The following is a 288,358-nucleotide window of genomic DNA, read 5'->3' as shown; positions in this document are numbered from 1 at the left end:
CTGATATTATGTAATTTTAGAAAATTTGTCATGTAAATAACAAAAGTAATATATACACAGTGCAGTCATTCTGTAATATATAAGTGTCTGAATTAAAACCAATAATGGCAGTCTCTACCATCACTCTGTGTAACCACTGTTATTGTGTAACCTTTCTGATGTTTTCCTTTTGTTTATACAGTCATGCATATAATAGGGAATTTTTTTCATTTTTAAATTTTACTATTCATATTATTTTGTAACTTCTGTCACTCAGAAATATATCGCGGGCATTCTTAAAGTGAAGGCAGTATATTTACCACATTATCCTTTCTACCTGCATTTAGTACTCCACAGTATAGATGTGTATTTTCATTTGTTTTATATTACCCTCTTTATGGACATATGTCCTGTTTTTTCCCAGTCTGCCATTTTTGTTTGAGTTTGTTTATGGTATCTTTTTTTCATAAAGAAGTTTTAAAAACACTGTACTTTCAAATCTTTCTGCTCCTTTTTGGATTCTGGAGTTTCATTGCTATACAAAAAGTCTTCTTTGACCCAAGTCATTGTAAGTTTTCTGCATTAGTTTCTTAAAGCACTTTTCTTAGTAAATTTTTATTTTTATGAATTCAGATGTTTACATCATTTACTCAATAGCATTTTATTTGGGTTTTTCTACATCGTCTATTAATTGTATTTTTCTTTTTTGTGTTATCTTCATCAGGTTTGATTTTATGCTTATGTTAGCTTTAGTAAATGAATTTGAAAGCTTTTTTGTTTTTCTTATACTCTGGTGTAGTTTATATAGGAATTATATATTTCATAAGAGTAAGTTAGAACTTGTAAAACCGTATAAGGCTAGCCCCTTTTTTGGTTGTAGATTTTTTGAAAATTTTTTTTTGTTCCTTCTATAGTGATTGGCCTATTTAAACATGTTCTGTTTTCTTGGCAATTGATTCTAATCTTTATCAACATTCCGTATTAATTCACAAAATATATACATAACCGGTAACTAACATATGATAGCTACTTCTATCTTACTCTTTCCTAAATTATAGTATGTTCTTAACTTTTATTTTTAATATTTATTTTATTATACATAGTTATAGATAAGTATAGTATAGTACAGTAATATAGATACAGCTGTATATCTTCTTCTTCTGTCGCATTACCAAAAATATCTTTATTGGGTTTATTTTTAGCTTTTTGGTTATGAGAAGTTTTTCAGCTCTCTGCCTGTTTCTGGAAATGGACTTCCATATGTATTATGATTAGATCAATTTTTAAAATGTCCTATATGTTTGCTAGTGGTAAACCATGTGATGAAATGTTGGTTTTACTGATAAAAAGATAAATTGGAGAATGGAACTTGCTAAGTGGACTTGCTAAGGTTTAACCTCTATATTAGAAAGAGTCACCAGCTCAATCACAGATGCAGTATTAACCACAGGCCCTCCCACATGGGAGTCTGCCCCCTATAAACACATAATATGAGAGTTAATACACAGGCAGAGCTGGAAGAATAAATGAAGATGCTTATTTGGGTTCTTTTCCCAATTGACTATGTTATGATTAGTTTCCACTGTTAACAGAAAATCCCCAATTTATAGTGGCTTAAAGAGAGAAGTTTTTGTCATGTAAAGATGAAATTCAGAGAAAGGCAGTACAAGAGTGCTATGATGAGCAAATATAAAAGCTAGAAGGAAAATATTCACAAAGTACTTGTTGCTTGTATGTGTTCGTGCGGTGGTGGCAGTGGGAGGGTCATATCATAATTGTAATCATGGGATTTGTATACTTTTTTTCATTTACTTTGAAAGACATTAAAATATTTTTGTGGGTTTTTTTGTTGTTTTTTGCTTTTGTATTTTTTTTTTTTTGGGGGGGGGGCTATACCTATTAAAATGTCCTTAGAATTTTAATGAAGTACCAACACTTCTGTATTCATGAAACTTTTTTTCTTGGTGATCCTAACTAACAATTGTTTCCAACAGTTGTTCCTAGATGACATAACTTTATCACTTTTTTTTTACTTTTGAAATGCCCATTATTATTACCCCTTTGTTTACTCAAAAGATATAAAAGTATATTTATTACTATATAAAACATGCCAAAAAGTACAGTTCATTAGGGTGCAGCTCAGTCAATGACCACAGCGTGAATATGTCCGTATAATTCCCAGTCAGGCCTGGAACACTACAGTACTTCAGAAACGAATTTTGCTTTTCCTTCGTGTCACTCACTACATTCTTCCACTAGCCAAAAGTAGACATTATCTGGACCTCTAACAACATAAATAAGTTTTCTTATCCTTTATACACTTGGGATCTTCTACTATTGGTCCTTTTTTTGTCTGGCTGCTTAACATGTTTGGAGTTTTAGTTGTGTTATTGGATATAGTTGTAGTTAATTCTCATGTATTCCATTGTATGACTATCCTGTAATTTTTTCCCATTCTCTTGATGGGCAGGCATATCAAGACATATTTATTACCCGCTAATATCAGGGCACTGTCCTCAATCCAATGTATGTTTTATAATTTTACTTTATTAATGGTCTTAAACCTTTCTTGTTTGATTTATTCCTAGATGTATAAAAAAAGTTTGTTTTTATGAATTGAGTCACTTACCCCTACTTTTTCTCCAAGTCATTGGTAGGGTAGGTAGTTGGAGAGCTAATTAATTTTATTTATTTATATTGTATCTAGTTGCCTTATTGGGCTTTTATGTTTTCTAATAATTTTTTAGTTGATTCTTGTCATTATTTCAGTATGTACACTGGCTCCCAATAATTATCTCATAACTGGGATAATTTCCATTATACTTTTTATTTCATTTGTTTTTATTATGTTAATCAGACTTTTCAGAATATAGTTAAATATGAAAATAATGTTAGAAATAAGCTCCTTTGCTTACTTTCTGATTTTAATGCATGTGTCTCTAGCGTTTTATTTTCAAGTATGATGTATAGTATTGGTTTTTTTTTTTTAAATAGATTTCCCTTTACAAATTTAAAAACACTTTCTCAAATTCATAGTTAAAAGATTTTCTTCTAAACTGATTGATGTTGGAATTTAGAAATATTCTAAGGTATCTGTTTGAGATGTGAACAGATTGCTTTGTAATTCTTTTTTTTTTTTTTTTTTTTTTTAAAGATTTTATTTATTTATTCGACAGTGATAGAGACAGCCAGCGAGAGAGGGAACACAAGCAGGGGGAGTGGGAGAGGAAGAAGCAGGCTCATAGCAGAGGAGCCTGATGTGGGGCTCGATCCCACAACGCCGGGATCACGCCCTGAGCCGAAGGCAGACGCTTAACTGCTGTGCCACCCAGGCGCCCCTGTAATTCTTAATCCTTAGAATGTAAAGATTTTAACATTGACCCTCCCTTTTTAAACATTGTAAACACTTTCTATATATTCTTTTTGTACACAGTGTAGTTTATAAAAAATGGTTGAATGTTGGCATCTGTGTTCATAGATGAATTGATCTCCAATTTCCTTTTTTATATTTGTCAATATTTTATATTCAGATTATGCTGGCCTTGTGTAATCATTAAGGAGACTTTTCCGTTTTCTCAGGCTTTGGAGTAGTGTAGATAGAGAAATCATTTCGTCCTTGAAGATTTGATGTTAACAGCACAACTTTAAAACAATGTGGGCCTGATTCCTTTATCGGGTACAGATCTTGGGCAACCTTTTCAGTTCTTCTGTAGCTGTACTGGGTCTCTTCAAGAACTTGGTGGTTTTTCTGCCTTTTAAAACAGTTCTGGTAATTTGTCTTTTCCTAAATGATCATCTGTTTAATTACAAATTTGTAGTTTATTGGCATAAGTTTCATGTATTATTTTTTAAAACAATTTTTAAAGCTTTTTTTTTTTTTCGTATTTTTGGCATTGTCACCTTTCTTATATGTGGTGGTAAGTTTTCGCCCATGCTTTGGTTTTCCATCAGCTTTTTGGAAAGAAAAGTTTTTGACTTTTTTATCTGGTTGCCACATTATTTTATGTCTTCTGCCTCACTTTATTTTCTCTATTCTTCCTTTCTCCCCTCCAGCTTCTTGAAATGTACTTTAGAAAACGTACTGATTAAATTGGAATTTTCCTTTGACTACCAGTCTGGCTATGTCCTTATAGGTTTTGATATCTTATGATCCCAATATTAATATAATTTCGATTCCTTTGGCCCAAGAATAATTTAAGACAATATTATTTTAATTCCTAAGAGTTTAGTTTGGGAGTTGTCTTTATTTTTAATTCTTGTATGTATTGCATTTTGGTCAAATCATGTAGCCTGTATGATTACAATCCCCTAGAATGTGAATTAGGTTTTCTTCCATCTTTTGGTACACTGTCAGTTTTTTAAAAAATAGTCTATGAACATTTAATTTATATGCACACTCACACATACATACACATTCTCTGTGAAGTCAGCTAACCTTATTTCAGAGATAAGAGCATTAAGACTTGGAGAACTTTGTAACTTGTTTTATATTGCAATTAATAAATGGTATACCTAACTTTCTGAGTCTTAGTCTAACTGCTTTTCCCTTAGATCTTTCTGCCTCCAGAATATATTGTATGTTTATATATTTGTTATCTTCTGATGTCTGTATATACTACAGCAAAATAAAGTCTGTAAAAATTATACATTTAGAATATGATTTTATAATATGATTTAGAAAGGTAGAAAAAGTCTAGGTAGTAATCATTTGCATCTTTGCAACCGAAGATTTCAAAAAAGAAAGAAACTAGTCTTATTGAATGGGTTATCTGTAGATAGATGGGTAACAAATAATAAAGGACATAATGCGTTTAGAGAACTTAGGAAACGAGGGCATGTGCGCATCTGTGGGAAGACAAGCCTGACCTAAGTGGAAGGAAGTCTTTGTTGAAGAGTCATAGGGAATAAGACTGATAGGTAACTCTGACTTTTAAAAATTAATTGCAAAGCAGTTCTATCACCTAATGACCAGTACTAAATTTCATTTTGTAAATGTTTTGTGGTTTCATTGCAGTATCTGTGGCAGTTAACTTAAATAATTACCTTCATAGGCAGCCAAAGTGTGGAAAGGACAAGAATAATTCTAGGGCAGGATTCTGAGGAAGTAGTATGAATCAAATTTGACAACTCAGCAGTGTTAACTTTACTCCTAACGATAAATAGTGAGGAACTCTGCTAAATATACTGACATGGAACATCTGCTGAAATTTTGAAGGAATAGATCTGATTGCAGTATATTTTAAACAGAAAAAGTTTTTAGAAGGAAGTTCATAAATAAAAATAATTGATAATTATAAAAAAATAATTTGTGCTGGTAAAAAGTATTTTTTGTGTGTTTGAAAAATTGTAGAAATTTAGATGTGCCTTTAACCTCTGCTGGTTTAAATATCTATAGATTTTAACTTTGGCATTTACTTGTGCAAATTAGGAGAATCTTAAATAGAACAAAAGAGATAAATATAATTTTAGAATTAAAGAGGGATATGTATTCCAGCTCGCTAATAGAAATCTCTTTGCTCTTTACGAAAAATAAAGTTTCTATTTTGAATGTAGGTAAAAAAAAAAAAATGTAGCCATTTAGTGTTATAATTCCTTATCTCTAAACCTACAATATTACTTTAAGAGACTCAATACAAATTTATTTTATTTTGGTCATATTAATTTTGGCCAAAAACATGATACCTGGAATATTTAAATATTGAAAAGAACTTGGAATAATTTATGATAGTCATTGTCTGAAGACCATAATAAGGAAGAACAGTTATTGATTGGTTTTGTTTTATATTTATTCTGAAATTCAGTATAGTTTGGTTATTAAATTATGTACGCCTTTTTTTTTTTTTCAAATTGGGAAAATGGGAAGATTTTAGAGTTCTAAGCAAAGCTTATGTGTGCTAGTTAGGTATGCATTGAAGTGCCCTAATAATCCTACATGTCAAAATATAGTTTTCATGGCTATTTTAACCACAGTATGTATAACCAAAAAAAAAAAAAAAAAGGAATACAACTTATTTTAGCTATAAAGTAATAATTCTGTTTACAATGCTAAGTTATATAGAAAGAACTTATTAGCCTTCCCTTTAATGAAATATAAGAATGTATAACTAGAATGTTTCATTTAATGTTTGTCAGTTACATTTTCTCCCTTTTATAAAATATAGCATAGTATCTGGATGGCCAAGAATTGCTTAAGAAAGGCATGCTTTTAAAACAAAAAACCAACAAAAAAAAAGAAAACCTTTCTAATAGAATTGATTTTTTGTAACTTATTTTGCATGTGGCCCCAAAATGCTTTCCGCTTAATAGAGCTAGGATTTAGATATAAGTCTGATATAAATGAATAATATAAAATGTATTATTTTTAATCATACAGGTTTCTTGTATACAGCAGTATTCGATATATAACCCTACATTTGTTTCTGTATTAGCCAATATTTTCCAAATGGTTTGCTCATGTGTAGAAACATGTATCAGTATTATTTCCTGTTATAATTAGTTATAAATTCTGAGGTGTTCTGTTTATAAAGAAAAAGGAAGTTCAAGTATAAGGTGATAATAGTGGTAATATCCATTATTACACGAATGAAATTCAAATATCTTTGAAGCAACAAGGAATTCATTCTGTGGTAACTCCAGTCTCAGGGCTTACTTTTTCATTGTTTCTTTTTAGACTCTTCAGCTAAAAGGTAATTATAATGGTATTATTATGCATATAAGAGCCAGCCATTTTCTTTCAGATATGGGTATTCCGGGAAGCTGAATTTCAACCCTAAAATTTGGGATATTCAAGATACACATGAAACTGATACTGGAAAGCATAGGATAAGAGATACTGAGTATCGCAGTCTTAGGATGCTTCTACTCAGACTACCAGACTCTGATAAGTTTTACAAAATTATTCACATAGTGCACTTAGGGTATTGTTTAGTTTAATATTTCTCTACGTGAAAACAAAAAACATTATTACAATGAAGGGATAAGGAAATACACATATGGTCAGTTTTAGAAAATTCTTTTAAACTATGGAATATGGGACAGTAGTTTATAGATGTATTACCTTGTTTGTAATACTTTAAAAGAAAAAAATGTATTTGAACACAAGAATAATTAAAGCTGTAATATTGAAGGATTTTAATTATTATAATTAACCAAAATTGGCATTTTGTTACATTTTCTAGGCAATTAAGTTGGAGTATTCAAGATTGGTTAAATTGGCCCAAGAAGATACCCCACCAGAAACAGATTATCGTTTACATCATGTAGTGGTCTATTTTATCCAGAACCAAGCGCCAAAGAAAATCATTGAGAAAACATTGCTAGAACAATTTGGAGATAGAAATTTGAGTTTTGATGAAAGGTAATTTAAAAATGTGAAATATCGAACTTACATGCTCAAATTGTCTTTTTAAAATAGCTTTCTATGCGTTTTTTTAATGTTTATTTTATACCTACACAAAGACCTATTTCAGTAAATACAGCACAAAACTTGACTTAATTTGAACAGTTGCTTTGTAATTTCTTTGGAGTTTATAGTCATGACCTTTAAAAGTTTGAGCTGAAAATAATTTAGATTGTTTTAGTATATTTTAATTATTGACCAAGGTCCTGAGCTAAGCAACATAAAGATGTATAGAAGAATATAATATAATCACTGCCCTTTGGTGGGGACTCAGTATTTTAGAGAAATAAAGAATTTCTCAATCTCTGCACTATGTATATTTGAGTCAGATAGTTCTTTATTGTGGGGGGGCTATCCTATAACTTGTAGGATATCTAGCAGTGTTCTGACCTCTACCTGCTAAGTGCTGGTAGCACCTCTCACAAGTGGTGACAACCCAAAGTATCTCCAGATATTGCCACATAATCCCTTGAGGAACAAAATTACCTTGTTTGAGAATCACCAGAGAAAAGTATTTAATTTTATACACAAGTAAAATAGTTTAATGCCCTCTGATATCAAGAGAAGCCTTAAAATGGTTTAATTACAGTTCACCCTTGAACAGTGTGGAGATTAGGGGCATTGACTCTCCGTGCAGTCAAAAATCTGCACATAAAGTATGTAATTTTTGACTCTCCCAGAACTTAACTGCTAATAACCTACTGTTGACTGGAAGCCTTACTGATAACATAAACGGTCGATTAACACATATTTTGTATGGTATATGTATGATATACTGTATTCTTACAGTATATAATATTACTAAAGAAAATGTTACTAAAATCACAAGAAAGAAAAAACACACGGTACTATAAAAAATCTCTGTGTAAGTGCACCCTCAAAACCCATATTGTTTAAGGATATTTTGGTTTACCCAAAAATGTTTTCCCATAGAAATTTGTATAAAAATCCCTAGAATTTTTTTTTTACTAATATTAGAAAATTAAAATATGATCTAGTTAGAATGAATACCATTAAAAAAAAAATTAGGCCTTGGATAAAGATCCAAGTATCAGACGTTATTTTAGAATACAGAAACATTTATGTTATCTTCGAGTTCATTGTAGTCCCTTTTAATTTTGAAATAAATTATTATCTTTTCATGAATATCTCAAAAATACTGAATTAAAAACATGTATAGCAGAAGAGAATATGTGGAAAACAAAGCATTCAGGATTAAATTCCTGCTTTACCATGTGTCTGCTGTGAAATTTCAGATTAAGAGTAAAAATAACAAGTAAATGGCTTGAACGGTATTTGATAGCCAATAAAGTGCTCAGTGAATGTTAGCTGTTACTATCTTATTAGCAGTAGTCGGAGCGTCACTTATTTTACATATAACCACCACAAAGAGCTCAGAAATATGACAGATTATGACCCTTATTATTTGGGCTGTTGGTACACCATGTTCCAGTGAATATATGCTGTTGAAGTTGGGGATAATATTCATGGGGTAATCACACTGACTTTTCAGTCTTTTGCAATTTTTGTCCTGGGGACTGCAAATTGGTCAATTTGTTTTGATAGTCTAATTTCTCTTATACTTGAAAGACAGAGTAAGATCGATGTGATAACTAAATATATTCTGCAGAGATTTCTTTACCAGTGATTCTATGCATAAGAATGTCTCTGTTACCTGAAATGATAGGCACATTTTGGATTCCTTTTTTGCAATTTGTGAATAATGCCATTTGAAAGGGGAAAATGAGATTTAATGTTTCTTAAGCTTGCTTAAGAAAGCAAAAACACATTTCATTTTTTTACTTATGCAATATGTATTGATAGAATGTAATTTAAAAGCCATGTGTAATATAATATGGTAAATTTGAATTAGAATTATTGATGCTGTCTTCTTTATGTACTTTTAACTATCCGGCATTGATCCAAAAACCATTTTTAGTTAAGGTCGTCTGGGAGTTGCTTCCTCAAAAAAGTATTGCTTAGTGACATTGGATTTTATTTTCATATGTGTTGGGTAGTTTAGTTTTGTGTCACATATTTTTCAGTTTTTATGAATTTTGCTTTTGATTTAGGAATGCATTTCTTTTATTTGAAGGTGTCACAACATAATGAAAGTTGCTCAAGCCAAACTTGAAATGATCAAACCTGAAGAAGTAAACTTGGAGGAATATGAGGTAATGTGCCCTTTGAGAGATTGAACTGTAGATTGAGGAATTCTGTAGTTCACTGATCTCCCTTTCATTTTACACAGCTGAGTACAGGAGAGAGTAAGGCATAGAGAGGGTAAAGTAACCTGCCCAGAGCTTTCACAGCTAGCAGATCACAGCTTGGTTAACACAACCTGCATCCTTTTTTTTTAAATGTAACAGAACCCGCATTTTTAAATGCTATTATGGTCACTGAAGCCATGCTGTATTTCTTCTTTGTTTGCCTCATCAGATTATTTTAGGGAGGAAGTTGCAAGGTTGCTTTAATCATTGTATGCCATATACATTTGTCATTATTGGACAGTGTTGTACATGTGAGCTAGAGCATGCATGCACACTCATGCTTACGGTAATTTTTGTACACAAAATACTCTTTGTGTTCTTTGGCTTTAAAATTAATATATATTTTTTTAATTTACCAATTCAAACACCTACTATTTCTTCAGACTTTTAAATTTAACTTTATACATTGTCTTTTTTTATTAAACTTTTTTTTTTTAAAGATTTTATTTATTTGTCAGAAAGAGAGAGCGAATGAGCACACAAGCAGGGAGAGCAGCAGGCAGAGGGAGAAGCAAGCTCCCTGCCGAGCAAGAAACCAGATATGGGACTCAATCCCAGGACCCTGGGATTATGACCCGAGCTAAAGGCAGACATTTAACCATTTGAGTCACCCAGGTGTCTCAACACATTGTCTTTAAATTTATAAATCTAGTACATTTTAAGTTGATTTCATAGTGTCTTTGATTAATGTTTGATCCCATTTACAAACTTAATTACTTTAGATTTCCTTAAACAATTACTGTAATTCACCACATTACCATATAAGAAAAATATTCATTTTTGATGAAAACCCTTAGCTAACCTGTAATACAAGGTGCTACTACTTTAATCTGCTAAAGAGTGTCTCAAAAAACCACAAAACTAGCAAATATATAGAATTGTGGACATTGAAAGCTTTCCTTTTGTAATCAGGAAAGACAGAGATGTCTGCAGCCACTTCTATTCAGAATTTTACTGGAAATTCAAATGGGCAGCAAGGCAACAAAAATAAGCAAAAAGTAAAAGATTGGAAAAGAAAAAACAAAGTTATTATTTGGAGATTTTACACCTAGAAAATACAAACAAAATCTACAGATTAATTAATTGAAACTAATAAGAGAGCGTTGCAACATGCAGAACCTATGTCAAACACCAGTCTTATTCCGTTAACCCAGCAGCAGATAATCAGAAAGTGAAATTTTAAAAAATGACATCATTTATAATAGCATCAAAAAGCGTGCAGTAACCAGAAATAAATTTAGCAAAAGATGTGCATGACTTCAGGAGACATTAAAGAAGACCTGAATAAATGGGTATACATACCATGTTTGGACAACTTGATATTGTAAAGGTGCCATTTTACCCCAGAGTAGCTTATTGATTCTGTGCAGTGCCTGTCAAACTTCTAGCAAGTTGTTTGATGTGGCTTGAAAAGCTGATTTCAAAAATTTTATGAGGGGTGCCTGGTTGGCTCAGTCAGTGAAGCGTGCAACTCGATCTCAGCTTCATGAGTTTGAGCCCCATGTTGGGTATAGAAATTACTTAAATAGAAATTAAAATTATGAAATGCGAGCATCTCAGTCTAGCTCAGGCATTCTTGAAGAACATGGTAGGAAAGCTTATTCTACTAGAAATCAGGAGATACCATTCTTAACCATTATGCTTTATAATAATAATAGCATAAGGGTAGGTAATTAAGAACAATATAGCAGAATGGAAAATCTGAGAACATATGCACAAATAAATGTACACATGATATTTGCCAGAGATGTCAAGCAAGTGGGTTACTTGCTGTTTGTCCCCAAGATCCAAGTTACATGGGACTTGATTTTTAATTATGATTTGACTCTGCAGTCTCTCCCCAGGGTTGCTTCATCCGATTGGATTCAACATATTTTTGTTCTGAGCACTCCTCACATTCTAACTGCAGAGCCATTAAATCTGACCGTGGCCCACAGACCAAATCCAGCCCATCTCCAGTTTTTATAAAACAGTTTTATTGGAACACAACTATTTGTTTACATACTGTGGATCAACGTTTTTCACATTACAGTTGCAGAGTTGAATAGGGACAAGAGACTGTGTGGCCTGCAAAGCCTAAAACACTTACTGGCGAGGCCTTTACAGAAAAAACTTACAACTTCTTAGGCAATTCCAATGACAATAGAGTGGCAATTTAAATACTTTCCCAGAAGAGCTAACTTTAATTATTTATTAAATCCTGTATTGAATTTAGTTATGGTTTTCCTTGAAATAGTTTGTTTTTTTTTTTTTAATAAGTTAAAAATCCTGATTTTGTTTTCTAGTTAGAGGGTGTCAATTCTGAATCGTTGAATCCTATTACATTCCCAATAGTTGGGTTTTTGGAAGGAGGGGCAGTTGAAATGTGACATGCTTCTATTCTTTTCACCATATCTCAGATGAATAAACTATTCAGCTACCATATTTAAAATAACATGTGACATAAATTTGGTAAAATTAAAAGGTTAAATAAATTTCTTATAACGTTTTTCTTTTAGTTCCTCAACATTCTTCATCGAATAGTGGTCTTCCACATCCAATGTGATATACATCTATAATATTTTAATAATATACCTTTATACAGAAAAAATTTTGAGAGGCAGAAAACATGGTAGATTATCTTGCCTTTGTATTTCTGTCACAGTGAATCATTATTTAATTCCTCATTAATTTCCAATAATTTTTACATTTATTATTATTATACTAATAAAATAATCTTGTGTATCAAAAATGAAAGTCTTGATTTAGGTCTAGTTTATCTTAATTTTGAATTCTTTGGTTCTATTAATGTGAATACTTGTCGGAACAATGCATTACTTTATGAACAGTTTTCATTGTGGTTCTAATATCTTAGTCTGCATTCTTTTAAAATTTTTTTCACCTACAGGAGTGGCATCAGGATTATAGGAAATTCAGGGAAACAACCATGTATCTCATAATTGGGCTAGAAAATTTTCAAAAAGAAAGGTAAGGCATAGTGGTCAAATATTATTTTTTGTACTTAATTCTATTCAGATATGACTTCATCTATAGAAAATATTCACAATACATATTTTTGATAAACGTTTAACTTTATAAGTTTTAGATTTACAGAGAAACCGTATAGCTTACAGAGATTTTCCTGTATACCCCATATATTTTCTTTTTCCAATTAAATCTGTAAGGTTGACATTAGTTAGTCTTTGTTTTTATCAGCTCTCAAATACTACAGTTGAAGTTTAGGATGGAATAGAATTAGATTGAATTCTAGAAGTTTGCTTGGGACCAAAGGAGCTGGTAGACCAGCACAGGGAATTTATATTCTTTCTTCAGTCTCCAGCCGTTTTCATATTCTTTCTGAGTCTAATCTTGACTTCAGAGCAGAGATAGTGTTTCTAATTTGTCTCTTTGTCCAAACTTCCAGTTACTATAAAAAATATCGCTGTAGAGAATTGATCACTTGTCTTCTAAGTATTGTGACTCCAAACATCATTTTTCATTTAAATTACAGATGGTTTTAAAGGAATTTCTGCTTGTTAAACTATTATTTACTTTTAAGTGTTATTAAGAAGAAAGGATGGATATTTACTTACACATTATTCACTAGTTTGTGTTTACATGTTATCCACATATTTCTTAATTTATATTCTTTAACATGAATGTACTTGGCTAGTGATTATTTTTGAAAGTGCTATATTTTAAATATTCTCTAATAGTACATTCAAGTAAAAGGGTTATTGAATTCCTTCTTTTCTTTCTTTCTTTTCTTTGCTTGTTTTATGTAAAGCATAGGAAACCTCCACTGAGATGTTAATGCAATTTTGTTTTTAAATGACAACGCGGGCTGTTACTTCTAGTGCTTTGCTGGCCATCCTGGTAGCCACCAGCCCTATGTGACAATTTAAATTTAAGAAATTTAAAAGTAGGGGCGCCTGGGTGGCACAGTGGTTAAGCGTCTGCCTTCGGCTCAGGGCGTGATCCCGGCGTTGTGGGATCGAGCCCCACATTAGGCTCATCCGCTATGAGCCTGCTTCTTCCTCTCCCACTCCCCCTGCTTGTGTTCCCTCTCTCGCTGGCTGTCTCTATCTCTGTCTAATAAATAAATAAAATCTTAAAAAAAAAAAAAGAAATTTAAAAGTAACTCAGTTTCTCAGTCACACTAACCACATTTTGAATGTTTTTAGCCACCTGTGGCTAGTGGCTCTGGTATTGGCCAGCACAGACACAGCACTCCCATAAAAGTTCTGTTGGACCACGCTGCTCTATTTGTGGGACAGGGCACAGTGCCATCACTTTTACACTTAGCAAGATTTTAGAAGTTACCCAGAGTTAAAAAATAATGTTAATACTTGGATACAAATTATTAAAGTCCTAGTACTTGTGTAATTTATTTATTTTAATTTAAATTGTGTTAGTTAACATACAGTGCAATATTGGTTTCTGGAGTAGAATTCAGTGATTCATCACTTACATATGACACCCAGTGCTCAGCACAAATACTGTGTAATTGAAGATAATTCACTTTGGTCACTGAAATAGAAAAGTATTTTCATTAGTAGCTCCATTTTATGAGTTTTTTTATTTTGGTCAGAGTTTTATTTCTATAATAGGAATATTCAAATTCACTTTAGGATATCTAAGATTAATATTTCTGAGAAAGATAGTCATGTGATCTTACAATTGAACAGAGTATCTAAGATGAATAAGCCATTTCCATTTTATAGATTAAACTGTGTTTACTTACACATATCTCCATAGAGATGCAATAACTTTTTCAAGGTCACACAATTAACTAGGGAGAGAAAAATTGAAATAGCTGTATTCTTGTAAAATTTAATGAAGTCAGATAGTATAAGAAGTATTTATTTTTCTCACTCAGTAAGAGTTAAAAAGATGAAACTGTCACTTTCTTGCTCTCTGCATTAACTATATTAGCTTTTCTTAGTTAACATTTGTTAAAGGACTTTGAGATACAACTTGGAAATATGTTTTAATTTCATAATTTGCTTATTCTCAAATATATACTTATTCAGAAAGTGAGTATTCTGGTGTAGCAGATGTTATTGAATTGGAAAGGTCAACTAGAAAATTAGTAATGGTGACAAATAATATTTATGGAATATTATAAAAAGAAATGTTAATTTTACACTTTAGATATAGCAATTACCACAGCTAGCAGGTTAGAAAATATTGCCAAAGGTTCTCTCCAACTTTTTTTAAAAATAAAAACGTAACACTTGAAAGCCTTGAATGGAATACTGATTGATAGTCCATTGTCAAGTCTGAGAATAGTGAAGTGAAATCATGTTTTTAGGAACCATAATTTTACAGTAGTATAAATGAAGATAAAGAGAATCTACAGGCTACATGGTCTTGTTTTATCTTAAAATAAGAATATGATACCTGGACTGCTGCTGAGTCTTATTCTCATTTGTTTGAATATACATTTGTAGGCACTTTAGAGGTTGTTGATAAAATATGGAAGTTCTGTATTTCAGTAAAAAATTGGAACAAGGTCATGGTTTCAGAGCTATTCTTAGAGAGGTGTGACTCAGGTCTTGAAGACCAGATAGGAATGTCATTCAGCAAGACTTTAGAATAGGAAACTTAATGGCTATAAAGGAAAAAGGTAGATGTGCCAGCAGACTTCCTCAATTTAGTGGTGTAAAACATTTAATATTATTATCACTCCCTTCTTTTTTTTCTTTCATAAATAAAGCAAAAAGTCTTTAGCTGAGGTTATGTTTATATCATTTCAAAATAAAATGCCATATTCATAAGTTTTCACAAAAACAAATTCCTGGTAGAAGCCTTTTCAAAAAACTATCTGAAATAACTTATTTTTTATGAAATAGTTTCAGGTGTATAATTTAAGTTGTCATTAATTTCAATTCTACATTTAATATTTGAAGTATAGAAATGATTTATATTTGAGCACATGAAATTGCATAATAAACAGTAAAACTTAGTGTAACCTAGAGTTTTAGAAGTGTTTTATAGTATTTCACCTTTTAGGAAGTTGCATTTTTCTGAATTAATCCATAAGAAGGTATGTTATGATTAGAAAAACTCATACAAAGGAGATAGCTTATATTGTTCATATTTCAGTTATAAATATATAGCTAATTCATTTCTTACAGCATATGAAGAGAGGATAATTATTTTAGAGGCAAATAGAGTACTCAAACATTTTTACCCTCCTCCCTTTTTAAAACCAAGTTTGAACTTCATAACCTCTAGGTTTACATTAATGTAACATTGATATTACTTATATCAAATGTAAAAGACCTAACTGCCAGCTTTTATGTTAGTATGCTCTTTTTTTGTTTGTATCCCACTAGATGGTGTTTTCAGATTTAGAAGGATTCTTTTCCCTTTCTACTTACCCTGGGTCTCCTTTGGATATTCTCCGCTCTACCAGTTTACATTTTTCTCAATGATGAGAACTGTGGCTACACATAGAGAAAACTTGAATGGTCACTGAATGAAACAAATGATGTTTGTGATAAAGAAACAGAGTAACCTGATCCTTCCTTCAAACAAAAATGACATTATGTTAAAAAAGGAGATTCTGAGCTTTCATATCAATCTTAATTTTGACTATAAATGGAAGACACGATGTAAACAATTACCAAAGAAGACTGGGAACTATCTAAATTCAACAATTATGGCCTTTTTCCTCCCAGTCTTTTCTTAATCCCTAGTTCCATTTTTTGTTTTTGTTTTTTTTACTTTATGACATAACTGTATAACTGGTTTCGTATGTGGCTGTTCCTAAAAAGATGCTCTCAGGCTTGTAGTGCATCAGATGATATTTTTATTGTAATGTTCTGAATAATCAAAACATAAATGTATACTTAAAATATTTTATAATTATAGTTGACTTTTTTTTACAAAGATGAAATACTAATGCTCTGTGTCTCTTTTAATTTTTAAGTTATATAGATTCCCTGTTGTTCCTTATCTGTGCGTATCAGAATAACAAGGAACTCTTGTCCAAAGGTCCAAACCGAGGACATGATGAAGAATTGATATCACATTATAGAAGAGAATGTTTACTAGTAAGTTGAATGTTTGCTTTATCATTTTGTTTTACATTGAACACATTTTCCAGACTCATGTGCAAGTGATTGACTACAAATTCTGATGGGGAAAGCATTGTCTTGATATCTATAATCTGGGTTTAATCCCTTAAGATGTGAGGATGCACGCAATTCTTTATTATCCCTTCTCATTATTGATCCTAAATATTGCAGGTGATAAACCAGAAATGTTCTTAAAATGGGATCAAAATAATTACATTTTCATATTTAAATTTCTTCATCATTCTGCTGTTCCCTTTTTTGGTGAGAGAAGAGGCGCTGCACAGGGCATGAAGAATTATTACAATTATTCCAGAAAAATAATAGAATTTTCTGAGTTTTTATAAATAGTATATTTGGTATACATAATGTCAAAAGATTTATTGTAATACAGTATCCTTTTTTTCTCACCTAGTCATCGGTAGTTTTTTTTTCTTCAAGTATTTTTACTATTCATGTGCAGAAATATCACTATTGTTGTATAAACTTTAAAAAATGTTTTTAGCAGTTGTAGTCTTTTAGCTTTTTGTAGTCTTTTAGCTAATTGTAGTCTTTAATATGTCTTTAAAATTTTTGAATAAGAATATTAGGAGGTTGTGATCTTACCATTTTTCTCTCAGTTGCTTTTATTGTATCTGAGTGTATTTTAAAACTTGAAGTGTTAGTGGTTTGTATCCATGGAGGATAGTTCTTAATTTGGCCAGTTTCAAAAGGTTTTTGTTTTTGTTATTATGCATAGCTTTTTCTAAGAGACTTCAAGCTAGAATAGGTTGAGATTGTTTTTCTCGATTGCTATTTGTTCTAATATTGTTTGTAAACATGCTTACGTTGTCTTCAGTATTAACACAAGTATTTTTATTTAATTAAAAGAAACAAAACTCTTTCTTTTCCTCCTTGCATTAAGAAATTAAATGAGCAAGCAGCAGAACTGTTTGAATCTGGAGAGGATCGAGAAGTAAACAATGGTCTGATTATCATGAACGAGTTTATTGTCCCGTTTTTGCCCTTGTTATTGGTGGATGAAATGGAAGAGAAGGATATACTTGCCGTGGAAGACATGAGAAATCGATGGTGTTCCTATCTCGGACAAGAAATGGAATGTAAGTTTAACCACTGCGAGTGGACACCTCAGTTGTTGGGGTTAAGCGCAGTTAGAATGAGACGTTATTTATTCTTATCATTTTTTATGTTCTGTAATATTTTTACATTCACATCATTACTTGTTTTCCTTATTTACAAACCAAGTTGTGCCTTGCCATTTATATTTTACCTCTCTCCACCAAATGGTGATTATTTTGCATATTTTGAAATGAAGCGTCAGTTGACTGCTCTAACAAATCATGTTAAAGATGGTAATTTCCCCTCTGTCTTTAGCTACATCTAATTGTTTGTATTTACAGCAAACCTCCAAGAGAAGCTGACAGATTTTCTGCCAAAACTGCTTGATTGTTCTACTGAGATTAAAGGGTTCCATGAGCCACCGAAGTTACCTTCGTATTCCACCCATGAACTGTGTGAGCGGTTTGCCCGAATCATGTTGTCCCTCAGTCGAACTCCTGCTGATGGAAGATAAACTGCACACACTTTCCCTGAACACACTGTATAAACTTTTTTTAGTTCTTAACCCTTGCCTTCCTGTCACAGGGTTTGCTTGTTGCTGCTATAGTTTTTAACATTTTTTATTTTAATAACTGCAAAAGACAAAATGACTATACAGACTTTAGCCAGACCGCAAACAATAAAGCTGAGAATCGCATGGCGCTCAGACTTTGTTTTAACCAGAACTGATGTATGATTACAAACTGTTTGATTTCATTATGGCAAAACCATCCTTTTGCCACCTTTCTGTTACAGTATTACTTTGCTTTTATCTTTTCTTTATCTACAGCTTTCCATTCAGTCTGGATCCTTCCACGACTAAAGCCATTTAAGTGTTCACCACTGTGTACAATACATAATACTTGGTAGCTTGTAAATGAAATTAAAGAATAAAGTTTTATTTATGGCTACCTACGTGTTTGTAAGCAGGTATATTGTATATTAGTGTATCATTTTTAGTTATATATAACTGAATTTTGTCTGGGGATTGTGTAAGATTAGATGAATAGATAAATAGATTAATACAAACTTTTAATTTTTCTCTGTTAGCACATTGGAAATTTACTAAGTATTTGAACTTAAATATATCTGTATTTTTGACTAAGTTGTTAAACTTAGTATGACACCTAAACCTGTTTTGAATTCAAATCAGGTTTTCACTGAAGTGAGCGGCTGATATTTAAGTCAACCACACTGAAACTTTTAACTTTTTCTTAGATTAACCTTTTATTTTTTTATGTATTTACAAATAATATAGCAAGGTGATTATTTCAAGAGATACCAGAAAAAAGTACTTGAATAAGGGCTATTTAATAGTGAAACTTATAAAAAATCTGTATATGTATATACACACACATACACACAAGTACACATTCTTCATAATGGAGGACAATGTTTTGCATTATATAATCATTCTATTTTTGTAAATTGTATACCACTTTAATTGAAAATGTTCTCTACTAATCAATGCTGTGAAGTTGATATTGTTGAACTAGAAATTATGAGTATCTTACCTTTTATTTTCCTCCTTTTCAAAAAGAAAAAGCTGTAGAACATTTTGTAGATGGAACTGCTGTTTAAGATTAATGAAGTAATATTGTGAATGAAAATCAATGCTTTAAAGGTAATCATGTTACCAATAACCTATTTTTGAATTTATAAAAATTTCTTTATAAATGATACTTTGTTAGCATAGTAAAATATATCATTATACTATGTGTATGTTTGTTATAGCGTCGCCAAAACTAGAACTCTATAAGTGCCTCTCATAAAACATCCTCAACAGAGGAGGAAGAAGAAAATATTAAGCCATTATATAATGTTCCTTATCAAGGTATCAATGACTACTGAGGTGTTAATGACAAGGAATTGGTACTGTTTCTGTTGTAAGGTTAGATTTTGCACACTGAGGCTATCAGAACGTATTTTGGTTTAGATTTAAATTCTCTACTGAGCAGAAGTAGTATTCTACATTGGTTTTCAGGTCCTGTCCAGAGTTTTAGAACTCCATAGGTACCATCAAAGCATTTGTAAATATCTTCAGTATTTTATGATATTCTGCCCTAAAGGTAAAATTGGTTGTGTTTATGTGTGTAATTGACTACTGAGACACAAAGTGTCCAAACAGCGTATGGAAATTACTCCCTTCCCAAGGCACATCCAGGGAATCATACGTGGCTCTTGTGCAAAAGGTAAGTATTATTATTGTCTTTACTTTTCTACTTAAAAGCCAGTTTATTCATTCCTATTAATAAACCTGAACTACTTATTTTAAAAAGTGACCTTTTTGAAGACCTGGGGAAACAACTTGTTTTTGCATCAGTAAGTTTCAGTCTGGTCTAAACTAGAACCACGGCACTAGATGAGACAGTCAGTAGCATTTTATGCACTTAAATTGATGCTGTTTGACTTCCATTTACCTCTGATCCCTTGTTTTCTGGAAGCTTTTCAGTATTTCCTTCAGTTGCAATTTCAAGGAAGTAACTAAAAATTTGTTTTCTTAGTTTTAGATTTATTGAGACTAAGGTGGATTTTCTCCTTCTATACCTAATTCCCCAGAGTTCAGCGTCTTTGTCTATGATTCAGAGACGTCGACTTCTGGCTCTGAATCCTACTGCCATCCCCAGAAAGTACAGTCACTCCGATGCTTGTGGGCAGTGAGTAGGGATAGCCTTGTGTAATCATTTTTTAAACAATTCTTGTACATCATTAAGCAGATCAAATATCATTTGTTGTGCCCATGATAACTTCATCCAGAGTATGTATATTACTCTCAGGGCTGCGGTAGCAAAGCGCTACAAACTAGGCGGGTGGCTTATGGAACAAATTTATTTTCTCACAGTCATACCAGGTGAGGACCCCACCCTTACGACCTCATTCAGTCTTTTTAAAAAGCCCTATCTCCAAATGCAGTTACACTGGGAGAGGAGTGGCTTCAACATAAAATTTTAGGGGTAGGTGACAATTCAGTCCACAGTGTGTGATGGCCTAGTTTATGTACCTCCTTTCCAGACACAGAAGTATGATAGCCTCTTCCTTTAGCCTCATGATTACAATGCACATATCTAAAATTCTGCTGTTACATCTGCTTTATTGTTTTCTTTTACTTTCATGGTGTTCTAAAAACTATTTTAAAGTTACAGCAGACGAAATTAGGAATTGCTCACAGTGCATTCATCTAATCAGTATCAGTTCAGTGTGTTTTCATTGAACAGATCTTTACTGGATGAATGCAGTAGTCTGTGTCGCCCTGCCCTTATTTATGTGGGTTTTCTTCTTCGTTTTTTTTTTTCCATCAGTTCCACTTGGTACCATGGATCTGTTTCTGTTTTGCTAGTGTTTTTATTTTTACCTGCTCTACTTCCCTTTTCCATCCCCCTTCCCACCCCCAGCCTGGAGGTAACTATTGTTAACCATTGTGGCCACGTATTTTTCCATGTTTGGGTAATGTTATGCAGTGTATACACAAAAGTGCTGGGTTTTTGTTGGGGAGCAGAGGAGGAAAGGGTCATCTATTTTATGCATCCTTTCTTCTCCTCTCTCCTGTACTTTCTGGCCTTCAGTTCCTTCTTTTTCTAATGAACTTTGATAGAAGTGGCAGTGATCAAATAATAATAAAAACTATGACACTAATAAAAGTAAACGAGTCATGATTGAGGGAACTGTGTGCACAGTTGAATACAGACATGCATACACATTGGAATTCCAAGTATCCTTATTCATTCTACGCACAGGTTTTCTCAATGGCTAGTTCAAACCACTGCTATCCCCCACTTCCTATTCGATGCCAGCTCCAGTAAAGCAGGATGATTTTTCCTTTGCCTTACCAAGGAAATGGGACCATTGGGTATGATACCCTTCAACTTTAACATCATACCCATACATTTACAGTTAGTTAACCAAGATGTACTAAGGGATGGGTATTATTGATAACCCACTGTTTATGAGGAAAATATAAAATCAAATGTAGTATAAAATGAACTTACACATTAAAAACGAAAAGTACATCCATTATTTGGGAGACATGGTTGCTCTTCAGTAAGATTCAAAAAGCTTACTTTTTGCCTTATACCGGCCCAAAGCCTATAAAACATCAGTTTGCCATTTAGCAAATGGTTCTCGCTTTTTCAGTAATCTAGGGCTAGGCAGGTATTTTTAACCCTGGTTGTGCATCAAAAGCACATGTGGAATGTTCTTTAAAAAAGGGGTCTAGGGCCTATCCAGCATGCGGATTCTTAAAAGACTTTTAAAGTGAGAACTAGTTTGAAACCATTTGGTAGGTGTTTCTCCAACTTTAATTTTTCTAGGAATCAACTCTGCTCTTACCCTGAGAGACTGATTAAGCCTGGCTAAAGCAGGATGGAAAAATTTGCTTTTTGCATTCTTGTATGTCACATGAAAAGGCAAAGGATTTACATTTGCTGATGGCCCCCTCAGCCGCAGAGCATGTCCATTTTAGTATGTGCTGTAGCCAAAGGTATGCGTAAATGCTTTTCAGTTCCAACTTACTGAACTTCTCGCTCTTTCCTGAGTGGTTAAGAGTGCGGGCTCTAGAACCAGACTGCCCAGTGTGGATCTTGGGTCGGCTGTTTATTTGACCAGCTATTATTCTTGGACTTTTCTGTGCCTTGTTATAGTTCTTCATCTCTAAAATGGGACAGTAATATAACATACCTTACTAGGACTCTTTTAAAAGTTTAAATGGGTTTCTATATATAAAATTCTTGGAAAATGTCTGCCACATAGTAAGTGTTCAATTAATGTTAGCCTTTTTTATAATTTGTCGCTATTGTTTACTCCTGATTTTCAGAATCTGCCTTCCTGAGGCTTCTTTGGGCTACTCTGATTCCTACCTGCATTCCCTGTCGTTTCTTTTTTTTCCCTACTCCTTAATATGATTGTTGTCAAGGTTCTGTACTTGACCCCCTTCTAACTCTTCACCTTTTCTGGATGGTCGTGTCTACTAGTTTGTCTTCTTGTACTGCCTGGTGCTGATGATTCACAAGTCTCTGTCTCTAATTTCTAACCAAACCAACCTCATGCATTTTAGACCCATTTATGTTTCCAATTGTCTGGTCAACATGCAGACTTGGATATTTCACAGGTACTTCAAACTTTGCACATAAACTGAATTCATCACTTCTTCCCAAACCTAATTCTTTTATATTCCCTTGGTGAATGATATAATAATCCAGACATGGGGAATTATTTGCAGTTCTTTTATTTCCCATTGATTAACAAGTGTCAACAGGTCAAAATTGTTAATACCTTGCTCATGCATTTCTTCACTAGTACTGTTCATGAGATCTCTCATCTCTTAATTTGGACAATTAGGTTTGTTCCTGAATGGCCCTCTGTCAGTTCTTTGTTTTAGTTGAAATACAGTTGGTACACTGGCCTCTTTGTCACTGATCTTGCCCCTAAAGTCCATCTTCTACACTGTTGGCAGAACGATCTTTCAAAGAGGTTTTACATGTTTGTCTTGCATTGCTGGACAGAGCTCCTTTAGAGAGAAATAGTATTGTGGTTTGTAACCACAGCATCTCTTAAATTATCTGGCAACTTAATAGAGTACTGTAGTCTTACAGGTTCTCTGGCCTTCTAGCCAGCCATCTTTGACCTACATTGTTCCATATGATAACCACTAGCCACATGTGGCTATTTAAATTTAAACCAAATAAAGTTAAAATTACTTAGTCATACTAACCACATTCCAAATGCTCAATAGATACATGAAATTACTGGCAACACATTGGATAACATGTTTTAGAACATTTCCATTACCACAGAAAGTTCTATTGAACAGAGCTGCCAAAGACCCTTGCTGATATGGACATTTTCCTTTATTGACAGCATGAGAATATTCAGGCACCTTTAAAGCGCTAACCTGAGCAAACCAGTCTTTAGCATTTATGTCTTTTATCTTGATCCTGCCATTAATCACTTTTCTGCATTTGCTCTTTAGCTAGCACCTCAGCGCATGTCGGGAGAGCCCACAGTAGGTGTTTCAACAAAGGAGATGTGGTGGAGGCATAGAGGACAATCCATAGATCCTAACTGCAGGAGGTAGCCACTATTCCTAGGGGTGAGGAAATAAGGTGGGGGGGGAGTTGGGGTTGACAGAACCTTGGATCTCCTAAACAGGAGTCCGTGTGGACTTAGTGCACAAAGCTCTGAGACAGTTCACCACCCACCTGCTCTTGCTACTTCTGAGGGATGCAGTGAAGATAGTTCCAGACCTTCGGAAAGTAGTTGAAGACTGGAATCAAGTGACATTATTAGGTCCACACTGGTAGGCTGGGCAAGCAAAGATGAAGAAGTAAATCTTGTTTTCCTCTTCCTACCTTCCATCTTCTCTCTAGTACTTACTGGCAGAATCTAAATGGAATGCAGCAGTCAAGGGGGGGGTCAGGAAAATGCAGTTTATGGAGTCCCAGCCCCAGCATCACAGAGCAAAGGATAGAAAGGTGGAACTGGAGCTGAGAGATAATAGGTAAAGAACACATTAGTTTCCTTTTAAAAATTCCTTTTTGCCCAAAGATGTTAATCCCTAAAATGCTAAATATTCAGGAATATATTTGTAGACTATCTCTGGGACCTCAAGAGTAAATGTACTGGTTCTAATTGAAATCATGTTGCTCTTTTCTATCAAATGAAACCTTTTAATGATCCATTTGTGTTTTATTTTTAAAATCAGTATCAGAAGGAATTCACTCCCAACCATTCATTCACATATATATTTTTTCTTTTTTTTTCCTTTTTTTTTTTTTTTTGCTTGCATGTCACATACCACACAATCTACCAGGTGTACATATGTAAGACAAACTTAGCAAGACAAAAGTAATAATCCACCCAAATCCATCTACCTGAAATTAGAGACTATTCACATTTTTATGTTGATCGTTCTGCACATCTATGTATGTGCACATGTACACATACACATAACTATAATTCAATGATTTTCATTAAAAATATAATAAATCAGACATTTTCAAGAAAAGGTGTATAGATCTCTCACTGCTCTACTGCATTTGATTATAAGGAAAATGAACTATAGCTTATTCATGGACATACAATATAGGCTGCTACTTATGTCTATGTGCCTACTAATATTGTTTTCATGCCTTTTGTCATTCCAGTAAATTTCTAGTATAACTTCTGAGTTACTGAGTATCCACGTTTAAAATTTTGAGCTAAATTGTCAAACGGACCTTCACCAAAACTATCTGATTATACTGCCACCACGAGAGCATGGGAGTCTGTTTCCACAGGTTCACCATAGAATATTACCAGTTTTTGATAGTTTTCAGTAACAAGATTTTTGTATTATTTTTTTATTTTTAGTGAGAGTGAACATACTTTAATATGTTAATAGCTGTTTGTATTTATTGTGTGTAGTTAACTGCTTTACTTTGCACTTTTATGGGGGTCGTTCATGTCTGAATTTATAGTAGCTTATATTAGAAATCATTAATTCTTATGCACATTGCAAAAATTTTTCTTCTGTCATTTATTTTAAGCTTGCTTATAATATTATTGTTTTATGACTTTTTATTTTTATGTAATCAAATCTGTTGACCTGCTTTATAGTTTCTGCCTTTGATATTCTGTCTACAAAGAATTTTCCCAGGCCAAGATTATAAAAATACTCATCCATGTTTTCTTCTGATATTTTTATGATTTTATTTTTTATGTCAGTTCCTAATGAAGTTGGAAATTATATTAATTTAAGGAGTGAGGGAAAGATTCATAAACTTCTGCCAAGATTATCTAGTTGTCTAATACCATTTATAAAACAATTCCTCTTTTCCCTTACTGATCTAAAATGTAATCTCCACTAGATGATAATAAATTTTTATATTTGATATTTATAAACACTCAGTTCCATTTATGTTTTTGTCTATTCAACTGTCATTACTAATTTAATCACTATTGTTTTAACATTGATTTAAATATTTGTTTTATAATAAACAATTTCCTATCTAGTACATCAAGTGTTACTCCCCAGCACATACACCATTAATACTAATTTTTTCCTCAGAATTTTCTCTACTCTTACAGAAAAACTTTAGAATTATTTAATCTTACTTCAAATAAAATTTTTTTTGGCATTTTTTTGTAATTACTTTGGCATACCTATATTGGCATATAGAGAAATCATGGTTCCTTCACAATATTGAATCTTAACTATCCAAAAAGAATATTCTCTGTCCTTTTATTAGGTCCATAGGTTCCTCAGTTGGAGTTCTGAAATTATTTTCATTTGTGTTTTAATGTTTTTATGGTGGTTATGAATGAGCTTCTCTTTCTAACTTAAAAAAAAAAGTTTTCTAATTGAATGCTTCTGGAATGGAATTGCAGCTCTCAACATTTTTGGTCTCAGGACCTCTTCACACTTGAAAATTACTGAAGACCTAAAAGAGCTGTTGTTTGGGCAAGTCATATCTTGATATTTACCATATTAGAATTGAAATGGTAAAAAATTGATAATATCAATTTTACAGTGATAAAATATCAACAGAACATTGATGTTAACAAAAATAATATATTTTCTACAGCTACCCTAAGAACAGCAATTGCACTGTTGGGTATTCATCCAAAAGATACAAACATAGTGGTCTGAAGGGGTACCTGCACCCTAATGTTTATAACAGCAATGTCCACAATAGCCAAAATATGGAAAGCGCCCCAGATGTCCATCAACAGGTGAATGCATAAAAAAGATGTGGTGTGTATTTATATATAGAGAGAGAGTTAGCCATCAAAAAAATGAAATCTTACCTTTGCAAGTATGTGGATGGAACTAGAGGGTATTATGTTAAGTGAAATAATTCAATCAGAGAAAGACAATTGTATGATTTCACTCATGTGGAATTTAAGAAACAAAACAGGTGAACATAGGGGAAGGGAGGGAAAAATAAATATGAAATCAGAGAGGGAGATAAGCCATAAGAGACTCTAAACTACAGGAAACAAACTGAAGGTTGCTGGAGGGCAGGTGGGTGGGTGTTGGGATAACTAGGTGATGGGCATTAAGGAGGTCATGTGATGTAATGAGCACTGGCTGTTTATGCAATTGTTGAATCACTAAACTCTACCTCTGAAATTAATAAAATACTATATGTTAATTGATTTTAAATATAATTTAAAAAATAATATATTTTTGAAAAATAGCTGGGTTTTTTCCTGGTCCTTCTTTTGGAGGCTGGTGTGCTTAAATCATAAGCCTGAGTCTTGAAATAATAACTATAATAGCCCCCAACACTTATTTAAAAGAATTATGGTGTGTTCACACTTCTATACAACACACAGAATTAAAATTTGGAGGAAGGGAGGGAAAAATAAAACAACATGTAATCCGAGGGGGAGACAAACCATAAGAGACTCTTAATCATAGGAAACAAACTGAGGATTGCTGAAGGACTGGGGGTTGGAGGAATGGGGTAACAGGGTGATGGGCATTAACGAGGGCATGTGATATAATGAGCACTGAGTGTTATATGCAACTGATGGATCACTGAACTCTACCTATGAAACTAATAATACACTATATGTTAATTGAATTTAAATTTAAAAAAATTTATTGTGTCAGATGAAAAAACTCAGACTAGCAAACACTAAAATTGATTTTAAAAATAGGAATAATTTTTCAAAGAAGCCATTTCATTTCTTTGAAAAAGAAAAATTGTCCAAGTTTAACAATTTGGAACTTTAGTACCCCTTCAGTAGTCCTGGAAATTTCACAGTAAAACAACTGCTCTTTGCTTGGGTTGCATTTCCTTTACCACATATTTTGAAAATGTCTCTACGAAAAAAGCTTACCTACTGCCCTCAATTACTGCAACCCTGTACTGTCCAATATCCAAACACTGAAAAGGGTTGCTTCATATTTTTCTATCCAGTTATGGTTATTGATGACAGGAAAGTTATTCTGTTATCAAATGTTCCATGATGGCTAAACCACAGAAGTCTATAAATCCTTGAGAGGATAGCATAGAGAGGAATATTGTTAAGTTCTTGGAATAACAATGCATTTCTTAACAGAAAAAAAGAATTTAACATCAAGGAAATTTTTGATAAATTTAATCACATTAAACTAAGGATTCTATCCATCAAAAGATTCCCTAAGGAGAATGAAAAAACAAGGCAATGTAGTGGAGGAAGATATTTGCAATATGAAAGATGACAATGCAGTAATAAAATGATGTAAGAATGGACTTATGGCTTGGGTAAGATAAATCTGACATACTTTCTAAAATGTTCCCAGATGCTTACCATTAAAAAATCAACAAAGATCACTAAGAAAAACCAATAGACAGCATTTTTCAACAAAACTAAGTGACAAGGCGTTCTCATAAAGTACAAAATACAAGTAAATAGAATCAAACTATGGGGGACCACAATATTTTGGCAAGACTTGTCAGGTTTTGCAGATGTGAGGAGTTAGCAGAATAAAGAAAAAGGGAAATTCTGTGTGTCCTAAGACATCCAGAAAACAAATTACCATTAAATATCCATAAACAGAGAAGATCCCCAATCTGGAATCTTCTCCAAATCTGAGAACAACTAGCAAAACAGAAGCCTCCATTGGCTTCAATATGTGGGTGAGTACAAAAGGACATGAGCACTAAGGTGTTGCAAGAAATCAGAGGGGGCTGAGGCAGTCTAACCCTCAAGGAAATTGAAAAAAAAAAATGGTCAAAAACAAAACTCTATTTCAGAAGGACAAAAATCATCCTGGGGGAAAAGCTGCTGGGAATAGAATCCAGTGAAGATGGACCTAACCCAAAACTATTAATCATCTGACTTGCATAAATTCCTACTCTTCCTGATGTAGCGTAACAGCACTCTTGCGTTCCTAGGAATTAGTGAAAATGCAGTGTCTATTATACCTGAAGTGCTCAATTGTATCTTTCCCCCAGTGCACAGTCACGCTGGTAAATGGAGACTGGTCCCTTTAAGGGAAGGTTATGACTTGGAGTATTTATATTTCTGCCACACTATTGGGAACTTTATTCAGGGGACTAACTCTCCCCTCATTTCAGGTTGCTCTGGGGCTACAAACTTGCATTTTGGGATTGGCTGAGGGCCCATGACTTCATTTTGGTCATTCAAGTTGAATTCCCATTCAACAGATTTACAATCTTTTCTTCTTTAACTGGCCACTTAACTATTTCAGTCCTGGGACACCATAACAATTAGATGTTGCCAAAGATCACATCTTCCAGTTCCTTTGACTTTGGCTGTGGTGCCATTAAAGTAACCACTCCCACCTTGTCTCCGCTACCTCAGTGATCTACATGACTCCTACCTCTCTGTGATCCTATTATTCCCATTGAATTCTGGGAACCTATTTCTAGGACATTTCCCACTGTCATTTCTGATGCACAGAAAATAGCCCCAAGAGTTCGTCAAGAATGTTGGTGATGACTTCACTAATGTGTTTCCCAAGGATTTGATAAGCAGAGTATTTGAGTATTTCCTGGACTCTCCAGTAGACCTAGTAGGTGAGTGAGCAGGTCTTACATAATAAATCTACTTCAGCATTGCAATCTCCCTAAACTTTTGGCAACTCCACATGTGGTATACCAAGCAAGTTTTGGCGTCTCAATTTTGTTCAGTGTTGGCCATGTGTGAGTCCAAATTTCAGACAAACAACCAAGAAAATTCTAGAGCTGCTCCTAGCCTTCATAGCCAACAATTGAGTCCAAAGTCTGCTTGTGCTTCATATCAGTAGATTCCGCCAAATCCAACAGCATATTCCCTCACCCTGATCAAACATCCATTTTCACACATAGTCCTTTGTATTCTGTCAATATAAATTGACAAAATTTTGCATTACTTTTATGTGTGTGATGTCTCCTCTTAGGTCACACTCACAGTTGAACCCTGGGACTTACTGGGACTTGAGTCTGAACATAGACCTACAAGCAATAAGAGGTGGTAAGTGTGAAAATGTTGAAAATGATCAGCAGTTTCCTACAAGACAGCTGCCTCAGGTTCTCCAAGCAAGGGATATCCAGCCTCAGACAGGGGAGGAAGGCTGCTCTTACTTAGTAGAACTTAGGGTTTAAGTTAGGCCCTCAGCTTCTTTGGAAACTGCCCGTGTCCCCACTCCAATTTTCAGGGTCCTACTCTTTCCCAATCAATGACCTAAATATTAACATAAGAGTTCCTGTAGTTCTGTGAATTCAATTTGCTTTTTAATTCAGCCACCCACAGAATTAAACTTCAGGTATGGTTTTTAAAAATGGCCTTGAGGCTACAGGAGACAAGGGTTTCATGTAAGGTAGTTGCAGCTTTCTTGTCCTTTATCCAGACTTTGAGGTGGCATTTTAAGGCCCTGATCTCATAATTTTCTTTCTTCAAATTCTTCAGAGCACTGGGTATTATACTCAGCTAATGAATCATTGAACACTACATGAAAAACGAATGGTGTACTATATGTTGGCTAATTGAATTTAAATTTTAAAAAAAGTGACCAATCAATTCCTTTTTACTCCAATTTCACTAAAATATGGCAGCAGCTACTTAGTTACAAGTCAAAGTCTTGCCTTCTAGAAGCATTTAAACGTAGGTGATTTCAAGTAATAATTTAAGTCACAATTTTGCCATTGCAATCAATGGATTACCAGTGTCCCCTTCATACCAGTGCCTTTATGATAAGCAACATTAATTCACTTTAATCAGATTGGGGATAAAAATTATAGATTATCACACTGAAAAGTCTGTTACCCTGGAACCACTTTTGATACCAATAACTACATTTATGAGGTTAAATGAGGGAGGCAGAACTACTATGAGTTGTGAGATAAAAACACTTATGATAATTAAAACTACACAATTTGGGGAGGATCTGGGAGTGAAATTCTAGGAGAGAAGTTGGGAAATTAAAGAAATTGTCCCTGATCAGTCAACCCGGGAGGCCAAGCATGCTTCTGGGGAGAAGCTCACAGGGAGATCTGTGAGAAGACGTGCCTGTTTAACTACCACCTCCGCCGTGGTGATGGTCCTGGGGCAACTGACAGTCAGCAGAGTTAGCGAAGAGCTGAGTGTGGAGTGGAAGAGAGCAGATACAAACTAGAACCTATTGGCATCTCTGCATGTGTTACACCATATCTAACCAGTGGCCTTCAGAGAAAAAAGGCCAATTCTTCTACTTTCCCAATCTTGTGATTCTTTTGACCAATGCTAACTAGCAACCACACAGAAAAGGAAATTCTGGAATGGAATTTTGGAAAGGGACTTACACCTCTAATAGGTGACACACTTCAGGCTATGATGAAGGCATGGAAGGGAAATAGCCACAAAGCAAGTGTGTGTGTGTGTGTGTGTGTGTGTGTGTGTGTGTGTGTGTGTGTATACATTATTACAACATATGTTATATAAAAATGCCTGAGAAGCCAATAAAAAAGTGAACTCGAATAGTGGTTTTACAAAAAATCCAAATGACTGGTAAATATGGAAAAGTGCTCCACTTCATTAATAATCAGGAAAATTCAAATTAAAACCACAAGATACCACCAAACACCACAAGATTGGCAAAAAAAATTAACTTTTGGCACTACCAAATGTGGTGGGATGTGTATGTAGCAACAGGAACAGTCAAATTATGCTGGTGGGCGTGTAAATTAGTGTAAGCACTTTGGAAAACATTTTTTTAACATTTAACATTATTTTAGAACATCTGAAGTTACAAGTACATTATACAGCAATTCCTAAGTATTTTTCCTAAAGATGTTTGGGTATATGTGTATCAGCTTACACACACAAAAGTGTTCTTAGAAGCATTGTTCATACAGCAAAAACTAGAAACAACTCAAATAGCCATCAACAGTAAACTGATAAATTGTAGTATATTCCCATAATGGAATACTATACAGCAATAAAAGGAGCAAACAACAGCTGTATATGTCAACATAGGTGAATCTTATGTGATAACACTGAGTGAGAGAAGCAAGACAAAATAATATACAGCCTCATTCTATTTATTTAATGTTCAAAAAAACCCTGGGTAAAATCAAAACATATAGGAATTCATTCATGAATGGCAACATTGAAATAAAAAACAAGAAAAGGATATAAGTCAGGACAATGGCTACTTTGAGGAGGGAGGAAAGATGTGTGATTGGAAGAGGACATCAGGGAGACTTGCTTCCAATTTCTCATGATCTGATATGTTTTCATTTTCTGTATGTATGTAAGTTTGCGATTGGAGCTTGGAGCAGAATTGTCCCCCTGGAGATATAAATTTGAGAATCACCTCTGAGATGCAGTTAAAGTGAAGGGAATTTCCATGATATGTAATAAGATGATGTAGAGAGGAGAGAGGAGGGCCCAGGGCTGAGTTTTGAGAAGCATAAATGACCTGTGCTCGAGGGAAAACCAGGGCAGGAAATAGACAACATCAAATGAAGTAGGAAATTCTTGTGTCTCTTAGTCTAAGACAGAAGAGTTTTTTACAAGTAGGAACTGGTCACTTATAAGAAGTGTTTCTGAGTGAAATGGGGACAGAAGAGTCAGTTATCTTGACAAGGGTTATCTCAGTGGAGTGGCGGGGACAGAAGGCATGATAGCACGTCTTCAAGAATTCATCAGGGACTGTGCAGTTAGAAAGCACTGTCACTAACAAGATACTTACAATATTGGATAAAATATTAGAGCAGTTTTAAAGCATCCCTCAGACTGCGAAGAAAGTGAGGTATACTCTCAATGGCCAAGAATCATGTAAGCTTGGATCCATTCAGATCAACTGTGCCAAAAGGAAGACTAAATTACTTTTCTAGTCTCCCCATAGAAAGTATTACAAAATCATTAACATGTAAAGAGATGTGGCCAAAAATGTCAGAAAAAAATTATCGAGATGACTGGATTTAATTATATTTGTTAGTATTTGTCATATTTTTATAATTTTTGCTATTTCTTTTCCTCTTCCAGTAAATATTAACTTTCCTACATAATTTTAGATTTTTCGTTTAAAAGCTCCTCCTCCCACCATAAATTGGATCTTCGGGCCCGTAAAATTTAATTCAGGCCAATAAGCTGGGGAAAGAACATAAAGCCCTGGAAAAAGAAAAAGCATTAGGGAAAAGAGGAAAAACGTTCTTCCCAAGGAAGGCAGTAAAGAAATGTGTCCTTTTCATCCTTTGCTCTGGATGGAGGGAGAAATTCACAGCCACAAGCTGCTTGTCTGGGGACACGGTTTGAGGCTAGAACTGACATTGCATCCATGGTCTGAAAAACTCAAGATGAGAACTTTTTCCTTTGAAGTGGTGCCAGGTTGATAGTGGCAGCAGGAATCTGGCAGCAGGAGTAAATTCAAATCCTTTGTGTGTCCAGCAACTGATACCCAGAAGGACTGAAAATAGAAAATGAAAAATGTTGGCCCTCAGCAACATGGTTTTTAAATTGATTTTATATAAGCCAGGACCAAGAGGTAAATATAAGCATTTGCAGAAATTGGCATAAAGAGCCCTTTCAGATGTTGATGCTGGAAAATAATTTGTCCCCGTTTTGATGGCAGTTAGGCATTAGGAAGGAAGAATTTTAGCAAGTAGAAGGGTTGAATAGCACAACAGATATGATCCCATTTATCAGATTGATAAATCTTCCAATAAATGCAGCCTTAAAATATCTTTAGAAACTCTCTCTTATCCCATGTTGTGGTGGGTACAGAGGGGGACGCTGCCTAGATTCCCTTGGTAGGGTGCAGTCCTACAGGGTCTGTCAGGGCAAAGGGCTGCTTCATCCAAGGGCAGGCCCATCCTGGCCTTGCCCACAGCTGGGGTCCCACAGATGCATGGGGTAAATAAAGGTCTTGCCATTTTGGCCCAGCGCAGGGCTGTGTATGCTCCAGACTCCCCCACTAGCTCGGCAAAGGCTTTGATCCTCACTCTTGTCCTTCTCTCACTATCTAGTTCTGGCTTCCCCATCACTTTCACAGGTGATCATCTATTTTCTGCACACAGACTCTGCCTCAGTGCGAGCTTCTGGAAAAATTCAGTTGGTGACATTGTTTACCCAATTAGATGTGATAGAAAAATTTCTCAAGTATATTGATGCAAAAATAGCACCAAGTTCCTTGTATAAGAGTTTATCTCTCATTACAGGTTAATAAGTCTGTGTTCTGGTTGATAAATATCTATAATCAGTTTCATTAATCCAAACTAGTGCATCTAGGTATGATCATCCTGATTAATAATACCCCAAAAAGGCAAAGAAAAGTGATCGAACTAGAGGCTCTCCTAACATGAAAATTTACTCACAATTTTGTTAAATTTTTCTATGCCTTCAGTGGTGTGTGTATATTGGGCATTCTTTTGATCACTTTATTGATAATTTTAAAAGCACTTCTAGTTAAAGAAGGGATAGTTACACTGCAATAATTTGATTGTTGTCTTCTAAATTCCCAGTAGGTGGTGTCATAATACTGTATTTAGGGAATAGATTTTTTTTTTTAATAAAGTGGAAAAAAAAGAAAACGCTAATATACTTGCTCAACTATATGTACTTTCATTTTAAAAGCTTCTTAATTTTTCTTCTAAAGTGGCACTATTATAAACACCTTAATTCTTTGTGAAATGTTTCAATTCATATTTTTACAAAAGGTATGTAGTAAATGACAGCATTTTATTCTTTTATTCTCTGGAGTTATACAAAACTACACAATCAGAAGAGTAGAACGGCCAAAATGTTTCCAAATTTTTTTTTCCCCAAAATCTTTCTTTTTGATCTTATATCTTAGACATATGAAAAAACAAACTATTTTTGTTCTGGAATTCAAACAGGAATGCAGGACCTGTCATTATGACCATTATAACCTTTATTTTGCACTGAAAATGTTTTCTACTTTTAGCTACCCTTTTGAACTATCTATATTATAAGTGACTGACCTAGCGGGAAATCCGGCTATTTCTAGCTGAATCGGCTGTAGTCTTAATTTTCCTACCTTACTCTTTAGTAATCTTTACATTTGCTTGGACAATATACTACATGCTAATGTATTATAGTTATAACTCAGAGATAGTATGGCCTCAGGGTAAGGATGACTCTCAACATGCCCTGTAACATTTCATGTTCTCAGCATCTCCCCCGCTAGATGATACACCCCTTGAAGATAGAGCCCATGGATTAGTGGGGTTTGTTTGTTTGGTAACCCCACAAAGCCTGTTTTAAACTATGCAAAATTACATAGATGTTTGCTAAATAAATGTGCTACTGTTTAAATTTAAATACTTAGCTTCTCCTTGAAATGTTCCCATATGCCAGAGATTAGGTATCTACAGGATGAGGTCTGTTATTTTGGTAGTTTAATGCTTGTGATACTTCAGTCATCAGGAATCTGAAGATGTATGTTCCCCATAGGGTTGGTCTTTAATGGAATGATGTAAATTCTTTTGAAAAAGTTATAAGTATTTCACTTATTTTTTAAAAGTCTGCTAAAGAAGTTAAAGCATTTTTAACTTTCTATTTTCTGAAATTAAAAAATTTAGATGAGATCATTTTAAGTTAAAAAAATAGTTTTCAAAAAATACTGAGATGTCCCATTACTTTCAAGAAAATGTTGAACACTCAGGCCCTTGCAAGAGCAAAAAGTAAGGCAGTCTCAGGGACTTAGCCCATAAGAACCATTGACATTCATTGGGGAAGTTGTCTCTACACATTATCACTGAGCTTAGTGGTTTGAAGAACCACTTCCTGAAGGCTCCATAGGAGTCTGCTGGATTTGACCCTATGTTGTAATGGCCACCAATGTAGAGAAATAATGATATTTCTCCTTGAGAGCCAAGATCCATTACCCCAGGTGTTATAGTTGAATTTTGTTTCCTTAAAATCCATAACTTGAATCCAAACTAGTTCATCCAGGTGTGATCATCCTGGTTAATAGTACTCAAAAAAGCAAAGAAAAATGATTGAACTAGAGTCTCTCTTAACATGAAGATTTACTAACAATTTCGGTAACTTCCCATTTCCTCAGAATATGGCTGTATTTGTAGGTAAGGTTATTAAAGGGTAATTATGAGAAAATGCAATATACACAGACACGTAGAAATGGAAGATCATGTGAAGACAGGGAGAAGATGGCCATTTAGAGGCCCAGGAGAGAAGCCTCAGAAGAAAACAATCTTGTCAACACCTTGTTCTTGGACTTCTAGTCTCCAGAAATGTGAGAAAATAAATTTCCATTTTTAAGCCCCTCAAATTGTTGTACTCTGAAATGGCACCCTCACAAACTAATAAACCAGCCAATGTTTGGATGATCCTTTTGGTTTCTTCCTTTAGTGCAAATGTTCTCAAATCTTCCCTTTGCTTAAAAATGAAAGAGGAACTTTGTAGAATGCAAATCTAAGCAACACACGCAAAGATTGGGTCAGCAGATTTGATTCTAAGCAAGGCAGTCTCTTGTGGCATGAATAGGCCAATATTCTCTTTTTTGGATTCCATAAAACTGGTGGGAAGTGACTCTTACTTGAGATAAAACAAAACAAAACCAAAAATAAACAAAAATAACTCTCCCAAATTGATTCAGAAAACTAAGATCAAGAACAAAAATTCTGAGTGAGGTTTTTTTTGGGGGGGAATGGCATAATCAGTTGCTTTAAAGCAGTCATTCCTGCTTGGAAAAGAAAAAAAAAAAAGCTGCACAAAATAAAGCACGTATAGTTATGTGAAGGCATTGGAGAACTACCTAAGTAATGCAGATGGAGGGTTTGCACAGGCTTGAATCCAGGAAAGAATCAAGTTGGATAAGCCCAGCATCAGGTGCTGCTTTTCTCTTCGATGCATTTACTAATTCCTAAAGAGACATCTCCAAGGTGGTGTAGCTGAGATGTATACAACATGCTTTGGCTGTTGTGCTTTTGGCTGACTTCGGAAGCTTGAAAGGATGGGAAGGATTGCGGTGCTTTTGGCTGACTTCGGAAGCTTGAAAGGATGGGAAGGATTGCAGTTCGGGACCCATATAGAGGGAGAGACCTTGGAAAACACCTTGTGCTGGCACTTTGAAAGGTTATATTCCAAGAACGAGGGTAAAGAGAAATAGGTCCTTGGAAGGACTAAAGCCCAGGTGTGAGTCTTTTCAATGACAGATGAGATTACTGTGAATTGCTAGCATCTCTAGCTGGGTTGTCTGCTAGAAATAAAAGATACATCATTCTGAACCTGATATGGTCTCTTCAAACTTTACATACGATATCAAGCAAGCTGAATCAGACAAAGCAAATGAGTACAAGAAAAACTAGCAGAAAAGAAGACACAACCTTGAATTTGAATGACAAGGAAAAATCAGTAGAAAAAGATACATGGGAGAACCAGATCATGAACAGATCATGCAAAGACTTTAAAAATTTTAAGTGTTATAAATAGGTTCAAGGAAGGAATTCATTGGCAAAATAGAAAATTTCAAATGGCAATTAGAAATGTAAGAAAGAATGAAAAGCAAAATGAAAAGTAAATATATGGGAGAAAAACACTTCTGGAATGGTGGAATAAGAACCTTTGAAAATATATTCCTCCAGAAAAACTATGAGAACATTACAGAAAATGGTCAAAACCAACTTTTTTTTTTTTTAGCACTCTGGAAATTAATCAAAGGATTGTAACAATCTGAGGAATGTATATTCATCAAAAATGACAATCTAGGTAAGAAGAATGAGCTCGTGGCATTTTAACCTGCCCTATTCCCATCCCCCTCCTCCCACTCCATAGTAGCCTTGAAAACCAGGGGCTAAGTAACTGCTGAAGGGGGCAGAATGGGTTTGGTACTCTCCAAAAGCCTCATCCCAAGATAAATATTACTACTTCACCTGTCTGGCAGCTACCTGGAAAGTCCACTTCAAAGGATTTATCTTTAGTTGAACTGACTCAGACTTTGCTCAGTGGGAAAGGTCCTATGCCCAGAGCATTTTTGAAGAACAGTGACAATTATTTAACATCCAGGTAGCTGACTGAGGTGGTGATAACAGGTGGGGCAAACAAGAGCCTGCCCCAAAACATAAAAGGGCGATTTGGAGAATAAGATGTTTATATGAGGTTTTAAAAAGCTCTGACAAAGTCCTGGGGGTGTAGAAGGTCAGGCACACGGGCAAGGCTATGGTATGTCCGGGCCAGGAAAGATCTACGAAGACCTAATCTCTCACAAAAAGAAAATCAAGCGGTGTACGATGGTCTTGGTAAATTGAGAAGGCAGAAATTAGAAGGCACAGAGGCTGAGATTGCTGGAATTTGTCCAGCAGAACACATAAGAGGAGAGGGCCATTTTGAGTTTGTTCAGAGGTTAGAGATATGGATTTTATGTTCTTTTGCTGTCTCTTTCCTTCCCAGAGTCTTTTCTCACTTCAGTGCTATTTTCCTGGTATCAGTTTTCTGGCTGTTCTCAGCCAGAAATACAGTGTGATTTTTTACAAGTGCCCCCACTACCGCTGGATGGCCTCAAGGACTGCAATTAACTTTAGGCTAAAAGTGCGTCCTTCTAATTGCTCCACTACCTTCCCTTGAGGGTATACTGCACATCCTGTTCTGTCTGCCTCACGTCCCTCTCCATTGCCTTTCTGTGATAGTCCAAGTTTTATAGGTACTTCTTGTGAGGTGCATCCTCTGATAGAAATCTCCTCCACCATGAATGGAAAACTTTTGATTGATTAATCTCCAGAGTTCTGAAAAAATTGATACCGATAAATACCTGATAGAAAATTTGTAAACAAGTAAGATCTGTTGTATACATCTAATTTATTCTGAATATAAAGGCACTGGTAAGGTTGATGTTAATTTTTAACCAGTCCATGAAAGGGCATATCAAATATGCCTAAGTCCCTAGTTAGCATAAAGTGCTTAGCCTGACACCCAACAGACAAGAACAACACTAGACTCCCTGCCTGTCTCCAGAATGCACTGATCTTGCTGAAGACATTTATGTGAGGTTATTATGACCACCTACTTCTGTTTGGGTAGAGAATACTTGTGAACAAAAGATCAGCTGGAAATAAACAATAGCTGAAGGAGATGGAATGTCTGGTCAAATAATGAACATAATGTAGTACATCCCTTCCCAGTCTATCAGCTGTCATGGCTTGTTTGCTTAATTGATTGATTGCTTAATTTGTTGAATGAAAGTAAATTCATTTCATAACAGTAAGTAGTTTCCTTGGTTATTTCTTTTAACAAGCATCCCCAGCCAGATCTTTGCTGTAACCTGTGGTAGAATCTAAATTTCGAGTGTACAAATTAAACTGGCTGATGACTTAACTACGACTGTAACAGCCTTGCAACTCCTGTGGTGTAGCTACCTAGTCGTTTAGTTCTATTCCTTTTTTTTTAATTTTTAAAAGTAGATATTATCATTAATAATTTATATAGGCAAGTTATTTTATATTTATAGGCACATTAATCATTGTATTTGTTCAATATTTCTTATGTTCCAATTGTCATCCTCTAATAATTTTCTTCTTTTTGAAGTACGTCTGAAGTTCCTCTCATTAAGGTGATAAACATTCAGAGATTTTGATTTCTAAAATGTCTTTACCCTTGTTCTAATAACGGAATTTGGCTGGATACACAATTCTTGGTTGATGTATTTTCTCCTCACATTTTGTCTTTCTGGTATATTCTGCCTTCCCTTGTTAATGTTGAAAATTCTATCATTAATCTGTCTATCATCCATCAATCTTCATGCCTTTGTAGGTGGTCTGCCTTTTCTTTCTGATGTTTTTAAAATCTTCTTTATTTGTTTGGTGTTTACATTTTCACGACAATATTTCCAGGTGTATATTTTTTGTATTTTTCCTGTTTGGGATATACTGGCAGCTATTTTTCACCTGCATAATCATTGAGGACTCAGTTCTTTCTTTTTGTGTCTCAATGATTCACTTTTCATAGTCTTCAGCCAGCCAGCAGAAAGGAAAAGAAACTGTTGTGGAGGTATACTAGCTTTTTAGTATCTTTGGCCCAGAATGACATATGTCAATCATTTCCAGTCATTTTTCTTTTCTTTTCTTTTCTTTTCTTTTCTTTTCTTTTCTTTTCTTTTCTTTTCTTTTCTTTTTTTTTAAAGATTTTATTTATTTATTTGACAGAGATAGAGACAGCCAGCAAGGGAGGGAACACAAGCAGGGGGAGTGGGAGAGGAAGAAGCAGGCTCATAGCGAAAGAGCCTGATGTGGGGCTCGATCCCACAACGCCGGGATCACGCCCTGAGCCGAAGGCAGATGCTTAACCGCTGTGCCACCCAGGCGCTCCTCCAGTCATTTTTCATTGAACATCACTAGTCGCAAGACTACATCTAGATGCTAGTGGGGCAGCTGCTTCATAATCCATCTTTTTCTTTCCAGTATAGAACACATTCATCCTCTCACCAAGGAAAATAGCCTGGAGTCATTCACCTATTACATTATTAGACAAAAGTCAAAGCTCTCTAGGTGATGCTCAGTGTAGTAGGCTAAATATTGGCCACCCACAGATATCAGGTCCTAATCCCTAGAACATACCAATGCTACCTTATAAGGGAATAGAGTCTTTGCATATGTGCTTAAATTAAGGATCGTGACATTGGAGATTATTCTGGATTATGTGAATGAATTTTAGATGCAATCACAAGTGTCCTTATGAGAGAGGGAGAAGGAAATTGAGACAGAAGAAGAGAAGACAGAAAAGGAGAAGACCGTGTAAAGATGGATGCAGAGTGATGGGACCACAGCAAAGGAATAGCAGTAACCACCAGCAGCTGGAAGAGGCAAGGAATGGATACTCCCCAAGAGCTTCTAGAGGAAGCACAGACTTGCCAACACCTTGATTTCAGCCCAGGGAAACTGACATTGTACTTCTGGCCCCAACACATGTAGGAGAATAAATTTCTGTCAGTTGAAGTCACCAAATTTGTGGTAACTTGTTAGACTAAGTACAGGAATCTAATACACTCAGGGACTCTTTGTGATCATTTGAGCGTCTTTCTCGAGTGGGTCCTAAGGACCGTGAAAAAAATTCAGTGGTCATCAGACCTCCTTTATCCTTCTTGGAGAAGAGAGAACATTCTAGTCATGGATGCCATATTATCATGTCTGATGTTATTGGCTGGATGAAGCATGCATGAGCAACATGCAAATTAGGTTTGTCCCTTTGGTGGTTTTTTGTGGATTGTCATCTTACTCTTTTAACATAGATAGCCCACAAGGAACTCAGTTTACTAGACTGTGAACTATTATAGTCAATTACTATTGGAGTGTATTTCATCTATCACTTTTCTGTTAGCTGTGATGCTTAAGGAATGAGAGACTTAACCTTGATGTTGTATATAGTGAAAAAGATTTTTGAGCTTCCAGTATTCTTTCATCCTATTTCAGCTAATGTCATTCTAATTTCCATTGAGTTAATTAACTCTCCCAATTTGTGTCGTTTTGGTGAGACTGAAAGATCACAATGCTCTCTCTTCCAAGCAAGGAATGGGCATATGACTAAGCTGGAGAAACTGGGCTTCCATCCTGAGGACTTTGACTTTTGAGTAGAGAGACTTAAGGACAGAAGAGTGTTCGTAACTCATTACTTCTTGCAGGTATCCTGACAGGATGATCGAGTATGCCTGCTGCCTGGAACTCCAGAGAAGCCCTTGGTCCAAGCCTCTCCAGAGCCTGACCCTCAGACTTCCCAGAACCCGACTTCCTGCTAATATTGTAAACTGCCCAATAACATTAAAGTCAATTTCATACTTGCTTAAATTGGATAATGTAAGTTTCTGTTGCTTGCAACTAAATAACCTTAAATCTACAAGAAGTTACAAAACTAAATTCTGACGTCTTGACAGTATTCTGCACCTGGAGGAGAGGGAGAGAGTGCACCTTTTAATGGGAAAATTATGAAAAGAAATGTTAACCTACATATTTATTTGGCTAAAGGCAAAAGTTGTCCTTAATATCTCTAAATATTATCCCAATTCCTTTGCTCCATGTGCTTTAAAATGTCTCCATTAGTGATAGCATTGGTAGCCTTCTATTCTGGCAGGTTCAGAAGTATTTTAAGTTATATAATCTAACATGTAAGCAAATCTACTTCTTTTTAAAAGCACAGAGTCTATCTCATTTCATTTGGCGTTTTAACTAATCAATACCTGTGTAGATATTTCAGCAGCATTTCCTCTAAATGAAATTTTTTTTCAAACAGCAGAGATCAACAAATTAGTTTGATAATATTTATTCTATTAAATGGTATATTTATGTTGGCAGTAAGTGGATACTTTAAAAATAATGTCTACTTAAAGAATAACTGTGGGATCATATTTTTTTAAGATAGTGTTTTAGATTTTCTATGTTATTATGCCATGATTTTTTTGGAAACAATTTCATGCTTATATTGGCAGGTACTATTGAATTAAAAACTGGGTCATCATTCAGGGTCCAATAAGGAGAGAGGAATCGCATAATTTTAACAAAGAAACTTTAATATGAAGAATAACTATAATCAATCCCGGTTACTTGCCACAGAAAAAACTGAAGAATAATAGAAGAACAGATACAGGGAAAAGCCGTTACCTATAAGCCGGAGAGGCAAAGCACAAGGGAACAAATCTGAAAGAGAGACTCTTCCCCTCCAATGGAGTGGTTATGACTATGGCCATAACCCATTTGATGGTGAGGTTCTCTGAGGTACAACGCCAGCAGAAATTGCCAGAAAGCCGCCTTCCAGGTGCTTGGAAAAGTGTCCATAGGGAAGTATTACTTCATGGAATTTGCTGGGAAGCTGCCCTCTGAAATGCTAGAGGAAGTTCTCCACGGGGAAGTGCCATGCAGCAGAACTCAGTGGTGGAGAGGGGACACCACTGGGTGTCTTACGCACTGCTGGATATCATGCAGCACAGGAGCAAGCAGAGAAAAACACAGTGGAACAAGCCTCTCTTTTCCTGCAGTGTTCTTTCTAGCCATCTGCTGACAACATTTATCATTGTGTCACCTGAGAAAAGGGACATGTTTATGGGATCCATCTCCAATATCATAAGTAGGGCGATGGCAGATGGATTTGGAAATGAGACGTAATCAATGGATCACCGGCACAAGATCAGTAAGATTGTTTCCTTTTTCCTAAGTAAAAGCACAGGATTTTTTAAAACTTGGAGTCCATTAATTTATCCAATCAGAGCAATCAGTCCTCGAGTAGAATTTTACATAGAGCTTCATATAGGTGTTTAGCAAAAAAAAAAAAAAAAAAAAAAATCACGTTTAAGTTTTGAAATATTCTTTTGAAATATTTAGGTACATTTATGCAAGGAAAATACTGGAATTCTTAGTTTTAGTCTGTGAAAATGCTCCGTTGGAGAATAATTTTCTTATAAGGGAGACAGACTGCCCACAAACGGTCCATTCCCTAAGGGGAAAATCTGTGGTTTCTTAAAAATTGAGTTCAGATTGTATTTGCATGGTGAAGGCCAAGCTGATTTTTATGTACTGTTGATTCATCTAGACATGGAATTGTATCCCATCCAACATGATTGGATGGGAATAAATAGGCCATTGGCTAAGGCTGCTTGTACAACATGTTGTAAACTGTAAAGCAGTATGTAAAAGCCGTTCCATAAGGATTTCTGTTTTGACTTTGCTTTCTCTAATGTCATTTAACTCCCATAAAATTGTTCCAATTCTACTTTCAGAAATGATTCTTAAAAGCTGTTGAAGCGACATGGCAGTGCTCAACAGGTGGGCCAACTAACAATTTACTCTTTATGACTCTGGGACTCTTGGAACTTACTATAAAGTAACAGATTCTCGATATCATCTGCAGGAAAACTAACTCCTGCCCGAGTGGGTCTGAACATTATTAGAACTTCAGACAGCTGCCACCTCCCCCAGGCCTTTTTCTGGAAATCCCGGCATTTCATCCTACCCTCGTAATGTTCCGAATCCTCATTGTCCAGAGTTTGTTTTGAGGTGACTGCAGAACCAATCAGAGAACTTGATTGGAGCTGAGGTTTGCTATTTCCCAAGATGTTACACAGAAATACGACTAATCCAAAGATCCGAAAGAAAGTTTTGTAAGTTCTTAATTTTGTGCTAAGATTTCCAGAGTTTACCTACCAACGTAAGGATTAGCCTTATCTCAAAGTTAATTCATAAAGGTTTAAGAGTTTCTAGACATCACTACCATGTTCCCCAATTCTCATGAATTCCCAATTCCCACGATTCCCATAATCATTAATAATTTAAGCAGAAAGGAAATACAGCATGGGTAAAGCCAAAGTGTTTGCACCGCATATTTCCATCTAAACTGTATAGCTGTAAGGGGGGATGTCTCGGATACCAGAGAGTGGAGTATGGGCTGCTTAGCACATGCTGGTTTCTGTAGTTTCTGTAACAGTGTTGTTATCTAATTAAGTAGTATAGATTTGCCCTCTTTAAATTAATCCCTCCCAAACTCCTCATCTTTTAATTACTATAAAAACTGGTTTCATTTTGCTTGCAAGTAATTTTCTGCTTCCTACATTTTTGTGGTTTGCTAATTTGGAAAGAATTATAATCAGTATACTCTACCAGAGAAAACTCTGTAATATGACTGAGTCCAGGGTAGAAAAGTTCCATTTTCTGTGTTTTGGGCAGCTTTCAAGAACTTTATTCACAGTTAGTTGGTTCAGTTATATGGTCTTATTTGTTTTATAAGACAAGAAACAATTCCTTACAAATATGGTAATATGTTAGAGCTGCTACACAAGAAAAGAACTGACTCCCTCCCTTCCTTCCTCCCTTCTTTCTTCCTTCCTTCATTTCTTCCTTCCTTCCTTCTTTTATTTTATATTCAGGTTGAATGTCCTTCTTTTTCATTACAGGACCCATCCCTGAGATTTACAAAACTCCAAATAAAACTGATAAAAGTGGAGAATGATAAATTTATCTTTTTATATTTGTTTAAATGAAAAATTTAGTCATCTACAATTTTTTTCTCTTGAGATTAAAAACCAGGTGAAAGATATCATGTTAAGACAAACGACCATGCAATTGAAGCTATCCAATGGTTTTGAAACCCTAGCAGGGTCTGCCAACTCTTGCTTTTAAGAGTGGAGAAGTTTATGAGAACTTTTATAGTCTTATCTTAGAGGGAAAAACAACCTATAAAAAGCCTTGTATTACTTCTGAATCATGACATTATTTCATAAATAAAGACTCAATAAAATTTGACTATAAAAGGAGAGAGAGAGGAATACTATTTATAGTGAAATGGTATCTTAAAGGTTATCAAATTCAATGAAATAATTTGGGGCTTGTTTTTCAAAGAACTAGGTACAGAAAACTCTTTAAGGAAGGAAAGTAGTTTGGAACAAATACAAAATTAACTATTTAACTTAAAGTTTGTGGCCCACTTGTCTTTTGTGTTGTGTATCATCCTGACTAGAACATGCGCAGATTTTTGGCTAAGCATTATTTCTGGGTGGGTCTGTGAAAGTGGTTCGAGATGACATTAGCATTTGAAGTCTTAGACTCAGTAGAACAGATCGCTGTCCCCAGCATGGATGTGCATCATCCAATCCATTGACTAGGACGAAAGAGGTGAAAGAAGGGATAGCTTGTCCCTTCTGCCTGACTGCTGAACTGAGACATCGGTTTTCTCCCGCCCTCTGGTTGGAACTTACACCACACATTGCCCTGGTTCTCAAGCCTTTGTACTCTGACTAAACTACGTCATCAGCTACCCTGGGTCTCCAGCCTGCCGACAGCAGATAGTGGGACTTCTCAGCCTCCATGATTGTGTGAGCTAATTCTTCATAATGAATCAATCTCTCTCTTTTTTTTCTCTCCTTCTCTCAACATATAGAAATAGTTATGGACATGTAGATGTATAGATAAAGATAGATGGAAAGATAGATGATAGATAATAGATAGAAAGATAGATAGATAGATAGATCCTATTGATTCTGTTTCTCTGGAGAGCCTAATCTTCGTTAGGTTCCATTCTCAAAAAAATAATATTCATAATTGTGTTTGACTATGTCTGAATAATTCTAATTTATAAACAATTAGATAGTCACTTGGAAGTGATTATGGAATTTAAAAGCAGGGTTGGGAGGGATGGTGAAAGAGAATATGGAAGTTAGTGCTTATGGACAAATGAACCCCAATCCATATAATTCAGTGGACAATGATTTGATAATAATTTGTGTAGATGAGGTAAAACATGGATACTTTATTACCGTTTCTTAATATTTTAACCTATATTCCAGTCTCATTTTGTCAAATGCCATCATTAATTGCTGTCATTAACTTCCTTATGGTTGTTGTTAGTGAGTGACCATTTTTACAAATACATTTCATTACATGTGAATTGTATTTCGTTAGACTTATTTTAAGTGAGCTTCCCACTTCACTGAGAAACTAATGTTTACAGTAAATCTGCTAACTAAGAATGATACTAAATTCTTGGTCAGATAATTCCAACATCTGTGCCATCTTGCTATTGACATCTATTGACTGTCTTCTCATTCAAGTTGAGATTTTCCTGGTTCTTGGTATGAAGAGTGATTTGTGATTATATCCTGAACATTGTGAATATTATGTTATGAAACTGGATCTTATATAAATCTTTTGTCGTAGCCTTCTCTAACACTGGCAAGGGATATGAGTACCTCTTTAGTAATGCTGGGAGAAGGTAGAAATCCACGTTTCCCACCAGGCCTCTGTTGACACCCTAGTTGGATGCAGGGGGGCGGATTATTGAAGGGTACTTTAGTACTTATGGATTAGGGTGAAAATTCAGGTTTTCCACTCAACTTTTGCCAATACCTCTCTTGTCTAGAATGCCTGCTTATTGTTTCCTACGTGGCCTCTACGGATATGTGAGGCAAGGATAGAGGTGGCTTCATTACCTCTGAGCAGTGCTAAGGTTTTGTTTTTTTTGTTTTTTTTTTTCTTGCTGACAATAATTTTAATCTCTTTCATATAATTAGGCAGATGGGTCTTAGAGGCAGGTAATATGGTCAAAATGTAGTGTATCATCCCTTAAAATAAAAATCTGAAAGGTTCAACCAGAGGTTATATCCCAGTTCAGGATAAGCCCATTGCTTTGATCACAAATCCTATGGCTTTCATGGCATAATGACAAGGATTGGTTGTGACCACACATATGCTTTAGTTTTCTTTATTAAGATATGATCCCCACCGATATGGTCTCTGCAGTGAGGTTGTATGACTCTCCTAATAGACACCAATTCTATCCATTCAACTAAAACCATCACTTCAATAATACCTGGGTAACTCTGGAAAATACTAATTTATTAACTCAAAGAAACAAGAAAATCAATACTAAAAATAAAACAAAAGATGCTACTTTAGAGCTAAAGTTAAATTTTTATTCTATTCTTACTAAATTATACAATTCTGACAATTCAAGCACAAGAATAATAGCAAGGTAAATAATTTAATGTGTACTGCTTTGGGGACACCGACAGTAAAAAAGATGTGAAAGCAAAATTTTGGCTTTCCACCATTTGGAAGATGATATATTTTATGAAGGGAGAAAAAACCAAATAAGCTTTATTAATGAATAAAAGAATTAGTGAACAACATGTTATGAAAAAAATAATGAACATGTTCCAATACATTTTGAGGAAGTTGAGTAGACAAGACTCGAACCCAATTATTCTCTCTACTGTATTTGATTGATATAGATTATCTATTATTTATTGGTTTGTAATCCATGATTCTTTTTTATTTAAATGCATTTGAAATTACAGTTTTATAATATCAAAAACCACATGATATTGGATCTGTCTAGAAGGATTATAGATTATTTTTCATTTTCTAATTTTTAAAAGTGCTAAAGGTTCTGACTCTCTGCTAGTCCTCATCTGACATCACTGAAGCATGGGGGGGAGGGGTACTTTATTACCACAGTGTTGGGGGTAGAAGTCCAGAGTTGACTGACACCTGCAGAGTAGGGTGGAACTCATTAGTGCTGGAAGGAGATGGATTTCCCACTCAGTCTTCTCCAACACCAAACCAACAGGGTCAGGATGGAAGTCCAGACATTTCAGTCAGCCTGTGCTGACCCAGAGGTGTGGGGTTGGCATGGGGGTGGCAGTTTTTTCTGTGGCATTTGTTTGGTGTTGAGTTGTGACTGTCTAAGATGCCCCTTTCCTGGTGCTTTGGGCAGAGAAAAGTAGACTGGCTGAGGCTTAGTTGTCTGTGCCCATTAGCATTTCCTGCTTGCTGGCTTTCTCAGTTGCAAGTCTGGGGCATAGGAAGCAGAAAGAAAACCCAGGGATCTCACCGTGGTATCATTCCTTGGGTTCACAGTCTTTAGCCAGTTTGTCTTCTTCTTTCCACCATTCAGAGCCTTCTTTTGTTATATATAGTATCCAGAATATTTAGCTGTATTTAGTAGGAGAAATAGGGAAAAGTTCCTCTAACCCATCTTTCCAAATTGAGAATGAGTTTTTTAGTGATTAGTTGTAAAGGTATTAAAGAAAAAGAAAGGAGGCTTGAGCCACATGGGAGTAGGATGGAAAGGAAATCATTTAGAAAGTGGGGGGGGGGAAGTGAGAGACAGGAGACAGGGATGAATTTGACTGAATATGGTGAAACTGTACATTGGCTGTTGTAACCAGCATGTTCTCACAACGGTATTTCCCAACCGTGGCCATATTGTCCACAAATATGCAGACTTACCCCTAGGCCCTCTCTTGGGACAATGGGATGGAAATGCCCAAATCTTTGGGGAGAAACTGGCTAACGCAATAGTAGTGGCTCACCGAAACTTTCTCCAGGATTCTTGCTTAAGTGCTGGGCAGACCTGGCACCAGGGTTATTGCCTGCCTGCTTGGTTACGGGATAAACAAGTGTTATTTGTTTATTTTCTTTTTTCTATACCTATTTGCAAATTTGACTTCCCTCATTATGATTCCAGGTAAAAGCAATACAAATCTTGGTGTTGCCAGAAATTCCATTTAAAAGAGAACTTCATGGTTTTACCAGACTTGTGAGCCCTGAGCTTTTATTTTAACCCACAGCTCATAACCTCAAAATATCCCAACCCATGCCAATCAAGTTGTTTTTGGAAGAAGGAAGTTCCCCAGAAACCTAAAAATCCCCTGTCCTTCAGTTCTCCAGTGTTCCATCATTGAAGTCACAATTTTCATGTAATAAAACATGAGAATCATATCTGTTTTTCATTTCTCGCTCTCTTAGCTTAGCCAGCTGGGTTGAGAATTTGCACAGTATGGATTGATGTTTAATACCAAGAGAGATTCATGACTGAGAAATCAATAAAACAATTATTTTAGGAAACTTAACACCCAATATATCACCTTGGACCAGTGTTGGAATTTGCTCTGCATATTTAATCAGCAAACTAGGGTTTGTCCAAGCATGTGTCAAGTATACAGTTTGAATGTGTGCTCCCTTACTCAAGTTTAAGGAGTGAGGCTGGCCTTAAGAGAATTTGAGGCAGTTAGCAATTTTTTTAGATATCTGAGTCCTACACCACAAAACTTCAGGTGTACTTCTGCAGAGGATGGGGAGAAAAGAAAATGTGTCACAAGTCAAGAACTGGACTTGAGGGGTTCTGTTTTCTAGATGTAATGCAAGTAATAATAATACACTCATATTGTTACATCTCAGCATACCTAGATATTTCCAGGTGCACCTTAAATGAATTTATAAAAACATCTGTGGAAAATTATAAAAACTTGCCATGGTCTGTTTTGCTCTACCCTTTCAGTGTGGGTCATGCTTGAAGGAGGGAGGGTATCTCTATGGGCTACTTGTATTTTGAAATAAAATAGAGATTGTTGGTTTTTCACTACAAATATTTGTACTTCTGAAGATTTCAATAACTAGAACAGTGACTGTTATATATAGTAGGTATTCCGTAAACATGTGTTCATTGACCAAATTCCTCACTATCAAAAAATAATAATTTTCAAATATCACAGTTCCCCACATTCTGGGTAGAGCTCAAGTCTATCACCAAGACCCTAAGAGATAATGCACTTCTTAGGTGTGTGATTTATTTGACAAAAAACTGCAAATATTATGGGTTAATATTTGGAATTATGAATAGAGATTCTCTCACCTTTGTTAATTTTTATACTCTCTCAATCAACTAGAACATTATTTTTATTTCCTTACTTATTTCCAAAGTATTTAATCAATTATGATCTTTTAATCTCTTCAACATCATTTTTATTTATTTTTTAATTTTATCATGTTCATTTAGCCAGCATATAGTACATCATTAATTTTTGATGTTGTGTTCAACAATTTTTTTTTAAGATTTTATTTATTTATTTGACAGAGAGAGAGACAGCCAGTGAGAGAGGGAACACAAGCAGGGGGAGTGGGAGAGGAAGAAGCAGGCTCCCAGTGGAGGAGCCTGATGTGGGGCTCGATCCCAGGACCCTGGGATCAAACCCTGAGCTGAAGTCAGATGGTTAATGACTGAGCCACCCAGGCGCCCCCGATGTAGTGTTCAATGATTTTTTTTAAAAAAGGAGTATTTGATGAGTAACCCAAAACTTTCTACCTGCCCATTGAAATAATAAAGGTTCTTGGAGCTGGAGGGCAGGGAGGAGAGCGGAATAAGATAGAGAAGAAATGAGTGGATAAATAACAGGAGTCCTTTAGGAAAAGGGATGGCTCCTTGTCCTGGAGGAACTCAGGGGTTCATTCAGACATTCCGGATAAGTTTGAGGGATTGGAGTACAAGTGATACCTGTATTCTCTTTCCCAACACCCCGTGGTGACATCAGCATTACAGAATAGAAACCACCGTTTAGCATATTAATCAGATGGCTCTATGTATTAGTTAGGATACACTAGCCTATGGTACAAAACAGATTTAAACTAGTAATCTAGACTTAATAAAGTAATGGCTAGACAAAAACATAATGCTTTTTTTTTTAAAAAAAGATTTATTTATTTATTTGAGAGAGAGAGCAAGGGCAGAGGGAGAGGGAGACAAGCAGACTGCCTGCTGAGCATGGAGGCTGACACAAGGCTCCATCTCATGATGCTGAGATCATGATCTGAGCTGAAATCAAGAGTCTGACCTTAGCAGACTGAACCGCCCAGGCATCTCCAACAGAAGTTCATTTCTTGATCAGTAGCAGTCCTCATGGGTGTTCCAGGTTATGACTCTCATTTAGGAAGCAAGGCCCTTTCTAGCTTGTACAGCTTGTATCTCTGCAGCTTCTAGGGCCTTTCCTGTCTGTGTCCTGACAACAGAGGGAGGAAGAACATAGAAGAGCCTGTGTGGAAGGTTTGGGGGTAGGCTGGAACTGGCCCATATGATCTCTGCTTGTATGTCCCATTGGTTAAAACTCAGTTATATGGTCACCTCTCTCAGCAAGGGAGGATGGAATATTGGTCCAGGAAAAAGGTAAAATGAATTCAAGTGGACAAACATCTCTGTTCAAACGATGACAACACACACTTTGTTCACACCCTAGGTTAGTACCTGAGAAATAGAAACATACCCTGAAACGAAGAGGAGCAAGAAAGTGATGAGAGATCGTAGCCTCTCATCTTGCAAGTCTCTGTGACTTGTGAGATGAGGAGCAGCGGAATGGTCCTACATGCCCGAAAAGACGTGGGAGGTAGCCTCGAGAGAGGATGCGTGAAAGAGGCCTCTTGAATGGGAGGGACCAATGACTTAGCAGAAATTGGACAGAAATTGATGGAAAATGACTTATGAATTTTTCAGCTAACCCCAGGAAATGCCAGCGTGAATAGAATGTAATACAAGGGCCAGATGCCCAGCATCTCCTACCCACCCACCCCAGTGATATAGATATTTAATGAATATTAAATTTTTGTGATCTGACTACTTAGAAGCTTATTACAGAAAATAAACTAAGGCATAGAAAAATAAAATTGCATTTTGTGCACACCCAAATTTTTATACTGTGTTTTGTACCTAACACACATAATTATTTAATTGTATTGCAAAAGAAGTTAAGGATTTGTTAAATTTTTTAATATGCTAGCTTTCTAAATGCTTTCATTGGCTTCTGAAAAACTTAACTGACATAGATAGTTCTGAAATTTATATAAAGTAGTGTATACCTTAAAATACATTCTTTATCATATTATCGTATGATGGATTAGAATTTTAGCTATCATGTTTTACTCAGGTTTAATTCCCAGGCCTCCGACAGAATAGTCTTGTGACTTTGGGTAAGGTACAGTATCTTTCTGTGCTCCTGTTTTCTCATCTGTACAATGGCAGTACTGAAGCACCTACCTCTTCGGATTGTTTTAGGCAGGGAATGGGGTACTATATTAATGAGAGCACAGTGCCTAGTGGAGAGCGTGGATCCTGTAAATACTCCTTACACTTATTTGTACTTCTGGGGTTTTGTGTGTCCTGTAGCCACTGCCTGGGATGCTTTCATTACTACCTCCCACTCCCCCCTCAGGCTTTCTTTCCACTCAAATTATTGCTACTCATCTGGTTTGTCAGCCCATACCATATATTACCTTCTTTTCAAAATTGCAACCATTCTCTCATGTCTGTTAACAAAACACTTCCTACCTATTTTATTAGGAATGATGGTGTTGACAAAATGAGAATAGCAACGATTTTTTTTTTCTGTCTCTGTGATTTTTAGCTATTTTATTATGAATCTTCAAATTCCCCAATACTCTTTCAAAGTCTGTTTTATTGTTTGCATTTTATGGGTAAGAAAATTGACACTCTGAGATGACAGGTAACTTATTCAGCATTATATTGCTAATAAACAATGAGTCTAGAACAAATCTGGTTTACCTGGTTTCTATTTATCTTATTACTTTGCTATTATTTCTTACTCGCATGTCTCCTTCACAAAACTGTGACCCCGTTGGTACTAGGAGGCATATTATTCATCTTTAGATTCTTTATGCCTAAATAAGAAAAGGTTGAGTAACCTTGGAACTAATTTATAGAGTGAATATTATTTAAAAAAAATTTTATCCATTATGTCTGAGCACGTGTGTGCACGTGTACGTATGTGACTGCTAGAGGAGACTGCCAGATCTCCTCTCAGTAGACGGGCATTTAGTTCCTACTGGATTATATTAGTTATATAATCATTAGTTATATTAAAAACATTTTTCTTTATTAATTAATATAAATTAATTTATTTAAAATTTTTTCTTTAATTTCTTCCTGCCTCATTTTCTTCATCTGTAAATAGGATCTGGGAATTGGCCAAGGGTAAGACTCACTGTCTTGCTCAATATGAGCAATGTGATTGCCCAAACTGCAGCACACACCGGGAAGAGCTCTGCTGGGTGGGCATAACTTTGTAGGGCCTTAGCTTGACAGTCTTGAGAAAGATTTTGCGTTGGGTTGTACCGGTTATAGAGGCGCGAGTGGGGTGACGTCAATCACAGAAGCATGTTGCTAATGGAATCGGGAGGGTGATGGCATTCTGAGAGCCTGATTTTTCTTGGTTATAGAGAGATATTCGCTGAAATGAATTGTCACCAACCAAGTAGACAGATTTAAAACCGATTGTGTTAACCATTACGTTATAACTGTCGCTGGTGGATCAGACACGTTTAAAACCAGTTCCTGTGGTTATATGGCCCCGTGACTATAGAATCATCAGTATTTCCTTTGGAATCTGTGGCCTTTTAATTCTCAGGCTCTCTTTCTATCCCTCCTAAACCAAAGCTGCAGAAGTAAACGCTGGCATCAACAGGGGCCAACAGGTCCTCGCCATTGTTGTTGATTTGCCTTAAAGGTGGGGCATAAAAACATTTTAGACTCTGGCAAATGGGTGATAAAACAATTATAACAAAAAGTTCTATAAGGGGGGACTAGAAGGCAGTTTTCAACCATGACACATTATTCCAGTTCTGACCAAGAAAACAAGTCTCGGGGACATTCTGTATCTACTTTATTCAGGGTGCTGTTTTGTTTTTCTAAATACAGTTTATTGAGGAATAATCTCTATGCAATAAATTGCACTTGTATTAAGTGTACATGAGTTTTGACAGACATATGTACCTGTGAAAACACAAAATCAATCAAGATATAGAACATTTTCATTATCAAAAAAAGTTCCCTCCCGTCCCTTTGTAGTTAATTCCTCCCTACCCGCCCTACCCAGGCAATCACTCACCTGCATTCTGCCACTATAGATTAATTTTGCCTGTTCTAGAATTTCACACAATATCCACATTTTTGTATCTGGGTTCTTGGAGAGCATAATATTTTTGAGATTCATCCATGTTGTGTATGTCTGTAACCTGACTCTTTAATTCATGAGCGGAGTTCCATTGTATGCATGTACCATTACTTCTTTGTCCATTCAACAGTTGGTGAGCATTTGCATTGTTTCAAGCTGTTATTTTCAATAAAACTGGTATAAACTTCGACTTACAAATCTTTTTTTAGATATCGGTGTTTTACTTATTATTGAGTAACATGATAGGTGATGTTTGACTCTATAAGAAATTGCCAAAGAGTTCTCTAAAATTCTTATATAACTTTACACTTTTACCAGTAATATTTGAGATTTTTATTGCTCTGCCTCCTTGTCAGCACTTGGTATTGTCTGCCTTTTAAATTTTACCTATTTTGTAAGAGTGGAATGATATCATATTGTGGTTTCAATTTGTATTTCTTCAATCATTAGCTATGTTGAGCATCTTTTCATGTTCTTGTTTGGCTACTCATATATCTTTATGAAATATTTATTCAAAGTCTTGCCTTTTAAAATATGTTATTTTATTTTACTCTTGAGTTGTAAGATTTCTGTGTATATTCAGGATACATGTGCTTTGTCAGATATGTAAATTACAGGTATTTTCTCCTAGACTGTGGCTTGCATTTTCATTTTCATAATGGTGTCTTTCTAAGAGGATATGCTTTTAAATTTGATGAGGTCTTTTTATGTTTGTATATGTGATCCATTTTAAGTTAATATTTTTGCATAGTATGATGTGAGCAATGAGGATAGTTGGTCCTAAACTGAGACCTTGTTGCTTCAGGACTGTTGAAAACACTATCCTTTTCCTGTTGAATTACCTTCCTATCTCTCTTGAAAATCTGTCAATCATATATACGTGGGTCTATTTGTAGACTTTCTAGTCTATTACTTTGATCTACTTATCTGTTCTCACTTTCACCAATATCTTAATTACTGTAATTGCTCTAGTAAGTCTTGAAATCAGTAGCTTAAAAGTCTTCCAAATTTGTCCTTCTTTAATTTCTTGCATCAGTGTCCTGCAGTTTTCAATGCTTGAGTTGCTCATGTGTTGTTAAATTATTCCTGAAGTGGTTTTGTGTGTGTGTAATAAATACCTCATAATGCATTTTATTTAATTTAATATGACAGATGATTTCTTTTCCTGAAACTAAAATGCTGCTTATTAGGGTATAATTCTGATTCCTATTGTATATTAAAAAATATTTAGCATGTCTGTATTTCCTTGTATTGCATGGTATATAAATTCTCCCAGGCCTTTCTCTCTTTTCAGGAAACTTCATGTATACAGTATATCTTGATTTCATTTGCCTTTCACTTTGTGTGAACACATCAGTTAAGTCTTCTGTTGGTTTCTGCTTTCCCATTGTCTGTACTAGGAAGTGTATCAGTAGAGCTTACATATGAGGAGATGTGGGCACCAAGACCAGAACAAAAGGCAGTGTTGGTGCTCATGCAATTAATGACTTTGAGATTATCATCAATGTGATTTAAAAAATTAACAAATAAAACAGGTTTTAAAATATTCTAGAGAATTCACAGGGCCTCTGTTGTTAAAAAACTGATTCAGATGGCACTAGTGAATGATACAGAACATCATTTCAAATGTAGTTATCCGTAAGGAGTGGTCAGTCTTTCCTTGCACTGATCTGATTCTGAAATATACTAACTGCTTTGTAAACAGCTGCTGACCCTTATTTAGGTGATGTGACTTGCATTATGAAATCACTCACAAATTGGGGAAAATACAGAAAAAAACAATACCACTTTATAATTATCTTTTTATCACACTTTCTCAGTATTTTTACCTTAAAATTTCTTTAAGCTAAATGAATTTTGATCACTTCCTTGTCCTCTACATAGGAAAATTGTGTGTGTCTCTGTTTTCGCATTTGAAAAATAAAAATAAGAAAAGCTGACTCATATGATTATTGTAAGGACTAAATGAGAAAGTACTTAAAAGTGCCTATAAAAAAGAAGATGCCAGAAATATTAGCTTCCTTTTTTTTTTTTTAAAGATTTTATTTATTTTTTTGACAGAGCGAGAGAGCACAAGCAGGGGAAACAGGGAGAACAGTAGAGGGAGAAGGAGAAACAGGCTCCCCGCTGAGCAGGGAACCTGGTGCGGGGCTCGATCCCAGGACCCTGAGATCATGACCTGAGCCAAAGGCAGATGCTTAACCTTCTGAGCCACCCAGGCGCCCCAGAAATATCAGCTTCCTTACTTCCTTGATGCCAGTGGGTGAATAATAGAAAAAAAGCTTTAGCTAATTTTGGTTAAAAGCCAATTTGGCTGAAGTAGTAGAAAAGATGCTTTGCTATTTTGGTTAGAAGTGATCATGAGCTGTCCCTACAGCTCCATGAATCAATGACGTTTTAAGTTTCATATATAGTTTTAAAAATTGTGCCTAAGTTTTTATTAATTCAATGGCATAACAGGAACATTTCACAGATATAAGCTCCATTGTTTTGGTATCCCACACTTGGCTACCGTATCAAACATTTGCCAATTACCATTTATCTCACTCAATTGAGGATGATTGCATGAACAGACTACCGAAGACTTTTCTTCCTTTCATATGGAGTTAACATTGATTGGGAGTAAGTGCCTCAGAGTAGCCCGGATGATACAGCCTAGAGTGAAACAGTCATCACTTAACCATGGCATAAATTCAATTATAATTGTATCTTATATTATAAGGTATAATTAGGCAAAAATTAGGTTATGATTTCAGTTTATGTAATTACTGTAGTAAAAGATATAATGTTTGAGTTCAGTAAGGCAATTGTTTTTTTCTGTGTTTTTGCATTCCAATTCTCTGTTACAGTTTCTACTTCCCACGAGTGGTTTTCTGTTATCCCCCAACCCCCCTTTTAAAGTCACAATACACATTTACTATTTCATTCACTCTCCACATAATTTCATTTGCTATGAGAGAGCAAGCAGCTCAGCAAGGAAAAGAGAACTACAGTGTGGGTAAAACTCACAGGCACTTCCCTTTCATCCCTGCTTGGACTTCAAGTCACTTCAACACTTTCTGAAAACGATTTCGTGTCCAAATGCCCATATAATGTGAAGACCGTCTGTATGGAAAACGTTGCAGCCTTCATGCAGTTAGGAGAATAAAACAAGATTATGTTTTTGATTATTGAATAGTATATAATATTTTGATAACATTATTATTAATATTCAGAAGGAATAGTCAGTAAGTGCATGGCATTTTGTAGTGTCTGATCAAGAAAAGAGGCAGATAAGTTGAAAGTATTTGTGTGGCATTTCTAAGCTTCCTCAGATACTATTCCTAACTCATACTGACTTTAGGTGTTGTATGTTGGAATTGACAGCACATATAAAGATATGGATTTTAGGCTGTTGATTTGCTAGAGTCATTAAAAATCCTTGAGTTTGAAAAATGACAATAATGCTAGCTAATTGTTAGGTAGTAGGTATTTTCAAGTTAAAGGTAATTGCTACATTTTTTTAGTGGCATCTTTTTAAAAGCCTTAACATAATTTTGAACACATCACTACAAACTATTAGCATCAGAAAAAACAGCATATGTTTCATATTTGTCTTTCCCAAAATTCCAATCATAGCTGAGTAAACGTTTTTTGTTTCTAGAATCATTTGACAGAACAGTCTACTGGGTTCTGATTCACTTCAGTGTATTAACACAGCTTTGTTTTTAAAGATTGATACCCAATAACTAATGTCCCTTAGGAAGCTCTTTGGCTTTTTGGTAATCTCTTTCCCTATTGAGTAAAATCTTAAAACTCCTTTGACTAAAGGACATTTGCATTAAGACTAAAAATTCATTTGGTTCCTATTCAAACCTAGAAAAATGAAGTATGAGGTCAGAGCTCATTCTGTTATTTATTTGATAATTATATCAAATTAATTCAGCATTTATTTATATTTTAGAGTACTTATGGAAGTACTCCTCCCTTAAAAAGTCTGCAATTCACTTTGTTGTGGTTGTGATTGTGGCCATTATGTGACGAAGACACGAAAGTGTTGCCTCGTGGTGGTCACATTGTCCTGAGAGCAGAGAACGGTGCACAGGTCCTCTGATCCTCAACTCTCCTCTTCACACAAGACTTCGCGGCCAAATCTGACCTCCCCTCGTTTTTGTTGCCCGGTTTCCTTTTCATGTCCACGCATAAGCAAGGGTAATGCAGCTTTCTGTGTTTTTGCAGCTGAGGGAAGTGAAGTGAAGGGGTCACCGAGGTCGAGATGACAACGGAACTCTTAGTGTTTTGCTCACCAGGCGGCTGCCCAGTCCTTCCCGTCCTGCTGTCTTTGAAAACACACTTCTTGAAAGTAACTCCTTCCATTCCAACTGTTCAAAGGTGGACAAATCTTGTGGAGTTTAATAAACATGAAAGGATCCTCAGTTTCATGTGAACAGTTTGCAAACGGTGGTAAGAGAAAAGACTGTGCATTAATGTGTCTCCTATGGCCATTCAGGGTGTGGTGACAGAGGATGAAATGATCACAAATAATTAATAAATATCTATGCAGATGAGGGAGAAAACTAATGGATTCGTGGGGACCCCTTTCCACTGTCTGAACTATTGATAAGAATGGTTTCTTCATAAGGGTAATGGGAGAGTATATTAAAATTCTTCGACAATCCCTTTTAACCCAAAATTGTATTGTTAGAAAATGTTTTTATGAAACTAATGAAAATGAAGACATGTTTACAGAACCGACTTAGGTTGAACAAACACTGCAAAAACATGCTAAAGAGATGTGTGTTATTCTGAATGTAAAGCTCTGGCAAAATATAAACTCAGAATGCTCAAAGCTAAATAATGTTATCTCAAGCAAATATCAGTCATTTCACACAACCTTGTTGGATTTTGGAACTGGGGGAACTCTTATGTCTGGGTGGCAATTTAGAAAGCAGCAGACTTTTGTCTCAAGAGCTTTCTTTTCCAAACATACACCATTAAACTATGTTTGCCTAACAGAGTCCCTGCTGGTAATGTTAGAATATGCCATATCATTGTAACAATTAATAAAACTATGTTTTATAAACATACTCGCAAATCCTAAAATGTAAGTACTTATGTCAATATCCAATGCAATTGAAATTCTACAACTTTGAACTTATGCGTGTTGCTCAGTAAAATTTTAGCAAAAACAGAACGCCTGGTTGGCTCTGTTGGCTAAACGTCCTACTCTTGATTTTGGCTCAGGTTATGGTCTCGGGGTTGTAGGACTGAGCCCCATTTTGGGCTCTGCACTTCGTGGGGAGTCTGCTGGAGATTCTCTCTCTTCCTCTTTCCCTTCCCCCATTACCCCACTCTCTCTTCTTCTTCTCTCTCTCTCTCTCTCTCAAATAAATAAATAAATCTTTTTTAAAAATTAGCCAAAAGTATTGCTTTAACAAAGAATATCTTCATATACGTACTTGGTACTTAGCAATTTAATATTTTTCATATGTTATATTTTATTTACTGAACTATCAGAATATAAGTGCTATGAAAAACATATGTGCAGGAATTTCACTGCACAATCTGAGATAAAGCTCACTACTGTTTTTCCCCATTCCCCCATCCACATCCATACTTTTTGTCCAAATCATTCAAGTAAAAAATATTCAGGCTGAGCTGAAGTTAGGAAGGAATGTAGAGGGGGTGGGGCTGACAGGAAGCAGCCTCTGTCTCAGCCTTATTCCTTATATTGATCTTCACATACGACACTTCATTCAGATAAATGCCCAAAAGTGCTGTTGTGAGGTCATACGGTTGTTATCTGTGTAGTTTCATGAGAAACTGCAAAGTTATTTTAAAGAATGGCTGTATTATTTTACATCACCCCCAGCGATGTATGGGTGACAGTTTCCCCAATGCTCACCAGTATTTGATGTTGTCACTATTTTTGATTTTAGCTATTCTGAGATTTATGTAGTGATATCTCATTTTGGTTTCAATTTGCATTCCCCTAATTGCTAATGATTTCGAACATCTTTTCATGAGCACATTTGCTGTCTCTGTAAGCTCTTCAGGGAAATATTTGTTCGTGTTTTTTGTCCATTTTCTAATTGGATTGTTTGTCTTATTACTGCTGGGTGTGAAAGCTGTTTATATTCTACGTATTAATCCTTTCTTGGATATATGTTTTGCAAATATTTTCACCCAATCTGTAGCTTGTCTTTTCATCCTCTTTAAAGGGTTTTTAAATACACAAACATTTGTAAATTTTGATGTGGAGCAGTTTGTCAGTTTTTCTATTTATTGATTGTGCTTTTGATATAAAGTCTAAGAACTGCTTGTTTTGTCCTAGATCCTGAAGATTTTCTCCTGTGTCTTATTCCAAAAGTTTTATAGTTTTAAATTTAAGTTTGTGAACCATTCTGACTTAATTTTTGTATAAGATAGGAAGTTCAGGTTGAGATTCAAATTTTTGACTTTGGAAGTCGAATTGCTCCAGAACCATTTGTTGAAAAGGTTTCCTCACTGAGTTGTTTTTACATCCTTGTAAAATATCATTTGGCAGAATCATATCCCATTGGAAGGATATATCACACTGATTTATCCATTCATCAGTTGATGGACACTTGAGTTGTTTTCTCATTTTGGTTACTATTAATAATTCTGCTATGAATATTTGTGTACAAGTATTTGTGTGGACACATGTTTTCATTTTTTTTGTGGATATATACCGAGGAGTAGAATTACTGGGTCTTATGGTAACTCCGTGTTTAACATTCTGAGGAACTGCCAAACAGTTTTCCAAAGTGGCTGCACCATTTTATATTCTGACCACCAATGTGTGAGAGTTCCAATTTCTCCACACCTCTGCCAATACTTGTTATCTGTCTTTTTCATTATATCTCTCCTCACGGACATAAAGTAGTATCCCATCGTGGTTTTAATTTGCGTATTTCTAATGGCTAGTGTTTCTAACGTTGAGCAACTTCTCATGTGTTTATTGGTCATTTGCGCATCATCTTTGAAGAAATGTCGATCCAGATCTTTACCCATATTTTACTTGGATTGTTTGTCTTATTATTAATGAGTTGTAGCAGTTCTCATTAATTGCCTAGGTAATCCAACTGAGAAAGTCTGGTCTTACCAAGAAATGGTGCCGGACCATGGACCTAAATGCAATAGGCAAAACTATGATACCACTAGAATAAAAAAAAAGAGAAAATCTTCATGACTTTAGGTTAAGCAAAGATTTCCTAAATAAACATCAAAGGCATAATTCATAATAAAATTTAATAATTTAAACTTGAACAAAATTAGATGACCTCTACATGCCAGCATTAAGAAATTGAAAAGACAAACACATGGGAAGTACTATCATGAATGCTATCTGTGTTCTCTACTGGATGCTGCTTCTTCATTTAGTATCCCTGAATCAAAACAGGGCTGGTTCCTTTGTACTGCCTGCTGTTTACCTTTCTCTTAATTCTGTTTTAGTCACTGACATATGTCAACTGATCCTCCACCTGTACAATTCTTGGTTGACTCTTTCTTGACCATCAGTCTCCTTAATACAGATTAGTTTAAACAATGTTCCACATGGTTGTATCCTGGCCCCTTATGATAAATATATCCTGTTATCCTCTCATGTTTTAGTGGTGGGCTTGACTTGAGTGGAAAGTGTGAACTGCATATTCAGATAGGATTAGAAAGGCCAGTTTTCACAGGTGAATGTTATGTTTTGGAGTATAAGTATAGTCTTTCTCCAAATACTTATTGCTATAGTCACTATTCGACTGTCTATCACAATTGAAATATGCCTCCTAGACATACATTTTGCCTGTAGCTTTGCTTAAAAATATGGCTCAATAAAATTTCTTATGGCTATGGAACATTCAGTTCTGTTGGCGACAGTGATTTTCCACCTACTATGTATTGTTTGTGACTGAGCTTCAGTGAATCTCTACTCACGTTTTTTTCTCTCTCTAGTTATACTTACCCATTTTTATCCTCAGTACTACAAGTGATATTACTGCCAACATTTTTATACATTCAGCTCCATAGTTTTAACTTATTTTCCAATGAAAGACTTTATGATAACAGACTGGCAATGATAAGATTCAAAGATGCTGAATAAGAGCACAGAGGAAGGGATTCAATATGGCATTTTTAAAAATAAGGAATATAAAATTAAATATATAAAAATTATGTCTTTGAATTCTTATATTCTTGTGATTTAAGATACATATACGAAATGTGTTTTTAAAATATTAGGTGTTTTTCAGTATTTCACATCTTTAATTTTGAATAGTATTTCTCAAAAGGCTAACCTTACGTGGCAGGAGGGTGCCATAACCAAGACTTAAGCCACAGATAAAATTCAAAATGGTGGCTTCTGGTTATAGTTCATTTGCTATAATTAGGATTATTATGATCATAATTTTAATGATGCCGCTGCTAATATTGTTGATGATGACTTTTGTCATGGGGAGAATTGTGGGCATATTGTTCTTGAATGTCATCCAGGAAAGTCTTTGAGAATTACAGAGGCTTGAACAAAATTCTGGTAATTTACCAATAACATAGACATCAATCAACAGAATAATGAAATGTATGCTATATCTTATAAATTTATAATTTCAAATGGCAATATTTTAGATGTGCCTTATATATCTCTCTGTTTAACAAACTTAGCTAACTTAAATTTCCATCAGGTAACTTTCTTAAATCAGTAGACACTTCCATCCTACTGGGTCTGATAAAAGTTTATTCCATTTCAGAATGTACCTTATCACAAAGAGAGGAGATGAGTATATTTAGTCGTTATTAGTTTAGGATGCTATGTTGGTAAGTAACTCTATCTCCCTATTTTGTCACCCACTATACTCAGGTCTGAAGATTATGCGAGATTGTTTCTGTTGGTCATACTGTCATCCAGGCACTGTATTGTTACTTCTCTCTTAAAATATCTATTGAGTTGTTATTACAAAAACTTCAGTATTTGCTTAGCAAAGAGATAATATGAATTATAATGGAAATCCTCAAGATATGACATTTTTATGTCATTCTTACATGTAACAAGAATTGAATATTATATAATAGTTAATAGTTACTCATTAAAATACCATTTTTTAATTTTTAATTTTAATTTTTTTATGTAAAGTTCAATGATTCATTAGTTGCATATAACACCCAGTGCACCATGCAATATGTGCCCTCCTTACTACCCATCGCCAGCCTATCCCATTCCCCCACCCCCTCCCCTCTGAAGCCCGCAGTTTTTTTCTCAGATTCCGTAGTCTCTTATGCTTCATTCCCCCTTCTGATTACGCCCCTTTCTTTATCCCTTTCTTCTCCTACTGATCTTCCTAGTTCTTATGTTCCATAGATGAGAGAAACCATATGATAATTGTATTTCTCTGCTTGACTTATTTCATTTAGCATTATCTCCTCCAGTGCCGTCCATGTTGCAGCAAATGTTGAGAAATCGTTCTTTTTGATAGCTGAGTAATATTCCATTGTATATATGGACCACAGCTTNACAAAAAGGGATCAAAGGTATCCAAATCGGCAAAGAAGAAGTCAAACTGTCTCTCTTTGCAGATGACATGATACTCTATATGGAAAACCCAAAGGAATCCACTCCCAAACTATTAGAAGTTATAGAACAATTCAGTAAGGTGGCAGGATACAAAATCAATGCCCAGAAATCAGTTGCATTTCTATACACGAATAACGAGACTGAAGAAAGAGAAATTAGGGAATCCATCCCATTTACAATAACACCAAAAACCATACGTTACCTTGGAATTAACTTAACCAGAGACGTAAAGGACCTATATCCTAGAAACTATAGATCACTTTTGAAAGATATTGAGGAAGACATAAAAAGATGGAAAAATATTCCATGCTCATGGATTGGAAGAATTAACATAGTTAAAATGTCCATACTACCCAGAGCAATCTACACTTTCAATGCTATCCCGATCAAAATACCGAGGACATTTTTCAAAGAACTGGAACAAATAGTCCTTAAATTTGTATGGAACCAGAAAAGGCCCCGAATCTCCAAGGAACTGTTGAAAAGGAAAAACAAAGCTGGGGGCATCACAATGCCGGATTTCGAGCTGTACTACAAAGCTGTGATCACAAAGACAGCATGGTACTGGCACAAAAACAGACACATCGACCAATGGAACAGAATAGAGAACCCAGAAATGGACCCTCGGCTCTTTGGGCAACTAATCTTTGATAAAGCAGGAAAAAACATCCGGTGGAAAAAAGACAGTCTCTTCAATAAATGGTGTTGGGAAAATTGGCCAGCTACATGCAAAAGAATGAAACTTGACCACTCTCTCACACCATACACAAAGATAAACTCTAAATGGATGAAAGACCTTGATGTGAGACAGGAATCCATCAAAATCCTAGAGGAGAACATAGGCAGCAACCTCTACGACATCGGCCAAAGCAACCTTTTTCAAAATACCTTTTTTTTTAACTAAGGTCAAAAGGTTAATATATTTAATTTAATATAAATAGTGATAGATTATAGTGAAGTATATTATGAAATTCTGTTTTTTTTTTAAAGAAATGACCGAATAAAACCATGGATTTTCTACTCTGCCTTTTAAAAATATGACTTTTAGTTGAAACAATTGTTCTCAAATCATCCCATTCCCTCCCCTATGATGGTGAGCATGCTGGACAGTTGAGTTAGTGCTAGGATTTGGGTCCCAGAACTAAAGAGCCTGAGTCTTGCATTTATTCACAGCCAATGATGTTGAAAATATTAATGCCTCGTGAGACAGGCTAGATTAATGGAATAACACTGGAGTAAAAAATATTAGCCAATGCAGTGAATAATTATTATAGAAAAATTTTTGTATTTAGCAAAAAAATCCTGCAACTTTTTTTGAATATAATGAATACTTAATTATTCCTCTACCTTATTGAATTGAACTATAACTTGAATTCCATAATATACACATTTATTTCTTTAACAAGCTGTCACTATGTCAATGGCTTAAAACCAACAAATTACCTTAGATTTTGAGGTTTAAAAATGTAACTTTCTTAAATCGCAGATCTATAGCATACAAATAAAATTTAACCAATCAATATTTTTATAATTTTAACATTTTGTCTTATTGCAAACATAAATATTCATTATAGAATATTTAGGAAATAAAATTAAGCAAAAAAAAAATCCCTAAAATCATTCATAATCCTGCTACTCAGAGATAATCACTTAACAATGTCCCCTACATCATTAAATTTTTATTTTTATTTTTTTATTTTATTTTTTTTTATTTTTTTTTTTAAAGATTTTATTTATTTATTCGACAGAGATAGAGACAGCCAGTGAGAGAGGGAACACAAGCAGGGGGAGTGGGAGAGGGAGAAGCAGGCTCACAGCAGAAGAGCCTGACGTGGGGCTCGATCCCATAACGCCGGGATCACGCCCTGAGCCGAAGGAAGACGCCCAACCGCTGTGCCACCCAGGCGCCCCCATCATTAAATTTTTAAAATATGCACCCATATTTCTCCAACAAAACTGAAATTGTTTGGTATATGTTATAATATCCTACTTAAAAAAAAACGCCTTTGATTAAATTCATGTATCTTTGGGCCTCCTTTGCCTTTGGGTAGAGATAAGGGTACTCTGAGTATGATAACCTCTAGAATTTTTGTCTTTTGCCTTCATCTTCTTTATAGAACCTCAAGTCTTATTCAAATTGCAGCAAAGTTTTGTCAGAATATGCTAGTGGATACTTTGCTCCTAAGGTGCCCTTTTATATCCCTCCCGGTGTGGTCCTTGGTATTGCCATGTCCTACTAGTACAAATGTATCCCTCCAGCCTGCTGCAGAACATTACTGTCCCTACCAGGCTTCTCTGTTGGTCCACTGGGCATTGCCACTGATTTCATGTGGTCCTGCAGGGCAGATTATGTAGGGAATTCGGTGGTGCAGTGGGAAAGCCTGTCTTTTCTCTCTTTGTGGTTATAGTGTGTTAGAGGGATACTTAATGAATACTACTATACCCCAATATTGCACGGGGAAAGAGTAAAACAAGTTAGTAAAAGGAAAAGAGTAAAATAGAAAAAATAGTAAACACAAATAGACAGTAGAATGCAGCCGTTTAAACTGGTACGACTATCTCTCAGTGCTCTATTACATGGCCGCAGCCTTGAGTCTTCAGGCCTTGTGAAGTTGGAGGCACCAGCTACTGGAAGGTGCTCCAGGCCCTGGCTCAATCCACAAAGGCTTGAACAATACGGTGTGAAGTGAACAGACTGACTCTATGTCAGGACAAGAGAATGACACAGGATTTGCTCCAATCCAATTCTTCCCACTAAAATCTCTGCCCATCCTCTAATACCTTGGCTCAGTGTCTCTGAAGATTCTTTCTTGTTCTTGACTTTTTTCACATCTCCTTTTTCTTGAGGGTGCACTGAAAATATGAGGGTAAACTTGAGCTTTCTCTAGAGTGTGCCTCGGTGAATGCAGACCTCAACTTTCCCGAAAAGCCTCAGGTGGTGATTTGGAGGTCAGGTTAAGTAACATTTTGTTCTCAAGTGCTTTCCACAGATCCCTGCTAAAGCCCTTACATAGGACTCACATTTCTCCTTACAGGACCGGATTCCTGATGATAAATACGATTGTGTTGCTGTTTAAAAATACATTTCCCAGAGGATGGCACATAGTAGGTCCGGGTGCGTATTAGGAAACACTGATCATCAGGCAAGGATGGAAAACATTCTCACAATTCTTATTACCTTCCCTTTGTCTGTAGACCTCAATTTACAGCCCTGGCTGAGTTTTAGAGTCACTTGGGCCTCACTCCCAGAAATTCTAGTCTAAAGAGCGTGGACATCAGATTAAAAAAAAAAAATCCTCAGGCAGTTCTAATAGTCAGTACTGACAACCATTACCTTAGGAAATGCAAACATCAACTGTTTTGTAGTAATATTATTTGTTCTACTGCGGGTACCCTTTGGAACACCTATTATAGAGTTTTCAGACTGTTGAGATTGCTTTTAAAATTGAAATTTGCCAGGCAAATTTGAAGTTCTTTTAAAAAATGAATTTTCATGGATTTTTGAAATAAAGTGCTGATTCCTTCATCCCTCATGCCTAAACATGTTGGGTTTCAAGCTATCTTTGTTTATCTGCTATGCCTCCAGCTTTAAGGGAAAATTGGTCATGTTTTCTTGTTGTGCTTTTAAGTATGAAACTCTGTGATTAGATCCATTTTAGGATTTGGGGGATGAAAACATGTCTGAAATAGCTGCTAGTTAAGCCTCAGCAGCAGGCATAACTTACAACATGCAAACCCACAAGGAGGTGATTTGAGGACTGATTTTTTTTCCACTTGCTGTTGTTGGGACCAAGTCAAAATTTGTCAGTCTTTGAATGAGCCCTGTGGATGTATTTGCTCTGGCACTGCCAGCCAAACTAAGTCTACCACTTTGGGCAAGAAGCTCACTACACTTATTCTTACTGGTTGACAGTTTTATTTGTGGTCCCTATTTAAAATGGAGAAATTGAGCCCAGCCCTTAAACCTTTGGCTTTGGCAAAATGGCTTTGGACAAGATACAGAAGGCTAGATGGAGAGCTTGGAATTTTTCCTTAATAAACCTTTCCTTTGTAAAGTTGGCAAACTATAACCTACTGAATGGTGGGCAAGTTCAAGCATGTTGTTCAAGGCCAGCGTGAGCTAGAATTTCTTTACCGGTAAGCACACTAGCTCCTTGTCACTGACAGTGTTAGTACTTTCCAGCCACATATCCCAGACGAATCTCCTTAAACTTCTGAAGTTTTATAAATATCAATTTGTGGCTTTGGCTTATGTGTGGGGAGCCATATATGGCTTTGTAGGTGCTCGATAGCTGTTTGCAAACTTTTTTCTCCTAAGTACAACTTAGAATAATGAGTCAGCAGTTAGAAAATATTAAAGAATAAACTGAACAGCTTGCATTTGTAACAAGAAAGAAAAAGTCTCTAATTTTTATAGTTTTCATCCTTGCATTCCTGGTATATGAATAGCAAGGTCAAATGGTTTGGAAAAAAAAAAAAGACAAGAAGAAACTGTCCCTCATAGAGTAAAGTGTGTATTGGGAAGGATACTGGCATCCAAGAGGAATAGCACTAGAGCAGTAATAAATATTGCATTCAATTCAGCGTTGTTTTTGTCTTTATTGAAATTTAAAGGGACAAACAGGGAAAGGAATTTATGAGTGAGACTCAAACTATTCTGTTTTCTTTCAAGAATTCAAAGGATGTTCATTTTTGGTAATATTCTATAAATGCAAGATTGGCCCTCATTTCACCAAAACCTGTCTAACAATGCTCTCCATATTTGTAGACCAGTTCTAGAAGAACACTGAGCATACCAACACTTGGCAGTTGTGGAGTGCTAGGCCTATTTCCTGGTCTTAACAAAGTGACCAGTGCATTTCTCAGTGAATCCTCCATTTTGCATGGACATTAACTGGGCTCTGCCAAACTCCACCCTACAAGTAACTATTAAAAAAAAAAACTATTTGTAGCCTTGAAAAGATTCATTCAATTGCTCTACAAATATTTATAAAGGGTCTATTTACTATGAGCCAGGCACTGTTCTGGGTGCTAAGGATCACTCAGTGAACACAACAGATAAAAGTCACTTTCAGATAAAAGGATTATATTTTATCAGGGAAAGAGAGAGACAACACCTAAAAGATATAGTAAATGAGCAAGATAGTACATTAGAAATTGCTAAGTGTTATGGAATAACGTTTGCGCAGGGATACGGGTGATTTGGAGTGTGAAGCTGAGGTAGTTTGCAAGGGTCAGTAGAAGGATCAGGGTAGAAGGTTTTTAGGAGCAAAATATGGCAAAGAATTGAAGTGAGAGGGTCCTCTGGATATCAGGGGGAGGAGAATTCCAGATAGAGGGAAAAGCCACCTTGAGGTATGACACTGTAAGTTCCAAGTTTTAAAGGCATGAAAGGAAAGCAAGGGTTTAAAAAAGCAGCTGATGTCATGTGTGGTTGGATCTTACTGGGTGAGTGGAGACTTACAGGCAGAAGGCAGATGATGGAACACTGTGTATGCTATGCTATGGTATTTAGACTTTATGCTGTCAGGGTCAGCTCGTCTTCCATACAAGGAGGAGTCCGTAGGCAGAGATGGTTTGTACATGCTGAAGACCTTTGGATGTGGGAGATGCTCAGTAATGTCTATTGAATGAAAAAATACATGGTTACAAAAAGCTGCTAATAGTTCAGTGGTGGAAGAACTTTAAGAAAGATAAACTCCTAACTGTGTTTATAAAAAAGAATATTGATGCTAACCTTAACCAGAGGTATCATTTTCGTAAGGAAAAAAAAATTTTTTTTCACAAAACATTGTGTGAATGTATTTTACGTCTGTAAGCATTTTCTTACTACCGCCACAACAAATTACCATAAAATTAATGGCCTAAAGCAATACAAATGTATGACTCACAGTTCTACAGGTCTTATATTCGGAATGGCTTCATAGGTTTCTTTGCTCTGGGTCTCACAAAGCTGAAATCAAGAGCTGGGCTCTTATCTGGAACCTCTGGGAAAAAATCCCCTTCTAAGATCCTTCAGGTTGTTGGCAGAATCCAGTTCTTCATGGTTTTAGGACCAAGACCTCCATTTCCTTGCTGGTTGTTGGCTGGGATTTGCCCTTAGCTCTCTCTCTCTCTCTCTCTCTCTCTCTCTCTTTAAAGATTTATTTATTTATTTATTTATTTATTTATTTATTTATTTGAGAGAGAGAGAGCGTGCACAAGCAGGAGAGTCAGGGAGAGGCAGAGAGAATCTCAAGCAGACTCTGTGCTGAGCATGGAGCTAGAGGGAGCCAGACTCGGGACTCGATCCCAAGATCATAAAATAATGACCTGAGCCAAAACCAAGAGTTGGAGGCCCAACCAACTACACCACCCAGGCACCCCCACACCCTTAGCTCTTAGAGATCTTTCTCAGGTTCTTGCCTGTGGGCCCCCACATCTCTGAGCCGGTAATGTGCCAAGTCACAGCTTTCTCCTGTTTGGAATCTCTCTGACTTCCTCTTTCTGCTATATCTCTCTTCTTTCTCCTCTAATGCTTCAAGCTAATTCTTCTATATTTCTCTTCATAGGGTCATGTTAAGCTCTCCCAGATAATCCAAGATAAACTCCCTATTTTAAGGTCAACTGATTAGTAACCTTAATTACATCTCCTAACAGTGCCTAGATTAGTGTTTAAATAATCAGGGGATGAGAATTTTGGCAGGGCAGATTCTCCCACCAACTAGAACATAATTCTAATGTTTAGAATTATCCCTACCATAATGCCACATCCTGGGATAATTTCATGCCAAATACTGATGATCTTTCTAGAGCCAGGACAGAGCAGAAAACCTGTCCTTCACGTGTTTGGGTGTTAGCACAAAATCTGTTCTCTGGGGAAGAAATAACAGGGGCAGTGCTCAGATACAGATGCTAATGGTATAAGGGGATGAATTTTGGGGGCTCCATCTTTGAGGAGCATTGCAGTCTAATTTGCAGTGCAGATAATAGTCATTTTCCAGTCAGATCAGTAGCAAGTAAATCAGAAAACAGTAACTGCTGAGAGCCAAGTGTACAGGTGGTCATTGTAGAGCCGAACTGTCTGTAGGCATAGGTCTCCCTTGCTGGTTAGGGTTCAGGCTATAAGCGTGGGCGTGGGCTATAAAGCAGAAAGAGGGTCAAAACCCAAATTATAGAGCCAAATTATAGAATACGAAGACTGTCAAAGCAAAGGGATAACAAGGGCAAGTTAGGAACAAGGAATCAGGTGTGTGCAACCCTTGATGACACCGATTTCTGGTTCTTCTGCGAAGTAAATATTTTTTCCAAAAAATGCTAACAGTTTCTCAGTGGTGCTGTATGAATACAAATGTCTAGTTTACATCTTTCTGTCTCCAGGAAATGCCCCATTTCTCCCTTATAAATGCAGTGACAGTTTACTTAATATGTATCAGGGTCAATATCTTTCTATGTTTTGAAGGTAGGAGAGGGCAACATTCCTCAACGAGATTTTATTGTATGACTTTAAAACATTATCTTATGCCTGCTATTTTACTTTTACCATGCATTATCAAGAATTTTAGGAGACAAAATATGAATGTGAATGGACATTTACAGAATTTGAATAAAAAGAAATTTCCCCCCGCTTAGCTGTAAGTGCTTCAAAACATTAGATTTTTTTGGTCTGAAAAAAAGGAGGATGGCTCTCCTTAACCTAGAAGGATTCTTGGATCTGGGAGGAGAATCTTAATTGGTCCTTTGGGGATGCCATCATCAATAAACTTAGGGAAGCAAAATGAAGATTTTCAGAGTGTCTGTTTTTTGAGCTCTTTCCTGGGACACAATTCCTGGACTCTTTGCTTGTTCATTTTGTGGTCAAAAATATCCATCCATTATTAGATGTGTGTTGAGGGGGTCGGTTGGAGGAAAGGTGATAATTACTAAGTAGTATTACTCTGTTTTTAGTCACCTCACACCTCTATAATGAGCAAGTTTCTGCTTCACATTTTTCCTCCAGCTAGCTGACCTGGCCAAAGCTTAATCTAGCAGATAATTGAGTGTGGCAGTAGCCAACACCATACTGCTTCCAGCTTCCTGTCCTGGGCTTCCTCTCCTGGGTTTATTATATTTCAAGTCTGATTCTCCTCCAGCTGGCTCACTACCCCAAATATTGCTCTAATTGTGATATGGACAGACCATAATGTGAGCTAAATTTCAGAAGCATCAGAAATCCTTTATTTTATCCATCCATTGATGGTCTCTGAAAGTTATTTAACAACCTGTATTTGAATGATACATTTTTGTACCAGGCGATAGGAAAACTAATGCCTTAATTGGTGTTGATTAATCTTTTAGATCATCAAAAAGACATAAAATGCTCTGCATTTTGCTAGAGATTATTGAAATTTTTTGCTAAGCGAACGTAAGTCAATGTTACAGTAATTATGATTAGTGTAACAGGTAGTCAAAAAGAAAAACAACAGGCAAAAGACAATGATTAAATTTTTAAAATACATGGGAGAATAAAAAGGGGGTCTTGTCTCGGTATGTTGCTAGCATTACCCAGAGATCCATGTCCTCCCTGGCAACCAAGTGAGGCTGCCTTATAGGTTAGCGTCTGGGTTGGTATGAGTTGGCAGTAGGTACTAAGTAGGCTAAAGTTGAAGGTTCAGTCTCCCAAATTGGCCATCGATCATACCTTTATTTTCCAGACTGAGTTTCAATTATATTCTATTGGTAAAAGGCTATTTATTGATTGTTCAGCACAATCTATCTCGAATTCTAGAGGAATTACTAGGGGCCTCTTATTAAGAGTAGACTAATGACATAATTTTCAGATTCAGAGGACCGTGTGGGATAATGGATGTGAAAGGGTGAGGAAGAGGAATGTAGCCAACATAAGGCAGCTAGCCCTCTGGAAGTTTTCTGGTTTGGAAGGCCAGAATCGATATATTATCAGTTATCTAATCTAAATTCACAGGGGTCTAAGGCATAGATTGAAATGCCAATTTCCATTTGTTTTTAAAAAATAAATGTTATTTCTATACAGCCAGTTAAGATATTGGCAGGCTATAATGTTCTTTACTTATAGGCACCTTAATCAATCATAATTGGTAGTTCACTTAGTGAGTAAAGAATCAGAATAAGAGATATTCTGCACAAGAAAACTTACTTTAAATTCTCTGTAGACAAGACCTTGCTGATGTGGCCTTAATGTTCAAGACTCTGCTAAAGAGTGTGGAGTAATTCTGGGCCGGGCTCAATATCTCTTACCCCAAATATCTTATTTGCACTAATTCTTTTGCCGATAACCTTAACATTATATTAATAATATTGCCTACTTTCAACTCAAATTTGGTCATAGAACTCGTTTCTTGATTAGAATATTGATGAATTCCTTAGCCAACCATTTATAAATTGTTGCTTAGTTTGATCAATTAACATATGGCCAACTCTAGTCATTACATGTTGATTACATTGAATTAATTCTGAGTAGTGAGATGAAACATTATCACCCCTATGTTTAAGGCTATAAGCAAGTGAAAGATCTTTAACTTAACTTAAAAGACTTCATTTAGCTTCTCTGTGATCATGCTTCTTTACCCTTAGAGCTGTATAGTCACTAGAAAACTCTGATCTCTTATGCTTTACCTAACTGCTCCTAGCAGTACTATTAGGCAAAGAAGCCTCTAGATTTTTAGACTTCTAGCATATTTAGAAAAAACTCTATAACTAGTTACAGAAAGTTATTAAACAAAGGGTTTGATTATGTAACCTATTCATTCATCATTTTCTAGTACTGTTATTTAGCTGCCTATAAAACTATTTCCCATTAGATGTAACAGCTCCCAAAGAAATGGAATATATCAAATCATGGCATCTCCTGAGAATTAGAGATTTAACTAAACAAAAATAATGAGGTTGTGAGACATAAGATTTCCCATTTACTTTTGTTTCTATATGATTCCTTTTACTTCATTAATGACTTCTTTTTTCATATAATGACTTTTAAATGTTGTAGTAGAGGAAGACAGGCCGGCATCCTATTTCTTCTTAATATACTTGTTTCACCTGGTGGCTGTCATGCTGGGATTTCCTAGTGCTGGTCAGCTTGGGAGGGGTCTTGTGTGGTCTCTGCTGGTTTCTCATCAGCGATTAATGTCAGTGCCTTCCTGGAGTTTGTGAGACTTATGTCAATCTTATGACAGCACATTTTCCTCCTTATTCTTTAGGAGTAAAAGGTCAGTTATTCTGCAGAGTGCCTATAATTTAATCTCATAACTCCTACTGAGAGGGGCTTCTACCTTCCACCAGAAAATAGAGATATTTTATTTTACGCACAGCTATAAACTCATTACCACATTCTTACTTGGTTAAATATAAGAAATAACTGCTGTCCATATTCCAAATATGGAGTAGATTGCCTTGGTAGATAGTCACTAGAAGCCCTGGACATCAGGCCAGGAAATTTATTTGATGAAACTGACAAACATTTCTCTAGTAAGACCTTCCACTCTATCACTCTTCCTTTGATTGTCATCCTGTTAAAAATTTTTTGCCACATCTCATAAGTTTCATGGAATTATTACACAATACACTGAAGAAATGAAACGTGAAAATGTTGACAGTCATCCATTAAGAGCAACATGCAACTCTCCATTTTCTTTTCTTTAAGTTTTAGCGTTAAGTCTTTTCACAATGGGTAATTTGCGGTCACTGACTAGTAAGCACAGTGGCTTAGTCAACATCCATTTCTATCTTCTTCCTTGCTACTAGATCCCTGATTTGTGACGGATGCCAACATTTCCAGCCCCACATGATAAAATATTATTGGTTCACGCCACACATGGCATTCCTCTTTTTCTTTGCCACATGCTGGCCCTATTATACCTAGGGGACCATGTGACCAAATTTCAGCAAATAAGATCTAAGAAAAATCTATTGATGGATTTCGGGATAGATTCTGTTGAAAGTGAAAGGCATATATGATACTGCTTTCTTTTTCCCTTTTATTTCCTAGAATGTAAATCTGACTGTTGGAACTGTGGTAGCCATTTTTTTCTCTTTTCTTTTTTCTTTTTCTTTTTTCTTTTCTTTCCTTTTCCTTCCTTCCTTTCTCTCTCTCTCTCTTTTTTTTTTTTTTGCAGCAGGAGATTATATGCCTGAAAAATAAATCTTACCATATAAGGATGAGAGAACAAAAAGATGGAAAGAGCCTCTGTTCTTGATGTTACCCTAGAGTAGCCTGCCTAAATCCAATACTAATCTACCTGCAGACTTGTTGCATGAGATAACTGAAGCCTTATTTAAGCTACTGTGATTTTGGACACTTTTTTCCCTGGGACATTGCATTTTAATTGATGAACTAAACTAGTCATTTAAGACTTCAAAATGAATTTTTTATAGGATATTAGTATTATTAGGTTTTACTTTGACTCAGAGTATAGACAAGACCTATTAAGCAATGTTAAACAATTTATCAAGGAGCTTGGTGACTTTTATATGCTCAATTATTTTGTGAAGAACTTTAAATAATAATAACAAAAAAAGTCTTCTATATTTACAAATAATTTGCAATGCTCTTCATTCTCTTGGGTATATGAAATTACATGTTGGTATTATTTTTCTTCTACCTAAAGGATTCTTTAATATTTCTTATAGTACAGATATGCTGAAAGTTTTTTCAGAATTTTTGTATCTGAAAAAGTCTTTGTTTTGGCTTTGTGTTTGAAAGCTGTTCTCACTGTATATAGATTTCTAGATTGTTTTACCTTTCAAGACCCTAAAGATTTTGGCCCACTGTCTTCTGACTGTCATTAATACTGATGTCAATCTGCTGTCATCTTTAACTTTGTTCCTCTGTATGTAATGTTTTTGTTGTGTGTTTTTTTTTTTAAAGATTTTATTTATTTATTTGACAGAGATAGAGACAGCCAGTGAGAGAGGGAACACAAGCAGGGGGAGTGGGAGAGGAAGAAGCAGGCTCATAGCAGAGGAACCTGGTGTGGGGCTCGATTCCATAACGCGGGGATCACGCCCTGAGCCCAAGGCAGATGCTTAACTGCTGTGCCACCCAGGCGCCCCTTTGTTGTTTTTTTAATGCTGACTGCTTTCAAGATTTTCTTTTTCACTAGTTTTACAGAGTTTGATTATGCTATAGTTTGGTACACTTTTCTTTGTGTGTCTTGTTTTTGGAGTCTGCTGAATTTACTGTCTGTGTAGGTTTATAGTTTTCATCAAATTTGGCAAATCTTTGATCATTATTTTTTCAAATATTTTTTTCTGCCCTCTCCGCACCATATGCACATATATTAGCTGCTAGAATTTGTCTTAGAACTCATTGATACTGAAGCAACTCTCTGGTTACATGTAAAAGGCTCATCTTGTGTCTCATAATCTCATAATTATTTTTGTTTAGTTAAATAGTTTTAATTCTCAGGTGGCTCCATGATTTGATATAGTCTATTTCTTTGAGACCAGTCATTGAACATTTTCTTGCATCAACTGCTTTTCTCTAACTCTGTCAAGGTGTGTGTGTGTGTGTGTTTTAATTTTATCTGGGTTTTTCTTGTTATTATAATCAGAGAAAAGCTCTTTTATGCCCTTCAAAATCCAACTGAAAGTGAAAGTTTATTGGTCTATCTTTTTACTTCATTTTTATTTTATTATCATTTTTTATTGGTCTATCTTAATATTACCATTTGATATCACTCAAAGAACAATGATAGGTGAGTGTTAGAAGGCAATACCTTTCTTACTTCTGGTAATTTTCACATTTGGGCAAGTTTGTTATCATAATATTCCTATACCTCTGTGTTCTCTTCTTTATTCTCTCAGAGGCAGAGGAATGCCATACTCTAATAATTTGAAAGAAGAACCTAGGGAGGTCTTGTCAAGACTCTTTCTTTTTCCTTTTAGAAACAACTTTCATTCTCCCCCTCCAAATGCTATATAACTTGCAAGTCCAACTATGTCTATAAATGAGTGGGTAAATCTAATTCTTGGGTTCAGTATTTTATTCAGCATTCCTGAATGCAATGCCTACTTAATCCAACATCAGCATTTATTTTATGCATTTAATAAACTAAATTCCTAAGGCATAAGGTTAAAATTATGTTAGTAGGTATTTGGATGATCTATGATTACATAATAAACTAGTACTACACATAGTGGCTTAAAGCAGCAACCAGTTTTATTAGTTCTCACAATTCTTTGAGTTGACCTGACTCAGTTACGTCATTCTTCTGCTTCACTTGATGGATCTGCAGCATCTGGAAGCTTGACTGGGCTGGAATATCCAAGATGGTGTTCTCGAATGGCTAGCAAGTTTTATTGACTGTTGGCTGGTAGCTCAACTCGGGTTGCTGACAAAAGTGTCCTTACTGTTCTCTATGTGGTCAATCCACGTGACTTGAGATTCTCACAGGAGGTAAGAAATTAAGGCTGTCATTCTTCTTAAGGCCACAGCTTGGAAGTCCCAGAATATCACTTCTGTCACATTTCATTGGCCACAATTAGTCCCAAGACCAGACCAGATTCAAGGAGACAGGAAATCAGATTCATTTCTTGATGTGAGGAGTAGCATGGACATATAGAGTGGGAAAAATTTGTTGGGGTTATTCTTGGAGATTAGCTTACTTCAGTAGGAAAAAGTTTAATATCTTATGTAGATTATTTGAAGGAAATTAATTCCCACAGTGTGAGAGATGCCTTACTTTAGATAACTTAGATGATTCAAGATGCAGCCTGAAGTGGAAAACCTCATATCCCCATTCAACAGACACAATGAGACCAAAGCTCCTCCATCTTTACTGCATACCTGATGGAGGAGAAAAGCCTTGGAAAGAGTCTGACAGAGTCTGTGAACTTTATAAAATATACAAGAGGAGCAGGGATTTAGTCACTGTTTCAAGATATTATTGGGAATTCCAGGAAAATGTGTGGTACATGACAGCCAGGTGTCTGTTTCAGATTGTATTTGCTACTTTTGCTATCATTCTTGAACTCTGTACAACTTTAAATTAAGAACAGCTTAATCTGTCGTTGGGATGTAATGTCAATTCTCTTTGGGAAAAGATGGAGGACGAGGTATAAATGACATGCAGAGGAGAAGTCTCTCCTTTCCTTCCCAGTAAGCTGACATCATCATCGTCATTATCAAACACCAACATCGTGACTGTGGTGAGGAGTAGATGCTTATGGTTTGAGGAATCACAAGATCAATACCCTTTACTGTTTCCTCTCCCAGTCTGTATAGACTCCATGTGTAGAGATAGAATGGAGCCCTAGATTATCTGGATTACAGTGGCTCCTATAATTGCAGAATTTTTATAGAGAAAATGGTATATCTCTCAGGAGAGAGCCAGGTTTTAATTAGGGTGAGAAGAGAGAGTTTATGCAAACTGTTTAAACATGTAGGAGTGTTTGATTTCAGAAGTGAAGGGCAGGGAAGTACATTTGTAAGTGAATGCGTCTATGATGATAGGTGAGGGAAAGAGGATATGATGGATATGGGGCAGTGGGATAGGGGAAAAAGGAGCAGATGCAGCTGAAAAAAGTTGTATTCCATTGTTGATTAGGTCTCAGGGATAAAAATTATATTTGGGATGGCCCTGCTATGCTACTATTTAATTTTAGTGTTAAATATTTTATTTGATAAGTAAATAATGACCTGTACAGTAATTTGATAGACAACAGCAGGAAAGGAATGTTTTTAGTATAGTATTTTAACAGGTGCAGAGTTGGGACAAGTGATTTAAAATTCTGCTTTCAAGAGTTCTTAATTTTTTAGAAGTTTAGGTCACTGTGCTATAGGGGTTTATTTTTATTCACTTTGGGATTTATATTTTTACTCACTTTGGAATTGATATTTATTCAAAATAACTTCATTCATTGGAGAAATAAGATGTAATGGATAATTACAATTTCAAGAGATGACTTGATTAGTCAGGGTACACATTCCACTTTAAAAACTTCTAGTAATTCCTTGGCTGACCCTGTAAATATTAGCATCATTTGGGTTTCTTTGGTGGATAACCTTTCTTCCCTAAATGCATAAAATCTCCTTCTATATATGTCCTACAAAACAATTAACTTTTGTTTTTCATGCTAATCCTTAAAATCAGTTATAGTCCTTTTTTCAGATTTAGAAAATATGAGGCATTGAGCTGAATCGACTCTGTCATACAAGCATACCCTGAACTTCTTCCTGTATACATTTCTCATTTGAACTTACTTGAACTTCCTGCTTTTCATCAATAAAGGATGCAATGTCTTACTGCAGCTGTGAGCTATGTAGATAGCTCAACTGAAGCAAAGGCTAAAGCAACCTTTACTTATGCTGTGTTTTTGGAATCAGAAAATTGCGATCCTCATTTTAGCCAACGTCCTTTGCCAATTTACCAGCATTCAAGTATATGATTACCTTATCAAGAGTAATTGTTTCAATCACTTAACCAACCTGACTAGCTTCAGATTAAAGGAGGTATAAATCATCATTTTACAAAGTTTTAGGAACTGTTTTGTAAAGAAGATGAGAAGTCAGGTTTCTTTCTGAAGTGGGGGCAGTGCCTACACTGGCCTCTTCCCTGGCGCCTGGAGCCACTGTAATTTTTTCCCTTCAAGAGGGTCAGATCTCTGGGTGGTGGGTATGTGGCTATGTGAAATCCTACTATCTAGGAATAAAACTGGATTATTGGATCATTTCGCACATAAGCCAGAAGTTAGTTTCTAGAAAACCAATTTCATCACTTGATAGTTTCAATAAAAACTGGAAAAGCCATATGAATCATTAAATAACACTTGGTATTTTTGGAATTTCCACCTTCATTTTCACACTCAGAATGGTCACTGAGCTGCAACCTTTCATTGCATATCTTAACCTGTGACATCCTTGATCTTTGGTAGCATTTTTTCAGGTAGAAACAAAGTTGAGCTATAGATAGTATCCAATTTTTTAAATATAAGCATCTTGAAAAACCAGCATGCTTAAGATGCATGGAGTAATTAAAGATACAAACGCACATTTTAATTTTTTTTATAGTGTTTAATCTCAGAGGACAGTTTAAGAAAGGTACCTTAGGACAAAAAATTATAATTTAAAGGGATTTATTCATCCCCAAATTCCAGGTATTTCCCCTCACCAGCCACCTCCAGGCACCACCACCATCTACATGGTTTCTCATTTTGTTTTGAGTTGGTTCAATAAAGTGGACTCCACAATCTCATGAAAGAGTCAGCCTTGTATATGATGCCAACAGAATGCTCCTGAGAGGTTCTGGCCTTGAAGCACATTCTTTTCACAATGCAGGGGGAGTTCACAACCTCTCTTGTCAGTAGAGATGTTGTGCTCCAGTCAGATGTACCGTTTTAGATGGTGCATTGCCCATTTGGGTGTCTTATCAACAACTTACAGGGAAGTTCCTCTCCAATATGTCCAAAGTTCTTCCCCAATTTATTTTGGGGCTGGGTGGGATCTGGGTAAGTCACTCTATTTCTTGAAGTCTGTTATTTGATGGGAAGTACTGATAAACCTCTCCTTCAGACATCCTGTCTCCTAGCAGATTCCAATGATAATCTTAGCTTTTCTACAAACATATAAATGCCCTCCACTGGTCTAATATTTTTATTTATTTTCTGATATTGGCATCGATTCATTTTAATAATAATAATGACAATAATTATTAACCAACATTATAACAACTAATATAATTCCTATATTATAGGAATTATAATTATTATAATTATTATCTACAAATAGTTTTTGTTATCAATAATTGAATATCATCCAGTACACTGCTCAATTGATTTCATATAATCTTATCCCATTTGCTGAATCTTGGAAGAAGATATCACTTCTGGAATAGAAAAATATTTTATTAACATTTAAATTTTCTAAATTAATAAACTTTTTCTGAGAGATTCTTATTCTGTAGGGGAAAGGGATGGTGCGGTCACTAAATTTATTGCTGGAAAGAAACCAACATGTCATTTAGTCCTAAAGGCCTTTTATTACAAATGAAGGATCTTTGTTGACTGACTCCTTCTTACCAGGTAACTGACTTCCTATTAACAGGATATGCCGTTTTGAAAGAAAGCGTAGACCGAATACACAGAACTCTTTCTGAGAGATGAGCCTTCACAAAAAATTGAATGCTAATTATTTGTATTCACCAAAATTTGGTTAAGATTGCAATGGTGTAACTTATGATTCTCTCAGGAGAATTTTTAATAAACTAGTTAGGGCCATAATCACTCCTGAATGAACTTGGTACAGAGTGGGTCCAAAGGCCCAGCCTGTTACACTGGGGACTCTGCTTAGAACAGTGGATTTGCTATAAAATGAAAGGAAGAACACATGATTTAAAATGAGTATATTTGGCTTCTGGTTCTGCATTTACCTCTTTTTGTATAATGGAAATGATTAAAGAGAAAAAGTATGCGCATGGGGGCGAGAGGTAGAGGACACATCTTTGTACCTTCCACTCAATTTTGGTGTGAACCTGAAACTGCCATAAAAAATAAAATCTGTATCTAAAAAATAAAAATATCAGTGGTTGCCAAGGGTTTGTGGGGAGGGAGGGATGAATAAGCAGAACACAGAGGATTTTTAGGGCAGGGAAACTATTCTCTATGATATTATAATTGTAGATACATAGAATATGTTTGTCAAAAGCTATGGAATGTACCCCATCAAGAGTGAGCCCTCATGTAAAAACTGTCTATATTTTTCAAAAAAAGACAAAAAGTAGGAAAGACCTGAAAAACTTTATTATTTTAAATTCTAAGGAAGACATGGAACGTTTATAAGAAAAAGGTTTGCATCACACGTTAGGTTCCAATTTCTATTATGGAGTAAAGATGAGAACTTTCCTATGAGTAGAATTTAGATGAAGTATGAATCCAAATATTTAATTGAACTTTGGCATATAATACCAAAATATATGATAGGTTATCCTTTGCAGTGTATATATTTAAATAATTTAGATATTTAAAACGTTTTAGGAGAAGATTTTTAAAGTCAGAGAAAATAAAAGGATTTGATCTTTTTGGACCTTTTTGGATCCCATTCTACTCTATAGCTCTGTAATTTCTATGGTCATAACCATGCATGGTCCTCTTTTGTTAAGTCAAGGTTTACAATCAGAAATGATTTTAAAGTTACCACTCAGGGTTGTCTGGGGGCTCCATTGGTTAAGCGACCAACTCTTGATTTTGGCTCTGGTCATGATCTCAGGGTCCTGGGATCAAGCCCCGTGATGGGCTCTCCACTCAGTGGGAAGTCTCCTTGAGGATTCTCTCTCCATCTCCCTCTGTCCCTCCCCCTGCTTGTGTTCTCTCACTCCCTCAAATAAATAAATAAATCTTTAAAAAATTGAAGTTACCACGCATGTATTTATCCCTCCTTTAATGAAATATTTATTGTATAATGGAGTACTCAAGGACTTCCGAGATTCTGAGAGGCAAAAAGAGGTGGCGGCTCTGGCTTGGCCCATCAGAGCAAGTCAGGTACACAATTAAAATGCAGCCTGAGAAGTGTTGTGATGCAGAAAGAGTACTCTAATGGAGATTCTGATGAAAAGGATATAAGCCAGATGGGGGGAAGGGAAAAATGTTCTCTTTTTCTGAATAGCTAAGGGTTTTTACAACTTTGAACTGATAAATGCATAGATTCAGGCATAACTGAACTCGTATGTTTCCCTTATTAACGTGCAAACTCCTTAAAGGATGGAGCCCTGTCTTCTTTTTTTCTGTAGTATCTAGCATAGTACTTTGCATAGAGTACATACATATATGAGACCATGATTCCCATAAATTGCTTTCCCATTATGCCTGATACACGGGATATGCTCATTACTAATGCAGTTTATTTTCACTTGAGAAGTAGTGTATGGATTGTAGCATGCATAAATTTCATATCTTTGTATGATATTCTTTCTTTTGTTCTATTTTTAAAAACAGTAAGTTATGAGGAATTTTTTGGATGTGCTTGGGATTAAAACCTGATTCTTTGGTTTTAATAATGTTGATAAAGTGGTGAGGTTTGTTCATGACTGAATATAAAAAGAGACTGTTTTTAACTTAACCTGAAACTCAAATTGCAATCATGAGAAATTTGTTGAATATGCTGGTGATTAAAATCTGATTCTTTGGTTTTAATAACATTAATAAAGTAGTGAGATTTGTTTGTAAGTGAATCTAAAAGTAGATTATTTTTATTTTACATAAAATTCAAATTACATAAGTCTTGGCAGAATAGTGATGGTGTAAAGAGAGTGTCTGAACTTGCAACCTGTTCTTTTATCTAACTCGCCCACATTTATCAACATGGCCTTATCCACTAGAATGCCCTATACAAACATGTGCACCTGCCAAAATGCAGACTGAGATTTTTATTTCCAAAAGCTGCCTAAAATGCTATCTTTTTTAGACAATCACCCTAGAAGCAAATGTTTCCTTCTCTGAATGACTACTGGTTCTTTTGTTCCCCTGGTTCTTTTGTTCTTAACTTACTTATCAGATTCTATTTTTATTTTTTGCTTGTGTATATGTACACCTTAGCATCTACCTAGATTTTAAATTCTTTCGAAGGCTGAGAGTTTGTCTCATTCACTTCGTATCTCCCATGGTGCAATCTCAGGACGTTACAGGTCTTTACCAAAGTTATGAATAAATAAATGGTGAGATAGTGGGGATTTTCTTAGGCAAAGTTACATATATTGTAGGTAGTTAAAAATTATATTGAAGATGCTAAGGTAGTTAAAAAGATTTTTTCCCCCAGACTTTTAAGAATCATGTTTCTCTAACCTAGGTTACTTCTTAGGATCATACTTTCAGGCCTTAGATTAAAGGTCCAGGTTCATAGTCTGAACTGACTTGTTATGAAAACCTTTTGTGGATGAGGGTCAGTAAATGATCTTTCTTTCCTCCTGGTTTCACAGATAAATGACTGACTCTGTGTTTGTGTTGATCTGTATTAGAAGGTTTACTCAGTTGATATGAAAGAAGAGCGAGTTTCAGGTAGCATTCAGGACCTGGTGTTTAGAAACAAACAGATTTTGACAGTAGCTGGCAATTTTCATCATAAATGTTTATATTTCAGCACATATGAGTATATTTAATAATAATAAAATTATAACATAAAAATATGATGTTATTTAATATTTTATAATTTGATAATTATGATTTAATACTAATGATTATAAATATAATAAATTAAATTATAAAATATAATAATTACATCATTATAATAATTTTTCCGTCATTTTCAATTGGCTGTTAACTTTATCCAGGTACTTCCTCCTTTTAATTTATTTTACTCTTTGGTCTTAGATATTCCATTTTATTCTTTCATAGATTTTCACTTTCTCTGCTATAATGTTCCCCCGTTCATTGATTATGTCTGTATTTTTTCTTAAGTCCTTGCACATTTTCATAATCGGTGTTCAAACGCCTGTCTGCTATTCCAACATCTGGGTTATTCAGGTGAAGGGTTGGTCTATTGTCTGCTTTTCCCCCTGAGAGACTCTGGGTTTTGTAACCTTGAAGAGTGCTGATTTTTGTCCTAGCAGGTAGTTCATTTTTGACTGGGTTTAAACTCGAAACTGTCTGACCTGAAATAAGCCGCTAGTGAAACTGCTTCGTTCTTTTAGCCTCCCCAGTCGTTACATTTGACACAAAACCTTGAAGTTCCTGTTGGAGGAGGCCGTCCAGAGGGCATGACCGCTGGTCGACCTGAGAGCTGGACCCCCGCAATGGGAGGCTCCCCCCTCCCTTGCCCGTGGAATGTAGATTTCCCTGACGTTTCCCACACTAGGGGCCGCCTCAAGGACACAGCCTTGAGAGAGGAATGTGCTGCGGCTTCCGGGAGGTATATGTGACTGACCCGCGTTACAGCTTCTATATACCACGTCTACTCATCTCGCAGCCACCCAAGAAAAGCCTCGTAAGCGCCCTTGCTTTTTAAACCTGCCACCTACCAATCTGGAGCGGCTGCCACTTTCTTCGGTCTTTCTCTGCCCTTCATTTTTTGGCCAGTTTCCGATTGCACCAGCGGAGCTCCCGAGGTGTCAAACCAACAGCCCCCCATCTCCCACCCAGGCTGTACCCAGGGATCAGCCAGGAGTTTTGGTGGGAGTGTATATGCAGTTTCGAGGATCTTTTGCTTTGCGGTGTTTAACTTTGGTTTTTCCCTCCCGGTGTTCAGCCCTTTAGCAGCCCAAACTTGACGCTCTGACTTCTGCAGTCTCCAGGCCTGAGCCTGGCTTGAGCGTCCCCACCCTTACCCCCCTCCCGGAGGTGCTGCCTAGAGGTCCTCAGGGCAAAGCTAGCGAAGAACAACAACGACTTGTCCTGGTGCAGCTCCTTTCCTTCATGAGAGAGTCAAATGCCCTCCAGTTTCTTCCTGCTCTTGCTCGCTCTAACGGGTCTCCTAGGAGTTACTTCTTATACTTCGTGCAGAATTCTGAATAGTTACCTGTCCATGGGTCCAACATAGTACCAGGGTCTATCATACTCCTAGAATAGATTTAACTATGATGGTTCATATTAGCCTTCATCCTTGAAAAGGAAATCTGAAACAGAGTAAAAGAGCTTAAACTCTCTGAGATTGCAGCATTTATTATTAGATGATACAGAGAATTAACCCAGCGGAAATACTCTGCTATCTCTGAGGGGAATGTAATTTTATTGTAGACTGGCATGTAAATGGAAATTTAATTATTTTTTCAGTTTTACTAACATATAAAAATTGAATATTTTATTAAAGATAAAGAAGAAACAAGCTAATAAGCATTTACTAAACACACAGTCCTTTAAAAAAACCACATTTCAGTTCATAAAGAGAATGCAGAAGATTCCTCGTCTTTCTTGGTCCTCTGTATCATAAAAAAAAAAAAACAAAAAAACAAAAAACAAAACCGAAAACTCAAGGTTTTGGGAAGATGGAAGCAGTGGCCTGAATTTCGGCTCTCCCTGAATCTTCCCACCAATACAGAGACAGAAAACCAGGTGGAAAGTGTGGAATCTGACAATAGCAAAGCTAGAGGGGTTTCTCTGGATCTGATTTACTAGTTAGTGGGTGCAACCACTGTAAGGTCTGGACCCCAAGAATACTTGATAATAAAGGATGGAAACTTTCTTCCAGGTCAAAGTCTTGAACCAGGAGAAAATTCTGGCAGTAGAATCCAAACTGAACAGGACAATGACAACAAGTTCAAGAGGAAAATGTTGACATAGGTTTCAGGAGATGGCAAACTTTCTGGAAAGGGCAAGATAGTAAGTATCCACGCTTGACTGTGGGCCATGTGTATTCTCTGTTGGATCATCTTCCTTCTTCCCTCTCCCCCTCCCTTTATTCCTCCGCTCTCTCCAGCCCTGCTCCCTCCTTTCTTTCTTTCCTTCCTTCCTTTTTTCTTTTCTATTTTTTTAAAGAATATTTTAAAAACATTCTTAGCTTGAGGGAAGTACCAAACACAGGCCAGAGGTCCATATTTCGTTCACCTGCTGTGGTTTATCTCCCTTGATATGGGTAAAAATAGGAAAGGAAAAAGGCAACTAATCTCAGAAAGTAGGACTCCATGTTGTTTTAATCACTTCGTGAAAACAACAAAAGAGGGCGCTCTAGAGCCATGAAGTTGGTTCATCCCTTCTTTCAAAAAGGACGTGAAAGCTCATTTTACTTAAAATTGAACAACAGAAAAAGTGAGTTGAGTCTCATACCAATTTAATATTGGAAAAAGGAGAGTAAAGAGCAGCAGAATATCCCTACAGATTAGGAAAACACTCCAGAGGCATGTCCACCAAGAAATGAAAACTGACCTAATATTTCAAAACAAAATACATTAAGAGGGGCGCCTGGGTGGCACAGCGGTTAAGCGTCTGCCTTCGGCTCAGGGCGTGATCCCGGCGTTCTGGGATCGAGCCCCACATCAGGCTCCTCGGCTGGGAGCCTGCTTCTTCCTCTCCCACTCCCCCTGCTTGTGTTCCCTCTCTCACTGGCTGTCTCTATCTCTGTCAAATAAATAAAAAATCTTAAAAAAAAAATACATTAAGAATATAGTAGAGAATATGGATAAACAACATGAACTAGAATGATGGAAATGCAGAAGTACACAACTCTGAAAAAAACTGTTAGCAAAGTGTTGTTGTTGTTTTTTTAATATATACATATGTGTAAACTGTTAAATCCTGATTCCAACTTTCTAATGTGGGCATAAGAAAGTAACCCTCCCTCTCTAGTCTCTTATGTCTTTGGTTTTGTAAAAGATAGACTCAAATACTGCCTTAACACTCTGTTCCCTCTCTTTCTGGGTATTTTGCCTGAGAGATAATTTTATCTTCTTTGAAGTCATCCCATGACTAAAGTATGTATTAACATGGTAGGAATTTATTTTGTGGGGAATTTTATTTAATATGTCATGATAATAGAAATAATTTTTAAAATTTCAGAAGTTAGAATAAGTAAGCAAATTATATGGGTGAGCTGGATATTATTTATTTTTTTACTTCATTGTTGTTTTGATCAAATCTCAGGGGGTGATTAAATCTACTGAAATTTATCAAATTTATCATTTATCTGAAAGATGACCTTTCCTAAACTGCCTAGTGCACTTAATCCATTATATGAATGTACACCATTTCGGGAGGAAAGGATTTCCATTTTTCTAATATTACCCTTCTTGCAATCAATGCTATTCTCAAGAGAATTTTTTTTTTCATGGACTAGATGTTCTTTGTAAATTCGCAACACGACCTAATATAAAAATCAATACATCTTTAGGTAAGTTCATTTCTATTATTAGATCTTAGTGTAGCTTCACACTAACGTGTTTCGAGATATAAGCAGCGCCCTACCACAGGGCATGGCTCTTTCCTGGTAATGCATTAAATGTCATTATGGTAAAAACCATTATTACAAAATAAAATCCACCACAGGTTTAAAAAAAGTCTCTCAGCTCCAGCCAATTGCCAACAATGTTTATGCCTTAATGTGCTCATTACAGTATTAGTCTTAATTAAGTTAAAAAGTGCTTTGGCTGGGTTATTTCTCTATTCATGATGTCCCCCCATGAAAATGGAGCACAGGTTTTTCTAGCTTAGCAAGGACTAAAGGAAGCATTTACGGTGACACTGAGTGAACAGCTTCCCTGGAAGCCCACAGCAAAAAGAGGAAAAAAGCAAAGCAGTACACGCCGTGTTGCTTACACGATAAATTAGCATGAGCAATTTCTGTCATGGAGTAACGAAATGATGGTTAATTCTGTATTTTGCATATTCATGAAGGAACCTACTCAAATTAAAGAAAAGGTGCCAAGAGAAGTCCTGGGGCACTTGAGGTCTGTTTTATTTTAGTCCAATCCTGACTGAGAAGGTGATTAATTATCCTGCAACTTGGTGTTTCTAGCCATCATAATTAGGACATTCCAGCACCAAGAAAGAATTCAGACAATCTTTGAAGTGGTTGTAGAAGGATTTGCCTTGGACTGTAATTTTTCTAGAATCTAGAGCACACAGAACATGTCAGTGGTTGCATTTTCTATTGATCTTCCTGCCCCGTGCGAGCACTTTCCGTAATTCTCACACGTATGTGAAGCTGTGTGGCTTTCTATTGATCACCCACGTTTTTCACCGTCCATTAAAAAAATTTCTCTTTCATGTTCTAGGCTTATTAGTTATGTGCTTGACTGAAATACCCATTTTATGTTTTTCAAGTTTAGCATAGCAAGGAGAGAGATACTTTGGAAGCAAAACCATTATTATACATGTTCAGGAGAGGTGTGAGTCAGCAAGTTTGCAGCAATTCTTTGGGCGTGATCACATGCCAGTCAGAGAGGCTCTCTCCTGAAGAGCTGAAAAGTGTTGTAGCGGCAGTTATGGGACACAATGGGGAAAATACATCTTCAAAGCTTTATGGTAAAATTTCAATACTTACTTTGAAGTATTTCCAGAACATTAGACATGCACAAAATAACTACATATAAAAATAGTCTTAAAGACAAGTAAGTCATTCTTGGGTTGTCCACCAGTTTGGATAATAAGAGCTCCCATGTCCTTTGATTAGCACTAATTAGAGTTTTATGCGGCTGTTGAAAATATAGTATATTTTTTCACTGGTTGGTGTCCCGTTGTTAAAAATTTGTAAAATCGTCTTGAATCTTAAAAGCACACATATACAAAATATGCCTTAAATTACCATTGCTGGACGCAACAAACAGCTTTTTAACATTTCATATCTTGTTGCTTCAGGGAAAAGCATTGTGATAATCATAATGTTAATGTTAATCACTCATGGGAGATGTGATGCAATATTTTTTGTCCTTTTCTTATCCAATATTTTATCCTATTTTTATTAAAAAAATGAAATATTCTTATTTAAACATGGCTTCTTAAAATAAGGAAGAAATCCCCATGGCTGTCATAGGAGTATGGCGAGTCTCCTTATGAGGAAATGGAGTGAAAATGGAGGGAAGCTCTTTCAATATCTTCAAGACCACTCTGTTTTAAGGCTTCTTTCTCTGAGGAGTAGTGGAGATTCCAGTGACTGTCTTCTCTTGTATTCTTCAACTTTGCATCACAATGGGCTAGCAAATTTTCCGATATGCAATTTGTCTTGATCCCCATGAACAAACAAATGAGAAATAGCAAAGATTAATGAAATCTATTACAAATTTATATAAAGCATAAAAGTTTGAAGACTACAGCCATCCGATGAGAGACCTAGATGCCACAAGAGATTCAGTAGCTATGTATTTCAGCTATTGCAACTTTTATTAAGTGGAAAGAAGATAGGAGAAGACATCAGGAACTCAATGATTTTAATTCTAATCTGCCAGTTACCAGTGACATGACCTTGGGAAAGACCATCAGCATTTCTGGGTCTCCAATTATGTGAAAGGTCAAATAAGATTTCTCAGGCGACTTTCCATTATAACATTCAGTGAGTGGTTTTTATTTGTCATATTGTTAGAAGATTTGTATATTTTAATTTATAGGGAAAAATCACTTTCATCTAAGGACATGTGTAAAGAGATAGAAACACAGCCCAACACAATCCTTGAGAGGCCATTTCTCTCCATGTCTCTTCTGGACTCTATAGATATAGTTGACAGATTCAGGAAAAGAGAACAAGAAGAAAATTAGTGCTGTTCATTGTCATATCTCTCGGTGTCAAAGAATTATTTAACATTTTAAGATATTTCCTATTAAGATTCTTGACTGGTCATGGAATGTTACTAAATTCATTTTTTCTCATAAAAACATTGACTTTTATGCTAATAACTGTCTTCGTTCAATTACTGGACAAAAATCTTTGTTCTTCAATAATAGGCTTTTTTGAAGTCTGTTGTGTAATTGCAGTAAAGCATCTCCGAGGATTTATCTCTGCTGATGCATGCCAGCAGTATGTGGCCTTTTCTTGAACCCGTCAGAATTGTGACTTTTCTTTGAACTCTTGGCTGCTTGGTGCTACTGACCTTGTTGCTCGTTTATAACTTGGGTGCCATTTATCACTCCCAGACTTACAGATATTGTTGTGGAAAGAGACTGAATGCAATCATTCATGCCATTGCTTCTTTCTAGTGGTGCCTTGCAGCTTCCTTCCTCACAGGATAACTGATAGGGAGAGATTAGTGACAAAGCTGTAATTCTACTGAGGGATTGTGATGTAACTATATCATAAACCATGAAGTGAGACTCAAGAGGTTTGAGATCAGGACTGCTGAGATTAAGTTACACCAGGCACAGTCAATCTCTGTCAATATGTGTTTTATGATGGTTTGTAATCTGCCTGTAAAATATTAGCTACCTGTAGAAAATACCTTTTTTCCCCCTAGTATTGACTTTATTATATAGCTTCTGCAATTTCAGAGCTTAAAGGAAACATTGATTTTTATTTTTATAAATACATACATTTTGGAGACCATTTAGAAAACTTGCTCTTTGATTTGGTAATTAAACTTGAGGTATAATCGACATAGCATTATATTACTCTCAGGTGTGCAACGTAATGAGTCGATACATGTGATAATACCTGTTTTAAATCTGTGAAACTTTTTGTAGGTTTCTCATACAATGCTTGAAATATTTAGATTTAATACTTCGAGGTTGAACTTTTTATGCATTTGTGAACTTTAAAAAGATAATTTATTGAGGTTAAAATTCGCATAATCTAAACGGACCCATTCTAAAGGAAGTACTTCAGTGTCATTTAGCACACTGATAATCTTGTACAGCCCCAGGGTAAAACTCTGAACTCATGGACGGTCTCCACCCCCCCCCCCGCTTCCCCCCCCCCAGCCCAATGTGTGAAATTCTCAAGGTAGAAATAAATCAATCGACTTGATATTTTACTTACTCAACACTTAGAAGGCATTAAAGCCATTATTTTTTAGTTATCCATACATATTATTTTAGTTACCGTGTGCCTTTAGCAGCACTTTTGTAAGTTAACTACAGTGGTTATTTTTGGGAAGAAGGTGGTCCACGTAACACAAGTCTGTGGGGGATATTAGGAGATGTCACTTTTTAAGTGTGCAAAGAAACTGGTTACGCTAGTATATGCAGATTTTTTTTTTGCTGCAAGGTTTTCAGAAACCTTTTGGATGTTCATAGACTCTGCTTCTCCTTAGTTTAGAGCCATAGCATACAGTGTTTCCTGAATTATTTGCATAATTTTTCCTAGAGCATTCTGAGTGTGCTGTTGAGACCCATTCCATATCAAACAGCGATCTAGGCCTAATTATGTGGTTGTTGGAGGACATTATCAAGAAATAGGAGGTTTTTACTAAAAGGATTTAAGAAATATGAATCTCACTTTTATCTTTTTTTTTTTTTAAAGATTTTATTTATTTATTGGAGAGAGAGAGAAAGCACAAAAGGAGAGGGAGAGGGAGAAGCAGACTCCCCATTGAGCAGAAAGCCTGATGCTGGGCCGATCCCAGGACCCTGAGATCATGACCTGAACTGAAGGCAGACACTTAACTGACTGAGCCACCCAGGCACCCCTGAATCTGACTTAAAACTCATATTGACATCATACTCTTAGAGCGAAAGGCTGAGATTCAAGGTTTTTTTTTTTTTTAATTTTGTCTAATAAGTAAAAATAGAGTTAACATTTTAAAAGCATTTTTAAATATTATCTGTATTTTTTTTAAAGACTTTTAATTTATTTATTTGACAGAGAGAGACAGCGAGGGAGAGAGAGAGGGAACATAAGCAGGGGGAGTGGGAGAGGGAAAAGCAGGCTCCCCACTGAGCAAGGAGCCCAGCATGGGGATCGATCCCAGGACCCCCAGGATCATGACCCAAGCCAAAGGCAGACGCTTAACAACTGAGCCACCTAGGCGCCCCTAAATATTATCTGTATTTCTGTCAATAATCCTGAAAGCTAAGTATCATTGTCCTAATCTTATAGATGGATAAAATATTTAATTTTAGTCACATTAAATATCTTCCTTTGGGATTACATGATTTGTCCAGTATCTCACACTTATAAATAGTGGAGTAATGATTTAAGTTCGGATTCCTGGAATTACAGTTTTACCTTTTACTTTGCAGCATGGCTGTGGAAGCATGAGCTTGAGACTCTAGTTTTCCGGGCCTTCATTTTTGTATTTATAAAAATGAGGAAACTAGATGATCTCTAGGGTCTGGTCTAGCTTCAAAATGCTGTTGCTTAAATCCCGTACTGTTTCCTAGAATATCCAAAGGGGTTAGTAAAAAAAGAAATTTTATATCCCTATATCAGGAATCCCAAGATCTCAATAAAAATGTTTAAATACTTTCCCATATAAATGAACAATTATGACAGCTGACCTTTATACAAACCTCCCAGAACTCAGAATGAGTTATAGGATCAAGGGAGGAACTCTGCTCTGCTCTTATAAATATAGTTAAGACCAATGTAAATACATGACTTGCCTTGAACACTAGGGTTTCTTCATAGGAACATAGAAACATAGATTGAGCTTGCAAAGAGGTTATGTGTATGTTTGCCTTTCCCTGGCCATCCTTGTTCATCAAATAAAGGAGTCAATTTTAGAGGCTCGGTCTGAATCCAGGTGGGAGGGGAGAGAATGTCAAAATAGATCTACCACCTTTAAATCAGCTTATTTGTCATTTGATTAGAGGAAACGATTAGAGTGAGTAGATTTGGTCAAACCTCCAATGACTAGATGGATTTTATTTGCTTTCTCCCAACTTTAAAATATTTTTGCCTGTTTACAAATACCAGTGTTTCTCCCCCTTTCTCTACTTACAGGCAGCTTAGAAAAAAATTCTCAAATTTCCCTTCTTTTTAATTGCATTAAGTAAACCTTCTTAAAAATCACAGAATTGTATGCATATTGCCACTTACGACATTCCATAAGGTTTCTTTTCTGTAGTTTGTATTATTTACTACTATGATAATACAAAATATTGTTTGTTTGCTTTGGTAATATTTGGTAATATTTTGGAAAAAAATGGAAGTTTCCTAAATCCTCTTTTTCGCTCTTCACCTTTTGATACTTAAGTCATTCTCTGAGTCAATTTTTTTATTCAATTACTAACAAAAGTAAGCCAGCTGTATTTTCATTGTCAGTGTCTGTGCATATCGTAAAAGCAGCCCTCCAAAATCACTTTCGTGGACTTCATGAAACCCCACATCTTTTACAAAATTTGTCATTTTACTTAGCAATCAGTATCCACTGTCAGATTGTCATGACCCCTGACAAGAAACTGATAGGCTGGTTCCATGAAGGGGCTGGTGTGATGGGTAGGAATGGAAGTTAGCATCATGTGGGAAGGACAGTTTTGAGTGGAGTCTAATTTAAGTCTTGATATATTTATTTAGGTTTTTTGCTTTATGACAGTCTTGGTCAGAAAATAAGTGTCCAGATGTCACAAACACATTTTAAGCCACAGATCCTTCTGGAAAAATAACTTCTGTGGGTTTGATACAGTTTATTCTTCATATCTGAATATTTCTAATGAGACTGCCCCTCTTCTTGAGTATCTCACCACCATCCAGAGTAAGCATTTGATTCCATGTATGTGCCCACCTAAATTTATCCCTCATTCATCCCCAAAGAGAGGGGCACCAGAAGTGAATATACAATGAGGGTCACTGATAACAAGCTCTTGAATATATCCAAAACTGACCATAGAATATGTCAAACACTTCATCTGAGTCATCCTAGATACTGACCTTCCTACCTACGGACAGGGGACACCGTAGCTCAGCAGCACATGGAGGTCTGTAAAACTCTCTCAGGGACATGTGGCTGGTTCCGATGGAGGAAATGGATCTATGCAAGGACTCATAAAATCTGGATGATTTATCCAAAGTAAACACTGGGATGTTGCTCCCTCTGGTCCTTTCTATGTGGGTGAGACGTATAACAAACCATCCTTGCTTTTCACCAGAGGGTGTTCGTGGAAATTGTCATGACTTATTCCATTGTCAAAAAGATTGATTTTTCCCATAGGAACAGCTGTGATGGGTGGTAGGTGCTGCACTTCTGACCAGGGGCCCAATGGAGAAGTGATCCAGTGAAACATAAAGCACCTGTAAACATCTACAATAATTTTAACTTTCAAAATCTGGCTTGAAATCATAGACCAGGGAAAATATACTGAACACACCAGTTACATAAATAAAACTTTTATTATAGACTTGACTAAAAATGTATAGCTAGTTGTGATAAACACTTACTAAATGGCTGTTTTATTTGCTTTCTTAGAAATTAGAAAGTATTCTTTGATATGATTTGTTTTTCTCAGCTGGTTTTAAAAGCTGTCTGGGGACATTTGAATCAATGTCTTATTTGTCTTTCCACACCTTTTTTTCTGTAGTAAGCAGATGTGTTTTACAGGAATAATCTACAGTTTCTTTTATTTTGCCAAGCCAGTGTATCATTAACTATTGAGTGAGACTTCCAAGGGCATGAAAATTAAATAAGCGTCGTGGTGAAATTTACCCAAAGCAGTCAGTTGATGCACAGTGAGGGCCTCATACAAGAATATTCAGGCAATGTCCTTGGAAACAAATTTTTGTGCTTAGTAGTGGCAGTGTCAGCTTTGTTTATGGCGTGTTCAGGTCACCAGAGCCTTCTGTGGAGATGGGGTGATTTCAGGAGGCTGCCGGGACAATGCCTCTCTGTAGGCCTTGGCATCCTCCCCTCCCTGCTCCTTGCAGTTGAGTACCTTGGCACCAGCTCAGTATTTACTCCCTTCCCATCTCAGGGAGGACAACAGAGCGTTCTCTGTGACTGACTCTCAGGAGCCAGAAGCATTCTGCTCATCTGTCCTGGCCCTTCGCTGCCATACCTTCCCTAAAATATCAGCACACTTCTTGTCCGGCCTAAGATCCCGTCTTGTTCAGCGAAACACACTCATTCTAAAGAAAGGATTGGTGCACAATAAAGGAGAGTGTGAGTTAGCTTCCGAGATCATTTTACGTATTAAACCACTGAAGTGTAAGAAGAATCAGATGTGAAATTAGCAGCCTGGTGTGAAGGACAGAACACTAGGCTAGAATTCAGGGAATTCTAGTGTGCTATTGAGGTCCTGCCACTGATTTGCTGTATATCTTTGGGAAAATATTTAAACTCACTACATTTCATGTTCCTTATCTATAAAGTGGACCAAATATCACTTCCATGATTGTATGTTGCTAGATGGGATTTGCTTTTGTTTCCTTATGCCGTATCTCTCCGGCCAAACATAAAGACTAGTTTAAGTGTGTGTGAATATTAATTTAGACAGTCTCTTCTTAGCTACCTTATTAAATTCTGCCTTGTTTTTATCAGTTATATTAAGGTTCTGCAGAGAAACAAGAATCAATAGAACAAATCTTTCTCTACATAGATGGAAAGATAGATTTTTAGGTATATATATGTATGTATATAATTTTATATTTATATATATATATCTAGATAACTATCTATCTGTAGAGAGATTTGGCTTATATGATAATGGAGGCTGAGAAATCCCAAGATCTGCAGTCAGGAGGCTAGAGACCCAGGGGAGCCTCTAGTCCAAGTCTGAAGGCCTAAGAACCAGGAAAAATGTTAGATAGACTCAGAAACCCATGAAGAGACAATATTTCAATTTGAATTTGGAAGCAGAAAAAGACCAGTGATCCACCTCAAAGTGTCAGGCAGGAGAAGTTGCCTCTTTCTCATGGGAGGGTCAGCCTTTTGTTGTATTCAGGCCTTCAACTGATTGGATGGGGCCCATTCAAGCAGGGGAGAGTAATCAATCTGTTTTACTCAGTCTACTGATTCAAATGTTAACCTTCAAATCCCAAAACACTACCACAGACACACCTAGAATAGTCTGACCAAATATCTGGGCATTGTGTGGCCCAGTCAAGTTGACACATAAAATTAACCATCACAATCAAAAAAGAAACCATTTGTGTAGTGCACATTTGTTCCCAATCTTTGGGATTTGATGTTGATATCTATTTTTCTAAGAGGTTTTAGGGATGTTTGAGAAACTAAGTACATCGGAATGATATAGTCTCTGCAAAAGTCCATCCAATGTCAGAGCATCTGACTTTCATAAGACTCCTTATGAGGAGAAGATGGCCTTCCCTTTCTTTGATCTTTACCACAAGAAGTGGATATTAGAACCTTATTAGAAGTAGATACAATTTCTTCTTCATAAAGATCTCTCATCCATGATGTCATTTAAGCTTTCTTGAAACCCCTTCCAGGTTGATGAAACCCACGGAATAAAACTGTGCACTCATTTTCCAAAAATATCTCCTTCAAGTTTCCAGAACTTTGGTACCATGGGCTTGAAAACAAACACGTCCTTCATGGTTTCATATGTTTCAAATATATTCATCACATGTTCTTTACCTTTACGATCCCAACATCTTAAAGTGCTTTTATTCTATTTTCACCTAGAAATTTGTATGTCACATGGCTTATTTTAATTGCCTTCAAGTTATAATAACCACAATTGTTACTGTACATGAGGAGGTAGAAATTGAGAAACAAGGATGTTGGATAACTAACTAGAAGAGAAAGATGGTGACATCAGGGTCAGAACCTTGGGTTCATGGTTAGTGCTGTGGGGCTTTGAACTCTTGCACAAATTCTTGCCCACAGTTCTCCCCTACCTCATGAACACTAACCGATTTTCTAAGAATTGGCATTAATATTCATGTACCTTGTGATGCCTTCCTTGAGCTTACCTAGTACGATTTGGTTTCCTTTTCCATTTTTCCATTCCATGAATGTGTATTTACTATGAGGTAAAAGATAGTTCAGTTGCAATTAGCTACGATTTGAGTCTTGTTCTACTAGACACAGTCACTTAGCATTTTTAGGATAAAGCTAAGGGGAAGACATTTAGCTATTATAAGGAAATACTTTTTGGAATGCTTTGATCTAACAAGTGAGACATTATAGATAAATTGAGGTATTTATATTTAAAAATGGGAGAAACTTCATGTAAAAATAATGAAATATGCAAACAAAAGCAAAAAAGGGGCATAATTAACTAAATTCACTAAAATTACCTAAGATTATCTTGACAATGAGAAGCAAATTGTAAAAAACCATGTTCAAATCATACTTAAAGTAGTAACTTAGTAAAAGAGGGAGATATTTTCCAGGGCAAGGGAATGAATAGCTACGGAATCATTAGACAATCAAATGAATGAAGAAGAATGAGTCATAGAAGCCCATTGGAAAAAGACTTAAATTTATGACTGATTGGACATCATTATTGACTCTGATGAGGATAACATGAAACTCCTAAAGGCATCAAAGCAATGAAGATGTTTGTGACAAACTGGCTGATACGTGTTGTCAACTCAGAAAATGTGAGATGCTCCATGTACATTTGCATACTTGAAATGCCTGAAATCTTATTTGTATGAAAGAAACTTGAAAAAAGACTTTCTAAATTGGATAACAATCTTAAACATTTTTATTGCATTACTAATAACAAGTTGTGAAGATATAAATTTTCTCAACTATAAATGCTGGAATAATTTCAATAAATTATATCAGAGAAAATACTAATCTTTATACTAGAATTAGCGAATCTTGTAAAATTTGTAGTATTTTCAGCTTTTTAAAAATTTTGCAGTTTTTCATGATTTATCTTCTCATCCTAAATATTCACATACATGCCTACTTTTATATTTGTAAGTTTATATTCTCTTTCATAAAAAATATCCCTCAAATAGAGTAAGTTTCAGGCCCTACAAAACCTGGATTATCCTGTGTTGCAGACTTTTCATACCCTAGTAAGCATTTATTTTATTTTAATTATTTTTGTTGTCTGTCTGTTAGTTCTTTATGGAAGGAAGCAAGAATTTTGATCTTTAAAAGTTGGTACACAATGGCAGAAGTTGCTTGATGAAGGATTATAGGATGCATATGTGTCCAACAGAGCATGGGGATGATCTAGAGAGATCCTTTCAAGGAAAGTCTAAGTCCTCTGCTTTCACTAGCGGAATGATCGAGCTATTCAGATGGATGCTTTAAAGACTATATTTTCAGAGATCATTTCTATAGTTCATTAGATGAAAGCTTTTTATGATAGTAATTCATCATTTTGAAAAATTTAGAAAATGTTCATTTGAGTAGTTTAGATAATTTAGATAAATCCTCCAATAAAAACATAGCTTTGTTTGGCTTAGTGAAGACATTTTTAAAGATGTTTAATTTCATCCTTCCCCAGTGTGATTAAAAACATAAATTCTCAAAAGTAATAATGACTATTTTGAATGTGAAGACAAATTTATATCAGAAAATGTCCTATCCCTCAACTTTCTTTTGACTTAGAGTGCAAATTCCAAATAAATTCTAATAAGATCTTCCTTTAACATATATTTAGATTGTGGATGCTATTAGTATTATAACTGATTTTTCTGCCTTTTGAATATATCTGGAATTAGGGTAAGTCAGTACTTTCAGTCATGGAATGTTAAAAACAAAACGAACTTAAGAGAGTTCTGATTTTTGCTTTAGTAAAGGTGAGATATTTTCAAAGAGGAGAAAATTCAACTGCAAATAGATTTAGTTTATTTTGTATGCATAGCAAGTAAGTTTTAGGAAAGGAATGATAAGTTCAAATTAAACATGTTTGAACTCCATTCTTTTGACAGAATAATGCTATTTTGTACTGCAATAACTAGTGAAGTATGAATTCATATCATAGATGTACCATGAAACGAAATACATAAATCTTGTTGTTCTTTAAGCTTAGACATGTGAATTGAACAAAATTTCTTTAAAATTTTATTATACAAAGTTATATCTTTCTCTTTATTTAAAAAATATTGTTATTTAGAGTATGCAATTAAAAGGATACTCAGTGATAGGTATTTCCTAGATTGTTTCTTTTCAAAAATTATTGAAATAAAATATAAAAATGGGGGATTCAAGCAATACCTATTTCTTGAAAGCTTTAGGATTAGTACTCACTTATCTACCTGGCCAGACTTAGATATGCTTCTCTCCTTTTAAATGAAACTTCTAATTTCCTAGCAGGGCAGTAGAGGATATGATGACTTTTAAATTCCCCCAAAGGAAAACATCCTAGAGAAGAAAAAAATGTGTTGCTTGAGTGCTTGACTTTCAAGACTGGGGAATAGTGGAAATCTAAAAAAGCTTCTCAATGACCCACTATGCAGATATTCCCATTTCTACTCTTCAGCTAGATGTTAAAAAAATGAAAAAGAAACATTATTTCTCTCCCAGCTCCTAAAGCATTATTTTATACAAATCTCACTCACTGAATTGGTATTTATTTAAAGCCTAACACTATAAGTGCTAGACACCACTGTATATTATAGTAAGGATGTGAAGAAACATAAAAACATGCCTTGCCCTTGATTAAATGTTGGTCTAATTCGCAGTAAATATTATGATAAATGCTAATATTATAAGCAAGAATCGAATGCTCTAGACAGAAAGAGGAGCACAATGACTTGGCTGTAGTGAATCAGGAAATGGGTCATCAAGCAGACTGAGCACATGTTACCATTGGAGTCATACAACTTTGGAACCAAGAGGGAATTTAGAGATTGCCAATATATAGATTAGGGACAAATTTATAAGATTAAAGTGTCCAGTACAAAGTTGAAACTTTTCATTGATTTATTTGACAAATGAATATTGAATACCAACTATTTGCTCAACATAGTTCTATGCACTGTTATTTACACTGTTTAAAAACTCAACAAAACAAAGCTGATTGGATTAAGGTGATGTAAGAGTATCCTGAACTCCCCTCCTCTCTGGGACATGCCAAATGGACAACGACATACAGATCAATTACCTATGAAAGAAATGCAGAAACTAGTTGAGTGACTCTTACACATTGGGCAAATGAGAAAATACCCACCTCAAAATGGGTAGAAATGATGAAGGCACACTATCACCATAAATCCTGCCCAGGCACAGAGCCTCCAAGAGACTCACTTTAGCTTTGAGGACACATATAGCCTGAAAGTGAGGGGATGGAAAAAGATATTCCATGCAAATTGAAACCAAAAGAAAACAGAGGTAGCTATACTGCCATCAGACAAAATAGACTTTAAAACAAAGACTGTAATAAGAAACAAAAGTCATTATATAATGATAAAGGGGCCAATTCATCAAAAGGTTATAAAGTTAATAAATATGTATGCACCCAACATAGGAGCACCAAAATATATAAAGCAAATATTAACAAAACTTAAGGGAGAAATAGATAGCAGTACAATAATGATAGGGGACTTGAATATCCCACTTTGAACAATGGATAAATCCATCAGGCAGAAAATTAGTAAGGAGATATTGGACCTAAACTACACATTAGACCAGATGGACTTAACTGCCATTTATAGAATATTCCATCCAACACTGGCAGGATATACATTATTCTCAAGTATAGAAGGAACATCTCCAGGATAGATCATATGTTAAGCCACAAAACAAGCCTTAATAAATTTAAGAAGATTGAAATCATATCAGGTGTCTCTCATCAAGCATCTCTCTTGACCACAATGGTATAAAACTAGAAATCCATTACAGGAAAAAAACTGAAAAAATTGCAACTAGGGGATTAAACAACATGCTGCTGAACAACCAATGGGTTGAAGAAAAAATCGAAAGAGAAATCAAAAAATATCTTGAGACCAAGGAAAATGGAAACACAACACACCAAAACTTATGGGATACAGCAAAAGCAGTTTGAAGAGGGAGGTTTGTAGAAATAAATGCCTACATCGAGAAAAAAGAAAGATCTTAAATAAACAATCTAACTTTACACCTCGAGAACTAGAAAAAGAAGAACAAACTAAGCCCGAAGTTATCAGAAGGAAGGGAATAACAAAGGTAAAAATGGACGTAATGGAGACTAAGAAGTCAATAAAAAGATAATGAAATTGAGATGGATTTCTGAAAAGATACCTCAAAGAACAAATCTTATATGTAGAATCTTGGGGGGGGGGAAGTTGAACTCATACATACAGAGTAGAAAAGTGGTTGCCAAGGGCTAAGGCGGGAAGAGGGGAGAGGCAAAGGGAGAGAGGGGTTAAAATATAAAATCTTTCAGTTACGAGATGAGATGAGCAAGTTCTGGTGATCTAATGTATCATATGGTGACCATAGTGTATAATGGAAATTTACTAAGAGAGTAGAACTTAAATTTTCTCTCACACACACACAAAAGTGAGGGGAAGGATTTGTTAATTAAGTTCTTGGGGAGAATCCTTTCAAATATGCAACATATCAAGCCATCACGTTGTGCACTTTAAAAATCTTACAATTTGTCAATTATACCTCCATAGAGCTAAAAAAAAAAAAAATAGAACCTTAAAAGAACCCAAAACCAGAACAAAACCAAATCAAAAATTTCTTTCCTGATGGAGTTTACATTCTCATGGGGGTGGGAATCCCACAACCAAACCTACAGTACATTAGATGGTGATAAGTTAATAACTGCCATGGATCAGCTAACCAAGAAAGGGGTATAGAGATTATGAGAGGTATTGTAATTTTAGTAGTTTGGCCGGGTGAGACCATTGAGCAAGACCTGAAGGAACTGAGAGACAAACCATTGGAAGAATCTGGGTGTATTAGGCGAGGGTTGCAAAAGAATCTCTAGCAAATAGAAGAGCCCAATATAAAGGCCATGACATGACACATATCTGCAGCTCCTAAGAACATCATGGAGACCAATGTGCCTGGAGCAGCGTGCATGACTAGAAAGCACAGGAAATGAATTTAGAGAAGGAATAGGGAGTTAAAACACATGGGATCTTATCAACAATTGTAAATCTTTTGAATTCAGTTCTTAGTAAAACAGAATATAAATCTTTTGGACAAGGGAAAGACAATATATGACATGTATTTGAAAATGCTACCTCTGGCTTCTCTGTGGCTGTAGACAGTAAAAGAAGAAAAGAGATTGTCTTAGAAAGCTGTTGTAGCGACCCATGTGAGAGGGAACGGTCAGGGAGGAAGCAGTACAGGCGGCTGGACTTGAACTCTGGATCTGTTTGTAAGGTAGACTCTGACTCCACAGGGCTTGCTGGATGAACAAATGTGTGTATAAAAGAATGAGTGGTCCTAGATGATTCGCAGGTGTGGGGCCTGAAGAGCTAGAAAGATGGGGAAGACAAGATGGGGAAGCCAGGAGAAAGAACATGTCTGAGCTAATAGTAAGAGTTTGTTTTCATACATGGTAAGCTTGAAATGCCTAATCAATGCTCAATTGAGATGTCAAGTAGGCAGTTGGGTATAAAAACACTGGGGAGGAGAGAAGAGTCGGACTTTTAAAAATTCATTGGTTCTCAATAGGGAGATGGTGTTTAAAGCTCTAAGAATGATGGGGAACCAGAAATGAAATGAGCACAGAGGGGCAATGACTGAGTACTGAGTGTCAGCTGGAGCTGGTTAGAGGGATAGGCCAGCGAAGGGAATGGAGAGGAAATAGCCACCAGGGAAACTTTATCCAGGAAGTGAGGGAAGAGTGTGTAATGAAGGGAGGAGCCATCAAAATTCCACCACTTCCACCAAAGGAGGTGGAAGTCTGAGCACTAGCTGTTTTATTTAGGGTCATGCAAATTATTGGCAACTTTGAAACACACAATTTCAAGGACATGGTTGTAGTGGGGGAAGTCATGAATGGAGTAAGTTCCAGAGAAAATGAGGAAAGAAAGTGAAAACAGCCAGTATAAATCCTTTTTTGAAGAGTTTTGGTATCAAGAAAAACAAAATGAAGTGTTGATGAGAAGGGGGTGTGATTGGGAAAAGTTTTTCATTTTAATTTTTTAAAGATGGGACAAATGATGGTTTCTATGCTTCCCCGAATATTCAGAGGGAAAAATTATTGATGTAGGAAAAGGGATAGTGACTCTTGGTAGATCTTTGATATGGCTATAACTTCCTCTCACCGGAATGTAAGGATGTAATCTTTGAGTTTCTTGACTGAATCAATTTTGAGTCTCTTGACTGAATTTTGAGTCTCTTAGCTGCTTCTTAATTAGTGGGATAAACGAAAGGAGTGGTTCTCAATCTTGTCTACCCAGTTGAGTCACCTGGGAATTTAAGTAATCCATGCCCAAGGCCCACCCCAGGGCAGATGAATGAGACCGATTCATCCCATAGATTTCAAAAGCTCCCTCCGGTTTCAGATCTAAAGATTTTCTTGCCTTGAGTACTACAGAAGTAGAGTAGCTAGAAAATAATTAGTAATGAAGATAATCAAATGTGCTAAGGTACAGATTTTTTTTTTTTTAACCAAGTCTCAGCCTAATAGAAGAAAAAGTAAGACCACTACTTCACTGAAATACCTGCAGCATAGAAGATTCTGAATCATTTAATTTCAAAAGACAGTCTAATCGAAACATTTGTTTTCATTATGGGTTGATTTTAAGATGATATTTGCTGAGTCCTGCAGATCAGAAGAGGGGACTTCTGAAGAAGTAACAGGCAAGTAAAAAGTCAAATCTTATGGATGGACTGTTTTGCAGCCGGAAAATTGAAAGGGAAGATGTTAGAATGATTGAGAAAAAGGAGAAAGAGACTCGTATTATAAATGGGCTCTCCTATGGAAAAGTTTTTTCTAACTCTAAACAACTGTGAAAATATAATGGTGCTATAATTGCTGAGGATTAGCTACTTTGTTTTGGGATCTGATTTATGAAGTGTTTCTACTGTGTTTTGCCCTTTACCCTTTTGAAAGAGTGGTAAAACCTGGACTCAAACCTAAAACTTGGGCTTCCAACTCTTAAGTCTGTATTTTTTGCACAGTTATTGAGTAATCTTATGAACTAAGTGCCAGTTAAAGAAATAAAAATTTATAAATTATAAGTATAATTAAAAAGCCCTTGACTTCTCAGAGTTACTGAATGAAATGGATTGTTACTCTTTTTTTTAAGGGGGGAGGGGCAGAGGGAGAGAGAGAATCTTAAGCAGACTCTGCCTGGAGCCTACCGCAGGGATTGATCCCAGACCCTGAGATCATGACCTGAGCTAAAACCAAGGGTCAGTTGGAAATCAAGAGTTGGACGCTCAACCAACTGAGCCACCCAGGTGCCCCTTCATTTGCTCTCACTCCATGTTCTTGGAGAGAATATTTTGTCCCTGTTTTCTATTATGCATTGGTTTATGATACAGTACTGAGTTGCAAAATCAATTAACTAGGGCTTAAACAGCCTTTTTTAAAAAGAAAATAGAGAATATAAAATATAATGTATAGCATGCAGTAAGGGTAGGTGTGTATTATAAAGCATTTTTCCATTTTATAATTTCATATATATATGAAGTTTATATATATAACTCTACATAATATATACACACACACATAAGTACATACACTTGGCCATGATGTAAAATATATTTTTTACTGGAGGTCACAGTAAAAACTTGAAAGCCACTGGAGTAATGAGTGTTAAGAACTTGATAAAATTGTGTGGAATTATTTTGAGTAGCATATTTTAAAAACCCAACCAAGCATGGGCCATAAGCCAGGGTTTATGACTATTTTCCTTATGGTGATTATTTGTTTTAAAATTTTTGTGGTAGCAGAATTTGGCCTTGTTAACATTTGCTGTAATGTTCATTCATATTAAGTATATTCAAGTTGGAATGAGCTCAGTTCACAGAACAATCTGGCCCTGAGGAAAGAGGTGAAATGAGGGGAGATTTTTTATATTCATACCTAAAAGCTCAGACAGCTTTCTCCTTTGAGAGTTGCCTTCCATCTCCTTATGCACATACTCTTACACACTGCACAAGATTTACTTTAAAGGCTACCTTCCTCATGAAAAATTTCCTTACCAATAATTCATGTACCAATTTACTAATCTTAAAAGTTTAACATGAAAATGACAGGTATGGGTTTGTATTAATAAAATGATAGTGTTGCCCACTCTTGTATTAGAATTAAATGTTTCATTCTTTTCTTTACCTTCTTCCTCCAGTAACTACTGTGGGAATAAAAGTGAGAAGTACTATTTAAGTTCTTATTTTATATTTAAGAAATGCACCTCAGAGTTTTGTCTGAAGTAAAGCGGGTAAAAACTCTAGGTACTAAATAATTGCTTGATTGTGTTTAAAGCTGACTTGGTGATTAATCAAGAAATTCCTGAGAACTTACTGTCTGGATGGCAGAATAAAGAGTATAATTCCTACAATGTAAGGTTTACCGTCTGGGATGAAATAATTTAATGAATAAACATTAGACTAATAATAAACATTAGAAGACTAATAAAAGACAATATTGAGTATAGATATTTATACACATGTATCCTTCCCAGTTGCCCCAACCTTATAAATTCCTTGAACATGAGCTGGCAGTGAATAAATGTAGTCCATTATTATATTGGGGTACTCAAAGGTTTTTTTTTAGGAAGGTAGAGTGCCTCTGCTTTTGCAACTCAATAAACCTTGGCAGAAACCACGCACAAACACAGAATGTGAGAATAGGAAGGGCCGCAGAAGTCCCATTTTAGGGATCTAGACCCCGTGACCAACAGCACAGAGGTTTAGGGCCTTGTCCACAGCCTTAAACTCAGTGTAAGAGGGATCCTTAAACCCAGGCTTCTGTGTCTGACGGGGTGCTCCTTCTCAGCAACGGTCATTTCAGATCTCTTGAAATATACCCAGATAGTCTGTGATCACATAGCCCCAAGGAAGGGCCACAACCAGACGTGGCCAACCGCAGACACAAGTCAACCATGTAGTCATATATTCAATCACAACAATTTTACACAAAGGTATGTATTCTATATAATCTATTTAAATGTTTCAATTATATACACTTAGGTAAATCTTACGTGCCAGGAAGTCACATGAGCTGTGTTTTTACTCTGACTTGGTGAACCCCGAACACATCATTGCATACCTCTGAGAGCATGTGCATGCATTACCCCCTTGCTGCTTTAACTTCCCTGTGTTGAGAGAAGGCAAAGAAAAAGAAAATGGGTCATTTCGCTTCATTGCAAGTTGATGCTTATTGGGTTGTGGTATTTAAAATAGAACCTCCATTTTAATGAGTCTCTAATCCTGATAATCTTCTATGCTTTTTAAATTTGTGCAGGATTATATTACACCAATAAAATTTTAAATTGATACAGTACACTTTTAAAAGTATATTTGGTTCATATATCTTCTCTTACCTATTTTTAGTTGCTGTGTTCTCACTCTGTCTTGATTCCAGAGAACTCAGATATATTTGTATGATTTACCAAATCTCCAATAATCTGCACTTTGAGTGAACCCATCCATCACAAGAAATACCCTTTCAAAATGGTATTGACTTGCAACTATCTGTACCAAGCTTTGTAAATCATCACTAACATTTTTAATAAGTTTTAATTTTTTATGAACTGTTTTTAGTGGCCATCTAGGATTTCAAATAATGTAGAGAGAACAAATGAGTTATGATGTGATTCTCAGGGCTAAGAAATAAAACAGATGCTTTTCAAGTTTCTGTCTATGGTGTGATTTCAAGCCACATCATAAGAGCCTGAATCTTTTCAAAATGTTTTTGAAATTAAGAACTCATATGATGGGCTGTACTTTTGCCATTGTAGCCCTCACCACACTTTACTGTCTGGGCTTGATAATCGTTACTCTCTTGTAGGAGACTACAATCTATGACCTCAGGCAGGCCTGCTTTCTACTGCTCTATCACTTGCATTTCTATCAAGCACATGTCAGGTATAAGACAAATATTTTTGAATTAGTGAGGACCACTTTGACTCGTGGTAAGATTTCACCTATTTTGTTTGCATATTGGTTGGGACATAATGTTATTTGAGTGGTACCATATTTACTAATCAATAATAATAATAATAATAATACTTGAGGGGTCCCCACCTGGTTCAGTTGGTTGAGCCTCCAACTCTTGATTTCAGCTCAGGTTATAATCTCAGGGTGGTGAGACCGAACCCCCTGTTGGGCTCGGTGCTCAGCAGGGAGTCTGCTTGAGGATTCTCTCTCTCTCTCTCTCTCTTCCCCTACCACCCCTCCCTATCTCTCTAAAATAAATAACTAAATCTTAAAAAAAAGAAAATAATAATATGTTGTGTGCATTTTTTCAGACTTATTTCTTGAATTGTCTAAAAGTGTCTGAAGCTATCTAGAGTGTCCAAAAGACACAGCTAGCTAGCTCTGCTATGAGGTAGACTGCCCAACAGAAAGCCTGCCTATGTAAGTTTCGAAGACCCATTATGATACCAGGTGGCATATGCACTTCAGATTTTATGCAACGTCTATTCTATATATTCTATTTAAATTTACTTGTCTAAAAAATGTGTTCATTACTATTTAATGTTAAGATTAATACCAGTACTGCATGTAATTGCAAAAAAGTATGATAACTGGGGGAGAGCACTGCGTTTTTTGTGACAAATACAAGTATGCGATTTAAAAAAAAATTGAATGTTATTGTGTAAGACCACCATCGAGATATGTATAGAATACCAAGAAAATGTGAAATACTAAATGGTGATGCATGAACACATTTCCTCTTCATTGACATAAATGCAGGTTATGTAAACCATGCATTTTATTTTATTTTATTTTATTTTATTTTTTTAAGATTTTATTTATTTATTCGACAGAGATAGAGACAGCCAGCGAGAGAGGGAACACAAGCAGGGGGAGTGGGAGAGGAAGAAGCAGGCTCATAGCGGAGGAGCCTGATGTGGGGCTCGATCCCAGAACGCCGAGATCACGCCCTGAGTTGAAGGCAGACGCTTAACCGCTGTACCACCCAGGCGCCCCAATGTAAACCATGCATTTTAAATCTGCATTTAAAATTCTAGAAACTATTTGAAATGACAGATACAGACAGGAACAGAATAGAATGGAGGAAGCTACAATACAGGTGGTATTGAAAGCCAATGAAAAAATGAAATTTCCCAATTCTTTGGGAAATTCCCCTAAATCGGTGGTGACAAAAGCCTGACTAGATTGTTAGTGGGGCAACTTATTGGTAAATCGCTAAATGAGCCAGAGAGGCGAGCTGGAGTACGGAGATGAGTGGTATCAGTAGCAACAATGGAAACTAGAAGACTAGAGAGTATTATCTCCAAGGAGTCAGGGAAAAGAATTGTTTATCTGGAATGGATTTCTACTGAGCCTTTAAAGAAGGACAAACTAGAGATTTTTGCAAATAATAATAGGGAGCATTTCACATCAGGTCAGCACTAAATATGAAGTGATTTCAAGGGAAAGTCCCACATGCAAGGAGGAAAGCAATCACATGAAATAGAAAATGCCTGTGTGACTATTAGCCAACATTTACCATATGAAATAATCACATTTTATGATTGATGGGGTAAAAATAAGAGAAATTAGTGTGGAACCAACAAGAGACTTCAACTTGAGAAATGACTAGTTAGCATTAAAGCACTCTGGTTCCTTAACTCAGGAGCAGTATAACGACATTACTTAGCTTTAAGTATTTAAGTGAAATATACAGGTTACGTAGTTTAAGAAAACAGCTAACAGAATAGAAACAATGTTTAAGTACCACAATGTGGAGGGAAAAAAAACTGGGATTTTATATGAAGTGATTTAACTATTAAACATGCAAAATTATAATACAGACAGCAGAGGGCAGGGTATCCTTGGTACTGTGTTGATAATTTCTTGAAATTGTAAAGCATGTCTAATGTTATCCCTGAAACAGTATGTGCCTTGTGTCGAGCCAGATATTAGAGATATTAGGTTAAAAAAAATACTGATGACACAATTTACTTTTTATTAAAAATAGAAATCTTGATGTGACCTGCATAATATTAGGGCATAGCTTCTAGGCAAAGAAATGTACATATTATTAGTCTTTGGATTAAAGAAATCTCTTGAATTTTGCTAATACGTTTTGAGAGTCATTTCTCTTTTCCTTGAAAATAGTTTTGAAGTTTCTTGGCTAAAAAGGAGAAAAGAAAAAAGTGCTTATAGAAAGGCATGGTGAGAGCCCCATCTTCCCAGGTTAAAGATAACCCCTTAATAATGGCCATCATTATTTCTGGATGTGATTTTCTGATTATATGTTTTCCTCTCCTGTAAATAACTTAAACATTCTTTAGGATTCTGAATTCCTTATACCATTTTTGTGATTTCGTGCAGACAAAAATTAGTTTTATATCCTGTTTTAATTGTGTTAACGTATAGGAAACATTAAAATGCTTCTTTCTGAATAAATGAGATGTTTTATCTGCTGCCATCTTTATATTATTATAATTAAAGTGTCAAAGTACAGCATGTAATTGGACTTTGATGTTCTCTAATTAGTCACTTAGGACAGCCTAGGTTATCCTGTGGTAACAGGTAACCGAAAATACCATGACTAGCCAGAACAAAATTTTATTTTTCACTCATTCTTCTTAGTCTCATGGGTGGTCTAGCGCTGTTCCATGTTGTCTTCACTCTGGACCCCTGCTTGATGGAGCCCTTATCTGGAATAATCTAGGCTTCTATCACAGGAGTAAAGAGAAACTGGCAAATTATAGTAGCTCTTAAATATCTACTGGCAAGTGACAATGTTACTTCTCACTTTTCATGAGTCATATGACAAAGGTTGACATCAATGAAGTGAGGGAGTATAATCTTTCCCAAGAGCTGGGCTGCAAATATTTAGAAAAATAACACAATCTGTTACAGCGTCCTTATGATATTGGAAATCTAGCTAAAATTTTAGTTAATCGCTTTGTGTAAACTTCTTAAAACAAATAATTTGTGTTCTTCTAAATGTTCTTGTGATTTAGTCTTTATTTAGCCTTTGAGAAAATGTTTAGGAATCTAGTAAGTAGAATATTTAGGGATGGTGATTATCAATGGTAAGGAAGAAATTTTAAAGGTCCTGAAAACTGAAATGGTAATAGGATTATGGATTGATTTCACTTTTTCACAGTGATAGGCTGGCCTAGACTCGGAGCTCTGGGTGTCTTCTTTACTATGTTTCTGGTGAAAGAAATTACAGTTAAGTGAAAGACAGAAGAAAAAAAAAACAAAGATATTTTTCTTTGTTAAAATAAATTGTAAGTCTTAGACGACTACCTTAATGAAGGTAGTGTTCTAAATCTACAAAGTGACTTTCTGCATTTTTTCATAGAAATTTCACGAAAGCCCTGGTCAGTTAGCAGGTGATTATTAATGCCATTTTCCCATGGAAGATTCAGATTTAAAGAGAAGGCTCAGGTCGGTTGACTGGGCCATAATAACATTAAGGCTGAGAGTTTAAATTTCTGACTCTTCTTTTTCCTGTCTACAGATTATGTTACTTATCAATTATTTTAGCAGTCTTATGTAATCTTGATTCATTCTGTATTCATGGATGTAGTTTTCAAATAAATTCGGCTAAAGACCTTATTATTAAAAAATCAAACAACTGGCACAGCCTTTCGGTTATTTTTCAATGCTACTCCATAAACTCCAGAAAAGCTAAATATTATCAAAATATCTTTTCCTCACAACTTTGAATTTTCAGCAATTTAAAATGAGTACAGCTATGTTTCCCAATATTACTATACTTAATGAGACAAATTTGCTCAGTGATAATAGTTTTGAAGTTAAGGAAAAAGTATTGAGGTCCTAAGACTTGTTAAACTAAATATTTCTAACTTAAAAATGGGCCCCAAATCATCTCCTTCTTTCCCCCTCCATTTTCAAAGGCCAAGTATTTGCCCAGATTTCAGGTATGTACGTCTATCCTGATAAAATATGGCTAAATCCCATTTTGTTAGGAAAGCTACCTACCTTGTTTATGCCCTCTGGGAATCCCACTCTTTTTGTCCACCAAATCACAGTAAGTGGCAACTCACATTAAGTGGTCAATTTCCTTTGAACAGGACTGTAGAGAGAGCCAAAAGTATACTTGAGAAGGAGTGAGCCCAGACTATGGAAGGAGAATCACACTGATTTTATTTCCCCTATTGTATGGCAGTCTAATTATGACAGGCATAGACTTAGTTTGAGTCTTGCTCTATGACTTTCTAGGCCACGGGTTGGCAAACCACAGCCAGTGAACCCGCCACCTGTTTGGGTAACACGGCCACGTTCACAGGTTTGAGGACTGTCTCCACATGCTTTCACACTCTGCAGCGGAGTCGGACCGTTGTGCCCGAGACCTGGTATCAGCAAATCCAATATTTACTCTCTAGCCCTTTAAGAACTTTGTCGACCCTTGTTCTAGATGCACGATCTTGGCCAAGGTACCTAAATGTCTGTGCCTCCCTTTTCTAATTATAAAATGTGAATAATCGTCTTTACCAAGTTGGGTTTATATGAGGATTAAATGAGTCATTCTGTATAAAAACTTAACATAGTGTTAGGATGGAGACGAAGTGCATCACAAAGACTGATAAAACCATAATCATACCCAGAAAATATAAAATCACAGTCTTTCCTCTCCACAAAAGAAAGAATTGGTAAAAACTCATGTAAGAGAATAAATCTCTGGTTGTTTGGTGAAGGATCTGGATTCTTTTTGCGTTGTTTCATTTCTGCTCAGTCTCTTTTCTGTGTCCCATGTAATTCTAGCCTCCTGCAAGTCTGTTTCGGACTGTCACTTCTTGTAGCCGGCCTGTCTTTATTATTTGTGGAAAAATCTGCACGTCTACATCTGGAATTGCTCAAAGGTCACTGTAAGTATTGAGTCTTTATTAATGATTTGTTCCCTTCCAAGACGCTTTCCAAAATGCCTGCAGCCGGGATTAGAGCTAGCTCAGAGAGCTGGTTTCCTCTGTTTTCAGAGACTCACTGTTTTGCTCTTACTTGCCTTCTCAGTGGAGAAGAGAAAGGTTTTCTTCTGTTTGCTATTAGGCATGAAGACATTTCATGAATTAGAACAAGCCCTTTGTTGGGGACAAGGTAGTCCAGTCTGGTGTGTTTGAATAGTCCTGATTGGGGCACATTAGGGGCTTTCTGTTTTACAGTTGTAGGTCTAATATCAGGCAAGCTACAAAATATGTGAGAATATGTTTCTTCAGCTTTGTGATTTCCAATATTTCCTTAACCTACTGGTTTTCAGATTATAACTAAAATTTGCACAAATTCTGGGAAATTTAGCAAATGTAGAAAAACATAAGAGATAATTTAAAAATTTTGCTCTGATCCTTTCCCTAAGTTGTGACACTTCTTGACACACATATATATTATACACCGTTTTTATTCCTTTCCACATATATATATAATAATTTATATACTGATATATCCTATCGATGGTATGTTTTCTTATATCTTGTATCTTGTTTTACTTGATATAACCCTATGTGTAGCTTGCCACGTCATTAATTTTTGAAACACAGTATTTTAGTCGGTGGAAAATCCCATAATTTATTTAAACACACTCATATTGGAAACTTTGGGACAGAGTAAATTGTTACAACTCTTCTAGAGGGTAATTTATTAATGTAATGCAAAATATTAAATTTAGATACTGTTCAACATAGAAAATTGCATTTCTGTGAATTTACCCTAAGGGAAGTAAAAGGGCAAACTCACTCAAATATGTATACTGAAATGTTCATGTTACAGTGGAAAATGGTGAAAATAATTTTGTAGCCTCAGTGTCCATCAGTAGAAGATGACATAAATAATTTATGTCACATACTCCAGTGGAATGCAATGTGGTTAAAAGGGGGAAGATCTCATTTTTACCTGTGTATATTAAAATTCTTTTTATTTTTAAGCGAAATAGAGCAAATTAAAGACTAATTTGTTTAGTAGATCTTAGTTTGGTAAATACACCCATATACATGAATATTAAAATCTGAGATCATGTACTTCACAATATCAAGAGTAGTTGTCTCTAAGTACTGGCATCATGTTTCTTTTAAGTTCTTTCTTTATGAAATTTGTGGTTCATGGTTACTTTTGTGAACAGGGAAGAAAGAAAGATAATTTCAAAAAGAAAAAATATTAGCTATGATACTCTTTGCAAATCTATGTCAGTCTTTCACAATAGTTGAGAGTGTATCAGAATTGAATTTTACATCTTAGTGGAATCTTCATTTTTTTTAGTCACAAAACTTTGTAATTTGTAATTTATTCTACTTACAGTTCAAAGGTATTAGGAAAGTATTTTTATGCAAAAATTGTTGGACTTATGGACCAATGGGGATATTAAGACTCCTCATATAGGATGGACAGCCCTATGGCTAGAAGTACATGCTTCTTCCTTTTGCTTAATATGATTTCTTCAGAAGCTTCTTTGTCCATGGGATGAAGGAAGGTGATAAGGGGGAGACTGAGTAGGAGACCTCATAGTCCCATTGTTAAGAACTCCTACTACTAGAAGAGAGGTTGTATGACTTTTCCCACTTCTTACCTATTTTTGTTCTCCAGGTAAATAATGGGGCTAGGAAAGTGCGTATATATTACTAAATAAATCATTATTATGGCCCCAAGAATTATTGTCTTATTCTTGATTCATCTCTAAATAGCTTTTGGACTAATTCAAGTTCTAAAATTCAAACTAAATCCCATGCATCCTTGGTAAGAATTCCAAATTCTAATTCTATGTTTTTGGACATGTGCGTGTGTGTGTGTGCATAAAATATATGTCTGTGTCTATACATACACACACATATATATGCATTTGATCTTCAGAAATGTTGTGAAGCTTATGTCAGTATGCTCTCCCTCCTAGTCACGTATCATGGTATTTTATAATATTTTAGGGAAAAATAGATTTCATTGTTTTCCTTTGCATTCCTTTTATTACTAGTAGGGTTGAATATTGTTTTGCTTTGACCAGTTTACTTTACAATTTTGTTACAATTCTTGACCCTTTCCTCTATTAGAGCAGGAGTTGGCAAACTATGGGCTGCTGGCCAATTCAGCCACGATCTATTATTGTAAATTAAATTTCACCGAGACACAACCAGGCCCATCATTTATGTATCATATCATCTGTGTTTTTTTCTTGCTGCAGCAGCAGGGGTGAGTAGCTATGACAGAGATTGTATGGCCATCAAAGCCTAAAATATTTACTCTCTGATTTTCTACAGGAAGAGTTTGAGGACCCTTCCTCATGTTTTAGAGGTCTAGTTTTTAAGATCTGCTTTTATCAATTTGAATGAGCTGTTTATTTAGTAAGGATTTTAACTCTTGTTTGAAATATTTCTTGCAGATATTTTATTTCAAGTGATTTTCTTGCCTGATCAGGCCCAGGTGATTTTCTCCTCTAAGGGATTACTATTCCCTCCTTCTCTCAAACCCCCTGAGCCTGGGGTGCTGGAATGACACATGTAGTGTTCATTAACTTAGAAGGGCTGCTATTATCCTTTTTACGATGACTGTGGGTGGGCCAGTTTTTTTTATCTGATTCATCTCTGACACCAAAATGTTCACAACCCTCATTCTTGACCTGGGTGTTAAGAAATATCCATTTCTGGGGTGCCTGGGTGGCTCAGTCGTTAAGCCTCTGCCTTCAGCTCAGTTCATGATCCCAGGATCCTGGGATTGAGCCCCACATCGGGCTTCCTGCTCAGCAGGTTGGTCTGCTTTTCCCTCTGCCCTCTCCTGCCCCCCCCCCAGCTTGTGCTCTCTCTCTTTTTGTCAAAAAAATAAATGGAATCTTCAAAAAAAAAAATCCATTTCTGAGAGTCATTTAGGATCCTTCTATTTGTACCGAGCCTTGATATCCTAGTTATGGTAAAGTTTGATGCTGTAAAGCATTGTTTTATATGGATTTCTGGCTTTATTAAAAATAATTCCTTGGGGTGCCTGTGTGGCACAGTCATTTAAGCGGTGGACTCTTGGTTTTGGCTCAGGTCCTGATCTCAGAGTCAGGAGATGGAGCCCTGTATGGGGCTCCCTGCTCAACAAGGAGTCTGCTTGGGATTTTCTCTCTCTCCCTTTCCCTCAGCCCCTCCCCGTGCTCACTCTTTTTTTCTCTCTCTCAAATAAGTAAATCTTAAAAAAATAATCCCTTATGTTTTATAACACTCTAAATCTTTCTTGAACGTTTTTATATGGTTTCTCTCTTTCCTTTCTCCTTTTCATTCATTTTTTTCTCCATTTTTTTCTGCTTCACTTCTTATTATTTCCTGCTGGTGTCTGCTTTTGTTCAATCTGTTTTCCAAGTTGTAACATTAGTTCTGAGGGAGTCTTTTTTTTTTTTTTTTTAATTAAGAGCCAATTAGATTGTTACGTAGCTTTTTAAAATATAGTCCCTAAGTATTTTTATACCTGAGGAAATGGATCAAATTCGTGCTTCCCAATTATACACAGGATACGATCCAATACTTTGACAAATATTTCTCCATCACGGTGATCAAATAATGTTAGTGTAGCTTCTCTGTGTTTCCATATTTATCTGAACATTAAACATACAAAGAGAAATAGCTAGACCCCACAACATTCAGTTTTCTTCTCCTTCCCTTCCCCCTCCACGTAAATTTCTATCTACTTTGTCATTGGGGCAGGGTCATGTGTCTAACTGTGGACTTTGGCTATGAGAGGAAGTGACATGCGTCACTTCATGTCTGAGGTATTTAAGCATGATTTTGAGTTCTTCTTGACCAACGTTGGGAGCCACAAGTTGAGATGGCAGAGCTGAAGACAATATGGCCACCAATAGCCTGGTTCCCTGAGTGACTATATGGAGGAGAGTTTCCTCATAACTTGTACATTTACCTGAACAAGAAATGGACCTGTGTCCATAGAATCTAAGCCACTTAGATTCTACAACTAATTTGTTATGATTATATAACCTCAACCGTTCTCATCAACTTAGAGATTAGTATTAGACATGGGGGGGGATGTACTATAGTTAAATTACTTGACGTGTACTTGAAAGGCAGTGGACATACAGTGAGAAAAATGATCCTGGAGGAGACAAAAAAGAATATGTATGTAATTGAGTGGAAAAACATTTGGTGAAACTACCATAGGTCAGAATTTGGAAGGCAGATTATGTGCTTAGGTAAATTGAGCTCCTGTGGAAGAGGTAAAAACAGAACCGAAGTAGTGGCTGCTAACTGCCATTGGCTATGCTTGGCCAGGTACAAAGGTAAAGGTGAATTCAGGAAAGAACTTGCTGATTCACAAGCAGGATTGAGAAGAAATAAAGGGGAATCTAGAAATACAGATTCCTACGGTATTGGAAAAGCCAACTGCTTCTAGACCCAAACAGAACACAAAGAAAGTTTATGTGCAACAAAACCTTTCAGCTGAATATAGTACCTAAGGCAGAAAAAGTTTAAAAAGGGAGGTCTTCCTATCTGTTATTACAGATGAGCTTTAGGTAGCCATGGTAGGAAAAGATAGGGGGTCAAGAAAACAAAGAACTACTGGAGATTTGAGAACTAGGTATTTTATTTTTTAAATGTTATTTATTTATTTTTAAAGATTTTATTTATTTATTCATGAGAGAGAGAGAGAGGTAGAGGCAGAGGGAGAAGCAGGCTTCCCACTGAGCATGGAGCGTGATGCGGGACTTGATCGTAGGACCCTGAGATCACGATCTGAGCCGAAGGCAGATGCTTAACCAACTGAGCCACGCAGATGCCTCGAGATCTAGGTATCTTAAAGTGTGGGTGTGGTTACTGAACATGGAACTAATTGGAAACAAATGGAGAAGAAACCTCTTAAGTATTGGGGAGAAATGTACTGCCTAAGAAACACAAGCCTGGACTAACGACACCTTTGTATGAAGCTGACAATGAACTTTGTGCACACAACCTCATGTGAGCAAGGACACGGTGCAGCCCTGAGGACACTTATTTCACACAGTCAAAGAAGGGACTAGAAGTAAAAGAGAACTTGTCATAGGGTGGAGACCGAAGTCACACACTGGTAGGGGGCCTTCGCTGCATTCTCAGCAGGACTCAGGAGTTATAGGAGCTGCTGATTGTGTCCCATTTGTCTTCTTTCTAAAAGTGAGTGTATTATTGTAATTATCCTGACCCTGTCACACCTTTGTGGATTGTGTGTGTGTGCGTGTGTGTATGTGTAGGTGCAGGTCATTTGGCTTAAATTCCTAGGTCTCCAAGCCAGGAGAAGCCACAGAGGAGCTTGAACTTTATCTAGAGGGGCTGGACTGGATGGTCTTCAGGCTGTCTCCTTGCAGAGCTGCCGAGTGTGTGTTATGCGTGGGAAGAGGAGGGAACTGAACATTTAGTGAATAGGAGGCGATAGAGATTACTAGTCTTTACCATCATTGATTATTTTTCCCGTGCTTGATAATTTCCCAACATCCCTTGGAGTTTAGGTCAACGAGCTGTGAACAGAAAGGATGTGCTTTTCTTGGGAGTGGCTGAGTTCTCTCAGCTCTTTCTGCCCTGCTCTGGCAAGTGCTGAATCCCTGGGTAAGATCAGTCTACCCAGGTCAGACTTGAACACCGTGTGCAGGAAGAGAACTTTGTGCTAAGCCATTGAGATCTGGAGTTAATCTTTTTTTTTTTTTTTAATCAATTTTACAAAGTTTTTCTAGTTGGAAAACTTACCTGGAGTTGTTTCCACTAAACATTGGTGTAGATCATTTAAATAAGAAAGTAAAAGCTGCCCCAAAACAAAAAAAAAACTGTCTAGTATAGGTTCGAGCTAGGAGAAAGCTAAAAGCTCCCATGCAGCAGATTCTGACCCCCTCCCACTGTATTTCATGCCCCTGACAATTGTTCCTAAATCACAGGGAGGTCAATTTGATTCTAAATACATCTAATTTTTTTAACATTTTAGCCATCCTAGAAGACTAATTAATACTGTATGTCTTTTCTTTTTAGTACAAGGTATTGGTTTTCATCTATAATTATGGACAGGTAGAAAGCTACTTGGCATGTGATTTAATTAGGCTGGCCTCATTTTGTAAGTTAATTTATTTTTACCTAAGGACACCAGAGTAATTTGTTAAATATTTTATAAGAATCTGAACGAGCAGCCGTGTTTACGTTAGGGAAATAAAGCATTCGCTTATTAAAAAGGTTCAAAGGACATAAATCTGCCGCAACACCAACAAAAATTGTGTGCGAGTTTAATGTGTAATGAGGAGTTGAGAACCTGGTGCGTGCAATTGCACCAGAACATTTATTTTTCTGCTCAATTATTGGTGCAAAGTTTTAACAAAGAATGGAACTTCCTATGAAAGGAGACGTGAAGGCTAAGAGTGGATGGTGTGTGTGCAGGGGACCTTGGGAAACTGAAGCAGTTTTACAAGAACAATGAGAAATTCAATGGGTAAAACTCACCTTGAACGTGCTTCTTAGGAAATACCCAGACATATCATTTTTGTTTACATAAATTATCATTTCTCACTGTTATATATAACAATGTAGAGATGGTCAAATTTCAGTATTTGCAGGTTAAAATGTGCACATAAAATTGCCTGAATAAGAATTTCCCCAAGGTTTTTAAGTTTCATTTGCTATCATGGATTCTTCTTTTCTTGCTTAAACTCAGCTTTTGCTTTAGAATCCATCTTTCATCTCTCTCTCAAGCAGACTCCGATCTATTCAACCTGCCCACAAACATAAGACAGATGGAAATAAATAACCCACTAGAAAATCCACTTGGCGTGAGTACTGCAGTTTATGTCTTAGAGGACTGGAAATGGGTCTGACTTTGAAGTCAACGAAGGAATGTATGACGCTTAGAGAAAATAAATCTTTTTTTTCCCCCTCCCTATGGAACCAGAGCTTGCTGGGCTTCAAGCTCCATGTAATAGAGTTCACTGATACTGCATTTGCAAGGTTGATGTTTCTAGGGAAAGAATGTTTACTACAATTGGGTAATATGGTTCTCTTCTGGTCAGAGAGGCTCTCTAAAGTTGTACTTCACATGGGAAAAGAAGTGAGTATTATTCATTTTTAGGAGTAGGTTTGTATTGCTGTTTTGCAATCTGAATTTATAAATGGCTTTAAAAACCCATTATTCATGCTAATAGTAACAGATCAAACACAACATTTTTTTATTCCATGAGTTACATTAATTGCAGGTCATTTGTGTATGTTTCCTAGTGAGGTAGAATGGGAGCCCACAAATTCCCAATGCAATTATATTACATTAAGGATAACTGTTTGTTGAGATGATTTAAATGAATTTCTTTGCTATTGTAATAAATAAGGCTTAGTGATCAGTCCTTAAATTATGGAAAACAAAAGCAAAATTATATTGGAATTTGGGAAAAATATTCCACCAAAACTGTTTACTCTAAATCTTAAAATTAAAACAATATTTCAAAAATGATAAGGATAATTAGTGAGCTTACTAAAGAAACACTCCACTGAGCTAACTTTAGGTAAGTGACAAATAGTTAAGGGTTTAAGTAGTCAGATGCCTTAGAGTAGTACATTTTTAAGATACTGGTATTAGCCTTTCTTAGACTCATACTTGAGCATTTTTAGGCAGGTAATTTCCCTGTATTTGTACATGTTTGATGAGGAACATCTCTATATATTTTTAGAAAGCTTGAGATAGTTTCACTTTGAGGGGTATTTTATCCATACTCCAAAACCAAATAGAGCCTCCTAACTGATCAATTTGAATATTGCAAGCATGAATACAAATTAAAACTTGTCTCTCAACCAAAACTTTCTATTTAACAAAAAATAAGCAAAAGTAGCATGCTTATTTTTATTTAGAAACACTATCAAAATTAAAACAAGAGAACCAAATGCCAGCTATGCCTTGCACTGTAAGCAATTTCTAGAACAGTTTATGGAAAAAAGGATCTGGTTTAATAGATTACTTGAGAGGTTCAGAGTATATCCCTTACGAATTTTTATGTATTTACATGAATGAGAAATGCTAAAATTGAAATACCTTTTTAAAAGATGGTTTTTTTACCTTCAAACTCTAAACCTCTGGGGCACATGGGTAGCTCAGTCAGTGAAGTGTCTGCTTTCCACGTGGGTCATGATCCTGAAGTCCTGGGATCACGCCTGGTGTTGGGCTCCCTGATCAGTGGGGAGTCTCTTCCTCTCCCTCTCCCTCTGCTCCTCCCTTGGCTTGTGCACTCTTCCTCTCTCTCAAATAAATAAATAAAATCTTTAAAAAATTAACAAACAAGCAAACAAAACCCCTACATCTCTAACTTACTTAACTCCCCTGCAGTCTGTTCTTCCTGCCCTTAGATAATGATGTGAGCTCATTGTTCATGCTGTTGGAACTTTTTTAAAAATATATTTTAGATTACCTTAGGAACTCAATTTAGAAGAACTTCTTCGTATGCTGAAAACCAAGTGCAGGACTCTGGTATATCTTTAAGAGACAGTGGGGTTTTCATAAAAATAATTTTAAGTAAGAATCAGTAAATAATAAATGGGAAGAAAACATTAGAGATATTTCCATTACTTAAGAAAGAGAAGTTCATGTCACTGAAGGCCATTAAAGATATTTAGGTTGAACATTAAAGAAATATTTTTGATGAAATAGATCATCAGCAGAGTAGTCTTTCTCTTTTGTGATAGGGATATTAGTAGAGACAGTGGAAGTATTTAGGGTAATAACATCTATTGAGCACTTACTGTATACCAAGCACTATGCCAAATGCTTTACAAGAATTCACATTTAATTCAGTCCTTGCTACAAATCTGGAAGTTTGTTTTATCCTCAAGTTAGACATGAGGAACTGAGGTTTCTTTTAGAGAAGTTTACTTGTCCAAGAGTTATGGAACTGAGACCAGAGCAGCCAAGCCAGTGAAAGTTATTAAATTCTCTGGGTCTTAGATTTTTCCTATGTAGAATAAAGATAATAAGGCCCATCTCTTATGAGGTTCGTAGTAGAAAATGAGGTAACAAGAGTGCATGTGGGTGGCTCAGTGGGTTAGGCATCTGCCTTCGGCCCAGGTCATGATCCTACGGTCCTGGAATCGAGCACCACCGCTGAGCGGGGAGTCTGCTTCTCCCTCTCCCTCTGCTGCTCCTCCTGCTTGTGTGCTCTCTCTCTCTCTCATTCTCTCTCTCAAATAAATAAAATCTTTTAAAAAATCGTTAAAAAAGAGAAAATGAGGTAACACATATTAAAGCAAGTTCAGTGAATGTTTAAGGAATATTATTTATCTTCCTTAATCAACTGTGCACATATGACTAAGACTTTGTCAGGTATAATACTGCATTTAAATTCTGTGTATATACTATTACTAAACTATGCAGGAGAAGTTGGCTGGAAACAAGTTTTAGTCCTTCCATGTCTCCTTATCTTGTACCAAGACTCCAGGACATCGGAAGCATGCGATGAATGTTGTCTCAATGAAAAATGAGTAGGAGACAGGACAAGGGAGCTCAACTGTCTATCGTTGCTTAGAAGCCAGTTGGACAATATGGTTCAAATTTTAAAAGGTGCTTATTCTCTAGCTCAGCAATTTCACTTCTAAAAACGTATCCTAAGGAAGTAATGAGATTTGTGTACCAAGATATATTTTCAACTATCATCAACACAGCCTTGTCTTCAATAGGAAAAAATTAGAAACATCCTAATTGCCAATTTAAAAACTGTGCAACAGGAGTACAATGGGATACTGTGTAGTTATTAAAAGTGATCTATAAATAGACTTATTAGAGGCAAAAGAGTCTCATGACATATTTGTTGACATGTGTAAAATGCTGCTTATGCAACTGTATGATCCTCCTTCTGTAACACACACGCACACGCACACACATGCACACATACATACTATAAAGCTGTATAAATAAAAGAACGAATAATGGTTATATCTGGGTAAAGGATCACAGGCTATCTTTATTTCCCCATGTTTTGCTTTATTCCCGTGAATTATTTTGTAGAAAGCATATTTTTTTATATTTGAGAAAAAAATAACCCTATTTTAAGAAATGAATGACATCATCAATGCCTGGATTTTTGACATAGGACCTCAGCAGCAGGTTTTTAAAACCACATCTTAAAATAGTTGATTGGTATTTTGAAATTAGTACAAACAAATGCCTTTTTGGCGAGTGGCCTCTTTTTTTTTTTTTTTTTTTGCTTTTGTAAATAACTAGACACAGGAACATTTCAATAGTTTCTCAGCTTGCTTCTATTCTACTCTTCCCGCCTACTTGAGGTAAGAGATAGGGAACTTTGAATCACTGAGATAGGGGATTTATTTGGGTGGTTTAATGATGGGGAAAACCACAGGATATGTTTGAAAAGTTCTCTGTTGGATAAAGTGATAGAACTCCAAGGTGCTTTATTCTGATTTTTTAAAAATATATGAGTACACATTAATATTAAATGGGCAGATTTATTTCTGACTGTTCTGGAGGAATATCGACAATGGAACACTTGGTTCTAATCAGGTTGGCTGTCAGCCCACTGTAGGAGGAGGTGTTTTATAAAAAGTCAAAAAAAGAAAACCACTTCCATATCCCATCTGTGGAGAGAGCGGAGCCTTAACAACTGTTGTTTGTCATAGTGGACAGAATGAGATACAGAAAGACCCAAGAAGAGAAGCAGTAAATACAGAAGGGTGTGCATATGATATATATGAGTAAATGGGATTCCAGAAATCAAAAGTGAGATCAAAACATGGGATTTCAGGGAATATCGGCTCTTGGGGTTAAGCTGTGTTAAAAGTTTCATTCATTTATAATTTGTAGAAGTTTTAAGTGATCACAAATGTGTCTCCAGTGGCAAAGATATGGGTAACATTGAACATGATTGCCTTGTCCCTTGTCCTTAAAGGGAATTTCTTTCCTGGCTTATTCTTGCCTATTATGATCTTTGCAGTTGAGCATTCCAAGATGAAGTGAAGCAATCTGAACACAGAGTAACTGACTATGGCTTGGAAGAATTTTGCAACAGTGGTGGTGATCGTCTGCATAATTCCATTTTTGTTGTCAAAGACTATAGTTGCCATTTTTATAAAACTTATTTTTCTCATGGAGGAACTTTCTATATGAAGAATAAAAAAAACTTAGTTTTGGTTATTAGACCTGTGGGATCCCATACTGGAGACCACCAGGTCTCTTTTATTATGTTAAATAAGTGGGATTTAGCCTACAGTAGGGTCTGATTATTCAGCTCTTCCAAAAGTAACTCCTGACTTTGATTTTGCAAAACACATTAATATTAATTTTGTTGCTTGAACATTTGCTTTTCATATAACAGAATCCACATGCTTGGTTAAGGCCAACATATGCTGTTTATTATGCAGGTTTATCTCTTCCTGATGATATAGCATATAAATCAGATCTAAATTAAACCAACACCACTTCTCCCCTGTGCCGTGATATTTGGGGATGAGATTGTTTGCTAAGGAATCATGTGGAAGAATAAAATACTTTTGCTTATTGAACATGACACAATATATTTAGAATCCTTTGTGAGATATTCCGATTGCTCTCAATAGCAACCCGATTACCGATCAGGAACTTCAAATATTTCCATCATAAGTCCTCTTGTTTACAGGGTTATTTAGCTTAGCTTTTGAAATATTTCTAGTAGTTGCATATAAGCTTACAAGCAACATGGAATTTAAAAAACATTAAATTGGCTTAGTGAGACTAAGGTTTTTGGTTTTTTTTTTAACTTGTTCGGTTGGTTTTAAAATCTGGGATGGAGGATACAACATTAATAAAAGACATGTTTAAAAAGGCTTGGGGGCCATTTTTGCTCTTTTTGTCCTTCATGGAATAAAACGTTGGTTACAACAACATTCAGAGAGATGCTGGGGTGTTTTTTTATGTAAAAATGGTCTGTTAATTCCAGGACTAAAGGAATGTGGGGAGACATCTTTGTTAACGGTTTCTTAAATTGTCTTTATAACCGAACCACTTATTTTTATATTTAGCTGTACTAGTGAACTTTTTGTGACAATTTCTCATGTTTCCATATCCTTTTTGCAATGTGGAAATATTTTTCGAGTTCATTAATGCAATATACTCTTCATTGGAGATCACAGGCCTGATCTAAGACTCTCAGATTCCCATCTGAAAGACATACTGGCAAACCAGCTTGCCAGACAGGCCAGCATATTTAAGGCTTAGTTCAAATATTACCTTCTCCAAGCAGCTTTGCTCTATTCTTTTTGGTTCCTTGTGCATTCGTTGGCTTTTTCTTTCTGGAGCTAAAAATTCTCTTCCCTGCCTGTCAACTATCTAATAGGTTTTGTCTTTACAGATTGGTTGCAAGGAATAGATTCATTCACGTTACCTGAAAGTACAAGGGAGATTCTTATGAGTCTTTATGGCCTGCAGATGGAGTCTTCTCAGGAGTAGGCTAGGCGTTCTGTCTCCTGCTCCAGCTTGCTCTGGGCTCTGCGGTTGCTCTGCTTGGCATTTCTGTCCTCTCTCCTCTGACTAGCATGGCCTTGGTGAATGATAGCTCAGCTTCTCTACATCCTCTGGGACCGCCCCTACTGCTGGGTTTCTTGCTTCTGTTTCCCAATACTTAAGACTGATCACTCACTTTCCTTTCCTTCGAGAGGTGTGCGAGTTCATGGAGTGCTTCACTGCAGTTGTCATCACTGGCCCTTGGGTCAGCATCTTTGATTAGAGAAACGAGACCAGAATGCGCATGTTTGGGAATATTATCCTATGACTATTATTCTGTGAAGACCTAATGAATGGAAGTGGATATTTTGTTTATATAAAATAGATACGTTTATTTTATGTGTTTGTATTTTGTGTAGACATACTAAAAAGAGTGTCCAGGATCTGTTTCTACCAAAGATTGTTAGGAAACTGGAGAAAAAGAACATAACGGTTAATCAAAATGGACTTCATATTGGGGCTAAAATGTTGTCTTCTGTTCTTTGAAACCATCATAAAAATATTTCAACCTGAATAATTGGCAAGAGACTTAATATATCAGAAGGCTTTGTGTTATTAAAATACAGAGAATGGAATCAATGAATTTTGTTAAGTCCTTATCACAACTGACCTCTTTGTATTTGATGGTGTTGACCACTCTTCTCTTCTTGACCCTTCTTTCTTCCTTTTTACCTCTCTATTTCTTCTCAGATTTCCCTGTTGGATTTCTTCCCCCCATTCTCCAAGTATTTGTATCATCCAGGCTGTTGTTCTTGGACATGTTCTCAATTATACAACCATCCTAACCAACATCCTTCTTTCTCATGGGATCATCAATCAGCTATAATCATGAAATCTGTGTTTCCATCCTCCACCTGTTTACCAAGTTCCAATTTACAAGACATTTCCAGCTGGCTATTTACAGGCATATGCAGTCCTGCCTTCCCAAATCAAACTCTTTGTCTTCACCCTTTGCCCCTGACAGTTCTTCTGACTTTTTGTATTTCTTATGTCAGCGAGCATTTCCAACTAGCTATCCAAGGAGAAAGAGTGGATAATTCTCTACTTTTCTCTTTTAGCTTCCAGCATGAATCAGTCATTATCGTGTCAAGTCTATTTACTATTATCATAGTATAGAACTTCCTCTTATCTCACCTAACCCTTTCCCCTGATTTGAGGATCATTCTTTCTATGCTGCCAGCCTGTTGATCCAGAATGAGTTTACTAGAATATAAATATGTCATGCTACTCTTCTATGTAAAATCTTTCAACAGCTTCACAATGCCCATGGAATCAAACTCACACTCATTTTTTATGGCATCGAAGATTTTCAGTGGTCAGACCCCTCCTCTCATGTTTGTTCTTACCCTTCTTCTTCACATATTCTTTCCAGCATCTATGCCTGATATAAACACATAAATTATGATCTAGTTTGTGTAGAGGATTAAATGAAGTACAATCTTTTACCATTCTAGTGAAGATTGCAAAATAAATTTCCACTTTAACAATTTTATTTTAATCACCTATAAACTATGTTGAACTTTTTACTTCTGCTAAAGCACATGGGAGTATTTTTATGAAAGACTGCCATAATCTCTGGCTTACCAAATAGAAGGGACAAAATATACTTTTTGTTTTGAATTGATTAAGTGACAAAGAAAATTTACTTGTGCTGTGATCTATGAAATAGATAGGAGGTGTAAATAGGGTAACTTGAATCATAAAATATTTTAACAATTTACATATAGTCATATTATCTAAGAATTGACACTTTAAAAGTCTTTTATTAAAAGAAAGAAGGCACCATATGTTTAAAAACTAAATGTAATCCAGCATTTCGGTTCTGCTTCTGCTGAACAGTCAGAGGCTGTTTTAGAATCTAATTTACTGACTTATGATATGGTCTGTAAGAAGAATATGTAGAAAAAATGGGGTTGGATTAGAAAAATAGTTGTGGTCTTAAGTGTGTAGGGTTTTGAATTATGTATTTTGTGGGAAAGGTCAGAAATTGAATTTAAACTATTGACAAATGCCTTTGTTCTATTTCTATTGTATCATCAAATTTGATTTTTCTTTTCTGTCATATAAGTCCTCCATAGCTAGCTGGATGAAGTGATTATTAAAATTTATGCAATTAATTTTCAGGTGTTTTTTCCTATTCATTATCTTGTTCTTTACATAATTGATAAACTTGAGATGATTAGTTTCTTCTAAAGTAAACATTTCCTAGCAAACAAAAAATTCCTCCTTGGAGCATAAGACAATCGCTAAAATTGTTACAGTGAGAAAAGGTCAATATTTCAATCTTGTTTATTTCAGCTGGCATAAAAATGAATTGGCCAGATTTTCATTTAGAAATAGTATAATTTATCAAGTTAACTATGTAAAAACCTTTAAAAAAGTTAAACAACTAAAGATGCTCCATCTATCTGATAAAACATGAATCATTGGAAGACTGGAGATAATCAAAACATCAAGTAGAAAAGGAAACAGTGTTCTTTCCCTTGTTCGCTTGTTTTATTTTTTTATTTTATATATCTCCTTTGTCCATCATGATGTATATTTTAAGTCTGGTTGCTCTTAGCTGTTTTTAATTCCTGCGAATATTTTTAGTTTGTTGTGTGTCTCTCTGAATTCTGAAGAGTTTTATTATTTTCCTGTCACTCTCCCTTAAGTGGTTTTTCCCATAAATAAAATACATTCTGGGTAATAAAATGCAAACAACTCTTTCTAATACAGTGCCTCAGGGGGATATATTACTCTCTGCAATGTCAAAATTTGGTCAAGTCCATTCCAAGGGCCTAAACAGCAAATGTAGGTAGAAATATAGAAGATATATATGCACTTCAGTCATTGGCGACTATATTATGGTTTTGTGCTATGTGTATTCATTTCCATTGCTGCCGTAACAAATTACCACAAACCCCAGTCTGATTCTAATGATCTTAATGACATGTCACACCATTGGAAAGGCCATGAGTTAGCATAGATTAGTTTGTCCAAATAACAATAGTCGTCTGGACTTGCAGGGCATCAAGATCAATGCTATGTATAGAAAAACACCTGTCCAGTTGGGAAATAGGAGCTGTCAGTTTCTGGTCTGGGGACTAAAGGGAACCGATGATGGATGACTGACTACAAAGATAACATAATGATTATTTCATCCTGGTCTAGAGCCTAATGTTTGTAGTTAACCGTTTCTAGGACTACCTAAGAGCACCAGACAACTTTCTTCAGAATGAGACAGTTTCCTAGGAAGAGGTGCCTACCGCCTCAAACCCTAAACTTTAACTTAAACAAGCCAAGGAGTGAACGTGCTGTCCCAGTAAGACCCAGTGTTTAGGAAATGAACATTCAATCCTCAACCTTCAAATCATAGAAGTTCAATGCTAGAAAGGATCTTGGAAGACCATTTTCTCCATCACCCTAAAGATCTGCGGAACATGTAGACTAGTGAAGAAAAAAAAAAAGAACATTTGCTTAGGGTCCAACTGTGCATTGTAACGGGCACAGAACAGCAAAACCATAGCTCTATTCCCCACCTTGTACACCCTCAAAAGCTCCTAATTTGTTGATTGTGACTGTGATTATGGGCTCTATGCTATTTATATATAATGGTATTTAAGAAGCTATTAAGCATATATAATGTTTATATCATTCTCACTACGTAGCTTTAGAATTCTTAATGGGACTAGCTAAAGTCTTAGTTTTCTGTCCATCTGATTTTTTCTATACTACTAATTTGTGTAGTTTGATCAGGGCTGAATAAGTACTTTGGCGTCGAGACCCTAGTTACTGATGTCAGAATTCTCTTAATCTTTGCTTATGCACTTCCTCAAAGTGGCTTAAGGTTCTAAGTCTCTACCAGCTAACAGCTCTGAGGTTACATGTTAAATGAGAATTGTGGGCTTCTTTACTGAAGCTCTCTGCCTCTCTCCCCATTGTGCCTTATGTTTATCCCTGTGTTCTCTCTGGTTGCTCCAGGATCGTGATAGGTTTGGAGTTCCAGGTGGTCTGGGTCATTTCCTGCTTGGAAAAGAAACAAAAGACCTCTCTTCCCACTCTGAAGTGTGAGGCTACTTTCCATGTATCATCTTTAAAATAGCTTCTAAAAGAATAAAATAAGGGGATTTTATTCTTTAATCACTTTATGTCCAATATCCTGTAGGCTATCCATGCTCAATGCAGAGAAATATAAATTCAGGAAAATAAGCCAATTAAAAAAAACCATAGTTTTGTTCCCCAAACACTTTTACTGTATACATTTTGATATATTTCCTTTCAAGGTGTAATCTTACTACTTTCATTCATTTCTAGTTTGTTTTTCGACTTTATAAATATTTATAAATAAATATTTATTTTTGGTATTTTTAGTATTGTCTGCATCTTATTCCACAAACTTCTCATAACGTATGTGTGCATTTTTGCAGAGTTAGAAATAGTGTTTCCCCTAATTTTACTTCCATAATTATCTTTGTGCATGGAGTACTGCCAACCTTTATACTTAGGATAATTCCTTAGAAGATACTGTCAGAATATAAATATTAGTTTGCAGAATTGGGCACAGTTCTCCACACCTCATGCACCCACAACCCTTTCCCATGTCATTTTGTAGCTCTGTCAACAAGGAGGAAAATCTGTTCCCCTACCACCTGAGGCAGAACTTGTGACTTCCCTTGACCAATAAAATTCAACAGAAATGACAACTGTTTCAGTTCCATGCCTAGGTCTCAAGAGGCCTTGCAGCTTCTGTCCTGATTCTTGGAATCCCAGCTGCTATTCAACCAGCGGCTGATCAACGGGAGGCACATAACTCATGGGCCCCCGTTTCTCCAGCCAATTGTCTAGAAGCAGCGCAGCCTCCCTGAATGGTAGCCGAGGCTGACGCCCAAGCGAGCCCAGCATGACCAGAACTACCCAGTTGAAAGAATAACCAGTGACTGTTGCTTTCCGTAAGTCAGTGTTAGCAAAGCTAATGTATACAATCTATTTGCCCAGAAAGAAGGAAGATTTTTCAGCCTTGTAATTCACATTGATAAGTTGTTTCCAAAATCTTTGTAACAATTTGCTACCCTCTCCAGCCACGGTTATCATTACTGTAAGTATTTTCTGACTTGAAAGGTCTTTGGTGTTTTGTTTTAATTTTTGTCAAGATTTTATTTATTTGAGAGAGACAGTGAGTGAGCGAGAGAGAGCATGAGTGGGTAGGAAGTGCAGAGGGAGAGGGAGAAGCAAACGCCCCACTGAGCCGGGAGCCCCACTCAGGACTTGATCTCAGGATCATGACCTGAGCCAAAGGCAGACACTTAACCGACTGAGCCACCCAGGTGCCCTGTTTTCATTTTTTAAGTGCAGTATTTTCAAAATTATTTTTTTCCTCATTCTGATGATATCATTACCACTTTAGATGTCATTTTATTGAAACAAATCATATTTCAGTATAAGCTTTTTCTGAAATTATTTTCCTAGAATTTAGATAATATTTGTCAGGTTTATTTCCTCTCAATAGGTCTAAAAATGCAGCACAGATGTGGATTTCCATTTGCCACATAACAGTTTTTGAAAGTCTCTTTCCAATATTTTTATTTCAGTAATTATCAAATTTATAAAAGTTAAGTTGGTTATACTGAAGTTTCTATTGGCCTCATATGACCCCGATGGATGTTGACCTCAGTGGTGACAACGACTCTAAGTTCTTAAAGTCCTGTGATCCTTCTTGACTCACCAGAGGAAGCAAGAAGGTGAGATACTCAAATTCAAATTAGAAAATTTGCTTCTGGATCAAGTAGATGTGCGGAGAATGTAGGCAAAGCGTCGGCCATTTTCCTTGTGAGACTTTGAAGTGTTGCCATCACTCAGTGCTTTGTCGTTGTTCCCGGAGTAAAGGCATAAATCACATCGCTTATGTTGCTTTTGGCTGTAGGTTACAGAAAACCCACTCAAGCAGCACTAAATTCTGATGCTCATTAGTTGGGCTGATGTTTAGCCAATTCTTACTAGAATAGCTATACTAGGTTTTTAAGACTTGACATACTTTTTCATTGATTGCTAAAAATCATAATAGTAATGGCAATAAGTAGTAAAATTAATTAATGGAAAGAAATTAGTATATAAAACTTGTAGGTGCTCTCTATGGCCATATGCTCTCTCAGTGGCATACGACAAAACAATTTTTTTTAGCTTATGATTTTTGCGCAATTTAGATGATCTCATCTGAGCTCAGCTGATCTTTGCTGGGTTTGTTCACTGGCTGCTGTCAGCTGCATGCCAACTAGCTTCTTTCCGATCTTGCCTGGTCTTGCTCATATCTCTCGTGATGGCCCTCGCCTGGGTAAATAGACTGGCTCAGCTCTGTTCCACACAGGCGTCATCCTCTAGAAGTTCAGCCCAGGTGTGTTCTCATGGTAAAGACAGGGGAGCAAGATAGCCACACACATGCTTCCAAGTCTCTATTTGCATCACACTTACCAATATCACATTCGCCCAAGCAAGTCACTTGGTAAAGCCCAGAGACAGTAGGGTGGCCCTGCAAAGTTACGTGGCAAAAATACATGGATATGCAGAGTGGTAAAGCAGTGAGGCCATTGATGAAACCAAACCACAACAAACTCATTAAACTAACCTAGTTGCTATAGGACATGTCACCATAGCTACTGATGTCACAATAATCTGTTGGGAAATAGTCCTCTTCTTATGGTGAGATCCAAAACATTTGCAGTTGTACCTCCTATGTAGGTCCATGTCCTAGTATGGGCATTGCCACAAAGTATCCTGTACTTTAGGAGAATCAGCATTTTATCATTGCCCTTTAACTCATCATTGTTGCTTTGAAATACATGTACCTCTTACTATAGGAATCTATTGGGATAGCGAGAGTTTGGATAACAAAAGACGCTTGTGTTATAAATATGATTTTTTTTTTTAAAGATCCACCTTTTTATTTTAGAGAGACAGTGTGCTCAGGGGGAGGGGCAGAGGGAGAGGGAGAAAGGGTCTCAAGCAGACTGTGCTGAATGCTGGCTCCCACGACCCTGCAATCAGGACCTGAGTCAAAACCAAGAGTCGGGTGCCCAACTGACTGCACCACCCAGGTGCCCCTAATTATGAATCTTTAAGATCTGTGGGAGCACAGCAAAGATTTTATGAAATAGAATAATAAACTGCTTCCTGGAATATCTTCTGATGATGGTCAAAAATCAGAAATGTCTGGAATGTATTTTGATAGTGTGCAAGAATTAATATAAAAACAAATCATTTGTATTTCTTGAATGAAAAACATCTTGATTATTTTGACAAAGTTTGTGAGTAGCTTATTATTGCTTTTAGTATTGAAAAAATGCTAAATTTTCTGTCAATAAAGTGGAAAGGGCCAAGCATATGTATTTCACCAGAATGTTAATCATGTTCTATTAAAGCTCATGGTTCAAAAAAAGAAAATTTGCAACCGTCATAGAGGGGAAATCATTAATCAGTCACCAGTTCAGTTTCACGTAATATCACGTCAATCAGTGTTACATAATAAACTGAAATAATTTGAACTTCCAAAAAGAATTTTTCAAAGAATGTCAATAAAGTAAAAAAAAAATTAGAAACTATCATCAGAACTTTAATTTATATTAGAAATATTCAAGGATTTCTAGATATAAAATATTAATAACATTTCACAAAAATAGTACTAATATGTACATATTATTGTAATCTAGATTTATGGCTCTACTTGTAGGGAAACCTACAATTATTTATGGAAACAGTTTTGGAACTTTGCTGCTTTTTTGGAAAAAGCTACATAAAACAGAATTTCAATTTTCTTTGCTAAATCTTCAATTGTTTTACAAAAGAGTGATTGATAATTAAATGTGAAATTCAGGACTGAAGGTAATTTTATGGTTTTCATTGATCACGGAACTGGAAGGAATATTATCTGAAATAATCTATCTGTTTTTATTGCTGGTGGCCCAAAAAAAATTAAATGAGAAATATCTGCATGAAAATCTTATGATATAATTTATCATAGTTGTATAAAATATGATATGAAAGAAAGTATAGAGTTTAAGACAGATTTCTATAAAAGTTTCTGGATGTTTTAATTCAGCACTACATTATCACATTTAGTTATTTCTGGATAAGGCACTAGAAGATGTAAATAATAAATCATTACTTTTCTTTCTTGATGAGGTTTATACTCATCATATCTTAGATAAGCATTAGAACTGAGTGACTTACTAACTTACTGGAAGTTCACATAATGAAAATTGAAAAAGTATTTGTACCTCTATGGGCAGCTGATGCCTCTAGAACAGCAAATGTGGTTTGGAAGTTTTAAGTGTTATATGTTCACTACCTGGGAAACTTGAAAGAGAAATAATTAAAAACTTGGAAAGTGGACTTATTTTTTTCAAGATTCAGGTTTGAATAACAATAGTCTTATAGCTTTCACTACTTTGTTTAGTTTTATATTAAAAGTTGTTTTATTAAAGCTAACAGAGTAATTGAATGCATGATAAAAATGATTAAATATATCAAACTAAATAAAGTTGGAAAAGAGAACAAGATATAGAAATAAAGGCACATGTTGTAACATTTGAAGCAAATTAATTCCAATGAAAAGGCTATTACATTCATTGATAAATCACATAAAATTGATGTCACAAGTGAAATATTTAATAAACTTCTAAGTGGTTTCAGTTTATTGAGTCTTAGCTTTTTTCAAATAATATTGTTTATTTATCGATTAATATTTAATACATGTCAGCATTAATTAAATATTATATTTAAAAATAATTTTCATTAATTAGTAGTAGACATTTTTATTTAGAAAGGGAGAGTGGGGGGGAGGAGGAAAGGGAAAAAGGATTATTTTCTTAAGATTTATTTATTTAAGAGAGAGAGTGAGCTCATGAGTGGGGGAGGGATAGAAGGAGAGAATCCCGAAGCAGACTCCCCACTGAGTGCGGGGCTGGAAGCCACTGGAGTTGGACACTAACCAACTGAGTCACCCAGGTGCCCCAAAAGAAAGAATCTTAAGCAGGCTCCATGCCTAGTGCAGAGTCCGCTGTGGGACTTGATCTCACAGCCCTGAGATCAGGACCTGAGCCAAGATCAAGAGTTGGATGCTTAACCAACTGAGCCTCCCAAGTGTTCTAGTAGTAGACATATTTAATATATAAAAACCACAGAGTATTATATGCTAGAAATAATTTGCATACAACTTTTGCTAATTTAGCAGAGACATAGAAAGGATTCAATATAATGAATTACATTTCTCTGCTTGGACTATGTCATATAGTAATGAACAATTTATGGGGAAGTTTTAGAATTTGATACAGTTCTTAAGTCAAATTATGACTCAAATACAGGCATCATTTATCTAGAGGCAGCCATATCAGAGCTCTAACTTCTAAAAAATCAATTTGGAAGTTATTCGAATGATTTTATGAGTTGCATATTTTGTGAGTTTTATTTATGTGACAACATAGATCACTTAATCAGCAGCTTCAATATGTGTAAGTATATATGGATGAGTAATTTATTATATGTTGGTATATGTACCCATGTATCACAGCATAAGGGTTGTTTTGTATTTTGAGTACTACTCGGCTTTATTGGCTCCTGTACATGGAAGTCCAGAGACAGGCAGGAAGAGATTCGCAGCAACTTTCAGCCAGTGTCTCCACCTCTTTCTTCCTAACTCCTTTGGCTTCGCTCTCATCTGTATGGATTTGTCCTTCAGCAACAGAGTTCCCAGCTGGTTCCCAGCTGGTTGAAGCAATCTTGTTTGGGCATCTTCACAACCTGACAGCCAAAGAGAGAGAATCTTCCAGTAGGTTTCTCTTGAGAGCAAGAAAACTCCATTCCTTCTGCAGGAAACCCTCCAAGCTGACATCTTGATCCAGACTGGGTCATATGCATATTCTTTTTTTTTTCCTTTTTTTTAAAGATTTTATTTCTTTATTTTTATTATACATACAGTACATCCTTAGTTTTTGATGTAGTGTTCCATGATTCACTGTTTGCGTATGACACCCAGTGCTCCATGCAATACGTGCCCTCCTTAATACCCTTCACCAGGCTAACCCATCCCCTCATCCCCCTCCCCTCTAAAACCCCCAGTTTGTTTCCCAGAGTCCATAGTCTCTCTCTCATGGTTCATCTCCCCTTCTGTTCCCCCCCCTTCATTTTTCCCTTCCTTCTCCTAATGATCTCCCTGCTATTCTTTATGTTCCACAAATAAGTGAAACCATATGATAATTCTTTCTCTGCTTGACTTATTTCATTTAGCATAATCTCCTCCAGTTCCATCCATGTTAATGCAAATGTTGGGTAATCATTTTTTCTGATGCCTGAGTAATATTCCATTGTATATATGGACCACATCTTCTTTATCCATTCGTCTGTTGAAAGGCTTCTTGGCTCCTTCCACAGTTTGGCTATTGTGGACATTGCTGCTATGAACATTGGGGTGCATAGGGCCCTTCTTTTCACTACATCTGGATCTTTGGGGTAAATATCTGGTAGTGCTAGAATGGCAAAAATTGACAGGACAAGAAACAACAAATGGAGAGGAGTAGAGAAAGGGGAACCCTCTTACACTGTTGGCAGGAATGCAAGCTGGTGCAGCCACTTTGGAAAATAGTGTGGAGGTTCCTCAAAAAGTTAAAAATAGAACTATCATATGCATATTCTAAACTTGGTCTCTGTGGTTCAGGGAACATCAGATACTGACTGGCATAGGCTGAGTTCCTGGACAGTTCAGGCTCAGCGGACAGTATGCCTCCAGATCTGCCAGGCCTGGCACTGCGCTCTGGGGCTTCAAATGAAGAGGGAATGGCCACCTGTCATACACAATGCAAGCAATGTAGGTTCATGGGTGGCACCTTTAGCCTTCTGTCGCCAGCTCCTGATATGAATTTCTAGCTGCGTGCCCTGCTATATTACTTTGCCCATATGAAAGCCCAAATCTCTGTGAACCAAGTATAGTTAGTTCCTTGAACCAGCAAAGCAGAATAAAGCCTCTAAACCCTTTTTCCTCAGTTAAATCATTCTGGAGCAATGTTTTCTAATGCTAACCCATCAAAACCCAAATGCCGTCTCTTGTCATGAAGTTGATCTTATTTGTCATCTAAGACATAAATTGACAACAAGATGGATTTTTAATTATGCAAAGTTAAGTAATTTATTACTCCTTGCCCTTAGAGAAATGAGAGGTCACTTAAATCTCAAGCAGGATATGAAATGCTTGGTTAAGTAATATAAACTGAGTTCAGTTTTAATACCAGTCATTTGCTTAAGAAAGTAGAAAAAAATGGTTTCTCTGAGAGAGAGAAATTGAGATTGTACTGTATATGCCTAATGTAGATTACGTAAGTCAGAACACCTAGAACTTGGAGGAGTATACTATGAACTACTGAGGTTTCTTTGGAATTTCATTTGGCTGTGCTTTGGAGGTGAGGGCTAGGTGTCAAGGAAAGGGCTGTGTCCGCTCTTGGAAGAAATTAGTCAGGAGAAGGTTGGGAGACTGTTTCTAGGCACAGAGACAGTGCTATTGTTTGGTACTCAGGTTATTCACAGTAAATTTCTAAGTGAACACATTGTAAATAGACGTAAAATTTTTCTCGTTTCCCTCCTTCCATATATACAACATTGAATATGGTGTTCTACTCCCACTTTTTCTATGTTATTGGACAAGACCAGTTTGCCTTTGATTTTTTAATCTTGGGTGAAGTTCGGGCCTCCAATCCAAGTCCAGTTTTGAGGACGTTGAGAGACAAATGTCAAGTTTCAATGGATAGGTGCGGGTTTGGCCAAATCCTTGAAGGCTTTCCATCTATTAGCGTTGTTCTCTGCCACTCAGTTCTCTAGCAGTTAACTGGCAAACAAGTTAAGATATAACTTCTACTGGAGATAGAACAATGAGAATCTGGGATTCTAAAATTTGTATTAGCAAAGTGTCTAAAACTCCTTTGCATTATCTTAATTATTAAAGAATCCAACAGCATTAAATAGCTCTAGAGAATGTATGCCCAGAGGAAGTCTATATTTTTTGCGAGACAAAAGTTGTCAAATACCAATAAAAATCACCTTGGAGCATATTCATTTCTACTATGTTATTTCCTTCTATATTCTTCCCCCAAATTTATACTTTTAAAACATATTTAACAGAATACTAAAATTATGTATCTTAAGTTTTCTCTACATAGGTCTTACAATTTTCCTCTTAGTTGCTATGATCTTCATAATTATTATTAAATGTAACCAGTTTTCCAAGGAGCACTCTCTAGTTTCTGACTGCCTCAATAACCTCAATAAGCAAACTAATTTATTATGATTTTTCCTCCTTTTGAATGTATTTCCCTAGACTGAGTTTCAAGACACAGTATCTCATGATACCGTATCTCATGATACGGTATATATCAGTTTTGTTATTCTCCAAAATTATGTATTACATTTAGTTAAAGTTTATTTATTTATTTTTTACTGTACCCCTTTTAGACTCACAGCAGATCATAAGCTTCTGGAGAAAAAGTGGGGCTGTGTATTTATTGCTCAACTGTCAATTTTCTGTAGCACTAGAACAATGCCTAACACATACCAAATGAATGGTAAATATTTGCTGCATTGATCTGAATTAATAATGGAATTTTTTTCATAGTTATAGTAAATGCCAAATTACTTTGTGTTTTTTTTATAATAATATTTTTATTATATTATGTTATTTACCACACAGTACATCCCTGTACTTGTGTTTTGGCAAATTATTTTATTATGATTTTAGCATTTTTTATATTAACTGAGGCTTGTGTTCTCTATTCTTAGTGTTTATTTTCAAAATGAAGTATTTCATGGGTTTCTGTGTTGTCTTTATAAGGGGACACATTTGCCTTCTCCAGGTTGTGCCAATTTTAAGATATTTTCTGCCAAAGCATGCATCATTTAATTTAATTTTACTAATAGAGTAAGCAATTATATCCCTGAGTTTACAGTTTGCATTTGAGATACAATCTAGGCTAAATATTTTAATGCTTATTTACTAAAATTGTACTTATTTTGTAAATTGTTTGCTCATGACTTTGCTCATTGGTATGCTCAGTTTAATTTTAAAATAATAATTATAATTAAGTTTTAATCTTTTCCTGTTACATCTGCTCTAGATTTTCCTTTTAGCCTTTTTGGATTTTTATTTAATGGCTATAATTCAGAAACTTCAAAAATTTATATAACTTTATTTGTTTTTTGAGGGCAATTACCTTTTTTCTTTCATAATTCAAAAGTTATTGACCACAGTTCATATTGCCCCACATTAAACAAATGTCCATTTTTATTTTATTTGAGGCATTCTGGATATTGTTAATGTTTTGTATAATCATCCATAGTGCATTTAGAGTATATTTAGGGAAGGGTTATTTTTATTTTTGTGTGTGTGATGGATTATTATTTTCTGAATAGACTTTTTTCTCAAACTTGCAGAATTATCTAAGCGTAATTTAATTAATTAAAAAACTTTTTTTTCTGTCTTGATGTATGGGTTAGTTTTTAGTTTTCTCAACTTTTCCGTATTATGTGCTGATTTTTGTACCACAGTATTTCATTTATTGATTGGTTATCATATATTTTAATATTGTAAATCTAGTCCCCCATTATTTTTCTTTTGAGAATATTCTGAAATATTCTTTACTAATTAATCGTCAAAATAAAATTTGTTGTCATCTGAATGCCATGGTCCAAGAAGGAGCTTATGATTTTGATTATGTTTTATTAAATATTTAATTATTTTAGAAATGACTAATATAATACATAACTGTCTCTTCCCATCCAGGAACATGTTATATCTTTACATTTAGTCAAATATAATTTTATTTCAATAGAACTTTTTAGTGTTTGTAGTATGTCACATGTATTTCTCATTCAGATTTTTAAATTCTGATTATAATTTTAGTTAATATTGTGATGAGATACATTTTCAGTTTTTAACTATCCTACTTGGTTATTTAGGGATGCTGTTGAGTATTATATTATTATCTTGTCTCATTCTTATACTTAATTACATGTTCTAGTTTGATTTCTTGATAATGATGTCTCTTTCTTGTAGGTATGTACATTTCCTTTCAATATGGTGACAGTTGCTTTAGTATAGACATTTTTTATCATGACAAGTAATCAGAATTTTATTTCCATTTTCATGGTTTTTATTTATGAATAAGTGGTGAATTTGAGCAATGTATTTTTAAACGTATTCATTGAAATTATTATATTTTTGCACTTATTTCTTAAATTGTGATTGTGATATCCTTCCATTGAAAAATTATGGAATTTCTGAGCTAAATTTTTTAGATCGTGATAAATTGTTCTGCCGTTCTAAATCCCATCTATTGGTTTGTTTTTAAATCTGAAAAGAAGCAGAAGGGAAAATAGCTACAATAATAGAGTCTTTTAGTCAACTATTTATGGCTTAGGCAATCTATTTAGATCTAAATGTTGACCAAAATGCTTATGGGAAGCTCAATGTGCTCTGGCAAGCCTTGCAGACCATTTGTATTTAATGAAGGTTGATTATCAAGGGAGGCTGAGCACTCTCTATGGGCTGGTCTGTTTTCCCAACACTCTTTTGCTTGAGGTCGTTGTCAGGATATCGATAAGGTTTGGAGGGGTATTCTTGTAATTTGGCACTCAGACTTCCACTTACTTCTTTTTTGACAGTATAACATCTTATCCTTGTTATCAGCTGTTTCTTTGCTCTGTGGGGCAGCTTCTTTAGAAATCAACATGTCAGCTATGGTGAGGAATGGTTAATCATGTTGCACAGCCGGAAAAGGGACATCTGTCGTTCAAATATTTTTGTTTCAGACTCTCTCCCTATCTTCCTGTTTTATGGGTTACCTGCACATCCCTACTCCCCTTTCTCTGGAGATAATGGGTATCTTCATTGCTGAGCCTTTCTAGAATTTTATGATGTGATTTGGCTCATTTATGCTGGCATCTCTCCAAGAAGTCACTTAGCTTTTTGTTACTATTACTCCATCCATATGCCTCCCAATTTTTATTGACTTCACTAGAGTGCTTTTACTTCCTTTACCATTTTCAAGGTCTTGTGTGTTAATGCTTTTATTTATTTATTTTTTAAGTATGTAAGTTCCATTTTAATCAAGTTTGGGGAGGAAGCAGAGAGAAATGTGTCCACCATGTTTTTCAGGAAGTCTTTGTCGTGATACATGCTTATACTGTCTGTGGTAGACAGAGCCAATTAACTCCCCTGGCATCAGGGAATTTACCCATCGTTAACAAGACTTCAGATTTACCAGCATTGCAGTTTTGAAGGAGTGGGCTCTTATTGACCCAAGCTAATCATCATTGTTGATGGGGAAGGGTCAAGAATCTTCTGGTTCATGGCTTTATTTTTCCATATGGAGAGATTTCAGATGGAGTAACACTCCCCATTCCTCACTTAGTCTTCCTATGGAAAAAGAATGATAGCTGATTGTGAATAAAAAGAAACTTGGTGTTCTCAACTCAACTCTTTTCTCTCGTTGGATTTTCTCCCCCTTCAGTAAGTCAGCATGGATAAACTTAGTAGTGCAGGCTTTGCCTATATAAAGGTTGCCAGAGATCTATGATTGAAATGTGAGCAAACCCATTGGGTCCCAATCTAAGCCATATTCTCTATTCAGTTTATACAAAAAATGGCTGACCCATTGCTCTCCAGGTATCTGTCCCTGTGGCTTATTTTCTGTTTCTGAACTTGGGAAGGAAAGAAAGAGCTTCTGTATCTTATATCTATTCTCATCCCCACCCTTGAAACAAAACAAAACCCAACAAGTGTGTCCTCTCTCCCATGCTGCAATGTTTGCTTTAGTGATGAACATGGAGGCTGGGTCTAACCCATTAGTACATATCTCTCCTCTGACTATGGTGACTGTTAAACATTGGGCAGCACCTAATATAGAATGAAGCCATGAATTTCATTTGATATTTTTAGTTGAGAGATGTTGACTCTTTTTTTGGTTAGTTTTATAAGAAGATGTCATACTGTTACTGTTATTCAAACTTGTCCATGTACTTGATGTGCAGTTAGCCAATGTCTGAGACACCAGTTTTGAAGCAAAGAAAGCTATATTATTAGAAGGGCAGCCCAACAAGTAGGCACAGGATCATTTCCAAAGCTGCCTTGCCCCTCGTGACCCTAGGGACAGCTTATATACATGAGAAGAAGGTAAGGGGTTTCTTGAAACCTTGAGATGGGGGTGGTCTTGAAAAACCTGGAGGTAAGCATTCTTCCAGACAATGAAGTGCTATTTGAGACCTGGTACAATCAGATACGTCAAGACCAATGTTACTTTCCCGTCCCCATTAGGCTTCTACAATCAGTGGGTAAACAGGAAGTAAGGGTAAAAAGACAAAGTTAATGACCGATTGTGCATGAGGTTAAGAGGTGCATGAAACATAATTAAGTAGGGAACAAAACAGAACGTGAAGCTAAATTACTTATGCAATGAATACAACTATAGTTCTGCTTATACTTTCAAAACAGGTCCAGGAACCAAGGGTCCGGCCTCAATGCTGGGAACAAGTGTACCTATTTCATACCCATGACAAAGCCAGCAAGCACATAGAGGAGGAATTCAGATTAGAGAACTGAGGCAAACCCACCTAGAATTCCACCTGAAGTTTACTTCTAGAATTTTGATTTCTGTGGGCCAATACCTAAGCCCATTTGAGATGGTTCCTCACCATTAAAAGCATTATTGCACAGTTGAATATGCTTTTCTAGGATTTCTGTAGAATTTTCATATTTATGACCACATGAGCTCTCAGTGATTCACAAAACATCAGTGTAATGCCCACTCCACCTGAACAGGAGCATTGCTCTTGGGTTCTGATGGATTCTCAAATTCAGAAGTCAAAATAAGTTTCAACCGGGACTAATTTTACTTGGCCTTAAGACAGGATATGTGGCAGGCCACACTGCATGAATGGCAACAACAAATCAGAGGTCTTGAGTTTCCTAAGTATGCCTTCTGATATCCTTAGTTTATTGTTGAGATGAATGTGATCACAAGAGAGCAACTAAGGCAAGTTTAGAACACCTCAATTCAGAGAAGCCATAAACTCTGTGGGCCCTTTTAGCTGTTATACCTGAAAGAGGTATGCGGTTGGCTCCCATTCTCTGGTGCCGCAGAATCTCAGTAATGTTAGTTGTTACTCAATAAACAAACTCCACAAGGAAGTGCGAGTGTATGGTCTGGAAAGTACTCACCTCAGATGAATATTTGAACAGAAGATATACAAACATCAAGTAAGTACATAAAAATATGCTCCATTGCGTTAATCATTTTGAATCGCAAATTAAAATCTCAATGAAATAGCACTACACAAGCATTAGAATAACTAATACTAAAAAGTATACACCTTTGTTATAGTCTATACATTCCATTTGTAGATAGTTTAAGAGAGATGAGACATATGTCCGATAAAGACTTGTATGTTCATGTTAATAATAAATTTATTCATAGTAGCCTAAAACTGAAAATAACTCAAATAAACATTCATAGATGTTTGGATAAACAAATGAGGTATATTCAATCTCTTCATGTCTTCATGGTGTGAAGATTTTATTGTTCTCTCTTTACATAAGTTAATAAGGATTCTGGGATAAATAACATGTCAATAATTGCCAAACAGTATATCTCATCTCTTCTTTTTTTCATAGTTTATGTAATGAATTCCTTTCTATGGTCTCTGAGAATTTTTGCAGCAGAATGTTCATCAGAATTTTTCTTCTTTTGTGTCTTTTAGAACTATAAGCTATATTGTGTGGTTAAAATTTCACTTCCTTATTAATTTGAATTCTATTTCTTCTAAGTCTAAAACTGTTTGGAAGATTCCAAAGGAGTACAGTAGAATAAATTTAAAGGCTGCCAGACTGTAGTCTAAAACCTAATGATTGTGCTAAACCAATTTAAAAATCTTTGGAGTTCTAATTCCTCATTTCTGAAAATAGAGGTAATTATACATATATCAGAATAGTATTACGAGGAGGTCTGAGATAACATATGTAATACATCTAGAAAAAATATTAGGTTCCTTTTTTCCCTTCAGATTTAAATAACTTCAGGGCAAGGCAAGCAATCTACATATTTTTATTAGTATAATCCTTTTAGGGATGGTAAAGTCATAGAAAGAAATCTACCTTCTTTCCATTCTTCCTCAGGGGCTAATTTTTTAGTGGTCGATACACTGTCAGAACAATGTACATGAGTCAGTGTGCATGTGTGTGTGTGTGTGTATGTGTGTGCATGCGCACGTGTGTGAGAGAGAGACTTTTATTTTAAAATTATTTCCTAACAGAAAAAGCTTTTGTGAATACCATCCTAAATTTTTATTAATGCAGCTTTTTTATTTGCAAAAGCCTGAAGTGCTTGGTATTCATGGATTCACAGGTATTTAATTATGGGAAGTATAATTGACGAAGGGCCATAGTCCTGCAAAATCTATTGCGTGTTTGTGATGAGGCCACGCTTGGTTATAAGCTGCTCCCAGAACCAGGATATTTAATCTGCTTTCTGGGAGACAGGAGATTCCTCTAACAACCATTTGACTCAAGGACTCCATTCTTCATTCTCCTGGTGCTTTTTTCTTTTTCAGGTTACTGGGGAAATTTCAAAAAAGAACTTCTCTTCTGAAAGTTGATGGGTGAGATGCCTGGGTGGCTCAGTTGCCTTCAGCTCAGCTCATGATCTCAGGCTCCTGGGATTGAGTCCCACATCGGACTCCTTGCTTAGGAGTGAGCCTGCTTCTCCCTTTCCCTCTGCCTGCCGCTCTGCTTTGTATCTGTCTCTCCCTCTCTCTCTGACAAATAAATAAATAAAGTAAAAAAAAAAAAGAAAGAAAGAAAGTTGTTGTTGGGTACTTGGGCAGATCTTAGGGAAAACTTCCTTTGAAATTATTTTTTCTGGAATTCAGTGTTTTTTGTTGTTTTTATTTTATTTTATTATTTTATTTTATTTTATTATTTTATTTTATTTTATTTTATTTTTGCTTGTAAACTGTATATTAATGTTTTGGTGGGGGCAAGGTGGTCACAAGGAGACAGAAAATAGTTCATGTAATTCCCCATCCTGGGTTGTTGACACAAGCAAGTATTTAAATACCATTCCTTTAATGATAGATATATTGATTTGTGAGCAATGTGAGTTCTCACTGTGGTTAAAGTGACTCTATATTCTCACCAGCTATGTCAGATTCATGAATATTTCTGAGACTTAAATATTGCTCCCACAGTCTTATAGGTGTTTTCCTAAACAGTGGGCTTGGGAAGGTAGAAATAACTTGCCCAATCTAGTTAGCCCAGGTACAGCTGGAATACAACCTTTTGTAGCGGATCTGTGTTGATCCGTGTCATCTGTTAACGGAAGGCACACAGACTTTAGATGTTATTGTTGTTGTTGTTGTAGGAATGGCTCTTTTATAGATTTAAGTAACATGCTTCCACTTGTATTCAGCAACTTATTAATTTCAGGATTAAATGGTATTAATTCCTTCTATGGAATTTTAGATAGCTAACACACTTATGTTTCTTCTTATCTGCTCCTGCTTCCTTCACATCTCACATTTTGATATGCTCTGAGATTTGGGCCCCCGTTTGTTTGACTAAAATGATCATTTTCACATTGAATGTTATCATGCAGGGTATATCATTTTAATGTTGGCATTTACTGTATAACCATTTTTACATGTTTATTACTTTTAAAAAATGAATTTGATGCTTGGTTGCCGCTGTAAGTATTTTAACTATCATACAGGGAGGGGGAAGTAAAACATAAGATATAGGAAAGAAGTTGTATCTTTTGTGAGGTCTGCGTGATAAGTCGATGGGGAAAAGGCACAAGGCTAGGGGGCAGGCACAGGGCAAACAGTCACTTCTGTGCTGCTGTAAATCATAGGGTTCTCTGACCAGGTCATCTCAAAAATCCTGAGTCTGGAGAATTATACCATCTTTTCCATCCAAGAGGTTACCCTCAAAGCAAAACCCCATAGACAGCCCAGGAAACTATCTCCTTTTGAAACAAAGTACGTATGGGACAACCACCCAAGTCTTCAGATTTTGAAGATCAAATTCCCTGAAATTGATCAGCTAAAGCCGCATCCTATAAACACAATTACAACAAACTTAACGTTTTTTTCTTACTCCTCCCCCCGGACCTCCCTACTGAACAATATACAGAACTTCTTGATTTACAATGGATTTATGTCCCCATAAACCCATTGTAAGTTGAAAATACCGTTAAGACAAAAATGCATTTAATACACTTAACCCACCAACCATAGCTAAGCCTCGGCTACCTTAAACATGCTCAGAACACTTACATTAGCCTGCGGTTGGGCAAGATCATCTAACACAAAGCCTACTTTAGAGTAAAATTTGACTATCTCATGAGTTACTGAATTCTGTACTACAAGTGAAAAACAGGATGTTTGTGTGAGTACAGAATGGTTGTAAGTGGATCAGTTGTTTACCCTTGTGATCACGTGGCTGCCTAGGAGCTGTGGCTTGCTGCCATCGCCAGCATCATGCTAGCATATCACATGTTGCTAGCCCAGGAAAAGATCCAAATTCAAAATTTGAAGTATAGTTTCTACTGAATGGGTATAGCTTTCACACCACTGTAAAGTTGAAAAATCATCAGTCAAACTGTTGTAAGTTGGTGACCATCTATAATGCAAACTAAAGATCTGATTTAATTCACCTAAGACTCTTGTCTTAAAATTCAAAGTAACAATTCCATATAATAAATTATTAAATTTTTAAAAATACTTTATTTATTTATTTGACAGAGAGATAGAGAGAGAGAGAGCTTAAGCAGGGGGAGTGGCAAGCAGAGGGAGAGGGAGAAACAGACTCTCTACCGAGCAGGAAGCCTGATGCAGGACTCGATCCTAGGACCTTGCGATCATAACTTGAGCCGAAGGCAAATGCTTAACCAGGTGAGCTACCCATGCACCCTCCATATAGCAAATTATTATAGGTAGTTTTTTTCTGTCAACTTCTAAAATTGTTTGTTCAATATTTGGATTTATTCTTAGATTTCCTCAGATAAGTTTTTTTTTTCTTCATGGAAGAGAAACAATGAAGATATATAGTTCCTACTTTCCTATATTTTTCAATCTTTGTATTGCTCTACTAAAGGAATGTCAACTGGAATGACAATAGAATTCTCAAATCTACTCTGTCAATTATCTTCAGCTGTCCCATCTCCTGGCTTCTAAGAGTGATGAGGAAGTCTGGCACGTGTTTGATTTTTGTCCTCAGCGAGTAGCTTTTTTGTTCTGCCAGCTTTCCAGGGAAGAGCGTGGGTGAAGGTAGACTTCTGATGAGTCGTGCTAATGAGCAGAAGCTTGTAGAATCCCTCGTTTATCCTTAAAACTTAATACATTACCAGACTCTCTAGGTTCTTCGTGTTTTGCCATTTTGCCCCACCACACTGTGAATGCTTTTGATCCGAAGATTCACATTTTTACTTTGGTCAGGATTTTTATCTATTATGTATTTGACTATTATTTTTTAGCTTCTTTTGCTATGTTATTTTTTTTAATTAACAATTATAGATTGCATCATGGTTATATATGCCTTCCATATTCTTATCTTCTAATAGACCACATTTATTTATTTATTTATTATTTTTTATTTTTTGATGTAAAGTTCGATGATTCATTAGTTGTGTATAACACCCAGTGCACCATGCAATACGTTTTTCTTCATTTTCATTTCCATTTGTATTGTTGGAGGGTTTGATTCGATGGATTTAATTTTCTGTAACAGTGATTCTGCGCTTTCCTCCTTCTATGGCCATTTTTAGTGCAGATCCAAGTGTTTTTAATTCCTTAAATCATTTTCTTAATTTTCTAATTAAGTATGGTATAATTATTCTTATGTGCAGGCTAGATGAATTTTTATGAATGGGTAAGCCTGTAGAACCACCACCCAATGACAGCCATTTGACCTCTTTTACCACAGATTAATTTTGTCTATTTTGAACTTCACTTAAAGGAATCCTATAATATGTACTCTTTTGTGTCTGGCTGCTTTTGCCTAATATTATATCTGTTTGATGTTTGAATGTAGCAATAGTGTGTTTATTTTCAATGATATCTAGTATTTTTGTATGAATTTATTTATCCATTCTGTTGTTGATGAACATTTGGGTTGCTGCAAGTTTGAGACCAGTAAGAATAATAAAGCTATGCACATTTTTGAGATGTCTTGTTGCATACATGAGTGCCTTTCTAGAGATAAAGTTACCGGGTCACAGGTTATATGAATGTACGTCTTTGGCATTTAATGTCTAATGGCTTTCCAAAGTGCTTGTCCCACCTTATATCCCCATCAGCAGTCAGAAAGAGTTCAACTTGCTCTCCATTATCATTTATGATCTTTTTCATAGCAGTCATTTTTGGTGTCTAGTAATAGCTTATTGCAGTTTTATTTTTTCCCCAATGCATATTTCATATATTTACACACCATTTGGATATATTCTTTTATGCAGTGCCTATTCAAGGGTTTTGCCCCCTTTTAATTGGGCTGTTTGTCTTTTTTTTATTGATTTGAATGGGTTCTTTATCCTTTTAATTTGTTTCCTGGCTGTCCCTTGTTTTGAGATCCTTTATTGTCTCTTTTTCCATATCTTCTGTATATAAGACCCTTAAAATATTTAACCCTTAAAATATTGAAAGATCAAAGCAGTCACTGTTTAACATTTTTTTTCCTTTTTGGGCTACGCCTTCATGGGTAAGATCTTCCTCTTTATACCTGTAAATAGTGTGCCTCCCACTATAACCATGCTTTGGACTGAATGTTTGTGTCCCTCCCCTCATATCCATGTATTGAACCTCATACCCCAATGTGCTTAGAAGTGAGACCTTTGGGAAGTAGTTAGGTCACAAGGATAGAGCCCTCATGAATGGGATGAGTGCCCTGTAAAAGAGGCCCAAGAGAGATCCTTTATCCTTCTGCCATGGGAAGTCAGAGCTAGAAGGTGTCATCAATCAACCGGAAAGCATTCCCTCCTCCCCAGATGCTGAATGTGCAGACACTTTGATCGTGGACTTCCCAGACCCCAGAACTGAGAGAAACAAATTCCTGTTGTGTATGAGCCACTCAGTCTATGTAATCCTGTTGTAGCTGCTGGAACAGACTAAGGTAAGCCATGTAATCAAAAGTGTAGCTAATTTCCCTGAGTTCTGCCTCCGAGTTCAAAAGCATGTGTACCGCCCACCACCTTTGTTTGCCAGTTTCAGGTACTAGTAGCACGATCAGAGTAACACCCTATCTGTTGTGTCCTGGGAAGTCCTTTTAGGATTATCTGTGCAGGAGAATTGAGTACAATCGTATTTATGTATGTTTTGTGTATGTTTCCGCAGTGACTGCAGGGAAGGGTGACTTGAGGTATTTGTGCGTAGTGCCGATGTCAGAGCTCATTACAGCCCCTGTCTCACAGAGTAGCCAAGGCAGCCCCAGCGTTTGTCCGGAGCCTGGGAGCAGGGAAGATCCCAGTATCTGGGTTGTGTTTTTTAAATTGAGGTACAGTTGACACACCACGTTACATTAGTTTCAGATGTACCACACAGTAATTCCAACAAGTCTATGCCTGCTGCTTTGCTCACCACAAGGATAGCTACCCTCAGTCACCATACACACTGTTACAGTACCATGACTATATGCCCCATGCTGATCACCTTACCTCCCTGTCATACTCATTCTGTATCTAGTAGCTGGTCTAAAAATTCAAGATCAGAGTGTAGTGATAGGGACTGGATCCTGCCTCCACAGGATCCATAAAAACAATTTCTCTCACAGAAATTCTTCATTTGCTTTGCCTGGAAAACTCGCTCCTTCAGGTATCAGGTCTAGGGTGCTGTGTTGGAGTTGACATAAGGTTCGTTTTTTGTGTGTACTCAGTTCCACAGTCCTCCTTTCCTGCATCCCCGGAATCCACCTCCCTCTTGTGTTACTTCCCCTTTGAAACCTCAAAACACCCATGGGCTTACTCTATTCCTGGACGGACAACTATTTGTCCTAAAAGTATTCCTTCGAATGAGTGGCTTTCATCAGTCCCTCTCCTCAAACACATTTTGGCCACCATGGGGGGTTCGGAGCACCGTCTCCAGAAGGGTGGCTGTTGTCAGTGAAGACACAGTGTTTTCCGTACATCCGGATGGATGAAGAAGTGTGCAGGGAAAAAATGCCAATTAATTTTCTGAAGCCACATGTCAGGCCCTGCTGTTTACTTCTTTACTTCTTCTTCTGCAGAATTTTTTGTGTGAGCCCTACTGTGTGTGTGTGTGTGTGTACATTGGGACTTGGTTTATCCAGGGTTATTTAGGTCTACCTGCCCCAAAACAATGTTAGTCAACTTTCTTGATGACTGCCCCCGTTTATATATTCTTCCAAGATCCCTGGAGGACCCTCTTGAATGGTTTCACGGCTTGTGGGACATGAGGAAAGCGTACAGCCATGAAGAGTCACAGCTGAAGACACTGGTCTTTGAAAACTACTCCTCTATGTTCATAGAAATGCTTATACTCAAATGGCTCTTGGTTTGGGGAGGGGTAGCTATTTCATTGGCGGGTGACTTTCAGGATTCTAATTCTTTGACTAACCACACTGGAGAGACAAACATAGAAGGCTATGGACTACTTGTTTGTTTGTTTTAAGACTCCACATATTTTTGTCCCAACGTCTTTTGCTGCTGTCTGTCTGCAAGTATAAAATTATTCCAAGTTAGTTCTTATTTCTGATGACTTCAGACTTCCCGCTTGCCCCCAGATCTTGCTTCTGCAGGTAGGCCTGGGTCCTCTGCAGTCATGGGACAATCCATCCTCTCCTCCTGGGATTTGGGTTGGAGGACGGGCCCACTGTTGTCACGTGCCAAGCCCGTGGAAGACTGTTGCTCAGTGGGAGGGAAAGGAGGGCCTGAGTCTCCCATGCCCTGTATAACACCCCCTTCTTTTGTTTTTCCAAGCTGGGGGGTATTAGCTTCATTGGAACTTTCTCTGCTTATTTACTATAAAACACTTTCTTGTGTTTCAGTTTATTATATTTTTTTTCAGTTTTATCCAAATCGTGTGTATTTAATAAAAGTCCCTTTAAGTTATGACATGTGGTTTTAATATTTCTCTGAGTATTAGAGGGGTTTCTCTTTCTCTTCTAGTTACTACTTGGTCTTTTCAGTTAATTTTTGGTGTAGGGTTATTTGTAAGCTAGTTCTTAAATTTCCATTTTTATCAGAATTCCCTTTCACGAGTGACTGGCAACTTTCTAGAACTCTGTAGCTCGATAATCTAGATGATAGCCATCCCTAATATTCTGTTGGTGGTGGTGATGTTTGTGCGCATGTGCATGTCCTTTTGACTTAATTTGTTCTACTTGAATTCATTCTCATACTCTATGGGCAAGATGATATTTTGGGGTTATCTCTTCCCCAGCATGAGATTCTTCCTAATTCCCTCTCTGTTGATCTGAGATTCTTTCTTGCACACGTAATCCCTCCTATGATCTCATTGCTGCAAACTACTTAGGAATATGTGTTTTATAGCCTGAAGTATCAGAGAAATGTCAACCAAACTGCTCCTGGCAAAGAAAATGAAGCACATTTGATTCTGAATACATTTTAATTTTTTTTCCTTTTTTGTTTACAAAATCTATTTTGTTGAAATAAGTATATGGTAAAGGCATAATTTATAACCCTTCTCTGTGTTGAAAAACATTGTCCTTTCTGAATACAATATCATATAATCTGTAGATTTAAGAAAGATGGAGTATAATGCCATAATGTTTGTATCTTTATGTAATTATTTTTTATCATCATTTTTTTAAAGTAGGCTCCACACCCAGTGTGGAACCCAATGCAGGGCTTGAACTCAAGACACTGAGATCAAGACCTGAGCTGAGATCAAGAGTTGGATGCTTAACCAACTGAGCCACTCGGGTGCCCCTATATAATTATTTTCTAATCCTTTATGAACCCTAAGGAATTGGGGTTGGGGAAATTTCATTAATATGAATTAAAACTTACCCCTATTGTTGTATTATTTTGTTGTTGTTGTTACCTTTGTTTTGCTTTGATGACCTTTCAAAAAGTATCAACCAATCTCCTTTTAACAGAACAAGGTACTTTATATCTCTCTTGATTTAGGTTTTTTATCATTTGATTTTTTTTCAAAAGACAAGCTTATGGTAACATAGTGTAATACAATATTACCAGAGAACTCTCTTCTTTACCAGTTTCAGAGAGCTTACTGTTAGGGTTGTATTAATTTGCATAACACGCTTATTGAGGAAGGAGTGGACACAGCTCTTCACCAGGAAATAGTTACCATTACCAGGCTCCTTTCTGAGACACTGCATCTCAGCCACAGCTTGGAAGGGCTTAGCTCCAATAGTCTCTTTTTCCATAGCAGATGACTTGAGGGAGAGCACTTGATGTAAATATGACTCATAACTTTCCCTCTCCAGGGAATTTGGAATGAAGTCCTAGAGACTAAGTCCATTAATTGTAGGAGATTGGGCTGGGATTAGGCAGATTTCCTTTCACTTCAGGGTAGCCATGATATGTTTCATATAAAAGCATATAAGTGAGGAGAGATACTGGCTTGTAGAAACAGAAACAAGCACAGGAAATGTGTGGAGATGAGAAACAATGTGGCCCCAGAGTTCCTGTCTGATAAATCCTTTATTTTACTATATTTCTCACATTTTCGGCAGTTGTGTTCTCTGTATCCTTATGACATATCTTTTTGAAAATCGAATTTGAAGAGGATTTTTTTCCCCGAACCAATGGGTTCTGACAAAGATAACCTTAAACTAGGAATAAGAAATCATGTGTTCTACTTTCAGCTCTGTCATAAATTTGCTGTGTTCTTACCATAAAGAATTAGGTTGTTCTCTCTCCTCCTGGAGTACTCTTCATTACTTACTATATATTGTACTACATTACTTACTATATATATTGTTTTGTTTTTGTTTTTGTTTTTTTAAAGATTTTATTTATTTATTTGACAGAGATAGAGACAGCCAGCGAGAGAGGGAACACAAGCAGGGGGAGTGGGAGAGGAAGAAGCAGGCTCATAGCGGAGGAGCCTGATGTGGGGCTCGATCCCAGAACGCCGGGATCACACCCTGAGCCAAAGGCAGACGCTTAACTGCTGTGCCACCCAGGCGCCCCTATATATTGTAATCATCTATTTGAACGCCTGTCTCTCTCACGGAAGGGGATGGCTTTATTCTTCTTGGTATCCTCAGCACCTAGTACCGTGTTTAGCACATGATACGTACTCAACAACTTTTTGTTAACCAACAAACTAACTGCCAACCGTGTGGAGTTTACTTCTTGGGTGCAGTTTGCTCAGAAGGAACCAGAAGAGAGAATTCTTGAAGTTCTCACTACTTGTAGAGTTTTAGCATTGATCTCTAGATTACTTTTGTTGACCTGGTCATTAGTTTAGTTTGCCTTTCTGGCTTAAGTATTTTCTTGAGGAGTGCTTTCTTGTCTATTAGGAAACAAAGTATTTTTAGCATTTTGGGTATTCTTTTCTTTGTTTCTCTCTCACACGTATGTTTACATATGTTGTCACTAGAGTTGGTTTAAATAAATGCTGTAAAGGCACTTCTTTAGAAAAACACCCATTTTGCGGATGATGAATATATAAGATAGGAGGATATGAAAACCCTCATGTACTCATTGCCTGGTTTCCACAACTGTCCACACATGGCTAACTTGACCTTCGGTACTCCTCTCAATCCTCTCACCCTGCTGTGTTTATTTGAAATAAGCAAATCTTAAGTATCAATCATATCAATTTGTCTGTAAATACTTCAGTATTTTTTCACCAACTCTAAGGTTCAAGGACTCAGCACTTCCTTTTAAAGAGTCCAATTGGTTTGTAAAAATTTATGTTAGGAAATGAACTTCTAATACTTCTTTGACTTAAGATAGTATACTTTGAGTGATTTCTAAATATGAAAACTAAAATTTGATTGACATTAGACAAATAGCAATGATTTGTAGCAAAAAGCAGTTATAATGAAAGTGTATCAAATATCTCTTTATTATCCTTTTAGTCACTTCTCCTGAGTTTCTAGTCTCTTCTTTTCTGTAGTTGGCTAGGATCAGTGGAGACCTGTCACTCCTTTCCATTGCTGTACATTCCATTCCAGTGATATGTGACGAACTTTGTACTGTAGAGCAAAACTTATTCCAGCATAATAATATGGATTCATGTTTCACTTGGCATAGTCCTTAAGTATTATCCTGGAAAGTCTTGCTCCAGCTGTCTCAAATTATTTTCATTTAATATGTCATGTTTAATAGCAGGGAGGAGACTATTGCTAATGGTTTCTTCTTAGAAATTAATGTGTCAACCTGGTGAAAACATAAAGTTAAAGCAGATGAACAGGGATCCTTCAATTTAACATCCTAAGCATATTAATTCACTTAGCAAAAGCATAACAAGATTAAGTAATCGATGAGAATTTCCGTTAAGAATGGGGAAATGTAGCACACGGAGAAGGAGGTTAGCAGCCCATCAATGTGATATATTCACAATTTTTTTAAAATTTAGATTTTAGGTAGTGATGGTTGAGTTCAAATGATGTGTCTTGGGGCTAGGGACAGATGTAAGCAGGCAGTGTGCAGGCCTTAATGTAATGTTTTATGAAGCAGTATTCTATATGGAGCCTGCATTTGTGACACTGGGTGGGACATCTTTCCCTGTGAGCCAGTGTAAAGTAAGCTTTCCATTTCTCTAATGATTATCACTGAAGGGATTTCCAAAAGTTGCTTTAAGACCTTGGAATTGGATGAACGTGTAGGACCGAGAATGCTTTTTATTAATAAGAGTTTGAAGAACTCTTCCTCCATTGTGCAGACAACAAGGTTTTTAATCACTGGTACAAACCTTTGCACATCCCGAGGCAACAATCATAATGATGTAACAATCTTACGATGTGTAACAGAGAGGTTTTGAGGTTTCTGACCTTTGGTTGTGAATGTACTGCTTCCTCTGGTGTTGAATCTGCCAGACACTTCCTCTCTCTTTTACCCTTAGTCCCCCCTTATCTGAGCTTTCGCTTTCGCAGTTTCGCTTTCTTTGGTTTGGGTTTAGTTACCCCAGTCAACCAAGTCCGGAAGCAGACGATCCTCCTTTGGGCTCATGGTCAGGAGGCCAGAGTAGTGTCCGCTGCTTCCGAACGCCTAGTCATTCACCGCACTCCATCTGCTCACGTAGGCATGGTGTCGTCCTTCATCACAAGAAGGAATGTGAGTACAGTATAAGATATTCTGAGCGAGAGACCAGGTTCACATAACATTTATTACAGTATATTGTTATAGCTGTTCTATTTTATTAGTAATGTTAATCTCACCCTGTGCCTAATTACTAATTAAACTTTATCACAGGTCCAATAGTATATATTGGGTTCAGTACTACCCGCGGCTTCAGGCATCTCCTGGGGATCTTAGAAAGTATCTTCCACAGATAAGAGAGGACTACTGTATTTCTCACCCAATAATTTATTTCCAATCCTCTTTAAATCCTTCCTCTTTTTACTCTTAACACAACTCTCACACTGCAGCATCAGCTTAAAAGCTGCCATAAATTACTTTAAAGTTTTTGATGTTCTTATTTTCCATAATTTTAATAGCTTATGAGCACCAAGTCAAATTGAAACACACAGCAGTGTTGTTGAGTACAGGTTAGCTTAATGTATCTCTTGTGATATATGGATGACTCTCCAGTGTAGAGAGTGGTCGTATTCCTATCTTTCCATCTCCATCGTGGTAACAGATACTCCCTCCAGATTTTTTTTCTCTGTATACTTCAAAAACATACTATATTTTTGGATTACTAGCCCTCCTCCTGTAAAGAAGTATGAAATAGAACATTTTTGTTGAAACGGGAAAGAGACGTATCTTTTTTTTAAATAATAATTTTTTATTATGTTATGTTAGTCACCATACAGTATATCCTTAGTTTTTAATGTAATGTTCCATGTTTCCTTATTTGCGTATAACACCCAGTGCACCACGCCATATGTGCCCTAAAAGAGACATACCTTAAATATCAGAAGATGGATGTTATTGGTTTTTCTCATCCTTTGATATCAAAAGTGGAAGTTTACAAATAGATAAAAAATGGAGTGTTTATTAATGCATAATATGAATTGGGTAAATAAGAATAACTTTTTTCTCCTACTAGAACAGTAATTTCACTTCTGAATCTAAGAAAAAACGGATGAGGGAGAAAAATTGAAGCACAAAATAATTCACTGCAGCATTTTTATGATAGTAAGAAATGAAAACCACCCAAATGGTGCATTACGAGGGAATTAAGTAATGGTTCGGTAATGGTTAAGTAAGTTTTGGAAAAGCATTCAAGAGGCTATTAACATTCAATATGTTGTTAAATCACTGTATTTAAAATGAGAGCAGAAGTTATATGTAAATCTTACGAAAATTACCAAACATAGTCATGATTATATAAAAAATTAGTTCTATGTAAAGCAGAATAAAAACGTTTCAAATGCTTTGTAAGTATTTGCAGTGGTTATGTTTGCTGATATAATTATGGATGGCCCATCTCTTCTACTTTCTTATGTTTCCCAGTTTTCTATCATACAAATGCACCACCACCACTTAAACTCTCTCTTGGAGAAGGTTAAACAACCTGATGTAAATTCTTGCCGTGCTGTAAGCTTCATTCAATTTATGTGACCTAGAACAGCAGCCTGCCATCAGAAGGAAAATGTAATTATTTAATTATTTTGAGATATATGCTGTAGTGACTATAATAAACATTAATGAGATAATCTAGGTGGAGGAGGATACACTTATTCATTGTGAAATTCTTTCAACTTTGTTGAAAGCTTAGAATTTTTTATGATTCAACATTGGAAAGAAAACAATGAAAATAAGTTCTGAGATTCAGGCGATCTATTTACAGAGAAGCTTTCAGAGCATCATTTCTTTGCATGTTGGAAGCTGTTAGTATATGCTCCATTATTATTCATTTTATTTATCTGTTTTCCCTGGTATAATTAATGGAGATGCAAAATAGTCAAATATTAGGATTTATGCAAGTCCATTTGTAACATTCAATGATTTTTTTTTCTTGTGCTTTTAATCATCTTGTCTCTAAGTTTGCTTCTATGAAATATGATATTTTATTATGTTTTCTTCTAAATATTATATCCCATATTGTTCACCTTTAACATTTTATTCATATGTAGGTGTAATATTTGAAGAATTTATTTATATGGAAGCAAAAGTACAGCTTTCACAAATACTATTACTATCAATACATATATTCACATGTATGAAATATGTCTGTTATATGCAGATATACAAATTAAATGTTAAGAAGATGGTAGACAGCTGTTTTCTCTTCAGTAATACTAGAATGAGTAGAAATGGGATAAATACATAGCAGAAAGGTTTCCATTATACACTTGTATTTAATATGGGGAAAATACATATTTCAGTGAAGTGTTGTGTGTGTGTGTGCACTAAATATAGAAATAATTGGCTTGAGAAATTCTATATGGTAATTCATGTTTACTATGTTGACATGTTCAAATATAGGATTTTTCTTTTTATGGGCTCATAAATGGAGTGTAAAATGCTAGAGGCAGTATATATTCAACAACCTGCTAGGGAAATGGGCAGAAGATATGAACAGACACTTTTCCAATGAAGACATACAAATGGCTAACAGACACATGAAAATGAAAAATGTTCAAAATCATTAGCCATCAGGGAAATTGGCTAACAGACACATGAAAATGAAAAATGGCTAAACAAATGGCTAACAGACACATGAAAATGAAAAATGTTCAAAATCATTAGCCATCAGGGAAATTCAAATCAAAACCACATTGAGATACCACCTTACGCCAGTTAGAATGGCAAAAATTGACAAGGCAAGAAAAAACAAATGTTGGAGAGGATGTGGAGAAAGGGGATCCCTCTTACACTGTTGGTGGGAATGCAAGTTGGTACAGCCACTTTGGAAAACAGTGTGGAGGTCCCTTAAAAAGTTAAAAATTGAGCTACCCTATGATCCAGCAATTGCACTACTGGATATTTACCCCCAAAGATACATATGCAGTGAAGACAAGGGCCATGTGCACCCCAATGTTCATAGCAGCATTGTCTACAATAGCTAAATTGTGGAAGGAGCCGAGATACCCTTCTTCCAGATGACTGGATTAAGAAGATGTGGTCCATATATACAATGGAATATTACTCAGCCATCAAAAAGAACGATTACCCAAAATTTGCAGCAACATGGATGGGACTGGAGGAGATTATGCTAAGTGAAATAAGTCAAGCAGAGAAAGACAATTATATGGTTTCACTCATTTATGGAACATAAGAAATAGCAGGAAGATCAGTAGGAGAAGGAAGAGAAGAATGAAGGGGGGGGGGTAAACAGAAAGGGAATGAACCATGAGAGTGTGGAGTCTGAGAAACAAACTGAGGGCTTCAGAGGGGAGGGGAGTGGGGGACTGGGATAGGCAGGTGATGGGTATTAAGGAGGGAACATATTGCATGGTGCCCTGGGTGTTATACGCAAATAATGAACCATGGAACATTGCATCAAAAACTAAGGATATACTGTATGGTGACTAACATAATAAAAAATTATTATAAAAAAAGATAAAAATACATATCATTGCTGGTATGCTTGTTCTTTTTAAATTTTTAAATAATAGCTTTGTTTTTAAGCCCACAGATTAAAAAACTGAATTGTACTGGTCCTTATCAGGGGCACAGAAGACCTATGCAAAGATCCTTAAATGTGCCTTTCTGAATTGGCATCATTGTTTGGTCAGTAGTTGGTGCTAGCCTTTAGACCAATCCTTTCATGTTGTAAATTTGTTAGGATTTTTGCAAAGGAAAAAGGAGTAGTAAAAAGGAAATTAACCAATGATAGAAAATTATATTTAATCTTCCTATGTCCAACTTTATCTAGAGACTTCCTTTTGGTTCCTTACGTATAAACACATTAGCTATCATTATAACAAAATCCCTCTGTTACGAAAAATATTTTGTATACATAGAGCCAGTGTAGAAATTTTCTAAAAGATGAAAGTTTAATACTAATCCATATAATGCAAAAATATATTTGTATTAGTTAGCATTAAATCTGGCTATGCATAATAGGAAACTCCAAATAATCATAGAAATATATTTCTCTCTCACATTCAAGATGTCTCACATTTAAGAGGTCAGTTCAGGCTTGTTTTGGTATTCCAAAAGAGCCCCAAATTCCTCCTATCTCATTGTTCCACTATATGCGGCTTCCATTGTCAAGGGTTTCCGCTTTGATCCCAGATGGCTACTGATATTTCAACCACTGTATTTTCATTCCAGCCATCAGGATGGAAGAAGGCAATGGAGCATACTGCTTTCTGTTAGGCGCACTTCCTGCAATTTTCACACAATACTTCAGTTTATATCTTATCACTTTCATCATGGTCATACCTAATTACAAAGGAGACTGTGATATGTGGTTTTTATCCCATCTGACCATGTACTAAAGTGAAAATCAGAATTATTTTACCATGGGAGATAGAGTAATGTCTCTTACCCTCAAAGATATTCATGTCTTAATTTTTACAACCTACAAATATGCTACTTTATCTGACAAAAGCGATTACGCTGATGTGATTACAAATCTGCAGAGGAGAAGGTTAGCCTGGGTTATCCAGGTGGGCCCAATGGAGTCACAAGGGCCCTCAAAAGAGTGCTGCCAGTTCAAAGAAGGAGATGGGTGGTAGAAGTGAAGTGTTGGGAGATGGAGGAAGGAGTGAAGACCCATAGAATGCAGGTAGACTCTAGATGCTGGAAAATACAAGGGAATGGCATCTCTTCAGGGAGCTTCCAAAAGGAACCAGCCCAACCAAAACTCTGTTGTTTTAAGCTGCATGTTTGTGACAGATTTTTACTAAAGGAAACTGCCGTACTTACTCAAGAGAAGGGACTAAATATCAAGCCCATCAATAGCCTGCCATGCATTTTCAGTGACATCCATATTTTTGGTCCCCAGATCTATCTAAATTCTTTCTATATATGGATTCGGCAGTCCTGAGCCATTGGTAAATGAATAAATACTCTAATCTGGTAGCTTGAGTACTTAGATTCAGTTAAACCCTGGGTAACTAATGGCACACAGCTGTCAAGGAGCTACCTATGCTGTGGGGGTAAGGCTCGTTCAGATGCATAGTTAGTATTTGCACATATTTCCTCCATCCAGCATAAGCCAATCAAGTCATGAAATCTAGGGTCAAGGCCAGTGAGAGAGCTGTGGCCAGAGGAAAAATACTTTTGGGTCTTATGGAGGAGGAAGACGAGGGAAATGGCTTGGAATTTGACTTCCTGGCCCTTTATGATAGGCCTGATGATCTGCTTCCCAGGCCTCTCCTGTTGTCTATCTGAATATACCCTCCATTCCCATACCTGTGGACAGATGATTTCTGTCTGGTAATCTCACCTCAAATGCTACCCATTTTTTTGGTGGGAATCTTGATTGTTACTCTTGACCCTAAACTAACTAATTCCCCAACTCAGAATATTAATTCTCCATTGTTAATTGAAGACTTGTCCTCTATGGTAGGCTGAATAATGGGTCTCCAGAAATGTGTCCATGCCCCAATTCCCAGAACCTGGAGACATGTTACATTGTATGACAGAGGTGAATTATGATTGCAGATGGAATTAAGGATGCAATCAGCAGATGCTGACATCATCCTGGACTAACTGGTTGGAACCAAGAAGGAGGTAGAAGGTTTCAGGGTCTGAGGGAGATGTGATTAGGGAAGAATGGCCAAGGAGATGAAATCTTCTTAGCTTTGAAGATGGAAGAGGAGGCCATGCGGTGGGGAATATGGGTGGCCCTGTAGAAGCTGGAAAAGTCAAGGAAACACATATTCCCCTGGACCTTTCAGGACAAAGAAGCCCTGCCAACACCTTGATTTTAGCTCACTGAGACCATTCTGAACTTTCGAAACTACAAAATGATAATTTGCTATAGTGGCAAAAGGAAATAATAAAGCCCTCCATCTATTTAAGAAAAGACTTGGAAGATTAGAGGTTAAGGCACTGTGAACAGGGAACATTTGAAAGTACAAAGATCCAAGTGACTGCAGCAGAGCAAGTGCCAATGACAACACATGCACGGCAACTTTTGTTTGACTCTTCTCTGACGTCAGAGGCAAAAAGAGAAACATTTTCAATTACATAGATTTTGTGTTCTGATGAGGGTATGCACATACACCTGTAGATGTAACATTTTTCTCTGGACTGTAGCAGAGCTGGGATTTATTTAAGCGACCTTGCTTAGAATGAGGAACACTGAAGACCGTTATTTTAACCAGGGTTTAGGAAAAGATATGAGTTTTCTTGTTGGATCTTAAAAGGAGCAAAGTCTTTGTTGTGACTCTTGAAGGCAACTCAAAGAAACTTCAAGATGATATATTCAGGAACTTCGCTTTTTGAAAGTCTTCCTTAATGTGGAGATGCTTCCTGGAGAGAGACCCGAAAGAAAAGTTAATCTAGCTGATAAAAAGTCGATGTTCTGGGTGCACAGAGAGTAAAGCATGGGCTTTTCTCTTTGGAAAAGAAGTTTTTTAGACAGAGACAAGCTTATGAAAGTGGAACACTTTCTGCTCTTGGCACATCCCAGTGAAGGAGAAAGATGAAGGTTCTCCTCCCCCAACGAAGAGGAAAGTTCAGGGGTACTATTTCTCATCACTTCAAACAAGGCAGCCTGAACAGCTGTTTCTGGAAGTGGGCATGTTGCCTAAACCATGGGTCCTTTTATATGTGCAAAGAGCAAGAACCAGATTTTCAGCAGCAAGCGCCAGCAGGTGAAACACCTCTATAATTATATCTGCTCTGTATCCAATGCTACCACCTTCATCTATTCTAGGCCAGGGTCTGAAGACCTGAAAAAGGAAGGTTTGGTTACATAATGGTGGCTGCTGATTTAGTTACTTGGATGGATGTTTAATCACCAACTTCTTTTTTTTTGTGGAATTATATTTTATTTTTTTATTTTAATGTTTTTTTATTATATTATGTTAGTCACCATACAGTATATCCCTGGTTTCTGATGTAAAGTTCGATGATTCATTAGTTGTGTGTAACACCCAGTGCACCATGCAATACCTGCCCTCCTTACTACCCATCATCAGCCTATCCTATTCCNCAATTTTTAACTTTTTAAGGGACTTCCACACTGTTTTCCAGAGTGGCTGTACCAACTTGCCTTCCCACCAACAATGTAGGAGGGATCCCCTTTCTCCACATCCTCTCCAGCAATTGTTGTTTCTTGCCTTGTCAATTTTTGCCATTCTAACTGGTGTAAGGTGGTATCTCAATGTGGTTTTGATTTGAATTTCCCTGATGGCTAATGATTTTGAACATTTTTTCATGTGTCTGTTAGCCATTTCTATGTCATCATTGGAAAAGTGTCTGTTCATATCTTATCACCAACTTCTGACTAAAATAAGCAATTAAAAAACACCAAAGCTAAATCCTTGAAGAGTCTAAATCCATATCTGTTGTAAGACAATCTTTGTCCAAATTCTACTTTGTGGAGTCAGGTGAAAATCATACATTTCCCTAACATTGGTTGAGGCATCAACACAAGAGCCAAAGACACATCATTCTCCTGACTGAAATCTGTCTTACAGTAATTCATGGAAGGGACCAGTTCATCTCTCTCTCTCTTTCAATTCTAAGAAGGATTTTTAAAAGTTTCCAGCTTTTTTCCTTACTTCTGCATCACCATGGCATATTTATCTTCAAAATTTTGAATCATCTGAATAGAAAAAAATGATTTTATTCTAAGAGCTATTTAGAATAAGATGTTGATTATCAGGAGACTAAGGGAGAAGACAGACATCAAGTCCATATTTTGTGCTGCATACCAAGGAAGATATTTTAACATGTTACTTCATTTCACTGTTGCAACAACATTTCAAACCAGGTTTGATTCTCTCTGTTCTGTAAGTGAATACATTTTATCTCAGAGCAGAGAAGCCGAGACTCAAATCCATGCTTCCTTTCCATGCCTATACTTTCCCCATTATATTACTTTACTATTTATTGTATTTAATTTCCACCTCAGAAATACTCTTTGCTATTTTAGGGAGAAATAAATGGGGGAAAGGACTATAATATCTATGACCCCATGAGAAAAGGGATGCTACAAATTTTAACACTTCTTAAATACTAACTGAGGAACTGTCTACATGATCTTAACCACCTGGAAGAATGTGGGGAAATAATGGGTAAGCCACATTTGACATCATCTACCTTACTAATGCATTTGCTTAGTGTCATTTATTTTTTTAAAATATTTTATTTGGTTATGTTTAGTATAAAAAATACAGTGAAGAAAGAAGTCCTCATTCTTCTCCAACTCTTTTATCAAGGAATGGCCACTCAACATGTTGGTGGGTATCCTCCCAGATATTTTTAAACTTATGCTTATGAATACAGTATGCACATGAACAAGTGGAATTCTGCTTACAAGTTCTGAGGTCTGCTTTTGATTTCTAACACTTAAGGGTATTTTGTTGATATTTTTTCTATTGTAGATAACTGCCTCATCTTTTAATATTTGAATGTTATTTGGTTGTGATTTGTCATTTAGATGGTTCAAGAAGGTATAATCTTGTAACTCTTTTGAAGAAATCATCAATGTGCTCAAAATCTTGTTCTATTTCACAGAAAATGTTAAGATTAATAAGAATAAAGAAGCCGAGACTCAAATAAATTAATAATTTATTTTATGTTTCATGTCCATATTCAGTTATGAATTGCAGCGTTTCTAAACATGACGTTACACTTTATTTGCTGCAAGTTTTTACTGGCTAATATTAAGATTACAAAAGTAAGGATTGTATTTTATTTTTTATTTTTTATTTTTTTTTAAAGATTTTATTTATTTATTCGACAGAGATAGAGACAGCCAGCGAGAGAGGGAACACAAGCAGGGGGAGTGGGAGAGGAAGAAGCAGGCTCACAGCAGAGGAGCCCGATGTGGGACTCGATCCCATAACGCCGGGATCACGCCCTGAGCCGAAGGCAGACGCTTAACCGCCGTGCCACCCAGGCGCCCCAGGATTGTATTTTATTAAATGTAACAAATTACGACTTCAAAAAATTAAAAGATTTTTTGTTGTTCTCATCCTGTAAGAAGCTACTCATGATTCAGCTACTGAACACCTTTCAGGGATACGAACTAGGGGTGTGGTAAAAGGAGTCATCTTCTTGTAAGCTCAAAAGAGGCTCTTGGTTCTCAGGAGAATGTCAAAGCAGGATAGTGCTTGGGGTTGAACAAGGACATTCAGCCTAAAAGGCAACAGGGCCTAGAAGGGAAACCAGAGTCTTCACCAACCCATGTCAAGACAGAGTTCAACCTGACATTATGTCTTAAGTACAAGAAAAGAAAATAGGGCAGTGGCAGGGGAGATCTCTGGGATAGCCTTCATCTTCTTTACCTGTTGTGTCATACTGTTTGAAATCTGCCTTGTCGACTCCTTATATGTGGAGTACAACTGTCACGTGGGATTTTCCTTCACTTACCCTCTGAGATTTCCTTTACCTCTCTTCCATGTTGAGTTCCCTGATGCTGGCATCTCATATTATCCTTTTTGTTTTGTTTTGTTTTCCTTTCATTTTGATGAAACTTGTCTTCCACTATTTTAAAAAGATTTCTACTCGGGTGTAACAAATATAGTAGATTGCTGAATCTAAAGTGTACATCTTTTTTTTTTTTTTCCCATTTGAGAGTAGTTATTTATTAACTGACCAGATTACAAAAAATAATGAGGGTAGAGACCTTAGTTCATCCTTCTAATGAGCCTATTGATCTGGTCTTCCCCATTGCCAGCATCTCCACCTTCTACAAAATGGGTGGTCTTTTTCTTCATTCCCCTTCATGGAGAGGATAATTTGAAGGGCCATAAAAAGTGCACATCTTTTATTTTTTTAAAATTTTTTATTATGTCATGTTAGTCACCATAGAGTACATCATTAGTTTTTGATGTAGTGTTCCATGATTCATTGTTTGCGTATAACACCCAGTGCCCCATGCAATATGTACCCTCCTCAATACCCATCACTGGCCTATCCCAAAAAGTATACATCCTGATAAGTTTTCACACTTGTGCACATCTGTGTAACTACCATCTAAATTCAGATATAAAACATTTACTGAGCCCAAAAAGTTTCCTTGTGTCCCTTTTTAGTTAATATCCTTCTCCACCCGAAGTAAACATCATTCTGATCTCTATCACTATTGCCAAGTTGTACTTGTTCTTGAACTTCATATGACTGGAACCACACTATATATATATTTGTGACTGACTCCTTTGGCTCAACATTTTATCTGCATTGTTGAACATGGACATAGTTCATTTGTTTTTATTGCTGTGTAGTAGAATTATTTTGTCCATTATTCTGTCAATTAACATTTGGGTTATTTCCCAAATATTTTTGTACTTGTCTTCTGGTAGACATACATTTCTTTTTCATTTGAGTATACACCTTGAGATAGAATTATTGGAGCATTAGATAAATATATATTTATATTTAGTAGATCTTTGGCAGTTTTTCAAAGTGGGTGTACCTATTTATACCTCAGCCAGCAAAGTACCATAGTCTTCATTGGTTCACATTCTTGAAAACACTTGAATTTGTCAGCCATTGTGGTGAATTTGTAGTAGTATCTCATCGTGGTTTTAAATTTTATATGCTTAATAGGAAATGATGCTGAGCAATATTCATATGTTTATTGGTCATGTAGATACCCTCTTCTGTAAATTGCTTATTCCATTCTATTTTCCATTTTTTTAAAAAGATTTTATTTATTTATTTGACAGAGACAGAGACAGCCAGTGAGAGAGGGAACACAGGCAGGGGGAGTGGGAGAGGAAGAAGCAGGGTCATAGCAGAGGAGCCTGATGTGGGGCTCGATCCCATAACGCCGGGATCACACCCTGAGCCGAAGGCAGACGCTTAACTGCTGTGCCAACCAGGCGCCCCTCTATTTTCCATTTTTAATCAGGCTGCTTTTATTTTTCCTTATTTACTTACAGGGTTCTTTATATATTTCAAATATGACCTCTATGTATATATTGCACATATGTTTTCCAAGTCATAGACATAATGCTATTTCTAATATTCTCTTTATACAGTTTTAATGACTTTAGTATCTGCATCTATATTCCCTTTATTAATGCTGATAGGGGTATTAAGATTTTTTTTTCATGGTCAGTATTGTGAGGGCTTGATAAAATTGGCAAATTTTAAAATATTCTTGAAAACTTGTTTCTTAACTGAGTTTCCCAATTTCATGACTGCTTTTTGTTTCATTGATTAATTATTTATATTTCTACTTTCATTTGAGATTATTTTTATTTTCTAACTTCTTTTAATGAAAGCTAAAATCCTTCTGAAAGAGTATATTAAAATTATCATCTCTAATTTTGCATTCATCAATTTCTTCTTTCAATTCTTTGCATTTAATAAATATTATGAAACTAAGATACTAGATTGATATAAATTTACTACCATGATATCTTCCTATTGAATTAACCTATTTATTATTGTGAAATGTCTTATTTGTCTCCTTTAATTTTTACTTTGTTTCATTATAGTCTCACCATTTTTTTTTTTACTGTACTGTTTTGGGGGTGTCTTTCTCCATCCTTTTACTTTCAATTTGTATCCATGCTTACATTTAAAGTTTGTGACTTACAAATAGCATATACCATGTTGAATCTTGAATATTAGTAAATATACATTAATGATATAATTGGTTTTAAATTAATCTTGCAGTTGTCTTCTAGTTCTATTTGTTTATCATTTCTTTTTTTGCCTTTCTCTGGATTAATCAGGATTTTTAATTTTATTTATCTTTTGATTAACCTTTTAAGTTATACGTTCTTACATTAATGTTTTTGAGGTTTTCCCACATATTACAATATCATCACTGAATTATTATAGTCTACATGAGTTTAGTACTTTTACCACTTTCCACATTGAAACAAGAATCTCATCACAGTTTAATTCTATTTATGCCCTCTAACCTATGTATTGGCATATATTTTACTTTACAAATGTTTTAAATTCCACAAGCCATTATTATTGTTGTTGTATTTAACAGTCATTAATCTTTTATAATTACTCACATATTACTCTCACTGGTACTTTCATCAGTGATTATTTTCCTTTATCTGAAGGGGGCTATTTAGTATTTCTACTAATACGCATATGCTAGTGTCAAAGCCTTTGGTATGTTTAGTTTGTTAATTTGCTTTCATTTTTTTGAGGGATGTATTCGCCACATGTAGAATTTTAGTTGGCCAGTGATTCCCCTCTTTCTTTCAGCACTTTGAATGTGTGTCCCATTGTCTTCTGGTCTTCATTATTTCAATTGAAAAGTCAGCTGTAATTCTTATTGGTGTTGGACTGAAAGTGTTTTCTTGGTTTTCATGGTTAGACTATGATGTACATGTGTGTATTTTTTTATGCTTACTTTTGTATGGTTTTTTGAATTTATGAGTTGGTTTCTTCCATCAGTTTAGAAAATACTTGGCCAGAATGTTTTCACATAATGTTTCTGCCCCATTCTCATTCTTCCTACTTTCTGGAACCCTATAACACTTATCTTAGACATTTACAGTGTCTCCTGTGTCTCTTTCCTCTTTATCCTTTCTTTCCTTCAGATCTGTCTCCCAGTTCACTGATCTTCTGGTCTATTGTTTCTAATATTTTATTAAATATAAATTTATTCTTTATTTTAGTTTTTATGTTTTCTCAGTTCTGCTATTTCCATTGTAATCCCTTTTTAATGGATGCCTTGTCTTTGGTGAAATTCTCCATATTTCCTGTAATTTCATGAAAGCATCAGTTATCATTATTTTAGAGCACCTGTCTGTTGATTCCATACCTGAATCAATTGTGGGTCTTTTTCTGTTTTCTGTTTCTTTTTTTTATTGTTTTTCCATAAATTTGTCCTGTATTTTTAAAAACATGCATTGTAAATTTTTATTGGATACAAGAAATTTGGGGTGAAAAATAGAATGATGGATCAACAGGGTCTAGTACAAGGTTAGCTTTAGGGTTTACTATCGTTGTTATATTTTATTTCTACCCTTAATACTAGAAAAAGCCCTTAGTTCTAGGTCATGGCTTGTAACCTCGGGATAAGATCAAACTCCCTGGGGAATGAGCCATCAGAGGGCTGAATAGAAAGCTCAGCAAATTCTACATCTTAGTGAGATTTTAACTCTTATCTCTGTCTTACCATCATCACTCATTAACTGAAGTAGCTGTTTAGATTTTCAGTTTCCCAACTGCTGTTTTCTGCTAGATTTCTTGAATTCTCACCTTGCACATACTCCTACTCAGCCCAGATGTCAGTCAATGACTGGAAAGGTGATCACACATGGATTTTGAAACTCTTTAATCTATTTTTTTTCCCTCTCTGTGCTCATGCCTCTTAAGTTTCAGTGCCCTATCAGCTCTAACCTTGAATTATATCTCATTAGCCAGTAAGACTATTGTTTTCTGCTTGGGCTCAAATCTCCTGCAGCACACATTGAGAAAGACACATAAAGAAGAAGCTGGGTGAACATGGACACCTCTTAGTATATGCTTCCTTTTTCTCAAGGATTATAGCATCATACACACACACACACACACACACACACACACACACAATTAGTGTGTATGTTTGTCGTACTCCAGTGCTCTCAAAGAGGTAATTTTTATATTCTGTTCAAATTTATAATTGTTTTTAGGAGGAGCATTTAATGTCAGCCACTCCATCCATTGCCAGAGCTAGAAGTTCCTGTTCCAAGCGACTGAAAATTATGAACTAATATGCCATGGTGTGAATCTATATTCATTTATTTTGCTGGGCAGTTAGGGAACTCTTTCTGGGAACTTGTGTTCTCTAGTTCCAGAATAATTCCTTGATTATATCATTAATGATTTTCTTTCTTAATTATCTTTACTTCTCTTTCCATAAACTTCTCTATTATTTAAATTGTGCAGTTTCTAAAACTCTTTTCTAACTTTTCATAGTTTCTCTTTTGTTGTAGATTTGTCTTTTTTCTGTACTTTGTGAAAGATTCTTCTCAAGTTTAACTTCTAATTTCTTTTTAGTTTTCCATTTTTATTATCATGAATTTAAGTGAAGTGTTGGTAACTTTTTTTGGTTATTTAGATTCTTTTTGTAACATCTTCTACTCTCTGATGGAGAAAGATTTTCATATTTCTGAAATATTTTGTAGCCTTGATGAGAATCTTTTAAAAAGCTTTAAGTGGCATAGTCTTATTGCCTCCATATTGCCTCTTTTCTTGTTCCTTTTTTTTTCTAATTTCCATGTTATATTGTCAGTGTCCTCTATATCTCATTTTCTGCTTAAGATTAAGAGATAAGGACTACAAAGTTGATAGAGGCTCTGAGTGCACGAATGAGGCTTATGAATAAGTTTCACTATATGTAATATGGCTGGCATAATTGTTGTATATATTATATTAAGATTTTTGCTATAGCATACTACTCTTAATAGACACAGTAGACTCAAAGTGTTCAATGATTGAAATACACACAAAAAATTATTTTTTGTAGATAATTATGTTGGAGAGCATCCCTTCTACACACCGTCATTTAGTGCTCTGGACCAACAAAGGCTTTGCCCTCTTTAATCTGTGATGTTCATGATCACCCTGGAGGTCATCTACATTTTGAACAGCTTAAAAGGGAAAATAACATAAAGAAAAACTCTATGACAAGGTTTTATGGACCTGCCAGGCCAAGAGGAGGTACACATTGATTCCACTCATACCCCATCACCATCATTTTGCATATACATTTAGAGGGTGATGTGAATTACAGTTTCTTGCATGGCATCCACCTCATAGGGACAAATCTATACTATGGAAGCAGATGATAATTTTTGTTGTATAGCTACCATCACTTCTACATTCTATGTTTATTTTACTTTAGTTTTTCTTGCTTAGTCAGTTTGCTGAGAAAAGAAGATGCAGAAGCTAGGATTTTGAGAGCCAACCTAGTTAGGGAAGAAAGTGTGGGAAGAGTCTCAATATCTAGAATGCATGTATTGACTTAAAGATTCTGTTTAGAGTATGAGAACTCTATCATCAACTGTGTCAACTCTGTTTTAGGTAATAAAGCTTTAGATAATAAACCTTCAGTCTTCTGCTGCAGTGAGGGAGGTTGGGAGTGGGGGGTAATTTGCCTATAAACATGGAGTAGTGGATGAGATGTAGGGATTTAAATTCTTTGTCAATATATTCTAATAATTTTCTTTTTTTTTTTTTTAAAGATTTTATTTATTTATTCAACAGAGAGAGAGACAGCCAGCGAGAGAGGGAACACAAGCAGGGGGAGTGGGAGAGGAAGAAGCAGGCTCATAGCAGAAGAGCCTGATGTGGGGATCGATCCCATAACGCCGGGATCACGCCCTGAGCTGAAGGCAGACGCTTAACCGCTGTGCCACCCAGGCACCCCTCTAATAATTTTCTTAATACTACCCTTCTCTATTGCCATGTCCCAAATATCTGGTGCTTCTGATTCTTAAAACTTTCTTGATATGGTTTCTGGTTCTATCTATTGCTGGCTTAGGAACTAGTTTTCCTCAGTCTTGGAAGTCAGTCACCAGTTATCCATCTTTCCAGATGTTGTTCCACTTCTCAAAATCTTATTCTGTTTCTACCTTTCAAATTTTTGTTTGGTCTTCCTCCTTTGTTCTCTCTGCCACCCCCACAGAGAAAAAAAGAATATGTTTTCTGTAGTGTTAGTAAGATGTTGAGATCAAATTTGTCATTTTAACCAGTAGTCCATGGTCATAATATTTTGAAATAATAAAAAAGTACATTTTTATCCCTTGAAATCATATTTGCCATATTCCTCTACAGCCCTTTTACCATTTGGACTCAGTGAAGGGAGGATTTATGGGTGCCACCTCACGAAGGAAGAGGATATGATGTAAAAGGAAATCTATCATGTGAGAACAAAAAATACCAATCTTTCTGACATGGGTGAGTGTAGGAGAAGAAACCAAATGGAAGAAGAAGCAAGTGTATATGTGTATGCTCTTGCTTTCCTTTCTCTGGGCTGAAGTCCCAAGGGGAGTTTTTATTCAATACACCACCAGATAAATTTGGTGATTCCATGGTGGGGATGGGGGAAGCCTTCCCATGGCATAAGGATTGACTGGACATGAATTGAGAACACTGTAATCCCCTTTCAATGCTCAGAGTCATGTTGAGAATCATGTCAGAACAATATGGAGGAGGTTCATTATGACCACACAGTTTATAGAGGATCCAGACATTTTCACATGCCCTGATAGGTAAATGCAGTGAGGTTGAGAGGGCTGATCTTCCAAAGAAGCCTGAAGGTAGATTTAAGAGGCTACACAGCATGAGGGTATTAAGACCAGGGTAACATGCTAAGATGTATGGATTTCAGCTTTGAGAGCCAATGCAATGCTCCAACAGACCCAGAATAATCAGCTGTGTTACCTCAGTGAACCATACGTAGGAGTCCAGAAATCAGACAAGGCACACATTTGAAGAAGAGATCATCAAAAACACAGTTCCCATTCCTCAGAATCATAAGATCTATAAGTCCATCTCTTCCCCATCATTTTGGAGGGGAAGCACAGTTAACTTAAAACCTTCATTTACTCAAAAGATAGCATTTATTAGTTTCCTATTGCTACTGGAACAAATGGACACAAATTTAGTGGCTTAAAACAACACAAATATGTTATCTTATAGTTCTTGAGATTGGAAACCCAAAATAGGTATCACCAGGCTAAAATCAAATTATTGGCTGAGCTGTGTTCCTTTTTCTTTTCTTTTCTAGCCTCTAAAGGCTGCTTTTCTTCCCTATTCACCTTAAAAGTCAACAATGTTGCCTCTTTCATATGATTCTTCTGTAGTCACATCTCTAACCCTTTTCTTATGCTTCCCTCTTCCACTTGTAAGGGCCCTTGTGATTACTTTGGGCCAATGCAGATGATCTAGGATAATGTCCCTATTTGAAGATTGGCTGATTAGCAACCTTAATTCCATCAACAACTTTAATTCCCCTTTGCCATGTAAGGTAACATATTCATAGGTTCTGGGTATTAGTCTGTGGACATTTTTGGAGGGCCATTATTATGTTTACCACAGGGGAAATAGCTCAAAAGAGACTATTGAAACCACAAAGGAATGAGATAAGTTGGCAAATTTAATTTCCCCTTCCTATCCCTAATTACCCAAATGGGATGGGCATATGAAGAAAAGTGGATAACTTTTAAAGTAGAGAAGCCATGTTTCCTTTGCACATCAGTCCTGTAGAGTGAATAAATTGTTTTACTTCACTGCATGTAGATTATGAGATACAATTTGATAACTATCTTATTAATCACAGATTTAGTATAATTCTGGCCTTCTATCATGGCTTGAGTAGAATGTTTCTCTCTTATTGATCTTGGATGTTAAAAACAATTTTTATTTAGATGAAAATCATTACGCAAAGACAGATAATTCTAGATTCTTGGTGACAACTCAGATGAAAGGTTTTTGTTTTCCTTTTCAAGTTTTCTGTTATTCCTTCTATATAGAATAACAAATAATAGTAATTATAGAGCATCATGTTAACAGTTGGTAAAACCTGTGGCTGTTTTTCTAATAGAATATTTCTCTTTAGGTGATTAATCTGCTTGAAGTTTTTCTGATCCATTGGGTGTTTAGATGTCATGATTTATTATGTTTTCCCCCCCCATCAAGTACACCTTTAATAAACAATCTTAATTGAAACAACTGGGAACTTTGCAAAAGAAACAAGTTTTAAAAACTGAGGTATTAAGTGTTTTATTCCGCAATGGATGCACTGCTAACCTTTTTTGAGGTCAATATAAATGAGATTGATCACAGCTATGCTCAAAAAAGTATCCTTTGGAAATAGATTCATGCACTGGGTAATCTGAAAGTGGCACCTTTGAAAATCGTATGATTCTCATATCTTATAAAGATGATCATTGTTAAAGAGTTCAAGAATTGCTCTTTTGGAATCCCAAATACAGACACTGAAATTTTAAGCATTGAATTTGTGGGCACAAAAGCAGCCAGATATTTAGTTATTGTGATGATTCACTGCATCTTATTTTGTCATCTGGATGCTTGTCATTGTGTAGACAGAGACAAACAGTGGTTTCTTGATGTTGATTATACTATGAATAATTTCCACACTTATTAAAGTGGCTTAAGGTTTTTTTTTTTTTGAAGAATGAATCACATCAGGAGACTGACAAGTTGCTTTTTTATTTATTATTTTTGCATCTCTCTCCAAGTTGGCTCTACATATAGAATGCATTGTATTACTTTTAAAGTTAATGTGATTGGCCGCTATTTTATATTCTTACAGCCAATTTGTGCTGACTTGACTCTTTTGATGAGATCATCGTGATTATAAGTCTAAGGTTATGCTTTTGATCTTTATAAAGAAGTTTGCTTACTTCCATCCTGGGAACACAGATGGCACTCATGTTCTCCATACACTTATTTTATAAATGCTTGTCTTTGATCTTATGGGAAGACACCATAAATTCCTTATCTTCAGTAAAACTCAACCAATTAAGAATGTCCTAACAGCAGATCAGAACTGTTTTTTTTAATAAAGTATGGTAGCGTGATGAGTGGAAATACACTAACAAGTTACTATTTTCTTTGGATGTCATGTCTAAAATTGAGTTAAAATTTCTAAGATATATTGAAGGACTAAGTTCTCTAGCAAAATGATTTCAAATAAAATTTTATTGAAAAACTATTTTGGTTTGAGTAATATATTAAAATCTCACAATTGAATTTTGTATTTGGGGTGTGAGAAGAACAGTAAATCCTAGTACTAAGAAACAGTGAAAAATACAATGTTGTTTCCCAATATATCTAATAATTCAAACTATGACAGAATGTTATAGTAGGAAGTGGGAAGCCTAACTTGCCAGGCTTAATGTATTATGGTACTTAAGAAGGCCTCTTTTATTTTTAGCATTCATTGTTTACAAATCTTTATTTGTTTAAAGAGATCCGATATAGACCATCTACTAATCTTATTATAAAATTATTATAGTCATCAATATACTTCATATTACAGTGAATTTCTAAGTACATTTTATGTGTTAGTGGAATCTAAATAAATGTAAGTTTATTAATAGTATGAGAGTTTATCCTGTTTTTATTTTTACTTAGCAAAATGGACCATTAGAAATTAAGTGTTATCTTTTTGATTTTCTTGGGCTTTTTTATTGTAAATGCCAGATCAAAGAACTGAGATGATTAGGTAGAAAAGTTGTACATTCTTACAGAAAAAGAGAACAGCCATGTTTGTATATGTGTGTATTTATGTGTGTGTATGTGTGTGTGTTTGAGAGAGAGAGAGAGAGAGAGAGAGATGGAGATGAGGTATACATATCTTAATTTGATTACCAATAAAATTTTTTTGTGATTTACTTGAAGAATTAGAAAAACTGGCTTTTGATAGAAAAGCCATCAACAAGATGAGGCAAATAACTTCTCAGGATTTTCAGCAATCACGTAGAAAAGAAGTATCTTGCATTATATATCAAGTAATTAATCTACATCTTTGATTTCTGGTATTTTGATTTCAATGCAGGTAGTAGTTCAGGAATAAAAATGTAGTATTTTCTTATATCATTTGAGTTTTTTATAATTGAGTCTTGTGATCTCTTACTGGTCTAGTTTGGATTTTGCCTCATTCATCCTTCCTACTGAAACCTGATTTTTGGAAAGTATAGATAGAAGAACTGTGGTTTTTAAAATATATGCTTATAAAAAATAAATTTGAATGTATTTTGTAATACAAATCTTACAAATATTAATAAAAAGAACTATAAAATATAAATTGATAAAAATAACATTAGGATCCTTTCTCTCTAGCATGGGTGAACTATGTGTTATATGCATGTATCTATATGGATATACTGTTTCTCCTTATGTGCCTGCTACAATGATGAATTCCATTCCTGATTAGAGAATCATGAGCTAAAGATCAAAATATACCTGTAAACATCGGTAAACATTGGTGAAATTCCACCTTAGGAAATAATCAATGCTTAAAGCTTAGCATTCTGATTTGGAACAAGAAACATATAAATCATAAAATAATAAGAAAATTTAGAGCTGCCGAGCACATTCCATTTTGATGATATTCTAAGTAACCATAAAAGAAAATACAATTTTATTTACCTGCAAAGACCCGAGCCAGAAATCTCCATTTCAAAATGCTTATTTCTTTACACTGTGGCTGAATGGCCGTGAACAATGCAAATCGGTTTTACTTTCTAAGTTTATTATACTTACACATATTTTGGTAAGTTGTCTACCCAGATCCTTTATTACACAATGAGGTATCCCCCCAATGAAACCCCAAGCATCTCCTGTTCCTGGTCATCATACACTGCCATTCTTCCCCTAGAAATTAATACACTCTGTCTGCTGGCTCCTGTTTTTTCATCTCCTGCTGCAGAATCAGCGGTCATAACAGCTATTCTGTTCATGAATATGTAAATGCAACATGCATAAAATAAAAAAAAAATTAGCGGGCGGTTCCCACTGCAGACTGTTCCCATCTCTGTTTAACTAATACACAAAAAGCAAAGATTCAATTTTTCACCCATTTTGAGTCAGTGTTGCAAGGAATGCTATAATTATGCAACATGGAAATACCTAAATGAGACACATGTAGGTGCTCATGATCGTTGGACTCCTAATAAATCGGCATCTATGCACGGCTATGGCGATGCATGCAGATTCACTTATGACTTCATTCCGATGCCTAGTGATAAGGGGAAAATGCCTTAGGTCCTCGGTAACCTTTTATTTGCTGACTAGGTTCCACTTCCATACCTCACCCCAATATATGACTGAAGCAATGTGTAAATTATGCATGTACACATACATGTATACATGCACGCACACACACGCAGACACACACACACATATGCACACACACTTTTTTTCTTTTGAAGGGGAGAAATGATGACTATACCTGCTGAAGTATTCTGGATGAAACATTAAGCTCGGGGAAGGAAATAATTAGGGGATTTTATTATTGAAATAAGCAAGCATGTTCATGCATATTTTTACGGCATGCATGCCTATGCGCCACCCTGTGCAAACAGTGCCATTGCAGCTCGTGTGCGGTAATTAGGTGGATGTAATTACGGTGAAGTAAAGGCAGCCTCACTGATAATTTCACAGTGAATATTAAAGACATATGTGCCTTCCAGTGTACAATAAATGAACCTGAACTGCTGTCAGGGGCTAGGAGGACAGTGTGGCCAATGCACCTATTGTGTCCCTGCTGCAGAAAGGAGCCTGCCGATTGGCCACTGTCTGCAGCACATAGCACTGGCTGGTTATAAAGGACTTGTCTAGGGGAGAGCCTGTAGGTACTCCATTGTCTGGTAAAGTTCATATGACTGCATTCTTTTTTGCAAGGGGGGTGGAGGGAGAGCGGGGAAGGAGGGGGTGTCAGCTCAACTGTAAAAGCTGCACAGATTTGTTCTTTCTCTCTCTCTCTCTGCCTCTCCATAGATCGTTTCTGTTTCATGCCCTGTCTCATTTCGCATAGCTAAAAAATAATGCTAATTAAGATCCCTTGTCTTAACCTGAAAATAATGACTCGGATGTAATTAGAAATCTGGCGAGAGTTTAAAATTCTGGTAGGGGACCAAAACCATCAGTTACGGTGCTTAAGAGGGAAATGAAGAATTATTTTTCTGTAATCAAGGTAAACATGGGAGAGGGGGGTTCCCCCCTATCTTTTTTAACCAATTTTAACCAATGGTGTTCTACTGCTGATGAGAGGATACTGTATTTCAAAAACTATTTTAGCCATCAAATTGAAAGGACACAAATCAGTAGCAATAGAAGCCTTCTTAATCCTCCTTAGGATGCAATTCAGATGAAAGAACTGCTTTTTTTTTTTTATTTTCTTTTTGTATGTGTGTGTTATAGATGGATCTGAGAACGCTGTCTGGGCTTGGTGCCAAGCGCTGGTATTTCATAGCAGCGACCGCCTCACAGATGAGCTGTGGGAAGCAGGAGGGAGACTCTCTCTTAGGGTGCCACTACTATGGAGACACAGCTGGGCTGAACAAGATTTGCTTCAAACGACAACAAGAGAGACAGAAAGTATCTGGTTCAACCGCTGCCCAAGCAGGCAGGCACCAGAAGAGCTAGCAGCCAATCCGGCCATGCTCGAAGCCAGCTCTGCGGCTCAGCCAATCAGTGACATCACTGGTGAGAAACTCATTTACATCATGCAGTAATGAACTTTGTTTAACATAGCCTCCCCCCTTTCCTGTTACCCCCCCTCCCCATATTAGGGCCTTCCATTAATTATTCTGGTGGCATCATTTAAATCTCTATGCAAAAATGTGGCTACATTCTCTCTGATAGCTTTTACCTTCCCCTCCCACCCCACCCCTTGGTGTCTGCTGTCACTGAAAGTGATTCTGGGTACAATTCTGTTTTGTTTTGACCTTGCAAAATTACCGTCTCTTTCTTAAAAAAAATAGTCTTGGAAAAAATTAAACCTTTGTTTATTTTATCTGACTGCACTCCCCCCTTATGAATAGCATGCTTTTTGCAAGTTGAGATTCAGAATTGTACAAGGTAATAGAGAATAAGGGAGTGCGTTGCCATTGCTGTGGAACTTGCGGTGTTTCCAAGCAATCTGCATCTTAGAGCTCCTTTAATGTGTTCAGATTTTATGCTGCAGTGGCCATTTTACATATAGTGTTGTATCCCAAAAGCACGTATGTGCATCTGTCACATGGAGGAAAGTTCACTCTTGTTATATTTCGTTCTTCACTGCGCTCAGCCAACATGTCATTTTATTAATGAATAGAACTGAGGTCATTTCTGGACAAATCTCTCTCTTCCCATCCCAGCACAATGCACCTGATTTGCATCCATTTACTAGAAAACCTGAATACAAGAACCAGCTTGAAAAGAAGTTAAGGGACCAGCTTACATATTATTTTAGAATATGTCGCAGCATTTGTGTTTTAGACTGCGTAATATTTAACATCTGCCTTAGTGTTTCTATAAAAACGCCTGATCTCTGTTCCCAGTGTAATACCTTTAGCTAATTTATTGGTTTGTTATATAACTAAAATAGACCAAATGAAATAATATTCATGAATGAGTTCAATTGTCAGCAGAAAACCTCTGGAAACATAATTTTGTCTCGTACTGTCCGTTTGTATTTGGTTTGTCAGGATAAACTTATTTGTCATATAGATAACTTAAACAGGCTGGAACGTGTGGCATGTGAAGATTTTCAGGTTGATTTAGAGAATCCCAAAGAGCGGAAACTGGGTCACACTTAAATGCGATTTGTCTTAAGCCATATCTTTATTGCATATTGGCATTAAAGGCATACAGTTTTCTGGCAGAGAAGGTAAAGTTTCATTGTCTTTTTTTTTAAAGAGTATTTTGAATATAATTATTCAAAGACATAGAATTTTTAAAACATCGACAAGGGTTTCATAACGGTGCATGATTCGTTTAAGAAGCTTAAAGAGTACAATGATAGGCATAGACACTTTTTGAAGCATATGAAGGATTTAGGCGCTAAACCACAGCCCTTTTAATTCATGAGGCATTCCATCATCCCATCATCAGTATTCAGGGAGCGACTGTCCTGCATCAGTCATGAGCTCCCCTGCTGCAGATCCCGTAATTTGAATCATGTGTAATAATATATTATCCTACTGGGGGCCTTCTTTCAGTAGGAGAATGGTTTATACATTCTGCTATAAGAGAACTTTTGGCTCCTAGCCGACTCAGCCATTACTCACATGGGCAATCATGATCGGCTTCCTTAAGGAATAACATCTGCACGACCTCCTGAGCCAAAAATCTGCAACCTCCCCCACATTCTGAATTACGATTTCTTGGAACTGGGAACACTTGACAAAACTGAAGTAGACAAATGGAAGGTTTAGAGGAATGGATCACAGTCTTATTGAGTATGCCATGTGGCAAAAGCACAAGCTCCCATTCCTTTGAAATGATGGAGAAGGGTGGGGAAGGGGGGCCCCAAATGGACCTCGATGTGTTTGAGTTTTAGACGAAAGCTGAAAGGTAATGTGTTCTAGGAAGACATGGCTGCCTCTGTGCGTTTCTCTGGATATCCTCGCAAGGTCCTGCAAAGGGTGTGGCAACAGGAGGGATAAATGGAGGGCGTGGATGGCTGTGAAAACAGGGAAACCTTGTCTCACCTCGGGAAGGAAGCGATGGGATCTAGCAGGAACCATTTGACCCGGGAGTTAAAGGCTCAGGCAATGGCTTTGATTCTCTCTTGCTCTGACTTGAATCAGATCATGTAATTTCTCTGTTTTTCCTTATCTGTAAAAATTAAATATACTGCCAGCACAGAGATATTCTCTGCGAGTGGAAAACTCCCCCTTTCTTTTTTAAACATCTGAAATCCTTCTTTGCTTCAAGGACCAGATTCAGTATTCCCTCTTTTGTGAAGTCTTTTCAGATCATCATGGCCAGAATCTCTCACTTCTCCATCATTCTCTTTGTGTTTCCATTATTGTCTGTGAGGCAGTCAGTGCTGCTGTGGGGCCACATGTGTGCATATCTTTGCCACTAGACTGAAAGCCCCTTGGGGACAGAGACCATGTTGAATTCGCCCTCCACCCTCTGCTCTAAGAATAATGAATTATGCTCCTAAGTTTTAAATCAATGATCTAATTAATGAGTTAAAGGTTCATTGTAAATCGTGAAGGGAGTATTTGCAAATTCCAAGGGTTACTATTGTTGTCAACTATTACGACCAGGTACCGGCTGATGTCAGTTTTGCCTTATCAATGTTATGCCTTTCATTGCATGGGTCCTACATTATAAAGCTCAGAATAAATGGTTGCTGCATTATTTTTCTTAAATAACCAGTTATAGGGAATTGTAAATTCCCAATTTATCAGATATGGAATTAAGCCAACGCGGTTTGGTGTTTTAAGACTAAAACATAAGTGAAATGGATGTAAATTAATTGCCAAAGCAGCCATGATAAGCAAATTATAGTATCAAGCTCTACTGTTAATGATATGGAAGAATTAATTACTTGGAAGAGGTAAGCAATTAATGTTGGGTGTTGAAATGCTTTATAAAGCATAATAAATCAGAAAATATGGAATCCTGAGTCTTATTCTTAGTGTTATAATTATGTATTTTTAATCTGTAAACTAGTACAACAATCTTTTAAGACTGTATTTCCAGATGCACCTGGTATAATCTGGTAATGCCAAAAAAATCTTGTTTTGGTTTTAAGCTGCTCATTTACATTTATACTTTTGGCTACTGTACTATGTTAAGTAGAGATTAATTTTTTTGCAAACAATCATATTCTTATCAATATGTTTGCAAGTTGTGCTTAGAATTTTAAGATCCCATTTCAAACTCTTTGCCCAGTGCACGTTATAAGAAGGGAATGAAGTAACCAGAAAATATATACATTTTTACTTTTTATATATGTTAAAAACAGAAATTTTAGCACTAGAAATTGGCTAGTCTGAAGTCCATGTTTTATACAAGTCTTAGAGAGGAAAAGTTTCTTGCCCAAGATTATGTTCTATCAAGTTCCTCAGAACAGCTGAGCCTGGTATCCAGAATTCAGAATGACTGGTTCAATATTCTTTCCACTCCACCAAATAGTCCGTACTTTGAAAATCAGCTAGATAGGATTATATAATTTTATAAATTACATTCACTGTAATTCACTGTGAGTGTATAGTATTCTTATTTTCTGGTTGAAACTTATTGAGGTGTATTTCTTTCTACTACCCTACAAGAATGTAATCAACTACTAATAAATCACCATTTAAGTTAGTATTTTTTAAAATCTGATTTTGACTGCGAAAAATGGAAACCTTGTATTTGGGTTCACTTTGCAGTGGCTTTGAATTCAATTAACATGAATATTATATCTTACATTATAGGACTGGTTAAATAAGATTTATGTAGGGCCAGTTTGTACCTTTTTTTTTTTAACCAATGAATTGAGCAATTATTACTGACCTTTTTTTTTTTTTCCTTTTGTCCTGCTGAAATCTTCAGGTGTCTCAATGAGGGTATTTCCTTTCAGCCCAGTATTTAAAAATAGAATTCTGAATCTCATAAATATATGGGATGAATTGTGCCCTCTTAAGGAACAAATGTTTCTCAAAGACAGGAAAAATAGTAGGAGGCTGTTCAGCTTCTTCTGTTCAGACTATGATATTTAAGAGCTCAGAGTGATTGAGTAAATATGGATCATCTTAGTTAAAGAAAAATGTTACTTTGCATCATGGTTTGAGACATGGTAACCGAAAGCCATTTGCATCTGAATATTATTGTCTTTTCTAAACGTATTAAAGTAGTGATAAGTGAGAAAAAACTAATGGGACGGTCCTCTTTATGTTGACAGTTTTTATAGGACGATCATATGATTCTTATTCCAAAATGAACTCTTGAATTAGAAAAGCGGGAGTAAATACTGGGACCTATGTTTGTACAATAAAGGTACGGGTTATGTGATAGTCACTTATTTGTAAGATGGCAAAGAAACAGATGAAACTGACCTACACAGTTTTCATATTCAAGCAATTCTTCCTACTTAAACCTTCAAACAGCTCAATGTCAAGAGCAATTATCAAGTATATTTAGGGGCTTAATGAGTATTTTCATGACACTGATGATCACTTGTCTTACTGTTATTGAACAGGGACACTCCTCTGGTTGCTGGCATAAGAGGAGGAACAAAACAATACGGATTAAGAGCTAATATCCAGTGGGGATGGGTTATATGCCATAGGCTATGCTATGCAGTATGCAGGCATTACTTCATTAATTCTCAAATCAGTCTTTGGTTGTTATCTCTAATTTACAGATGAGAAGACAGAGTTTCAGAAAAGTTGAGCAACTTGTCAAAGTCCCATGACTACAAAGCAGCCAAACTGGGAATCAGAGCAAAGATTCTCACTTGAGAACCCATATTCTTAAGCATTGTACCCAAGTCGAGTAATCACTACATGTGATTTTGCTGCTTGGTTGTGGGAACAGAATGTTTTTTCTTATGCTATATCCATAAAGAGTTTCTCTGGTTCATTTTTTAGATATGCACATATATTTTTCCCTTGGTATTTTATAAATCTGTTTCAAAGTTATTGACCTAGATATAATATCTAGATTAATATTTTCCTTATGTTTTTGTATTTATGCAACAATTCAGATCACTTAAGGTAATGCATACAAAAGCAATTTCAGAATAGTTAAGTACCATCTAAATGGAAGGTCATGATTTTATGAAAATGCCTTCGTAAGTCTGAATTACTAAAGATGATTATTAGGCTAAGTGTTTCCATTTCCTCTTTCCTCTAGATACATTACTTATTAAATATGTCACCTATTTTATGAGAAAATTAATACTTATTGATTTGGCAATTGCAGAATGTCACTTAGTGTCACTAGATCCTGACGATCCAGACATTTGAGGCATCTCCTCTTCCTCAGCCCTGATTACACATTTTGTGTCCAACCCACTGCAATCCACGGGGTGCTAAAAGAGAAGAATCTTGCAGCCAGTATTTACTAAAAATCCCATGCCTGATGTTAGATTTTCTAGTTTTTACCTAGTGTTCAGGCCTAAAGGATAGAGTCAGCAAGTTGTGGAGTTCGATAGAATTGGTTTAATTTAGTGAAGGCAAAGGAGAAAACAGAGTGTGGTTAGTTTCTTCCCTTTCCGGATGAATCCTTGTCCAGTCTCTTCCTTAATTTTCTGACTATTTCTTTCTCAAACACATGTTGGAAACTTCAGGCAATAGACCTAGCCTCTTGAACTTCAGCATTATTTTTGATATTTATTTTGGAAATGCTACATACCAATATATATTAGTGTATAATTAAAGTGTTTATTCTTGTCGCATAATTTATGGACTCATCTCCTCAAAAATCCTAGAAAAGCAATAGGTTTGAGCCCTGTGATTCTCATTTGAGTTTACTTCACTTTATCTGTGGTTCTTCTATGATCTTGACACATAGAACTCAAGAGAATGCTCTCATTGGAAGGTCTAGCGAATGCAGGCTGAAGCAACGCTATCTGCTCTAAAGACACAACGCCCATTACTACTGTCTACAGGCTCATTAGCCGTTTTCAGGGTCACGCTGTGATTTCACCTATGTCCTCCGTTATCCTCTTCTATGTTCAACAGTTGATAATTTTTTTTCCTCCTAAAACTCCTTTACTTCATGTTACTAACAATTTTCTATTTGTGGGCAAGAATGAAGGTCAATGCAGTGGATTTTCTCATTGCTTTCTGAACCTACGAAGATAGTGCCTCACTAGTAATGTATTTAAGGTGTACTTATTTTCAGAATGTTTATTTTTACACAATGAAAACCAGAGCTAATAATAAGGAAAACTATGTCAGTTATTACTTAATGATCACTTAATTCTGTGGGGCCATACAGAAGGGGTTAGGAGCACAGGAATCTCTAGCCATATGCCTGGTCCTGAAACTAGACTCCATTACTTACTACATACATAACCTTGGGCAAGTTAAATAATTTCTTGGTGTCTCAGTTTTCTCATCTTATAATAGTACTTACCTTATAAGATTTGAGGATTCTGTGCATTTTTGCAAGGGATGATAATATAAGGATGGGCAAATTCATGGTCTCTCTTCTTCAAAGTGTAAAATGCAGTTGGGGAGTGTGAGTGAGTGAGTGTGTTTGTGTGTTTAAATATTAAGACAGTGTAGTTCAATGTTTTAACAGATATGTTCATGCTTGTATAAATACTTTGCTTATTCACTCTACCTATTCCATCAGTTTTTTCTTTGACCAAGTTATCAAAGTATGGTTTTAATATAATTATCAGATTTATCTCATCAAATATTAGCTTCATTTTAAAAGTTTTTTTTAAAAAAGCCATATCATCTTTTAATTATACTGGTATAATTTTATAATTACAGGCAATTAATAACATTTTGCTCCTTGATTCTACTTTTCTCTCCCTCACTGGCTGGATGTGTCAGGGAAAAAAAATTCCTAAGTCATATGTAAATATGCATGAAACCACTTATTTTTATTTTTTCAGAGCTCTGTGGTAGAGCTAATATTTCAGATCATGATACCCTAGAAGATCAATGGATAGCTTCCTAATCAGTGGCATTCTGCCCATAAGCTTAACTCAGAGTCAATGTCTAATGCTCATCAATCAGATAATTGATACACATGGATTTTCCCATAATAATCTCCATTATGCTCAGGAAGAAAAAAATTGATTCTAATCTAGTTAGAACCCTGTGTAAATTCTCTAAGCCTCACTTTTCTTATTATAAAATAGGGATAATTATAATGACTACCAAGGAAAGTAAGTTGTGCGGGTGAAGTAAGAAGACCTGTGGAGTAACATTTTCTTTCTTCTGTAGACTTTGCGAGCCCTGTTTGAGTGTGTGCTTAAATGTCAATAAGATCAGTATGATTTCAATAAAATTCCAGCTCTGAGGAGACAACCTCTAGTATTATGTGTTCTAGATTAGAGAATAAGATTGCTTTTGTTTACATTGCAAATAAAAGTTCCCATCAATTTGGCTGAATTGAGGGGATTGTTAATGCAACTTATTAAATCAGATTGTTTTCTAATCTTAACCTGGGAATGTGACTGAGACTGAAGATTGGTGCATTTTAAAAAGAAGTACAAGAACCTCTCTCTCTTTCTCTTTTTCTCTCTGTCGTCACTGTGTCTTTCTCTTTCTCTCTCTCTTAGTGGACTATAACATTTGAATAGAGAAGCGAATCAGAAAGGATTTCCGGTGATTGAGTTGGAGGCATGTTCAAAGGCGTATAGATTTTTAGATGCAACAAATTGTCAGGAGTATCATTAGGGTAAAGAGATGATATCTATATGCAGTGTCATATTTGAACTCCTGTGTGCCAACTTTGTGATGTTTTATAATTCTGTCTTATCATTAAGTTTTGTTACTACTTCCTTCAGGCTTTTTGTGTTTTTTTCCATGGTGTCAATAATGAGGACGGCAATTAGATGAACTGTGGCATGATACCTTGTAGGTGTAGTTATTGCTTAAACTGTGTGCATAAAAAAACAAAGAAATTACACATTCTGTTTTGGGTATCTTATAGCAATGCTGTCTTTTAATAATTCCTGGGCCCCCTTGTCCTTCTAAACAGCAATTAGCTAACATTCTGTTGAATATCACCAAAAATAGTCTTGGGTATCAGTGTCACTGGGGACTAGGATCAACTTAGTTCTTCAGTTCTTAGAAGCTACTCATTTTGCAATGGAGTTAAACTTTGCCTTCACCTTCCTAGCCCTGTTGGTCTCAGATTCTTTCAAATTTCATTAAGTTTAGTTTTTTACCTTTGTTATTTAATAACTGATTTTCTGGAATTGACTGAGTTTTTACCATTGTAGAAACATACCTTTTCACTAGGTACAGACTTTGCTTGGAGTCTATTAAAGAAACCATACACACTGTTTCCCCAGGGACACTTCTAGTTAATGCGTGATAGCCCAGGGTAAATATTGAGGATGCCCCCTTTCGTTTTCCATAGTGACCCATTTTAGGTTAGAAATTATGTGGCCCTCTATAATTTAAATTTAACTTCTAAATTTATTTTCAACAACAGATGTTCTAATCTGTTGTCTTCATACGGTTATTTGTACTTAGCAGACCATGCAAACCGAGTTTTGGTTTTGAAAGTATGGTTGCAATAGTGATAGGTCATTTTGTTAACATGTGTTAGACACAATGAGTAATTGCTGAATTAAACTCTCATTTGAGCATCAGATTTCATTAGTATGCTGGTCTCCACTGAAGTCAGGATGGAGTCCTGAATGTTAATTCTTTTGACAAATATTGTTTAAGCACTATCTCTGTGCCAATTTGCTATAAGCAATGAAGGACATAGCAGTAAAGCAAATAGACAAAATCCTATGCTTTCATGAAGTTTTGTTCTAGAAATCCTTTATATGGTAATAATATATGTTCATTAAGTTACATTGATGAGGTTTTGCCCTCTTATACAAATTGCTTTGAGAAATAGAAAGCTTCATTTAAAACCCGGCCCATTCTTAATAAGATGGTTCCATGACGGAGGCTAACTTAAGACCATAAATTCCTACTGGGTACCTTCTTTTTTCTTTCACTCAGTAGCTTACCTGACATCTTAGGCCCTCCTGGAGTTGATGTGCCACTTGCCCATGACTTTTATGTGACAATTTAATAAAGAAGAAACACAGAAAATCAAATTCCTGCTAGTCTTGGTATCTGCCATGTTCTAGTCAATATGTAAGGGCATATGGAAAACGTTTTACTTCATTTGTCTTTGAAAACTTTTATTTTTCCTTATGGGGAGGGATGGGTTATTGTCATTTTCTACTAACATATATAATTCATCTTTTAAAATGTATCCCAGAGCTTCTGAAATGATTTCTCTCTTTGGAGAAAGCACCTTCTCTTGTTATTTAGTTCTTTATAAATCCCATGAATATTTTAAAATTTTATTGACTTATGGGCATAAAAGAAATAATCAGCAATTTATATACCAAATAAGCATCCTTATTCAAAATGGGAATAATCGTATCATAAAATCAGAATGATTTAGCATTTGAAGTAGAATAAAATGATCTAGTTTCATTCCCTTATTTCTCAAATGGGCACAGGAAGTATGGAAAAGAAATGGTATTTGACTTGCCTACGTTCACAGAATAGATTCAGAAAAAGAACCAAGATTTTTTTTTAATGTTTCTTTTTAAAAAGAATTCTGATTATACAAGTGATTCTTTATCTGTTATAAATTTGAAAAATTCAAGAAGGATATGGAAGAAAATTAAAATGTCTAGTTAACTTACTCTATATGTTACCATGGTTACATAAACTCTATTTAAAAATATATACATCTTTTGAATAATACTGAAGTTTCACCTTATTACCAATCGTATATCTTACTTTTAAATGTTAAAAGAAAACATAATATTACGTGATATCATATGAGGAATGTACATTTGGATTAAAGATGGAGGGAGTAGCTTATAACATAGATACAGGAGAAAACCCTGGATTTTTGAATTAGAAATTTACAAATTATAATGAGATATAATAGGACAAATGTATAATATGAAAACCTGATGTCATTTGATAAAAATATTTGTTGGTGTCAAATTCAAGTGAGATCTATCACAGTGACAAGGCTATTGTAGATCTGAATGCCCCATCTCACTCCTGGCAAGAAACATCTCTTCCACATGCATTTTGGATTCTATTTTCTCTCAAATCCTTAAGGAACTTACTTCACTGATGATCCTTTTTTCTCCCGTATCATCTCACTTTAACCAGCTCTTTTCTCCCAGAGCTCAAAAATCCTCAACTTTTTACCTGTCATAAACAGACAAAGCAGCTACAACCACCTCCCATAAACCTGTCCATTCTTTATCTATCACTCAGCCATCCTTTTGCTGAATGTGAGGTCAGGAGAGCTGGAGAAACACGCCGACTAACTTGGGACTAGTAGTGGGACTTCTCTGCAACCCAGAGAGTTGGTAGTCTTATGCCTTTTCATTTTTTTAAAGAATTTATTTATTTATTTAGAGAGAGGGAGCGTGCGTGTGTGCAAGTGGGAGGAGCAGAGGGAGAGGAAGAGAGATCCCAAGCTGACTCTGCAGTGAGCGTGGAGCCTGTCGTGGGGTTCAATCTCACAACCCCAAGATCATGACCTGATCCAAAATCAGGAGTTTAGTGCTTAACCAACTGAGCCACCCAGGTGCCCCAGTTTTATGCTTTATAAAACAAAATAATTTTTAAAATGAGTTTTATTAAATGATTTGCGGTGTCTCTTTCACCATTAAAATTAAGTGACTCTAAAGAAGAGGAGAGAAAATACCCCTCAGAAGTTACATTCTCATTATTATGTTAAGGGAGTTGTAGACTAATTCTAAATATGTATTTGACATGATATAGTTACAGTTTACAGCTATGCTCTCATTTCCATTGATTTACTTTGGGATTCTATACCAACTCATGTTTCTAATGATACAAGGGAGATAGTAAAGTCAAATTATTTTAAATAAGGATCATGGAAATAATCTATTTTTAAACGAAATAAGCTCTTGGTGCTGTTGAACAAAGACCACCAGACTTGAAGTCTACAGACTTGAAGTTATCCAAGATTATTTGAATGAGAACAGGAATCAAAGATCTTAGTTCTCCTAGTTGTGCCACTAGCCATTTGTGTGACATTAGAAAATCAATGTTTGGGATGCCTGGATGGCTCAGTCACTTAAGCATCTGCCTTCAGCTCACGTCATGATCGCAGGGTCCTGGGATCGAGCCCCATATCGGGCTCCCTGCTCAGTGGGGAGCCTGCTTCTCCCTCTGCCTGGTGCTCCCCTTGCTTGTTCTCTTTCTCTCTCTCTGATAAATAAAATAAAATAAAATAAAATAAAATAAAATAAAATAAAATAAAATAAAAAAGAAAACCAATGTTTATTGGTACATCAGTTTATAGAATGATGGACATGATGTCAGATAAGGTCTTTCAACATTATTTTTTTCTTTTCAAAGTGAAATCCTTTCTTCAAATGAAATCACGTCAGTGGCTCAACATCTAGAATATGTAATATTGCAACTGCCCTGGTTGGATTAAGGGTGGGACCTCAGAGCCTTAGTTTTTCCCACCTCCTGAACGTCAGGTGGTGCCCTTGTCTTGAGGACAGTCTCAGAGCTCCATGAGACTGAGGCCACTGGAGTAGATAATCACTTAGGTTCTGTAGGATTTGAAATTAGAATTTTTTTTTTTTAAGATTTCGTTTATTTATTTGACAGAGAGACAGCCAGCCAAAAAAGGAAACAGGCAGGGGGAGTGGGAGAGGAAGAAGCAGGCTCCCAGCAGAGGAGCCTGATGTGGGACTCGATCCCAGAACGCCGGGTCACTCCCTGAGCCGAAGGCAGACGCTTAACGACTGCGCCACCCAGGTGCCCCTGAAATTAGACTTATTTTTTGTTTTTGCTTTAGGTTTTGTCAACTGCTGATCGATAAATAGAAATTAAATCTCCACTAGATGGCAGTAGATCAAATCTTTGTTCTAAAAATTTCAATCGACGATCTTGGGTCCAATATTTAAGCACATTTGGATAATTTACAAACTTTCAGAAAAATTCGTTTTCTCATATTTCACACTTTAAGATACTTGACCAGCCTCTTAATTTATTCTTGCTTTCTGTCCTGTTTTTAAGACATTGTGGAATTACTGGTTCGTCCTAACAGTATGATGCCTGGTAAAATATTACTTGCTCTGGTTGTGGGAATTGCTTAAAAATTGGATAATATTCAAATGAATACATTTACCTAAGCATCTAAATTTATTAGTAATACCCACTTGATTTTCCAGCTTTATTAGAAGCCTAATATTTAACCCAAAGGTGATGGTGACCTGGTTCCTCATCTTTCTTATCCTATCACCTACCCACTTCCAGAGCACTGAAATTCCGGTGATCATGGCAGTCTGCATTGTGCTGCATATTAATGTTGCAAGGAGGATATGCTTTCAGGTCATAACAGGTGATGGAAGTTCATAATAAGGATAATCAGGGAAGCGAGGTACATCAGGAGATTGCTTAAGTACTTTCAAGTTTGAGTGTATAGCAGCCTTATAGAGAGACAGAACAACTCCTTTCTTCAGGATTCAGCGGGTTTCCAGGGCCAACAGCTTTGGTAACTTCCTGCCAATGTTGGGCCCTTAGAAGTTGTCCTCTGCTCATCTTTTTTTGGCATGACTTATTTATACTTTCAAGAGAGAAGAACTGGTTGAGTCGATTTGTTGTAATGTTACATAGATCATCCTTTATGGGCAGTCTCTGACTACAGTTCCATAAAGCTGGTTGGATCCCATTGGAGGCAGTTGATGCCTAAAATGTTCAGGGGAGAAGATCTAAGTTTTTGCCTGTTTTCAGGTGAAATTAATAACAGCTCCCCATTTTACTCTTACAGTTTTCCCAATTAGGATGATAAATTACAGTATTACCTGAATACATAGTCATCTTTGCCTTGAGCACTAATTCCTGCTCTTCAGGCCAAGGTCATGTGGCACAAGATTTAGCTAATTGGAAAAGAATTGCCTGAAGTCACTTTCTCAGGAAGAGGTTGTGGGGCACAGGCATTTAGAGCTGTATGAACTGCCAATTATGTAGTCCTTAGAATAAGGAAAAAAAGAATTTAAAGAAAAAAGCTAACTTTAAATTCAAGTTCCTACCTTATTAGTTCAATTTCATCCACTAGATATAGTTTTCTTTAATGCATTGTGGAAAAGAGAATATCATTTTCATTAATAAGGATATTGTAAAGCTAGAAAAGAATTTAAATGGCTTGCCTGTATTACTTTATAAATATTGGAGAAAATTCCAAAATTAGAGCTCTAAAGATGGTTCACTCACAATTTCTTATGCATAAATGGTAGATTGAGTCTTTTAATTATCATTCGATAATAATTCACATCACTACTTAAATGTATGGGAATTAGTTATCTTTCCATCCAAGTCATTACCCAAAATTCTCTCAAATAATCATATCTTTAGATCTTTAAATACTCTTTTCTCCACATTAGTCCTCTATTATTTTAATTGAATACACTTAATATAGCAAATCATAGATTGTAAAACCTTTTTTTTCCCCTCAGAACAGGTTGATAATGAACAAATATTAAGTGACTTTGAAATGTTTCCCCCAAAGAGATTGAGTGTTACTATTCCTCAAAATGTAAAGGGTTTTTTTTTGTTTTGTTTTGTTTTTTTCTTTTTAGAGTGAATGGTGATGACGTTTTTTGGCCACCTCTACGTAGACTACCCTAAAGAAAGATTTAATTATAATCTGAAGCATTTTGTTTAGAATAATTTCATGAATCCTGCTATCAGGGTGGGTTCCTAGAAACATTTGTGTAAATCCTTTCCTCTGCAAATCATTTATTTCACTTACTGGTATTTTGGACATCATCATGCTGAGTTGGGGGGCAGTGAACATAACGGCCTCACTACTTTGAATAGAGAAAGCATTGGAATAGCTACTTATTTGGTTGAAAACCTTCTATGGCTCTGTGAAAGTCACACTTCTGTTTACCAAATCCCATTTCACGTTTCTCCTCTAGGGTACAAAGGAAGAGTAGATTTCTTAGCTCTAGAAACTAGGTGGCTTCATGTAATAGTTCTGGCTAATGAATGTGATCAGAAGTCATCGAGTTACTTCCTCTGAGAGCCTTCAGGAGCCCCTGTGCCCATTCTCCATGTTCTTTCAGCCATAATAGTAGTGGGGCAGTGTACTGACATGGCAGAGCCCTAAGGCAGAAATAACCGGGATTCCCAAGACTGCTTAGAAAGGAGCTATACTGAAGCGAAACAGAGAGACAGAAAATATTCTGAGTACTAACTGAAGAGGAAATACTTGTATGCCACAAGTCACTAATATTTCAGGGCTTATTTGTTCCCATAGTGTAATCTGGCCCTTCTTGACTAATATAGGGAATATATGAAATTTAGTTTTATAATTTAACTTAACTTTCTGACTTAGTTTAATCCTTGTCATACCTCAGATGCTTTTCAGCAAGTACTGAATGAGACAGGTTATTGCTTAAAACTAGAAAAGACTTGAAATTAGTGTATCGTACAAATAATTTTTAATTTGACTAAAATGTGGAAAATTGTTCAGAACCTGTAGAATTATTTTAGCCACCAAATATAATCTGTAGGAATTCTTACAAGAAGAGAAGGAAAAATCTGTAATATTTTACAGTTTGCAGTTTAAAAGATCAGTATATAATTTTATAGTTCTCAGTTTTTATTTTTAAAGTAACAATGTTGTGAAACTAGAAAACCAATTAAGTTTCTATGACACATGAGCTCTTTCAGCCTAAGAACATAAAAGTGTGCACCTTATAAAGATGGCTGTTATATCCTGGTTTGCTTGGGGCAGTCTCCGTTTATGCACGTTGTCTGGTCATTTATATTAGCATTCCCTTCCATTCAAAGATTGGGTGGAATTGGACAATACGTTGTATCATATGACCTTGGGGCCAGACTGATCGGTGATTGTTTGAAAGACACGTATTGTGTATAGCTAGATTGTCTTTCTCAGTTCTGGGGAATATATCACTGCATGAAAATAACATTATATGGGGATGTTAGATGCCCAGGCCAGCCCGCAGAAGATTTTAAAATCCATAACTGAGCTATATGGTAGTGATTAGTAGATGTAAAATTAAAATTTATAGGTTTTTGTGGATTGGCATAGATGCCTAATCATCATGTATATAAAATATTGCATCAAATGAAAAATGTGGTCTAGTTTCCAATTACCAAGGAATTTTAGAAATAGTTACTTTTTCATTTGGGCATAAACAGTGGTTTTTAAATGTAGCTTTCATTATTAGTAATATTAATTTTTATTTTTTCTTTGAAAATTTGAAGATATCAAAAGTGGATAATAGCATATTAAACCACCATTTAGCAATTAGCTTAATCCAAGCAAACATCTGCCAATGACCAGCTCTATCCTATCCATACTCCCGTCTAATTTTTTCCTCCATATTATCTTGAAGTAAATCCAGATATCCTATCATTTCATCCTTACAAGTTTCAGCATTAATCTCCAAATGATGGGTACTCTTTGATAAATGTACTATTATGTGCTTTCCGTATTATCATATATGTTTAACAAAAACTTGTCAAAATAGGTTTGGGTTGAAGTTTAACATGCTGGCATTTGGCCACATTAAATGGATACTATCTCTTGGAATAACAGTCTCCCCATTTCACCTTTATCAGAACAAATTACCTTTAAACATTCCAAATGTAAACTCTAAATTTCCCTTTAGACAATTTAGAAGTGTATGTACACACTCCAAGCCAGAGATCAAGGAGCCGTGAAGATATGTTCTGCAGCTGTCTCCCTTTGAAGTTCTTTGCTCTGACACTTCAGATAACAATATAACTCCAGTTTCCAGAGAACCGAGCAGCCTGCTGTTCAAAGAAGAGGTGAATATCTTAGGTTGACAGGTTAACTTCAGGAAAGGTAATCCTAATAAATAGAACTTATGGAGCCAATGTTAGGACTAAAAAAATGCTTTTTAATGGCTTGTTTGTTGAGACTAGGGAGAAGCAGCATGTTAAACGAACCTTATTTTCTTTGTGCAGATGTCATTCCTCTATGATCTTTTAATATGCTTTGCAGGATTTGTAGGAAAGGAGAAGGATTCCCTTTCTGTTTCTTACTTAAGAATAATTAATTCACATCTCTGATTAGGAAGAGGAAGCCAAACGAAGTTTCTTAAAAAAATTATCGAATATATAATTGAAAGAAAAAAAAGAGAGAATTTATTTATTTGGTACAGATTGTATTTTTAGTAAAAGTAAAGAAATTAACCAGATTGCAACAGTTGTTTATATATTGTACCAATTTCCTTGAATTCATATATATTTTTTGTTCATATTAAATGATATAAAATAATTAAGAAGATAGATCTAGTGCTGCTTATTTGTGGGGGGCATCAGAAATAGGGTTTATCTTAATTGGATTGTTGGTTGTTGTTGTTTTTACCTCTTGTATCAGTGGCATGTAGGTGGCATTTAACTTAATTTAAGCATTTGATTTATATTCCAATGTAGACAGAAACAGCATATTAAAAGGAATAGTCCTGTTTCTGTCATTTAATAGAGTGGTATATAGATAGATAGATAGATAGATAGATAGATAGATAGATATAGATATATATCATATAAACTTAATTTCCTAGTTACATAATGATATTTATAACATTTAACCTGTAAAAATACTATAAGGGTTAAATAGGATCACTTATGTAAACTGATTTTTTAAAAATCAGCTTTATTTTTGAGTTTATATATAATAAAATACTAAAATATTTGTGTGCACGTTATTGTTTTGACAAATCCATACAGTCATAGAACCATCACCCTAGTCATGATAGAGAACATTTCCTTCACCTCCAAAAGTTCCCTTGTGTTCTTTTCTAGTTAGCAGCCTTCACTCATCTTCATTTCTATCAACCATTGATATACATTCTCTATTATAGTTTTGCATTGTCTGGAATTTCATATACGTGGAATCATACAGGAGATAGTAATTTATGTCTGGCTTTTAAAATTCAACGTAGTGCTTTTGAGACCATCCACATCACTGAGGGTATCAATAGTTCATTCCTAATTATTCCCAAGCTGTATTCGGTATTAAATGAATGTACCATCATTTGATGGACATTTGGATTATTTCCAGTTTAGGGCAATTAAAAATAAAGCTTCTGTGAATATTCAAGTACAAGTCTTTGTGTGGATATAGTTTTTTATATGTCATAGGTGAATATAATGTATAGAAATGGTCTTGCTGGGTTGTATGGTAAATACATGATTAACTTTTAAAGTAACCCACTTCCCTTCATGTGTTTTAGATTTCTGTTACCAGTCTATCCATATTTAGGCTTTTTTATATGTGCTGATGAATTGATCCCTTTATCATTTTGAATGCCATTCTTTACATAACATTCCTTATCGTAAACTCTATTCTGTCTGATATGAATACAGACATCCTAGCTTCTTTAAAAATTTTGTTCGGTTGGCATGTTTATTTTAATCATTTTACTTTTAAACTATGCATGTTTTATATTTAAAGAAGGTTTCTTCTAGACAATATCATAGTTGGGTCTTGCTTTTTGAGTCTATCTGACAATCTCTGTTTTTTCCTTACTTTTTTTTTAAAAAAGATTTATTTATTTATTATTTTATTTATCTATTATTTTAGAGATAGAGAGAGAGCACACACGAGAGCATGGGGGAAAGGGGCAGTCAGAGAGGGAGAGAGAATCCCAAACAGGCTCCACACCCAGTGTGGAGCGTAATGAGGGGCTCCATCTCACAACCCTGAGATTATAACCTGAGCTGAAATCAAAAGTCAGAAACTTAACTGACTGAGTCACCCAGGTGCCCCTGGTTTTTCATTACTTTTAATTGAAGTGTTCAGAAAATTTACAATTAATATAATTTTGATATAGTTGGGTTTACATCTATGATGTTACTATTTTTTCTACTTGTCCCATCTCGTTTTTGTTCCTTTTTTTTTTTTTCCTTTTGCTCTCCTTTCAGGTAGAGTAATTTTTTAAAATTATTTTTATTTTCACTATTGGCTTTATCTCTGTTTTAATTTTTATTGGTTGCCCTAGAGTTTATAATATACATCTTTTCCATACAACAATATACTTTCAATTAATATTATATCAGTTCATGTGCATAGTCAGAACCCTGTAATAGTACACTTCTATTCCCTAGCATTGTATTCTCTTCCTTTGTGCTATTTGTGTGGAACATTTTATTTCCCCAAATGCTATAAGCAACACAATATATTTTTAAAGCATTATATTACTTTTTATGATAAAAATGTTTATATTTATCTACTTGATTGCCATTTCCATTGTTTTTCGTTCCTTTGTACAGACACAGATTATGTTTTCTGGTATGATTGTCTTTCTTCCTAGAGGACATCCTTTGACATTTCTTGTAGTGCAGTCCTGCGAGTGATTAATTCCTTTGGTGGTTGTTTCTCTAAAAAAGTCTTAAGTTTACCTCCATTTTGAACACACTTTCTCTGGGTAAAGAATTATAGGTAGCAGTTCTTTTTTCCATTCAGAACTTGAAATAGTTCTCTCTATTGTGTTTGGTTTAAATAATTTTTTAGGAGAAGTCTGCTGTAATTCTTATCTTTGTTCCTCTGTATGTTATGTGTCTTTTATTCTACAGCTGCTTTTAAGATTTTCACTTTATTGGTGATTTTCACTGATGTGCTTTTATTATACTAATTGTATTTTTCTTTACTTTTACTCTGCTTGGGATTTGTTGAGGTTTCAGAATCTATGGTTTGATGAATTTTATCAAATTCAGAAAAATTTGGCATTTATTTTTTCAAACTATATTTTCTGTTCCTTCTGCCTCTTCTCATTCTGGGGCTACAGTTACATATAAGGTAGACTACATGATATTTTCTCACAGGTCACTTCTCTGTACACTGACTTTTTAAAAAAAATATTTGAGAGTGAAAGAGTGCATGTGTGCACACCTGTGCATACGTGAATAGGGGGAGGGGCAGAGGGAGAGGGAGAGAGAATCCCCAGCTGACTCCCCACTGAACTTGGAGCCCAACGCAGGGCTTGACACAGAGCTTGATCTCAGGACCTTGAGATCATGACCCTGAGCTGAAATCAAGAATCCCATGCCTCAACCAACTGAGCTGCCCAGGTGCCCCTTCACTAACTTTTTAAAAAGTTTTTTTTCCTCTCTGTGCTTCACTTTATATAGTCTCTATTGCTATCCCTTCAAATTCAATGATTTTTTTCTTCTGTAATGTATAATATACTGTTAATTATACCCAGTGAATTTTTATTTCAGGTATAGTATTTTCATCTCTAAAAGTCTCAATCATGTCTTTTAAAAATCCTTTCCATTTCTCTTGTTATAAAGCTTCTATTTTCCTTCCCTTCCCTTGCCTTCCCTTCCCTTTTCTCCTATCCTTTCTTTTTCTTTCTTTCTTTCTTTCTTTCTTTCTTTCTTTCTTTCTTTCTTTCTTTCTTCCTTCCTTCCTTCCTTCCTTCCTTCCTTCCTTCCTTCCCTTCCTTTCTTTCTTTCTTTCTTTCTTTCTTTCTTTCTTTCTTTCTTTCTTTCTTTCTTTCCTTTCTTGTTCATCACTTTTAGACTCCAGGAATTAACAGGGATGGGTGCCAACTATACCAAGCCCAGGGGTTCGTGGCTCCTGGGGGCAGATTCAGCTCCAGAAAACACATAGGGAAATGGTGGGAGGGCAGGGGGCAGTTAGCAGATTTGGTCTTGAACTTGGAAGGGTGGAGGTGGAAAAGTGAGTATTCTTGGCAGGAAGAAAGCTGTTTTAGAGGGGCATGGGCAGGCCTAGAGGAGCAGCCCCCTACCCCTGGGGCTCATAGTTGAGAGGGAAGAGAAATGAGGCCCCTCCCCTCAGTGTGGAGGACAAGGTACTTCGCTCAGACTCCTTCTGGCGCACTCCCTTTTCTTTATCTTGAACATTCAGGATACATTTATGGAGCTGTTATAAAATGCTTTCTAATAGTTCCAAAATTTCTGTCATTTATGAGTCTGTTTCTGTTCTTTTTAGAGTCATATTTTTCTGCTTTTTACATGCTTTGCAAATTTTTTTTTTTTTTATTGGATGTTGTATTCATCTGCTCAGGCTGCCATAACAAAATACCAGAGACTGGATGGCTTAAACATTAGAACTTATTTTCTTACAGTTCTAGAAGCTGGAAGCCCCAGTTCAAGGTCCAGCAGGATCTGTTTTGGACGAGAGTTCTCTTCTTGACTTGAAGACTGCCACCTTCTTGCTGTGCAGTCAATTCATAGCAGATGTTAAATATCGTTCTCTTCATGTTGTTTGTGGCTTGATTTTGTTGCAGTCCTTTAAATGTGTGAATTTTTATTTTTGCCTAGTATTAAGTTACTTAGAATCAGTTGGACTCTGTATAGTTTTTAAGCTTGGTGTTAGATACTTTGTTCCTGGACCAATATCTATCACCACCAAGATGATATTCTTCTGAGGATTCTACCCAGTTCATGTGTATTATAAGGAATTTTCACTCTGGCTGGTGGGAACATAATTTATTTTTAGTCCCCTGTGGGTTTTGGGACTTGTTCTGTTCAATCCTTTTGAGTGTCCCCTCCCCCCCAAGTCTTTCATAGATTCCGTTCATGCATGCATGGATTAGTACTTAGCCAAAGACTCAAGGAGATCCCCTCTGTACATCTCTAGGTCTCTCTCTTTCTGTAACTCCTTGCACAAATTCTACCCTGTGTGACATCTCCAAATTTCAACTCTTCATTCCTCAACTCAGAGAGACTGTCAGGCTGTAATTGAGTTTACCCTCTTTGCTCTGTGACCTGGAATCCACCTCCAGGAGATAAGCTGCAACAGTCTTAGATCGCACCTCGAATGTTTCCTTTCTTTCGTGTTTCACACTCCTGCATTAGCTGGTGTCCAACATATGAAAACTCTTGTATTGTACCTATTCTGTTTGGTTTTCTAGTTGATGAATTTGGGAAGGCAAATTCAGTTCTCATTATCTTGGTCAGAAACAAAAGTCCTATAAAAGAATTTTATAAACTGTAAACTCCTGTAGACTCTGTGTCACACTTTGTGAATCATGCCTTGCATTGGTACATCTTCATAACCAGGGTCTCTGCTTCTGTGTTTCCCCCTTCCAAACTGTATCCACATAGCCAAAAAAAAAAAAAAAAAAAAAAGGTTTCTTAAAGTACAAATATGGTCATGCTTCTCTGTTGCTTAAAACCTTTCAACAGCTCCCTCCAGGTGAAGCCCACAGTCATGATAAATGTCTGTATAGTTTAATGACTTGGTCCTTCATTATTTGCTTCACAGGTTTGCTTGTGAGACTCAATTGACTTAGTACATATAAATTACTTGTAACAGTGCCTGATACATAGTATTCAGTAAATGTTAGCTATTATGATTATTTTTAATCAAAGAGTACAAACTATGTATATTTTGGAAACACCAGTCCAGAAGACATAGTATTTATAATTTACAATATACTTTGAAGTAAATTACCTTTAGGTTGCCTTGGACCATCCATAGTGAGTTGTTTGGTTCTTTTTTTTAAACTATGAAAGAAAGATGGGAACAATTACCTCTGAAAGATGGCTGTACTTTTCCATACTCAAATATATTTAAGATTATAATTTTCCTTTTTTTTTTTTTCCAAATCATTTGGCTCTTTGGACATTGATATTTCTCTGATGGATTTCAAAAATTTGGTGGAATCAATTTGGTAAAACTCTCTTTCACCTTTTACTGTATCAGCTCTATAATCAGGGAAGGGAATAATTGTAGCCATGTATACATACTTAATGCTTATTTAATGTTTTAATATTGACTAAATTCTTTTACACAGATTATTTTACTTAATCCTCATAACTACATTATTTTTCATATGAGTGTAATATTTCCAAAAGCATCAAAAATGATTGTTTTAAAAATAAGTTTTCTCATTCATATATTTATATGATAGATATCAACTTCAGCAAAAAAAAATTACAGAGAATAACCTTCTAAAAATTAAATTCTCATTACTCATCACTGTTGTCTTCTTGAGAGGAATAGAATGACACTTCCCTCTCCCCCATCCCGATTTAGGTGGGTGGTCACTTCTATGTTACCTCATTCCCAGAGATAAGATAAAAGTGTTCTTATGTTCCAGCATAGGAAAAAGATAAAGGGATTGATGGACAGAATTTGAGAGAACCCCAAGCATGTTTTGATTTTTAATTTCTTTCTTTCTTTCTTTCTTTTTTCTTTCTTTCTTTCTTTTTTCTTTCTTTCTTTCTTTCTTTTCTTTTCTTTTCTTTTCTTTTCTTTTCTTTTCTTTTCTTTTCTTTCTTTAATTTCTTGAAGGGGAACTAAGGTATCTTACCAAGAATGGGAAGGAGTGAATCTTCTAGCAGTAAAAATGGAAGACCTGCTACTGAGATGAGGAACATACATTTCTCTGGGCTGGTGGAGAAGAAAGGCTTTAGGTTCTTGGAAGCAATGTGAATAAGGTGTCAGAGATGTCAGATCCCAATGTAAGCTTAACACCATGGTATCTGTCTTTGATGGTTTTCAGGGCTGAGCAAAACATGAGTGACAATTCCTGCCCCCATATGGATCTAGGTCAAGAGTTCTGGCAGTCATGGAGATGTAACATACAGTATGGTGACTACTAAATATTGTATTGCACCTTTGGAAGTAGCTAGGAGAGTAGATCTTAAAATTTCTCATCACAAGAAAAAAATGTTTTGTAACTATGTATGGTGACAGATGTTGACTGGACTTATTGTGGTGATCATTTTGCAATATAGACAAATATTGAATCATTACAGTGTACACCTGAAACTAATATAATGTGTTGCCAATTATACCTCAATCAATCAATCAATGAAAAAAAAAAGAAGAAGTTCTGGCAGGGGCTATGGTCTGAGAACCATAGACCTCTGTATATCCTGGATCGCATAGACCTGAGATTGTTCTGTGATTTTGTATGACTTTTGGGAGATCAGGGAAAGTGGATCAGTATTGGACTTCCCATACACTAAGCTATTGTGGTTATGATTTGGAGTTAATTTTATTTTATTTTTTGAGATTTATTTATTTATTTGACAGAGAGAGAGATAGCAAGAGAGAACACAAGGAGGGGTAGAGGGAGAAGCAGGCTTCCCGCTGAGCAGGGAGCCCGATATGGGGCTCAATCCCCGGACTCTGGGATCATGACCTGAGCCAAAGGCTGATGCCCAACCGACTTAGTCACCCAGGAGCCCCTAGAGTTAATTTTATTTAAAAAAATAATGTATAAAAATGGCATTACTTGTTTTGCTGGTATCAGAATGATTCATAACTGGTAAACTTGTCTGGATAGTTTTTGAAAGCAGACATATTTTTTTTTAGCTTTCTTACCAATAGCAGCTTTTTGATAAATACTTATTAAATGAATACATGTCATATTCTATTTTAATAATAACAACTATCATACTACTACTGATGACTAACATTTACAGAGTGTTTAACATATACCAAGCTCTAGACTAGGTGTTTATGAATGAATCTCATTTAGTTCTCACAGTGAACCGTGATGGGGGAATAATTTTTATCCCCATTTTAAAGACAAGGACACTGAAGCTTAGAAACATAAAGGTCACACAACTAATCAGAAGATTAACCTATACAGCTTATCTTGAGAATCAGCAGTCCTTATCACTAATTGTGAGAGCAACTTTATTTTTTAGCACTCACAAACAAAGCAATTTAGTAACCATATTGGCTACAACACCTGGTACACATTGTTTGGTTATATAACATGATTGAATTTTTTTTCTCAGAGCAGATCAGTTTTCATTAGAATTATTGCAGTGATCTGCATGCTTAGAATTTTTTCAGTCATGACCCCTCTACAGGATTTCAAATTCCAAAATCAATGTGTAGTCTCAGAGAGAAAGAATTGGTTTATAATTTTTATGCCTGATCTCAGAAAGACCAATCCCTTTAGTGCTCTTTTCCCTCTAGTTAGTAAAGTCTGGGTCCTTGCCTCTCCTTGGGACCTTGTTTAACAGGCAGTAGAAAAGGAGTAAGCTTTGGGCTTCATGCAGTGTTTTCTTGAACCTTGATGCTATTGTCTGTGGTGAGGACACCAGGGACTGTGAAAATAGCAGTGGCTTTACATGTTGTCATTTTTCCTCCATAACCCTCTTGGTAGCTCCATTTTTTACTGTGCGGGTTTGTCTGTGATGGAGGGAGCTATGGCAAAAGATACGGTTGCCACTATCTTAATATGGGATGTAGGGATAGATGTTTTCCACTGTGATGCAAAATAGGTCTTTTTTTTTTTTAGATAGAAAGAGAGTGCATGCATGTTCGAGCAGGGTGGGGAGGGGGATAGAGGGAGAGGGAGAAGCTTAATAGAGAGAGAATCTTAAGTGGACTGCATGCCGTGCATAGAGCTGGACATGGGGTTTGATCTCATGTCCCTGAGGTCATGACCTGAGCTGAAATCAAGAGTCAGGTGCTTAACCAACTGAGCCACCCAGATGCCCCAAAATAGGTCATTTCTGACAGAGTTGAAAAGGATTCCCTTGCTGTGCGGATCCCATAGCTGATGATTAATATTAACCAGAGGGTGTTTATTGTGAATGGTCTTGATTATGGTCTACACTAAACAAAGTTTGTCAGTATGACGATATTGAGATTTGCCATTTTTCTCCTTATCTTTCCACTTTCCTCCCTCATTTCCTTCGGTGTGTGTGTGTGTCTATTTCAGTGTGTGCATCTCTTAATAAAATCCTTTCATCTCAGCTTCCCCAATGTATACAGAATTTGTCCACCTCCCACCATCTCTACTGTCTCTACTAAATTCTGTCATTTCAGCCTGACTGGCAATGTCTTCCCTGGTGTTTCTACTCCTGCTCATGTTCCTCTATAATCTGTTTTCCACATAACATGTAAAGGATGTTTTAGAAATAGAAATATGATCACAATATTGCTTCCTGCTTAAAAACGTTTGGTGTCTGCCTGAAATTCCTAATATGTCTAATATTCATGGTCTTCTTCCTGCAAACATATCCACCCACATTTATTTATTACATCAGTAGCTTTTGAGTTTTTTTGATCACGGTAAGAAATATATTTTGCATCATCATTCAGTACATGTGTAGATACATAAATACACATACATATGTTCCTAAAACAGAGTTTCACAAAATATTCTTACTATTCCTACCTATACTTATGCAATACATATGTGTTTTGTGTGTGTGTGAATATTTAATATCTATTTCTACTCACGCTGCAGGACCAGGAAATGTTTGTTCTATTCATGTATGCTTTATTTCCAGTACCTAGAATAATGCCCAGTACAGAATAGGTACTCAGGGTAAATTTGTTGAATGAATACATATTAATCTTTGAACTTTATCAAGAAATTATTATGTTCAAAATACTATCAGTAGGGCTGATTTACTTTAAAAGTTCTGTATTTAGACATAATAATTACTAAGCAGAATTTATTCAGGAAAACCATACAATTGAATTTCTTTCTTTCTCTGATATTTTTATGAATCAAGAATATTTGTTTTGAACTTTGGATTTTGATTCGGTGAAGGCTTTTGTCAAAATGTATCTTAGCAAGCTCATTGTTAATTGCCCTTGGAATTTGTGTCATAAAGTCTGTTAGTTGCTTTTATCCTTTCTATTACACTTTTAAAGAACTTCATTTGAAGTTACATTTAACATGTAAAGAACTTTTTCTCCAGTTTTTAATATTATATTTTAATTAGGATCTATAATCTAAAGCAGTGTCTATAAAAGCATGTTATAGATAAGTTTCTCTCCATAGCCTGCATTTAAATAGTTCTCTATAAGAAAAGTAAAGCCCAGAAAATTTTTCTCTTTCCTACTTATGGATGTTGTCATTCTACTTGTTAACTAGAAGTAATTTACGCTTGTGACAATTTTCCTTTAAAATCTGTCATAGTAGCTATTTCGGGGGCAGAGATTCACATATTAGACATTATAATGTATACTCTAAGATATAGGGAAACAAGCTGCATTTAAAAAAATATTTATATATTGCTTTGTTTAAAATAGAACATCACATTTCTTCTGCCTCTGGGCAAAGATATATTTTCATTTATTAGACAAGATTCATCATTGTAAAACCCATTAAGCAGTAGCTGAGTGTCTAAAAGCTTTAGATGTTAATGGAGGATGTTTGGAAATCTGAAGAAATGGGAATCTGAGCTCAACAGGTAGGATTCATTAAATTTGAGGACATTGTGGCGTAGGCTTTAAGGTAGATTCATCATGATGGTTGATAAAGTCATCCAGTATTTGTAATGGTATGCGATTGCATACATGCTTTTTTTCCCCTAGGATATTTGAGCTGGCTATTGAGCCTTTTAGCTTTCAGTGTTGGATATAATTTATATTAGCCTCCAGCACTTCAACTAAATGGTTTCGCCATTAACTATTTGGTGGCTCCTTTATAGTCCAGCTTGGACCAGGACTTGACTGGAGGCAGAAGTGTGTCACTCTAATCTTGAGATACCCAGATATATCTGGTGTGGAGGCTGATTTCCTAAAGTCATGTATTACTTGTGTTCTTGATATTAACTGTGGTTATTGTCTTTTCTAAAATCACTTTAAAAAAATAGGGCTATTTCTCAGTGCTTTTTATAATTAAAGAAAAAACAAAGAGGCAAACAGCTTCAAAAATCTACGGCAGTTGAGGTCCAGTTCTTGCATTTTGCTGTTTAACCCTTGAGCTCATACATGATGTGGACGACATGTCCTTCTTACAGTCATTTGTTAGTTAGGAGTTGACTGAGTTGCACTAAAACTTTAAAATAATTATGACAATTTGAAGGAATTCTTGAAAAGGTTATTTTTTAAAAAACTTCTCCATGTAGATTGAAAGAACTTATCTCATGCTTTTCTATATTTTGCCCAGCCTTTACACTTCTATTTCACAATTATGGCTTTCATTTTTATTTCTCTGGAAGGTATAAAGATGATAAATTTTTTTCTGTCACATTCCTTATGATTGTTACCCTCCCATGGGTTTGCTAGTGCTCTCCTTGGAGCCATTTAGAAGTCTTGGCCACTTAGTGTCAGGAGATGAGCTTGCGTCAAGTTTAGAGGAAGAGCAAGTCAACGCATAATCTTAATAAAAAAGGATTCAAAAGCTTAACTATTGCTATTTGAAGGCATGCTAAACTTTATCTCTGCCGCCTGTAGATTCGTGAGTCATGTTGGGCAGTATTTGGCAGATGTTATTGTAGCAGGCATCCACATTTTTATTGTTTACCTCTGTACCTTCTTGTCTCGGAATTTCCCCCTTCTATTCCTCTCCATTCATATTGGCATTTTCCTAAAATATAATCCTGCTACCGTATGGCCTCTGTGAATACAGAGGTGAGTGTTAATCAGCAGTGAGCATATTACCCAATTGATATTCTTCCCTTGGTTTTATAATTGGGATTGGGAGCCAGCTCAGTTTTTATGAGTGCCTGGATTGGGATGTGTAAAATTCAGGAGCTGTTAAAAGCTATAATTTCCTATAGGTGAATTGGGGACAGAAAAGTCACTCTGCAGCAAAGAATAACACAACAGATGAGTAGGATGGAGAAGAAATGAGGAATATTAACAATTCAGAAAGAGAACAAGGTCCTGGTTGTGCTTTGGATAATCTAGCAAATAAGATTCAGTCTTGAATCCAGCAACAGCAGATGTGGTTTCCTGTTGGTAATGACTCTGATTTTGTCAGTTTATTAATCTTGGTGGCTAACTCATTATGTCTGTGATGATGTGGTTTTGGAGCTAGCTGGAAGCTAGTGGAAGCTACTGAAAGCTTCCCAACGTGCCAGGCAACTACCTATTGTACAAGGAGCAATGGTTTCTCTCATGTCCTAGTTCTAAACTGTGGCTTTAGGAGTTCTTCCTGAACGTTCAACATAAAGTGTGGTTTTTTCCCTTCCTGGTGATTCTGAAAGCCATTTAACACCCAGCAATAAATCATTTGGGGTTTAAAATGTAAGGTGTAAATTCCTTTCTCTGTAACTAATACATAACAAATACAATAAGTAAAGCATTTAGAATACTGCTCATTGCATAGTAAGCACTCAAAACGTGTCAGCTGGTATTATAAATGTATTCATTCCTATGTGCCTGCGAGTCATTGGTAACAAACAGACCAAAGCCATCACCTCATGGAACTTACATGCTAGTGGAATGAGACGGACAATAAACAATTAACAGGAAAAAAGTAAGCACATTTTATACCATGTTAGGAGGTAATAAGAACTAAGAAAAAAGAATTGGAGTGGGTATTTATAGCATTAAATAGGGTGATCAAGGTAGGTGACATGTAAGCAAAGACTTGAAAGAGGTTTGTATTTTTTAATATTGTTTCACTTTATAAGATTAAAGAAACATTTCTTTTTAATATTTTACTTATAAGTAATAAACCAAAAAATATTTAAAGAAAATCCCACCTTGCTATCATCTTTGTCAAGTGCCATCATTCATCCTCTTCAGATGGTCACTGATTTAAGGGCTGCACTACAAGTCTTCCCAAATTGACCTGCACAGATTATCACGTGATAGGCTTTTCCTTTCTTATATCTTATCTGAATCCAGAGTGATTGAAGAAGTGGTTGAAACCGAGCAGGGAATTACTTATACACCATTAGGTTAGAGTTTTGGAAGTAACACTTTACATTCTGGTGAGTGTAGCAAGAACAAAGGAAGAGAATTTTCCACAGCATAAGGGTTTCACACAATTATGAGTTGTAAGGGACCTCAGAAACCAAATTTCAACAGTCTTCAGAATGCAAAAATCTCTTCTATAGAAGGATGGATCATTCTTATTTGCAAAAATGTCCTAAATTGAACAAATGTCTCATTGGTGATGTACAAGGGCCTATGACTGTGGAGTTTTTGCCTTCTTTGTTCTTTTTATATCTTTAGCTTTGGTTTGTACTAGATATTTTTGCCTTTCGTCACATGTCACATTATTGCCTAAATGGAACTTGAAGTCCAGTAAAAATGCTATCATTCATGCTCACTCTGTGATGCTTTTCTGTACCCTTGCAGTTTTGTTTTCCAAATTCTAATAGCTGAATTTTACAATTGTTCCTGTTAAATTTAACTTCCTTAGATTTGAATCATTGTTGTGACTATTGAATCTAATCCCTGACTCTGTCTCCAAGTAAGTCGTTTTTGCATCTCCTTCATCACCTTTTAGAGCTCTCCTCCATTCCTATTTAATGGGACTAATGAATCCTTAAGTGCATCAAGATAGGAGATGAAGACTGGCAGTATGCTACTAGAAACATCTCATTGACTGCCCATTGGCCCCCACGCTCGTAGGAAGGGCCATCCAGCCATTTACACATTTGTGGGTGTAACACATGGTGTGCCCTCAGAATTAGTGAACTGCTATGTGCTTTACCACAGTGTATCATCCGTAGCTTTTTGTTTTTTGTTTGGTCTTTAAGGGAGAAGCTTGAGAAGCTATTATTAGAATTACATAAGCTAAGTTAGTAAAATGCATGGCATACAGTAAGTATTTTATGAGTTCTCATCATTGCTCTGTCTTCCTAACTGTATTCTTCTTAAGCTGACACTGCCCAATCTTGTCTACAAGAATATAATGATTAAATATTTTCCTGAAATTTAGATCACAATGACTGTAATATTTCCCTGTCAGACTGTAAGTTTTTGAAGTCAGGATTTTACGTGACCGTACTTCTGTGCTTACCATCAAGCCTAATGCTGATACACAGAGACAGTGTTCTAAGGGTAGACCTTGTCTCTGAAGGCAGACTGAACTGAGTTGAAATTCTGTTTCTATTCCTATGCACAAGTCACTAGACTTTTCTCAGCCTGAATTTCCATTCCCACAAATGGGCTTAGTAATAATCTCCTACTTCAGAGACATAAGCACAATGTCATATAGTCAGAATTAAAATTGCCTTCAATTTTTCATACTATGACATATTGGTGAATAATCGTTATGAAATGAACGAATGAATGAATTTCTTGAATAACATAAAATCTAAGATGATATAATAGTTTTATCCTAAAATTCATGTTTCTTTTATTCCATCAACTAAAATGTGATCAAAATTAGGTCACAGGTAGAAATTTGGGCCCTCATTCCCTCCATCTTCTTTAATCATCCTCATTCCACAATGTAGTGAGTGCCCTGTGCTGTCACAGGGCCAATTGTTTTCATTAAATTCTCAGTGTAGGAAAACAGCAAAATTAACAGATCTGCTTCTTCATCTTGACTTTGTGTCTTTCTCATTTCACAGCTCAGTGATTTCTGAGGCAAAAGTAAAGGTAGAACTATAAATTCTTTATTTCATACTTTTTTAATCTTTGAGATTTTCAATGTTATAGTATGAGGAAAAGATTTAAAATACATGTTCTTTTTTCTTTCTAAATTTTTACTTACTTTCTCATCATACACTCATTGATTATCAACTGAAAAAGAATTATAAGACACATAATTTCAAAGCCTTATGTATTGTTTTATTATTTTTTATTTTCATAATAAATTAATACATAAACAATTAGCTATACAATGAAAATAAATCTCCCTCTTGATATAGACCTTTCTTCTAACAAAATAAAATAAAAAATCATTAGTACCAGAAAAAAATGTAATAGGAACTCAGTATGTCAATCTAAAATGCTTGGCCACACAATGTCAGATATACATACTGGGGTTTAGATCAAGTTCCTATAAATACATTTAATGTTCCTACAAACATAATTAAGAATCCCTTTAGGTGATGTGCTATTCTTGCATGAAGCATTTTGTATCCTGAGTATTTTTTATTCTGAACTTACACAACAGTACCTCATTTTTTTGTTTATTTGTTTTTAAACAGAATCAAGCAAATAGATTTTCTTGATTCTTACAGAGCCCAAAATAAAGAAAGCAGGAATCAGGTTGAAGAGAGGTTGGCTGAAATACATTTATCAATTTAATTAAAGGCAAGCTACAATCAGATTGTTCAGCAAAATGGTTTTGGCAAGTACAGTGTCACAATAAACCACAACAGATATCTCATTCTAGATACTATCTTTGAAAATTTTTTCCCCAAATGTCTAGAGAATTAACTCATCCTGTGCTTGTGTTTTGATGAGTAAGTTATAGGAGCTGTATTTATTAGTTATAAATACAAACTGGGAGGTTCCTTGTTTGATTTACTGGTTATAACAGAAAAAGGCCTTCAGAAGGTGTTATCCTCCTAAAACAACAGGAAAGAGGGAAAAGTGAGGACTATATGGTACTCAAGTAAAAGCTGAACTCATTTGATGAAATTTTGATTTGAAAGTCAAAGAAAAATTTTCCCAACAATTCAGTAAATATTTTTATGGCCAATTTTTTCTGACTTTTTTATTTTCTATCTTAACGAGAAAGGTTTTTAATTTTGATCTAAAGCAAACTTAGTATATAAAGGAAGTTAGACAAAATTTATGAAAGTTTGCATATTTTCCACAACTTTGTATTTCTTCTTTTATCTATAATTTTAAATAAAGTTAACCAAATACATCTCATTCCTTCAATTATTTATTAACAAATATTTATTAAGTGTCCACAATATGTCAGGCACTGTCCTAGGCAGTGGGCATATAAAGAAGGAAGACTTTGCCCTCATGGAGCAAAGGGGAGTGGATAAAAGTAAAACCTATAACGGATCAGATGCTGATAAGTGCTTTGGAGAATAAAGAAAGCAGAAAAGAGGAAAAGGGAATGAGGATGAAGGGCTATTTCAAACAGGATGGTTTAGAAAGACCTGAATAAAAAGATGAGATGAGAGAGAGTCACACAAATACTCAGAAGGAAGACTTTGTAGGCACAGGGAGTAGCAAGGACAGGATGTGACACCAAAGGGTACTCAGCAAGTTTAAGTAACAGCAGGGAGGCCAGCATGGTGACAGGAAAAAGCTGCTGGAAATGGGCTCAAAACAATAGGCAGGGTCTAGTTGTGGGGGACCCTATAGGCCATTGTCAACACATGGCTTTTATTCTGAGGATTTTGACAAATGACATTATCTAATTTATATTTTAGAATTATCTGGCTCTTGTATTCAATATAGACTATGGTGGCAGAGGTGAGGGTTAAATTAGTTTTATATATATATAGTTGATCCTCACTATTTGCAGGTTTCCTATTTGTGAATTTGCCTGCTTGGTAAAATTATTTGTAAGCCCCAGTCATCTACAGACATGTGCCCATTCAGAGTGGCAAACAAATTTGAAATGTATGCTGTGGACCGTGCCCATTTGAGGTCAAACAAGAGAACTCTCTCTCTGCTCTCCTGTTTCAGCTCTTGTACAGTAAAAAAGTGTCCTTTCTGTGGTCTATTTAGTGCCATGTCGTTTGCATTTTTGTGCTTTTTGTTAGTGATTTTATTGTTTAAAATTGGTCCCAGGCATAGTGCTAAAGTGCTTTCTGGTGTTACTAAGTGCAAGAAAGCCATGATGTGCCTTATAGAAGAAATATGTGTTTTAGATCAGCTCCATTCAGGTATGAGTTACAACGCTCTTGGTTGAGAGTTAAATGTTAAGGAATCAACAGTACAAAGCATCCAGAAAAAAGAGAAGGATGTTTGCCAATCTGTATGTGAGACAGTTCTGGAAAGTGCTAAAGTAACATCTATAGGGCATGATGAAGCTATGGAAAATATGAAAAGTCAGTTTGTGGATTAAGGAGATGGCAGCAATAAAAAAAAGCCATGGTAGACAGGGTTGTTGGGAAGTGAAAGGCCACAGAAATTTACAGTCATGTTGCCCAGGGTCAGGAAAATGTTAAACCCTTCTCAGCTAGTGCTAGCTGGTTCACACATTTCAAAAGAAAATGTGGTGTAAAAAAAATCTTAAACTTGCAGGCAAAGCAACTCTACAGATCAGGAGGCTTAGGAATTTTTTTTAAAAATACCTACTACAAGTTATACAGGAAAAGGATTACATGGGAGAATAGGTTCTTGATGCTACTGACACTGGTTTGTTTTACAGTGACATTGGCAAACAAACCTATATTATGCAGAAGTCCTCCAAAGTCTCTGGCTTTAAGTCATTCAAGGACTATGTAATTAATTATTTGTAAGAAATACATGGGTCTTTTTTTTTTTTTTAGAGATTTTACTTATTTATTTGAGAGAGAGAGAGGAGCAGAGCATGCACGCAGGGGGAGGGGTGGGGGTGGGGTGGGGCAGAGGGAGAGGGAGAAACAGTCTCCTCACTGTGCAGGGAGACTTGTGAAGGGCTGGATCCCAGGACCATGGAATCATGACCTGAGCTGAAGGCAGACACTGAAACGACTGAGCCACCCAGGAACCCCTCTAAGAAATGTATATTAAATAAAGGGTCTTTATACAGAAATACACATGAAACAAGCGTATGTATTTATGGATTGACGAAAATGTGACCAGAGGCATGCAAGAATAGAACTCTGCATTTCTCCTAGGAGCAGTGGTTTCATATATGCTAATAAAGTGTTTACAGCATCTTTGTAGTACATAACTATCACAAATAATGAAAATCATCTCTGTGTATGTGTATTTTATGTGTGTGTGTGTGTGTGTGTGTGTGTTTGTGTGTGTGTGTACATGTTATGGACCGAATTGTTTCCCCTCACAATGCGTACGTTAGGGTCTAAGCCCCAAACATCAGAATGTGACTATATTTAGAGATAGACCTTTAAAGAGATAATTAAGTTAAATTGAGGCTATTAGGATACGCCCTAATCCAATCTGACTGGTGTCCTAAGAATAGGAGATTAGGATGCATAGAAAAGACACCAGAGAGATAATGTGCACAGAACGACCACGTGTGAAGGGGCTGCAAGAGGCTGGCCATCTGGCCATCTGCAAACTGAAGGGAGAGGTCTCAGAAAAACCCAACCCTGCCAGCACTTTTATCTTATACGTCCAGCCTCCAGAATGGTGAGAAAATCAATCTCTGTCCTTTAAGACATCTTGTTTGTCATATTTTCTTATGGTAGTCCTAGCAGACCAATACAATGGCTAGCAGGCAAATTGTGGTAAGTAGCTTGGGACAGGCATGTGTTTCATGGTGGTAGCTTGGACTTTATGGAACATGGTTGGATTGGGGTTTGATTTCCAAGGCAGAGCAATTTGTCTCAACACATTGCTGGAGAATTGGGTATTGCTTAAACGAGAAAGGTAAAAGTTTGCATTGATGGGTAAATGTTCCTCTAGTTTGTTCTCTCTTACTACTCAAGTGTTGTATCATTTTTTTAAGAAAAAAAATCTTATGGTGTGGAGGAAAGGAGACAATCCTATATCATCGCAACATATCTAGTGAAATCAGTAAAAACAGGGTGAAAGGAAATATTATAGTGTTGTTTGTGATAATACAGAATGTGAATGTTCAGTGTTCAATTTTTAAAAATTTGCTCAGGAAAACTTAGTTCGAAGGGTTTAAAATATCTAAAAAGAGAAATAATTTCTTTATTAATATTATTTCCATGGTATTCTTTTTAAAAGAAATGAAACTAAATTGTCCAAATTATAATTAAATTCAGGTGAGTGAGTACAATACTGGTTTTAAGACTTACTGGCATATTACTGTATCTGTGACTAAAATTACCTGAAAGCAAATTGATTTTTGGATATTAAGTCTGTTTTAGGGAACAAAAGCATCCAGAATAAATATGCCAAGATTCTTTATGCATTATGAATAAAAACTTATTGTTTTTAGGTTTAAAAGAATCAGCGATAATTATATAATTTAGAAAAGGTACTTTGAGAAATAATTTCCGCCCATTTTAGTTCTTTAATTAGTGTTCAATTTCATTATTTGTATTTGCATTTTGAAGTAATATATTTTTTGTTTGTATATTGGGTGATTTTTAGGGGAAAGACATTTTCATCTATTTGCTCACTTCATACATTTTTTTTGGGGGGAGGGGCAGAGAGAGAATCCCAAGCAGCCTCCACACCCAACGCAGACCCTGTGTCTCGATCCTATGACCCTGAGATCGTGACCTGAGTGGAAATCAAGAGTCAGATGCTTAACTGACTGAGCCACCCAGGAGCCCCCATACTTTTTTTAAAATGCAATCTACTTGTTTCACTTTAACAAGTTTAACTTTGCTTTTGTTTTGTTACCTCCAATAATCCTGTAACTCCTTTTTATATTAAGAGGATTGTGTATTTACTAAGATACTTTTCATAATAATTGCCACCATTCTAAAGCTGTGTTTTTCTCTCTATGCTCATATATGTTTTTTATTTATTTCATCATATTTCATTTATTTCATAGTGAAAGGGAAAAATCTACTGGAATTAACTAACTCCAGTGTTACCCTGACTAGCTAAATGGCACAGTTTTAGCTGCAAGATGGTTGGTTCCTAACAGATTCTTATTTTGCAATTATCTTTATCAGAAGTTATTAAGTACCTACTAGAGCTCTGCTGTCAAAATTGAAAACAAGAAATATTGAGGGAAGAAAAGAAAGAATCAAGGGAGTGTAAACCAATTCCAGTCCCTTTCTTATCCTTCCTTCTAAAAGAAACTAGGATATCCCTTCAGATCACTCTGCAATACCCATTAAGAAGAAAATTTTACCAGCCATTTTGGTCTTAGCCTTTCAGCATCAAACACTGGACATGGTCTCTCACTAAGCTGGAGAATGTTAGGAGAATGTGAGAATAGAGTCAACAGGTGAAAGGATGCCTGTTTATCCATTTAAAAGGAATTTATCACAATAGAATTACCAGCTTTTATAAGCTGTGGGATGGGAGAGAAGAGCAGAGGGGAAGCGGGAGTGGTCATTCCTGCCCTGGGAAATTCAAGACTTGAGTCAGCATGCAGAGCCTGACTATTTGTGAGATGAGAAGCGGTTCATGAAAGTATCCATGATTTATTCAGAGACAGAAGGAACTGCTGGGAAAAGACCTTCCTCTAAACCTTAGATCAAAAATTTTCAGGAGAGTGATGGTGTTTTTCCAGCAAGTTCCAAATTCTGCAATATATTTGATATTCAGTGAAATTTATTATAATGTCTTATTCATGTTATTTTGAGAAACAAATGCTGTTTAACTCCATGTAGCTTAATGTTATTTGTAATATATGCATTTAAAAAGTTTTTGCTTTTTATCTGAATTTAGACATTACCTAGTTTTTACCCTTAGAGCTAGCTTTATTGACTGCTTCTTCTTGTTCTTGTGCTGCAGATTATCCCTCATTCTACACTAGAAGTAACTTGTTGTAAAAGTTAGACTCATCATCTATTGAGTTACTATTCACTTATTTTCTAAGGCTTTTAATGTTTGATTTACAACACTTGCAAATTACTTTCATATATATTATTTCATTTGAACGTGACTGACATTAAAAAATGATAGGCAACTATTATCTTCAAAATATAGATGAGGACCCTGAGGTTCAAAGAGAATCTGTGACTTGCCTTTGGGCACACTGCTGAAGAGAATGAGGTGGGTGGAGTTAGAACCTGCCTGGTTCCTTTGACTTCCAAGACATTCACTCTTTCCACTAACATCATATTACCTTTGAGGGCAGTTGGAGCTTAGATATTCCACAATAGGGAATTCTCTCAAGATTATCAATCTTGACTATGGCCACGAATATCATAATTTTTAATAAATGATACTAAGCACATTTAAGTAGACATATGTGAAAGTCCTTTTTGAATTATGTCTCTATAAACAGAACTTAAAAATGTTATTTAGCTTTAGCAAAATAACACTAAGGTAATTATATATAATTTAGAAATACTTGATGTATTCAAGATTTTTTCAGGTTAGAATTTTTTTCTTGTAAAATATAATTTCAGCTTTTATCAAAATAATAAATTGTAATTGCACATATTTTTTAAAAGCATATAATTTTACAAAGCTTATATATTAAGTAGAATATTGGTTTCAGTGCTTTAACAGAGACCAAATGGGCAGTGGCTTAAACAAGACAGAAACTTTATGTCTTTCTCCAGTAAAAGTCCAAGATGACAATCTGTTGTGGTTGTGGGCTTGAGGGGCAGGGGAGGGGGCTGCAGAAAGGGGATAGACAGAGATGCTCTGCTCGTTGAGGTCATTCAGCGTTCCAAGTTTCTTTTGTGTTTCTACTTTATCACTCCCTTGAATGTTTCTCTTGTCTGCATAGACAAAACTGGCTTACTTCTATACTGGCACAAGGAAAAGGAGGAAGAAGTTGAAGACAAAAGGCTTCCTTTCAAGGCTGTGTACTTTTCTGCTCACATTTCACACCATTTTGGTTCACATTTTGGAGGCTGTTACTTACTTACATGATTTCTCCTAGCAGGTATACATTCAGTTAAATATTTAGGGGTTCTGTTACTAAAAGCAGAATGAGAGAGTGGATGTTGGTTGACAAATACCATTCTCTCATAGCCTGATCACCCATATACCCATGAGCCATGGTTTTTTGTTTTTGTTTTTGTTTTGTTTTGGTATATTTAAAATATAGTTTTTCCACCCCATATGAAATGATATAAAGTCTTTTTTTAATTACTTGATCAAGCTCAAAGGGTGCTTAATTCTTTTCATTGGGTGATATAAAGCAAATTGTGATCCAGAAGCACATAAACTAAAGGAAGAGTTATTAATTACCTGTTTCCTGACTCTACGTACAAACTCTTACACAATGGGACAGAATAGTACAATAAAATTTCCTTTTTCAGAAAATCCATGACTACATAATGTTACTAGTTCATTGAAGTTATCAAATCCTGCTAAGCAAGAATTGTTAGATCTTCCTAAATTGATCACAACTATTTTGCTTTCTGGGGGTAATTATTTTTATCTATTATCCTTCATGGCTCCTAGATTTTTCCATCTGAGAAGTTTTTTGTTTTTTTATCCATTATTCCTCATGGCCATGTCTTAAGTGAGTGTTGGAATGTATGTTCTCCTTTGGAAAAATACAGATTTCACAGTCCATTTCCTACTAGCATAGATCTGGTGACCTTGAGGTTGCTTTGACAGTTGAAAAGTCACAGCCTTTTTGTGAATCTCCCTTGTGGTTTTTTAGAAAAGACAATTTACATAAAAATGTAATAGTCTCAGTCAAATCCATGTGCAAGTAAGTGCAAGCAGAGGTTTCATCTCACTGTAGATTTTAAGCCTGAAATCTCCTGTTCATTCATTGTTCCTATGTGGGCCCTGATCCACAGCTGGCATTATAGCTATCAGAAAAAGGAAGATAAATTGCAAAAATAATATTTGTAAAGGTATAATAGAACAATAAGGACTAGATATCGAGAGGGTAGACCCATTCTGAAATGATCTGAAGATCATCAGGTGGTTTTAACTCCCTAAGGCACTGGTCAATTCTGAATGAGGGCAGAGAATCAACTCAGTCCAAGTAGAGGGCTACTACTAGGAAAAAAGAAATCAACAAAGCTTTCAGGTATCTTGGAAAGCTAGAGTGATGAACTATAAACTTGAGAGAACTCTTAACACATGGCTGAGTTCAGGGACTACTCAAGAGGTTGAGGAGCTAAGTCAAAAAAGTCAGAGTGAAATTTCCTGCAGCCTTGTGGAGATTAAGAAAACAAAAATCACCAAAGAAAGAGGGTAATTTACTCAAACACACAGTTAATCTCCCCCTGAATAGAAGTGCCAGGATTTGAAGGTTAAGCAGCTGAAGAACTGACCTTGAAACCTGTAACAGCAGAGCTTGATCTCCCAAGTCTTTGAGGGATTAAGAAAGGATATTTGCCAGACTTTCTGCCAAAAACCTGGGGAGACCATGCCTTAGGAGCAGGGGCTAACCAACAGGTAAACTGAGTCTTACCAAAACTTCAATCCAACCCTGAAAGATTTCAATCCCTAAGTGGTTGAGGTCACCAGTCCCTCATTAAATGTGTCTAACAAAGGAGAGGGCCAAACCCTTTCTGATGGAAGATAACATTATTTAGAGATTCTGTGGTTCCTTCATCACAATTTTCAACATATCATAAAAATTACTAAACATGTAAAGGGGCAGAAAAATATAAAGAGAAAGAAAAGATAATCCAAGTAGATGCATAATAATTTACATATTGGCAGTAACTTTAATTATAATTAAAATGTTAATGACAACTGAGGAAAAGTAGAAATAAAAGGCAAGGATGTAGAATTTTAATACAGAATTGCTATTTATGAAAATACTCAAATGGATATTCTAGAGTTGAAAAATAAAATTAAAATATCAATATATGACATTAAAATATCAATAAATGGTTTTAACAGTAAAAAAAATGAAAGGATAGTAAACTAGAAGACAAGTCAACACCCAAACACATCATGGAGAAAAAAAAGGAATTTAAAAATGAAATCCAATAAACATGTGAGAGATATATGTAGCACATCAAAAGATCAACTTAATGAAAGCTTCTTTGAAGTTGTCTGAAGCAACCTTAATAAGGGAGAAAGAACAATCTTTTAAATTGATCCTTCTTGCCCAAAATACATTGGGACACGACTGATAGAGACGTGAGGGCCTCTATTATCTCCTGCTGTTTGTTATAAAAGCTGTTCGCTTTTCCAAAGTGAATGAGGCCCAAGTTGAATTATCTTCCATCAATATAAATTGAAGTTAACAGACTTAAAGAGACAAATTTTTAGAAAAGCTCTATTCTCTTCTTCATCTTCTTTTAAGAGGAGTAACTCTTGCTAAGTTTATATCTCTTAGGCCTTTTTTAGAGTGGCAAGGGACTGCTACCATTTTAACTTTTCTAATGACTTTTCTCTAGAGCTGTATTGTCCAATAAGGTAGCTACTAAGTGTATGTAGTTGTTTAACTGTAGATTAATGAAAATTAAACGAAATTTAATATTCAGTACCTCAGTTGTTGTAGTGCATTTCAAGTGCTCAGTAGTCATACATGGTTAATTGCTGTTGCATTGAACAGCACAGATATAGAAATTTCCCACCATTTTTTGGTTTCTATATGAAACTTCTGTCAGCACTATCCTAATGTTATAGAATCAATAATCACAGTTTGCCTTTTAACTTTTACCAAATGATTACCATGGCATAAAACAGAGTTACCAGCTTTTCAGCTGGCAATATTGGCTAAGCTAAGAGCTTTAATTTAGAATTGGGCAAGGATGTATCAATTTTGTTGAGAGTTAGCTGTGTTTAAATAAATGAATCCCTAGATTTTCTTTTCCCTCCTGAGGGTGTAAGCAAGGCTGCCACTTCTGTCAAAGCCTAGTAGGGACTGAGTTTGGTCATGGTAGGGTGGGGGCCTTGTCTCACTGTCCGGCACATAAAATTTTATTTAATCTGCTTTCCAGTGGCTACCAGACCTTCCCCAGTGTGTGTTTCTCTGAGTCTAAGTGTTTTAGTTCAGCCTTGTTATGGAACAACTCTCCATACTTTTAGAGGAATTTGGTGGGAGTTCATCACTTGATTGTGTAGAGGTAGAAGGGGCATCTAGGAATCTAACTTCTCACACATTCAACCAAGTCCTCCTATTTTTTATTTCACCTGCTCTCTGTCTTCAGAGTTTGTGGTGTCTTATATTTTAGGGGCTCTTCTTGGTATACAGTGCATGCTGACTTGCTTTGGCTTTCTTATGCTTTCAGATATTAGATTTCAGGTCTCTCCTGTATGTTTTCTTTCACCACTTGCCCACATTCTTTTGAAACAGATTCCTTCTTTAATTGAAATCTGCTACTTTCTCCTCTCCAGTCTTTTGTTCTCCTGGACAATCCTCCTCTCTTTTAAAGAACTCTTTCATAGACATTGTAATGGAATTTTTAAAGACAGAGCTGAAAAGCATGTTCACTATTTCAGGTTTAACCAGGAATCCTGTATTCTTTTAAAATTGAACTGTGAAACATAAGCTGGTGAAAAATTTCTATCAGTGGGAACTGCTATGTATTGTATATTTAAAATGTACCAGGAACTTATATCCTTTTAGAATTTGAATAGTTCAATGCCATAGTTGGTAGTATACATGTGAGAAAACTGAAGTTATGATGTATTATATCCTGGAGGTCTCAGTGTTTAATAAGTGAAAATCTTAGCATTAAACTATGTCTTAGCATTTAAACTTAGTGTTTAAACTATTTTGTCATGCTCCCTATCATAGAATGCCCTGAACTGTTAAATGCACTGTTTGTCAAGGATTTCTGCTTGGGTTTGAATCCTAGATATGCAATGTGATAGCTATATAACCTATTTAATTTTTACATAATTTCTCTGTATCTCATTTTCCCTGTGTGTAAAATGTTGATAATAGTAGTATCTTCTCTCATAGTTGTTGAAAGGACTCAATACATTAATGTATGCAAACGCTTTGGATAGTTCCTGGCACACAGTGAGTTGGTGGTAATTGTATTATTTTACTCCCCTATGTATCTCAAGGAAGAAAATACATCACTTTCTCTTATAGATGGTCTTTTAAATCTAGGAAGTGTGACCATTTGTACTCTGATGTCCATTTGTACTTTTCATGTTGTTTTTCTAGAACTTTCTGAGACTAAGGATTGAACATGGAAGAAGTGTTACTGAGTTAATGAAAGAGAAACATACTGATCTATTTAAAGGGTGAAATAGACCATATAACCTCTGAAGATATCTATCATGCTATCATTTTTTAAATATCCTCTAGATTAATTTCAGTGGTTTTCCATACCATTCTATTCATTCCTAGTTCAAAACCCCATGTAATGTTTGTATTTTCTAAATTTGACTTAATGTCCCTAGAAAATTTTCTCCCCATAACAAAGTTGCTTTGGAACCCTAGTTTTTGAAATGTTGGTGCGCAGGTCATGAGAAGCAGTTGTGGGAACTTTAAAACTATCCTGAAACAACCTCTTTGCTTGCTTGGCTTTTATATTTCCAACTAAATCCAAACCACTCCAAGCCTGAGTGCCATCAGCCTTTGGCAAAACCTAGTTTCTTGGTTCCAATCAAAAGTGAATCATTTTTAAAACACTCTAGCAACCAGGATATAAATCCTTTAGTTTACACAGGTGACCTCATGAATATTCTTTTTCACTATTTGTGTATTTGAGAGATAAAAATATTAAAGACATTGAATATTAAAACTTTTTTCTAATCATTGAAACTGGAGAGAGAAAGAAGCTGCAGATCCATGCTCTGTACATGTGTTTTAAAGATGAGGAAAAGACATGAGAAAATACTTTATAGGATTTACTGAAACCAAAGCATTTGGAGCACAGTTTAATACATTTGCCAAGTCCCAAATACAGCTGGGTTCTCCCACAGTTCTTTTAATTGGAAGCAGATTTCTGTGCTAATTCTGTAATGTGAAGAGAGCTCTAACAGTATTTCTTTCCTAAAAGTAGGGCATTATATTTTCAGTGACCACTTCAAATATCAACAACTCCTTAGCAAATTTTTTGTTATAATTCAAATAATATTTGACTTATAAATTTCCAATATTTTTCAGTAGAATTATTTATTATCTTGTTATATAGTTACATGGAGATATTTTAATTAATAATTAGATACATAAAAATAATATTTATAATCAACCTATTTTGTATTATTTATAAATCAATATATTTTATGTTTATAAATATAAAAGCAAAACTTACCTAAAGAATTAAAAATATAGAAATGTGTAAACTAGAAAGTAAAAGTCCACATTCTGTCTTAGTTCATACAAAATGAGAGAGAAGCTTGCTTCCCTGGTAAGTTTGCAAGATTTACTGAATTTTTAACTTTGGATATGATAACTTATTTTAGAGAAAAAGAATGATGATGCTGAAATAAAAGTTTGTATGTATGTAATATTTATTTATATGTAGTATACAATGTATTTTATATATTTTTAAAAATTTATATATTCCATTTGAAACTGCTAGCTTCTGAGATAGCAAGTGTGCATTTTAAAATTAATATAATGAAAACACATTTCTTCAAAATGTATCTAATACCTACATGCCCACTTTCATGCTTAGTATATTTTATCCTTAATAAAAATGAATAGTACCATTAATAATTTAATGGAATTTCATTACAAAGTTTCATTAAAAAAGTATTAAAAAATTTTTTTAAAGTAACTGTGAGGCATTATTTCAGATTGCCTTATAATGGCCATTAGGTATTAGAAAAAAAGATGTTGTTTTTAAATGCAACTCTTCTTTGATAAGAATCTAAGCAGTGGGTAAAAGACAAAATCATTTTTGAAATAGTTGTATAATTATTGAACCATTTTAAGGCTGTACCTAAAAGTACCTTATTTTAACAATAAATACTTTTATAGCAATAATGTATACCAGATAGCATCATCACGATTTTCCAAACTTTCTATCCTTTGAAATAAAATAATTAATTTTTGTTGACAGCATTATAGGTTAAGGTATTTACCTAAGTTTAACAGCACAATGAAAGAGCTGTTTTAGGAAATAGAACATGTTGAAATATAGATATTTGCTAAGGAGATTTGATAAGGACTATTTTCATTAGGAAACAAAAAATTCCAAAGTATTACTTTAAGTATTAAAAATTGTCCCAGCTATATACTTGGAGAAAATATTCCTTTCCTATTATTATGCAGGACAGCCCAATAAATGATCCCTGTATATAGTGGTCTGTTTATAGGATCTTTAATTGTTTTTTGTTCATCTTTGTGTTATTCCCTGTGCTAATATCACAGTGTCTAAATATTAATATATTTTATGGTAAATTTTAATATTAGTTAAGCAAACCTCCTGTGTTTTATTTTCATGTAAGAGTGTTTATCTATTCATGACCTTTTAAATTTCCATTTCCATTTTAGAATCCACTGAATAGTTGAAAGTTCTGTTGTGATTTTGGTTGGTAATATAGTGAATCTATAAATCAATTTGTGAAGCATTGACTTACTTATGAGTCTTCCAATTCATGAACATGATATAGCTCTTCCTTTCTATAGATCTTTAATTTCTCTCAGTAAAGTTTTATCATTTGCTCCATAGAATTACTGCCCATTTTTTCTGAGATTTATTCTTTGCTGCCTAATATTTTTGATGCTATCATAAGTTGTACCTTATAAAAATATTTTTTAATGGCTGATAGTTAAAACCAAAAGATTTTGGTATGCTGATTTTGTAGAGCATGACCTTGCTAAACTCATTAATTCCAACAATTTACAAATTATTTCCATTTTCTATATTAAAAAAATATATCATCTGCAAATGTCAACAGTTGTCAATACTGACATATTGAACAAGAAGGGTAATAATGTCTATCTTTGTGTTTTGCTTATTGTTCTAGATTTAGCATTAAGTATCATGTTTGTGGAAATTTTGATTTTCCAGTGTAAGCCAGTATTATATACCTTGGATAGACCTAACTTGGTCATGATATATTTTGCATGTTATATATTCCTGGTCTTAGTTTGTAGAGGTTTTGTTTTGAATTTTTACATCTGTATTCATGAATGAGAGCAACCTAAATTTTATTTTCACATTTTCTTTTTCTAGTTTTATATCATGGTATTCTAGGCATAAAAATAAGATGTAGAATATACTTTTTGTCTAATTTCCAGAAGAATTTATATAATATTGGAAATATATATATCTTAAATATTTGTTAGCTCTCACTGATAAGGACAAAAAGTTCTGGACTCTTCTTTGAGTTATTGCTGCCATGCATTTTAACATTTTAATTATATATATCTATGGTATCTGTGTGTGTGTGTGTGTATGTTTACTGACTAGTGAAATAAAATACACATACAGAAAAACACATCATTATAGTATAGATCAATGAATTATTATAAAATGAACATACCTTAGTAATCATCACTTACGTAAACAAACAAACCAAGAACCCAGAAAAAAGGGTGCCTCGGGGGCTCAGTCAGTTCAGTGTGGGACTTTTGGTTTGGCTCAGGTCATGATCTGACTTGCAGTGGGCCAGCACTGGGCTCCGCTGCTCAGTGTAGACTCTGCTTGTCCCTCTCCCTCCCCTTCCCCCTCTTTCCAAACCCCAAGCAATAGCTCGCTCCCTCTCTAAAATAAATAAATAAATCTTAAAAAAAAAAAAAACACAAAAAACGAAAAACCAAAACAGAAAAAAAGACATAACCCAGAAGATCTCCTTAGGTCCCCATTAGTCATTACCTCTGCCTCCACCCTAACCCCAGTGTTAACCACTATCCTGACTCCTAACACCAAAAGTTACTTTTGTCTGTTTTTCAAGTTTCTTTTGTGCCTGGCTTATTTCCTTCAATATTATGTTTATGAGATTCATCTATATTCCTGTGGGTAGCTATAGTTAGTTCATTTTCATGGCTGTAAGGTACTACAATGAATGTTAATTATACTATTCATGCATATTTTAGCTTCTGTATATTTGAAATAATGGTACAAACATTCTTACAGAAGACTCTTGTTCCACATATGCATATAATTTTGGGGATATTTACCTAGAAGTAGGAGTGGAATGTTATTCATAGTGATCTTCCTCTTTATTAAATGATACCCAACTATTTGTGTGTGAGACTCCCTGTTGCTTTACATGCTAGCCAGTGTGCTGTGTTGGTGGGTGTAGTATCTCGTTGTGTTTTTAATGAGAAATTTTCCCATTATTAGTGAAGTTAAGTATGCTTTCAGTATGCTTAGCAACTATCTGGATATCCTGTTTTTAAAATGCTTATTCAAGTCCCCTCTCCTTTTCACAAAGTTAGGTTGCCTGACTTGCCTTTGGATTTGTAACAATTCATTATATATTGCACAGATGAGCCCTGTCAGTTATATGAATTACAAACTCATTTGATGCCTTCTTGCAGCCTTGCCTTTTTCCTTTCATAAGTCTGTCTCCTGGCAAATGTTTCTTAATTTAAAATTTTTAATTTTAATGTAGTCAAGTTTATCAATCTTTAATTAATGGTTGGTACATTTTTTGTATTGTTTAAGTAGCTTTTTCTTACTCTGAGGTCTTGTATTCTGTATCTTTTAGAATCTTGATTTTTTTTGTCTTTTGAATTGATGTATATAATTAATTTGGAATTGATTGTTTTATATAGTATGAGGTAGGACTATTTTAATTCCATATATTTTTATAAACTACATTGCACCTTTATTATTGTTTTATAGGGTCTGTGTTCAATTATAATCACCCACATTTCCAAATTTAAGAAAGAAAGCAGATGAACATATGGGAAGGGGGAAAAGAAAAAAAGGAGAGAGGAAAAAAACCATTAGTGGCCCTTAAGGATAGAGAACAAACTGAAGGTTGATGGAGGCAAATGGGTGGAGGATGGGCTAGATGGGCAATGAGTATTAAAGAGGGCACTTGTGATCAGCACTGGGTGTTGTACGTAAGTGATGAATCACTGAATTCTACTCCAGAAACCACTATTGCACTATATGTTAACTAACAAAATTTAAATTAAAAAAAAAGAATTACCCATATTTCCATACTTTTCCTTGTGCTTTCTCCCTCCTTGCTTTCATTTGGGATTATTTTCCTTATGACTGAATTATATCATTCAGAATATAGGTGGTTGGTTGTAAAGTCTCTTAGTTTTTGTTTGAAATATCCCTTTCACCTTCATTCTTAAAATAATTTTTTTAAAGATTTTATTTATTTATTTGACAGAGATAGAGACAGCCAGCGAGAGAAGGAACACAAGCAGGGGGAGTGGGAGAGGAAGAAGCAGGCTGCCAGTGGAGGAGCCTGATGTGGGGCTCGATCCCATAACGCCGGGATCACGCCCTGAGCCGAAGGCAGACACTTAACCGCTGTGCCACCCAGGCACCCCTTTTCTTAAAATATTTTTATTAGATATTAAGTCTTCAGTTGAAACTTCTTCATTTCAATACATTAAAGAAAAACATTTTAATGTTTTCTGGCTTCCAGTTAAGTCAGCCATTAATCCTTGGAAAATAACTTACCTTTTCTCTCTCATTCTCCCTCTCTCTCTCTGATTTGTTCTTTGTGGTTTTCTGAATTTTCCTTGATCTGTCTGCTTTTTATCCTGCTTGGGTTTCACTCCATTTTTAAATTTATACACTGATATTTTCAATTCTGGAAAATTCTCAGCCACTGTTTCTTCAAATATTGCTTATGCCTCATTCTCTTTCTTTGTGAAATTCCAATTAAATATTACATTTTCTTAATGTATCCTTAAATATAACCTCTTTGCTCCAATGATATAATCTTTTTGTTTCTCTGTACTTTATTCTTAATGGTTTCTTCTAACTTATCTTCCAGTTCACAAATAGTTTCTTCAGTTGGGTCTAATTTGCTCTTAAACACATTAAGTTTCTTATTTCGGTTTTTATGCTTTTCAGTTCTATACAGCCTGTTTAGCTCTTTTGCAAATATTTTGTTATCACTTGAGAATACTCTGTTGCATTTTTCCAGCTTGGCTTTTATCCTCTTTTTTTTTGTGAAGATTTTATTTATTTATTCGACAGAGATAGAGACAGCCAGCGATAGAGGGAACACAAGCAGGGGGAGTGGGAGAGGAAGAAGCAGGCTCACAGCGGAGGAGCCTGATGTGGGGCTCGATCCCATAATGCCGGGATCATGCCCTGAGCTGAAGGCAGACACTTAACCACTGTGCCACCCAGGCGCCCCTTGGCTTTTATCTTCTTAAAAATTCTAAATATGGTTATTTTACAATCAAAGTCTGGTAATTCCAATATGTAAAGTCTCCACAGGTCTGTTTCCATTGGGTTTTGCAAATGGTGTCTTTCTTTTGGGTACCTAGTTATCTTTGTACACGAGACATTGTATTCGAAAAAACATTGTAGAAAAGTTTCCAAGCCCAGTATATAATTACCTTTCTACACAGAGAATTTTGGTTTACTTTTGTTACATGTCTAGAGGTGCAAGAAATCCTAGATTCCCTCTTCCAACTTCAAGGCTTAACATTTTATAGGCTCTCACGGGGCGCCTGGGTGGCACAGCGGTTAAGCGTCTGCCTTCGGCTCAGGGCGTGATCCCGGCGTTATGGGTTCGAGCCCCACATCAGGCTCCGCTGCTATGAGCCTGCTTCTTCCTCTCCCACTCCCCCTGCTTGTGTTCCCTCTCTCGCTGGCTGTCTCTATCTCTGTCAAATAAATAAATAAAATATTTAAAAAAAAAAAAAAAACAAAAACCATTTTATAGGCTCTTGATAATGTACAGCTGAGCTGCAGGTGTATTTAATGGTTGGTTTATTTCTGGTTCACCTGTACTCCTAGGGAGCAGCCCTTTGGGGTTGCAATCTGATATAGGGAGTGCTTCTAAGCCCAATATAGCCCAAACCTTTTGGAACCTTGCACTCCGGGTTTTGTATTTTTATCTCTTAGCAGGCTGCTAAGTGGTTGAAGTAGCTCCAGTACAAAAGCAGCCTTCAATGCTGGGTTTGGTTTTATGAGTTCCCATCCTTTCCCCGGATCTCAGCCCAGTAATTCTTCATGAATTTATAACTTTTTGACGCAGTAAAGAAGCTTTCTTTTTAATATTTTATCTAGCTATTTTTCATTCTCAACTAAAAGACAGGTCTGAATTAACTAGTACATCTTCAGTGGAAGCAGACGTTCTAGATAGTCTTCAGCTTCTGTGCAATTTCACATCTATTGAAGTGGTCATTGGAGTAAAGAAGAGAGAGTACGTTACCATTTTCCTTCCCCCATATACATTCGAGAGTAAGCCTAGTTCCACTGATAACAATGAATTTAGAAAAGACATTAACTTATGAAATCTGCTCACTTAAGATCAAATGACGCTGTTAAGTAAGTCAATATTCTGCACACATGTAAAAGGATAAATAAGTCTTAAGTTATTATTCCCAGGTAAACATTTAGAGGTTTTTGCTTTCTCTTTCTCTTGCTTAATGCTTACCGTAAAGGCAGAGAACATTTAAAAGCACATGCAGCTAGGTTTGTCAGGTACATTATTGGAGAGACTGTTTAATAATTTTAAATTTATGTAAGGGATTAGAAATTGAAAGGTAACTGTTAAAAATCTGTTTTGCCATAAGGTACGCAGAGTGAAAATTGGCTAATGGCAGTATTCTAAGTTGCTAAAAATTAAATTACTAAATACTAACTCACTAATACAAGAAAGTGATCGGATATATTATCAAATTATTTAGATTGTCAGCAGTTTAAAATTATAACAAGAAGTATATAATTGAAAGTTCAATAAAGCACAACACCAAATTATTGGTAATAACTATATGTCTCAATTGTATTTCTTTGCTCTTTTTCTTTCTAAGAAATGCAGGTTATCTAACTGTCTGAAAAGAAATTTTCCCTTAGGACAGTTCTGTTCTATTTTATGTCTATTTGTTTTTTTAACACCCTATAATTTTAAAAGTAACTTGGCAGGAGCGAAAGTACATAGAATAAAAAATGGTCTTTGGACCTATTCAGTATTGTAATACCAAATATTTTAAATCACTTTTATATATGGCATTTGTATTCTATTCAGCATATGGTCATACTACTTAGTATTCTATCTGCTGAAACATTGAATAGGTATTCACTTAAGACATGCATTCTTTAGAGAAACAATTAATTTCATATGGTTTAATATGAAATAAAACACATCAAAATACAGGTACTCTTATACAGCAAAGCTGAGGTCATTTTTTCTCTATCAGGTCTTTGTATAGCTGCAAATGCAAAAAGGCATACTTATTGCGAAGCAGTAATTTGCAAGTAATCATCTTTTCTATTCCTTACTTTCCAGATGTTTGCTAATATCTGCTTTTTGCTTTCAGAATAACTTCCATTTGCATCATTCTGACATGACTACATCAGAGAAAAGTGTATGTTAAGAGTTGAAATTATTACTCTCATTCTGTTGCAAGAAAACTCACGTATGAAAAGTTTAAAGTCGCATGACTATTCAGGTTCAGATCTGGTAGTCCACACAAGATCCCTAGATTGTTTTTCCCCCTAATTCTTACTGCTGTGTATCTCTCCCCTTCATTACTTTAGAGATTTCAACTCCTGTGGAATGATTTATGCAAATTATGTATTGACATTTGGGAGAGTTCCTGAAATTTCTGTTTAATGAGTGAAATAAATATAGCACATGAGGTAAGTTTTAATGTCTTAGGTTAATTCTTTACCATCAATTACTTTCTATGAATTGATTCAGCATTTTCTGCCTTTCTTGATGGTCATAGTGTAATTCTGTAGGTCATAAGGTTGCATTTGTAATTTAACCATACATAGAACTCCTGGGAGAATATTTTATGTCTAGTTCACATGGCATGGCAACATTTTAAATTTGATTTTAGAGTGCTCTAACCAAGTCTTGAAGAAATGTAACTCGAGGTGAAACCTGCTAGCTGTAAGTCCTTCATGCAGCCCAAGGGTTTGTTTGGTTTTGATTAGTTTTACTAGACTTCATTTGGTTTCAATTAAACCTTGAGACAAGCCAGTGACTTTCATGAAAAATGTGGGTTTCTCAAGTTAGAAAATAATTCTTTTGTGTAGAATTTTTTTTTTTTTTTTACTGGAACAAATATCAACTCAAAGATAATTTCAGAAAATTTTTAATTAGGATACATAGAGTGAGATAATTGTATATTGAACTGTTTCATGTTATGTTTTTGAATATTGATCAGCTTATATTCTAGGATGGCAAAATGAAAATCACTCCATATGCTTAGCAATAACAAAGTATATTTAATTATATAACTGTATATTTATATTTATTTTTAATATTTTATATATTTATAAATATTTTAATATAAATAGAAATAATATAAATATAAATATAAATATATATAAATATAAAATATTTTATATTTAACTGCATATTGTGGAAAGCAATTTGATTTAAAAATAAGCAGCTATTCTAGTGAGCTTAGGGAATATTTTAATTCATGCACTTTATAAAGGACTTTATTTCAATATTACATGATCATAGATCATGTAATACTGTGTCTAAATGGGACCATTTACTTAAGTTGTAAGTCTTTTATTACCTAGAAAATAATCGTCAAGTATAATATCTCTGGATATTAGTTAAAAGTAATGTATATTATTCATTTGAGATGGAAGAAGAAACAGCACACCCTAAGGTTATAACTATATTATTTGGTATAAAAAAGAGAAATGTGGTCCTTAGTCCTTAGAGAAAAATCTCAGGTGTAAGTTCTTTTACATTTTCCAAATATTTATTTCATCCTGAACAAAGTCCTTTGGTCTCCTAAAATTTTATTTTTAAAAATTCTGTGTAGGGCAATAAAGACAAATAAAAATCAAACTCAAAAGTAGTGCTATTGGTGATAGAAAATGTAAATTTCTTTTTGGATTCATAATTCCCTGCCTTAACATAACAATGATTTTCTCCCAGAGGCATCACCAAATATCCCACCATCTGTTTAAGGTTATGCCAAAAATGTTGCAGTTATAAATTTAGGACACATGTATAAAAATTGGACATCTGAACTTAAGGACGTTATCATAATGTTCTTTAATATTCCCAGCATTACATGGAGAAGTTAATGAGTATATGAATATTCTGCTCATAAACAATGTCTATAGAATTTAGAATTTGCAAATGAATTTGTTCAAAAATATAAGAGAATTTAACATTTATTACCCCGAAGCCAAGATCCAAGAGCAGATCACCTCTTGCATAAGGGTCTTCCAATTCCGTAATTCTAACTTGCAAATATTTCATATATACAAGTTTTTTTTTTTAAATTGAACTCTTGAAGTATTGCATTCCAAGATTTAAATATCAACAGCCTCCTCAAATATTTTTGTTGAGTTGTTTATTAATACCTTATGTGGTAACATAAATTAAAATTAATGACATCTGGCATGCATGTGAATAAAGTCTTTAAATATTTCATTATATTTAAATAAATAGAACAGGGGGGAAAAAGCACTGATTTCATGTCCAGACTGCCCAAATTCTGCCATGAATTCATGTTCTGTTTTTGGACTCTTCTCCTTTCTAGGTTTTACTTTCCTCAAATGGAAAGAACTAGAAGATTTCAACGTTTCTTTCCACCTTGAATATTCTATTAGTTTAGTTTAGTTTGGCTAGCCTAGAATTATGCATGATTTATATTTCTAGTGTGATATCATGTCAATTTTGTAATTATTTTTGACCTTGTAACTTTTAAATTTGTCTTGAAGGAAGTAAAACTAATTAAGCTGGTAACATGTTTATTTAATATTTTACTGCTACTTCTAAGTGAATAGATATTATTTTCTCTACAGACCAAGAACTACACATTAATCCATTAAAGAATATTGAGGGCTTCTTGTTTTATTTTCCAGATACTTGTTAAGAGCTCACGGTCCTAGGGACAAGAAATTCCAAGATGAATAAGACATGGGCTTTGACTTTAAATTCAGTCTTTTTTTTTTTTTTAATTCAGTGTTGTTAAATAGAAAGGCAAGTAAAGAAGTACAATGTAGTGCAATAAAAGATTTATCAGTTCAAGTTCTCATTAGCAGCACATCCTAGAGTTACTGAACTGATAATGCAATCAATCTCAGATTAGTAAAAGTAAGTGATGGTACTTCTTTCATAAAAATGGAAACATGTTATTCAGAAAATGAACACGTATGATAGATTTTAGCATATCCATCAGAAGATAGATTGATATATTTCCGTTCACATACAGAGAAATATAAACTTGAACATGAAAGGCTCAGTTTGTATTGGATTTCCTTGTCTTGAAAGAAAAGGAACAAGAAGGTCGTGACCAACATTTTACTAGTGTATCATAAACTCAAGAGTTGCTATGATCATCAAGAGAAAGAAAATGCTCTAGTGACTGACTGGGGGAAAATGGAATAGGTGTTGATGCTATTCACCACAGGTATGCTCTTACCATTTATCTTCCTGGCTGGATTAATGACAGGATGCAGAACCTGGGTTTTCTAAAGGTAGAAAGATCTTCCCAACATACCAGTATATTGAATTGAAAAGCAACAGCACGCTATCTTCCAGTCTTCTTTTATTTCTTGGTTGGAGTTATGTAACAAGCTTTACTCTAAAAAAATAAAAATTAAAAAAAAAAAAAGGAAAGGTTTGGCTAAGTCGTGGGATCAACTCAGGATTTTATTAGAACCCAGATTTTGGATAACCACAGTTTCTTAAAATGTCCAGTAGACTGAATTGCTTCTCTGGCTACTGGTACCAACCACCAAAGCCAAGAATGCTTGAGAGGAAGCAGGCAGCCACCAAAACACAATGGGATTTATTCCTTCATCCTGGTTTTAAAGAAAGGATCTTAAAAATCAAACATCTTAGCCTAGAAAGTTTCACAAGCCTTTTTTCAAATACCTCTGAGAAATCTTTGTACTTTGTAGCTCAGCATCGGTCCATCCTACTCACCCGAGATTCTTAGCTCTAAGACTCTCAATTGGAGAGGATGGGATATCAAAAAAAGGGATAGTCTGGATTTTGCCTTTGATAAAATCTTTTCAACGAGAGCATTAGTACAACAGCTTTTGGAATAGAGCTTCTGAATAATGGGAAACAGTGAAATATAGGCTGGTTTTGTTAACCTCCCTAGAAAGCTAATTAAGGCTATATATTTCTGTATTGGCTGAAGAAACTATTTTTTCCTTTAAGGAATCACAATAAAATGCAAGCTTTTATAATGAGAAGTAACTGTCCCTTTGCTAATTTCAATGGCTTTGGAGACTTTGGTTTGTTAACCCTACTTATTATCTGGAGGGAACATCAAACTGGTAGCTAGAAGGCCTGAATTCTGGTCTTGAATCTAGCATGCGCTCCTTATATTCTTGCCCATAGTCATTCACCTCTTCTGAAAGAGATCATTAATGCTAATCAAATGCCCCACATGCTCTCCAACATTTTCCAGCATCCTCTGTAGAGAGGTTGGAGTCCTATGACAAAAGCCTTATGTTAATCCAGGGGATGATGGTCACTTCCAATCTGAGGGAGTTAAGTGAAACAGGGTAAATTTTCAATGATCTCTGTCATCTGCAAAGCAGTAAGCAGAGGATTTCATATAGAGTTGCAAGATGGAAGGAAGGAGATCTCTGCTTTGTAAAAAGTGGAGGAAAACCACTTGCTCACTATGACATGAGCAAGAAGTAAATCTTTGTTGTGTTAAGCCACTCCAAACTGGGAGTTGTTTTTTTTTTACCATAGATTATAGATTCTTATTCCCCAGCTGTATTTCTGTACAACTCATAAGACTAATTATGAGACCAAGCACATTGGCCATTAATAAAATGTTAAATTAACTGTTCCTATCCAGTATGTGTTCACTTAGATGTGATGTAATTCTGTGATTCAGTGGATGATACGGCATTTGAGGTCCTAACTTTCAACCCAGGGACTTATTTATTAGACTATAGTGTCTGACAGTGTACATGTTATATTGTGTCCGTTTTCAACTGGTGAAAAAATCCCACCCCCAATCCCCTTTAGTATTAAGAAGGTTACTAAAACTTTATATAGGTTCCAAAGCTGTTTCATCCTTTGCATTTAGAAACTCAGTGCATTTGTAACCAGTGGGTAGTTTCTTGTCTATAGTAGCCAGAGTGGACGTAGTTATAATAGTCAAGCATCAGAATGTAAAATGCAATACATGTAGCAAATATTAATGAGGATTAAATGAGTAAATGTCTGTAAAAGTGCTTGAAGAGAGCCTGGCACCGAATTAATGATATATGTGTGTTTGTTAAATAAAATAAATCAACATGATAATGAAGGATCATGGATTCTGAAAGTTAGAATCTAGTTGGTTTCCCATCTAATTTTCTTTTTGTAGAACCGCAGATATATGTCATCCAATTTCTATCTGACCATTTTTTGGGTGCTAGGGAATATGGTTGTATATTATATGTTAATATGTTTCTACTCAAGACCTGCCATTATCCCAATTAAAAATGAGAAAATAGACTCACAGGGGTTAAAAGATTCACCCAAGATTATACAGCAAGGAAGGCTCTGCACTGTCTGCTTGGGATGTTTGCAGTCTTTCCGAAAGTATGGTTCCTATTAGGAGGAGGAGTAGCAGCACCTTGTGATTTGGGTACGGCAGCCCACATGTTCCGAAATTAGTTTCTCACAGGGCAGGAATCATTTGAGCCAAGGCTGTGGGCTAAGGCAATTCCATTTCCACTGAGTAGCATTTTTTATTCAACTACTGATTCAGTTATTTAGTAATCTGCAAAATTTTGCCATGGGGTCCTATAAATCTTTCCTCTGACTTTTTTGTAGTGTTTATCCTAATGGCTAAGATATGTGTCTCTACAAGTAAATTAAAAGCAAGGCCTGACATATAGTGAATGTTGGTTGTGGAAATGCTATCCTGTGTAACAAAGGCAAGCAAAAATGATTTCTCTTTTAGCATAATTTGGACTTTAATAGATATTCACATGTGTGAAAGCCTCTATCACTACTGTATCTTGCCTCTGGGACATTTTGATCTTCAGTATTAGGAAAGCTCCATATAGGGGCGCCTGGGTGGCACAGTCCTTAAGCATCTGCCTTCGGCTCAGGGCGTGATCCCAGCATTCTGGGATTGAGCCCCACATCAGGCTCCTCTGCTATGAGCCTGCTTCTTCCTCTCCCACTCCCCCTGCTTGTGTTCCCTCTCTCTCTGGCTGTCTCTATCTCTGTCAAGTAAATAAATAAAATCTTAAAAAAAAAAAAAAAAAAGGAAAGCACCATATAAATCCTGTCACTGGATAAACTGTAATTTGTTCTCACCATTATGTCACTTATGTTCTTCTTACCAAAAATCTTATCATCTTGTCTGTCTTTTCATAGGTAAATATTATAATTCCAATCCTTCTTCTACATTACTTCTATAAAATCTAATTTGTGCTTTATTTTTGTTTGCTGATTTGTCACCATTGTATTCTAGGCATAATCCTACCTATAGTCTCAGAGGTACTCATTAGACTGTATATTTGCCTTATGTTAAATTAAAGGCTATGTTTTTAAAAATTATTGTATTCTATTCATTGCATTATTAGTTAGAGAGGCCATGTCACTCTAGGCCTTCTTTTTTAATATTAACCACATCATTTGTTTCTTAGGACCAAATGATCTTTTCTCATAGGTATACTTGTCCAACTCTAACATTATTATTTTTCCCTAACCCTTTCCAATTCTTTATCTCCTTAGGGATAATATAGTGGGATAATTATGTGGAAAAATGGAAGGTGTGTTGGATTTGGGTTTGAAGTCTAGCTTTACTACTTGGTACTTAATGTCACTTGGTACTGAGCAACATATTCAATTTCTTTGAACCTCATTTTTCTTTAGTGCAAAAGGAGAATAATATGCAATATAGGATAGGGATCAAGATCATAGACTCTGAAGCTAGTTTGAAGTTTGGCTCTGCCATTTACTGACTGTTTTACCTTTGGCAAATTGCTTATTCCTCAGTGGCTCAGTTTCCATGGTGGAAAAAAGGGGAAATAATATCTGCCTCATATGGTGATCGTGGGGAACATGGACACATGCACGCACACATCTTCACTTTATCTTTCAGTTTATGATGGAGATATTCAAAAGAAAGCTTAAAGTATTGGCACTCTCATTGGTGGTGGTGAAGATGACTTGTGTGTGTATCATGATGCTTTGACTGTAGTTCAGGGGTCTGTCAACTTTTTCTGCAAAAGATCAGATAGTAAATGTTTTAAACTTTGTGGGACACCATTGTATAGCAAAAGCAACTACAGGTAACATGGCTCTGTTCTAAGAAAACTTTATTTACTGAAAATAGGCTGTGGACTAGACTGGCCTTGACCCACAGGTCATACTTTGCTGACCCCTGATTAAGCTGATGGTTAACATGCAAATTTGATGCTAGTAGAGCCATTATGCCTTTTCTTCGCAAATCACACATACTCAAAGTCTATTGCTCTGTCTTGTCCTTTGTTTCCCTTTACCAGTATGAAACTATTTCTATTTTCAGTTGTTTGACAAAACCAGCTTTCCTCGCTGTGTACTAGAGAAGACCTCAGTCTTACAGTGTTAATTTGGAGTTGTTAAATGCAATTAAGAATAACTTTTTAGAATCCAATTTGCCCATAATAAGAAGAGATTCTCTCTTTTGTCATGGTGTCTGTTGAGCCTATAATCTCATGATTCTGCTTTTTCCAGAAAAGTGTTTTGACTCTGCTTCTTTCTCTAGGGTCATATATGCATAGTTGATGTACTATGGATAATGTTCAATGGTGCTTGGTCTTGATTTATTATTATTGTATCTTCATGTTGACACAAATTTATTGCTGCCAAAATATTGGATTTGATTTAGATTTATATCATATTTTCTAGGTATAAACCTCTAGCATTCTTCAATATATAGTAAGTGGGATTGGTAAAAAAAAAAAAGGTAAAACTGAGGACAAATTTGCAAGCCTAAATAAAAGCATCTTAAAATTGGCATACGTTGTGGTGGTGGGCACGTTAATGTGTCTGAGTGCCAAATCATGCTGTCATTTTTCCTTAGGAAATTTATTTATTTTGACAGCTCCTCTAGAAAAGGAAATTCTGTTAACTGTTATTCAATAGTTTTACATTTTGGGGAGAGAAATTCTTTATACTGTGCTTAAAGAAAAAACTTAATAGCTGTAGCAACGTGTAGAGGAGTTGATAAGTGAAAATACAACATACAAAATTGTATGTTTGTTATAGTTACCATGTGTTTGTGCATGTGTATATACAAAACAGAGAGGAAGTTAATCATAATAATCAATGATATTAAGTTATATCGGTGGAACTAAGTGATTTACTTATTTCCCAATTTTTACAGTTTTGTTGTATACTGAGTATTATATTTTAAATATTAAATATTACGATCTAATAAAAACTCAAATATTAGAAGACAATACCTTAAAATTATGTGCAGCAATACATATACATAAGCATTTCAAATTATTTTGAAAGTAGTAGTTTTTAAATTTAGCCAATAAAATATTTGGCTTTTGTTCATTAGAGATTAAGGTAATTTGGAAATAACAGTTGCTATATACATATATATATATTTCACTTCTGTGTCATTCCTATATAAATAAGATACTACCTTTTCTTCTTTTGGAAAGCTCTGGGGTCTCACTAATTTTAATTATTCTATCAGAAATTTTATTGAAAAATTTAAATTTTAAATATGCTTGATTTCACTCGTTTCTCATTCTTACATTTGCCTTTGGGACAAGAGTCCCAAATTGGGTCTTACGCTTAAAAAAGGTTAATAGACTTGGATTAGAGATGAAATTTAACTTTCTCTTGGCTAAAATTTTAGTATAAAAATAACCAAAGGACATATTTCATGGTGCTTTACACTTCATAAAACATTTTCATTACATTATCTCATTTTATCCTCCCAAGTTTGTTGGAAGAGTTATTCCCATTTTACCAGATGAGTAAACACAATTAATGTGCAGTAGAACCAGGATTCAATCTTGATCTGACTCCAGCTAAATCAAAATCAATGGCAATCAAAATGTAAATGAAACATTAATATATAAATGTATAGTAAGAATAAGCACACTGGGAAGAGTAAAATTTAACTCAGAGCTATAATCATTAATGTGTGCAATCTTGAGGACTTTGTACTAATTAAATGATTCTCTATTTTTTATATTGGATTTTTAAATGTTTAAAGGATATCACAACAGTAGGGAAGGTAGAAAAATAGAAATTTTAGCCATAATCCCATCAGTCCAAAACAAATATCAGCTTTATGTATTCGCTTCTTGTCTTTTTCCATTAGGCAGTGATAACTGTATGAAAGATATCCTTTTTAATGAAAAAACCTCGCATATTTAGGAAAAGTAGGGTTGGGATGAAGTGCATAGATCCCAAAGTGCAAAAGATCAGTGACTTTTGTCTTGTGGGTGAGATATTTTCAGGTAGTGGGTCTCCTCTCTCTTCTTCTTCTCTTCTATCTAGACCTCAAATTTAGGATAATCTGCCTAATTCCTCCCATCTCTGTTACAGAGAGCAGAGAAAAAAAGCAGTTCCTGGCTAACGGTAACTTTGAGGAGAGTAAATCTCATTTGGTTCAAACATTTCATAGATTTGTGAACCAGAAAATTAGGGACAGGCAGTCATGAATGCTAAAGAAATCCAGTTATTGGAAATTCTATATTTGAATAATTGTAGACTGGGTGAGTATATTCATAGTAAACATAGTATTTTGTACTGTTTTTTACATTTACCTTGTATTACTTATAACTTATGAAAATTGTCTCCATCAAGAGATCTGGTAAAGACTCAAATCTCTGTTAGGTTAGCTTTTTAAAAAAAGATATATCATCTGATTTTAAGCTATTTAACTTTAATTGCACTTGGAACTTATTTCAGTAAAGATTGCAAGTGATGGGACTCAACAGAATATTGCCATTTTGCTGAGTAGTCTCACAATTTATTAAAGAATCCTTTCTCTCTATTTCTTTGTCATATCATCTTTATTAAAATTGCATTCCTACAAATGCCTAGAACCAAATTATTTTAACCCAATGATCTATGGCTCTAGTCTTGTGCCAGAACCACCACTTTCAAAAAGAAATATCTGAACCTACGACTATATTGCTGAAATCACTGGTCTCTGCCTTTGTCCTTTTGTCACAGTGGTATGGACACGTTTGTGCCCCTATATAAGAGCACCCCTACACTTGTGCACTAGGTCTGTTCATCTCATGAAATAAAGGACAGTACTTCCCCAATTGTCCCATCTCTGCTTCATCCTTAATCCCCCCTCACCCCCTCGCCGGTGGATGGTTTGTAACCATAGAGAAATATTATTTAATTTATCCAATCTTACAGAAATGACTTCCCTGACTCCTCAAAGCCTTCTTTTTTTTTTTTTTAAATTATGATATGTTAGTCACCATACAGTAACCCTCAAAGCCTTCTAACCACACCATTTCACTGGTCTCCTTTAAGCAAGAGTACTCAAGTTTTTTCCATGTTCTCTGCCTCCAATTTCGTTTCTACCCATTCTTCCTTGAATCCCTTCCAAGGAGGATTTTGTCCCCAACATTCTACCAAATAGCTCTCTTGTCAGAGTCACCAATGGCCTCAACATTACTAAACACAACAGTTAATTCTCAGTTTTCATCCTACTCAAGCAGTATCTGATACAATCAGTTCCTCATTCTTGAATCCTCTCTTCCCTTGACTTTTGGGAGTCATCGATCTTACTTTACTTTTATCTTACTGATTTTCTTTCTTTCTTTCTTTCTTTCTTTCTTTCTTTCTTTCTTTTTCTTTTTTCTTTTTTTTTTTTTCTCTTTGTTCCTATTTCCTAAGATACTATCCAAAATGTTATTATATTTCACAACTTTTTGGACTTGGAATTTGGGCTAAGGAGATTCCTGTACTCCATGTAGAATTGACTGGGGTCACTTGATGTCATTCAGCTAGTGGCTGATCTGGTCTGAAAGTTTTCTAGGTGACTTCACTCATACCTGATGCCTCTGTGAGAATAGTTGAAAGACTGAGCTCAAGCAAGGTCCCTCTGCAAGTGGTCTCTCCACCAGGGTAATTGGACTTAATTCTTGAAGGTTCGGGCTCCAAGAGATCAAGACAAAAGTTGTCAGCACTTTGCAGCCTAGACCTAGAACTGGCATAGTGTCACTCCTGCTATGTATTTTATTGGTCAAAGCAGGCACTAATTTAAAGGGAGAGGAAATAGATCCATCACTCATTGAGAGGAATATCAAAGAATTTGATGCTATCTTTAACCATTCACATTTCTTAACAACTGGCTTATTAATAATGCTGAAGTATCTCAGAGTGTGATCTTTGGAAATTTCTTCCTCAATCTGCCTAATTTTTAATGAACTCATCCAGTCTCTTGGCTTTAATATGATTTTAAATATGATAGGTTATTTCATGACTCCCAAAAATGCATTTACATATTGGGATTCAGAACTCAAGACTCTTAAATATCCAACCTTATATCTAATACAGCCAATATACGTTCTGAACTTCTGCACTTAGATCTCTAATAGAAGCAACACCTCCACTCCAGGACTCCCTTACTCCTTTAATTTCTCACCATTTTATTTTTCTCTATTATGCTTATTTCCATCTGTTGTTACCTTGCTTATTTTTGTTGATTTCTCCCTATCAGAATGTGGGCTTCATGAAGAGAAGATCTTATTAGGATTAGGAGTCAGTTGAGAGTTGTATCCCCAGTGCCTTTGGCTAAAAGAAAGTAGTATGCTAAGGTAAAACCCCTTCATGATTTATAAATAGATTAGAAATATTGTCTAGGTTTTAGAACATTTTATCGCTTTTTTTCTTGACAATTAGATTATGCTACCCAGTTTTTCTAAATTATTATATATAATTTGCATATTATAAAAGCTTCCTTTTGCTTTTGAAATTATTTTAAATGAAAAAGGTCAGTTGTAAATGAAATAGGAAATTACATGCTCATTTTCGAGTGCACTTTCAATTGTGCTACAAAAAATGACAAGACACTACAATAAATGTGATGTCTAAAATTCTTAAGGAATATGATACAAATACTAGCTTTTATTAGCCAGTGGAGCCAGGACACCATCTGGCTATAGCAATAACAAGGGTATTACGTCTTTTTTAAGATAAATGAATGTTTTGAAGAAATATTTTCCCGTTGTTATTAGAAAAGCTTTACATTTAGAGGTTCTGATATTTCCTGTTTACTTTTATTCTTTGAAAATGGACAAAGTCAAGAACATGGTACTCTTCTCTCTGCAAAGCTGTCTTTGTGTGTCACCTTCTTCCCCTTGAAAAATCTTATTTGTTGGGCTGGCAGTGGTGATGATAGTACTTCCATATCCCATTGTGAAACATCACACCCAAGTGCTTATGGTCTTTCTTGACTGCTGAGTGATACTGTGAAATCTGGTAAGATGCCTTTTGTGTTCTTTCTTCAAGTAAAAAGTTAGTATGTGGTTTTGCCTAGCAGAGTACCTAGCACTTAGTGGGTGAATCAAATAAATCTGCATTTAAAAACCTGAGTGCCCCTACCACTAGCTGTACAACTCTGGGAAATTTTCTGGGTATCTCATGACCTGAGTTTTCTTTCTTTCTTCCTTTTTTTTTTTTTAAGAGATGGGGGAGGGAGAAAAGGAGAGGGAGAGAGAGAATCTTAAGCACGCCCCACCCTCAAGGTGGAGGCCATTACAGGGCTCAGTCTCACAACCCTGAGATCATGACCTGAGCTGAAATCAAGAGTTGGCCTCTCAAACAACTGAGCCACCTAATTTCCCCACGATCTCGGTTTTCTTATGCATAAGATGGGGATAATAACTGCTTCCTGGAATTATAGTGTGAAATAAATGAGATACTACCTCTCAAGTGCTTAGCACAGGGCTGGAACCCAGTAAGTTCTCAAAAACTATACTTTGTTACTTTTTTTTTGTTTTGTTTTTCCTTCTTCTCCTTCACTATTTTTCTTTTCTTTTCTTTTCTTTTCTTTTCTTTTCTTTTCTTTTCTTTTCTTTCTTTTCTTTTCTTTTTTCTTTCCTTTCCTTTCCTTTCCTTTCCTTTCCTTTCCTTTCCTTTCCTTTCCTTTCCTTTCCTTTCCTTTCCTTCCTTTCCCATTGACTGTGTAAAGAAACTAAAGTAAATCTTCACATATATTGAATAAGTGCTTCATTTTTTAAAAAATGAATGTCTTACTGTGTTGGTACCCCAATTGTAGTTGTTCAATAAATGATTTATCTTGGTCTGGGAACAGTTTCATAAGAGCTTCAACTCTCTTAATATTAACAATAGTGAAAATCTTATCTTTGAAAAGAAAACTTAGAAAAAAGTTACTATGTTACAGTTTTACAAAATATACAGGTCATCAAGATGGTTTCGTAAGTCATTCCCAACTTCAGTGGCCCTCACAAGAAGACCAGCTAACAGCTCTCCACAGACAAGACACCACTGTGAAAATCCCAGAACCTGGAAGTGAGGCTGAAGCACTCCCCTGGACAACAGAGCCTGAGAAGAACAGCCCTAGAAGGGCAAGATGGGCAGTTTCACTTTGACTGTATCACTCCTCCTCCAGGCTGACACAGTGTAGGACTGATAGAGCCCCCCTGGGCCTACAGTTTTTCTAGTGGGAAAAAGAGGGCCCAAGATGGTCATCCAGCTTCCTCAGCATTGCAAAACACTTCTTGGAAGTCTCACTCAGGACCCTCGTCATGGAATTACTGAGAGAACGTGTGGAGCATGACCAATGGGGATAAGATAGAAATTGAGAGTTTCTGTAACCAGTACTCAGATCTTGGCAGACCATGTTCCTCTTTGCAGTGGCATCTGAGCAGAGATCTCAGCCAGCTGCTCTGCCCACCTGCAGAGCCCAGCTGATAGCCCCCTCCCGCCAGGGTGCTCACCTGACAGTTTTGCCTGATTTGGACCCCAACCAACAGGCCACACTGGCCATGGAATACATCCTATAGGCCATCCAGGCAGGGGAGCATAGCCCACAATCACTTATGTGATGTAGCAAAAGCAGTTTTAGGAGGAAAGTTTAGTTGTGAACACATATATCAAGAAAAAAGAAAGATCTCAAATAAGGAACCTAACATTATACCTCAAGGAACTAGATTAAGGGGAACTAAGCCCAAAATTAGAAAAATGAGAGAATAATAAAAATTAGAGCAGATAAATGAAAAAGAAAATAAGAAAACAATGTAAAAGATTAATAAAACTAAGAGTTTTTTTAAAAGATAAATAAAATTGACAAATCTTTAGCTAGACTGAAGAAAAAAGAGGATTCAAATAAATAAAATTATGAATTAAAGAAAAAACATTGTAACAGGTACCACAGAAATCCAAAGTATCATAAGAGGCTACTATGAATAATCATATACCAAAAATTGGATAACCTAGAAGAAATGGATAAATTTCTAGAAATGTACAACCTACCAAGACTGAATCATTAAGAAATAAAAGTCCTGAACAAACCAATAATGAATAAGGAGATTGGGTCAATAAAAAAAACAAAACAAAACAAAACAAAACAAAAACTCCCAACAACAGAAAACCCAGGACCATATGGTTTCACTAGGTGAATTCTACCAAAAATTTAAAGAATAATTAATGGCAAGCCTTCTCAAACTTTTCCAAAAAGCTGAAGAAGAGGGAACACTCCCTAACTCATTTTATAAGGCCAGAAGTACCCTGATACAAAAGCCAGAAAAGGACACTATAAAAGAGGAAACTATCCATGATGAATAGACATGTGAAAATTCTCACAAAATATCAGCAAATCTGATTCAAAAGTACATTGAAAGAATTATACACTATGAACAAGTGGGATTTATCCTGAGGATGCAAGGATGTTTCAACACCTGCAAATCGATCAATATGATACACCACTTTAACAAATGAAAGATAAGAATCGTATGGTCATCTCAATAGATGCAGAAAAAGTATGTAACAAAATACAGCATCGCTTCATAATAAAAACTCCCAACAAATTGTAGTGCTGTGTAAAATTGGTACAGCACCACCAAAGATCCTGAATAGCCAAAGCAATCTTGAGAAAAAAAGAACAAAGACGGAGGCATCACACTTCTTGATTTCAAACTACATGTCAAAGTTATAGTAATCAAAACAGTATATTATTGACATAAAAACCTACACAGATCAATGGAAGAGAATTGAGAGTCTAGAAATAAATTCATGCACATACAGTCAACTAATAATTGACAAGAGAACTAAGAAGAGTTAGTGGGAAAAGGATAATCTCTTCAGTAAATTGTGTCAGGAATTCTGGATATCTACATGCAAAAGAATGAAATTGGACTCTTATTACACAACTCACAAAAATTAACTCAAAATGGATTCAAGACTTAAATGTAAGACCTGAAAGAGTAAAAATCCTAGAAGAAAACATAAGGAAAAATCTTCTTGACATTGGTTTTGCAATGATTTCTTAATTATGACACCAAAAGCACAGCAACAAAAGCAGACATAAATAAGTAGAACTATGTATGGGGCGCCTGGGTGGCACAGTGGTTAAGCGTCTGCCTTCGGCTCAGGGCGTGATCCCGGCATTATGGGATCGAGCCCCACATCAGGCTCGTCCTCTATGAGCCTGCTTTTTCCTCTCCCACTCCCCCTGCTTGTGTTCCGTCTCTCGTGGGCTGTCTCTATCTCTGTCGAATAAATACATAAAAATCTTTTAAAAAAATAAGTAGAACTATGTCAAACAAAAAAGCTACAGAATAGCAAAATGAGAAATCAAGCTATGGAATGGGAGAAAATACTTATAAATCATGTATCTGGTGAGAAGTGAATATTCAAAATATGTAAGGAACTCTTACAACTCCAAACAAAAACCCCAAATAATCTGACTTAAAAATGAACAAATGAACTGAATAGATATTTTTTCCAAATAAGATATACAAATAGCCAACAGGGACATGAAAAGGTGCTCAGCATTGTTAATCGTCAGGGAAATACAAATCAAAACCCGAAGAGATTTTCCTTCAAACCTGTTAGAATGACTATTATCAAAAAGACAGGAGATAACAAGTGTTGGAAAGGATGTAGAGAAAAAAAGGGAACCCTCCTGCACTGCTGGTGGGAATGTAAATTAGTATAGCCTCTATGGAAAACAGTATAGAATTTTCTCAAAAAATTAAAATAGAACTACTGTATGATCCAGCAACCCTACTTCTGAGTATATATCCAAAGGAACTGAAATCACCATCTCAAAAAGATACCTGCACTCCTATGTTCATTGCAACATTATTTATAATAACCAAGACATGGAAACAAACTAAGTGTCCATCGAGAGATAAATGGATTAAGAGAATATATATATCCTATTCAGTCATAGAAAAGAAGGAAATCCTGCCCTTTGTGACAAGATGGATGAAACTTGAGGGCATTATACTAAGTGAAATAGTCAGACAAAGATATTGAATGATTTCACATTTATGTGGAATCAAAAAACCCAAACCCATAGAAACAGAGTAAATTGGTTGTTGTCAAGTTTGGAGGAGTGGGGCAATGGGTGAAAGTGATCAAAGGGTACAAATTTCCAGTTATAAGGTGAATAAGTTCTGGGGATCTGATATGCAGTATGGTGACCATAGTTGACTGTAGTGTACACTTGAAAGTTGCTAAGAGAGGAAATCTTAAAAGTTCTCACCACAAAGAAAAAAGCGATAACCATGTGAGATGATAGCGTGTTAATTAACTTTATTATCATAATTATTTCATAATATGTATATATATCAATTTATCACATTGTATACCTTAAACTTTTACAATGTTTTATGTCAATTACATCTCAATAAAACTCAGAAAAAGTAATACACAATATTTAGATGACATTTTTTAAAATAGTAAAAGATTTAGAGTGCTCAGAGGAGAACAAGGTCAGAGAATTAGAAAAAATAATAACACGGTTTATATTTGTGATATTGTGATTTATAAGAAATACATATTTGGTCATTCAGGTATATATTTCTTATGCATGCAATGTGAACATCTGTCGTCATAATGTTTAGTCTCTTGTCCTCAGTTCCTGAAATTGCTTGAGAACCATGAAGATGAAATGGGTTTCTTGTTTTTCATAACAAATTCCCTTCCACCACCATTCAGTTTATGTTAATGAGGTGACTTATGGAAAGCATCTAAGGATGAGGGCTAGTTGCCAGGGGGACCAACCAAGAATAGAGGATTGGAAACCTGCAGTCCCACCCTCTGTTTTTCACGGAGGAGAGAAGGGCTAGAGGTTGAGTCAAGCAACAATGGTCAACAATTTCATCAATCATGCCTATGTAATGAAGCCTCCATAAAAACCCAAAAAGATGGGGTTCAGAGAGCTTCCAGATTGTTGACTACATAGAAATGTAGGGAGGATGGTGTGTCTGGAGAAAGCATACCTTGCTCTGTGTATCTTTTCATCTGGATGCTGACTTTTATCCTTTCATATACTTTATAATAAACCAAGTAAACAGATTTCCTGAGTTCTGTGAGCCACTCCAGCAAATTAATCAAACCCAAAGAGGGGCTCATGGGAATCTCTGATTTACAGCCAGTTGATCTTCTGATAGGTAACAACTTGAGCTTGTGCCTGGCATCTGAAGTGGGGGGGCAGTCTGGTGGGACTGAACACTTTACCTGTAGGATCTGATGCTATCTCCAGATAGTGTCAGAATTGAGTTGAACTGAGGGATACCGAGCTGGGGTCCAGACAATTGCTTGGTAGTGTAGGGCTCATACCCCACTACCAGGGCAATTGAATGCTCAGAACCTAAATAATATCTCACTGTATTGAATTAATTCATTTGATATGGGAAAGAGAAAGTAGAGAGTACTTAATAAAGTCCCTGAATAGTAAAATTACCTGTAGTTGTAAATTACTTATTTTCCATTTAGAGATGATAGAGGCATTATGAATTAAATTAGAATATAGAGATGCAGTGTGACATAAGGAAGATATCCCCGATCATGTTGTTTTTAGGTCACTACAATTTGGAATGCATGATCAAAATGGTAGGTTTCATTCCAGGTTCTAAAGGAAAGATCTCGAGGATTTTTTTTTTTTTTTTGTACTTTCACTTTCAGGAAGCAAATAGATTAAACCTTACTATCAATTTCTTGTTCCTGTAGTTACACCTGTTTCTATTAATTCTCCACACCGATGTCTGCTTATGGGTCTTTCCTTTGGATTTCTGTACTTTTGGGTCTTTCCTCCTTAAAGAAAGCATCATTCTCTTTACTTCCTAGGAACATCTCAGAGACCTGTTTACCAAAGAGATACATTTTAAAATGAGAAGCCTAGTGAAAAATACTCATTGTTCTTTGGCAGACCAGTAATACAAGTACATATGAAAACTCCAGGTTTTGAAGAACACTTTTCTGTGTTTTTCTCTAGTAACAAGAAATAATGCTACCTGAATAGAATGTGTTGTCAACTCTCAAATTATATTCACAGTTTATGGATTGGTTTAATTGGCTTATTCTCCGGGGGGGGGGAAATATATATATATATATATATATATATATATAATCTCCTCACTTCTGAAGTTGAACATAAATCTTCCATTGGTTTCCTTAAAATTCATATTATTTATTCATAATTTTGATATTGGTACCTAGGTTTTTCTTATCTTGGTTTAAGTTAGAAAATAGATTTGTTCTTTTTAAATATTTTAATCTTGACATCAAAAATTTAAAATACATATACAAAAAATTTTCTTAGTTTAAAGTACAATTGTTTTTACTCAGATGTATTTAGTAGAAAGGCATATTTTGTAAAGAACCCTCAGGTTTCAAAAGGCAACTTTACAAAATCACACTATGTTACCTCAAATACATAGGATTCATGCTAAGACTTAATACCAAGAGCACACGTTAGGAGATGTTAAGCAGAAATGTTGCAGAAGGAATAGTCATTCTGTTAAAAAAAAAAAAAAAGAAAGAAAGAAAGAAAAAGAAAAAGGAAAGAAAAGAAAAGCTCTTATAATTACTTATTCCAAATAGGGAAGAAGGCCTAAGTTTGAATTCATGGCATATTGCTCTAATACGCTATTAGCCTAATCCTTCATTTTCTTGTCAATTAAAGACTTATCTTTATTCACTGATTCACTTATCAGTAATTCGCTGGGTATTTTAAAGCTGGTTGTTAAAAATCCCTTTGTTTATAGCAATAAGGCACCATTCATTTTGTGAACTTTATAAAACCAACCTCTGCCAATTTTGCTCTTTGAGAATAGCTCTAAAGATGTGTTCCCACAGTAATTACTTATTCCAGAGATGTTCATTAAAGAGTGAAGTAAGAGGCAAGTGTTTGAAACAATTGTATCCCACCAAAGCCAGCTTTACTGAGCACCTTCCCAGTATCTACAGTACTTATGTGCATTTAAAAAAAAATTGGAAAACATTATACAAAATTTGTACTTTTGATTGCTATTACCCAGAGTGGTGCTAAAGATATTGGCTATTATTTTTAAAAATTCGTATTTAAATGAGAGATTCAGCAAAAGGTTGGGGGAAAGCTGGGATGCTTTTGAATGTGGGCCCAGCTGTCCATCACATACCTGCTGTGAGTAGTGTGGGTCATTCTAGTGTCTCTGTTCTGTATTACCAACTCACCCAAGCCACCAGGATGGGAAGAGAAAGGAGGGGGATAAACCTCAGTGAAGGCAGCCAAATCTTAATGGAGAAAAAAAATAATAAAAAAGATGGCGTTGGAGTCGTATATTTCTTTTAGATTGAATTGTTATTGTAGGAGGGTGGTAAGAAGAATTTCAGTGTTTTGTTTGTTTGTTATCAGAACCCGAAGTGCTGGAATGTGTTTAAGCATTGCAGTTATCCTACAATTACAGTGAAGCTTCCCACTGAGCCCTAATGGGCAAAGGAAGGGAGAAAATTCAGCACAAAAGAGGGAGGGATTTTGTTTATCAGCCTGTCAGTGACAAGTTTGAATTGATAAACCCCTTACATAAATGAAATTTTATTTATTTCTATTACATAAGAAAATAGAGTGGATCAAGGAAGGAAATCAGAGAACATGGGATTGGATGCATTTCCTAAACTTCTAAACCTAAACAAAGTAAATACTAATCATCTGTAATGAGCACGTCATTTGTTTGAATGCTAATAACATAGCCAAATTAGTTTTATAGGTGCTTGGAAACAGTTTTCCATTTTTGGCCTCTAGACTTGAGTTCTTTTGTCCACACTATTATTTCCTTTTGTTGAACTCTTGGGAATTAATCAGGATTTCAAATATGAATGTAGCTGAGTTTCCTCAATTTATTCATCTGTAAAAGGGGAGTGCTAACAATACTTATATCAACTTTTTTTTTTTCTTAAGTGTAGATTAAATGAGATTCCCTATGAAAAACTCTAAGCTCATTGCCTGGCATATAATAAGTGCTCAATAAATGTTAGCTGTTATTATCATATACCTTTAACTAGAGCACCTTTTCTTTAAAAAACATTTGTATCCTAATTATAAAACAACTCATATATTTCTTACCAAACATTTTGAAAATAGGACAGAAAATAAAAATCCAGTATATAATGCTACCATCTGATGTATCTATTATTAATGTAACTCTCATGTTTTTTTGTTAAAATATATCTTTATGAATATACCTTTCTAAAATATCTGTATAATGGCTCTTAACCTGTGTTTGGTTCCCCCCCGCCCATGGTCAGTTCATGGACATCTTTCCATGAATAAATACAGATATACCACTTAATCAGTTAGTGTTTGTATCACACTTCATTGTAGTCCATAATTTGAGCAACCATCCCTAGCACCTGAAATGCTCTTTGTGGATATAGAAGATAAGAAATACTTTTTTTTTTAATTTTTTATTTTTTATTATGTTCAGTTAGCCAAAATCAATCAGCATGTTCTCATTAGCTGCCTCTGCCTGTTTGGTTGTTTTTAAAAAATGACCAGAAACCTACTTAATACTTAGATCTGGATCCCAGTTCTGCCACCAACTGGCTGTGTGACCTTGGGTGAGTCACATCACCTCACTGTACCTCCCATGTATTTTTGTTTGTTTGTGTTTCTGTTTTCATTTGTGAAATGGTGAAAATAAAAGTATTTCATAGGGTTGTTGAGTGGAATAAGCTTCTTAAGAGGTGCAAACCTCTCAGACTGGTTTTTGGTATGTACTTAGTACTTGTTAAGTATTAGCTTGAGGCCCTCTAAAATCCTGGAGTTCCTCCTAAATTGTCAAAGAAAAATTACATTACTCCTTTGAATTAGGTCTATTTTATTTGCGAACTTTGCATTTCACTGCTATATGTATTTGTACTTTGGAATGTTCATATGTAAAAATATACACTCTCCCACATACCCCAATTCCCAAACCATGTTAATTGGAAGACAGTTTATAATAAAGTTATTTCTGAACACACAGCTCACTGAGCAATTTGGGAGTAGTCACCATTGGACACCAGTAACTAGGTTAATATTTTGCAACTTTTATTTTCTTCCTTAACACATCTGAGGAATAGGGGATACCGTTGTCCATGACTCGGGCTTACTGCACCATATTGATGGGTGCAGAGGTGAAATCGTGGTGCAAGAAGCTATCTATCCCCCACTTCCTTTTAGGGACAGAATCTGGGGGAATGGTAAAAGCTGAGGTCCTCCCTCAGGCATTGTGATAGGTCAGTTCTGCCAAAGCCATCCCTTTTAAAAAGCCTAGCTATGGCATCCTTATTAGGTAATTCTGGAACAAAGGTTACCCCAATGAGAGCTTCCCAACCTGCTAACGTCCACAGATAGGGAACACTGGGACATTGAGCACATTCCTATGCCCCCAAGTGGTCCAGGCAAGGTAAGGCAGCTGGTGCTCTATGGCCAGGCCATTAGCGGCTTCCTTTACTTCCACCAGGGGGTCCTAAATGAGTTTAAGTTTCTCTATGTGCCTTGACATGAAATAGTTGGAAAGCACCCTCTCAAGTGCCACTTTCTACTGGCTCTACTTAGTAAAATATTCATGTAAGTTTTTTCTGTTAGATTAATCTGTACCCTTGCTATACCATAGAACATGTTTCTAGCATGTAAACCAATGTTTCTAAAAGTCAGACTCATGGACCCCTAGAATACATCTAATGGCCCAGTTTGAGAAACACTGCCCCAAAAAGGAACAAATAGGATTGTTTGGAGCTCACTAATGATTGTAAAACACAAATATAAATTTTTGCAGTGGAAAACATGCAGAAAAACTTGATTGCAACTGGGTCATTGGAATAAAAAATGCGAATTATTAACATGGCTTTAGGAGATGATCAAAATGAAGGACAGCAAAATTAAATAATTTCTATAGAGCTGCAAAATCCTTTAAGAACATAGCTATAGATTACAAAATAATACCATTCGAAAGCACTGGTTCTCAAAATGTGTCCCCAGGACAACAGATCATCATCATCTGGAAACTTAGGGAGAAACAAATTCTTGGAACCCACCTCATATTTACTGAAATAGAAGATCTGCAGGGGGAACTCAATCATCTGTGTTTTAACAAGCTCTTCAGATAATTCTGCTGTGCAAGAGTTTGAGAACCACAATTAATGAGGCCAACTACTTTTCTAATCCTTACACACCGAATGAATGCTGTCCTTCATTTACCTTAGGGTACAATAAATACCCTCATTTGAGTGAGGCTGCTATTTTAACTCCTTTCAAAGAATTTGTCTCAGAGCCATTTTGTAACTAAAAAGAAATTCAGTTTCATTATTTTATAGTTAAATCTCATTGAGCAATTGCTCAGAGTATCTGTATACATCTTGGATTTGACTTTGCCCTGCAGTGCAGACAAAGATTTGAAAGCTTTTCACTTTGAAATGATTAGTTTTTAAGGTGATGCAATCAAAAAGTTGTATTAAAAGCTTAATATTTGTTGAAGAGCCCTTGATAGACCACTTTTGGATCTTGTAGGACATTCTCCACCATAATATTATTTAGCCTCTAGCTCTCCCTAATTAGCCTTTGGTCAGAAAAGTTAACCCAATGAGTACTTCATTTATTTGACTTTCCTACCTCCTGAGTCAGAATCAGAGTTAGCTTTGGAAGGAGACTGGGGGTCAACTGCTTGCCTGAGTAACACTTTTTTTGGCCAGGAGAACGCTAAGCCAAAACCTAATGTACCCACCTCTTTGCCACAACTGATGTGGCTACTGGTATCTCTACTGCTGTGAAATCCTTTTCCAAATGCCCAATTCACACATGGTTTCAAGACTCATCTTGTGTCATAGCAGTTATGGTGGCCGGACTGTCCAAGACGAGAAGAGGAACAAGAGGGCATAAGTCCCCTGGTCAGTCCTACTGTCTCCTACTGTCTCATCCATCAGGAGCATTGTGTCCTCTGTGTTTAACTGCCAATTCAAGTTAGTCTCACTTTCATCCGAGAGTCTCCAAAGTAGCTCTTGTGACAGTATGTCCAAGAGGACCCTCATTTTGTAAAAGGAATACACTGTGGAGGAATAATCTAGGTTATCCTCTAAATCTTAAATGCATCTCACCTCTGTTTCCTGAAGTTCTCCCTGTAGTGCCCTTATAACCTGAGGCTTTTCCAGAGTCCAAGTGAGGAGAGCTAGAAAGTGATGGAACATTCTGGTTACTGGAGGAAGAGGGATGAGCGTTCAGTGTTAAATCTGGCATTTAGAACACTCACCAGGGATGTGGTAGACAGAACCAGGATCACTAAGCAAATGAACATCAAACTCAATCTGTTATTGCCACATCCCAAGAAAAACTACTGATGATATTTTAGTAAACTTGCACTATTTATCACTCTGTATGTGCCTTTACTATTGACACAAAGAAGATCGTATATTTTGTTTCTTTTTAACCTAGCTTTTTTTTTTTTCCACTTAAGAAGATATCATAAATATCTTTTTAGGTCACAAATATTTCTCTCTCTCTTTTTTAAAGATTTTATTTATTTAATTTGAGAGAGAGAGAGAGAGAGCAAGCAGGGGGAAAAGAAGAGAAGGAGGGAGAAGGAGGGGGAAAGAATCCCAAGTAGACTCTGTGCTGAGCACAGAGCCCAACGTGGGGCTCAATGTCAGGACCCTGAGATCATGACCTGAGCTGAAACCAGCAATCAGAGGCTGAGCCACCCAGGTGTTAGAAATATTACTATTACAGTATCTTATTCTAAGTTTTCATGGTGTTTTCTTGTCATCAAAGATAATTTATTAAAACTCTCCTCCATCATTTAAAATATTTATTGTCATGATTTTTATGGACTGAACCCTTTTTAATGCTATCCCATGAACACAGGCATTCATTTTAGGAAAAAAGATAACAATCTGAGCATCTCACATGCCATTACTCATCTTATAATTCTGGAAAGTATATTTTAGTTGACTCCAGAGAATTCAAGTTTGCTTTTTGAAAAAAGATAGTATGTGAGACAGTTGTCAAAAGTAAACATGAGATTTTCCTCCATGATCTTCCAGAGATAAACAAGGAGAATTAGTAACTTAAGTGTAGGCATGATTCTGAACTTTAAGTTTGTTCACCCATGTATATGTGGTCTAACTACTTACCTTATTCTGTATTATATCTATAAAGGATTTACAAAGATTGAATATTCAAATCTGACTTTGCCCAATATTTTTTAATATCTGTGTTTTCTCTGATTGTAATTACGAGTGTGTCAGTTACCTTGTGATGGTATCAAATAACCCTTAGTCTTGTTTATTTTCAATAAAAATTCTCAATTTTTTTTTTTAAATTAACACAACCTAGCACTAATCTGTATTCTCGCAGTTTTCAATCATTGGCTGCACACAAGAATAACCTGGGGAGATTTTTAAAACCCTAATAACAAGGCCAGCACAGACCTATCAAATATAAAGATTAGCTGGTAGGACCTAAGCTACGGTATTTTTTTTTTAATGCTCCCCAGGTAATTTCAATCTGTAGTCAAGTTTGAGCGTCACTGCTTGAGGGGAAGAAATAATTACAGGATTTTTGTCTGTTTTTCCCCCCAATTAGAATTTATTTCAATATCATTTACATGAAGTATCAGCTTTTTAAAATGAACATCTAAAATTACAATTCTTTGTTTTTATAGTTGATATGAAAGAGTGAATCACGAAAATAAATTATATCTCATACACAATTTTTCCTTTATGTTGGCATGTTGTGGAAAGAAATTCATTAACCTTCTTCAGATTCTCAGTGTGGTCCTTCTGGAGTGGAAGGCAGTTGGCCATGGGGAGAAACATGTTTAGATACTGGTTTCCATGTGACCTTTATCCCAGGCAAACGTGCCTCTCTCTGAGATGTTTCTAATATGAGGCCCAATTGTACATAAATATCTCTGAGTAATTACTCTCTACTCAAATATGTATCAAACTATAAAAATGCTGTGCCTAATTTTTATAAAGCAAACTACCCACATGCAAAAGTGGGCAAGTTAGCTGTGCTTCCAAAAGCATCTCAGAATGTGAGTAAAACTGGCAGATTTTCCCCTTCTGGTTGAATAGTTCATTATTCCTGCGTGAACTGAAAAAGAGAATGTAGAGAACTTGGAAAAGTTTTTCTCCAGCTGTGAAAAGTATTTTGATAGGTGAAAGCTCTTCTCTGTCCTGTTAAGAAGAAATGGGGACTTTCTAGCAAAGAGAAAAGGTGATAGTTTTGAGAATCTGGGGCTAATTTGTCCCAAAATATCTTTTATATGTATATTTCTGAAAAGTTATGTACTTGAAACTTTATAGTATTTTAATTTGAAAAAACATGACCCAGTGGCTAATGGGAAAGAGAATTATATAAGAACTTTTGGGGGTGAATAGGGATGGATTTTCTGATTCTAGATTTCATTTTCCTATGCTTTTCCTACTACTGAATAAGAAGTGATCCTTATACTAATTTAGAATCTACACTGTTTCATTACATGTTATAATAGAAAGTGTTTTGCGTTTTTTCTTAGACTCTTCTCATAAATGCTATAGTCCATCGATTTCCCCATCTTTATGAATTGGTTTTGTACCAGAAAGATTATGTCTAAAAGTCTGAAGATTTGTATACTACTCTTTTTTTTTTTAAGATTTTTATTTATTTATTTCAGAGAGAGACAGAGAGAGCACAAGTGGGGGGTGGGGCAGAGGGAGAGGGAGAAGTCAACTCCCCCCCTTAGCCAGGACCCCTACTCCTGGGGCTTGACCCCAGGACCCTGAGACCATGACTTGAGCCAAAGGCAGACGCATAACTGACCAAACCACCCAGGCACCCCTGTATATTCCTCTTTTTAAGAGGCAGCTTCCTCAAACACTCTCTCAGGGTGAGTTTATATTTTCATTACAAATGAAACCATATTTGCAAAGCAGTGTATTGCCTGCTATGACAGTTCTTGCATTTAAAGGATGTAATGTTTCTGACTTTTGGTTGAAGCCTCAAACTGATACCAATTATAGGACAGCATGTACTGTTCTTTTAATGAATTACATTTGGTTACTGGGTTCTCTTCCTGCAGACTTCTCGAAGCATGCTTTCACCTTTCAAATATTTTGGCCTGCCATTAATCCAATGATTTCACCCTTTTTGTTCCCCTAGACAGGGTAATTTCATCAAAGTTTTCCCACATGGCCAAAATCTGTATTAGCTATTTGGTGTGCTGTAAATTTAAAAGCCAGTAGTATTCCTCCCTCTCTTTATATATACAAAAAACAGATGTAGTGATTACACTGCAATGTTCCTGGCTAAAGTAAATTTAGATGCAAGAATACAGCCTTTATATGTATTGGAGCAAAGTATGTCATTCTTTCTCATTCACTTAAAAGGATGTTTAATAAAATTGCTACTTATCAAAAGAGAAACTCCAGAGGAAGACTAAATAAATGAGGTGATATTTTAAAAGTTAATGAATGAGGTGCCTTGATGGATGGCTCCATTGTACTCTTTTCATTGCTTCACAGAGCTCTTAAAACACAAGATGTGATGTAAAGGGTAGGTAAGCTAATTTAAACATTGCTTTAAAAAGTAGGCAGTGAAACACTTATTATGTTTACCAAAGAGCTGAAAGTAGTAAGTCCTTTATTCTAGAAGATATTATGAAGGAAAATGTAACATGCAAATTAATCTCCTTTTTAGCATAATAAACACTAAAATTGAACTGGGTTTAAAGTAAGGCTATAAAAATTGTCCAGTGATACGAAATACAATAAAATATTTTTAACATTTACTTTAAGCATTACTTAGATGGTACTACCAATATTTCTATTTAACAGAGCTTGGTTTGTATTACATCTTTATAAGCATAATTTTATAATCTGTATAGATCATGCTGTTAGTGCCAGCTTACTTCACATTAGGGATTCTGAGAATTCTCAATTTTTGAAGTCTATATGAATGATTTAACAAAACTACTAAAATATCCCAGACTTAGTTAGCACTCTTTGCTCACAGGTACCAAAAGTTAACTTGAGTTGGCTTAAACCAAAATAAAATATCTGTTGGATTGAGTCTTGCAATCTAATAGCAAGAGAGGGGCTTGCTATTCAGGGGAGACTAGAACTGGATCTTTAATGCCTACTGAAATATCTTCTGTCTTCTCTCTCTTCTTCCCCCTATGTACTGTACCTATGCCATTGTTTTTCCTGTGCCAGACTGCTAATTGCAATCCTGTGGGAAATTAGAAGAGGGTCACTCCAGTCATTAATTTATATCTACTTCCAAAGACCCAGACTAAACTGAAAAAAAAAAATCTCAACCCTATTTCTAAATTTCTAGGAGAAAGTTTAAATAAACCAGCCTGGATGAATTTCCAGCTATGTCAAGTCAGCTATGATTAGGAGAGATAGTCTCACTGAGCTTCCTAGGATATCCAACCCTGTGGATAGTGAAGACCATTCCAAGAGAAAAAGACCTGACATAAATACCAAAAAATGTTCATTACAATGCTGTTAGATAAGTAATAAGCATAAATTTAATTTAAATTCTAGGTCATGTCTCAAGTAGATTAGGCACGAGAGAATATCATAATTTTTAAAATATAAAATAAATTAAGATAACATTAGTTCACTAAAAATAGTCTCTTGTATTTATTAATGTCTTCATTTTATCAAGAAATCTTTAAATTCTTTCATTGATATTCTGTAACTTGATCAATTGCTATTTATTTTTATTTATTTATTTATTTATTTATTTTCTTGAGCATGGTTAGAAACTGTTGGACAAGAAACATAGAAGTAAATTTTTGATTTGGATTGCCAGGTAAAACTTATTCTAGTTCCAACATCAAAGAAGTAATTTTAAAATGGCATTAAGTAGACTGTATAATGTATAGTGCGTACATGCTGTTTTTCCCCTCGAGTAAAATGTTCAGAATCTGAGTATTTAATAGGTGAATTAAGTATTATCAAGTTCAAATCACCTTAATATATATAAATAGGTAAAGTGTTGCTAAAAAGGGTGAAGTGTCTTATTTAAAGGCACAAAAACTATGTGGTGAAAACTTCTAACAAGGAGCCACATCTTCAGAATCTCGGCCTTATGTTAGCTGCTCGCCCTTTATACTAAAAACAAATGAACAAATCTGTCATCCTCTGGCCAAGGAGGTTCCCTTCTCAGGAAAGAGAATCTTGGGGGCTTTAAGAATGGTCGATACAATGTTTATCTTCTTATTAAATTTAAACAGTCATCTGTTTTACTGATTCAAGCTATTCCTGATCAGGACTGAAATTAATAAAGATATAGGAGGTTTCTTGAATACACATCCATCAGAATTTTGTGTAGGCTTTTCAGGACTTTGTGTTTTCAGCTCATTCCCATCTCTCCACTGCTTCAGAGAATTAAGAGTATGCAGAAATGCGTTTGGAGTTCTAGAGAAAGTTCATCCAGATGACTTTTTTTTTTTAATAGAAACTGATATAGTAAGAGAGATATTTTAAAACTTCCTTTTCCAGTTGAATTATTAAAAGCTGAGTCCATTTCTTTTCAGGAATAATCATATTTTTGGTACGATTTACTCAGTGGTAGTTGTCTTTGACTTGGATTTTGAAGTCTTCTACCAGAGTGAACGCTGCAGTATTTTCACTTGTTAGTAAAAAATTGTTTTCAGGTTTATGCTCATTATTTTGAGCATAAATGATTTGTGATCACGGCGATGGCTTCCAGTAACATGATGGCACATACGGGGCTGTATTAACACATTGTGGTGAGCGCCAAACTTTTTTTTTTGTAACTTCAGTGCTGCTTAGAAAAATCATTTTGTCAGTGAAGGCCTTGGGTAGATTAGTTCATTTGTACATTTATTTTTAACACTTCAAATGATCTGCATAAGGATGTGTAAGTGTTCTCATGCAGTTAAGAGGTTGCGTGTTAAGAGAAAAACACAAGACTAGGCACTAAGACACCTAGCTCCTTCTCTACTATGACAATCCTATGTACCACTTAATAAACCACTTTTGTATGTATTATCTATATGATGTAAAGGTTAAGGTTAAGTAATAGCTAAGGTCCCCATTAGCTCTAACAAGTTTATTTCTATGATAAATGTTAATCTATATGCATAAATCCCAATTTCTTAGATAAAGGTAAAAATGAAGGTCCCATTCCTTTGCAAACTCAAACTAAATAACTAGGTATCTCATTGCTTCCCATTGTAAAATGATCTGTACTCTCTCCTCTTATCCTCCCTTTTGTGGAATTCCAAGAACTTGAGAAAAGGTTTCATAAACCAAGGTTATGTACTGATTTCTGGCATCCAAGAAATTGTGATGCAGTAGCTCTCAATGTTGTTTCCACTTCCTTCCCATACGCATATTCATGTTAATATTCTGACCTTTCAGCACGCAGTTTAGAAGATTTGAAATTAAAAAGAAAAGGAGAACATGAAACACTATTTTTAACTATGGGGAAGGTCACTATTTTTAAAGAGAAACTAAACAGCTGACTCAACTTTTTAGGGAAGACATGATCTCCTCCTGTTCCCCCCCATGAATGACTATATGAGAAAAAAAAAAACCAAAAAACAAAACGAACACTGTATGGCATTTTCGGGTTCAACGATGAAAAGTTAAGACTGCAATACTGAAAGGAACACTCAGGGTTTAGGAGATGGGAGTTCCAGATATGGTATGATGTGCCACCTCTCCAGGGATATTCATTAAATCTCTTTATTTCCCTACTTTTTTCTTTCAGTATCTGTAAATTAAAGAGTCTGGGCTAAATTTACTCTACGTTCACTTTTAAAGCGGTAAATATACTGCTCTCAGGGTGTATATCCATTATGCACATATAAACAGAATTTTTTTGCATGTAGCTATTATGCTTTTAATCCTCTAAAGTAGTTTTTTAAACATCTTTACCTCTTATTATCTGGAATATACTCGGAATGCAAATAATTCAAATATTTTTTAAGCAAATATTTCAAATGCAAATAATTCAAACATTTGTTTAAGCAAACTATAGAAAGAAACATAAACTTTCAGGTACTTTCCCCTCTGTGTTATTTTCTATCCTTTATAAAGCATCAAAAGCAAAACTTGCTTTTACAATTACCTCCCAAGTAAGTAAATTTCTACCTGTGGATAATTACTAGCAGAGGACCGTTGCACCTTAAAGCAAAGCAAAACGAGACAGAAAACCAACGGCAACAAAACAAAACCCTTCATCAAAAATGAGTTGGAGTAATAATGCCTAATAAGTGAAAAGGCAAGCATGGGAGTTATTTTCACAAGGATGAGAAATAAGCCAAGATTTTCCTCTTTTACACTCTCAATTAAGCTGTAACATATACTCATGAAAAGGATAGTCCTGAATGTCCCAGAGACACAAAAGAGGGTGGACCTACTTAGTTTATTTCTAAATTGTCAGCTCTTTTTCCCCCTATTCTTTCAGTAAAATAAACTGTTTTGCTGAATAAGAGGGTTAAGAAAAGGCCTGAGTGAGTCACTCCAATTTGTTTCCACGTTCTGAACAGTCAGTAAAGAAATTTATTGCCTCATTAGGCATTTTGAGTAGATTTTCTGGAAACCTGAGTGACGTAAGGTAGAAAAGTAACCTAGTCAGACAGTTTAAAAGCAGTCGCAGCTGAATTTGTTTTTGAAATTGCAAGCTGCCTGTGAGACTGGAATGACATAGCGATTTGTTTCACGAAGTGGTGCCAGGCAGTGGGCTGGTTTCAAGGAGGAAATTGTGTCTATTTTCAGCAAGGACTAAAAAATGTTGTAAGATGACAGAGGCAAGATGCCTGGAGGAGGGCAGTGGTCTCAGAAATGAGATCAAGAGTAAGCTTTGTATAGTGCACACAACGAAAGTTGTGCCGTTGAGGCTGCATGGTAAGCGGACAGCCTACAGGGCGCATATGGGATGTTCTGTTCTTCTAGGCCCCTGCTCTTGGTTTGGCTGATAATTAGCTACGTTCAAATACAGATACTTAACATAGGGCCTCCCTCGCACCAAGGCGTCTGTAACCGCTCTACCTCTGGTTGTGAGCTTCAAAGACTCATGACTGGTCAAGTGAAGGGAGCCCCTTTCTGCACCCTGCACACTTGTAATAATCTCTCAGAGTTAGAAAGGAACTTCTTGTTAACCTCTTTGAAAATGACTAAAAGTTGGCAGTAGCTGAAGTATTTTTTTTGTGGGGGGGAGCAAAAGAATGTCGAATTCACTTCAAAATGTAAACAACCCAGGAGGCAAAAACTCTAAAGGACAAATGATTTATTAATAAGTAGGACGCAATGACTTGCTTGCCTAAACTAACTTTCTTTTCGTATGTTTAGCAGATAAACACATTAATCATGATCAGTCTGCACTATATCAAAAGAGAATTTGATAAATTAATCACAACCAACCATAAAACAAGGAAGTTTTAGGGAATTTTCCAGATAAAAGGAGTGGAAATATTTGTTTCTCATAATGAAAAGAAATGGGTTCGTGTGTGTGTGTGTGTATGTACACATATGTACACATGTATCCATACATCTAGATGCCATATATACATTTATATATATAAAAAATCCTTTTTTAAATATTATTAAAATAGATTTATTATCCCTGAGTGTGGCCTATTTTCTTGTGTTGTTAATAAGCTGCGTGGGGACCCTCCTCCGTGCAGGTGCCCCCCAGGAGGACGCCAGAGGTAGGGCTGGGCAAGGCTAAATGCTCGGTCTGTCTCTTCCAAATCACCTGAGCTTGAAAGCTCTGTGTTCTCCCAAATAAATACCAGATTAAGCACTAACCTCATATATATATATATATATATATATATGACATCCTAATGAACAGGTTTGAGTTTCCATAAAGTTGGAGAATAATGAAGTAAAAGGGAAAATAAAGGTTTAATCTGAACCTCTTCCTTTTCTTATTGGTCAAAGAAAGATTTCTCAGCACTGCTTATGTTCCTACTACACAAGACTCCAACTTTGGGAGAAATCTTGGGATGTAAAAAGAAGGAAATGTTTTCTCTATCATCAAATCTTTCAATTCTCCCAACTGGCTGACCGCTTGTTACCAGTATTCTGTTGAATTTCTAGAGAATAAAAGTTGAAAGAGAGAAATATGTGGTAACAAGATGCTGAGGGGGAGATTGGGAGAAGAGGCTTGGATTCTTGTCCCAGCTTTTCTAATCTCTTAGGACACAGTTTCCTCGTCTCTGACATGTAAGGTTTGGACTGGATAGCTTCAAATTGCCCTTGAAGTTTTAAGAACCTGAGAACCTAACTTGGTGGTCTGGAGGAGATTAAAATCCACTTAAAACTTGAAGGAAGGAATTAAAAGCAGCAAAATGGTGCCTTTCCTCATTACTCCCTTTCTAATTAACATGATAAAAGTTCCAGATCTGAGACCCGCCAAATTTAAAGGGCTGCTGTTTTACATATATATTCTTCTACATCCAATTATTTCTCCCTAAGAAAATATAAGATCAGTTATTTCTTAATGATTATTTGTTGACCGTGATGTTCATTGAACTTCTCGTGGGTAGTTCAATTCAACAAATATTTAATTAATGGCTACTATGTGTTGGGCAGTGAGTAAAGCAATAGAAAATACCACTCCCACCAATCCTCTCTCAAAAACATGACAAAATGACAAATAGTCCTTGGTTTAGGGAGCTTACTAGTGTGCCTGGTACCATAATAGTTATTCAGCAAATATTTGTTCAATGATGTATTGATATACTGAAGGAGACAATTAGAGTATACCATGATAAATATGCATAGAGAAATACATGCATTTAAATATAATACAGGTATAGCTAGTCAAAGGAGTAGGAAAAGCTTTGCTTAGAGAAGTCATGGAAATATTTAGAGAGTAGTTGACATCTTAGCTGGGTAGGCTCCACAACAAATACGATTTCAAAAGCACATTTTTGACAAAGGTAGTATACTAGTCTATGGAATGTTTGTGATTGTTGAACACATATCTTGTGGAGAGTGGTCATAGGTTATAGGAAATGAGGATGGAGAGGGGGTTGGAGCAAAATTGCCAAGATTTTTTAAATACTAAGTAGTTTAAACTTCCTATTATGAGTAGTTAAAACTTCATACTGTAAATAAAGGGAAATAGGTTAGTGTTGTTTTGTTTGCTTGTTTTTTGTTTTATAAGGAAAATAGTGAGATGATCAGGTTTGTTTTTGTCACTTCTAATCCTTTTAGTGTGCCCAGAGTCTGGATTGAACGTTTAAAGAGCTTCTCCAACTTTTTTACCCATGTTCCATCAAACAAATGAAGTCAATCTTTACCTTTTAAACTAATTTACTTTCAGGGCGCCTGGGTGGCTCAATTGGTTGAGCGTCTGCCTTCAGCTCAGGTCATGAACCTAGGGTCCTGGGATTGAGCTCTGAATCTGGCTCCTTGCTCAGTGGGGAGGCTGCTTCTCCCTCTCCCTCTGCCCCTCCCCCCACTCATGATCTCTCTCACTCGCTCTGCTGGCTCTCAAATAAATAAATTTTTAAAAATCTTAAAGTAATTTCCTTCCTGTAAGTAATGTATGATGTTTAAACTATAACACTGAACACACTGAGCAGGCCTTTTCAAATGACATACCCCTCTTCAACTTTCTGGAGATTCTGATGTGTCTTCTGTCTTCCCAGGCCCCCTCCCCCCATTTTTTTAGACTTGCAAATATACCATATCCAGGTGCCAGTCATACTCTAACACAAACTCTAAGGGCACAGAATTATAACCAATTGTAAAAGCAAAAATAAAAATAATAACATTGAGAGCCAGGAAATATTAATAGTGTGAGCTCTAGATCCTGACAGCAGAGGTTCAGATCTTAGTCTTGTCACTGACTAACCGTGACCTTGACCAAGTTACTTAAATTCTGCAGCGAGGTTTTGGGGATAATATTACCTTCTCTGGCAGAGTTGTCTTGAGGAGTAAGAGTTAATACGGAACATGGCCTGACATATAGTAAGCAGTCCATAAATTGTTGTAGATGCTGTTGCTGTTGTTATATATTTTTTATAATAATTTTTCATTATATAATGTTAGTCACCATCCGGTACATCCCTAGTTTTTGATGTAAAGTTCGATGATTCATTAGTTGTGTATAACACCCAGTGCACCATGCAATACGTGCCCTCCTAATACCCATCACCGGCCTATCCCATTCCCCCACCCTCCTCCCCTCTGAAGCCCTCAGTTTGTTTCCCAGAGTCCATAGTCTTTCATGGTTCATTCCCCCTTTTGTTTACCCCACTTTCTTCTTCCCTTTCTTCTCCTACCGATCTTCCTACTTCTTATGTTCCATAAATGAGTGAAACCATATGATAATTGCTATTGTTATACATAATAGAGGAAATTGGTATAATCTCTGTTTATCCCATCCCATATGATGCCTTCTCTCTGCCCCCATGAGTGATGCTACTTCTTTTTGGGATGATCTTTGTCCTTCTCAACCTCTTCTACAAGGAACACGCATTCTTCTCTTTGCCAAAATCTGTATTTCAATAAGATTTAATGCCTGAATCAAAATACACATTCAAGTCTTCTTCTTTTTTTTTTTTAAAGATTTTATTTATTTATTTGATGGAGATAGAGACAGCCAGCGAGAGAGGGAACACAACATTCAAGTCTCACATTAAATCACAGCTTCTTGTTCTAACCAAACACCAATGTTTTTATTCTGTTTTCTTTTTCATTTTTTTTCTTAAATGTTAACTTTTCTTTCTATATCTGCTTCTTGCCCATGCATTGGTTCAAGGACTTTTGTCTCAGGTATCTCTTTTAGTTTAACAGTTCAAGAACTATCAAGTCATTCCCTTATCTCAACACACACCCCAATTTGAAAAAAAACCAAATCTCATTTTTATTAATACTTCTTCATAGATTTATTTTTGTAAGACTTAATTAACTTTATGGGACTTCTCTAGATTTCATTAAGATTTATATTTCCTTTTTAACTTGTGAAGACAAGATTGGGGTTCGGCTACATTAGAGGTGTTAAAGCATGGCTTAAAACATCAAGTCCCAGAGTGGACTGAGTGTTCTGGAAAGTACCCACTCCTCTACTTACCAGAAAAAGTTGTTTGGGAAGCCACTGCCTCTTCTACTAGGACGGTTTTCTCCACCATCAACTCTGACGGTGGTTTCTTTTCACACCTATTTTGTTTTGTATAAAATAAATCTAAAAAATGATTTAGAAGGGAAATCACTATAAAATGCTAACTACTCTTGATATTAGATTAAATTTAACAGTGATCCAGGATTTAAAATCAGAGTAAAATAATGGCCAAAAAAATATGTGATGGACTTATTGATTTTATTGCATTGCCAAGGTCAATTGGAATTGAGATATTATGAATAATATTAATATTATATAAAACAGTGAGTTTTTTTGTCTCCCTCCAGTAAAACCAAGAAGCCCAGGATATTTTGCATTAATGCAAGAAAGCTGAATTAATATTATTAATTATATAGCATTTTTATGTTGCAGTTGTTCATCTTAACTGTGCTTTCAATACGCTTTAATTTTGTTGAGTGAAAGTAAATTTTGTTTATTTGAGCTATTCAAAAATGAATAACATTCCAGGCTTGGTTAGAGCCTGAGGCACTTTGGTCTTACATTGCTCTGAATAAAAAAAATAAAAATCAGGCTAGTTAAATTATCTTTAAAACAGATGGGCTATGGGATGATGATAGATGTTCCACACACCAAAACCAGAAAAACTCTTACTACCTTAAATAAAGTAAAATTGTAAGCAGAATATACAAAATAGCATGTCTGGAGGCCCTTTTTAGACTGCATCAGTCTCCATCAAAAATGTTGCAGGTAAATAGAATATGTTCTTATTGAATAATAAGTATAATATATGCAATTTATTGTCATTACAAAGAGTTTTTATTGTATCTGGAGAATCCCAGAGAGAGCCATTACAAATCCATTATAGTGTTTTTAGTTAGTGATCTGCTCTGCTTCCCAAGCCATGCTCATTTTATGCAGTATTAGACTTATAATATGCATTTCTAGTTCATGCCTGGTCCAAATTCTGCATACAATAGTTTGAGAGGGGTTTCCTTGCTTTGTTGGCCATTTCTTAAAAGCACAGTATAACTTATTTGAGTAAAATAGTGATGCTCTTTAAAAAGTAAAAGCTCAATTTAAACTTGAATGAAGGTTGTTTTTATTTGTAATAATTGAAAGAAACTTACATTTTCAATAGGAAGGGCTTTATAGGTATAATATTAATAATCGAGTTTGATAAGAATATCACCATTTACCTCTAGAGAAGTGGTTTCTTTTGTACTTTTCACTGACTTCCCATGATGGCCCCACCCTCTCACTTGGAATTCACAGTTCAGGCCTCAACTTACATTTTTTCTTCTTTTGTGTATTGTCACCCTCTCACATAAGACCTTCCTTTCACCTAGACTCATCTTTCCAATTATGTGAATTTCATGACATATTTTTTTTCATTTTTCCTTTTACTTGTACTTTCATGTAAACCTTTTACTTCTCCAAACACCTTTTCTAACTGCTTCATTTTTTTTTACTTTCTCCAAATACCTTTACTATGTTCCCATTTTTTCCCTGTCCTAGAGTTCCATCAAAATCCTCCTTTTTCTATAAAACCTTTTCTGCAGGTGGAAATCTTTTCTTTCCAATAAGATAATACATCAGCTGTCTTGAACTGATTCCATCCATGGGTAGGACAGAAAGGGAGTATACACCTGTTGAATGATGCTCATTTTCCATGGATTCTGCTAGGTGTTCTACAGTATATGTCTCATTTAATTCACATCACAACCAACAATGGGGAGATGTCATGCTTGTTATACAGATGAAGAAACCAGGGTCTGGTGAATTTCAGTTACTTTCACAAAGTCTTTCTGGTAGAAAGGAAACAGAGAGCATAGATTCAAGTCTCTCTCTCTTTTGCACCAAAACCTGTGTTTTTTGCATTCGGGTGTCTTTCCCTACATGGGGGTCTCTTTCATTTTCTCATCTCACTGACAGCAAGAATTCTATCATGAGAATTTTTGTTCTTTTAGGGAGCTCTCACAGTTGACCTCATAATGGGCCTTGTTTCTACATTTAGGAGTCCTCGTGGAACTCAGATGCAATGCTGTCCTTTATACTTTTTCCATTTTTTCTCATTTGAAACAATGTGTATATTCATAATTGGAAATCTCACGTGTTTCCCTGTCAGGAAAAAAGAAAAGAAAACATGTAGACAATGAAGGCACTTTCAGAAAATCTTGCTATGTTTTCAAATTGGTCATGAACATAAAAGAGTTTCTTATGTTTTCCAAATTGAACTTTTATTTTTTGTATTTTATTCTGTGCATGGTTGATAATATGTCTTACTTTATACAGCTTTGTGTTCTGTATGAGGCTGAGACCCATTTTTCTCAGACCATCTGAAACTTCACTGGGGAAAAAAATTCTTCAAAAAGGTACATGGACTTTGAACTAAACTTAGTCATGCTAAGAAGGTCAGTGTTTAATACATTACTTTGACTTTGGTATCATTTAAAAAGCAATAGAATTTTTTAAAAAAATTAAATGAAATAACATGCTTGAGTACAATTTCCAGACCTACCTTACTCCTGTGTAGAGGGAGCAAATTACAAAGGAAGTCTTTACTGAGCCCATAAATATTGAAAGAACTTGTAGAACTACTGACAAGCAACTCAGAAGCTGCTCTGTATATATTGTCCATCTATTGTTTATCATTTTATTCTAAGCCAAACTGCTAAATAACTTGAAAAAAAAAAGCTTTAGGTGATTGGATAATATTTCTGTATAAGGTCAACATAAATCTCTCTTGAAAATGTGTTGTGAGTCAAGTGGGACCTGTCCAATATTATTTATGCTAAAGGAAAATTTATGCTAAATCTTCTGTCACCTACTGCATATTAATTGTGTAAGACAAAGGTGAGAGCTAAAGAAATTAAAACAGAAAATAGAAGGCCCTGTTCTTGGTCTCATGGGATTTACTCTGTAACAAAGAAGGCAGGGCATTGGCTTAAATAGAGATACACATGCACACATCACAACTCGAGATAGCATAACTGCTGGGGTCCCTTGGTGGCTCAGTTAGGTAAGCATCTGCCTTCGGCTCAGGTCGTGATCTCAGGGTCCTGGGATCGAGCCCCGAGTCAGGCTCCCTCTCCCTCTGCAGCTCCTTGTGCTCTCTCTGTCAAATAAATAAGTAAAATATTAAAAAAAAAAAAAGATAGCATAACTGCCAAGAGAGGAACAGATGAGTTCAGTAGACACTGCCATGGCCCCATGACTTCTAGCATGGTTGCAGAAATTGTCACGAAGGAGGTGCAATTTGAGAGGAGGCTTCAAGGAGGGGCCGAGTTTTGTTAGGTAGAAAGCAGGTGGCACAACAATTTGGATGGGAAGAAAAATGGAAATCAATTTGCAGAAATGGCTTAGTCAAGATACGTTTGCAAGAAACATCAGATTGGCTAAAATGGAAGCTTTGTTCCAATAAACACAATCTTGACTTCTTTCTCTTTATATTTTTCTTAATTTGCATCTCAGTTGACCCCCTTTTTGACTAGTATTACCATGTTTTAATATCTCTGCACTTTTATCAGGTGTAAGATGTAAGCTCTGAATTCTTGGACACAAGTGACCCATTCCTTTGAGGGTCTGACCACTCGAGACAATACACTGATCTCGGCTGCTAGATGGTTGATCACTTTGTTCACCAAGAAACATCATCCCATGAAGCTATGTCCTAATAGCACCCAAATCGTCAGCTTCTTGAGAAGCTAAACCAGGAGTGTTATGGTTCGCTTCTACACATTCTCCAGCTGTGCCCAAACAGCTTGATTTCTCATCTCTTTCATGGTGAACAGAAATATTCTCCGAAATTCTTTTTTTCTTTTGAGCTACCAAGATTTGGCCTGCTTTTTTGTTGGTCGTTTCCTGAAGGGGATTGGAGTATTTGACCATTTTAAACCACTTTTCTGAGAACCAGTACATCCTAAAAATGGTCTGAGGTTTGTCCTTTGATTATCTACAGGGATCACCTTTAGAAGAGTTGCAGAAGAGACCAGATTGAAACAGGAATCTGTCAGGTTCCCTGTTGTATGTTTTTAATTCACACACCCCCATGGCTACATCCAACAGAGGTGACCTGAATTTTCTCTTTGATGTTGCATACCATGAATTCCCATAGCAGGTCGGGGACAAAGGGAACATTTTAAAGCTTTTTTTTCTAACATTGCCTTAGCAGATACTAATTGTATCCCAGGAACATACTCCTGATTTTAGAATCATAAACATCAGTAGGACTGAGAGGCTTGCAGAGTGATACAGTGACTTTGATTCCTCTTGGGTGGTCAAAACACAGCATGTGTGATATTTTTACAAACTATGGTTCACAGAGCACATAGTTCTAGAGCATTTTGTTTTCATTATGTTCGTGTCAATGGAAACAGTTGTGCTTCCTGATGTCTTACTGAGATGGCCTTTTTGGCAATTTTAGGCTACTTTCCCAAGGATACTGCATGTTGCCTGACCCTTATTCCTGAGGAAATAAGTAGGACTTGGACTGACTTGTGGATAATGGACTTTCTTTAAGAATGGCAGAAGGAAAAACATCAGATTAGGATGCGCTCCAGAAATAATAATGGAGAATCTCATCCTGTTTTGTAAACTCTTTGTACTTTGCTCTTTGTGTGATTTGTGGGAATATTATTTTTTAAAGGGCCATTATACTTTGAAAGATATCATGTTGCATTAAATTTGTTTTAGAGTTAAGGAAGAAAAAAAAGATGTTATTAACGAGTTCATAAAATTTTTTAATAATATTTTTTAATATATTATGTTAGTCACCATACAGTACATCCCTAGTTTTTGAAGTAAAGTTCCATGATTCATTACTTGCGTATAACACCTAGTGCACCATGCAATACATGCCCTCCTTAATATGAGTTCATAAAATTTGGCTTTAGTATACCTATAGGAAGTTGTGTGTGTGTGCTAATTCTGAATTTACAAATCAACATTTTTTTCTCTCTAGCAGTTCTTTTTGGAGTATCCATGGTGGTATAAAGATGAGAATGAACAATACCCAGCCTGTGCTTTAGTTGAAGAAATTTCAGTATTCTGGAAATCAGGTAAAAATAAAATATAGATACATTTAGGTATGCACATTTCCTTTGTAAAAGAAACTTTTTTAAAAAAATCAAGTTTGCTCTACACTTTCCTTCAAGAAGATATTTACCATCAAATTTAATATATAACTTGTTTACAAATACTGCATCTAACACTTCATTTTTTATGGAGAGCGTTAATGTTTTCTAAAGCATACATTCATTCATTCACTTAGTAAAGTCATATTGGTAATATTATCTACTTTTGTGGAAATATTTTGAAGAAAAAGAGGATATATACCTATTTGATTTGACTTGTATAGTTCTAAACAAATGAAAGAGGATTAGGTTAGGTAAGTACAGTGTTTCTTTAAAAAGTGACTTTTATTTTCACCGCATAAAAATATGCCCACCTACTTAGAATGCAAATTAGCTTAAAGGTTAAGTATCTAGAGAAATAAACCCTTTGGCACACATGCAGGGGGGCAGCCACTTTCAAATACTTTAATTTGTATTTTTCTTTTGCATTTTTAAATAATATTCATATTCTGGGTCATAACTCGTCAACTTAGATCTCATTGATTGATTCCTATTGCTACAGATGAAGGTTTAAACTTTCTTAAAACCCCTACTGTCTTTACTTTATTCTTCCATGATAGCTATGTCACATTTTAGTTTAAATCTATATTGGGGTTTTTAACTGTTAAGACTATACAAATAGTGTTTGCTGCAGAACCTGGTGATAGGACATGATAAAAAAAATTTATTGTAGAACCTTTCTTTTTCTTGAATTAACACATGCTTCATTTATTTTTCTTTTTTTGTCCTGTTTTTTGTCTCACTTCCTTATTTCCTGTCTGTCTTCTTTCCTTTCTTTCTTGTTTTGCAAAGTCTTCCCTCAAAGCTCCAAAATTTTTATAAAATGCTTCTCTTCAATTTTTTGCACAGGTGAGTTGTTCACATAATATAGCTTTTTTTTTTTTTTCCCTCTCTCTCGCTCCCTCTTTTTTCTCTAGAAGACTACTTCCTGGGACCCTCTTTTCTCCCACTTTTATCTTGTCTGGTTGCTCTCTAAAGCAGCCTATAAAAAGATGTCATTCAGAGGTATTTTTGGATGTCATCCTTAAAATGTATATTTCCATTTTATGATGTTATAACCTCTTCTTTCTAGAAATTATATCCTCATTGTACTTAGTTACCTCTCCCCCTGCCCCTCTTTTGGCTGGAACTCATGTTCTAGTAATGTTTTGAGAAGGGTTCTACAGATGATAAATATTTTATAAACTTGCATGTTGAGAAATGTTTTATTCTACTTGATACTTGATTAAATCTTGGGGAAGAGAATTAGAGATTTAAAATATTTTTCATTCAGAAATAAAAGCATTTTCCCATCACCTTCCAGCTTCCAATGCTGTTGTGGAGAAGACCACTGTCAGTTTGATCCTGACTTTTTGTATGGATCTACTTTCCTCACTAATAAGCTTTTGAGATCTTCTCTGTATTTCTGGTGTTACAGTTTTATAAGAATATGTCTTACAGTGGGTTTTTCTTCATCCCTTGTGTCAGGACACTTGATAGATCCTTTCAATCTGGAGACTCATGCTATCAATTATGAGAAATTTCCTTGTTTTACGTCCTTAATAATTTCTTTGCTAGCAATTTCTCTAATCTCCATTTCTTGAATTGCTGGTTGTGGAGTGCTAGATTATCTCTATTGATGATCTACTTGTACAAAATCTTTTCTCTCCTCTATTTGTCTTTTCGAATTTACTACTCATCTCCTAATACTTTTACTAAAATCTGGCTTTTGGTGCTCATATGTTTAATTTTATCCTTTTTATTCTCTGCTTGTTTCTCTTACGTTTTATTGTATCCTTTCTTCTTTCCTCAAGGCAATATCTTTTCTCATATTTGGGGATATTATTATTATTTCTTTGAAATTGTATTTTTCTCACTGCCTATTCTCTATTTCCCTAGGTTCCTTCTTTTCTTTCATTTATTTTGTTTCCTGTTCTTTCCTCGATGGATACTCAGTGATGATCTTTTACTTTCCAATCATATTCTTGAAGGAGACATTAAAAACCTAAATGGAATTTTGTGCACAGGAGTGATGCTTGTCAGCAGGTAGGATGCACTTGTGCTCCCCTGGGCTGGCAGTTGCTTTTTTGGTAGACGGGACACATTAACATCTGTATCTGAGGTTTCTTCCTCTGTGGCAGTTATTTATTTACTCAAGAGAAAAATTCTTAATCTTCTATTGGAGGATATGAACACCCTGGGGCTTAGCTAGGGAAAGTAGAGGTATCACGGTTTTCAATGTACATAGACTTTCATGCAACCTTTCAGCTTTTGGCACCGCATCCCTTTGCTGCCTTTTGTATTATAGATTGGGGTCATTCTAGTTCAATTTCTCCAGGTACCATTTCTTTCCTTTAGAAGTGAGAAGGGATAGTCCCCTGACCCCTTTTTAGTGGATGTGTAATCATAAGTAGGAGTCTGTTTCTCTTAAAGTCTTTCAGTCTCTCTCTCTTTTCAACTCCTGGCCTCAACCCCACCTTTGACAATGCCTGAATGTTCCAATGTCTGAGCTTTTCTTGTGGGTATGCTTGTTATTTTTAATTATCTCGTACTTACACAGTTTATCTTTCTTCTATTCCATTAAATTAAATGCCACTATTCCACATACTTTCTGTCTTTAAATGGTTTAAAGATATAAAAGTCTCTAGTTTAAGAAAATATTTGAATTTGTGTAGGACGCTGATAATGGCTTTCAAAAATATGTCAATGTCCTCATTCCCAGAGTGTGTGAATATTACCTTATTTGGAAAAATGGTCTTTACAGATATAATTAAGTATTTTGAGATAAGGAGATTGTCCTGGGTTATCCAGGTAGGTCCTAAGTGCCATCACAACCATTCTTATAAAGAGAGGCAAAGGGAGGAGATTTGACACACACAGAGGAGAATGTGATATAAAGATGGAAGCAGAAACTGAAGTGATGTGGCCAGGGAATGCCAGAAAATACTGGAGCCACCAGAAACTAGAAGAAGCAAGGAACAGATTCTTCTGCAGAACCTCCAGAGAAAGCCTGGCCCTGCCAAAAGGCTTTGTTTCAGCCCAGTGAAACTGATGTGGAAATTCTGGTCCCCAGAACTGTAAATAAATGAATTTCTGTTGTTTTAAGCCACCAAGTTTGTAGGAATTTGTTACAACAGTCACAAGAAACATGTTGTTTGTATTAGAGTTTATTTTTCTTCTTTATACTTTGTGATAATTTTTAAAAGGAGGAAGAGGGGGCGCCTAGGTAGTGCAGTCGTTAAGCGTCTGCCTTCGGCTCAGGGCGTGATCCCAGCATTCCGGGATCGAGTCCCACATTGGGCTCCTCCGCTGGGAGACTGCTTCTTCCTCTCCCACTCCCCTGCTGTGTTCCCTCTCTTGCTGGCTGTCTCTCTGTCACATAAATAAATAAAATCTTTAAAAAAAAATAAATAAAATAAAATAAAAGGAGGAAGAGAGAGAGAAAGATATTTATTTTACCTTCTTGAAACTGGAATCATTTAAATCTTTGATTTAGGATAGTTTTATTTCTCATAATTTTATATCCTATAATTAGGATGCTCACTTTCAGAAGCATTGGAGCTTTCCCAGATATGGAATTTTAACAATGTCTTCATTTATTTTTCTCCCCTTCTTATTATATAGTATCTCCTGTCAAACACCTCTGACTTACTTCCCTCCCTTTCCTTTCCATTTTCTTTTTTCCTTTCCTTTTCCAATAATTTATTGATTATTTACTTAGTGTTAGGCATTGTGGTAAGCTTTGAGAATATAGAACTGATAAAGCTGTTTTACTGCCCTCCATGAGTTCATTGTCTATTTATATAGAAAAGGAACAAAAATAACATTTGTTTAGTGTAAAACATTAAACCAAAAACAGAAATAAAAATCAACAACTAAAACACAAAACTGTAAGTGCGAAATTAAATATATGAGCAAAATGTTGTGGCCTCCCAGACATATAATGAATAGTTCTTGACAGAGACTGAGAGGATTTATGAAGTAGTACCTGAGAAGGGTCTTAGGGGAGGGATTAGACTTTTATGAATAATTAAATAGGAAAAAATCATTTTATGGAAAGAAACTGCCTCTACGGAGGGCATACATGCGTTAAAGAACATGAATTGTTTTGGCATGGAAAGATATTCAGTAGGCTTGGGATGTAGATTAAAAGTGGGGGAGTATAAGGTCATGAAACTAAAGGTTGGAGTCAAATTATGATGAACAATTTTTTTGCTTGTGTTAAGGAATTTATATATTTTTAATTGAAATATTCATATAATTTCACTCATCTGTAGAATTTAAGAAATGAAACAAATGAACAAACAAAGAAAAAAGAGACAAAATCAGATTCTTAAACTGATGGTTGCAGGAAGGGTAGAGGCGGGGGCATTGGGAGAATAGATAAAGAGGACTAGAGATACAAACCTCCAGTTGCAAAATAAATAAGCCATGAAGGTGAAAAGTACAACATAGGGTATGTAGTCTATAAGATTGTAATAACATTATTTTGTGGCATCATGGTGAGCACTGAGTAATGTATAGAATCGTTCAATTATTACACTGTACACTTGAAACTAATACAACACTGTATTTTAAAAGATGTAAGATATACATACACACAATGAAATATTATTCAGCTATAAAAAAGAATGAGACCTTGACATTTGCAACAACATGGATGGACCTAGAAGGTATAATGCTAAATGAAATAAGAAGTTTAGATTTTTATTATTTTGGAAATGAGGGGAAATGGGCTTTAGGCAGGAAATGGGCATGGTCCATTAGGAATAAAACTGGCAGCATTTGATTAGCACACTGATGAGGGAAAGCTGGGAGATCAGCTATAAGTCTAGGTGAGTAGTAGATGACAACGACCTGAGTCAAAGCAGAGGTAATGGGACAAAGATAAGAGAATCGGATGAGGAGATAATTATGAAAAAAATTGGCAGAGTGATGGAATTTCTACTATTAAGTAGAAATGGTAAGTACAAAGATGGCAGTCACAGAGTGTAATTGGATGCTGGGGGAGAGAAATCAAATTGGGTCTGGGGCGGGTGGAGGACATGACACCATAGCTGATTATTCAAAGAGAGAAGGAACAAGTTATGTGAAGAAGAGGATCAGAGAAGCAGATTGTGGCAGCAAGCTCTCCAAATACCAGAGACAATCTGAAAAAATGGCATGGATGTGAGAAGCAGATTGGCTGTTGGATCAGCTCTAAGTGGCATGCAAGTGTTAGTGTAGAAATTCTAGTGGGATGTGACATAGGAAGAAATCAGTGAGTGGAAACCTCTGGTGAATTTTCCTCATTCTTTCTTTCCCTAAGTGTTTTTGTTGTTGTTGTTGTTGTTGTTTTATTTTTTACATTTTTATCAACCTTTATGCCTGGAACAGTTTTTGTCCAGTGCCTATACTTTCTTCCTTCTAGGATACACTCAGAGCTTCTATCTGTCAGGACAACCATCCCAATTTCACATTCTTAGGAGAAATTTGTATAGATTTGTACTTACTAAAAAATTATATCCAATTGCTTTATCCATTTGTGTAGTCCATCATTTATTAATTCAGCACACATGTAGCCACTAAAAAGAAACAGCCAAGACATTATGGCTTCTACTGGAATTCAAGTTCACCCATATATTCTCTTATTTGACAAGTGTTAAGAAAAAAACAGCACCTCATAGCAGATCCCCCTAGTTCTGTGCACTTACAAGTATCTTGCAACATTTGACTATTTCTTCTTGAGCTTTGTTCCAGGGAACAAGAAAAGAATAAACTTTGTAATGTGTAATCCGTATAATATATCCCGAAGTGCTTTAGCTCAGATATTTACATAACTTTTTGAGCACATGCCATAGTTAGAATCAATTTCCTTTCCTTAAAAGCTTCAGAGTTAATTAATTTAGCCAAGAATTGGGGGACAAAAATGACAAACATGGTAACAATTCCCCAATCTAATTAAGCAGCAGTTAGAATCTGAAAACCAAGTCTTTATTGAAAATTTTTGAACTGAAATCACAGAAGTTTTTCTGCCTTTGTGTTCAATAACCCACCATATGCTCTTCTAATTGGAAGTTTAGCTTTGATCGTTGGGAGCAGGCTCAAAGAGCTCAGGAAAGTAGCATGTTGCCTTTGGTTAACTCTTTCAGATTATCTAATTTGATAGTCTAAATTTTAATATCAGCATGAGCAATCAGAATTTTGCAGTTTAGCAAGTATTTTAAAGCCAGTGGTATAGAGTATTCACTTGAATTCGAGGCTCTTGACCCTGGTAGGCTTGGCTTTCTTGGCAATATCCTCTGACCGAGAATCCCCCCTGGATAGTCCCAAATATCCTAATCTAAACCCTGACAATCATTATAAAAAGGTGAATATAATTTTCACGTGTTCTATATTTCATTTTTGTAAGAGTTTCCAGACAGAGTATTTCACCCGTATTAGAATTAGCGTCTTGATACTGCATGGATTTGGCGCACCAAAATCTCCAAGGAGAAGAAGGAGAACACAAGGTGGGCTACAGGGGAAGATAACTTTGGCTGGAGGCCTTTCCATACTCTTCAAGCTGTAGCATGCAGCACGTTCTCCACTACCTGCTTGTGAGAACCCGGGTTTATCTCAGAGACATTCCTCTGAGTTCCTGCCTGAACTCTGCCGCCATATGTGAGCCTTAATGTACTGACACACATGTGCCTAATACTTCTAATCTCTTTTCCTTGATTGAACTTGTTACCGCTCTCTCTTCCTAGGGTGCTTCTGGGGCCCAGGCAGATTTAGCTACCAACAGCTAGAATAGTGACTCAACTAGATGGAAACTATTGACAGTGAGGGCACATGGGGACTTCCCAGTATCCTGTGTGTGATCAAAGACAATTCAGATAAAAGGACCCCAGTTCAGCTTTGACCTCACAGAAGATCCTCCACCGAGGAGCTCAACACTTGCACCTTCTGTACATTTCCATGGAATCAGGCCCCAGTTGTTACCTTTCACTATGCAGGACACACAGCCCATCCCAATTTGTCCCAATTTGTGACTTTGCTGTGTGTGTAATTTGTAAAGTTCTTTATTTTCTTCAGTCTGATCCAAACTCATACTTCCCGACCACTCTAGTGCTCTCAGCCACATCTACCATCATCTTCAGTCCAGTTAGACTATTTTCTACATTCTCTTCTAAAGCCTCTGCTTATATGGATGTAGAAACATATGTCAGAGCTGGTTACACACATGCATGTCCAATCACCTCTTCAGTAGCAGTGTTCTTATTTTCTCCTTCAAGCTCCCATTCTATTCATTTCTTTATTTTTTTCAGATTGTGCCGGTTCATCTCTATGTCTGTCTGTTTGGCTGGCTGGCTGTCTCTTTCTGGATTTCTCTGTCTCTGTCTCTGTTCTCTCTCTGCTCTCTTTCTCTCCCCTTTTTTTCTTTTTTTTCCCATTTCCGATCTCCATATTTTACTCTTGCTTTGTTGGATTTTGTTTTAATAATATCTTTAAGTGACAGCACCCAGAATGCCTTTCTATATTTTTTGAAACAACAGAAGTTGTTGAACTAGGTGTTTTTGGACAACCTGGACTCTTCTTCCTCAGGAGGAGATTGCTTTTATATTCCATTACTTTGTTCAGCTTTCACTTTACATTAATGACCCATGTAGAGTTCTCGCATTTTCTTTTCCTTTCTTCCTCTTCCCTCCCTCCCCCTCCCTTCCTTCCTCTTTTCTTTTCTTTTTAAACAACCACACTCAAGTCCCTACTGGCTTACTCATTTTGCTTCACATATCCTAAACCACAATAACTTTTTTTCTTGCTTTCCTGCTGCTGCCCCAGTCCACTGGGAACCACACAGACTGGGAGGGTCTCAGACATGAGTTATTTTAGATTGTCGGGGAAGATCTAATTAAGGGTCAAAATAGTAGATGCTGGGGCTGGGCGATTGTCATTGAGTGAAAGACATGACTGTTGCCATATGCTCTCAAAGGAGGAAACAAAGGCTTTGTGCATACATGAACATGATTTCACATGTACTTTTAAATTTTTCCTATAGATCTAAGGACTAAGTTAGAAGCAGTGAAATGGGAGGGAATGGGAAATTTTTCAATTAATTCCAACTGCTAACTGACTAGATTTGAGAGAGTAAATAATCCAAAGTAAATTTAAAGTTTCCAGACTTATGATCAAGAGCATGCTGGAATTAAGAATATAGTAATTCCTGCCTCTGCTTTTGTTTAATAAATACTTCTCTTTTATAAAAGAAACATAGATAAATTATAAATAGCTTAGAAATAAAATGAAGAAGTAAAATAATCCAGGATTCTGCCCGATATGACAGTTGCTATCAACATTTGGATTCCTGATCCTTTTACTATATTCAGAAATTTTACAAAATTTGAATTATATATATATTATCTGGAGTTTGTTTTAATCTTCCTTTGTTTACCTGAAGTTCACATCTCACAAATGTTTAAAATAATTATTTTATTTTATATTTTTTTAGTTTTTTATTTCAGCATAGTTGACACACAATTTTACATTAGTTTCAGGTGTACAACTTAGTGATTTGACAAGTCTATCCATTACACTATGTTCACCACAAGTATAATTTACATTTGTCCCATTACATCACTATTACAATATCGTTGACTATATTCCTTATGCTGTGCCTTTTATTACAGTGACTTATTCATTCCATAACTGCATCTCCCTCTCCCCTTCACCTACTTTGCCCACCCTCCCACCACCCCTCCCCTCTAGCAACTATCAGTTTGTTCTCTGTTTATTGGTATGATTCTGCTTTTTGTTTAAATGACTACATAAAATACCATATCATATAAATAGATACACTCTTATTTTCAATTTTGTAAGCAATTATAAACAGCTCTGTACAAAAATGTTGCTCTATCTCAGTGAAGACTTTCTCACTAAAGAGTCTTGACTTTTCTATGAAAGAATCTTTGAGGCAGTATATCCTTGATATAATATTATTGGGAATCATTCCCCACTTCTGAGCCTTTTCATGGGTAGGTGCCTCTCTGGAAGTGTTTTCTCTCATATATTATCATGTTGGACCCTTACACTGTGTTTAGATTATTGCTCAAATGTTATTACACTGGAGAGACATTTCCCAGAGCACCTATGTAAAATAATGCCATATCCACCACCTCCATAATCATTGATTATTTCCTTATCCTGCATGATTTTTCATCTTAGTGTTCAATTGTACCTAATATGCTATGTTTATTTTACTGTCTCTTTCTACATCCTAGAATCTAAGTTAAATGAGACCAGAAATCCAGTCTATTTTGTTAAACACAACAGTGCCTCAAATAGTTCTTGGCACATAGTAAGTGATTAATAAATATTTGTTCAGTAAATAGATAAATAAAAAGGAAAAAATCTAAGAATTTTGGTACCCATAAACTAGTTCCTTTCCAGAAAGCTTGTTCCAAGTTAAACATTCATAAGCATAGAATAACCACTTTGAATATTAATTTTAACATTGTCAAATAATAGGAAAAACTTATACCAAATCTTAGTGTTGGTTTAGTTTTCATTTTTTATTTCTTTGAATTATCTGTGTCTCTTCTTTATATTTTTCATTAAAGTATTTCTTTAAAATCATGTGTAAGAGTTTACATGCATTGTGTTATTTTTCACATTTTTATAGACATTTTTTCTTTTTCATAGTATTCTTTCAGATTTTCCTTATGTTTTATGACATCTTAGACAAAGTATGTGTGGAGTAGAATATTCCAAGATTTCTTCACCCAAGTTCACCTACACTGTTGCTATAGACTTCCAATTGTCTCCCTATTTTTTTAAGTTTGTCATCCATATCTCTCATGATTTTTCAGTGTCATTTCTTACCCTTGCTTCAATTTTTTTAATTTATCCACGAGATTCTCTTTTTTTTTAAAGTATGTATTTCCACTTTCTTTTAGGCCATTTCTTCCTTCTTATCTTGTAATATAGGGATCATGTCTTCATGGATTCTATTTAAAATGCCTGTTCTTGGGGCACCTGGGTAGCTCAGTCAGCTGAGCATCTGACTCTTGGTCTCAGCTCAGGTCTTGATCTCAGGGTTGTGAGTTCAAGCCCTATCTTGGGCTCCACACTTGGTGTGGAGCCCACTTCAAAAATAAAATAAAATAAAATATTAATAAATATTTTATTAATAAAATTAATTAATTAATAAAAACAAAATAGAATATAAAATAAAATAATAAAATAAAAAGTGTCTCTTCTCACTTATTTTAGTAGATGATACATTCAGTTACTGCTCTCCTTTTGATAATCTTCTTTTCCCATTTTCTCTGTTGTATTTTATATATGCCCTCACTTTAGATTGTTTTATATTTGCTCAACAATAAATCAGCCTAGATCTAGATCCAATGTCATGTTTACAGCCAGATGACAGCTGTTGTTTTCTTATCATCCACTTCTTTCTGGTTCAAACATATTTATGCTGGTTAAATACCTTTCCTGTCACCCCAGCTGGGTGACATGTTGGTGTGTAGACCTCCCAGTTAGAGACTAGGAAGCAGATGTGAAGTCTAACTTTGCTCTCCAAAGTGAAGTGGTCTCCTATGTCCCCAAACTTGCTGTTTTACGAGGAGGAAAAGCTATACTTTCTAATACATGTTTCTTCCTACCATCTTCCTACCCCAGCTCCCACCTATCTGGGGAGATGTAATGTGTCACATGCCAGTCCTCTCTCTTCCTTCCTGTTTTCAGACACTGATGACAGAATACGAAGAGATGGTACTGTGAGGATACTACTTCATGTATCTCAACAAGCAGCACCTTCTACTGACACCCAGTGATAACATGGCATTCCAAGGTTTTAGTGGAATGGGTCCACTGAATCTGTATTAGTTAATCAACAAATGTTGAAATACTTTCTTGACTTTCAAATGAATAGGATTAGTCAGTCCATGGATATAGACCACCTGTTGTTTCTTCTTAGTCCATTAACATTAACTGTAGAGGGATAGTAAAGAAATTGCCTTGGTTAATCTTAGTTTTTAGAATTATTGTAAGATGTGTTTTTCTCTGTAGGTATTTTTACAGAAAGTGTGCTAATAACAATTTATGATGGCAGACTGCTAATCAGCTGTCTTGAAAACTAGAAGTTTGATAGCAGTGTTTTTCAAGACTCATTTTGCTTTGTCTATTCTTCCATCCCAAGTGACTGTCTTCCAAAGCGTTGCAGATGATTAGGGAAAAATACATAGATGCGGAGTAAAATTACTGTGAGAAATGTCAGCACCACATAATAAGTGGCTCTTTGTTGTTATTATGTAATCCTTAGAAATTATGTCTTTATTTATAACAATATAGAAATATTATAGTCTATCACTTTGAATGGCTTTTTAATTAATTGACACATAAAAAACACATGACAGGGTTTTGGTGGTAAAGTTACTTGAGCTATTGAAATACTTTATTTTTTTAATTGTTCTTGGTCATATTTTTTAATTGTTCTTGGTCATATTCTTTTTTTTTATTTTTAAAGATTTTATTTATTTATTTGCCAGAGAAAGAGTGCGAGTGAACACACAAGTAGGGGAAGCAGCAGGCAGAGGGAGAAGCAGGCTCCCTGCTGAGCAAGGAGCCTGATGCGGGACTCGATCCCAGGTCCCTGGGATCATGAACTGAACTGAAAGCAGACCCTTAACCAACTGAACCACCGAGGCGCCCTGCTATTGAAATACTTTAGATGAATTTAGCAAAAGCTATCTGCTACATTTGATTAAATCACCATGACCTCTAGAGTAACAGACTTCTTCCACTAATACGAAGGTGGAAAGTGAGTCAGGTCAAGTTGACAAACTTATTTTCAATAGCATCTTGGTAGTGATCTTTTCAATGTAAGATACTACACTTTGGCAAAGAGGATTATTATCTTAAGGTGTGTATAATTCAGAAATGTCTCTGGTTGTTTTACACAACTGATCATTAAAAAAAATATATGTTATCTCTTGTGACATCAGCAAAGTTGGTGTATCAAATGCTGGTGTATGTTTTGTGTTTTAGTAGGTTATTGGTGACCTTTCTGCACTTATCTGCAAGTCCTCTGTTTTGTGCATGTAGAAACTCTGTTTCAAGAGGCCAGATCCTTGTTGACTTCTGATGCATAATGCTGGTGTTTTTGTTGACTGACTCTTAGGAGTTAGTTATTAGTCTTGAAAAAAAGCCAAAGCTTGTTCTGTATAACAAATGAAAATGGAATATAGAATTACAGAATGGCATTGAGTCAAAGAAATTTCTAAAGATGAGGTATCTTTCAAGCAGTAATTAGAATTCTTTATATTCTATATATCTGTTGGCTATGGCAGTAATTAGAATTCTTTATATTCTATATATTCTATATATAGAATTCTATGAATTCTATATATTCTATATATTCTATATATTCTATATATCTGTTGGCTATGGAGCCCCAAATACTTTTGCATAATGCTTATTTTCAAAATATAAAACAGTCACCACCAAATCACTGAAAGCTGTCAAGTCATTATTATAATTATTATTAAACATTTTTTTTTTTAGTTGTTACTACATGGGAAGAATTTGTGGGGGAGATTCCATTTTCTTTATAGAGGTACAATTTCCATATAACATACTAATTTCTGCTGTATAACACATTGATTCAATCTTTGCATTAGCTTATTTTATTTTTTATACTTACTTAGAGGCAATGTCAGTCTCTGTTTCCAAATCTGTCATTGACTCCTATTGTACATAGGAGAAAGTGGAAACCCCTAATTTCCTCACTAGGCGCCCGCCATAACTGATTTTAACACTCTAATTACTACATTCTCTGTTACTACCGTTTTCTAAAATGATCCTATCCCCCATATAGCGTTCTCTGATCCTGTTTCTTTCACCTGCCTTATTCATTCTTGGATTTTTTGGTTTGTTTATTAAAGTCAAACAATGTCCAGTCTGAAGACAATTCAGTTGACCAAGTATAAAGGTTAATGAGCTGGAGATACTAAGTTTCTCATCCATTTGGAATTTTGTCATTCCCGTATAGTGCGACACCAGATGAGGGTTTGTGGCATCACCAAGTAAACAGGCTGAGAAGATGCGGGTGTGCCAAATCCATCTTCGAGTGATGGCTGTTTTGTGCGTGGGGGGCAGTTGTCTAGTATAATCGAGATAAAGCATGTGCTCCTTAATTGAACTGTAGTATTCAATAGCATGAATTTGATTTGAGATAAAATTCCCTGATATTTCTGTGGCATTAACTTATTGATAATGATGGTGGCTATTATTTTTAAGGGTTTTGAGAAATATGCAAACTTAACGTATGAATTAAACAAACCTGTAGTTGTAAAAGTTTGCTCTTCTTTCCAGTGTTTGCTTTATTTTCTGTTGTTTTGAGCTCTCATTTATTGATATTTATTAAAGAGTGGAAGCATTTGTCTTAACTAGAGAACAAATGAAATTCTAATTAAGGTAGTTGTAAGAAGAGAGAAATCATGATGTTAAAATAATATGTAACCTTGGAAGAGTTTAAAATAGCTATTCCTGTCTCCCAAAGTGGTATGATTTTGATTTCCTTGTGCAGAGAGAACTTACTATATAGTAGTTTAACTCTGAAGTTTGGTATAAGTCAGTATTTAAAAAAAAAACAAAAAACAAAACTAAACTAAAACAAAACCTAGGAACTCGGCGAATAAGTGATGCCCATAACTGTATGATAGCTTAGCTGTTTGTCATTTCTATGTTCCCAGCTTGGAATTTAATATAAAAGAAATACTTTACTACTTCGTTCTAAATCCCATCTAATCCAGCCTGGACTAAACATATTATTTTGGGTTTCTTAATAGAAAAAATAATATCTTTGACTGAATTAAATTGTCCTTTCTGCAAAAAGACACTTGGAATTCACCTTTGGTCTCCTTCCTATCTTTGGCATATTTTCTACTAAAAAGATTTCTAGATTTTAGCGTCTGCTTAGTTTTGGTTATCTAAGCTGTAATAAGTAGCCTTGGGACCCCCGAAGGCACACCCCACACACTTATGCTGTGTGACCTAAGGTCACAAGTAATGGCTGCAAGCTAATTGATTGAGAAAGGCTTGTCTGGCAGGGCCTCTTTGCGTCCTCCCCTTACATTCCTTAGTTCTGGGAGAGAGGCACTCGCAGCTCAGCTAGCAAGGAAGGAAAAAAGAGAGGAAGTTTCTCTGCGTTCCGATTCCTCTCTGAATTCCCTTGTAGTGAGCTTGCTTCTCTCCACCCACTTCTTCCCAAGAACTCCTTAATTTGAAGGTGAACAACTTAAAGCCTGATCCCAGAGAGTTACCCGAAAGGTGATTTGAGTATTTATTGAACTGAAAGAACAAATTACCTCCTTGAGGCGGTGGGCAGCGTATGGAGATGATATTAGGACTTCAGCAAAGTGCACAGCAGCATAATAGAGAAGCCGGGACTCACATTGACAGGCAAATAAGCCGGCTCGTGGAAGGGGCCTCTGGGTGGCAGCTCTGGGCTGTTGGGTGTTGGACAACTATAGGCAAAACAGAAATGGAACAGGGGCAGAAAATAGCACACTTTTACGCTACGCAACTGTTGCTTTCGCATGGTGAGTGCAGATTTAAGATATTATTTAAAATATACTTTCTGTGTTGTGAGACAAGTAAAGAGATCTATTGTGCTTTGAGGGAAATTATAGCAGGATCCTTTCTTTTAAGCGGTGAGGTGATGTGGTTTTGTTTCTGCTTGATTTCACATTAAACTTGGCAGTACTAACCGAGAAATACAATATTTGTATTGTCTCTCGTGTCCTTTCTCTTAAAGCTGTCCTTTTGTTTCAATCATGCTTCTCTTCAACTGAATAAATATTGTTTTAGGCAAATCATCTGTGGAATAGGTAATGAGGGAACAACGGTGTGACAGAATATATGTAAACATTTCATTTAGTCCAACTTTATGTCCCTTTTCCACGGCTTCACGTTCTGCCGCCTTATCTCAGGAATATATAACACAGACTGTATGAAAAGAGCTTTGTGTGAGAATTCCTCCCAGTTAAAGGGTCAGGGCCTGGGCGTTATCTGACCGCCAGCAAGACTCACTGGGGTGTCCTCTCATTTTTAACCTAAAATAGGGAAAAAAATGCATCTTTACATATTAAAAAAGTAAGTGCTTTGACTCCAGCAGTTGCCTTCCTATGGTTTATGTGTGTTATTCCCGGCCAAGGACTGTTTAAACTTCTTTTGAGAAGCAGCATGCAAACTTCTTTTGTTTCTGTCTTGTTTGCTCACATTTCACTGTAGAAACTTTGGACACAGTTTTTTGTTTTTGTTTTTGAATTTTAATTATCTTGAAACAATACTGAGTCGTTCTTATTTCAGTGCAAATATGTTGGAAGTGAGTTGGCTTGCTTTTCCTGGAAAAAAATACCTCAGAGAGTAAATGGTGCTTAATTTCTAGTTTAGCCATACTTATAATCCTATTTGAAATGTGCTTCTTGTTCTTNTTCTTTTTTTTTTTTTTTTTTTTTTTTTTTTTTAAATCAAAGCCTTTAGAAAATATTCCTAGAAATGTTATGGAAGAGATTCTTCTGCAAAAACTGCAAGTTCAGTATTACAACTTTAATAAGTGCCAGAATCTCATTGCTGTTGTTGACTTTGTTTAAAAAGCAGTTTTATTAACAAGGTGACCACAGTAGATATTACCAAATGAATGAAGTGAAAAATGTGTCTTCCACAGTCCTGATTTGATAAAATACAGAGGTTTGTGTTGTTATCGTGTTTCACATTCATTTAAACTTTTTAAAGAACAGCTCTATGATACAAACTTTGAATAATCATTTTAAAAACAAAATAAACTCTTTGTATTTTGAGATTTATAGCTTGTTTGCTAAGGTAAATTAAAAAGTGGAAAAAATATGTTAGAGTAATTGTGGGGCTATAAAACTTTACAATAAAGGAAGGAAAGCTTTTAAGGAAGAATGAATGTGTTTTCGCTTATAGGGCAATTTTGAAGCATTACTTAGCCCTTCTTTTCCAAAGATTTATGGAAAACTATCAACTGTGGCAAAACCAAGTCATAGTCTTGACTTGAATACAAAAACTACATATAAAGGATACGTAGTTTATGTATAAAAGGATAATTGTCTTTTTACCTATTCCTCTGATTTGATATAAGCTTCTTTTAACAATTGCAAAATGTGACTGACAAATCCTTTTCTAAGAGAACAAGTTCATTATGTTTGTCACCTGTTACATCCATTCTTTTGTTCATATACACCGTTTCTAGATGTTCATTAGTGGCTGCAAAAAAGTAAAGACCTTTTTGGAGAGAAAATGTTGAAGTTTTTGTTGGCATGAACATTTTGAGGTTTAAAAATTATGTTCTCATCAAAATCAAAGTGTTTTAATAAGGTCTTTTGTTATGATCTTGATATAAATAGTCAAGAAAGGAGATGTAAATTGTTTGGGTTTTTCCTTTAATATGTCTCAGTTAGTAAAATTAAATATAGCTAAGGATTTCTGAAAGGCTTTGCAAAGAGATTAACCTTTTGAAAATTTATCCTTTTGGTATCAATTTTTTTAAAAAAAAAAAAAAAAAAGAAATTAAAAAAAATACAAAAAATGTTTATCTCCTTACCTATTTCCTCCAAACCAATCCAGAGACCAAGAATTAAAGGGAACTTCATTATTTTCCTCAGTTATAAAGTCTAACCACAACTCAGGAAGTTACTACGTTATGGGTAGGGACTGTAAAAGAATGGGGATCCTTTTAATGGATGTACACAATCGTGATAAAAACAAGTTAGAAATATTTGCGTAGTTTTACTAACATTTTTAATCTTAAACTACTATCTCCCATCTTTTCTGTTCACATTTGCTTAGTGATTGGTTACTGAAGTGAAGGAATCTTTTAAAAACTGAAATCAACCTTAGCATTATTTTTAGACCATGATTTTAAGAAGGTCTGTGTTTTCTTATGTAAAGCTAACTTTCCACAAAAGTTTGAATTATGATTAGATTAATAGAAAATAATGGAAATATGTTCACAAATTAATATATGGTTCTCTCTCTTATTTATATATAAAACATATTGGCAGTTCACTGTATTTCCCCCTGTACTGCTATATTACACTGGATTGGAGTGTGTGTGTGTGTGTGTGTGTGTGTGTGTGTTTGCCTTTGCACTGAGGAGTGCACTGAGAGGGGATTGAGTGGCCTGGACATATGTTATGGTTATGACACTTTTGGACTTAGTTCCTTAATTCTCAGAGTCACTACGTTTCAGGGGTTTTCTGCACCCTTAAAGCAGCAGACATCTATTTCAGTGAGGATGAATATAACTTTGCTCTGTTCTCATTTCAATTACATTCATCAGTTTGTTTTGAAAGATGATTTATTCTATCAAAATATACAGCAGAATCTATAGGATTGGATTCTACCGTCTCTGACAAATGAGTCTTCCAAAGACTTTCCTAGGGAGTGGCAGTATGGCTTTTATTACTCTTCTTACAGGGAAGAGAGCATAGTGGTTGTTCATCTTTCTAGACACTTTGATCTTAGGACTCACATTTTTCTTAATTGTGGAATCTCCAGAATGCTCTTTTCAAGTGTTGCTTCTTGTACCATTTGTTCTAATCTCTTTTTCTGGAATGTCCTGGTAGATATATGTAGAATCTTCACAATATGTCATGCATATTCTTAAATTCTTTTTCACATTACTTTATATACCTTTCTCTGTTGCATTTTTGGTGAATTACTCAGAGGTATCTTCCAATTTAGTAATTTTTGTTTTGACTATGTCCATTAGAATATTTTTGACTATATAGTTTTTTCCTGGAAATGTTAATGGGTTCTTTGCTCATAGGCAGTTTTATTGTTCCATCTCTACTTATTTTCTTGTAAATTATATTGATGTTATTTCTCACTTTGTCTCTTCAGGGATACTAACATGCTTATTTTTAAATTCTGAAATTGATCTTTTATTTTTGTGTCATCTGGAATTACTTTATTGTCTGCTTTTTCCCCCTGATGTGTGTGTGTGTGTGTGTGTGTGTGTGTGTGTGTGATTTCACTTGTCTTGGAATTTTGGTTTTCAGGCTCAACTTGACTGAAAGGATTTTTAATAATTCTCTCTCTCTCTCTCTTTGCTAGCCCCACCTAGTCTTATGATCATAGAGCTGGCCCTACACCCTCCCCACCCCCAACTCAGAATCTCTGATAATGGGAATATTATAGTCCTAAGTCACAGAGTCAAACAGCACTTTGTCCCAGGTGCTGATTGCCAGATTATGGCTGCTGCCTCTGGCCTCTCTACATAAGCAGCTCTGTGCCAACTATGGCTCCAGGAGTGTAACCCATTATTCAGCTTCCCGTTACCTTCTACTCAGGTTTCAATCAGTAAACCTGGCACTGATTCACTCCCTGTGGGGTAAGTGCAGCATCCCAGTACCTCAGAGGTATAGGGAAATGTTTGCCTTTCATTCGCCAAACCAGCTGGTACACTGCAACTTTCTGTTTCTGTTTCCATTCTATCTGTGATATTACCTTGTTTTTGATATATTTGGTATAACTTTTGCATGGTCTCAGTTAATAGTTTATCTATTCTTGTTATATGTTGGAAGCAAAGGCAGGGAACTCAAACCGTATTCTTGCAATGCCACCTTCACAGGTTTCCCAAGTCAGAGGCTTTGGAACCAGAAAATGTGGGTTCAAATTCTAACTCACTCATTAACTCCATTCCCTTAGGCCAAGTCTTTAATGCCTTAAAAGTCTCCATCTTTTTTCCATCAAAAATATTGATAGCAATGCTTATCCCATAGGGCTGTCCTAAGCATTGAATTAGCTAATGTATGGACAGCAGTTAGTTCTGTGCTTAACCAGATCAAACGTGCAAATTGTAGCGGGGGGAGAAAAAGTAACCAAAACCCAAACAAAACCATATGCTACCAATTACATAGTGGATAAATGGCAGTAGAAGTGTAAAATAGACTTTGACAGACCAGCGTTTTGAGGGACAAGGATTCAAATCTCTAGTATCAGCAGAGCGTATATTTGGCTGGGTAGGAAATGAGTTTCTGAAAACCAAAAGGTTTTAAAAGATGAAGAGCGATGAGGCTGGAGATGAAGCAGCAGCAGCTTGGAATTAGTCTTTGAGTTTGAAAACAGAGGAAGAGACGTGTTTCTAAGAAGCTATTGCCAGTATGTCCTTGAGTAGAACATTTACGAAATAAGCGTTTCATTTTCCTTTCTTACCACTGGCTTCCCTCCACCATGTTATCTTCCCTTTCATTTCTATTTGTAGAAACATCTTCTGCGCATTCCTTAAATATTCATGAGTTTCAGTGCTCCTTCCTGGACTGCCTTTTTCTTCTCTCACTATCCTCTCTCCTTTGTTCATCTCATTCATCACCATGACTTCACATACCATTATTAACTAACCCCTAGCCTGTTTCTCTCTCCCAAACTTTAAACCAGTAGATCCAATTAGCCACAAGAGCTTCATATGCAACATGTCCAAATCCAAACCATCATCTGCCTGCCAGAAACCTTCTTGATCTCAGTCTGCCATCTACCTGATTGCCCAAAACAGAATCAGGACATGAAACTTCACCTTTCTTATACTTCTCTCTCCCCACACATTTAAGCTTTATAAAATACTGAATTTATTTCTAGGTATTTCTATTTTTAATCATTTCTCCAATTTCATCTACACATTTCTTACCATATGACTCACACTGAAAGCCGCTCTGGAGTTTATCCATCAAGGACAAGGAAGTTGGGGTATGTATGTATACAAAACTCTTGTCTGGCACTGGTTGAGGTTTACTCCTACAGCCATCAGCTCTAGAATTCCAGCTTACCTAGCAACCCAATCATGTTCTTGGCTCAAGAACACCTTCAGGCATGGAGTGGCAGGTGCTTGCAGTGAAACACCCCCTGTGTGTAAGGACAACGTGAGAGCCAAGTGTACATGAATAGAACACTAAGATCATGCTCACTGTACATTTAAGAGGCATTTAAGTTCTTCCCAAGTGTTTGCTATTTCAAACAATGTTGCACAGAACATTGTGGTATATATCCACTTGTGAATATACGTTGAATATTTCTTAGGGATATATCCAAAAGTGGAATTGCTGTATTATGAGATACGTGTGGTCTCAATTTTACCACCAAAAATAGGTTTCAGGTTGTCTACAAATGGCCAATGTTTATAGCCAATATGTATGTATGAGTGTGTGTGTGTGTGTGTGTGTGTGTGTGTATTCCTTAACTTGTCATTGATGGAAAAAATTCAAGAATCAGTAGATTAAATTAATACAGTAGTTGATTATTCAGTCATAAAAAAAGAAGGGAATCTGACATTTACAACAATAGATGAAACTTGAGGACATTATTCTAAGTGAAATAAGACAGAGAAAGACAAATACTATATAATCTCACTTGTATGGAATCTGAAACAATTGAACTTGTAGAAATACAGAACAGATTGGTGGTTGCCAGAGGTGTGGGATGGGAAGAGGAAATGGGTGAAGGTGGTCAGAAGGTATAAAATTTCAGCTAGAAGATAAGTAAGTTCTGGGGATGTAGTATACAGCATGTTGCCTATAGTTAACTATGCTCTATTTTTTATTTGAAATTTGCTAAGAAAGTAAATCTTCAAAGTTTTCATTATAAGAAAAAAATAGTGTGTGAGGTAATGGATGTTAACTAAGTTTATTGTGTTAATCATTTCACAACATATACATGTATCAAATTATTATGTTGTACACCTTAAACTTATACAATGTTATATGTCAATTACAGCTCAATAAAACTCGGAAAAAAAGAACAGTAGTTGGCTAGAAAAGAACACTTGATAAAATCAATATTTAAAGAGTGGATGAAGAGAGGAGTTCAAAAGATACAGAAAGGATGCTCAGAGAAATGGCAGAGAGAATTATGGAAGCCAAGAGTGTTAAAGGCTTAGTAGTTATAAGAAAAATAATTTCCAACTAAAGTCCCTTGAATAAAACAGAAATTTATCTCTCTCATATTAGATGCTAGTTTATGCTAGTGGAATCATTCTGCTCTTCAAGATCATTCAAGATCCAAGGTTTCTTCTGCCTTGTTACTATGGTTGGTTTGTGGACATAGATGAGCTCACAACAGGGAGAAGAAAAGAGCCACAATTCAGGAATAACAGTCTGTCTTTAAGTTGAAGATGGCCTAGAAATTATGTATGATATTTCTGCTCTATTCTACTCATTTAAATTAGTCATACGGCTACCAGGGGATATGAGAAAAGCTAGAAAATGTAGTTTCTTCTTGGGAGAAGATTAGGAAGAGGGGAGAGTGAATTTTGGGAGAGCCCACAGCAGTTGCCCCACCAATTTTCTAAGTTAAGGAAAAGTAATGATTATATAGGTTTAGATAGTCATTTAATATTCAATGAGAGATTGCTATATTTGGTCATTATTCTATGTGATAAGTATAGAGATATTTTTAAAAAACGATACCAAGTGGCTTATATTTTAGAAAGGAGAGATAGATGTTAACAAATTAACAAATAAATATATGATATAATATGAAGAAGTAATAAGAACTAAAGAAGAAAAATAAAAGGATAGAGCACTATTTTTAGATATACTAGTTAAGAAAGATCTATTATGTTAAAAACTGAAAAGGGTCCTATGAAAGACAAAATACTGGGATCTCCCTCTTTGGAGGAGAACTTGCATTTGAGTTGCAAGCCTAGAATATTAGTTGAATAGGACAAAGAGAGCTGCAATTGGAAAGAGATTCAGAACTAAAGGAGAGCTGTCCCTTTAATGAGTTTGGGGAGAAAATTGACCATGGTGATTATATCTGAAAGAGAGGATCTTATAAAGATGAGGTTGTTGCAGGTCCTAGTGCTGCAAGGAAAGGAATGATAGTCACAGGTGTAGACAGTTCATATGTGATGACCTCATTTTTCTAACCCTAACCCTAACCTAAGTAAGAAGTCAGAAAAACTACTGAGAGTGCAGGCTGTGTGGGCTACATCAGGTTCTTGATGAGAATTATGAAGGTATGGGGTAGTTATGAAAATTTCCAGCAAATATGAGGAGCCCAAGTCTAGGAGAGAAGTTTGTCATGGAATTTTATCTGAGCTGGAGTTTTTCTGGGTAGTGGAATAGTCCACCTGTGCTAGGGAAGAGATGATGGTAATGAGAGCAGTTTAGGTAATAAAACATAGTGTTTATTCCACAAAGCAAAAGATAGAGCCCTTCAGAAGAGAACTGACTAGAGAACCACATGCCCAGTTTTAGATTATGCCTGAGTTTGTAAAGTGACTAAGAAAGGTGTTTCAGAGTATATTTTTAAAGACAAGTATTTTCTTTTACAATTTAACAGTCAGAAATTCCAAATTCCTAATTTAGTTGACTTTCTTGTTTTTGTTGTGAAGATTGTTGTGTAGGGATATAAATTCACTGTCACAATTATGAGACAAGTCATAAAAATATTAAGAAATTAAGATCATGGGGCGCCTGGGTGGCACAGCGGTTAAGCGTCTGCCTTCGGCTCAGGGCGTGATCCCGGCGTTATGGGATCGAGCCCCACATCAGGCTCCTCTGCTGTGAGCCTGCTTCTTCCTTTCCCACTCCCCCTGCTTGTGTTCCCTCTCTCACTGGCTGTCTCTATCTCTGTCAAATAAATAAATAAAATCTTTAAAAAAAAAAAAAAAGAAATTAAGATCGTAAGTGAATCCCTGTTGCATTGTCATTTGACTTCTCTTTAACATCTGCCAGTCCCTAGTGGAATTATTATTACTTCATGTAATAATGAGGGAAACGGAAACCCCTGGGGGAAAAACATATGGCTTATACACTACTTACTGATTGATTTACTAAATCCTTAGCATCCCGTACATCATCTTTTATATTTCATTCTTCCATAGATGCTACCTCGTAAAGCAGTTAGCCCTTCTTGGTATAGCATATATTTCTTGATAACCAGATTCTGGGTTTTTTTCCCCCTTTTTTGTCTTTTGTATCTGGATATTTGCATATTCCCATCTC

The 288,358-nt window shown here is 35.7% G+C and overlaps 2 protein-coding genes and 2 long non-coding RNA genes across 8 annotated transcripts in view; 3 read left to right on the top strand and 1 right to left on the bottom strand.

The window, feature by feature from the left end:
• Nucleotides 1-25,795, top strand: part of USP25 (ubiquitin specific peptidase 25) — a 148,173-nt gene extending 122,378 nt beyond the window's left edge. For all 4 annotated transcript variants that reach the window (XM_019794355.2, XM_034656741.1, XM_034656730.1 and 1 more), the window contains 6 exons: nucleotides 7,158-7,336; nucleotides 9,474-9,552; nucleotides 12,536-12,615; nucleotides 16,565-16,688; nucleotides 17,614-17,809; nucleotides 18,110-25,795. In XM_019794355.2, coding sequence (XP_019649914.1) covers nucleotides 7,158-7,336; nucleotides 9,474-9,552; nucleotides 12,536-12,615; nucleotides 16,565-16,688; nucleotides 17,614-17,809; nucleotides 18,110-18,282 — 831 coding nt within the window. In that variant the 3' untranslated portion in view covers nucleotides 18,283-25,795. The remainder of the gene's footprint in view (nucleotides 1-7,157; nucleotides 7,337-9,473; nucleotides 9,553-12,535; nucleotides 12,616-16,564; nucleotides 16,689-17,613; nucleotides 17,810-18,109) is intronic.
• A 20,046-nt stretch (nucleotides 25,796-45,841) lies between these two features.
• On the top strand, nucleotides 45,842-225,406 carry LOC117801753. Its single transcript, XM_034657233.1, has 5 exons — nucleotides 45,842-45,940; nucleotides 110,911-111,125; nucleotides 153,256-153,410; nucleotides 175,233-175,517; nucleotides 225,317-225,406. Exons 1-5 carry the CDS (start codon nucleotides 45,842-45,844, stop codon nucleotides 225,337-225,339), a joined length of 777 nt encoding a protein of 258 aa, XP_034513124.1. The 3' UTR covers nucleotides 225,340-225,406.
• Nucleotides 225,407-268,722: 43,316 nt separating this feature from the next.
• On the bottom strand, nucleotides 268,723-279,764 carry LOC117801556. The gene is made up of 3 exons (XR_004624206.1): nucleotides 279,698-279,764; nucleotides 270,860-270,931; nucleotides 268,723-268,761 (listed from the first exon to the last, which is right to left on the bottom strand). It is a non-coding gene; the product is annotated as an uncharacterized LOC117801556 (long non-coding RNA).
• The window catches only part of LOC117801555, a 472,624-nt gene continuing 463,762 nt past the window's right edge, over nucleotides 279,497-288,358 (top strand). For both annotated transcript variants that reach the window (XR_004624197.1, XR_004624196.1), the window contains exon 1: nucleotides 279,497-279,931. This is a non-coding gene — a long non-coding RNA (uncharacterized LOC117801555). The remainder of the gene's footprint in view (nucleotides 279,932-288,358) is intronic.

This window comes from Ailuropoda melanoleuca, chromosome 1, assembly GCF_002007445.2.
Source record: "Ailuropoda melanoleuca isolate Jingjing chromosome 1, ASM200744v2, whole genome shotgun sequence".
Classification (NCBI taxonomy): domain Eukaryota; kingdom Metazoa; phylum Chordata; class Mammalia; order Carnivora; family Ursidae; genus Ailuropoda; species Ailuropoda melanoleuca.
Note: the sequence above shows the minus strand (reverse complement) of the source record. Positions and strands in the feature narration are given on the sequence as shown.

Coding starts and splice junctions, on each gene's coding strand:
- LOC117801753 (XM_034657233.1), top strand. CDS start 45,842: ATGGTGAAAGAGAATATGGAAGTTAGTGCTTATGGACAAATGAACCCC. Junction 45,941..110,910: donor TAATAATTTGTGTAGATGAG/GTAAAACATGGA, acceptor ATGACTTTCTAG/GCCACGGGTTGGCAAACCAC. Junction 175,518..225,316: donor GCCAATCAGTGACATCACTG/GTGAGAAACTCA, acceptor TCATTACTTTAG/AGATTTCAACTCCTGTGGAA.